This window comes from Halichoerus grypus, chromosome 12, assembly GCF_964656455.1.
Source record: "Halichoerus grypus chromosome 12, mHalGry1.hap1.1, whole genome shotgun sequence".
Taxonomy (NCBI): domain Eukaryota; kingdom Metazoa; phylum Chordata; class Mammalia; order Carnivora; family Phocidae; genus Halichoerus; species Halichoerus grypus.
The window spans coordinates 3,973,364-4,261,721 of NC_135723.1; the positions used below are offsets into that span (position 1 = coordinate 3,973,364).

General features: G+C 40.4%; 2 protein-coding genes and 1 pseudogene across 8 annotated transcripts; 2 read left to right on the forward strand and 1 right to left on the reverse strand.

The window, feature by feature from the left end:
• Positions 1-17,594: 17,594 nt before the first annotated feature.
• On the reverse strand, positions 17,595-124,773 carry ZPBP (zona pellucida binding protein). Of its 7 annotated transcripts, none has more exons than XR_013443048.1 (9): positions 124,558-124,773; positions 122,331-122,411; positions 112,263-112,388; positions 103,355-103,504; positions 90,121-90,339; positions 75,545-75,621; positions 54,783-54,960; positions 34,034-34,148; positions 17,595-18,936 (listed from the first exon to the last, which is right to left on the reverse strand). XR_013443048.1 is itself a non-coding variant. In XM_036101806.2 (8 exons), exons 1-8 carry the CDS (start codon positions 124,685-124,687, stop codon positions 18,842-18,844), a joined length of 1,056 nt encoding a protein of 351 aa, XP_035957699.1. In that variant the 5' UTR covers positions 124,688-124,773; the 3' UTR covers positions 17,595-18,841. The 7 variants fall into 7 exon arrangements, 5 of the variants coding, with proteins under 5 accessions (XP_035957699.1, XP_035957702.1, XP_035957703.1 ...); XR_013443049.1 differs by lacking the exon at positions 17,595-18,936 and adding an exon at positions 31,807-33,197; XM_036101806.2 differs by lacking the exon at positions 34,034-34,148.
• A 2,907-nt stretch (positions 124,774-127,680) lies between these two features.
• Positions 127,681-187,560, forward strand: SPMIP7 (sperm microtubule inner protein 7). Its single transcript, XM_036101812.2, has 9 exons — positions 127,681-128,239; positions 135,508-135,605; positions 157,176-157,252; positions 162,703-162,841; positions 164,763-164,830; positions 170,274-170,315; positions 171,617-171,724; positions 182,143-182,250; positions 187,392-187,560. Exons 1-9 carry the CDS (start codon positions 127,681-127,683, stop codon positions 187,513-187,515), a joined length of 1,323 nt encoding a protein of 440 aa, XP_035957705.2. The 3' UTR covers positions 187,516-187,560.
• Positions 154,706-155,607, forward strand: LOC118541918 (2-hydroxyacyl-CoA lyase 1-like; annotated as a pseudogene).
• Positions 187,561-288,358: the final 100,798 nt, after the last annotated feature.

Sequence of the window (288,358 nt, forward strand, 5' to 3'; positions counted from 1 at the left end):
ATCTAATAAGTAATGTTTTTCTATAAATCTATTAATGTTTTATGTATGTATATATAAAACAAATATATATATAATAAGTATATATAACAAATTTAATAGTCTTAAAAAATCCACTGTTAGGCAATAAAGAAATGTGATTTCTAAGCCAAGAATTATGCTAGGTGCTTTCACTTATTATTTATGTATTTATTTATTTATTTAAGATCTACTTATTTATTTGAGAGAGAGAGTGAACAGGGGGAGGGCAGAGGGAGGGAGAGGAGAGAAGCAGAGCAGACTCCCTGCAGAGCACAGATCCCAACACAGGGCTCCATCTCAGGACCCTGAAATTATGACCTGAGCAAAAATCAAGAGTCAGAGGCTTAACCGACTAAGCCACCCAGGTACTCCATAGGTGCTTTCATTTATTCTCTCATTTAGCCTCAGTATCCCCAAGCAGTAGTTAATATCCTCCCCTTGTTTGCAGAAAAGTCAATGTGGGCTTGGGGAAGTTCAGAAATAGGCTTAAAGTTCAGTCTAGTGAATGATGGGGTTAAGAACCAAACTCTACTTTACACCAGAGCCTGGGATTTGAAGTCTTATCATTCACTTTTAGAGCAGGGGCCTCTAGATATAAGACCAGATTTTCAAAACGCTCTTGTGTTCTACTCCTCACAAATACCAGGTATGAACAGCCTCCTGATCGCCTAATTCAACTATGGTGATCTTGACATTTGTTAAAGTGAAAGGTAGCTCCTCACAAAATATTGTGACCTCCCTTGTCTAAATGTGTGTCATGTATTTTGATTCCTAACTGAATGAATGATACCTAGATTTCTTGTTAAAATAGTACTCAAGCATCAATGATGTTTTATATGTCTTTTTTTAGGTACGGTCCTTCCACTGAGATTTACAAAATATGGCCAAATGGTATGACCCAGTCTTCCCGAAGCCAAGTGAAACTAACTGCCATTTATTACGTGCCAATTATATGACAAGCACTCCAATAGGCATTTCAAATTCTTTCATTTGATTTCTTCCTTTTGTCATCTCTGCTGTATCGATGAGGAAATTAACACATGGTAGGTAACTTGTTCAATGTCAGGGAGAGAAGTGAGGCCATCTCTCCATCTGGTTCCATTTTCCTGCATGGGGCATGGTCAGGGCTGGGATGGATCACACTACCTGCATCGGATATTTTTCCATCAGAGTAGCTGCTGACCTTATTTGACCATTTCTATCATCCTACAGATATTTACTGGGTGTATGCCATGTGTCACATATGGTTTAGGCCTCGGTGACTAGGACATGTATGGCCTTGGGAACCATGCTACAGAGGTGCAAAAATCAGCCAACACAGGGATGGCATCAAAGGCCAATTTGAACTTGGGCATTGAAGTCATTAACTTGCATCAGTAACACCATTTATAATTTAAAACAAAATTTTGCTACCTCCTGCTACACATTAGCTAGTGATGGAATGATGAAGCTCATATTGTGTGGAACCAAGGACTTTATTTTTTTATTTTTTTAATTTTCCAAAGTGTGGCTTTATTGGTATTGAAATATTCGATGACCAACACAGATCATTTTTTTAATTATGTTATGTTAATCACCATACATTACATCATTAGTTTTAGATGTAGTGTTCCATGATTCATTGTTTGCATATAACACCCAGTGCTCCATGCAGAACGTGCCCTCTTTAATACCCATCACCAGGCTAACCCATCCTCCCACCCCACTCCTCTCTAGAACCCTCAGTTTGTTTTTCAGAGGGAACCAATGACTTTTAAAAAAATTAAGTGCCTTCTTAAGTTAGTTATGCTCTCTCTACAATACACTCTGCACACATTTTCTAGTTCAGCCTCGCAAACTCCAGTTTAATTCAGTTACTATAAATTAATTATAAAGGACTCTACTCACGTTACATAATGTTAAATCTGTGATTTCAAAGCACAGGCTATTTCTCAAAACAATCCCGGAGGTGGTGGAAGTGGTTGGAGGAGAAGGTGCCCCCAGCTGCTGGCTGTGGACCGAGGGCCAGGTGGGTCCTCCCGCTCCTGCCCTCCCTTGCTGTTTCCTCTAGAAGAAAATAGTCCCATTTAAAAATAGACATCATTGCAATAAAGGGGCTTGATATAAAAATATGTCCCATCTGTCTTTTTGTATGTTGTAGATGAATTATGGCATTGATACTGTTAAAAAAAAATAGAGATCTTACAAATAGCAACACTGAAATGAGAATCAGAATGTGCCCTTTACAAAATACTAAATGTCTTTAAAAGAAACACGATGGGCTTTTTTTAGTACAATAAACAGCATACCTACACTTGAAAGGACAAATAATTTTATATAATAATTGGGGGAAATGTACAGGGAGTGAATAATTTGGACATGGAACTCAAAACGGAAAAGTTGAAATTTAGAGTCATACAAATTTTAAAAGACGTTTTATAAACCTTTCAAATACTAAGAGGTACTTCTTAAAAACTCAAAATTATATAATGAGCCCCTTTCTTAAGGAAGCAAAGAAAATGATAAGAGAAAAGTGGTCTATGGGTGAGATAATTTTCCTTCAATTTATTCCTCAAAAAAGCTGGAAGCTCTCTTTCTATACATGCATGCATACAAATGGATAAAGTTAACCTTCTGAATTTACCAAGACCTAAAATATAAATATAAGCGGGATATGATGAAAACAAAAGACAAAAGAAGCAATGCATCATTGGCTAGACATTCCTTTTAAATCAGATATCAAAGAAGGCTGGGTTTAAGCAGTAACAGGTGCACTGGAGTAGACCGAGAGAGACTCTCTTCAGCCGATTCTGCCATTTGTCTGTGTAAATACAGCTACATAAAGCCTGTAGCTATTTCTGCAGAGCTATAAATATAAGCATGTGCATATACACATATGTATTCAATAGTGTTATTTACTACTTCTAATTTGAATTGATCTTTTTAAAGAATTTTAAGTTCTTTTTCCATGGACCCAGTATTTGAAAGTGAAAAAAGATTTTAAACAGCATCATTTGCAAATATATGTGATGCTTTACAAGGTACCAGATAATGAGAAGACCATGTCTTTGTCTTTTCATTTCCCACAGACTGTTGTAGGAAAAAATATACTAAAATGTTGCACTTATTACATTTATGAATTACAGACAGTTTTCTATAGACTGAGAACATGATATATTTTTATAGGTTCTTTAGCGAAAGTGAGTCTGCCAGTAAAGTGTTCATGTTCTGTGTACAACAACATCAATTTTATCTACCAAGTGTGACAACGGAAGAATCTCCAAGCACCATTTTTCCTGTTTATCTGACATATGGAGAATATCACGATCAGTGTTGAAGATACCAAGGGGAATTCCAGTCGGGGACAAAGAGGGGAGGAACTTGATCCAAAGGGAATGCCCATGATGCTTTAAGGAACAAAGACTAGCACATGCTGGTTGGAGGGATGTAGGCATGTGGCTTCCACCCCTGGCATGGGCCTTCGTCCACACTTACAGAATTGCAATGGCTAAAATCCAAGGCCAAAGCATCCTTTTAACATTTATAAGTATCCTCAATAAAAAAAAAAAATATTTGCAATCTCTTTGCTTTATGTAACTTAGCAGTAAGGCCTTTGGCCATTGGAGGTCTGGCTCAAAACACTGTCCTACCATTTACTGAATACTGATCAGGTACATGATACCCTACCTCTGCACTTCTGACTGCTCTTCAGTACAGTGGGGACGGGAGTACCAACCCCTATGGTAATTACATGAGTTACTATCTGTAAAACACAGGCTAGAATAGATAATAGTCATCAAGCACAAGGTCCATATAAAGGTGTTTATTACTTAATACATGGGAAATATGAGAACATTGAAATTAAAACATTCTGAAGATTCTAATTCAGTAAAAGTGAATGTCTAATTTGGGACTCATTGTATTCCTATGTTTGAATTAAAAACATACAACTTACATACTATCATAACTTTTATCCCATTTATACATAGTATCTTCCAGAAAAATGTTTTGTAAAACCTTAATATTATGTGGAGCTGAATTTATATGGTTAGGCCCAATCTGTCTGTATGTGTTGTTGCATGGGTATGTGTGTTGAACTGGTTTACAAAATAAACTATTTATTAAACTGGGTTTTGCCCTTCTAGACAGAGTCACATTTAAGAGAATACATCTAAAATATTTCAGCCTTTTGAACTAGATTAAACAAGAATAAAGTGTGTATCATTAAAAATACTCAAAATTCTATAATTTTGAGTTATTTAAATATAATCCTTGAGGCTTATTCAAATATATATTACGATTTTCACTCGTGTCATTTAAATGAAGGATGGACACTGCTTTACACTGAAGTGGTATCTACAATATAACCGTGTCCCACAGCACAGGCGTGATGGTGGTGCTTTTCTGTCATTTCTAAAAGTGAATGTAATGCTCCTTAACAAAACAACTAGAAGTATGGACTAATGGTAAGTAAATATCTTGAATTCAGATACTTTTCATGGACCCTCACTAGAGTTTCCTTTGCTGTGGCATGAAGAAAGGCTTCTTCAAAAATTAATAAAAAACAAAATCTTTTTAAAGCTAAGAACTTCACTCGCATTCCTGAGTTGGCACATTTAGGTTAATTTGGAAAAATCTTCTGGCCAAAGTCAACAAAATGAACTGGACAGAATATATAATCCCTTCTGAAGCATTTGAAGGCCTAAAAACCTAGGAAAAACATCAGACCAAGAGCTGGAAAAACTCATACAGAGTGTAGCCTGGCATTCTGAGCATTCCTGCCCCAGCATGACTCCTATTTGGAACACTGAGACACTGAACAGCACTTTTGAAACCTCATGGGGTGAGTCTGTAGGGCAATATGTGGAGTCTGGGTGCGCCAAAGACGGGGGCCCTGGTAACCTCCCCACACTTCAGTGTGTGACCGGACCCCAGTGGGCTGCATGCAAGGTGCACAGGTGATCTGAGGGTGAACGAGGTGCCATCTTAACCACAGCTCATCTCTGAATCATTGGATTACTCCAGAAAATCACAGCTGCTGAAACTGGGTTAAAGGGATCCTAGGTTATTGTAGTCTCCGGCTCCTCTCTGGGAGTCAGTGATACCATCTGTGGCCCTAAACTATGATTACAAACATTTCCAAACACAAAGCATATGGTCAAAGCTACAGAGGCACACAGGGCTGAGAGAAAACATAAACACAGAGGAGCAGAAACCCAGAACAACACGTGCCGATCCACAGCTTGTCTAATGACGCCGTAATCAGATCCAGAATATAGTCAGTCTGTTGCACTCAAGCAGGCACAGGACAAAATTACAAATTTCAGCAGAGGATTAGAAACATAATTTAGACCAAGCAAAACTGAAGAAAAAAAAGAATTTTGGAACTGAAAAATTCAAAGATACAGTTGAATGGGCTTCACAGTGCATTAGACACAGTTTAAGAGAGAATAATGAATTGGAAGACAGAACAAAAGAAAATAAGCACAGATAGAAAATGCCTGAAGAATACTCTTTGGTATTTCTTTTAGTGAATTTCTACTGGTGATAATTTTTTCAGTTTTCATTTGATTGAAAATATCTTTAAGGCAACTGCATTCTGAAAAGATGAGCATATGGGGGCACCTGGGTGGCTCAGTTGGTTAAGCGTCTACCTTCAGCTCAGGTCATGATCTTGGGGTCCTGGGATCGAGCCCTGCATCTGGCTCCCTGCTCAGCAGGGAGTCTGCTTCTCCCTCTTGCTCTGCCCCTCCCCCCACTTGTGCTTTCCTCCCATCCCACTCATGCTCTCTCTCTCTCAAATAAATAAATAAAATCTTTAAAAAAAGGATGAGCATATAAAATGGTAAGAGAACCAATAAACATTAGATCTTGATAAAGACATACAGCATAATCTACAGGGTAATATTTTTATATGTAACGAATGGAATAAATAGGAGACATAAAAGATACAGAAGACCTGGATACCATAATTAATAAAGCTGACCTACTGGACATGAACATAATTCTTCTTAAAAAGTTTACAGAATATATGTTTTTAAAAATACATGTGGAAAATTTATAAACAATGACTTTAAACTGAGCCATAAAGTCTCAACATATTATAATCTGACATGCAGATTATAAATCCTGACAACAGTTCAATTAAACTATAAATCAATAAGAAATATTAAAACAAAAAGTCTCCAAATGTTGTAAGTCAAGGAACAGAATTCCAAGTATCCCATAGGACAAAGGAGATGTCACAATAGAAATTGTAAATCTGATGTGACTGAGCAAGAACCAAAAGAAGGCATAAATAACCCATGTCAAGAATGGGAAAGGCAAACGCACCACAGATTCTGAAGATATTAAGATAATGAAATTAAATTACGGGTTCTATACTTGGTTCTGCAAAATGAAGTATCCCCACTCCTCCAAGTTTCTCCCTCTTACTACTAAAAATCCTTGACACAACAAACAAGCTTAAGAAACCTCAGGGAGCTGGAAAGGAGGAGAAGGCTGCCTAAGAACCTCAGGAGTTGAGGGACACCACTGCTGGAGTTCCCTGGTTTCCTTATTGCCTCCCATATAATCCAGGCCCACCAACAAACAAAGATAAAAAGTTGGATGGGAAAAAGATGATCTAACAACAGAAGACCTTTCTGGCCATAAACCCGTCCTACCAAGGGAAAACAGTACCTCCACCCCTGGTCTTAGTGGTCCCAGTTGGAGTTGTCCTCTCACCCACCCTCCACCCCACAGAAGCAGAGGGCGTTCCCATGCCCCTGCTGGGTGGTTTCAGGCCCATTCCTGCACCTCCTACCCGGTGAAGTGGTCCAAATCTTGGTGGATGCTCTTCTGTGCAGGATTCCATGCCTGGGGGGGGGGGGGTCAGGCCTTTGTTAGCCTGGGCAGCTGTGCTGTACATATAGTGGGTAGGCATATATCCCTGAAAGGATGAATCACTGGAAAGAGCTGGATGTCCTCAGTTGGCTACCACATGGATGGCTGGTGTCCTTGTGGAATAGTGCCCTATCAAGGACTCACTGTTGGTCTCTGTTCAGGATAGGTTTGACATTCAGAGGTGGCATTGGCTATAAGAGACTGGGGAAGTGGAAGTCCATGCTATTGGGCCCATACGTAGCCCCGTTGCTGTATCCTGGCCATTGCATTTACGTGTCCATATGGAGTGCTACTGCAGCTGACGAGGAAAGCTGGCTGAGACACTTGAGCTACTTGGTCATTCAGTAGCTCTTCTAAGGACACATGCTTTTTGCTGGATGCCAGTATGTGATTAAAAGTCTTCACACTTTTGGGGCGCCTGGGTGGCTCAGGCAGTTGGGCGTCTGACTCTTGATTCGGCTGAGGTCATGATCTCAGGGTCGTGGGATGGAGCCCCGTGTTGGGCTCCATGCTCAGCACGGTGTCTGCTTGTCCCTCTTCCTTTGATCCTCACCACCCACCCTGCTCTCTCTTTCTCAAATAAATAGTCTTCACACTTTGTACCTATGCCATATGTCCCTCCATAGGCCCCCTTTTTTCTTCTAGACTCCTGGCTCCAGCCAGGCTATTGACCACTGACTAGGAACACTCTATAGTTTACTCTCTCCAGTCGTTCAGGGCCACCTCTGAAATAGGATAACCACTCTCAAATTCTGGCTTGCAACCACTGGCAGACCCAATCCCCTCAAAAATCAAGCTTGGGATTTTTTCTTATCATTGATGTGAGTTTAGAGCAGAGCAGTACACTTGGTACAGGCGATATGGAGGTCTGGATCGCCCACTCACGCAGCTTACTGACTGGGCCCTCTGGTCCTGCCTGGACTCAGTTCTCCATGTACCATCTCCATCTAATAATGGATTGCCACTGGGTCAGTTAAGACCCAACATACCCATCAAAATGGACAGTTCTGGGCTCATGGCCACTTGGTGCCCCACAGTTAGGCATTCCATCAGTCCTGTATTACTTGTATGGTTCTGGCTACCTCTCCTCCCATTATGGGAAACCCACCAATACTCAGACCAGCACGTCCTTGATGGCCCCGTGAATGGTGTGTCCTTGAGCTCTCTTGTGGAACATAAAGCTGTGTTGGTTTTTTTTGTTTTGTTTTGTTTTGTTTTTTTAGCATTTTTTTAGCACATGCAATTCCAGCATTTCTTCCTCTACCATCTGCTGGGGCAGCTCTGGCACTTCTATGTTGCTCAGTGTGGCCCGTCACTTTTTCCAGGCATCTAAAACCCCTAAGCAGTAAGTTTCCCCATAACCTAGGGGACTTGTCAGGGGGTTAAATATCATATCCCTTGAAAGTGTACTAGTCAATTCTTACATAATCAGTTTTATATTCCAGTTCCTTTGGTCAAACATCCTCAAACTCCAATCCCCTGGTTCCTGCCAGTACAAGTAATGGGGTCTTTCTGTATGCTACCAGAGAGGCCCTTTGGCTCTGACACATGGTCTTCAACTGCTTGTGAAGACCTCCACTTCACATTCTTCTTTTCAAAGCATCAATCTGACTCAACAGTGACCTTTTGGCATCACTGTCCCCTTACTGACCTGAATCATCACAACCTGAAGGATATGCCATTCAGTACAGCACTCCCTCTGCCCACTGGGCGATCAGTGAGCAAGTCCCATCTTACTGCCTGTATTCTCAGACCAGCTCCGGGCATTACTTGGGTTAGTTTGGATCTTTTGGGAAAGTTACAAAAATAGGATTGGATGTGTGAGAGATTAATCTGGGAATGTATCTGTGAGAGGAAAAGGAAAGGAAGAGAGAACATGTTAACGATGCAGGTCGGACCCCATGAGGAGGAGGAGGAGGAGGGAAGGTCATGGGCAGAGTTGTAGACTGTGTGAGTTGATGAGTGGTTCTCAAACCCCAGCTGCCCATCAGGAAACTCCCAAAGACCTAGATAATGGGCCTGCATCCTGACCCTGGCCATGCTCAGTCACTGGCGGCAGCAGTCTGTGGGAAGCGTGGCATCAGTGCGAGCAGAGGTAGATTCAGAGGGCAGCGGAGGGGCCATCAGTCAGTTACTCCTTCTGGTGAAGACTGTCATGGCTGTCACGCCTATACCGCCAGTCACACCTATACTGGGTGCTGTGGTCTTCAATTTACTTTTACCACAGGACAAGGAAGCACTCAGACCTGCTCTGGAGGACCGCTAGCATTCCTCCCCGGCCCTTTGTGTTATGGCAACCCAATTCTCCCTTGATGATTCGGGTCAATCAGTCCTCACCAGTACAGTCACCAGCTTTTTACCCTTGGTTCAAGAGCATGGGGTAGAAGTTCCAGCTTACAGTTTAATAGAGGCATTCTTCCCTAGGTAAATAATACCTCCAAACTAGCAGAATCCAAAATTGCAGAGGCAGGAAGCAAGTGTTTTTCTAGCAGATAGGCAGGGCAATCGTGAGAAACCAGTCCCATCACCTACACCCAACACACACACAACTCTGAGACCTGAGTCTTAATTCTAGCAGTGACAGCATGATACATTAATGCCACATAGGCAGTTATAGTTCTAGAGTCTGCCACTATGCCCATCTTACAATACTCACTGTGACTCCACAGGCACAAAATCAATGAGGGCAATGTGGCTAGCTGCTAATACTTGGTGATTTGGGGCGTAAATCATCACACCCAGGAAGACATTACTCTAGCCCCCATAAGTGACGTCACTCAGCTGGCAACATACAAGTCTTCAACTTTAGTCCAGATGGCTTTAAGGCCAGTGAATTACATGAGCATGAGCTCGTGGCCACACTTCACTTCCTACAAAATGAGTTCCCTGGTCAGCAGCAATGCTGTGAGGAATATAATGACAGCAATAAAAGCATTTGGTAAATCCACAGATGGTGGTTTGGGCAGAAATACTGTATGCAGGGAAGACAAATCTATAGCCAGTTCCAGTGTGAACAAAGTGCGGAGCCTTTCATGATGACCTTGGTCCAGTGTAACCAACCTGCTATTCGGGTGGCTGGCTGTCTCTCTGGTAAACATTGCCACGTTGGGGGCTCATAGCTGGACTCTGCTGTTGGAAGGTCAGGAGCTCAGAGGTGGCTGTAGCCAGCTTGTTACTTAGTAGCTGGCAGACTCTCCATCTTTGTCACCGTGACCACTTCGTTCATGAGCCTACTACTGGCAAGGAAGAGAGAAGCTGACCATTATCCATGGATGGGTCATCGTGCCCACTGGATTATTAAGGTTCTCTGCTGAATTTCTCTTTAGTGTGCATTCCTTCACACTTTGTGCTCATTTGGAGAGATCATACACATTTTCTAACACTCTGTCACCAAATTTCCAATCTTGTTGCTTCCAAGTGTCTGATCAGTGAGCTAAACTGCTGACTTACTGCTCCTTAAAAATCTACACAGACCTATACGTCTAGTCATCTCCCATTCCTGACAAAGTGGAAAAATAGGTACACTGCTCAAAGTTCTACCTATGGAGAAGATCCCCCTTTACCACTCCCCTTCAGGATCACCCCTGTGAGTGTAACTGTAGCTGTCTACTTTTGGATGCTGCCAAAATATGGTGCACGATAAATTAGGATCAAACCTTTTCTCCCCCAGTAAATTTGTGATGGAGAATACCACATGAGGTCACAGGTGCAGGGTGAAGTGAGAAGGCAGGACTAGGAACCATGAGAGTCTGAGCCACTCCCTCTGCAACTGAGCCCAGCTCACACACACCTGTGCACCACTCCCACTGGCTGACAGAGTGCTGCTGTGCATGCCCAGCTTCCCAAAGTTCACAGTGTGGTTCACCTCACCTCTAGAAACCTGCCCAAGATTGCACACACTACCTCATCTGCTGCGACATTCCCGGTGTGCTTGGACTGGCTAGGTCACGTTGCCCATACGGGGAGCAGCTTCTGCGGTGGCTGCAATGGTTGCAGGGCTGTCTCTTGCTCTGAGCCTCATTCAATACTGGTGGCCTCTCATGTTACTTAGTAAATGAGCAGAAACAACACTCAATTGAAATAAAGGCTGTCTTCAAACCCCAGAAAACTCCCCTCTTAGGCAATGCGCTTCTTTATTTGTGGAAGAAGCCAGATAAAGAAATTCGTCCATTATCATGGAAGGATATCAACATACCCCGATCACAGGACCCCTAGAATTTTTACCAAGGTGGCAGGCTCCTGAATTTTTGTGGGGGCTTATATCCAACCCTCTGCCATGCATACATCTCACAAAGTTGTGTGAAGAATTTGATAATTCCTGTGTACTGGATGCACTTACAATGGTGCCTTTAACGTGGTAGATCAGCATGGTGCACCACAAAATGGACAAATGGTGAAATTACCCACAGACAAGATTATGACAGAGGCTGGAATACAACACAGCCCTGCAGTAGGACAGTGAAAGTGTGCTTCTGGCCAGGCAGCAGAAAACAAACTGCTCCTGGTGGTCTCTACCTTAAACTATAGAGAAGAAACTATTCACCAGATCCGCAGCTGCATTCCATATACTGAGGACTCTTTAAATTTATTCTAGTAAATAAACAGTATCTGTAAAAGAAGTTGTAAGTGGAATCCCACCTGAACAAGTTGGACGGTCATTCTCTGAGATCCATACCTATCTTTTGCAGAGGCCAGAGACGGGATATACAGTGATGTGGTAGGAATCATTATGCTTTCCTCCTTCTAGCCTTTGAAAATGCCATTAGTCTCTGCAATCCCCCCAGAAATGCAATATTGCTTTGGTTTATTGTTTTGGTCAGTAGGCATACTTCTAGGGGCTTTCACTGAGGCTTTCTTACAATAGTGACAACTGCACAGCTCATGGAACCAAAAAGAGGAATATGTCCAGCTGCTATTCCAACTATGCATTCTGGAACTCACAGTGGGCCAGGAGGTCCATCCAAGCCATAGTGAGATGACCCTGACCCTAAGCTCCTTTATTAGTCTCTTTATTAGTCTAAGCATAGAGGCATTTTGGTTCCCAGGAGCATCAGGTGAGAGCCAGAGTCCAGTAATCTCCAAAATATTTGCGTTTTCATAACCCTTTATGCAGTCCCCCTACCCGATGGCTGTGGGTCTCATTAGGGAAGGCCAGAAAGACTTGCAAGGATAAGTATTTGGCAGAGTAGTGGATCCTTCCTCAAGAGTTGCCATGAGCAGCCCTCGCCTCACCCTGTTCAAGGTATAAACATCTTTGGGCCTGTGATTCAATTCTCATAAAATTAGCTAAGAAGTCGTGACTCAACTGTTGTGACTTAAATCGGGCTCCTTTGAAACAGGCCTGGAACTCTAACAAATAAACTTAGATTCTAAAACAATGGTGGTCCGGATTGCCATCCTTTTCTCTCAGTGCTAGGGACACCATGAACAATAGGCCCACGCCGAAGATCCCTGTGGATTGAATTGTTCTGATTACTGCTTCAGCCCTGATGCCCACCTGTCTTTGACCTCCTGTTGACACAACTACTAGATGCCATCATCCCCATTAGACTGGTGCAGTCCATTTCAATGACAGCATCCCAACTCCCATTACGGGATCACAGAGAGCTTCCATTATGAGATTTCGAGAAAGCCAGCATTCCATTCACCAAGAACTCCTCCAAGCTCTGGTGAAAGGAGTTTCTAGGCCTCTAGACCTGTCAGGGGCCAGAAATAGGGGAACGCGCAAGCAGTTATTACACAGAAAATCCATTTCAGCATTCCAGTCTTCTCAGCCTTTGGATACCTTATTCAGCATGCCAAGTAATTACAGCCTCATCAATTCCATTGATGCATAATCCACTGCTGGATTCAGGTTGACTGACGGGTTTCAAAGTCAATCAGATGAGCAAACTCTGTTAGTGCTGTTCTTAGCTGCTTGCTCAAGCTAATACACTGAATCCAGACCACTGATAATGCTATCCATTTCAGTAAATTCAGTCCAATCCAACATTACTTTCCTTCCATTCCGAGTATCCCTGGGATCTACTCCCATATGTATCAGTTATAAGTTTTCTATTGCTGTGTAACAAATTACCAATTTTGTGACCTGAAACAACACCCATTCATTCTCTCAGTTTTCTGCAGGTGAGGAGTCTGAGCGTGGCTTAGCTGGGTCCTCTGTGCAGGACACTGCTTTCGTCAAGGTGTTGGCTGGGCTGGGTTCTGCTCTGAGTATGGACACCTCTTCTAAGCTCACGTGGCTGTTGGCAGAGCTCAGTTCCCTGCACTTGTAAAACTGAGGCCCTGATGTGTGTTAACTGACAGCAGGGGCTGCTCTCCGTGTGCAGAGCTCCCCGCAGCTACTTGCCTCTTGGTCCTCTTACAGCTCCTGTCACAACATGGCAGCTCATTTCTCCAGTGCCAGCCGGAGAACCTCTTGCTCCAGTCTGCTAGTACGAAGTCTTATATAACGTAAGGGAATCATACAAGGGACCATCGCACCTTTGACATCTTCTGTTGTCTAAAGTCAAGTCAGGTGCTTACCTCACTCCAGACAGAATTCTACAAGAGACAACTCACTGGGGACAGGGTCCCCTAGGGTGTGTCTGACACAGCACGTATATCTCAGGTATCTTCTGATATAAACTGGCTATTCACCGGGCACTGCGAGGATTCAAGTTTAAGTATAGGTTGAGAAGCAATGAGAAATCATGATGATGGCTTTGGGAAGGAGGTGAGACAACTATTTTAGGAGAGACAATAGGTTCTTCAGACAAAGGGAAGACTAACCTCCTCAGGGGTGCGAGGGCTGATTCTACTGGCAAAAGCAGCCTGGTCCAACGTTGGGTTTAACGTGCCCGGCTTCACCGGGATCGTCCCTAGGCCCTCATCTCAATTTTGATGGTCTTACTCTCTCTTTCCCAATCCATGTCTTATCTCTAGCATGAGAAACATCATTAGGTTGTGAATTCAAGTTGCTTGGTAAATCAGCCCACCATCTGATTAGAACTTACCAGAAATCTGTGTGGCCACAGGAAAAAAGAGCTACTTTCATGACAGTCATAGAGGCTTTCTGGTTCTCCAAAGCCCTCAACTCACCTTTTTCTTTCACCTGGTCCTTACACTTTATTGTCTTCATTAAAATGTATTATTTCACCTGCTGCTTAGAGGCCAAAGCCTTGTCTTCTACAGGCACTTGACCCTGGGTATAGTAAGTGTTAATTTAAATGATATTCTGCCACTGAAAGCTATGAACTACACCAACAACTGAATCCATCTTGTCTCTACATCTGCAAGAAGACAGATCTGTGGAAAGCGAGACATCTGGGCAAGCGCCTCCTGTGTCCACCGAGCAGTGGGTGGCATGCCTGAGGTCACTGGTGGCTAGCAGAGCCAGCCATCCCAGGGCGAGACGCAGAGCAGAGCATAGTGGGGACAAGCTGAGCCCTTGAGGCACCCCTGCATCTTGTCACCACACTTGACCATGATGACACAAACCTAAAAGAACTCAACACAATGGCCCCTTGGATACTGAAATCTGACATCAGCCTGAGTGTCCTGGGTCCCTGACTTCTAGTAGAGAGTGAACTGAAATCAGAAAGTGGAATAGAATGGATAAGAGGGATAACCACAGGTTAGAACCAAAATCAAATCAAAGAATTTAAACCAGTTTGATGGTGGGAAGATCTCAGTGTATCTTGTCCACCTGAATAGGTGACTGGGATGTTTCTCTTTCCTCTCTTTTCTGAATGGAATTAGTCCCTTCCTTCTCACCCATCTTATATTGCGAAGGTTGGAAGGTTGGCGGCAAACGAACTGTCTAGACCCCAGGGCCCTGGACCTCACGTAAGCTTCTGTCCATCACCCATGAGTGTGAATTTCAACCTGGATGCAGTAACTGGATGAGAGCTCGAGGCTGTGCTGCTACCTGGGGAGGGAATGAGCATATCACATGTAGAACCAATAATGTGAATCGATGCAGCCTAGTTAAAGGGATATCTGTATGAGAAAAAGACACTGACCCCTAACACCCAAGTCCATGTCTTTTATTCCTTTTTTCTATTAATGAGAACAAAACCTGAATACATCAGCCCCCTATTGGGGCCCTTGTGACATCATTCCATTCAGTGTAATTTAGAAGTCTTGTATCGGGCTTTCATTTTCATCTTTTGTTTCTGAACGGAAGGTAAACTCAAGGCCTAGAAGCACATCAGCCACCAGCAACTGTGAGGACAAAAGCTGCACTAAGGGGGGGCGCACAAAGGACGAGCGGCCCGAGGGGACGACGGCACGGTGCCGTCACTGCGGCAGCTCTAAGCTGACCTTGCTGGACTTGAGAGAGAAGAGACACCACCAAGTCGGGACTCTCTGTGACTTGCAGCAGAACCCAATGAAAACTGGCACACATCTTCACACTTACCGGCTGGGTAAGCTGGGAGAGTTACAGAATTACTGTGACTCATTTTTCTCATACATAAAATGAGAATAGTAGTAATAAGCCACAGAGTTGGGAATATTAAATATGAAAATCTACATGAAGGATTTCAGAGAAAACCTCTCACATAGTGTGGAGTCGGTAAATAAGCAATTACCAGCAATAGCAGGACTGCTCTATGAGGAAAGCCCTCACCCATGCTCAACATAATTAATATACGGGAAACTGTTCCATGTATCAAAATAACAATTTAAGAAATGCTGTCAGAGAGGGTGCAGTGAAGTGTGTACTTGGATATATTACTGGTGGGAGTATAAACTGGTACCTTTCTTTAGGAAGGAGACTGGCAAATGGTCCAGAGGATTAGAAATACCCAAATCTGGCATTCTACTTCTGGCTACTTAGCAGAGAGAAGACTTCAAAATACCAGAGTATTAACAAAGAAAATGTTAGCTGTCATGCTGTATGTTAACAATGAGACTTTGGAAAGCAATAGACACATCCACAAAGTAGAAATACTTAGCCATATTAATTTTGCTAAAGTGTACCAAATATTATGGTAATTAAAATGATGTTAATGAAGTGAAAAAAAATAGCATGGAAAAAACACCATAATATTAAGGGAAATACTGGTATCTGTAACATGCATAAAACGCTCACCCCAAAACAGGAAATGTTAGCATTGCTGACATCTGGGTTCTGAAATTGTAAGCGGTACTCCCCGCCACTGTAATGAATACTCTATCAGTTAGGATCCTTGTAGCTGCGGGTTAACAGAAAACCTAGCTTGCTGTGACACAAGGCGTGTTCTCATCTCACACAACTGGGCAAGTCCAGAGCAGGCCGGGGCTCACACACGAGCCGGGCAGTGGTTCAACACCATCATCGAGGCCCTGATTCTTTGGACATCTCCACCCGGTGTCCTCAAGTTGGTCCGCGGTTTCAACATAGCAGTTGCCAGAAGGACTGTCTCCGGAGTAAACAAACTTGGTGCTCTGCTGGGAAGAAGGGCAGAAGCGAACTCATACTGGAGAGGTGAGCAATAATGTCCTCTGCCAATTGTGACTATTTTAATTTTTCCAAGTATGTTTATTGCTTCCAAGATTTTGAAAGTAATTTGTTTCTTTGTAGGAAGTTTGAGAAACAGAGGATACCAAAAAAACCTCCCACATGATCCTGTTACATAAAACAACTGTTCATTTGATTCAAAACTCTAAGGAATAGTACAGAACATTCTATCCTATGGAAATAGCACAATTTATTCAACCACTTCACTCTTGTAGGTCATCGATGTTAATTCCATTTTCATTGTTCTACAGAATGTGGATGTCAATACCATTGGGCATGACATTCCACCTGATTTCTGATTTACTTTCTTAAGATAGTTTCCTGCAAGTGACATTCCTGGATCAACCTTGTTGAGGCCCTTTTTACATATTGCCAAATGAATACACATTTACACACTTACAGTAAGAAAAAATCTGATTAATAAAATATAATATTTATATTATATTATATATAATATATAATTATTATATATTTATATAATATTTATATATAATATTATATATAAATATAATAAAAAATGGGAATCATATTTGCCCTAGCTTTGCAGGTTGATGTAAACATCACATTGTTTTAATGTTAAAAAATGCTTTGTTAAAATTAAGGCATTATATAAATGTAAGATATTATTCTGATGCAAACAAAAATAACAAACACTTGGAACTGCATTATGACAATAATCTCTCCCAGGGATTAGTTTGTGGTTTTTACCCTACACACTGTCATCACGTAAAACATTCCTCTGTTACATGTTAACAGAGGAAGCAGTTACCTTAATTACTGAAGCAGGTATTTACACTCATAGGACACTTCCATGCCTCACTCCCACGACTCCCCTGCTGTCTGTCTGCTCTTATCGCAGACCACCTCCTCTCCTGGACTGGACTCCGGTCTCCAGTATTGCACCACCACTGTAACTCTGCTCTGCTTCCCCAGGCTGACTAGCTATTGAGCTGGTATTGTCCATCCCTACGAAAATGTTTTGTAAGTTAAATTCCTCAGCATTTTTAAATACCAGGAAAAAAGTTAATCCAAACTCAGGCAGTGCTAAAGAAAATGACACAATTAAGAAATCCGGAAAGCTTTACAGGCTGCACTGCTTTTAGAGATGGAGCCTTAGGAGGTCTTTTACTGGTTACAACCCACCCAAACAGTGTAATGGCAAATATGTGACTTACTACAGCAAAGAAAGATTTTTAAAGAAAAAAACCTCTAAAAACCATATGAGAACAACTACGTCATGATTATGAGTTACAAGGAATTTTTTAAAAAGATCAAGGCTAACAAAGAAATGTCATTTCACTTCCCTTTGTACTTACGTGAGAATCCCAGGGTAATATTTGTCCGCAGCACGACCAAACGAGAGACTAACTTATTACTGGTCAATTTTAAAGAGTCAAATAGGTCCTAGATACAAGTCAACTTTTCCCTGTCAATGCACAGTTGTGCCTAGATCCCACCTGTGTATATTTGCCATTTACAAATGTTTATGTCTTAAGAAAGGAAATATGAAGGGAAAAAAACAGGGAATGTCCAAGAGAATATAAAGTGTTACAAATACAAATGAAACAATAAAAAAATTGAGAAACTACTACTTCTGTAAGTTGCTCATGTATTTTTCGGGTACTTAAACCCTGACGTTTTGGGTAATTTTTCATATTCAAACACAGCACCCCAGTGTGAGAGAGGGTGTGGTGCTGGTGGCAGAAGTACCTGTGATGTAACACTTTAATGATAAAGGAAAGCAATAAAAGATATGATGATCGTTTGGTAGTTTTCCCTAGAGGTGTCATCAGGGCAAGAAATTGCCTAATTTCTCTGTCCACACTGTGAAAGTTCAAAGGTTAATTTAGGCACACACAATGGTTACTCCATTCTAATATGTCAGAAAGGTAATTTAAAGGCCTCCAAACCAAAAAGGTGAAGACTGCCACCCTGAACTACATTAAAAACCCATCAAGTTGTTGGGACCTGGCCTTACACTGAAGTGGCTAAAAGTTGCAACCATAAGATGCACAGGCTTTTTAAAAAGTGACCTTCAACTATGAAAGGTCACACTAGAAGAAATAAAATCTCATAAAATTAAAGGAAGGAAACAAGCTGGAATTAAAATGATTATGGAAGAATATGGTGGCCTGAGATTAGTCAACATACTGTAAAAAGAATGGGCTGTTTTAATATAATCCTGAAAAATCTTTTGGGCTAACACCAATAGAGTATATTTGAAACCCTTTTTAAAAAACAGTGATCCAAGAAACATTCTGAAGTCGTATGTAGTTCTGGCATTAATGTATAAAGATCAGTGGGTGCTCCATTCGTAAAGCATTTGGACATGCAATGTTTCAATTAAAATGATGACACCGTATTTTGTAAAATCTAATATATTTAATTTTGGCATAATAGTGACTTATTATGTATTAATATTTCAAAAATATACTTTTGTGTTTAACAAACCACTAGCGATCTCAAACTCATGGCCTATAAGCATGCTTTTGCTCCAAACGCCAGGCTGCTATTGCATTGAAGGCAGTGGTTTCCATCACGGGGGTTGTAAGACCCAGGGCTGCAGACCACTGTGAAGAAAGAATAAGTTAATAGGCAACAGCTTCCTCAATTGCCACATCAGTTAATTTTACATGGAGGATACATTTTCAAAAAGACTCTTTTTCCTTTTTATAATTTGTTTTTAATCGTGGCAAAATACACATAAAATGTACCATCTTAACCATTCTTAAGTGTACAGTTCAACACCGTGAAGTACATTCACGTTGTTGTACAACTAACTTCCGGAACTTTCTCATCTGGGGAAAAACTGCAAGTCTATATTCATTAAACACCTCTCCATTTCCCCCTCCCCTAACGCCTAGCAGCAACCCTTCTACTGTGTTTCTAAGTACCTCATATAAGTGACAAGTTGTAACTTTTCACTCTGACACCGGCTTAGACCAAGACTGTGACCCCACACGGTTTTACTGATCACGTAACGTTGAGTTGAGAAAGCTAGCTGGGTCACCTGGTAGGCTGCCTCAGAAGCCACAGAGCGAAAGAGGGCCCACACTAAGAACCACACCTTCGATGCACAGATAGCCCTAGATATGGGAAGAGCTTCCACTTCATTTCTAATAATCTCCTGACCTCACGTCCTATTTCTGTCACTTGCTGAATGTTTAACTTCGGAAAAATTACTAACTTAACTCAGTTTGATCATCCCTAACATATGGATAACTGTATATAATGAATATGTTACCACAGTGATCTCTGCCTGACAGAAAGTAAAGAAGGGCAGAAAGATTCCAAGGGCAAATACATTCTCAGTCATTGACTGACTTTGGGATTCGGGGTAAGTGGTCAATTCTTAGTTCTAGCTTCCTCATTTGTAAAACAGGTACAGTAACAACCAAGTCTGTACTATTATGCGAGGACTGAACAGATGACTTAGATGAAAACGCCTCCAGAATACCGCAAGCCTTCCATAAATGCTCTGTCGCCCGTGGGACCGCCTCCCCCCACGCATGAAGGCCATGTGACGCCAAGCTCTCTAACTGGGCTGGGGTCTCTCATTATCCTGGTCCTCCTTTTCCTACTGCAAATGTAGTCAGCCAAGGATTCACAGAGATGTTTGCTGCACGTCTAAGGCATGGTTATTATGGGCCATCAGAGAAGATTCTTTTTCTGGCACCATGATCAATAATACGTGCCATTGTTTGGATCTGGGTCATAGTACATTATTCAATTTCATATCACCCTTTCAAAAATATTACTCAGAGAAGGTATTTTTCATTCTGGTTTTAATAGATATTTTGTTTGGGGAATAATGTTTCAGATAAAAAATACTGGTTAAACAAAGTTAAGTAGATTTTTTTGCTGCAGTAACAAGAGTATTTAAAGTGGTGATGTACAGGGTAAGATTGTCATGATGTGACATTTTTCAAAGGTGTGTGATCATGGTACTCTTTCTTTCAAAACACATATTAATATTTCTTAAAGCACAAATATGGAAATGCTGAGAAAAGGTATCAGTGTTAAGTCAATACACAGGGACAAGAGGAACATAAATCTGCGCGGTCCTCACACACATACTTCACACCGAGTATCACCAGCAGAACTGACACTGGCATCTAAACCCAAGTTTAAATAAATATGATCTTCTAATAAATGTCCTTAGAATTACTAAATCTTTATAACACAGTATGTGCGATACCTCAGAGTCCTTATCTATAGCACTCTCTCCTACGACATATCCTAAAATGCCATGTTCTCTTTTATGTGGAATTGAGGAAAGATTCTCAAATGTTATTTAAATTTAAAGTAGAAGATTAGCAAAATTATCTTCTCGGTTTTAGTCTCACTGAGCAGAATATTTCCCAGCTGCAGTTTTGAGAGCAACCTGATTAAATCTTGGTAAGAGGAGCAGGAAGCATTGATGACTGATCAGTATTGACATACAAAGAAATGGGAAGCAGGCAGAGGAAAATATCTTCATGAATTTAGGATAGGGAATACTTCCTTAAAAAGAGAAATAATTAAGCATAATATAAAACGTGATACATGTGGTATTAAAATTAAGAACTTAATTAAAAATGATAAAAGTAGGAATAGTCAGGCAACAAAACTGGGTCACAGTTGCAGCAATAACCAATAGATACCATCCAGAATATACAAATAATTCCTATAAATCAATGAGGACAGAAAACCAATTTAAAAATAGAAATAAAAGAGAAAAAAATAAATGTCTGACTAACGTCGTTTTTATTGAGCCGTGCACACACACACACACACACACACAAACCAAAACTGCTCAAAGAAATTAAGAATTTGGGAAATGCAAATCAATAGCAAACTCTAATATACTGACAGTGACTTCAGCAAAAGGACAGCTCCAGGCCCCCATGGAAATATTAAATAAACAACTAGAGACTGGCTAAAATAACCTTGTAGGAGGTCTGAAAATTAGATGAAGATCAACAGCAACCAAATGAACACAAAATCAAGAAGAAGTCATGTTCCAAATGGTACAAAATTTGTAGCATTTTTTGCTCTACCTTGTCCCGGCTCCTCTCCAGGGCAGACCCACGGTTTCGGGGGAGTGGCAGCCCAGTGCTGGGTTCCATCCCACACACCAGAGAGCAGAGCAGATGGGATCGGCCACCTGTCCGATGGCCACCTGAGGGGTTGTCTCAGTGTTTTCAGAACTCGTTCAAATCTCAGGCTAGGGGAAGTCCTGGGCACATTTCTGAGAACCACAAGGTGATGACAGACCCCCAGATACCTGGGGCCAGAGACTGGTGATTGAAGAATATGACCGAACACCAAAGGACCACAGAAGAATCAGTGGACGGACTCTCAAGAAAATGAAGATATTCAAAAACAAGCAAAAAAAAAAGCAGCCAAGTATACAGAGGAATCAGAGGAGAGCACATAGGACCAAACATATGAGAAGGTGCTCAACGTCATTAATTATTAGGGAAGTACAAATCAAAACTAGAGTATGGTATCACTTCACACCCATTAGGATGGACACTATCAAAAAAAAAAAAAAAAAAAAAAAGAAAGAAAACAAGTGTTGGTGACGATGTGAAGAAACTGGAGCCCTTGTGCATGGTTGGTGGGAATGCACGATGGTGCAACTGCTATAGGAAAAATATGGAGGTTCCTCAAAACATTAAAAATGCATGTACCATATGATCAAGCGGTTCCACTTCCAGATATAGAGATAAGAGAACTGAAAGCAGGATCCTGAAGGGACATCTCTAAACCTTTGTTCACTGCAGTGTTACTTACCACAGCCAAGAGGCGAAAAGAGCCCAGGGGTCCCTCAGTGGGTAAACGGATAAAGAAAATGTGGTATATATACACAGCAGCATATCGTTCAGCCTTAAAAAAAATAAGTCCTGCAACGTACTGTGATTTGGACGGAACTTGAGAACATTATGCTAAGTGAGCTGAGGCCAGTTATAAAAAGATAAATAGTACACGATTCTGCTTACAAGAAGTATCTAAACAAATCCAACTCAGAGAAATAGAAAGAGCTGTGGTTTCTAGGAGCTGGAGGAGGAAGAAATGGAAGTTGTTGTTCAAGAGGTTATGGAAAACATAATAAAAAGAAAAAACAGACACACGAGGTTATGGACAGTTTTAGATACTTGCTGCACAACAGTGTGAAGCTGGGGCTGCTGAGCTGTGTTCTTAGACATGGTCAAGGCACATGATTTTATGTTATGTGCTTCTTAACCACTATTAACATTTTTTTTAAAATACAACAAAACGTAAGAGAACCAAAACCTTCCAACAAATAAGAGGCCAAGTCTACATGTCTTCACAGATGAATTCTACCAAATATTAAAAAAAAAAGAAAAACATTAACCCCAATCCTTCTCAAACTCTTCCAAAAACTGAAGCAGAAGGAGAACTTCTGGACTCATGCTGTAAGGGCAGAATTGCCCTATTACTAAAGTGAAAGACAGTATATGAAAACAAACCTATGGACTAATAATAACCTTCTGAATATTGATGGAAAAATCCTCCAAAAAATACTAAACCAATTTAACAGCATATTAAAAGGATTATATACCATGGTCACCTAGGGTTTATTCCTAAAATGCAAGGACAGTTTGATATATGAAAATCAAGGACAGTTCCTTATATCACATTAACAGAATGATGGGGGGAAGAATACCATACAATCATCTCAACTGCACAAAAAGCATTTGACAAAATTGAACATCATGTTATGCTAAAAACTCTAAGCAAATTTCAATTATATAATGGGGTATTATCAACCATAGTTACTGTGTTAGATCCTTAGACTTTATCCACCTTATAGCTGAAAGTTTGTACCCTAAGAAAGTAGAACTTAAAGGTTCTCACCAAAGATAAATAAAATAAAATAAAATAAAATAAAATAAAATAAAATATAAATATGTGAGGTGATGGGGGTGTTAATGAACCAGATGGGAGAAATCCTCCCACCATGCATACATATATCAAGTCATCACAATGTACACCTTGAATATCTTACAATTTTGTTAATTATACCTCAACAGGTATGAAAGATACCACAGGAACATAAGTAAAGGAGCACAAGGCAAAGTAGTCACATAAAAAGGAGAAGAGTTTTGTAGTGAGTCAAATTTGGTTTCAAATTCTAATTTTTCACTTAGTATCTTTATGAACACATGCAAGTACCATAAGATTGCTGAGATTCAAGTTCCTTGATTACAAAATTTGGATACTTCCTACATCAAAATTTTTGATGTTTAAGAAAACACTGGCCAAACTTTTAGCAAAGCTTCAGTTATTATTATAAAGAAATGAGTGAAATGTGTATTTCTGTGGGGTAAGCAGAGCTTAATGCACTCAGGATACTGTGACAAAACTCAATCTTGTGTTCTCCTTATTCTTGAGCTCCTATAGCAAATCTGTATCGCCCATGTGGCCCTTACTACATTTAGTCATTAACTGCTACTTAAATTTTCATATGTTCAGATTTATATCCCATTAGATTACACATTCCCTAAAATTCCCACAAGCTTAAATTGTGTGTGTTTTTGATAATTCCCTCTCATATCACTTAAAACCATGTTTGGTAATTGGTAATATAATAGATACTTATTTAATGTTAAAGAAAAAACACTTAAAAGAGAGGAATAAAATGGATTTTCCTCAACCTGATAAAGGGCCTTCATGAAAACCCACAGTCAGTATCATAACCATAAGAGACTATGAGCTTTTCCTCTAAGATCAGGAAAAAGATAAGGATGACTATTATCTCTGTTTCTTTTAATATAATATTGGAAGTCTTACCCAGGGCAAGGCAAAAAAAAAAAAAAAAAGAATTCAAATTAGAAAGAAGTAACGTTAGCCTGTCCACAGATAGTATGATCTTCTATGCAAAAAACCCTAAAGAATCCACCAAAAAACCCCCTAATTGACCTAATAAACAAATTTAGCCAAGTTACAAGACACAAAATTGACATGCAAAAATCAGCTGTGTTTCTATACACTAACAATGAACAATCCAAAAAGAAAATTAAGAAAAACAGTTCTATTTACAATAGCATCAAAATATACTATTTAGGAGTAAATAACCAACAAGGCATAATACTTGTATACCAAAAACTACTAAAAAGTACTGAAAGAAATAAAAGAAGACACAAATAAATGGAAAGACATCTCATGTTCATGGGTTGGGACATTTAATATTGTTAAGATGTCAATGCTACTGGAAACCATTCATAGATTCTATGCAAATTCTATCAAAATCCCAGTGACAATGTTTTCAGAAAAAGAAAAATCCATCCTAAAATTCACTGAAACCTGAAGGGACAAAGAAGAGCCAAAACAATTTTGAAAAACAAAACTGTAAATCTCATACTTGCTGATTTTAACACTACAAAGCTACAATGATAAAAATGGTCTGGTCCTGGCCTAAAGATAGAGCTCGAGACAAACAGAATAAAATAGTCAAGAAATAAACTCTAAATGATTTGGAACAAGGGTACCAAGATCATTCAAATGAGGCAAGGGCAGTCTCCTCAACAAATGGTAGTAGGTAAGGGGGATATCCATATGCAAATGTACAAGGCTGGACTCCTACCTTAAGCTGTATGTAAAAGTTAGCTCAAAAAGATCAAAGATACAAACAGAAGAGCTAAAACTGTAAAACTCTTGGAAGAAAATGTAAGATAAAAGATGCATGACGTTACAATTTTCAGTGGTTTAATACAACACCAAAAGCATATTGACAAAAACATAGATAAATTATTTGCAAAGGAGGTTAATATCCAAAATAATAATAATAAAGAACTCTAATTCAACAACAAAAATTAAACAACCCAATTAAAAAGTGGGCAAAAGCTCTGAGCAGCCATTTCTCCAAACAAGACATACAAATAACCAATAAATACATGAAAAGATATTCAACATCACTAACCATCAAGTAAATGCGAATCAACACCACAATGAGACACCACTTCACACACATTAGGATGGCAAGTTATTAAAAAAAAAAAACAAAAAGTAAAATAGCAAGTGTTGCCCAAGATGCAGAGAAACTGTAAGCCTTGTGCTTTGTTGGTGGGGATGTAAAATGGTGCAGCCTCTGTGTATGGTGGCTCCTCCAAAAATTAAAAACTGAACTACCATATGATCCAGTAATTCTACTTCTGAGTATAAGTATATGGACTGAAGGTGTGTGCCTCTCTAAAATGTGTATGTTGGGGGCGCCTGGGTGGCTCAGTCGTTAAGCGTCTGCCTTCAGCTCAGGTCATGATCCCAGGGTCCTGGGATCGAGCCCCACATCGGGCTCCCTGCTCGGCGGGAAGCCTGCTTCTCCTCTCCCGCTCCGCCTGCTTGTGTTCCCTCTCTCGCTGTGTCTCTCTCTGTCATATAAATAAATAAAATCTTTAAAAATAAATAAATAAATAAATAAATAAATAAATAAATAAATAAAATGTGTATGTTGAAGACTTAACTCCCAGTGTGGCTCTCTCTATAGATGGGGCCTCTTAGGAAGTAATTACAGTTAAATGAGGTCCTAGGAGTGGAACTCTGATCTGACAGTATTAGTGTCCTTATAAGAAGGGAGAACAGAGTGCCTGCTCTCCTTCTCCTCTGTACACATTAACCAAGACCATCTGAGGATACAATGAGAAGGTGGCACGCTATGCCATCTGCAAGCCAAGAAGAAAGCACTCATGGGAAACCAAAACCTTGAACCTGGACTTCTAGACTCCAGAATTGTGGGAAAAAAACTGTACTGTTTAAGCCATCCAGTCTGGGATTTTGTTATGGAAGCCCAAACGGACTGATACAATATTTATCCAAAAGATCTCAAAGCAGGATCTCAAAGAGATATTTGCACATCATGTTTGCTGCAGCATTATTCACGACAGCCTAGAGGTGGAAACCACCCCAATTTCCAATGACAGATGAATGGATAAAAAATAAATGTGATACACACATGTGGGACAGAGAAGGCTGAGTACAAGTCACAGGAATAAAAGACACGGCACAGGGAATATAAGCACTGATACTGTAATAGCATCGTATGGGACAGATGGCAGCTACACTTGTGGTGAACACAGCATGATGCATCAGCTTGTCAGATCACTATGTTGTACACCTGAAATTCATGTAACATGGTGTGTCAACTATACTCAAATAAAAAAAAATTATAAAATAAAAAAAGATGTGGTATGTAAGTGTTAGGTGAACTAATGTGAAACAAATGTGAGAATGTGAAACTATGAAAATTAATGTGGAATGGGTTGAAAATGTGTCATGGTAACCTACCACATATTTTAAGAGAATGGGAATGTGGTCCATCCATACAATGGAATATTATTCAGTCTTAAAAAGAAAGGAATTCTGACATATGATACAACACAGATGCTAAGGGAAATAAGCCAAGCACAAAAGAACAAATACTGTCTAATTCCATTTACATGGGGTACCTGTAGTAGTCAGATTTATAGAGACAGAAAGAAGAGTGGTGATTGTCAGGGACTAAAGGAAGAGGGGACTGCAGACTTAATGTTTAATAGGTACAGAATTTCAATGAGGAAGATGGAAAAAGTTCTAGAGATGGATGGTGCTGATGGTTGTACAATGTATATGTACTTAATACCATAAAATTGTACATTTAAATACGCTTAAAACATTATCTTATGTATATTCTACCACAATTTAAAAAATGTGATGCATTACATAGGGTCATCAGATTGCAAATATGTAAAGTGTGATTATGCCAAGAACTGCATACAGGATTTCTCCTACGTTGCTATTGCAGAAGTGTTAATTAATACACCAAATTTGGAAAGCATACGGATATATTTTAATGAATTACATGTCTTATAACCCAGTGTTAGGTAAAGACGTTGAAGAATCTTGGATACTAGGATATATAAACAAAGATAGCCATGGCAAAAAAAAAAACAAAAGTACGAAGCAATTTCAAACAATGAAACAGATATACACAACTCTATATATTCATATGATAGAATATTACGTAGAAATAGAAATTTTTAAAGATAGTTTTATAACCACAAAAATATGAATGAATCTCACAAACACAGTCTACAATAATGTGAATCAGTTAAAATGGCCTACTATAAGATTCTCAGGCTGGATTTTCAAAAATCCAACTTTATGCTGTAAAAGCAAAAATGTAAATATTAACCAAATTAATTTATACCAGCAATACACTCAAATAAAATCCCAACCGTAATTTTCTTTTATGTAACTTGACGAACAATTCAAAACTGGTAGCATTTAAAAAGCATAAAGAAGGTGGTTTATCCTCTCTAGACATCAAGACACTTAATAAGTTTAGTAATTTCCACAGATCAGTAAAACAAAAGAGAGGACACTTTAAAAGACATATATATGGCATGTACCCTTATTTTAGATCTTAGGGTAAAGAAAATTTTGGTATTAGTGGAATAAATTACTAGAAAAACTTTTTTTCATAACTGTGAGGCAGGTAAGCCTTTTCTAAAAAGAAAGAAAGAAGCAATAAGACTCATACCACATTATACAAACAAAAAATATGTACCAAACACAATGTCCACAATGTTCAAAAACAAGTGGTAAGAACTCCAATTCTAACTTGTACCGAATTAATCCATCTGCAGTAAAAGTGATAAAATCTGGAAAAAGCAGCACACACGATTTGACAAGCACTGAAGAGGTAGCAGAAGCAGGCAGATACTGAAGGCATGCTAACTCCTGAAAGAAGGGGAACTTTACTGGGTAAAATTATTGTTATATCACTGCAGTGGGCACTCACCAGTCTATGTGGCCCATGGGTGGGTAAAACAAGCAGAAATTCAGTCTCACTGGTTACAAAAAATAAAAGGACAGACTTTTAGGCCACCAGAAGATATGGAAAGTAATGGGAAAAATTCAGTGAAACAGAATCAGGAGCTCTAAAATCTGCATATAAACTCCACCCAGATAACTGGCTAATGTATAACTTTCACATGTGTCAATGACGCTGCAAGAAGCTCAGCAAAAAGCAAGAGTTGGAAGGCTGACTAAACCGAGATGATACCTATGCTGGGGGAGAGAGTTTAGATTTTGAATCTGGCATACTATTAAAACATAAATCAACAATCTTCAGAAGAAAAATAAACCAGAAGACTCTACATAGTACTATCCATAAAGTTTAGTATATCATAAACATTAGATTTTCAAAGACACAGAAAACTTGTGACTCATAGTCAAGAGGAAAAAGATCAGTAGAAACAGATCCAAAATAACATAGATGTGGTAATTAGCTATAAAGACTTTATAGCAGCTAGCATAAATGTATCCAAGGACATATATTACCATAATAAGTAAGCAGATTGGAAAACTGCATCAGAGAAATGGAAGCTCTAAAGCAAATAAAATTCTAGACCACAAAACTAAAATATTAAAAAAAAAAACCTAGATCTGTTTAATAGCAAAATAATGACAAAAGTAGAATATGTCAGTAAATATGAAGATATAACAACAGGAATTGCCCATTCTGTAGAATAAAGAGAAACAAAAGTTTCAAAAAATGAACAGACAGTGATACTAGCAAAAATACTGGTAGCTCCAAAAGGCTGTCCCAACCAAAAAGATATGAAAAAAATCAAGCAAAACTCTCAGAGTTAACTCTGAAAGAACTCTGGAAAACAATCAACATACCGGAAATAATAATATGGCAGAAATAAGTCTTTTCCTATCTGCAATTACTTCAACATAAATGGATTAAATTCCACTATCAGAAGTTGGAGATTGACAGAATGAATAAATAAAACATGATACAACTATATGCAATCTGAAGGAGACTCACTTTAGATCAAAAGAAACAAACAGGTTGAAAGTGAAAGAATGAAAAAAGATATTCCATGAAAATAGTAATGAAAAAAGAGCTGGGTTGATGTACTAATATACACCTAAAGAGAACAGTCAAAAACTGTTATTAAGAGGAAAAGAAAGAAACTACATACTTACAAAAGGGTGAATTCACCAAGATATAACAATTATAAAAATATATAAAACAAACAATAGGTACACAAAATATATAAAGCAAACTGATAGAATTAAGGGAGAAATTGACAAAGCTTTACGGTAATAGAAATTTCATTACCTCACTTCAAATAATGGATAGAATTTTTATTTATTTTTTTTAAAGATTTTATTTATCTGACAGAGAGCCGGCACAAGTAGGCAGAGTGTCAGGCAGAGGGAGAGGGAGAAGCAGCGTCCCTGCTCCCAGGACCTTGGGATCATGACCCGAGCCGAAGGCGGATGCTTAACCAACTGAGCCACTCAGGCGCCCATGAATAGAGTTTTAGAGAGAAGATCAGTGGAGGACTGACAACACAATAAACCAATTAAACGTAACAACATTGGGCGCCTGGGTGGCTCAGTCGTTAAGCGTCTGCCTTCGGCTCAGGTCATGATCCCAGGGTCCTGGGATCGAGTCCCATATCGGGCTCCCTGCTCGGCAGGAAGCCTGCTTCTCCCTCTCCCACTCCCCCTGCTTGTGTTCCTGCTCTCGCTATTCTGTCTGTCAAATAAATAAAAAAAAAAAAACAAAAAAAACAAAAAAAACGTAACAACATTCATAAAACACTCCACCCACAGTGACGGGATACCCATTTTTCTCAAGTGCACATGGAATATTTCCTGGGATAGAGAATATTTTGGGCCAAAATACAGACCCTAAAAGACTGGCATACAAATTATTTATAACTGCAACACAATGAGGCTGGAAATCCGTAACATAAGAAAAAGTGGAAAGTTCACAAATATGTGGAAATTAATTTTCTCTTGAAAGATCAAAAGGATAAAGAAAATATCAAAAGGGAAATTGGAAGTGCAAAGTCATTTCAACATGAGAAGATCAATCAATGCAAATTTCTATACTAACATAATAAAGGACAAAAACCATATGATTATTTCAAAAGTTGCAGATAAAAGTATAGGACAAAATTCACTAACTATTCATGATTAAGGCTTCAGAAAACCCAAGACTGGTAGGGGACTGCTTCAAACTGGCAACAAGCATCTAAGAAGATCCTACTGTTGATACCATACTTGAAAGTAAAAGTTATTTATCTCTAATATTGGGAACAGGGCAAGAATACCTGTTTTTATTTCTACTCAACACTGCATTGGAGGAACTAGCAAATGCAATAAAACAAGTAAAAGAAATAAAAGGCACAATTATAAGACAAAGAAGTAAAACTGCTATTACTTGCAGATGATATGTTTACTCATGTAAGAAAAATACAGAGTATACAAAATAATTTCGAGATCTAATCAGTGAATTAAACAGAGTCACATGATCCAGGTCAGTATTTCTGCCCGTGAATGCCACTGAACAAGCATCATTAAAGTCTCCCCTCCCACTGCTGTCATGACTAAGTCAAAGTCTCCCAAAGAGCCCAGATAACTGTGGAAGTTCTTCATCGGAGGTTTGGTCTTTGAAACAGCTGAGGAGAGTCTGAGGAGCCACTGTGAGCACTGGGGAACGTTCATGGACTGTGTAGTACTGAGAGATCCAAACACAAAGCACTCGGGAGGTTTTGTTTGTCACGTATGCCACTGAAGAAGAGGTGGATGCAGCCATGAACGCAAGGTCACACAAGGTGAATGGAAGAGTAGTGGAACCAAAGTGAGCTGTCTCAAGAGAACATCTGCAAAGACCTGGTGCCTATGTAACTGTGAAGTAGATTTTTGTTGATGGCATTAAAGAAGACACCGAAGAACATCACCTAAGAGATTCGGAAAAGTATGGGAAAATTGAAGTGATTGAAATCATGACTAAGACAGTGGCCAGAGAGGCCTTGCTTTTGTAATATTTGATAACCATGACTCCGTAGACAAGATTATCATTCAGAAATACCCTACTGTGAAGGCCACAACTGTGAAGTAAGAAAAGCCCTATCTAAGTGAAAGATGACTAGTGCTGCATCCAGCCGAAGAGGTCGATGTGGGTCTGGAAACTTCGGTGGTAGTTACGGAGGAACTTCAGTAAGTGAGATGGCTTTGGTGGCAGTCAAGGTGGTGGTGGATATGGAACCAGGGGGGATGGTTATCATGGACATGGTAATGATGGAAGCTATTCTGGAGGCGAGGAAGGCTACAATGATTCTATCAACTACAACAATCAATCTTCTCATTTTGGACCCAAGAAACAATGGAAATTTTAGAGGCAGAAGCTCTAGCCCCTAAGGCGGTAGAGGCCAGTGTTCTGACAAACCACCACACAACAAAGGTGGCTGTGGTGGTTCCAGCAGAAACAGGAGCTATGACAGTGGCAGAAGATTTTAATTAATGCCAGGAAAGAAAGCTGAGCAGGAGAGGAGAGCCAGAGAAGTGACAGGAGAGCTACAGGTCACAAGAGATTTATGAACTCAGCCAAGCACACTGGTGGCCAGGTCCTAGCTGCCACAGAGACATGTTTTAGACAATACTCACATGCATGGACAAAAACTCGAGGACTGTATTTGTGATGAACTGGATAACAGGTTAGTTTAGTTTCTATTCTATGGAGAGTGTAAAGCATTCCAACGATGGCTTTTAATGTGGATTTTTTTTTTTTTTGCACCCATGCTATTGATTGCTAAATTTAACAGTCTGATCATGATGCTGAATGAATGTGTCTTTGTAAAAATGTAGCTTAAACTCAGTCTACTCTGAAGCCATTCTGGTAAACTACCCCAACAATGTGAAGGTAGAATTCCTTCAAGATGATTCCAGGTTGCATTCGAAATTTATATACAACCTGCCTGGGCACAGAAGCTACGTCTCCAGAAACACTGCTATAGTTGAACTGACACAGTAAGTTAGTTGTGACCTGGAGTTCACCATTAAAAGATCACTCAAGCAAAGTCAAAGAGTTTATTTGGTTATTAATATGACTGCTGGCATATCCTATATAACATATCTAAATTGTATTATCAGATAAAATTATAAATGGGAATAAAGCCTGTGTATCATACAGTATCATGTGCAACAATACATGATTTAATATCATCTTCAAAAAAAATTAGCTGCACTCTTGGGATGCCTGGGTGGCTCAGTCAGTTAAGCGTCTGCCTTCGGCTCAGGTCATGATCCTAGGGTTCTGGGATTGAGTCCCGCATCGGGCTCCCTGCTCAGCAGGAAGCCTGCTTCTCCCTCCGCCTGCTGTTTCCCCTGCTTGTGCTCGCTTGCTCTCTCTCGCTCTCTCTCTGACAGATAAATAAAATCTTTGGAAAAAAATAATAAAACACTTCAAAATTCTCCTTTAAAAAAAATTAACTGCACTCTTATATGCTAACTGGAAAATTAAATCATTAAAAACAATTCCATTTACATTCCAAATTATTAAAAACAAGAGCAAAAAACCCTATACCATCCTTCAGAATAAATCCAAGAAAAATATGCGGACTATGAAACATCCTTGAGACAAATTTAAAATAATTACACAGACGATGGATAACCATGTTCACCGTCAGAAGACTATGTGTTTGGGATGACAATTATTATCAATTTTGTCTCTAGAATCAATGCAATCTATTCAAACCACAGCAGGCTTGTTTGTAGAAACTGGCATGCTAATTCTAAACTGTATATGGTAATTCAAAAAGTAGAATAATCAAGGCAATTTTTTAAATGTAGTGTAATAGTTACTATGAAGTTCCAGCAATCAACACTTTGGTATTGCTGAAATAAAAGATATGGATGGATGGAGCAAAATCAAGCCTACACAAGGATCGTCTGCTGAATTTCGACAAGAGGTACCAGGACATTTTAATGGAGAAAGAGAAGTTTTCAACAAATTGTGCTAGCTATCACCAGGACAGGATATCTGTATGGTAAAAAAAAAAAAAAAAAGATCATCAACCCTTACCTTGTACCAAATAGACAAATTAACTCAAATGAACCACAGACCTAAATGTACAACCCAAAAGTACTAAATGAAAATCACAGGAGAAAATATTTGTGATCTTAGAATATGCAAAGGTTTATTAGAACACAAAAACACATGAACCACAGGATAAAAAATTAGTAAATTGGACTTCAGTGTTTTTGTCTGAAAACAAAAAAGTAGGCCACAGTCTGGGAGAATACACTCAAGCACATACAGGTTCCCCTCACTATCTGAAAGCACAGCATTCCTAGGAAACATATTGGAAGCTGAAATGGTGCAAAGCAAAGAAGCAACTACCACTTCATAGAAGTGGAAATCCTCTCGGATTTTCTTTAATAAAAACTAAGGTAGGTCTTTCATAAAAGTAAAGTGGCATGAAGTGAAACTTCAGATAGTGGGGAAAACCTGTATATTGGAAAGTGACTTTTGTCTATACTATATTAAGAACTCTTACAACTCAGTAAGACAAAGAACCACTTAAAAAATGGGAAAGATATTTAAACACATATTGTGCAAATGAAATACCAATATCCAATAGGAACTTGAAAATATCTTTTTAAAAGGAAATTTAAAATTAAAACCACAATGAGATATCACTACACACACACACACACACTGAAAGTGCTAAAATTAAAAAAGAGTGACCATACTATGCTTTGGAAAGGATTTAGAATAACTAGAACTCCCCAACTTTGCTGGTAGAACATGAAATTGTACAGCCTTAAGAAAATAATTTGGCTTTTTTTTTTTTATAAAGTTAAACATACACTTACCGTATGACCCAGCAATCGCAGTCATAGGTATTTTCCCAGGAGAACTGAAAACATATGTCCACACAAAGACTTGTACAGGAATGTTCATAGCAGCTTTATTTGTAATGGCCTAAAACTGGAAACAACCCAAATGTCCATCATCAGGTGAATGGATAAACAAAATGTGGTATATCCATACAATGGAATACTACTCAGCAATAAAGAACAAACTATTAATACATACAATAACACTGGTGAATCTCAAAATCATTCTGCTGAGTGAAAGTATTCAAACATTATATACTGCACGACTCCACTTATAGAAAGTTATAAAAATGCATGACACAAGGTATATCAGTATTTGTTTGGGAATGAATGTGGAAGTACTATCAATTACAAAAGGGCATAAGCAAAATCCAGCATTGTGGCAAAGATCCTTTTCTTGATTGTAGTAATAGTTTCATGGATATATGCATGTCCAAGTCATTAAACTGTATAATTTTAAAATGAGAAGTTAATCATGAATCAATGTTGAGCCCAAACAAAGCAAATTACAGAAGTTAAGGAAGACAATGTGTATTCATGCAAACCAATACTGTCATTATTGATTACTGCAATAAAAAAGTTAAAAGTCAAACATCCTGACTTGGGATAAAAATACCAAATTCTGATAACAGATATATCTGAGCCAAAAGGAAAGACAATGGACTGTGGAGGCTTAATTTATAGGAGGTTTCAGCTGTTTTGTATTTAAATTGCTTTAAATCTTAGAATATGAAGTGACAATATAAAATGTTTTGAATAGATGACATACTTGTTTATTTGCTGGAATGATATATGTACATACTTCTTTACAATATCATTTTCTGTATTTCTAAATGTTTGAAATATACCATTATATAAAAGAGATTTGTTTCCAAACAGCCATAATAAATCTCTGCCCCACACACACACCTTCCCCCCAAAAGCAAAACCAAACAAAAATAAATGTGTGGGTACAGACAGCGTCAGTGAAGAATTAAACACGAGAAAACTATATAAATTTTACCCAAACTATTCAGAGAAAGCAAGAAGAGGGAATGATTGTGATTCATTTTTTAAACAGCAGTGCCCTAATACTAAAATTTTATAAATATTTACAAAAGTAGACTGAAGTCTCTCATGATTATAGATACAAAAATCCGTAACTGTTAGCATATAAAACCCAGTGATACGTAGAAGTTATAAATGATCACTTGTAGTTTACGTTAGCTTATGAAGGTCAGTTCAACATCTGTGTATCCATCAATGCATCATAAAATATAACAGATAAAAATATATAGGATTATCTCAACAGTGTGTAAAAAACATGACAAAACTCAATCTCATTCATAATCAAAAATAAAAATAAACAGGGACTAGAAGACAATCTCCTTCATCAATCAATGGCACCTCTGAAAAGCCTCCAACTAGTATCACACCTAATTGGGAAAGCCTGTGGGTCGTGACAAGGGGAAGAGGAAAAAGATGCCAACTCCCACCACTTCTGTTGAGCCCTTTTCTGAACGTGCCAGCCAGACCAACGGGGCAATAAAAACAAAGGGGATGGAAACTAATTTAAAAAGTGAGACTGTCTTTATTCTTATGTGACATGATTAAGTATGAAAAAAAATCCTAAAAATAAAAAACTCAGCACAGTAACTGTGTTTATCAAGGCCACATTAGACAAAGTTAGTATTTCTAGAAGAAAACAGGAAAAATGCTTTATGAATTTGGGGTAAGCAGAAATTTCCTATTTAACACAATTTAACACAATATCTTTGGGCCATTAAGAAAAAAATTGAGAAACTTAGTTTTATCAAAATTAGAACTTCTGATATTTGAAAGATACCATTCAGAAAGTTGACAGAGAATATACATGGACTTATTTCCAGAAAATATAAATAAACCTTTATAAGTCAATGTTTAGAAGAAAAATAACCTGATAAAAGGGAAGAGGAAAATATCTGAACAACAATTCACAAAAGAATATGTATGAGTGCTCACAGAGAACATACGAAGATACTTGGTACCATTAGTTGTATCGTAACTGCAAGGTATACTACAAATGAGATCGTACTATACTCTGATTGAGATGGTTAAATGTGAAAAATGGACAATATCAAGACTGCAAGAATGTGAAACAAGTAGAAATCTCATACAGTGCTGATGGGTGTGAAAATCATCCAACCAAAATTCTATAAACTTTGGGAGTTTCTTAACAGGTTACACATACCTTACCATATTACCCTACACCTTAACGCTCATGTAATTTTACCCAAGAGAAAAATATGTAACTCCACACAAAAACTCACACAGAAATGTTCATACAAGCTTTATTTACAATAGCCAAAACTAGAAACAACCCAAATGCCTATGAAGAGTTGAATGTATGAACAGTTACATTTATTAAGTAGTTGTGAGTGATTATGAAGTGGCGTAAGGGAACAATCAGGGAAATAGAAATTTCTTTATTTTCATAGTGGTATTGGTTAAATCATGAATAGACATGTCAGAACTCACTGAACTGTGCTAATGTTTACACTAAAATTAAAATGTGTGCATTTATGACACCTTAATAAAGTTGATTAAAAAATATTTTCCTGAGGCACCCAAGCGGCTCCGTTTGTTAAGTGTCTGACTCTTGATTTGGGCTCAAGTCATGATCTCAGGGTTGTGAGATCGTGTCCTCCATCAGTCCCCACGCTGGGCATGGAGCCTGCTTGAGATTCTCTCTCTCCCTCTACCTCTCCCACCTGCTCGTGCACTCTCTCTCTCTCAAATATATATATATTCCCCACAAATAAAGCTCCCAGCCCAAATAGTTTCATTGGTGAATTCTATGAAATACTTGAGGAAAAAATACTATTATTACATATACATACATGAACATATGTATCATATATACACACATTTATATACATAATACACATATATCATATATATGTATATATATATATATATGATTTTTCAGAATACATAGAAAGAACATTGCCAATTTGTTTTTAATGGCTGGCATATTCATGACTGCTAAAACTGAGAAAGAAATTATAATAAGATACATAATATAAATCACACAATTCCTTAAAATATTAGCACATTAAATCCAACAATATGTAATGATGAAGTGGAGTTTGCCCAAGGAATGTAAAGTTCAATAAATATTTTTAAAGATTAAATATAATTCATTGTTTTATTTTAATGCAGAAAAGCAGTTGACAAAATCCAATTCTCATCCATAATAACTCATAAACTAAGAATAAATAGGAATTTCTTAATCTGATAAAGGACATGCAAAAAACAAACCATACAGCTAGCATTATACTTCAAGGTGAAATGCTGCATATTTTCTTTCTAAGATTAGAAACAAGGTAAGTATATTTACTCTCATAATTTATATTAAATATTTACTCAAGGCCCCTGCAACAGGAAAGAAGAAACGGGGTACAAAGATCGACAGGCATGAGTAATACTTTATTTGCTAACCCATATGATTGTTTACATAGCAAATCAGAGGGGTCTATAAATTATCTGCTATAAGTAAGTTTAGGAGGTCATAGGAAATAAATCCTACATACAAAATAAATTTATATTTGTTTTTTAACAAACAATTGAAAATTAAATTAAAAAATCCTACTTAAAAGAGAGTAAAAAATGTGTAAGGCATTCTCACCAAAAATGACAAAATACTGATGAGAAATTTAAGAAGCCCTAAAGAAACAGATACCTTCACACCGGTTTCCATAATAGCTATAGCAATTCACATTCCTGCCAAGAGTACACAAGAGTCTCTTTTTTCCATATCCTCACCAACACTTGTTATCTCTTGTCTTCTTGTCTTATTGATAATAACGTGATGATATCTCATTGTGGTTTTGATTTTCATTTCCCTGGTGATTAGTGATTTTGAGTACCTTTCCATATACCTGCTGGCCATCAGCATGTCTTCTGGAGAAATGTCTACTCAGGTCATTTGCCTGTTTTTTAATTGGATTACTTGTTTTTATGCTATTGAGTTGTAGGAGTTCCTTATATATTTGGGGGATTAAGCCCTTATCAGATACATGGTTTGCAAATATTTAGTCAAAATATGGAAACAACCTAAATGCCCATCCACGAATAAAAGAATAAAGAAAATGTGATTTATATATACAATGGAATATTATCCAGCCTTAACAAAGAAGGAAATTCTGCCATTCCTGTCAACGTGGATGAACCTGGAGGACATTATGCTAAGTGAAATAAAGCAGACAGAGCAAGACAAATAATGCATGATTTCACTTACATGCAGAATCTAAAATAGTCAAACTCAAAGGAGCAGACGGTAGAATGGTGGTTGCCAGGGGCTGGTAGGAGGGAGAAATGATAACATATTATAGTTTCAGTTATGCAGGATGAATTAATTTCTAGAGATCAAAATACAGCAATGTAACTATAATTAATAATATTGAATTGCATACTTGAAATTTACTGAAGGGACAGATAGTAAGTGATCTCACACACACACAAATGGTACCTATGTGAGATAATGGGAGGTGATGGGTATGTTAATTAGCTTGACTGTGGCAATTATTTCACAGTGTATACATATATTAAAACATCAAGTTGTATGTCTTATATACAATTTTGTCATTTATACCACAATAATGATGAAAAAATAAAATAGCTCATGATACAAAGCCACGTTCTCTCCAAGTCATAATTCTATTAGGCTTACTAAAAATAGAAATTGGCCACGCTGCTTCTAAAATGTATATGGAGGGGCGCCTGGGTGGCTCAGTCGGTTAAGCAGCTGCCTTCGGCTCAGGTCATGATTCCAGGGCCCTGGGATCGAGTTCCGCATCGGGCTCCCTGCTCAGCAGAGAGCCTGCTTCTCCCTCTCCCTCTGCCTGCCACTCTGCCTACTTGTGCTCTCTCTCTGTCAAATAAAGAAATTAAAAAAAATCTTTAAATAAAAATAAAAATAAAATAAAATGTATATGGAAATACAAAGGACTTTTCCAAAGGTGGCAAACACAATATATTCCATCCTAAACATTCTTAAATTGTGACCTCATTGAGCAGTAGAGTCTGTGTCACCTCCCTTTGAACTTGAGTAGACCTTTGTGAGTATGGCAAAAGTGACACAAAATGACTTCTGAGGCTAGTCATAAAACACACAGCTTTCCATTGTCTTCGTAGGACATGAGCTTTTAGATTCCACTGCCATACTATGAAGTAATAGTCCCCAGTGCTAATGTAGAGCTGGTTTTAGTGCATATTACCATGAGTCAGTATGGAAACCCTCATGAATGATAGGCATATGGCCAGAGTCAAGAGAAAATTGTTACTATAGCAGGGAATAATTAGCCTAGACTGAACTCTGGTTCAGCCTAATAAACCTTAAAAGCAAGATCAGAAATGGTCAGTTTCCAAACAACTTATCTGTGTGTGCCAGAACAAAATTCACTAATAAAAAAACCCCACAGAAATACAAAAATATTCAACAAGCAACAAGACATGCACAACGTCTGGCATTCAGTGAAAAATCAACTATATGAGAGGCAAGAAAATATGACTCATAATAAAAACAAAAATAAATTAATTGCCATCTCCTCTGAACAACCATGTGAGAACCAGTAGAAAACAACATTAAAACAATTAATATAACAATATTCCAAGAAGTTCAAAACTTAATGCATGGAAGATTAAAAAGCGTTTAAGTTATCTGGAGGTTAAAACCAAGATGTGTGGATGGGTTAGCCTGGTGATGGGTATTAAAGAGGGCACGTTTCATGGAGCACTGGGCATTATACGCAAACAATGAATCATGGAACACTACATCAAAAACTAATAATGTAATGTACGGTGATTAACATAATAATAAAAAAAAAACAAAGACAAGATGTGTGAGATGAAAAAGTACACGGGGTAAGCTTAATGGTCTATGCAACTCTGCCAAAGAAAATATGAGTAAGTGTGAAGAGATGACAATAGGAACTCCAAAATAAAACACACAGAAAACTTCCTCTATGAAGAGATCAACAAAAAGCTGAGAACTTTAGCCATCAGGAAATGACAGATGTTGGCGAGGATGCAGAGAAAGGGGACCCCTTTTACTCCATTGGTGGGAATGAAACCTGGTGCAGCCACTCTGGAGAACAGTTAGGAGGTTCCTCAAGAAGTTAAAAATACAGCTACCCTATGACCCAGCAATTGCACTACTAGGTATTTACCCCAAAGATACAAATGAAGTGATCCGAAAGGGGTACCTGCACCCCGATGTTCATAGCAGCAATGTCCACAATAGCCCAACTGTGGAAAGAACTCAACTGTCCACTGGCAGATGAACAGATAAAGAAGATGTGGTACACACACACACACACACACACACACACACACACACACACAGGAATATTACTCAGCCATCAAAAAGAATGAAATCTTACCATTTGCAATGACATGGATGGAACTGGAGGGTATTATGCTAAGTGAAATAAGTCAGTCAGAGAAAGACAATTATCATATGGTTTCGTTCCTATGTGGAATTTAAAAAACAAAACAGACGATTATAGGGGAAGGGGGAGAATAAAGTAAGACAAAATCAGAGAGGGAGACAAACCATAAGAGACTCTTAACTCTAGGAAACAAACTGAGGATTGCTGAAGGGGAGGTTGGTGGGGGGATGTGGTAACTGGGTAATGGACATTAAGGAGGGCACGTGCTGTAATGAGCACTGGGTGTTATATACAATTGATGAATAACTGAACTCTATATCTGAAACTAATGGTACGCTATATGTTAATTATTTGAATTCAAATAAAATAAGATAAAAAAAGCTGTGAGAAAATGTCAGTCAAGCTCACAGGCTTTTAACTGGAATCTCTAAAGGAGAAGGGGTTAATAAAAACTATTTGAATAAATAAAGCAGAACAATTTTCTGAATTTGAAGAGCACCGAGTGTCCACAGACCCAATAACCTCAAAGCCAGACTCCAAGCACAAGAATCACCGAGGTCCATGACATGTATGTTCCTTACAAGCAGGGATAAAGAGAAACTCTTTAAAGGATCCTCAGAAAAACAGAGGTGACAGCAGACTTCCCATTGGAAGCAATTCAAGTTAGAACACAAGGGGCAACACTGGAAAATGTATAAAGAACAGAAAAACTGTCAACCTAGATTTCCATATTCAATAAACGAAATAGCTCAAATGAAGAAAAAGAAAGATTTGTTTCGGAAATCAAGAAGATGAAGTGTTTTCAGTAGCAGAGTCACACCAGAATAAATAAATAAAATCCTTCAGGTCACTGTTAAACAACTGCAGATAGACGTGGGTCTACCTGAAGAATGAACACCACTAGAAATGGTAATTACATGGATAAATACATGAGATTTTCTTATTATTTACATCCCCATAAAAGATAATCAGCTAATAAAAATAATAACAATGTGGTGTGAGATTTGTGATATACATAAAACTAAAGTGGATGTTGGGGCCCAGTCAGTTAAGCATCCAACTCTTGATTTTGGCTCAGGTCATGATCTCAGGGTCAGGATATCGAACCTGCATCAGGCCCCATGCTCAGCAGGGCATCTGTTTAGGAATCTCTCTCCCCCCCTCTCCCTCTGCCCTGCCCTGTACACTGGTGCACGCGTGCTTTCTCTCTCTCACACGCGCACACACACACACACACTCTCTAAAATAAATAAATAAATCTATTAAAAAAAAAAAAACACCTAAAATGGATGTCAAGAGTAGCGCAAAGGTCAAGAGAAGAGAGATGGAATTATACTATGTAAGATGGTTACAGTTTATGTGAAATGGTATAGTATTAAAGGTATACTGCAATAAATTAATGATATACATTACAAGCCTAAGCACCTCTAAAATAAAAACACACAGACCTGTACTTAATAAGTAAACAGCAAGATTAATACAATCATAAACGATGTTCAATTGATTTAATCAAACGAAGAAAAAGAGAAGAAAAAAAAGGAAAAATAAGATGGGAAAGAGAAAACAGTGAGATGATACCCTTAAACCTAACAATATCTACTGTCACATTAAATTGGGTTTAAAGATCCCAAATAAAAGGTAGATATTGTCAAATTAGATGTTTTTATATGTTGCCTAAATAAATACATCTTAATTACAGAGACAAATTTAAAGTAAGGAAATAGTAAATGATATAGCACAGCATGTGTACTGGTCAGTTTTATGTGTCAACTTGGCTAAGTACTACTTGCTAGTTATTCAGTCAAATGCTCATCTCGGCATTGCTGTTAAGGTATTGTGTAGATGTGGTTAACATTTACGGTCAGTTGACTTTACTGAAGGTGATACCCTGGTGGGAATGCTCTACTCAGTTAAAAGGCCTAGGAGCAGAACTGAGGCTCCCCTTTCCAGCGGGCCCGCCCTGTGGACTTTGAAATTGTTTAGCTAGCTATCAAAATCACATAAGCCAATTTCTTACAATAAATCTCTAAATATGTAATATATATCTTACTGATTTTATTCTCTGGTGGAAACTTAACTGATAAACCATATTAACACTAATTAAAAGAAATCTTTATTACTTATTTGGCAATGTTAACATTAGGCAAACTACTAGTCAGAGGAAAGACCATTATAAGGAATTATTTTATAATGATAAGGTTGTTAACATAAACAGGAGGATATAATACCCTTAACCATTTATGCACCAAATAGCAGAACTTCAAAAGAAGTGAAAAAAAACACTGAGGGAACTATAAAAAGAAATACATAATTCAATCACTTTAGTAAGAAAGGTAAATACTCCTCTCGAAATAATTAATAAAAAAATAGAAAATCAGTAAGGATATAGGAAATTCAAATAACATCAACAACCAAACTGATGTATTTGCTATTTAAAGAAGAACATTCTACCCAATGAGGGAAAAATACATATTTTTTTTTAAGATTTGATCTATTTATTTGACAGAGACAGGGTGAGTGAGAGAAAAAGAGAGAGAGAGAATGAGCAGGGGCAGAGGAAGAAGCAGACTCTCTGCTGAGCCCGATGCGCGGCTCAATCCCAGGACCCTGAGATCATGACCTCAGCCGAAGGCAGATGCTTAACCAATTGAGCCACCAAGGCATCCCATCTCATCATGTACACGAGATCCTACATACGACTATCAGCTAATTTCTCAGCAGAAATCTTTTAGGCCAGAAGAAAGTGGCATGATATACTTAAAGAGCTGAAAGAAAAAAAAAGTCACCTGAAAATGCTATATCTGGTAATAATGCCCTTCAAAAATGAGGCAGAAATTAAGCTATTCTCAGATAAAGAAAAGCTGCGGGAGTTCATTACCACTACACCTGCCCTAAAGGAAATGTTAAAGGGAGTCCTGCTGGTAGAAATGAAAGAATGCTAGACAGTGACTCAAAGCCAGGTGACCATTCAAGATCTTTGGTAAAGGTAAATACACAAGGAGTATAAATGTGGGTATTATTACTATTTTGATTTGTAATCACTTTTTTATTTTCCAAAGGATTTAGGAGACAAATGCATAAAAATAATTATAATCTCTGTTTTGGGGCACACAATTTGGGACACAAATAATTTAAGGGGGGTGTAGAGCTTTTATAGTTGAATAAATTTAAGTTGGTATCAGTTAAAATTAGACTGTTATAAACGTTAGGTTGTCATATGTCAGGCCTATTGTAACCACAGAGAAAATAGCTTTGCTATACATACAAAGGAAATAAGGGAATCAAAAAGTGTCACTATAATAAATCAACTAAACAGAAAAGAAGGTATGAATGGAAGATATAAGGAACAAAAAAGTTTTAAGAAATACAGACAACAAATCTTAAAAAAACTGAAGTCCTTCCTTATAAGTAATAACTTTAAATGTAAGTGGATTAACCTCTTTAATCAAAAGATAGATACCGACAGAGTAGATAATAAAAAATGATGTGACTTCATGTTATCCATGAGACCCAAACGGACCTAAGATGCGGAGAGGCTCAAAGTGAAAAAAACCGAAAAAGTTACAATGTGCAAATAATAACCAAAAGAGAGTTGGGGTGGATATCCTAGTATCAGACAAGATGGACTTTCAGACAAAAACTGTTACAAAATAAAAGGATGGGACATTACATATTGATGAAAGACAATTCAGTTCATCATGAAGATACAACAATTATAAACATATATGCACTGCACCTAACAAGAGAGTCCCAAAATATATAAAGCAAAATGACAGAACTGAAGGGAAAAAGAGTTATACAAAATAGTGACTTGAAAACTCCACTTTTAATAGTAACTAAACAAAACATCAATACAGGGCTTGAACAAAACTATAAACCAACAGGACTTAAGAGACATACACAGAAGCCTACACCAGAATAGCTAAATACACATTTTTATCAATTGCACATAGGACATTCTCCAGGACAGACCGTATGTTGGGTGACAAAAAAAGTCTTAATACATTTTAAAAGATTGAAATCAATGAAGTATCTTTTCTGATCCCAACAGAATAAAGCTAGAAATGAGTAAATTAAGAACACTGGAAAATTCACAAATACCTGGAAATCAAACAATATATTATTAAAATGTATCGATTAATAAACACAAAGGAAATAAATACCATGAGACAAATAAAAATGAAAACACAATATACCAAAACTTATGGGATGCAGGAAAATACGGGCTAAGAGTGTTACTTATAACCCCTAACACATACAACGAAAAAGAAGCAGGATCTCAAATTAATAAACTAGCTTAAGGAACTAGGAAAAGTGGAACAAAACTGAGCACAAAGCCAGCAGAACGAAGGAAATAATAAAGCTTAAAGGTGAGGTTAATACATATATTATACACATATTACATATTATACAATAGAGAAAAATCAAAAAAAGATCCCCCAAATTGACCACTTCAGGTAGACTAAGATTGAATGAGAGAAGACTCAAAACACTAAAATCACAATATTAGTGAATGTAGGAACATTACTACTGATTTTACACATTATACAAATCATATTATGAATAATATTACAGCAACAAACTGAATAACCTAGATGAAATGGGCAAATTTCTAGAAACACATAATCTACTAAAAATGACACATGAAGAATTAAAAAATCCAAATAGACCTATAACTGGTAAAACAGTGGATCAAAAATCTGCCCCTAAGGAATAGCCTAGGATCAGATGGCTTCACTGGTGAATTCTACCAAAGCCTAAACAAGAAGTAACACAAATTCTTTTTTCAAACTCATCCAAAAGTTTGCAGATGAGGGAAGACCTCCTAACTAATTCTATAAGGCTAGCATTACCCTGATATCAAAGCCAGACAAAGACACTACAAGAAAAATACAGTCCAATATCCCTTATGAGTATAGATGCAAAAGTTCTCAACAAAATACAAGGAACCAAACTCAGCAACATATTAAAGGACTATACACCACGACCAAGTGGGTTTTATTCCCAGAATGCAAGAATGATTCAATATATGAAAACTTGATCAATGTAATACACCAAATTAACAGAATAAAGGGAGGAAAAAACCCAACACATGCTCATCTCAACAGATACAGAAAAGAATATTTTCCCAATGTCAACATTCATTCATGACAAAAATAATCAACTATGAATGGAAGAAAAGTTCCTAAAACATGTTGAAGGCCATACATGGAAAGACTCACGGCTAACATCATATTCAACAATGAAAGACTGAAGCTTCCCCCCTCCAAGATCAAAATCAACATAGACATCCACATTTGCCATTAATACTCAACATACTGGAAGTTCTAGACACAGTAATCTGGTAAGAAAAGAAATAAAAGAAATCCAATTGAAAGTGAAGAATAAAATTATTTCTGTTCACAGATATGATCTTATGACTCTGAAAAAAAACCCCTATGAATCCAATAAACAAATTCAGCAAAGTTGCACCATATTAAGTCAATATACTCAAACAGTCACATTTCTAAAATCAGCAATGAACAATTCAAGAGGAAATTTTAAAAATCATTTACAATAGCATCAAAAAGAATAAAATGTTCAGAAATAAATTTAAGCAAGGAGGGAGAAGACCTGTACAATGACAACTACACAACACTGATGAAAGTAATTAAAGAAGACATAAATAATTGGAAAGACATCTGTATTAATTGGACTAGATGACTTAATATCATTAAGGTAAAAATTCTAATACTATTCAAAGCAATCTATAGATTCAATGCAATCCCTATCAGATAAAATTCCAATTGTGTGGGGTTTTTTTCAGAACAAAACAAAACAAAACAAAAAAACACCATCCTAAAATCCATATAGAAACTCAAGTATCTACAAGTAACTAGAAAATCTTGAAAAAGAAAGAGGAAATTGGAGGAATCACACTTCCTGATTTCAAAACTTATTACAAAGTTGGGGCATCTGGGTGGCTCATTTGGTTAAGTGTCCGACTCTTGATTTAGGTTCGGGTCATGATCTCTGAGTCGTGGGATGCAGCCCCATGTTGGGCTCCACACTGGGATCTGCGCTGGGTGTAGAGCCTGCCTGGGAGTCTCTCCCTTAGCCCCTCCCCTGCTCTCTTTAAAAAAACAAAAACAAACAAATACCTTATTACAAAGCTACAGTTATCAAAACAGTGTGGCATAAACACAGACACACAGACCAATGGAACAGAAGAGAAATCCCAGAAACAAACCTTCCCATACATGGTCAACTGATGTTTAACAAGAAAGCCAAGACCATTCCATGGGTAAAGTACAGTTTTTTTAAACAAATGATTCTGGGAAACTGAATATCCACATGCAAGTGAGTGACACTGGACCCTCACCTTACACCATCTACAAAATCAATTCCCAGAGGCCCCACCACCACACTGGGGATTAGGTTTCAGCCTCTGAATTTTGGGGGGGATACAAACATTCAGTCTACAGCAATAAGTTTGGTGAACAGTATCCCAAAAAGCTCTGTATATTTTTCTAACTTTTCTGAAGTCTACTATTACATCAAAATAAAAAGTTCTAAAACTATCAAGCACCTAGATATAAACAGAAGTAAAATATTTGTAAGACCTCTGAGAACAATTATAATTGGGACACATTTAAATAAAGATGTAAAGGAAGACTTTTTTAAATGAAGATGCACAAACACATATCCATAAGCACACAGGCATGCACACACGCAAATTAATTAACTGGAAGATACAATATTGGTAGTGTGGCCACTCTCCCAAACAGATTTACAGGTTCAGTGAAGTCACAATCGAAATCCAATAGCCATTTTTGTAGAACTTGACAAAGTGACTGAAAAATTTAAGTGGAGAGGCATGGCCTCATAATGCACAAGGACTTGCCTTATCAGAAATCAAAACTCTTGAAGTTACACTAATTGGTGAAGAGATAGATCAGTATTACAATGAAAAAAGAGAGTGCTCAGAAACACATCTACCTACACAAATACAAGTGAGCACTGAGTAAGGCATGAACTTTTCAGTGAATGGGCCTGAGAAACTAGGCATTCTATATGAAACAAAACCAGACTGCAACTTTACATAATACAAAACAATCCAACGGAGAGAAGCCATACCACCTACTCTTGCTTAAATATGAGTCACACTTCATTCCTTCCGTCCTCCTCAAGCTTTTACAACCCATGAATAATTTTTTTTTTCTTGTGCCTCTTAAACATGCTAAATCTACCCACGTTCTCTATGGCCATGGCCAGTAGTGAGTTATTAAGCATGCTATGCTAAGTCTGGCCTTTGTATGAGTTTTCTCTCTGCCAGGAAAACTCAGTTCACAGATCTCTGCATGACCTGCTTCTTACCACACAGGGCTCAACCCAAGAGTCACTTTTTGAGTGAAGTCTTCCTTGAAATCCAATTAATGTAGGCTTTTAGTCCTCCGTCCAAACCCTACTTACTCTCCCTGATGGTCAGTCGCATTTGAACCCACAGCCTGGTGCATTTCCCACCCTTCTCTGCCCTGTTCTAGGTCTCTTAGAACTGACATCAACAGCCTCCATCACACACGGGTCCCTTCCCTTTGTGTCTGGCCAAAGAGAGGCTCCATTAGAGGACCACAGGGCAGGGCATCTGCTGCCCTCTTGCTCGCTGCGGGTTCTCTGGAGTTACTGCCTCGTCATATGCCCGCAGCCCGCACCGGGCAGCCCGTCTCCTGCACCGGCCCTTGCAAGCTCCTGCATCTTCTCATCCTTCCAGCCTGGGGATGGAAGAGGCTTCAGGGTGTTGCAGTCCCGGGCGCCTCAGCGTACCTCACTGGCGCCCTTCACCCAGCCCAAACCTCTGACAATGGCACTTTTATTAAATGCTATTCAAAATACTAGCAAGTAGGCCTCTGTTTTCCGTTTGGACCTGACTGATACACTAGAGCGTATCACATCACCTTGCTGAAAATTTTTACTGTGCCTATCGCCCCGTGCAATGATTTTATTCACTCCTCTGTTTGAGTTGTTTGACCTGATAAAGTTAAACAACAGAGAAGGAACTTTTTAGGTCAATCAACGTATCCCTAGGGCTTTACACTTAGTAATAAGTACCATATATATTTCTGGATTCTAACACATTTCTGGTTGGATAAAACATAAAATGATGCCATTATTGTAATAAAGGTATTTATGAGTTGCTGAAAGATAAGTAGGAATTGGCTCATCGAGGGTAGAGCAAGTTATGCTATGAAGCCAGGGTTTTATCACTGAAGGTTTTGAAGTGAAGAAATGAAGGGATTACATGTGGAGTTTAGAAGTACAACTGAGAGCAATGTGAGGTACGGACTGAAGAAGAGAAGAGGGATGGCAGTTAGGAGGAGAACGTAATTGTTCTAGGCACACACACAACATGGAATTCAAAGTAGATGATTATAACAGGAACAGAGACGAGGAAATAAATTTGGGAAAAAGACCCAAAGGAGTGTGTAGGGGAGCAGTGAGGGAGAAAGAAAGAAAGGAAAAGGGAGGAAAGCCATGTGGAGTGTTGTCTAGTTCACGAGCCTCGAGTGGGAGGGTGTGAGCCCCCGCAGCACGCAGTGACATGAGGGACCCAGGCCACGTATGGCTTTAAAATTCTGCTTTTTACTGTTTGGGAAGTGATGCTCAGAGTCCAATACAAGAAGTTCCAACAAGTCTGTAATTACACCTCTACTGTGAGAGAGGTTAAGATAGGGACTATTTTAATCTGAAATAAAATAACACACCAAAAAATATCCAAGTCAAACTGCTCACTTTTTAAAAAGTAGTAGTCACATTTCTGTAAATTTATATAAGGAAATAACAAAATATAAAAGCTGATTAAGTATAATTGTAAATCACCTTTAATACAGTAGTAAAAATAGGAAATAATCTAAAAGGTCAACATAAACAAAATGCTGAAACATAGTTTTTATTGTTAGCTGTTTTAAATAAATAAAACTAGTACGAAGACAGCAGATTAATACAGAACTATGTTTATAACTTAATGGTTAACAGAAAATAAGTCATAATAATTTCATTATTCCCACTAAACCACTACTAATAGCTCTATTAAAATTATAAATTTATGAAGACAAAGATCAAGTGACACTACACAGAAATGATAAGTTTGAATTATTAAAGAAAAAAAAACCCTTGTAAACTTTTTTTCTTCACAGTGCCTTTAACAATGCTGTTCAAGCTTTAGGGGAAAATTTAATATTTTCACATTTTATTATGAAATATAACCCATGGAGAGAAAAAACAAGACATAAATATACAATATGATGAACATTTGCATAGAAACCTGTCTAGAAACAGTGTAGGCCATAACACAGAAAACTGGCATTCCCCCAAAATTCCTCCTGTGCCCCTCCAATCACACTCCCTTCCGCCCCTCCAGAAGCCAACACTCTTCTGTCATGTGCTACTCATTTCCTTGGATTGCATTACAGTTTTAGCACTCATGAATAAATCTAAGAGGTTAGCTATGCCTCAATTACGTGGATTCTGTGGTGGTTCACTTCTTTCCGAGAAGCTGTGTTTATAAAACGTATCCGTATGATTATGATCCCCACTCATTCATTCACTGTCATTCCTGTAAAGCATTCCATTGTATGAACAGATCACTGTTTCTTCATGTGTTTTACCATTAATGGACATGTGGGTTGTCTCTGGTTTGGGGCTACTAGGAAATATGCAAAGATGAAATCTCCCTAAGAGTCAATGCTAGTCCCACAGTGTGTGCACCGCACATTTACTGCACGGCCAAGCTGTGTTCCAAAGTGGCTGGGTCTCCACTCAGGCAGGCAGGCTGTGGCTGGCTGCCCCCCGGGGGGGGGGGGGGGGGGGGCTCTGCACCCTTTTCAACACCTAGCTGGGTCATGACTGTTTATTTTCTGCCAATTTCACAGTTGTGCAGTAGGATCTCATTCTGTTTTTAATTTCCATTTCTCCAATTACAAAAAGTTTGAACATATTTTCACATATCCACTGATCATCCGGAATTACTCTTTTGTAAAGTACACTTGTTCAAATCTTTTCCCATTTTTAAAAATTGTTTTGGCTTTTTAAAAAAATGTTTTTTATAGGTTCTTTATATGTTCTGGGTACTAGTCTTTTGTTGGTTATATCCACTACAAATAATTTTCTCATTCTGTGGATTATCTTTTCTCTCTCTGCATTATCTTGATAAACAGAAGTACTTAATTTAGTAGAAAAAAATACCAGTCATTTTTTATTAAGGTTAATGATTTTTGTGTTTTGGGAAATGGTTTTTCTGATCCTAAAGACATGATGATATTTTCCCACATTATATTCTAAAATATTTACAGTTTTTCTTTATGTGTTTATGTCTATAACACATCTGGAGGTGATTTTTTTGACTGGGTCCAATTTCATTGTTTTTCTATATGGCTTGGCATTCCAGTATTACCTCTCTGACAATATTTGTTTTACATATTTAAAACCTATGTTATTTATTAAGTATTCACAAATTTAGTAATAATATATAATCTTCTTTCGTAGATTTATCCTTTTATCATCATGTAATGCCCTCTGTGTATATGGTGAGACTTCTTGCCTTCAATTGTGTTTGGTCAATATCAGCTTTTTTTAATCATTATTTTTCTTGGTTTTTGGATTTAAAATTAAAACAAAGGTTGAGGGTTTGCATGTCTGAGCAGAATAAATTTCAGAGTCTAAAAGATCTTATTAAAAACAACTCTACCTACCAAACAATTCACTTTCACTGCATAAAGTATAAAGCTACACAAGGACTTTATTACTAAAATCACCTCATTAATAAAATCATCTCAAGATGTTTAAATACTCTAACCTGTAACCTAATTATTTCTGACCACTCACACAGACACTGTATCACTATCAAAGAGCTCCTTGCTTGAGTCTTCCTGGGATTCCCAAAAGTTTGAATGTACAACAGCAAATCTTAAGTATAAAGAAAGCAACAGAAATTAACAATATTGCATAAACTATTACTGAACTATACATTCGATCCTCAAAATCCATGAAAAATAATGTTGCCCCAGTAGAAGGAAAGTTATCTTATCTAGGCACTGCCTTATCAATGCTACTATTCAAGCACTTCCCTGAGGTGTTACCATACAAACACGAACAGGCAAGCATTTTACCAGCTACTGCCACTCCCACGCTAACACTCAGGAATCTCTAACTTCCACATGCATCAGAATCACCTAGAAAGCTTGTGACAGATGTAGATGTCTGCTTCCCATACCTTGATTTATTTTTGAAAAAAATCTTTGGGTAATTTTGGTACACATCAGAGTTTTAAAACCACTGCCATAATTTTAAGAGGAAGAAAAAGAAGGTGACGTGGGATATTATGTCAAAAAATGTTATTTAACCTACAAGTGGTTTTTTTTTGAGGTGAAAAGAATAAAATGAAGATAAAAACCAAGACATGCAGAGTTTTACAGAAATAACAGAAACTACAGAAATTACCAGGAAATCATATTTCAGAATCTGTGTTTTAAAAAAATTCTATCAGAAAACAATATAATGCTCTAGCTGGTCTTTGGTTTTGTATTATCTTTACGATATAATTTATGAAATTATGAGACATCTATAATTCACAATTTAATTAGAATCTTCTTTTTCAGTGCCAAAATGATTGACAAAATCATGCATATAATAAGCAATACTAAATGTGAAATTAGAGAAGTATTTTACAGTGAAAATTAATTTAAAATGCTAAACAAATTAGAAATGAGGAAGAACACAGGTAGAAGTGTTAAGTCTCCACTAGTTTATCAGCAAGCAATCTTTACCTGTCATCTACAAGTAAAATTGCATGAGTAAAGTAAGACATCAGAAAGAGAAGAAAACACCCACTGCTCACTTCACTGACTGCTGAGAAAGTAAATAACCTTCTCTCATATAATGAACATTCATGTCCCAATCAATCTCCTTTGTTAAACATAAACTCGTAGTGTCTTCGTTCTGGAAATAAGTGGTTTTACGAAGTACCTCATGTGTTTTATTTGCTTCTTTCTAGTATTCCATTTTATACTCAAATGAAGTTCATTTAATATGTTAATTTTGTCTTGTAACTAGTGTTTTATACTGCCTTTCAGTTCAAAGAATGATTTACATGTCTTTTTGAGTAGTATGTGCTCTCTCAAAATTTTGGCGTGAAGGCCTTGTGTAATATAGACAAAAACCACCGTATATGATGGTCACACTAGACTGAGTTCTGTTCAAAAAGCAAGCTCAGTCTCGCTTCGTTTGTCTAACAGACGATAACAGCACAAAGGTAATTCTAAATTATTTACTGTATGATGGCATAAGATGAAATTTAGCAAATTTCTAGTTAATAAGTATATACCGAGCAATGATAATGACCCTATAAAATTCAAAAAATAAATTTATTTCTGTCCTCTACTCAAAGATATGACTCCTGCTGCCACACTGAAGTTGAGCTATTCCACTTTGCTCTCTAAGGCCCGCTAAGCCCACAGCTCTTCTGATACTACTCCTCTAGCCCAGGTTATGCAAAACTCTCCCAGAAACCTGATGCTCCTTCCAGCCCCAGCTTGGAGAGTAACTGCTACCCCTGCATCTTCAAAGTTCTACCTCAAGTCCAACATCACCTCGAAGGCGATATCTCAACCACACCCCCTGAGACCCAAGCCATCTGTAACTCCATTTCCTTAATATCATCTCCTTTTCACTCTCTTTCCTGTGGCTTATCAGACCTCTTGTTCCCTAACTGTTCCATGGATGCATCTCCCCTGTCTCTAAACTCTGTGGGCAGAGGCCATGTTTCTGGGAGAGCAAAATAGGAGGCAGAAAATATTTTTGAGAATTGTAAGTTTCATCACATACTCCCCATGGGGTCTGTTGTCAGGAGTAAAATAACTGCTTAATAACTTCATCAAACAGTACAATGCACAACAAACTGAATGTTACAATTACATGGTAAAATGAGAAAATCTGACAACTGTATTATTATCCAAAATTTTATAAATGCAAAAACATTTTAGTACTAAAATTTTTGTGCTTCTCAGAGATTGAACCCTATTATTTCACTTGAAAGAGGTATGCTTAACTATTTCAAAATTCTTGGAATTAATGAGATACAAACATTTAAACTTTTTTACTTTATCTTAGGTCTTTATTAAGTGAAAATATAAATTCATTTAATAGACAGCTAAACTACCAGGTTCTGGTTTCACTGTTTGGTTTTCCAGGCTTTCTTCATCATTATCTGTGCTCTGAAGTGATCTACATAATCACAGATCATCAAAATAGTTACAAAGCTGACCTGTGTAAGTGTTTTGTTTGTTTCATCTGTGTCATATTTCCTAAGTTTTCAAGTACATTTTGTCAAATTTCATATCCTTTAACAAAAAACTAAGTCAGAAAAAAAACCTAGAAGTAAAATCTAGCCAATTAAATAAAGCAAAGCAAAAGAATATTTAGTGCTCTATTATATGAAAAGGATTTTTTATAATTTAAGATTGTAGAAAGAGAGAAGAAAAAAACAATCAGAAGACTGAATGATAATGGTACTAATTTATTGATGTTGATATTAGAAAGCCCTTTAAAACTGAAGATTCGGGGGGGGGATGGGGTAGCCGGGTGATGGGTATTAAGGAGGGCAGGTGTTGTCACGAGCACTGGGTGTCATATGCAACTAATGAGTCACTGAACACTATACAGTGGCTAACTGAACATAATAAAAAAATAAAATAAAATAAAACTGAAGATTATTTGCCTTATTCAACTTTTGAAAACAGAAATTCAAAGACACTGAATCCATGAATTTACTCATCCTAAACAGCCTCAGAACTCTTCTATTATAAGGAAAAGACAGATGAAAGCCAGAGAGCGCCAGACCCCTTAGAGCTAGAATCAAAAGTCAGAAAAAACAACTGGTAATAAAACAATTCATATACTTAATTTACAAAAGGGTAAAACTATACCTAGTCTATACTATACAAATGTAAACTCATCAATAACTGATTCAAAACAATACATCATTAGGCTCCTGTTAGAGTGAGTAGCTCTAACTGACTCACACCTATCCTCTGCATTTCCTCCCAGAGATCTGCCTAACACTACAACCCCTTTACTGTAATATTAAATACAAAGGCTGAAATTAAGCCAGCTTTTTTTCTTTTAGATCTTCAGATTCACATAGTCTTTTCAAACACTGCTTTAAATAAGCTAGAGATGTATCTAAATGATAGTAAAAATAAATAATAGGCATTCACTTAGGTATCATGAAAAGAAGTGCATTTTCATAAATATAAACCATGAAATTACAGTTCATTACATACCACAGCATTCAGGACATTTTGGATGTTTCAGGATATTCATTCCATACCCTGGAAAGCAGCGATTAATCCAAACCATCTGGAGAGTACCTTCAATATAGTATATTTCAGGCAATGGCTCTGCACGTCTGCCTAGAACTTCTACTTGTTGATTAAAAAATCTCTCTATAAGATTTTTAGCCTAAAATTGAAATACAAGAAAATTATTATCAGAAATAAATGTAATTATAGAACAAATAACGGTGCTTATGTACTCAGAAGCAGTGAAAACAAATTTTTGAGGTCCTTACTTATTCTTATATTCAATGGATATAAAACATGTAAAATTAAAAGATGTCACCTATAAACATCAAATTTCCAAATGTACTTCAAATACAACACAAAGAAACCATTCAGATACATAACCAACATTTTGGTCCCTTTGGATTTTGATAATATATGGATGGGCATATGAGCAAAATCAAAATAGCTCTTTGAAATTAAACATACTCTAAGAAATGTACTCCATGTGCTTAAAAACACATATTTTAAGTAACTTTAAAAGCATATCCCTTAAAAAGGAATACCCTCCACTCTTTCCACAAAGAAAAATTAGGTTTAAAAACAAGAGGAAATGGGGCGCCTGGGTGGCTCAGTCATTAAGCGTCTGCCTTCGGCTCAAGTCATGATCCCAGGATCCTGGGATTGAGCCCCGCATCGGGCTCCCTGCTCAGCGGGAAGCCTGCTTCTCCCTCTCCCACTCCTCCTGCTTGTGTTCCCTCTCTTGCTGTCTCTCTCTGTCAAATAAAAAAAATCTTTAAAAAAAAATTAAAAATTAAAAAGATTTTAAAAAAAACAAGAGGAAATACAGCAAATGTTAAAATTTCCAGCTCTGTGCTCCCAAAATTAAATTTATAAAATAATTAAGGCATCATTCTGATCTAGAACTAATTACCTTTCTACTTGTAATAATTATTCTGGCTTGACTCCTAAAATTAACAAGAGGCTTATGATTTTCAGTGTTAAAGCATGAGGTAAGGCCACGAGTTCAAACCCTCTACAAGCCAGTTAGTTCTCCTCAATTTTACCGTTCTAACTTCTAATGCAGTGAGGAACATTAATGAATGGACTAATGCCGATCTGTAGCCACTAAAGATATACTTCAACTTACTGATTTCTTCAAATGTCTTGCAAATTACATTCCTTGCATGAAAATTGTAAGTAAATTATAAGTGCAAATGTTCTTCAATATATTGCATTTAAAGTAAATATACAACTCTTATTCTATTAGTCAATTACTCACCACCTTTTTATAGTTTAAATGGTTTGCTTTTGCTTTTGATTAATCTTGGTAAACTTGTTGGGATTTATTTGGACAAACACATAAATTTTGGTTAAGAAAGTACTTAAGAATTAATTTGATATAAATCTGCTCTCTAATTAACCATATTTAAATGCCAGGCCATAATTAAAAGTTTCAGGAGACACAATCATAATCACTTAGCTTCCAAATAAATAAATAAATAAATAAATCAAAGATGCTGGATATGGGAAAACCTGATAGGAACAAAAATGATCATATAAATCAGATTCCTGTTTTTTATTTTCCCTCTAAAGAGAATAAGGACAGATCTCTTGACAAAAATAAAAAGAAGGCAAAAAATTGCTAAATCATTCAATTTTTTATATTTAGTATGTTTATGGTTGACATGGGGTTAATTATTTGTACCAAAGGGTGAAACTGACAAATTCTCTGAGTTGGGTAAGAATTATGGATTTTAATGTAAAACATTTTTGACCAATTTGGATGATATAAGAACAAATCATAATTACAGAAACTCTCCATAAATTAATTATCTGGTCTAAGATATAAAGAATTAATCTGACTGAATAAACATCAGAGTTCCTGGCCCATGCTACTCCTCCCTTCACCACCCCCCAGAATACTTCAAAGAATGATTAAGTATCTATGGAAGGAATACATTCTACAACGACTGGTCATTAATCAGAGGACCGGAACAAGAAGCTATTACCATTTCAACAATGAGCAGCCTGTAAAATACATGAATTCTGTAAGTGACAGGTTGAATAGCTTATTTTAAATACCACAATCTGCTCCACTGACCATGCCAAGTTAGGTAATGAAGAAAGGTGACTGGAAGGGCTTTTATATTTGTCGCACATTTGTCCAACAAGCTTAGAAGGTGATAACTACTTAACATCACGGGAGTTCTACAACAGGCAACAGATATCATACGCTATGCAAGACCACAGTCCAATCAGAGCTCCACTATCCACTGGGGGAGAGCTAGTATCTACCAGGTAGGTGTTACAGATATTACACCCATAAGTTAGAGTCCTCTAGAAATCTTTAGTTAGCACCTATATTTGGAAATCTCTGGGGAAAGTAACTATGGTCATCAAATGGGGATGGAATTAAGAAACAAGGAGACAGAAGCTTAAAGGTATCTTGGATGAAATGGAAAGAACTGTGAGTTTGCATAGAAAAGACCAGTGATACTGGTGCTCAGGGAGCAAAAGAAAGAAAGGATATCACATCTCATAAGAGAAGGTCCCAAAGGAGAACTATAAAAAGTGATTGAACAGAAACATAAAGCTGTCATTCGCATGGTGGGAACACTGTAACGTGGATACTATACACACATGCCAGTGAACTGGGCACAGAACTATGAGATAAAGCTCGGTTTCTTTCTTCCTTTCCTTTTTTTCCTTTTTTTTTTTTTTTTTTTTTTGGATAAAGCTCAGTTTCAAAGCAGAACCAAAGGCAAGAGGAGGAAAATAAAAGCTTATGTAACAGTTTAAATTCTATGAAAGTTGGAATCCATTTCGGAGGTACATACTGAATCCTAGCACTTCAGAACAGGAAAATTTAACTTTGCACTGTGGGGATTACTTCAATCCTGAAGCAAAAGACAAAAGAGTCTACTCTTCACTCAGCAATGTCTCTGCAGTGGTAGTTGTTCCACAAGAATTAGAAAAACTAGAAAAACTAGGCTCTTAAGAAGGACTAAAGGCAAACTGTAATTTGTGTTTTGAAATTATTAGAGATTTAAACAGTTATATTAAAAAGTTTTAAAGTAGCATATTTCTAATTGAAAAAAGCAAGCCACAGGCAGTGGGAGTACGAAAAGGACATTTAAAAATACAGGAAAAGATTTCCATTTCCAACCATATGGTATAGTAGGTGTCCTGAAATATGCTCCTGCTACAAATCACCTCACTGAACATAAGAGGATAAAGACTTTGTGTCGCTGTATTTCAACAACGAGAGGGAATGAGAACAGAAAGGAAGACAGGAAGAGAGAGAGAGAGAGAGAGAAAGAGGGGCTAAAAACAAGAACTACAAATATAATCATAGCTAAATTCCTAATTCATTGCACACCAATCCTAGTATTCCAGAATGTTCTAATTTACCCCCCAGATAAGGGGGAAAAGCCTTAAATCTGTTAAAAACAAACAAACAAACAAAAAAACTCTAAGTAAAACAATGACCCAAGCAAAAAACTTCAGTCACAAAGGGGAAATCACAAGAAAGCCTCAATCAAAGCTGGGGAAGGAACGGGGCTGAGAGGGGAAGATGGAGTGGAGGGACGGGGAAAGCACAGACTCCTCTGTGAATTCCTACACAATAATTTGCTTTCAAGAGGGAGGAAGATGGTGCTTATTCCCACTGGCCTGACATCTAAGTGCACTGCTTTAGGGAGAAGAGAAAGGTGACCCTGAGGGTGGCTGTCGTGTCTCTGCAGGTGCACGGAAGGAGCACAACCATGAAATAGCTCTTTAGAGGGAGGCAGAGAAGCGGAGCTGGCACACAAAGCCCTGGCAGTCCAGGGCACTGCCCTAGGGAAAAGGACTGAGTTGCGTTTAACACTTGCTGTGGTTCTCAGCACCCCGCATGGCTCTATGGGATTGAGAGAAGGAATACAACTCTAAGACATTCCCCCACCCAGGAAAGAACTAGCAGAATTAAGCAAGTGCATCCACAGAGAAGGTTTGAGGGACTCCCCACCCTACCCTACAAAATCCCTACTCTAGCCATTCTCTCCTAAAGCAAGAGCATAAACACTGGAAGAAGTGACAATTTCTTTAAATGTGCAGACACCAATCAAGGCTACCAGGATCAAAAAGGAATCAGGGAAATATGACACCAGAAAAAAAACAAACAAAAAAAGCTCCAAAAGCAGACTAAAAGGATATAAATGTCTATGAATTGCCTAACAAAGAAGTCAAAATAATCTTAAAGAAGCTCCATAAGCTACAAGAAAACACAGACAGATAATCAACAAAATCAGGAAAATAATACATGAACAAAATGAAAAGTCCAACGAAGAGATAAAAACCATAAAAAAGGACCAAACAAATGTCTGGTATGAAGAATATAATGAATGAACTGAAAAATTCAGTAGAGAGCTTCAAAGGCAGACTCAATCAAGCAGAAAAAAGAATCTGTGAACTCAAAGACAGATCATTTGAAATTATCCTATCAGAGAAGAGAAAAGAAAAAAAGAGTAAAGAAAGCCTTACAGGTCTTACTGACGTCAACACATGCATTATGGAGGTCCCATAAGCAAGAGAAACACAAAGAAATAGAAAGCTAATTTAAAGAAGTAATACCAAAGAACTTCCTAAACTTGGGAAAAGAAACAGACATCCAGATTCATGAAGCTTAAAGAATCCCAAACGAGTTGCACAAAAGGGACTACCAAGGACACCAAGAAACCTTATAACTAAATTGTTAAAATTCACAAAGACTGAATTATGAAAGCAGCTGGAGAAAAGCAACCAATCAAACAAAGGGTACCCCCCTCCTTATGATACTATCAGTATATTTCTCAGTAGAAACCTTGCTGGCCAGAAAAGTGTGTAATAATTCACTTAAAGTGCAGAAAGAAAAAGAAACTACCAACCAAGAATACTATACCCATCAAAACTGCCCTTTAAAAATGAAGATTAAAAAAAAAAAAAAAAAAAAATGAAGGAGAGCTAAGAACTTTCCCCGGCAAACAAAAACTGAAGGAGTTTGATACCACCAGAAGTCCCAACATCTGTGAGACCACAGCCTTACAAAAAGTGTTAAAGAGAGTTCATCAAGATGAAATAAAAGGATGCTAAATAGCAACATTAAAAAAAATGAAAATACAGGGATGCCTGGGTGGTGCAGACAGTTAAGCATCTGACTCTTGGTTTTGGCTCAGGTTGTGATCTCAGGGTCATGGGATCAAGCCCCGCATAGGGCTCCGTGCTCAGTGCAGAGTGTGCTTAAAAATTCTCTCTCCCGGGCCACCTGGGTGGCTCAGTCATTAAGCGTCTGCCTTCGGCTCAGGTCATGATCCCAGGGTCCTGGGATAAAGCCCTGCATCGGGCTCCCTGCTCAGTGGGAAGCCAGCTTCTCCCTCTCCCACTCCCCCTGCTTGTGTTCCCTCTCTCACTATATCTCTCTGTCAAATAAATAAATAAAATCTTTAAAAAAAATTCTCTCTCCCTCTCCCTCCCCACTTCCCCCCCCATTCTCACCTGCTCACTCTCTCTCTAAAATAAATAAATCTTTAAAAAAAAATGGAAGTATAAATCTCACTTGTAAATGTAAATATATGTGCAAATACAAAATAATGTAACACTATAGGGGTGACACAGAAATCATTAATTAAAGCTAGTATAAAAGTTAAAGACATAAGTATTAACAATAAATGTAACCATAATGGATGCACACTATAAAAGATGTGAATTGTGAAATCAGTAACAAAGTGTGGGGGGGATATAAAAATGTAGATTTTTCATGTGCAGTTAAGTTATCCACTTAAAATAGACTGATAAATATAAGATTTATATATAAGCTTCATGATAACCACAAAGGAAATAGCTAAAGAAAGGAATCAAAACATACCAATACAAAAAAATCAGCAAATAACAAAGGAAGACAGCACCAGAGGAAGAGAGTAATAAACTACACAGCAGACAAAAATCAATTAACAAACTGGAAAGAGTAAGCCCTTACGTAACAATAATTACTTTAACTGTAAACAGATTACAGGCCCCTTGTCAAAAAACACAGAGCGGCTTAATGGATAAAACAAGACCCAACTCTATGCTGTGTACAAGAAAGTGACTTTAGATTTAAGGAAACTCACAGGCTGAAAGTGTAGGATGAAAAAAGATCTGCAGATGAAAACCAGAGCAAGGATGCTATACTTACATCTGGAAAAAATCACCTCGACACAGTAAAAAAAACTGTCATAAAAAACGAAAGTCATTATGTAATGATTAAAGAGTCAATTCAACAGAACAATATAATAATTATAAATATATCTGCATCAAACATAGAGTATATAAACATATAATGCAAACCCTGACAGAACTGAAGAAAAAAATGACATCAATATAATAATACTAGGACACTTTAATACTCCAATTTCAATAATGGATAGAATATTTAGACATAAAATCAGTAAGGAACCACCAGACTTGAACAACACTACACACCAAATGGACTTAACAGAAATACAGAACTTTCCACAAATAGTCATGTTTATAGACACATTATTCATAAGAGCCAAAAGGTGAAAAGTAACCCATTCTGTCTATCAATGGATGAATGGATAACAAAACTTGGCATTTACGTATATGGAATGTTATGCAGCCTTTTAAAAGGAAGAAAATTCTAAGACATGGTACAATATGAATGAACCTTGAGAACATTAAGTGAAATAAGCCAATTACAGAAAGACAATTACTATATGATTCCACTTATATGAGGTATGCAGAAGAATCAAACTCAAAGAAACAAAAAATTGAATGGTGGCTGCCAGACCTGGAGAATGAGGAAATGGAGAGTTAACATGCCCTACCCACAATGGTGGAACGAATTACATATGAAATGAGAAAGACTGTAAAATAATGTGAACAATGTTATCACCTATAATAACCTACATACAAAAAAAGCCACCCAACAAAAATACACTTCTTTTTTTTTCAAGTACTCAAACAATTACCAAGATAGACCATGTTCAGGACCTTCTAACATAGCTCACAAATTTAAAAGAATTGAAATCAATGACATCCTTTGGGTAAATACCCAGTAGTGTGATTGCTGAATCACAGGGTAGTTCTATTTTTAACTTTTTGAAGAACCTCCATATTGTTTTTCCAGAGTGGCTGCACCAGTTTGCATTCCCAACAACAGTTTAAGAGGGTCCCCTTTCTTCACATCCTTGCCAACACCTGTTGGTTCCTGTGTTGTTAATTTTGGCCATTCTGACAGGTGTGAGGTGATGATATCTCATTGTAGTTTTGATTTGCATTTTATTTGCATTTCCCTGTAATCTGTTGATTACAAAGATGTTGAGCATCTTTTCATGTGTCTTTTGCCATCTGTAGGTCTTCTTTTTTTTTTTTTTTTTTTTTTTAAGATTTTATTTATTTATTCGACAGAGAGAGAGACAGCGAGAGCAGGAACACAAGCAGGGGCAGAGGGAGAGGGACAAGCAGGCTCCCCGCTGAACGGAGAGCCCGATGCGGCTCTCTGGGACCCTGGGATCACGACCTGAGCTGAAGGCAGCCGCTTAACTGACTGAGCCACCCAGGCGCCCCCATCTGTAGGTCTTCTTTGGAAAAATGTCTATTCATGTCTTCTGCCCATTTTTTAACTAGCTTATTTGTCTTCTGGGTGTTGAGTTTTGTAAGTTTTTTTATATATTTTGGATACTAACTCTTTTTTTTTTTTTTTTTTAAATATTTTATTTATTTATTTGACAGAGAGAGACACAGTGAGAGAGGGAACACAAGAAGGGGGAGAGGGAGAGGGAGAAGCAGGCTTCCCGCTGAGCGGGGAGCCCGATGCGGGGCTCGATCCCAGGACCCTGGGATCATGACCGGAGCTGAAGGCAGACGCTTAACGACTGAGCCACCCAGGCGCCCCTTGGATACTAACTCTTTATGAGATATGTGATTTGCAAATATCTTCTCCCATTCTGTTTTAGTTTTGTTGGTGTTTTCTTCACTGTGCAGAAGCTTTTTATTTGATGAAGTCCCAATAGATCATTTTTTGCTTTGGTTTATCTTGCCTCAGGAGACATATCTAGTAAGAAGTTGCTATGGCCGATGTCAAAGAGGTTACTCTGCCTGTGTTGTCCTCTAGGATTTTAATGGTTTCCTGTCTCACATTTAGGTCTTTCATCCATTCTGAATTTATTTTTGTGTATTATGTGAGAAATTTCATTCTTTTGCAGGTTGCTGTCCAGTTTTCCCAACACCATTTATTGAAGGGACTGTCTTTTTCCATTGGATATTCTTTCCTGCTTTCTCAAGTATTAACTGACCATATAGTTGTAGGTCCATTTCTGGTTTTTCTATTCTGTTCCATTGATCTATGTGTCTGTTTTTAATGCCAGTACCACAGGTCTTGATCACTACAGCTTTGTAATGTACCTTGAAGTCTGGAATTGTGATGCCTCCAGCTTTGCTTTGCTTTGCTTTGGCTATTTGGAGTCTTTTGCAGTTCCATACAAATTTTAGGATTGTTTGTTCCAGCTCTGTAAAAAGTGCTGGTGGTATTCTGATAGGGATTGCATTAAATGTGTAGATTACTTTGAGTAATATAGATATCTTAACAATATTTGTTCTTCCAATCTATGAACATGGAATGTTTTTCCATTTATGTCATCTTCAATTTCTTTCATCCGTGTTTTCTCATCTTATTTTATTTAAATTCAAATAATTAAATATAGTGTATCATTAGTTTCAGATGTAGAGTTCAGTTATTCATCAATTGCATGTAACACCCAGTACTCATTACATCATATGCCCTCCTTAATGTCCATCACCCAGTTACTCCATCCCCCACCCACCACCCCTCCAGCAACCCTCAGTTTGTTTCCTAAGTTAAGATTCTCTTATGGTTTGTCTCTCTCTCAGATTTCCCTTATTTTTCTGATTTTCCCTATTCTTCCCCTTCCTTCCCCTATGATCCCGTTTTCTTAAATTCCACATATAAGTGAAACCATATAATTGTCTTTCTCTGATTAACTTATTTCGCTTAGCATAATACCCTCCAGTTCCACCCACATCACTGCAAATGGTAAGATTTCAGCCTTTTTGATGGCTGAGTAATATTCCTGTGTGTGTGTGTGTGTGTGTGTGTGTGTGTGTGTGTGTGTACACACATACCACATCTTCTTTATCCATTCATTTGTCGATGGTGGGCTCTTTCCAAGTTTGGCTATTGTGGACACTGCTGCTACAAACATTGGGGTGCAAGTGCCCTTTCGGATCACTACATTTGTATCTTTGGGGTAAATACCTAGTAGTACAATTGCTGGGCCGTAGGGTAGCTCTATCTTCAACTTTTTGAGGAAGCTCCAGATTGTTTTCCAGGGTGGCTATACCAGCTTGCATTCCCACCAACAGTGTTTTATAGTTTTCAGAATAGAGTGCTCGCTTTGGCAGCACATATACTAAAAATAGTTTTCAGAGTAGAGATCTTTTACCTCTTTGGTTAGGGTTATTCCTAAGTATCTTATGGTTTTGGGTGCAATTAGAAATGGGACTGATTCCTTGATTTCTCTTTCTGCTGCTTCATTATTGGTGTATAGAAATGCAACAGATTTCTGTGTGTTGATTTCATACCCAGAGACTTTACTGGATTTATGTATCAGTTTTAGCAATTTTTTGGTGGAGTCTTTTGGGTTTTCTGTATAGATTATATGTCATCTGCAAATAGTGAAAGGATAAAAAAAATATTAGAGGGGATACATGCACCCCAATGTTTACAGCAGCATTATCAACAATAGCCAAATTATGGAAACAGCCCAAATGTTCACTGACTTATGAATGGATAAAGAAGGTGTGATATATATATACAACAGAATATTCAGCCATAAAATGAATGAAATCTTGCCCTATGCAACAACATGGATGGAGCTAGAGAATATTATACTAAGCAAAATAAGTCAGTCAGAGAAGACAAATACCATATTACTCAAATGTGGCATTTAAGAAACAAAACAGAGAGGGAGGCAAACCATAAGAGACTTTAACTACAGGAAACAAACTGATGTATCACTGATTGAATCACTAAATTCTACACCTGAAACTAATATTACACTGTATGTGAACTAACTGGAATTTAAATAAAAATTTAGAAAAATGAAATAAAATCAATGACATATGAAAATACGTGAGATGCAGGTAAAGCAATGCTGAGTGGAAATTTACAGCACAAACCTTCATATGAGGCAAGGGAAAAAAAAAAAAAAAAAGAAAAACAATAACCAAAGTCCCTACCTCAAGAAACTATAAGAAGAACCAGAAGACAAAAAAGGAAGCAAATAGAAAAAAAGGAAGTAAGTTGGAAGTGAAATTTAATGGAACTGAAAATAGGAAAACAATATAGTCAATGTCACACAAAGCTAGTTCTTCATAAAGATCAATAAAATTAATAAAGTTTCAGCAAGAGTGAGAAAAATAACAGAGAAGACCAAACAGGAGGATCAGCAATGAAATGGAGAGTATTACTAACAGGCATTGAAGGTTAGTAACAGAGAACTCCACAGGACTTCATGTTCAAGCATATGACAACTTAGAAATGGACCAATTATTCAAACACCACCAACTATAAAAATTCAACTACAATAAAAATAAGTATCAGAATAGTTCTATAACTATTAAAGGTTATACATATTAATATGTATAGATGTAAGATGTAAGAAAAATATGTAAAAAATATGTAAGAAATATGTAAGAAAAAGCTCCCTAAATAAAAATATCCTGGTTTCCCAAGAAAAGTCTACCAAACATTTCAAAAACTAATAATCTCTTCCAGAAAACAGAAGAGAAGGTAAGACCTCCCACTCTGTGAAGCCAGTATTACCGAGACACCAAACCCAGATAGAGTCTGTATCAGAGAACACCTGTGCACTAGTATGTCTCACGAACTCAATATAGTATGAACAAACTAAACCCAACCATGTCTACGACATTATACAGCATGACCATGTGGGGTTTATTCCAGGTAGACAAGGTTGCTTCATTATTCTTAAAACCAATCAATGTAATCCACATACCCACAAATAAAAGAAAAATCCTATGATCTCAAAAATTAACTCAGAAAAGCCTTGGACAACATCCAGTACTTGTTAATGAAATCTCACCAAAATAAGATTACAGGGGAATTGTTTCAGAATTATTTACAAAAAACATCTACAAAAAACCTACAGCATAGTACTTCATGTTGAAAGAATGAATGCTTTCTCCATAAGCTCAGAAAAAGAAATGATATCTACTCTCACTACTCATATTAAACACAGCACTGGATGCTTTAGTCACTTCAGTAAATCAAAAAATCAGTAAAGAGGCAAACATACAGATTGGAAAGGAAAAAATAAAACTGCCTCAATTAGGAAATGACATGACTGTCAGCAAAGAAAATCCCAAGGAATATAAAACACTCCCCAATACAAAAAACCTCCTAGAGCTAATATCTAAGTTCAGCACGTGCCTCAGAAACAAGATGAATACATGCTGATAAAATGCATTACCATGCACTGACAATGAACATCTAGAAACCAAAATTAAAACACAGTATTTCTTAAGGTTGTTCCATAGAAAAGGAAACACTTAGTACGAACTTATTAAAATGTATAGGTTACGTATGCTAAAAGTTAGAAAAAAGATGATAAAAAAATTGCAGAAGACCTAAAAAGATGTAGAGACATATCATGTGCATAGACTGGAAGAAAGATCACAGTAAAAGTGTAAGTTATTCCCAAATTTATACAGAGGCATACCTCAGAGATATTGTGGGTTTGGCTCCAACGACCACTCCAAAGCCAATATCACAATAAAATGACTCAAATGAATTTTTTGGTTTCCCCAGGCATACAAAAATTGTATTTACACAATCTTCTAGTCTATTAAGTGTGCAATAGCAGCAGTATGTCTAAACAAAATATTGTTCAGATCTTAACTAAAATACACTTTTTTGCTAAACAGTGCTGGCCATCATCTGAGCTATCAGGAAGTCGTGGTCTTTTCGCTGGTGGAGGGTCTACCTCGATGCTGACGGCTGCTGACTGATCAGGGTGGTGGTGGCTGAAGGATGGCATGGCCATTTCTTAATAAGACAACAATGAACTTTGCTACATCGATCGACTCTTGCTTTCACGAATGCTTTCTCTGTAGCATGTGATGCTGTTTGATATTTACCCACAGACCTTCTTTCAAAGTGGGAGTCAATCCTCTCAAACTCCGCCACCGATGCTTTATCAGCTAAGTTTCTGCAATATTCTAAATCCTTTGTTGTCACTTCACCAGTCTTCACAGCATTCTCACAAGAAGGAGATTCCATCTCAAGAAACCACTTTCTTTGCTCATCCATAAGCAGCAACTCCTCATCTGTTCAAGTTTGATCCTGAGATTCCAGCAATTCAGTCCCATCTTCAGGCTCCGCTTCTAGTTCCAGTTCTCCGGCTGTTTCCACCACATCTGCAGTAACTTCCTCCACTGAAGTCTGGAACCTTCAATTTGTAAAGAAATGCAGTAACTGTGAAGCGCAATAAAGCAAGGCACTATGAAACGAGGTATGCCTGTGCAGGACTGATTAACATAATTCCTACCAACTTCCCAAAGGTTTTTGTAGACATACACAAACTTTAGCTAAAATTTAATGATGCGCAGATCCTAAAATAGAACAATCTTGCTAAGACAGAAATACAATGGGATGAATAAAGGCCCATCATTAAGGCCACAGTAGTTAAGACAGTGAGGTATTGAGAGAGGCATAAACACAAAGAAGGGAAAAGGATAAAGAATCCAGAAATAGAGCTATACAAATATCTCAACTACAGTTTAACAAAGGAACCAAAGCTATTCAATGGAGAAAGGACAGCAATTTTAACAAAGGATGCTGGAGAAATGTGACATCCACAGGCAAAAGAGTAACAACAAAAATAGCCTTGTCCTAAATCTCATACATAAAGCAAAACTAACTCAAAATGATTGTAGATATCATTTGTAAAGCAACAAAAAAAATGTAAAATGTAAAAAAAAAATTTTTAAGAGAGGAAAATCTTCAGAATGTAGGACTATACAAAAAGTTCTTAGATTTGATCCAAAAAAAAAGCACCCCTGTAAAAGGAAAAATGGATACACTTGACTTCATAAATATTAAAAACTTCTTTCCTTAAAAACCAATGTGAAGAGGAAGAAAAGACGAGCTAAAATCTAGGAGAAAATATTTACAAACAAAATATGAGAAAAACACTAGATCTAGAATATATGAAGAAGCCTTTTACTTTCAAAAAAGCAGACAATTCCAACAGAAAATGAGCAGCAGAGAGTTCATCAAAAGGATGTGCAGGTGGCAAATAAGCATAACAAAAAATGACCAACATCATTAGCAATTAGGGAAATGCAAATTAAAACCATAATGAGATATTACTCAATAACTTCCATGGGGGATAAAATAAACAATAGTTACAATACCACATGCAGATAAGAACTTGGTACATGTACCACCTTGGACGAATCTGTAGGAAACTACACTGACGGAAAAAAGCCAATCCCGAAAGGTTACATTCTTTATGATTACTGAAACTTTAGAAATGGAGGGCAGAATAGTGAATGTCAAGCGTTACGGGAAAGGAGCGGGGGGTGGGGGGTGGGAGTCAGAAAAGATGTGGGCATGGATATAAAAAAGCAACACAGGATCCTTGTGGGACTGGAACTGTCTACATCTGGACTATGGTGGTGGATACATGACTGCACAAGAACTTAACACACAGAAATGAATACGAGTAAACTGGCCGAAGCTAAATGAGAGCAGTGGATTGTAGCGATGTCAATAACCCTACTTGTGATACTGTTCTCTATCAGTATGTTTGCAAGACATTACCAATGGGAGAAACCGAGCAAAATGTACAAGGGATTTCCCTATAATATTCTTACATCTGTAAGTCTACTTAAAATTCTCCTCAGTATTTTCATGTAAAATAAAAAGATCTTAAAATAACTGATGTATGAGTGTCCCTTTATAATGGTTACAGTAATTTTACAACAAGGCCACAAATTCTATGGCATTCATTTCATAAAGTAATGGTGTCTGAACCCCTTTCTTTAAATCAGGCAGACCTGTGAATGCTTTGACTAAGATACTACAATACATAAGATGCCAAATAACTCCCAAAGCTGGGTCAGAAAAAGCCTATGGTTTATGCTTTCCCTTCTCAGAACACTCATCCTTCTATGGCTTTCTTACAGAAGGTGACCCCCTGTCTCAGAAACAAACCATTTGCTGTGAGAAGTTTAAACCACATGGATGTTTGAAAATATGGAGATGGTAGAGAACAGAGAGTGTAGGAGAGAAAAAAGAAAAATAGAAGAAATCATAGCTGTAATTTTCAAGAAATTGATGGAAGACATGAAATCATAGATTCAATAACCACAAGCCAATCTCACACAGAACACATACAAACAAGACCAAACCAAAGCAACCATAATCAAATTGCTAAGAACTAAAGATACAGAAAAAAAATTATTGAAAGCAGAGGAAAAAAAAACACATTAAATATGGAAAAACAACCACCTCTATGGGCACCTGGGAGGCTCAGTCAATTAAGCGTCCGACTCTTGGTTTCTGCTCAGGTCATGTTCTCAGCGTCCTGAGATCAAGCCCCAGGTCGGCTCTGCACTGGGTGTGGACCCTGCTTAAGATTCTCTCTCTCCCTCTGCTCTTCCCCCCCACCCCCTGCTCTCTCTCTCTCAAATAAATAAATAAGTCTGAAAAAGAAAAAACCTGTAAATAATGGACTTCTTATCAGAAGCAATAGAGGTTAAGAAGAGTGGAAAAAAATACTGAAAATGCTGAAAAAGTAGCATACCAGACCAAAATTCTCTAACCAATGAAATATTCTTCATAAATAAAACAAATAAAATTTATAGGTAAAAGGAAACTGAAAGAATCCTTTGTCAGCAGATCATAACCACAACAAATGCAACAGAAGACTGTTCAGACTAAAGGGAAATAGTATCAGATAAAACCTTGGATCCTCAGAAGAAAGGAAGAACATAGAAAATGGTACTCTACATGTAAAAGACTATTTGTTCTTTAAATATCTTTAAAATATGTATGACTGTTGACAGCAAATGCCTTGAGAAGTATTTTCACAGATTACAACACAGGTGGACAGAACGATTACGCACACAGGACGAGGGCGGCTTAGAAACAAATGAAGCGTAAATGGCACCATCTCTATAGTTAGCAGGAAGGGGCAAGATATAAATTTTAAGTGAACTGTGAAATAATAAAAGATGTAGATCACAATTTTTAGAGCAACCACTCAAACAAATAAGGCAAAGAGTATATAGCTATGAGAATAGGTAACTACAAATAAAATTCTGAGAGGCCCGTTTGCTTATCTTTGGCAGCCTAAGGGGAAGGTTTCCAATCAGGGATTCAACGGGACAGTAGCAAAGAAACCCACAGGCTGCTGCAGAGGGAACAGACAGAAGCTCCCATCTCTCCCTGTTCCCCTGAAGTAGGTACATGTGCATAATTTAAAGGCTGCTTCCTGAGGACCTTCTAATCAGCCTACATATTAGTACTGAGGAGATCTTCCCTTGGGGACCCTGACAGATTTTGGTACACCATCAACTAGTGGAAACCGCAAAAAACAAAGAAGGTGGCTTGGAAAATCACAAAAGTATGAAGATAACCAAGAGTCAAAGCAGGGTTGAATGATAAGGTTCAACTCCTATAAGAGACCATACCTTCAAGACTGGGAGAGGTGGTTGTTTTATCTAATATAGAAATCATCACAAAGTATTCAAGGAACATAAAGAAACAGCAGAATATGTTCAAACAACAGAACAAGATAAAACCCCAGAAAAAGACCTAACTGAAATGGAGATAACTGATTTACCTGATAAAGATTTTAAAGTAATGGTCATAAAGATACTCAATGAGGTCAAAAGAACAATGCATGAACACAGTGAGAATTTCAACAAATATAAAAAGTATTAGTACCAAACAGAAATCACAGAACAACTGAGCAGAAAATTCAAGAGAGGGACTAATTGTAGACAAGATAAAGTAGAAGAAAGGACCAGCAACCCTGATAACAGAGCAATGAAGATCACCCAATCAGAAGAGTAAAAAGAAAAAAGACTGAAATAGAATGAAGACACATAAGGGACTTCAGAACAGCATCAAGTGGCCCAATATTCACATTATGGGAGTCCCAAAGAGAAGAGAGAGAAAAGGGGCAGAAAGCTATCTGAAGAAATAATGGCTGAAAACATCCCTAACCTTAAGAAGGTAACATATATCCAGATCTTGGAAACCCAAATAGTCCTGAACAAGAAGAATCCAAAGAAACCCACAGCATTTATTTATTTATTAAATTATCAAAAACTAAATACAGAAAAAGAATCTTATAAGCAGCAAAAGAGAAACAACTTGCTATATACAAGGAACCCCCACAGGACTATTAATGGGTTTTCAACAGTAACTCTATAGGCCAAAAGGGAATGGCACAATATTTTCCAGAAGCTAAAAGATAAAAACTGCCAAACATGGATACTCTTACAGAGAAAGTTGTATAACAACTGAAAGGAGACAAAGAGTTCTGCATACATTCAGAAGTTGAAGGAGTTCCTCACCACCAGACTGGCCTTATGAAAAAATGTTAAAGGGAGTTCTTTAAGCTAAAAAAAGGAAAGCATGTTAAGTAGTAAAAGAAAAACATGTGAAAGTACAAATTTCAAGGGAAAAGGTAAATCTACAGTGGAATTCTGAATAATCTAGTGTTAATAGTTACAAATATAGTATGAAGTTCAAAAGACAAAAGATAGTAGAAATAACTACAAATATAACAAATATAGTAATTTGTTAATGGATATACAAGATAAGATTTAAACATGGACATAAAAACATAAAACATTAAGGGGAGTAAAAGTATAAAGCTTCAGAATTCATGTGAATAAAATGTTATAACTCTAAAATATTTTATGTAATTCTCATGGTAACCACAAAGCAAAAACCTATAGTAAGTACACGCAAGATAAAGAGAAAAGAATGTAAACATAACACTGCAGAAAGTGACCAAGAGAAAAAGAAAGGAAAAAGGGAATTAAAAAAAAGCCACAAAACAAATGACAAAATGCTGATAAATCCATACCTAATTACTTGAAAAGTGAAGGGACTAAAATTTCCAATCAAAAGGCATAGAGTGGTTGACTGAATACAAAACAAGACCTAACTGTATGCTGTCTACATGAAATTCACTTCAGGTTTAAGGAAACACAAAAAAAGAAAGTGAAGGAACAGAAAATGCTATTCCAGGGGCGCCTGGGTGGCTCAGTTGGTTAAGCGACTGCCTTCGGCTCAGGTCATGACGAGTCCCGCATCGGGCTCCCTGCTTGGCAGGGAGTCTGCTTCGCCCTCTGACCCTCCCCCCTCTCATGTGTTCTCTCTCTCTCATTCTCTCTCTCTCAAATAAATAAAAAAAAAAAAAAAAAAAAGAAAATGCTATTCCATGTAAATGGAAACTAAAAGAAAGCTGGAAAAGCTATACTTATATAAGACAAAATAGATTTTAAGGCAAAATATGTAGTAAGAGTCATTATATGTCCATCAACTGATGAACGGATAAAGAAAATGTGGTGTATATACACAATGGAATATTACGCAGCCATCAGAAAGAATGAGATCCTGCCGTGTGCAACAATGTGGATGTAACTACAGGGTATCATGCTGAGTGAAGTAAGTCAGTCAGAGAAAGACAAACATCACATGATTTCACTCATAATGTGGAATTTAAGAAACAAAACAAATGAATATGGGGAAGAGAAGGAAAAGCAAAATAAGACAACATCAGAGAGGGAGACAAACCATAAGAAACTCCTCTTAACTCTAGCAAACAATCTGAGGGTTGCTGGAGGGGTCGGGGGGGTCGAGGTGGGGTAACTGGGTGATGGACATTAAGGAGGGCATGTGATGTAATGAGCACTGGGTGTTATATGCAACTAATGAATCACGAAACTCTAAGTCTGAAACTAATAATACACTGTTAATTAATTGATTTTAAATTAAAAAAATTCAAATAGCATGTCAGCAATGAAAAAGAAACAAGTAATCAAAGGTAAAAACTTCCAGTTACAGTAGCCCCCCCCCCAACCATGGAGGATATGTCCCAAGACCCCCAATGGATGCCTGAGAACTGTGAATGTTACTCAACCCTATACATACCATGTTTTGTTCTATCCACACATACCTACGGTATAATTTAAATTTTATAAAGTATACCACAGTAAGGGATTAACAATAATAACAGGATAGAACAATTATAATAACGTACGATAATAAAAGTTACGTGAATGCAGTCTTTTTTATCTCTGACTCTTAAAATATCTTATTGTACTGTACTCACCCCCTTGTTTTACTTGTGTGATGATAAAAATGCCTACATGATGACATGAAGTGTGGTGAATAATGCAGGCATTGTGACACAGCATTAGGCTAATACTGACCTACTGACAAACAAAAGAAGGAAGATCCACAAAATACTTAGGAATACTTAGGAATAAATTGAGCAGAAAATGTGCAAGACCTTTAAACTAAAAACTGCCAAAAAAATAAATAAAAAGGTGAATTTTTTAAACCTAAATAAATGGGGAGAACTAACATGTTTAGGTATTGGAAAACTTAATATTATCAAAATATCATTTCTCACCAATTGACCTATAGATACATGGTAACTCCTATCAGAATCCAGGGCATTTTTTGTTTGTTTTTAGAAATCTGACATGGTGATTTTTAAACCTTCTGGAAATAAAAAGGACCTAGAACATCTAGAACAATCTTGAAAAGGAACCAAGATGAAATAGTTATACAACTTGACATTAGATTTGCTGTAAAGGTACAGGCGTGAACAAAGTGTGGTGCTGGCCTAAGGGCTGACAAATACATCACTGGAAGAGAAGAGTGGAAAAACACAGTACATTTAAGAAGAAATAGTACATATTTGGATCAAATCTTCAAAGAAACCATAGTTGGGGGAACATTTCCGCTTACTTAGATCTTGCTAAATTTAAAGTGTATTTAGTAATAAATAAGAGTTAATACAAAATGAAAAGACCCAAAAGTTGAAAACTGAATGAAATGAAAAATAAAGCAGATAATATTAAATAATTTTTCAGATTTGTAAATCAAAGTCCCCAGAATGCTTCTGTGAAAATACTCTGCTCTGGAGATTTTGAATTCTTTTTATTATTATGCTAACTATTATTACACTTCCATCGACCAGAAAAATACTTTAACATAATATTATGGCAAAAAGAGACCATTTTATGCCCAGAAGCCTAGAAAAGAAAGAAAGGGAACAGGAAGGAGAGCAGAAGAGAAAAAGCAGATAAACAGATGTATAGCAAAAAAAAATTTCAAAAAAGGTATCCAAATGACAGGAAAAATCACGCGCAGAATGTTCATTAAGCAACCTAATACAGCCATGTAACATTCTCAAGGAGTTAATAAAATTGCAGACCTTTGTTACTGCAAGTTTCATGGAATGCAGAATTTGATTTTTTTTCTGTTTTCATATAAGAAGTACAAATAAAATTGATTCTCAATATTAAATGATATAAGGGAACTACAAATGGATACCAGCATGAGATCACCTTGAAGGAAAATAATAAAATGTCTCTGTTTCCTTCCTTACTCCTAATTCCTCTGCTTGAACACACATTCCCACATCACTAAGAAATTATATCAGCTGAAGGTCTATGACCATTTAAAAGTGTGAAAATTGGTGGAAGTCTAAAAGATGTGCCATTAATTAAAGATGATTAGCACAATAACCATGGATTAAGAAACAGTAATCAAAAAATAAGACTGACTGCTCTCTGTTCCTGGTGCCCCAGAACATAACTATTTCCAAAGTAAAGTTAAAAAACAAACAAACAAACAAACAAAAACTACCTCAGAGATGAAAGGTAACTCCTAAGGACAATTTTTAAATGGAAATACCTGATAACATATAGATTGATGATGTAGCTAAATTTTGGGAGGCTTACAGGGCACAAATAAAGAAGTCATTCCCCTGTCATTTTCACCTGGCAAAAGTAATGGGTGTGGACCTGAATATGCAATACCTATACCTTCATAAGGAAATTTTGACAATTATCATAATGTAAATAATCTTAAATTCCAAGTATTTAAAAATAACATTTTCTTACAAAGTGCTTATCACTGAGGAGTAACCAGAGACAGGACACAACACTGCAGGAAGTTACTGAGTGTGAACAGCATGTGAAGTATAACATGAAAGAGAAAACTAAATTGGACTGCTGCTGGGAGCTTCAGCCTAATTTCTGCCTTAAACACAGACACAGGATGCTGGTTTTAGAGCAATATGAAAATGGTTAACAAACATGGTAGATCAAATTTATAATTTTAGGATGGGTAACAGTAACACTGAGAGAATTCTACTTGTTTAGTAATTATAAATTAACATGGAACAGCAAATAAGGCCAAAGAAAGAAAAATCATCTCTCTTAACACAGTTACAAGATGCTAAATTTTAAAGCATTTCATAAAAATATTAACTGTATTACGTTCTTGTCATGTGTTATTTGATGAAGTTTTATTTTTACTGCTGAATTTCCTAAATGTGGGGGGGTGGATTTGATGTGTTCAATAAATAGCTAAGATGCTTACTTACACACCGAGCATGTTCATTTTTTTCTTTTTTTAATTTCTCCAGCCTCACATAACATACCTTAGACAGTCTTTTGGAAGATTCACAACTATGGTCCACACATGGCTTAGGTCCTTTTTCAGTGTCTAGAGATGAAACTGAGAAAATACATTATATTTTATCAAGGGCCCAAAGTCTGTATCACAGTATGAAAATTGGTTTTTGAAATATAAAACAGGTCATTTATCTAATATTTCTCTTCCACTAATAATTAAGCAATTTCCTAATATTCAACTATACTATTCAGCTATAAATCTAAGCCAAAGATTTGTTTTATATAAATCAGGAAAACCTCACTATTACAGTGAACCTAAGAATTAATAATGTTAGTAACAATAACAACAGTGCCTGATGATGATAATTATGAGAAGAATAAAGACTACAGCAGAAACACATGAAATAGAGAACAGAAAAATCATAGAAAAGCTTCACCAAACTAAGAGTTGCTTCTTTGAAAAGTAAACAAAAGTTATAACCCCTTAGTGAAACTAACCAAGGAAAAAAGGGCCCAAACCAACAAAATTATAAATAAAAAAGGAGACACAACAACCGATAACATGAAAATTCAAGGGATCATTAAGAGGCTACTAGGAATAACTATACACCACTTAATTGTACAATGTGGAAGACATAAAAACTTGTGGAGACATAAAAATCAAAGAGGAAATCAGAAAAAGATGACTTAAGGATTTCCATTAAATAATCTTTCTAAATTATTTCATCAACTTAATTACCACAGTTCTAAAACCTTCAGCAACTTCCCACTATTGATCAAAATATATAAAAAGAAATCTGATTTCTATCCCTAGGTTTAGCACTAAATAACACAGGCACATTATTTAATATCTCTTTGAGACCCAGTCTCTGCTCTGTAAAACAAGGGCTAAATATTATGATTTTGTCATTCTTTCTAGCTGTGAAACTATGATTTAAAATATAAATATGTCAATCTTAACAATCTAAGCTATCTATAACCACAAGCAATCATGACTATTTTACTTTCCACAAATTCTCTATATGAGAATATAGATCCTTGCTCATATTATCAACATTTGCCTGATACTATATAAAATATGTCAGATGGACAAGCACTGATATGAAGATAATAAAATTGACCATAAAAGTATTAATAATGCAGAATACACTTGTAGAATACTGGGAAATCTTCGTTATTGCAATATTCTTTTTTATTATCTCCCCAAACCAGTACACATCATGAAATTTCCCTGTTGCCATCTGAACTGATATCATAAAGTATTATAAAACATCACAAAAAAGACAATATAGTACATCAGAGTGATTTTATAAAATCAAACAGAACAGATGTTAAGCTGAAGCAGATCTCCAAGCAGGACTATAGATTTGGAAAAAAGTATTTTTTTTTATGGACTATTTTTTAAATCCTTTAAAAATGAGACCATCATAAAAATAGACCCAGGAGGGGCGCCTGGGTGAGTCAGATGATTAAACATCTGCCTTCGGCTCAGGTCATGATCCCAGGGTCCTGGGATTGAGGCCCGCATCGGGCTCCCTGCTTGGTGGGGAGCCTGCTTCTCCCTCTCCCTCTACTGTTCCCCCTGCTTGTGCTCTCTCACTCTGTCAAATAAATAAATAAATAAAATCTTTAAAAAAAAAAATAGACCCAAGAAATTCAAAATCTCTAGACTTATGTATCAAAAATATACAGTGGAGTTAAAGAAAGCATTTTCAAAATGTAGCCAAATATTTAAAATATTATTTACCTAAGGTAAAGCTTTTGAAACTACTGTTCATTATGAATTCAGAAGACGGTAGACCAGAGTCTACCAATTTATCATAGTATGATTATGAGATCAGATTATGAAGATACATAATTTTGTTTTTAATTTGAATCTGTATAAAAGTTTAAGGCAAATTTAAAAATCCATCAAAATATGCTATTTATTGGGGCGCCTGGGTGGCTCAGTTGTTTAAGTGTCTGCCTTCAGCTCAGGTCATGATTGGGCTCCCTCTTCGGCGGGGAGTCTGCTTCTCCCTCTGCCCCCCACCCTGCTCATGTTAGCTCTCTTTCTCAAATGAATAAACAAAATCTTTAAAAAAAATTACTCTATATTAAACTAAAGCAAAATTGCTGGAAACAATAACAGAGAATCCACAGAAATTATCCAGACTCTAGAAGCAGTACAGACAGTGATTAATCAAGTCATTAACATCTAGAATGTTTAAGTTATAATGCAGTCCTAAAGGTAGTAAGAGCCAACAGGCAGCATATCCCCCTGCTGCCCAGTACCACGTTAGGTAAGCCACACAGCACTTACGCTGTCTACATCAGTTCACTCCATTAGCTCTCTGGATCTGACAGAGCACAACTTCTTTCTGAACCCCTGCCTCCTTTGATATACCTGCTTTACTTAGGCTAGACGGCCAAGCTCATCTTATATGAAATTATGCACTCTTTTTTTTATCTTTTTATATGAAACTTTCTACAAAATTTAAAAATGAAAAAGACAAAAATGACAGCTGTAAAGTGGTAAAGTAGGATACTTCAAGCCACATCCTACCACAGAAATGCTGACAAAAATGACCCAAAACAGTCAAAATCAAGTTTGTTGAAACTCTGGAAAATACCTCATTTTTACATCAATGAAGGAAATGCTGAGTCAACAGAAGTTGACTTACGCACAGCACTTAAAGAATCTTTTATCAGAACACTAGCTAACATCAAGCTAAAGGACATGAGAGATCACATACAACAACGAATATAGTCTTTAGAAACATAGTTTAGATAAATCACTAAACAAACAACTACAACCCACATGAGCAACAAAAACACAAAAGAGGTGGAAGAATCTGACTTCATGATTACTACCTGTTAGAATATTAAAAATGTACAGTTTTCAAAAAAAATTATAAGGAATGTGAAGAAAGAAGAGTACGAACCAACAGCCAAAAAAAAAAAAAAAAACCAAACTATCCCTGAGGAAGCACAGAAATTGGAATTACTAGACAGATTCTATATCAACTGTATTAAATATACTCAGAAAACTAAAGGAAATAATGAACATAGAACAACAAAAAGGAAAATGATTTCTCAACAAACAGAACATATTAATAAAGTGAAAGATGACATAAAAAGAAACCAAAAAGAAATTCTGGAACTGATGGTTACAACAATGAAAATGAAAAACTCACTGTAGGCTTTCAATTACAGATTTGATCTTGTGAAAGAATCAGTAAACTTGAGGAGAGGTAAACTGAAATTACCAGTTAGAGGAGCAGAAAGAAAAATCAGGACAAGAAATGAAAGCCTAAGAGACCTGCGACACATCAAGGGTACCCACATACGCATACTGGGGGTCAAAGGTGGAAGAAAAGAAATGAACTAAAAGAACATTTGAAAAATTAATGCCAGTAATGTCCCAATTTGATAAAAGACACTATCTACATATCCAAAAAGATCAATGGAATTCAAGTAGGATAAAGGTAAGGAATTTAACAGTGAAACACATTATAACCAATCTGTCAAAAATCAAAGTCAAAGAAATTATCTTGAAAGCAGAAAAAGAGAAGAAAAAAAGGAAGTTGTCACTTATTATAAGTCTATAAAAAGATTAATAGCAGATTTCTTGTAAAAAAAAAAAAAAAAAAACCCATGGAGGTCAAAGGCAGTGAGATAACATATTTAAAGTGTTAAAAGAAAAAAGCTTCCAACCAAGAATCCTTATCTGGAAAAGTATCCTTCAGAAATGAAGAAGAAAGTAAAATATTCCAACCACAATGTTTGCAACACTAGCTAATAACAGGATGACAGACAGTAATTCAATGCTATGCAAAGAAATAAAGAATAGTGTAAAGTCAACTCCACAGACATATGGCAATATTGTTGTATTTTTATTCTTTTAACTTCACTTTTTTTATGTATATGATTAAAAAGAAATACATAAGATAATAATCATAAATCTACGTTAGTGGTAAACACTGTATAATAATGCAGTTACTGAGAACACCGTAAGGGAGGAAGGAACAAACTATACCGGAGCAGAGTCTTGGTACACTGTTCAAACTAGGCTAGTATTCAAACTATAGTTACATATTCAAGTTATTAACTGTAAAACTCAGGATAGCTGCCAAGAAAATAACTGGAATATATTCAGAAAAGGAAATGAGAATAAAATCAACATGTTATTTTATAGTCAATTAAACACAAGAAAAATCAGTAACAGAACCATTAAGAAATAAAAAAGATAAAAGACAACTTCCGGTTTATAGTCCAACATGAAAGGCACTTGGATGCTGTCACTCCTGTCCTCACAGGAAAAGAGGTAAACAAACTGAGACTCACAAACTCTTCTTTGATTCACCAGACAACTGAGGTCTCAAGGAAAACTGCTGCCCACACAACCTTAGGGAAAAAAAGGTGGATATGGAGAATTATTGCTTACCAGGAGCAGAAGCCCTAGAACAAGAGCCTGCCAGGGGAGCTAGTACCAGTAGGAAAAAACTGCAACTTAGAATCTGTTGAAGCCTCACAGTAAGAAAGCTCAAATATTAAAAAATTCCAGCTCACAGAGACCTCCACACTTTCATGAGTTTTGCCTCCATCGGTCCCCAGAGGCTCTCAGGGAGGGGACTGAAAACAAATTCCCTTGTGCTTCTAACATGAGGAAGAATAAAATAAACATTTTGAAATGCACCAAGAATATTCACTTGTCTTCAATAAAAGTTTGCCCTAAAGAGAAATATTTTACCACAGCTTAAGCGCCTTAAGGTTTACCGGAGTCTAAATGACCTTGCAGACTGGAAACATCCAACTCCAACTACCTATAGGCTTTCAGTGCAAACCAAGAAAGAGGAGGAAAAACACTGCTGAAGGTTTCACACGAAAGGTCTAAGCTGTCTCAAATCTTGAGATCTGGTTGTGGGGCGATAGGATGCTTTTGCTACCTCTACAAATTACCACCACATCAACAGGGTCTCTTATAAACCAGGAGATTACAACAGGAGGATTTTAAATCCCATACCTTATTTAATAAGAAGACTTTAGGGAAACAACAAAGGAGACAAACACAAGGGTATCACAGAAATTTTTAGCCTCTGAAACCCATAGTTCTCATAAAAAGTAAATAGAGCCCAAATCCTAAAGAGATAAATAAACAATATTATAATAAAACATACCTAACTCTGTTCTTACTAAGAGGCACATAATGTCCAGTTTTCAATAAAAACTTGCAAGAAAGGGGCGCCTGGGTGGCTCAGTCGTTAGGCGTCTGCCTTCGGCTCAGGTCATGATCCCAGGGTCCTGGGATCGAGCCCCACATCGGGCTCCCTGCTCCGTGGGAAGCCTGCTTCTCCCTCTCCCACTCCCCCTGCTTGTGTTCCCTCTCTCGCTGTGTCTCTGTCAAATAAATAAATAAAATCTTTCAAAAAAAAAAAAAACTTGCAAGAAATACTCAAAGGCAAAAAAGTTTCAAGAAACACAGCAAGCGGGGTGTCTGGGTGGCACAGTTGGTTGGGCAACCAACTCTTGATTTCAGCTCAGGTCATGATCTCAGGGCCATGAGATCGAGCCCTGTATCAGGCTCTGAGCCCAGTGTGGAGTCTGCTTGAAATTCTCTCTCTCCCTCTTGACCTCTGCCCTTCCCCCTTCCACTCTCACCCTCTCTCTCTAAAACAAAATAAGTAAATAAAATCCTAAAAAAAAAAAAGAAAAAAAGAAAGAAACAGAACAAGCATTATAATCATACTCAGAAATGGAGAGACATTGACATTATCAGACTGGAAATTTAAAATACCTATGACAATATGCAAAGGGCTCTAATGGAAAAGGTAGACAACATGCAAGAACAGATGGGTAATATAAGGAGAGAAATTAAAACTCTAAGAAAGAATCAAAAGGAAATGCCAGAATTAAAAACACCATAAAAGAAATGAATGGCTTCCATAAGCTCATCAGGAGATTCAATGTGGCTGAGGAGAGAATCAGACTGGATTGAAGACTGAAGTATGTCAGTGGTCACTTCCGAATCTGAAAAGCAAAGTGAAAAAATGATGGGAAAAAAACAAACAGAAAAGAATTTCTAAGAACTGAACACTAACAAAAGCTACAATGTACATACAATAGGAATGAAGGAAAAGAATGAATGAAATGAAAGACTCTTTTTAGCAATAGTGGATGAGAATTTTCCAGTTAATGACCGACAAAAGCAGAGCTCCAGGAAACTGACAGACAACATGCAGAATAAATACTGAAAAATCTTCACAGGGGTATACCATATTCAAACTATAGAAAATCAAATGAAAAGAAAATCTTGAAAGAAGCAAGAGGGGGAAAAAACTTCTTACTTATAGAGAAGGAAGGGTAAGAATCACACTGAGGAGGATTCTGGGAAGGTGGCAGAGTAGAAGTCTCCCCTCATACACAACAATTTCAGTGGAATAATCTGTGCCATGTAACTGCTTTGGAATTCAGGAGTCTATGGAATTATGGCAATTTCCAAGAGAAGGCTTGTACAGCAAATTGTTAATTTCAGTCAATTTTGGCTCTTAGCACAGTAGTGGCTCCCCATCCAACATCCCAAGAACCATGCAGGCAGCTGTGCGTGTATTCTTGAAATAGTCTGTACACAGCTTGTGGGAACCAAGATGGGGGAAATTAAAAAAAAAAAAAAACAATCCTGACCTCCAAATATCAGATGTGTGCTTGATTTGCTCAGTGCTTCTTTCACAGAGATGCAGCTAAGAGGCAGGTGGCCATTACTGTTGCACTTCCTTCCGTGTCACAAGCCCCTCTCACACTAGCTGAGATGACTAACAGAAGACCAGAAAGGGCCGGTGCCCCTTTTTCACCTCATTTTTCTCCTTTTCCTTTTTGGGTAGCCAGACATTAAGCAGTAGGGTATCCAAAAGCAACATTTATGGGAAAAATTAGGAAGTGACCATATATGCACAAAAAAGGTAAAAGAAAAGACAAGACCTGAGAGAACTTAAGTTTGTATCTCGCAAAGACCGTTGGCACAATTTAAAAAAATAAACAAAACAACAACAAAATAAACAAACCCTGGAAAAGGAGAAGAATCTGATTTCTACACTTACACTATTAGATTCGAGTGCCCGTGTTCAACAAATCAGAAGACATATAAAGAAACAGTACGGTCCATTCAAAGGAAAAAAGTAAACCAATAGAAACTATCCCTGAAAAATACCTGACGTAAAGTTTACTGGACTAAGACTTTAAAACAACCTCCTGGAAGACGGGGAAAGAATTAGAGAAGATGTAGATAAACTCCAAATTATGTATGAACAAATGGAAATATTAATAAAGAGACAGGAAACCTAAAAAGAATTCTGGAGCTGCCAAGTAGAACTGAAGTGAAAAGTTCACTACAGTGATCTGAAGGCAGATGTGATCAGGCAGAAGAAACAATCAGCCCACTTGAAAACAGAACATTCGAAATTATCAAATCTGAGGAAAAGAAAAAGACTGAGGAAAAGTGAGCAGAACCTAAGAAAATTTTTGAACATCATCAAATGGACCAAAATATATACTATGGGAGTCCCAGAAGGAAAGAGAGAAAGTATCAGAGCAATCATTTTAATAAACAGTGGCTGAAAACTTCTCAAATTTGATGAAATCATGAATATAAACATCTAAGAAGCTCAACAAATACCAAGTAAGGTGAACTCAGAGAGACTTGCAGGAAGACACATTATAATGAAGCTTTTGAAAGACAAAGAATCATGAAAGCAGCAAGAAAGAAGTAATCTGTCTTATACAAAGGATCCTCAGTAAGATTATGAGCTGATTTAGCATCAAAAATTTTAGAGGCCAGATGTCATAGACTGATATATTCAATGTGCTAAAAGTTGTTTTTTTGTTTGTTTGTTTAAGTATCAACCAAGAATCCTATAACATGCAAAACTGTCTTTTTAGAGTAAGGAAGATTCCTAGATAAACAAAAGCTAAGGGAGTTTGTTACCACTAGACCTGCCCTCCAAGAAATGCTCAAGGGAGTCCTGCAGGTGAAAGGGAAGGACACAAGACAGTAACTTGAAGCCCTATGAATAAAGATCTGGATAAAGGTAAGTATGTGAGTAATGCTAAAAGCTACTACTATTGTAAGATTGGATTCTAACAGCAATGTTTACATGATCTAAGAAGCTATTTAAAAACAATTAGTCTAAAAGCTAGTATTACTATAACTTTGGTTCATAACTTCACACTTTACTTTCTGCATAATTTGAGACTAAATTCATTTAAAATAATTATATTGGGAGCAATTTATAAAGTCATAATTTTATGGCACTGACAATGGAAAAGGGTGGGAACAGAACTGTTAAAGCACACAAAAGACAAAGATACTATAAGAAAAGAATATTCTAGATCCATATCACTAATAAACACTGACGTAAAACAACAAAATACTAGCAAACTGAATTCAGGGGCATATTAACAGGATAATATACCATGATTAAGTGGGATTTATTAGCAGGATGCAAGGATAGATCAACATATAAAAATCAATCATTGTAAGACACCACATTAACAGAATAAAGGGACCAAACCCCCACATGACCATCTCATTTGACATAGAAAAGTCATTTTACAAAATTCAACACCCTTTCATGGAAAAAAATACTCAACAATGCAGAAACAGGAGGAAAATCCTACCATATAATGAAAGACACACACATATATATAATCAGTAGCCAATATCACATTCAGTGGTGAAAGATTAAAAGCTTTTCCTCCAAGACCAGGTTCAAAACAAAGATGTACACTTTTGCCATTTCTATTCAACAAAGTACTGGAAATTCTAGCCAATGCAGTAAGGCAAGAAAGAGAAATAAAAAGTATCCAACTGGAAAAGACGTAAAATTATTTCTGTTCACAGATGATGTTACATTTTATGTAGGAATAAAGATTCCATAAATAAAACTGTACAAACAAATAAATTCAGCAAACTTGCCAGATACAAAGTCAGCTGCATTTCTATATACTACAACCAACAGCATGAGAAAAGGAAAATATGAAAATAACTTCATTTATGATAGCATCAAAAAAAAAATAAAACAACACCTAGGAATTAACTTAACCAAGGAGCTGAACTACTTATACCATGAAAATTACAAAGCACTGCTGAGAAAATAAAGAAGACATAAATGAATGGAAATGTGCCCATGTTCACAGATTGGAAGACCTAATATTATTAAGGTGTTAATACTATCCAAAGCTATCTATGGATTCAATACATTCCCTACCAAAATCCCAATGTCCTTATCTGGCAGAAATGGAAAACCAGATGCTAAAAACCATGGAATTGCATCTGACTTCAAATAGGCAAAGCAATGTTGAAAGAACAAAATGAAAGACTTGCATTTCCAAATTTCAAATCTCACTTTACAAAGCTACTATCAAAACCTTCTGAGCAAAGCAGTGTGGTACTATAATAAGGACAGGTTACACAGAAAAATGAAATAGAAGAGTCCAGAAATAAACCCAAATGTCTGTGGCCAGCTGACTTTCAACAAGGGTGCCATTACAATTCAATGGGGGAGACCACAGTCTCCAAAAAATGCAGCTGGGACAACTGAACATCCACACTTCAGTGAAGACTGGACCCATATTTCACAGTATTTAAAAATAAATTACCTTAAAATCAATCTTTGACCTAAATGCAGAGGTAAAACTTGGAAATTCTTAAAAGAAAACGAAGGAGTATACAAAAAGATCAATAAACAAGTTTACACTTCAAGGAAAAAAAAAGAATAAAAACAACAACAACAACAACACTTGTCCCAACATTAGAAGAAAGGAAATAATAAAAAAGCAGAGGTCTTCTTTGGAAAAATGTTTGTTCATGCCTTCTGCCCATTTTTTGGATTGGATTATTTTGGATTATTTGGTTTGGGGGTTCAGTTTTACAAGTTCTTTATATATTGTGGATACTAAACCTTTATCAGATCTATCATTTGCAATTATCTTCTCCCATTCCATAGGCTATCTTTTAGTTTTGTTAACTGTTTCCCTTGCTGTTCAAATCTTTTTTAAGTCCCAATAGTTTATTTTTGCTTCTGTTTCCCTTGCCTCAGGAGACATATCCTGAAAGAAGTTGCTACAACCAATGCCAAAGAAGTTACTTCCTGGGTTCTCTTCTAGGACTTTATACTTTCAGGTCTCACATTTAGGTCTTTAATCCATTTTGATTTTATTTTTGTGTATGGTGTAAGAAAGTGGTCCAGTTTCATTCTTTTGCATGTAGCTGTCCAGTTTTCCCAACACCATTTGTTGAAGAGATGAAGAGACTGTCTTTTTCCCATCAGATATTCTTTCTTGCTTTGTCGAAGATTCATTGATTGTATAGTTACGAGATCATTTCTGGGTTTTCTATCGGTTCCACTGATCTGTCTATTTCTGCACCAGTACCATACTGTTTTGATCACCACAGCTTTGTAATATAACTTGAAGTCCAGAATTGTGATGCCTCCAAGCTTTGCCTTTCCTTTTCAAGATTGTTTTGACTCCTTGGGGTCTTTTGTGGTTCCATACAAATGTTAGGATTGTTTGTTCTAGTTCTGTGAAAAATGTATTTTGGTATTTTGATAGGGATTGCATTAAATGTATAGACTGCTCTGGGCAGTATAGGCATTTTAACAGTATTTGTTCTACCAATCCAGGGGGGAGGTTGGTAGGGGGACTGGTTAAATGGGTGATTGGGATTAAGGAGTGCACTTGTCATGATGAGCACAGGGTGATGTATGGAAGTGCTGAATTACTAGGATGTACACTTGTAACTAATATAACACTATATGTTAACTAGCTGGAATTAAAATCTTACAAAAATTGAAGCAGAAATAAATGAAATAGGGAATAGGAAAAAACAGAAATTATTAACAAAAACGATAGCTGGTTCTTTGAAAAAATAAAAAATTGATAACTTTTAGCTAGATAAGCAAGAAAAAAGAGGCTCAAATAAGTAAAATTATAAGTGAATAAGGAGACATTACAACTGATCCACAGAAATACAAAGGATCATTAGAGACTGCTATGAATAACAATATACCAAAAACTTGACAACCTGGAAGAAATGAGTATATATATTTTTTAAAGAATTTATTTATTTACTTTAGAGAGAAAGAGAGTGAAGTGAGGGGAGAAGCAGGGGCAGAGAGGGAGAGAGAAAGAGAGAGAGACAGAGTCTCAAGCACACTTCACACTGAGTGCAGAGCTCAATATGGGACTCCATCTCACAATGCTAAGATCGTGACCTGAGCCGAAATCAAGCTTAACTGACTGAACCACCCAGGCATCCCAGAAATGTGTACATTCTTAAAACACACAACCCACCAGGACTGAATCATGATAAAATAGAAAATATGAACAGATCAATAGCAAGTAGAGACTGAATTAGTCCCCAAAAGAAAAATCCCAGAACAGGTATCTTCAGTGGTGAATTCTGCCAAATATTTTCAAAAAACTAATGTTAATCCTTCTTAAACTCTTCCAAATTATTGAAGAACAGGTAACATGCCCAAACTCATTGTGCATGGCCTGATACCAAAGTCAGATAAGGACACTAGAAAACTACAGACCAATATCTCTATAGACCTGTATCTCTACATACAGACCAATATATAATGAATATAGAAGGAAAGATTCTCAACAAAATACTAGCAAACCAAATTCAGTAGCACATTAAAAGCTTCACACCCTATGATCAAACAGGATTCATCCCTGGGATGCTAGGATGGTTCAACATATGCAAATCAACAACTGTGATGTATCACATTAACAGAATGAAAAATAAAATCCCATGATCGTCTCAACTGATGCAAAAGTATTTGACAAAATTCAATAGCCATTCACAATAAAAACTCCTAATAAATTTGGTATAAAGGAAAGTACTCCAATATAATAAAAGCCATATATGACAAGCCCACAGCTAACACCATACTCAATGATAAAAAGTTGAAAGATTTTTCTCTAAGATCAAGAACAAGATAAGGGTGCCTACTCTCACCATTCCAATATAATAGTATTAGAAGTCCTAGCCCGAGCAATCAAGCAAGAGAAAGAAATAAAAGGCATTTGAATCAAACACAAATAAGTAAAACTGTCTCTGTCTGTAGATGATGTGATCTTATATATAGAAAACCCCAAAGACTCCACTAAAAAACTTGTCAGATCTTATAAATGAATCTAGTAACCTTGTGGGACATAAAATCAACATACAAATATCAATATCAATTTCTATACAATAACGGCACATCATCTTAAAAGAAATAAAACAATCCCACTTATAACAACATCAAAAATAATAATATGCTTAGGAATAAATTTAAACAGTAAGGTAAAAGATCTGTACACTGAAAACAGTAAGATATTGATAACGAAAACTGAAGACTCACAAATAAATAGAAAGATATCCCATGTTCATGAATTTAAAGAATCAACATTGTTAAAATGTCCATACAACCCAAAGCAATCTATGGATTCAGTACAATCTCTATCAAGATTCCACCAGCATTTTTTACAGAAATTAAAAAAAATACTAAAATTCTTATGGGACCACAAAAGACCCTGAATAGCCAATGTATTTCTGAGAAAGAGGAAAACTAGAAGCAGTACACTTCTAATTTAAATGTATATTACAAAGGTATAGTAATCAAAACAGTATGGTACTGGCATAAAAACAGACATGGATCTATCTAAGAGAAATGAGAGCCCAGGAAATAAACCCATGCACATAAGGTCAAAGGAGCCAAGAATACTCAATGGAGAATAGGTAATCTCTACGATAAACTGTACTGGGAAAACCAAATAGTCAGTCACATGCAAAAGAATGAAACTGGACTCCGATCTCACACCACTCACAAAAATTAATTTGAATTGGATTAAAGATTTAAATGTAAGACAAACCATAAAATTCCTAGAAGAAAACATACAAGAATGCTCCTTGACAGTGAACATGCCAATGACTTTATGAATAGGACACCCAAAGCACAAACAATGAAAACAAAAAAACATGTGGAACTACATCAAACTAGAAAAGTTCTTCACAGTAAAAGAAACAACTGTGTGTGTGTGTGTGTGTGTGTGTATCCATACACAATGAAACAGTACTTAGCCATGAAAATGAAGGAAATTCTGCCATTTGCAACAAAGTAGATGAACCTTGAGGGTATTGTGCTCAGTGAAATAATTCAGACAGAGAAAAATAAATACTTATGGTCTCACTTATACATAGAAGAGACAAAAACCACTCACAGGAAGAGAACTGACTGGTGGTTGCTGGGGTAGGAGGTGGGGCCTGAGGGAAATGGATAAAGTAGACAAAGGGTATAAACTTTATATATATTTGTACATATACACACACACACACACGAAATCCTGACATTGTACTTCTTAAACTTACATACTGTTATATGCCAATTATTTCAATAAAGCTGGAAAGAAAATAAAATTTGGGCAAAGGACTTGAATATACTTTTCTCCATAAAATATACACAAATGGCCAAGAAGTACATGAGATGTTCAACATCATTAGTCATTAGAAAAATGCACATCAAGCCCACAATGCCTCATTTCTATTGCATATCATATCTTTTCTCTTATGGGTTCAACTTTACTTTCAAGGTCTTCTAAGGACTATTAAATGCCTATTAATAGCACCTATTAAACGCACTGGGTACAGAGACCTCATAATTCTTATGAATGCTAACAGTGAGTCCTTGAAGAGCTAAAGAAAGAGTCTAACTGTGATACTTTGTCTCAGGGGCTACGGACTCACTTCCAAAATTTTTCTGAAGAGGGAGAAAAGTAGTAAAGAAGATAAAAGACAGTGCAAATGGGGTTTAACTCTTGTTTTTTCTCCTGTAAAGCTTCACACCTCTCAGTTGTGTCTAAAAATTCAATCACTGATGGCCAAAAAACCAAACCAAAAAAAACCCAAAAAACCAAAACAAAACAAAAAGAACAAAACCCAGAAAATTGGAGAAATGGGTGAGTACAATCAAACATCAGCAGCAGAGGAATCAAGGACAGAGTAAGGAGGAAAGGAAAACAGCAAGCAATATCATTTGAGATGGAAAGAGGATGGAGTCCTATTGCCAGGGGGACCCAATAAAAACATATGGATAGTTATTCCACAGTGTTTATTAATAAACAGGCCCTTTATAAATATACATCTAGGTACAAAATCAATTCTTTGTTTTCCAGAAAACCTTGGGCCTCCACTCTGCGCTGTTATTAGGAAAAGCACAGTAAGCTGTTAAAATGGTCCCTCTGGTCTATAATATTAACTCATGTTATTAGAATTAGGTGCTTTTACAAATTAAATCTTTGTAACAGCTAAATACCAAGATAGGCATTTCTTTATACAAATTCTATTCTCTAGTAAATTACCACAGCAAGGTTTAGTTATTTGAGAGTGCCAACATTTCATTAAGTACGAGAATCAGTAGAATTTTATTTTGCGGCCTATCAGAACTAAGTCAAAGTAGAGAACATGAAACATATTCAGAGCTATAACGTTTATTTTCAAAAAATGCTGCACGTAATTCACATGTCTTCAAAATTTGCTTTTTGTTTTCGTTTTCTTTAAAGAATTATATATACTTACCTGAAAATGTAAAGAACAATTCATTTTGCAAACCAGCTCTTTGCATCTTAACACGATGGCATTCCGACTTCAGTAAAGAAACTTCACATGAAAGGTCAAGAACCAATTTGCTTAAAATCTGAAGAAGTTTCTTCTCAAAAGAAATATTATAGATACTATTGCAGGGAGCTGCATGATATCGAGCTGTGAACTGGTAATAATAATGAGGCTCACGATAAGCTGTAAAAAATTAAGGAATAACACAAAAGTGGTTATTAAAACAATTAAAATATATTGCAACTACTAAAAAGAAATCATTACTTGGAATAAGTTCATAATGTTCTTATATCCATCCTGAGGAAACTGAAGGATATAGGGATTATGTCACATGCCCAATGCCTATGGAATAAAAACTAAGATTCTGGGCGCCTGGGTGGCTCAGTCGCTTAAGCGTCCAACTCTTGATTTCGGCTCAGGTCACAATCTCAGGGTTGTGAGGCTGAGCCCCTATCAGGCTCTGCGGTCAGCAGAGAATCTGCTTGAGAGTCTCTCCCTCTCCCTCTGCCCTTCCCCCCAACTTGCTCACGTTCACTCTCTCTTCCTCTCTCAAAAATAAATAAATAAATCTTTAAAAAAAAAAAATCAAAACTAAGATTCTAACCAAGAAGCCTGCCCCATACATAGTCTGTGTGCTTAACCAATACAATATTCTTCCTCAAACTTAGGAATGAAATTTCTCAAAGTTTAAATATTCATTTTAAAATAAACAACAGGGTGCCTGGGTGGCCCAGTCAGTTAAGCATCTGCCTTCAGCTCAGGTCATGATCCCGGGGTCCTGGGATCGAGTCCTCCATCGGGCTCCCTGCTCAGCGGGGAGTCTGCTTCTCCCTCTGCCTGCTGCTCCCCCTGTTTGTGCTCTCTCTCTCTGTGTCCAATAAATAAATAAAATCTTTAAAAACTAACTAAATAAAATAAACAATAGTCCTGTAATTACCAACTATAGGCAAAAACTAGGATGTTCCTCATAAATCTACCAGTTTTACTGAGTTCCATTACAATATCTGAAACTGAGAACATTTTTTTCTAACCACTTTAAAATCTCACCGATGTGATAGGAAAAATATAAAAATGGTAAGAAATCCATAATAATTATATACATATTATGTAACCACATTCTCTGATACAGTGACATCAAAATAAAAATCAACAATGAAAATCTGTCAAACATTTTAAAATAAAATACTACTATATAACAAATGGCATATACCATAAAGTAATGATGATTGAAAATATTATTAAAACAATTATAGTAACGTGATATGACAGTTGGAGAAACGGTACAAGCCCACTTCCCAATGAAAGTGATGTCAATTGTTTTTAGAAGACAACCATTTATAACCTCTGGAAATGGTCCTAATGTAAGCAGAAAGAGACAGGGGTTCCCGGAAAAAGAAAGACATAGCTTTCTGGGCATAAGAAAAGTGATTTCAGGCCCCGGCCGTCTTAGGAAAGCATATAAGAATGAACAGCCTGTACTAGACCAGGAGACAGCCTAATCATACCAGGAACAATAAATTAGTGATAAAATTTCCAGTGCTAGTTAGTTATGACAACTATCTCAATTAATTATGAGCAGACAGCAGTTCACCGCATTTTATGCTATCACCACTCTTTAGAAGAACCTGTGCTAAAACTTCAAAGCTGCAAAAGAGCTGAGAGATCTAGTCCAAGCCATTCACTTTGTGGACTTGCACACTATTGCTCAGGGAACGCAAAGGGATTTAAACACATTCTTTTGGGTGAGAGTAGGGGAAATGAGGCACCACCCAGGAGGTGAAATGACATTTGCCAGGAACACAATCCTCGACCACCCCACGGGCTGGTGGCTGAGGCCCTGGTTGGGGAGGAAGAAGTGTGTAACCAGAGCCAGCAAATGGTCATCAACTATTATTTACTACTTTTCTGACAACAGAAATAATCTTTGTGGAAAGACAAACAAAAAATTTGTTAAGCAAACAAACAACCATACCAACTCCCAGTGCTGATTCAAAAGTGAAGTCTGGCCTGACACACACCCGTGAGTTGCCTTCGTAGGATCTAAACCCCTCTGAGCACTCAGACTCTGGACCCACCAGAGCCAGAGACCTAATGACGCCCGCCCCTACTGGCCCTCAGGATGTTGACCTGGACTCTGCCACCCTAAGACGACTTTTTGCCCAACTCCAACCTGTATTCCCCCTTGAGCAAGCCCCTTCATAAATATGGATGCACCCTCAGCCAAAGCTTCCCCAATTTTATTGTTCTAGGAGACACTGCTGTGGGAAAGATCCCTGATGTTCTCCTTACTCGTTCCAAGTAGAACCTTTCCTTTTCCTATTCTTTGGCTCGGTTGTGTCTTTGGGCTCCACACCCACCAAGGGGGGAACTGAGTTTGGGGTAACACTAGGGCAAAGAAAAAAGGGAAAAAAGCATTTGTTCCAAAAATCTACTAAAAGTCAGTAAGAACAGTGAGAGTCTGAGGAGTTGAAGCCAGACCTCCCTCCCTCGCTCCCTCCCCTCAGCTAGATGGAAACTCCACTGCAGACTAGTGCAGACAGGAATGCAGGGCGCCCTCTTCCCCCAGCTCCCAGACAGCAGCCTCCCAGGAGGGGCAGGAGGTCAGCATTTCCCCTGCTGACCGGAGCTACCTGTTGCTGAAGTGAACTTGCAGGTGATACGGTGGAGAGGGGATGACTCCCTTCATCCAGTCATCAGCACTTTGCGAGACAGAGGCTCAACACTGGCTGCAGCAATGCTGAGAATCCTGGGGCCCTCACAGCCCTTGCCCAGTTTATGGTATGAGGGGGTCCACACCAGGAGCAGCAAACGGAGGAGTCCCAGGGATGCCGCTGCTACCCCTCCACCAAGCACTAAGCAACTAGAGCAGGGTGGCACTCAGCGGGAGCACACCACTGTCCCCACCCTCAGCCCAGGGGCTGCGGGTCAGAGAATTTGCCAAAGGAGGGGAGCAGGCTGTAGAACACAGAGCTCCGAATCTTTTCTCAAAGGAACAGAAACCACTTGAGATACAGTGCAGGGAAGTTTGAACCTCAGGGTAGTCTCAAAAACAGCAGAGGTCAGGGGCGCCTGGGTGGCTCAGCCTTTAAGCGTCTGCCTTCGGCTCAGGTCGTGATCCCGGGGTCCTGGGATCAAGCCCTGCGTCCGGCTTCCTGCTCTGCAGAGAGTCTGCTTCTCCCTCTCCCTCTGCCTGCCGCTCTGCCTACTCTCCTATCTCTCTGTCAAATAAATAAAATCTTAAAAAAAAAAAACAAAAACAGCAGAGGTCTTGTGAAAGACAATTGGGAAAACTTTTATAGATTCATTGGATATATAGGTGAATAAGAGCCTGCCTAGTTTGTCAGAGAGCAACACTGGAAAAGTCAGCTGGGAGAAGCTATCCCGGGGTCCGAAAAAATCTCAAACACTGACCTGGGGAATATCCCTTCAAAGGAACCCAAATTTAACTGGATCAGTCTTCAGAGGAATTTATGCCCAGGGCATTGTTAAAAACAAAAGATCCATCGTACTGCTGTGGGTACACCCACGCTGCACCTTTCTAAAACAAACAAGGGTGGGTGGGGGGTGGGCGTGAGGTGTCTTCGTGTTATGGTGGGTGAGGAGTGAACTTCACAGAAATGATGTAGGCACTTGCTCAGCAAATAAACATGAAATAATTATCACAAGCCTGGGGAGGGCAGGGGTGTGGGTCACTACCCAGAGTTCCTACGCTATCTAAAAAGTTCAGTTTCTGGAAAAAATTTGAGTCAAGCAAGGAAACAGGAAAGTATGACTCATGTACTGGAAAAGCTAGGGAACAGTAACCACTTGTGAGAATGATCAGATATGGGATTTAAAAGATAAGTATTTCAAAGCATTCATCATAAATATGTTAAAACAGGCACCTAGGTGGCTCAGTTAGTTGAGCATCTGCAGTTTTGGCTCATGTTGTGCTCTCAGTGTCATGAGATCGAGCCTCATGTCAGGCTCCACACTGAGCACGGAGCCGGCTTGGGATTCTTTCTCTCTCTCCCCCTCTGCCCCTTCCCCTGGCTCACGCACATAAAAAGAAAGAAAAGTTAAAATAACTAAAGGAAATTATGATTAAAGACGGAAGGCATAATGACAATCTCACATCAAATAGGGAATATCTATAAAGTAAGAATTATAAAAAATGAACCACGTGGACATACTGCAGTTGAAAAATGAAAACACTGAAAGGAGAAATGGACCAAGGAGCTCAGCAGATGTGATCTGGCCAAAAAATGAATCAGCTAAAAGAAGTTCTTCAGACTGAAAGAACATGACCTCAGTCAATAATGTGAATCCATACCAAAAAATAAAGTGCTCCAGTAAAGGTAATTATGTAATTATGAAGACAATGTAAGTGCATATTTCTTCTACTTTTTTCCTCTTTCCAGATTTAAAAAGCAGTTGTATCAAAGAATCTGTATACAAGGTACCACTGGTCCCCGTGTATGGGGCTACAAAAATGACTACAGATGGTAACTTGATACATGGGAGCAAATGAAAAACATAAAAAATGATCAACAAGAAGACAGATAAAACAAAACCTATAAACATACACCCTCTTGCCTTTCTATTTCTGGCTTCTCAGAAACTATATAAAACTATATAAAATAATAACTATGCATTGTTAGTTGTGTAACATTTACAAATATAACATGTACAATATTAATACCACAAAAAGCAGGAAAAAGGAATATATATACATAAGAGTAACATTTCTATAACTCACTGGAATTAAGTTAGTATAAATGTCAAGGTGACTGTGATAGGTTAAAATATATGTGGTATGTATCAGAACGGTCAATAAAGGAATAACTCAAAAATATATAGTGAAAAATCATTAAAGAAATTAAAATGCCACATTAGAAAATGTGCATTTACTTCAAAAGAATTAATGAAAAAGAGGAACATTCATGAAACAAGAAATAAAACAATAGTGTATATCTAATTACATAAAAATAATGTTAAATGTGAATGAATGATACTATCTAATCAAAAGGCAGAAACTGAAACTGGATTGAAAAAGCAGTATCAACTCTGGTGTCTACATGAGCCACACATTACATTAAAAGATACAAATAAATTGAAAGTAATAAAATGAAAAATGATACACTATGCATACAGCAACCACAAGAAAGCAGAAGTGGCTATACAATTATCAGGCAAGATAGACTTTAAAAGAAAAAAAAAATATTCCTACAAAGAGGAACATTTTATTAAGATAAAAAGGACAATCCCTCAATTATAAACACAGACACACATTAGAACAAAGCACCAAAATGAAACAAAACCTGACAGAAATAAAAAAAAGAAATCGACAACTTAACACTATTAGTTAGAGACGTCAATGCCATGCTTACAATAATAGAACAAATAGGAAGAACAACAAAGAAATAGAAGACTTGAGTAATGTCACGAACCAAACAGAACCAACAGATATCTACAGAACTCTCCACCCAACAGAAGCAGAATATACTTTTTTCTCAAGTGCTCATAGCACATTCTCAAAGATGTTGCATATTCTACGCTACAAATCTCAATAAACTTAAAAGGATTGAAATACAAAGTATTTTCTCTGACTACAACGGAATAAAATTAGAATAACAAAAAGAAATTTGAGAAATTCACAGCAGAAACTAAGAGTTGGACACTTAACCAACTGTGCCACCCAGGTGTGCCAAATTCTAGAAAACATTTAAAGAATTGTTAACAATTCTTAATTAACTCTTCCAAAATCAGAAGATGAAGAAAAATGTCCCAATTCATACTATGAGACCAGTATTACCCTGACAGAAAAACCACACAAAAAATTTATCACAAGAAATCTATGGATCAATCTCTTATGAACATAGATGCGAAAACTTTTAACAAAACACTAGCAAACTGAATCTTGCAGGGTACTGAAAGAATCATACATCATGACCAAGTGGGATTTATCCCAGAAATTCAAGGTTGGTTTAACATTTGAAACCCAATGAATGTAATACACTATGAAATAAAAACCACATAATTATCTCAATGGAGAAAAAAAAAAAAAACTTGACAAAATCCAACAATGTTCCATACGTACACACATAATCAACAAACTTGGAATAGGAAACTTCCTCAACCTAATCAAGAGCACCTACATAAAAACCACATCTAATATCACATTTACAAGCAAGGCAAGAATGTCTGCTTTCACCATTCTTATTCAGCAAAATACTGGAAGTCCATTCACCACAGTAAGAAAAACAAGGCATACAAATTGAAAAAAAAAAAAAAAAGAATAAATAAAACTGTCCCTATGTGTTTATGGCATGACTGTCTCACAAAGAATCTACAAAATAAAAAGATTCTGGAACTGTTAAGTAACCTTAACAAGATGACAAGTTATAAGATTAAGACACAAGTAATAAATCATTAGTTATATATTAACAATAAACATGTGGAATCCAAAATTTAAAACCTAATACCATCCAAAATTGTTCCAAAAAACAAAATAATATACTTAGGTATGTACTTAACATGTACATAAAAGAAGTAAGAATAGATTAAGAAATAACAGATAAAAGAAATTAAGACCTAATTAAATGGAGGTATACCATGTTCATGAATTGAAACACTCACTATAGTAGAGGTGACAGTTTTCCCCCAAACTTATCTATAGAGTAAATGTAATCCCCATAGAAATTCCAGCAGGACATTTTATAGATATATTCAAGATTATTCTAAAATTCATATGGAAAGGGGAAGGCCCGGAAAACATAAAAACAATCTTCATAAAAAAGAATAGTGGGAGGAATCACTCTACTTGGTATTGAATGTTTCCAGATAGCTATATTAACTAACAGGGTGGTACTGGCAGAGATACAGACCTATTGATCAATGGAAGAAATGAGAGAACCCAGAAATAGACCCCCACAAATATTCTCAACTGGTTTTTGACAAAGGTACAAAAACAATTCATCAAAGGAAAAACAGACTTTGCAAGAAATGAAGCTGGCATAACTGTATGTCCATACATAAAAAGTTAAAACCTCATACCTTATAGAAAAATTAATTGAAAATGTGTGACATTAAAAGTAAAACTGTAAGACTTTAGAAAAAATAGGAGGATATCTTTGCCTATGGCTAGGCAAAGAATTCTTAGACTTGATACCAAAAGTATGATTAATAACCAAATTTGATAAACCAGACCTCATGAAATTGAAAAACTTTGGCTCTGCAAAACTACTACAAATTATAAGACATTAAGGAGAGAAATTGAAGAAGACAAATAAATGGAAAGATAGTCCATGTATGTGTATTGTAAGAATTACCATTGCTAAAATGTTCATACTACCCCAATCAATCTGATTCAATAAAATCCTTATCAGAATTCCAGTGGCATTTTTTACAGAAATAAAACAATCCTAAAATTTGTATGGAACCACAAGACTCCAAATAGCCAAAGTAATCTTGAGAAAGAACAAAGCTGGAGGCATCATGCACCCTGATTTCAAACTCTATTATGAAGCTACAGTAATGAAAAAAGTATGGTATAGAGACAGATAAATGGAAGAGACTAAAGAACCCAGAAATAAATCCACATATACACAATTAATTTACAAAAAAGGAGTGAAGAACATGCAATGATGGAAAGGACAGTCTCTTCAATAAATGGTGCTGGGAAAACTGGACCACCCATAGAAGAGAGTGAAACTGGACCACTATCTTACACCATACACAAGAATTAACCAAAATAGATTAAAGAACTGAATGTAAGACCTGAAACCATAAAACTCCTAGAAGAAAATATAGGTGACAAGCTCCTTTGCAATTCTTCTAATCTGACACCAAGAATAAAAGCAACAAAAGTAAAAATAAACAAGTGGGACTACATGAAACTAAAAAGCTTCTGCACAGCAAAGGAAACAATCAACAAAATAAAAAAGGTAACTTACTAATAGAAGAAAACTTTTGCAAATCATATATCTGATAAGCAGTTAATAACCAAAATATATGAAGACCTGAGACAACTCAACAGCAAAAAACACAAACAATCCAATTAAAAATGGGCATAAGATTTATATAAACATTTTTCCAAAGAAACACAGCTGGCCAACAGGTACATGAAAAAAATATTCAACATCATTATCTGGGAAATGCAAATCAAAACCACAATGAGATACCACCTCACACCTGTTAGAATGGCTAGTATCAAAGACAGAAACAACACGTGTTGGTGAGGATGTGGAGAAAGGGAACCTTCGTGTACTGCTGGTGGGCATGCAAACTGGGGCAGCCGCTGTGGAAAACAGTATGGAAGTTCTTCAAGAAATGAAAATTGAACTACCATATGACCCAGCAATTCCACTTCTGGATTTATCCCCCATAAAAGCACTAATGCACAAAGATACCTGCACCCCCGTGTTCAATGCTGCACTACTTACAACAGCCAAGATAAGGAAACCGTGTCCACTGACGGTTGAATGGCTAATGAAATCTTGGGATTTGAGTGTATGTGCACGTGTGTGCATAAATGTGGCAACATGGATGGACTTTGAAGGCATTATACCAAGTGAAATAAATCAGAGAAAGACAAATACTGTATAATTTCTCTTATATGTATAATCTTTAAAAAAAGAAAGGAAAGAAAAGCTCATAGATACAGAGAACAAATTGGTGGTCGCCACAGGCAGGTAGTGAAGGGTAGAAAAAACAGATGAGGGGATCAAGAGGTTAAAAAATTAAAAATTAGGGGCGCCTGGGTGGCTCAGTCGTTAAGCGTCTGCCTTCGGCTCAGGTCATGATCCCAGGGTCCTGGGATCGAGTCCCGCATCAGGCTCCCTGCTCAGCGGGAAGCCTGCCTCTCCCTCTCCCACTCCCCCTGCTTGCGTTCCTGCTCTAGCTATCTCTCTCTCTGTCAAATAAATAAATAAAATCTTTAAAAAAAAAAAAAAAAATTAAAAATTAAAAAAATATATTCTGGATCCCCTCCCTTTGGAAAAAAAACTCTCATTAAGACACTGAAAAGATATAGACTAGAAGAGAATATTTGCAAATAACAAAGCCTACAAAAGTATATAGAAATATGTATTTTTGAAAAAAAATTCAAAACAATAGTAACATATCAAACAAACCAATTAGAAAATGGGCAAAAGATATCAACAGACATTTCACCAAAGAGGGTGTACAGATGGTAAATATGCTCATAAATTATGTTCAACGTCCACAGACATTAGATAAACACCAATGAAAACCACAATGAAATATCACTTCACACCCATTAAAATGGTTACGATAAGATAATGACACCAAATACCGGAGAGGACATAAGAGAAGCTGCTGGTCAGAATGTAAACCGGCACAGCCACGTGGCAAAGAATTTGCCAATTTCTTGTAAAACTAGTATGTCACTACCACACAGATATAAAAACCTGTATCTACACAAAAAACTATACACACAAGGTTCGTAGCAACTTCATACGTTATAGCCCCAAGCCTCAAACAATCCAGATGTTCTTCAGTGTGTGAGGGGTTAACAGATGTGACACATCTGTGCTGTGGAATACAGCTCAGAATAAAGAGAATGAATGATAAATGCACACAACAGTGTAGATGAATTTCCAGAGAATTAAGTCAAATGAAAAAAGCCAATCCCACGAAATTATATACTATATTCCTGTACTTATGTAATACTTTGGAGATGATGAAGTTATAGAATTGGAGAAGAATGTGGTTGTCAGTCATGATGAGGTGGTAAGAGGGAAATGGGTTGAGTATAAAGGGAGAACCCAGGGCGCCTGGGTGGCTCAGTCGGTTAAGCATCTGCCTTTGGCTCAGATCATGATTCCAGGGTGCTGGGATGGAGCCCCGCATCAGGCTCCCCGCTCAGTGGGGAGTCTGCTCCTCCCTCCCCCTCTGCCCCTCCACCCCGGCTTGTGCTCTCTCTCTCTCCTGCTCACTCTGTCTGTCTCTCAAATAAATAAATAAAACCTTTAAAAAAGGAAAAAAAAAAAAAAGACAACCCAAAGTATACTTCTGTTGCTGGTGTTGCTATGTATCTTTTTTTTTATTGTTATGTTAATCCCCATACATCACATCATTGGTTTTTGATGTAGTGTTCCATGATTCGTTGTTTGTGCGTTAGTAACACCCAGTGCTCCCTGCAGCACGTGCCCTCCTCAACACCCATCTTAACTGCAGCAGTGGACACAGGAGAACACACCTGTGACAGAACTTAAGAGAATTAAATACACACACACACACACACACACAAAGGAGTACTATAAAATTGGAGGAACCTGATTAAGATTGGTGTACTATATAAACTTAGTATCTTGGCCTGACTATGTACTATATGTTCACAAGATGTCACTATGGGGGGAAGCTGAGTAAAGTATACATGGGATCTCTGGATTATATTTTCCAACTATACATGAATCTACAATTACCTTGAAATAAAAAGTTTAATTAAAAAAACACAGGCCATGGGTGGCTCAGTCGGTTAAGTGTCTGACTCTTGATTTTGGCTCAGGTCACGATCTCAGGGTCATGAGATCGAGCCCCACGTCAGGCTCCATGCTCAGCTCGGAGTCTGCTTGAGATTCTTTCTCTCTCTCTCTGCCACTCCCCCCACTTGCCATAAATAAATAAATAAATAATAAATAAATAATAAATAAAATCTTTTAATAAAGAAATAAAATAAAAAAATAAAAAAACCCAGGCCAACCAAATAAATATATGCAACTTTTTTTTTCTAGGTATTAAGGAAAGATCTCAGAAAAAAATTAAACTGAAAAAAATCACAACTCAAAAAAAAGGTGGTAAATCTCACTGTAACAACAATACTTAAAACTTCTGGCGTATAAACAACATCATAGTGAGAGAGGCAGAAGCTACTGCAATATGATAAAGAAAGGTTTGGTATGCAGACTGGTAAGACCCTATAAATTACTGAGAAAAAGGCAAACCACCCAAAAGGAAAATGGCATCAAAATTGAAAAGGCAATGTAATCTACTAGGTAACAAAAATACTTTTAAATGCTCAAATTTACTAATTAAGGATGGGCATATTAAAGGAATGAGTCACCACACATCCATGATCTTGCCATATTTAAATCTGATAGTAATTCTGGGTGTTACGTTATTTTTGATACTTTCTAAAATTTTAAACATTTCATATATAAAAATGTAATGTAATTATAAGTGAATTCAGTTCTTCTAATTCAGGGAAGCTTGCTCAGCACAAGCCAAACAGAAACCAACAGAAAAAATATCTTATAAAAGATGTTTTCATATAGTATGGCAGGGATATAAATTGGTCCACTCTTTGTAGGTAAACTGGCAGAATCTATCAAAACTAACACTGAATATTCTGTAGAAGATTCTACCTTATAGAATTCTTCTTACAGAAATACTAACAATTTAATTTCCATAATACAAAAACACGTGTGTATCTTGTGGTGAGCACAGCATAAAGTTTAAAGTTGCTGAATCACTATGTTGTACAGCTGAAACTAATGTAACACTGTGTGTGTCAGCTATACTAAAAAAATAAAAATAAAAATGCCATTTATATACCAAATGTATATACTAAAGAACTTATATTTAAAAAGATAAAAAGGGATCTGATTGGCTTTTGTGCCTATGTAACATAAGTTAACTCTAAAGTAAGAACACCAAGTCCGGAATCAGAATTGCTAGATTCACATCTGAGTCTGCCCGCATTCTCACACCGTGGCCCTGACCGAGTCACTTAACCCCTGTGCCTCAGTGTTTGCACACAGAACACAGCAGTGTGTACTACACAGTCTGTTGTGGGGATTAAATAAAGTGAACACAGATAAAGCACTTCTGACTATGCCTTGCAGAAGCACTAGGTGCATTTTATGGTTATCAGAATTACATGTAAAAACACAGATTAGCTATGCTCATCGTTACTATAGACCAGCGTTCATTCTAGGCACTGCTACAATTGTCAGCTTATGTGAATACACCCCCATCAGAGATTATATTCGCTACAGACAAGACCCATGAAATAACAAGATGGAGAAAACTGTTGAAAAGTGAAGCGTGACCGATTCAGAAGTTTAAACAAATTTTTGCCTAAGAACAGAGTTAATATAATTTCTCATAAAAAAAATTATGTCTTTCTTTGGATATATGGGATAGTGTTTTTTCAGTGACCAAAAATTATCAGAAAACCACTAATAATTCTGCCGTTTGTTCTGTAAGTCAGCTGTGACAAGGATGGTACATTAGTTTCCTATTGCTACTATAACAAATCACCACCAATGTAGTGGCATAAAATGGCACAAATTTATCATCCTGCCATTTTGGAAATCAGAAGTCCAAAGTGAATCTTACAAGGCTAGAATCAGGGAGCGTTTCTTCTGGAAGCTCCAGGGGAAGCTCCATGTCTGCCATCTTCAGCTTCTAGAGGCCTCCGGCACTCCCTGGCTTTATGGCCCTTCCTCCATCCTCAAAGAAAACCCCTGAGACCTCTCCTTCCACCATGACGTGTCCTTTATCTGCCACTGACCCTTGCGCCTCCTCTTATAAGGACCCTGTGATTACCCTGGGCCTACTCCGCTTCCTTAGGATACTCTCCTCTTGTCGAGATCCTCACCTTCTTGATATGGGCAGAGTCCCTTCTGCCGTTGTGAGATAGCACATTCACGGGTGCTGGAGATCAGACAGGTGCACGAGGGAGGGCCGCTACCCTCTCTGCCGCACGTGGGCCGCCCCGGTGAGAGGGAACTTACAAGCCACCTTTGCTCAGGCTGTTCTCCTGGCCACTCCATTATCCACCCAGGTCTCCCAATCTCAAACTTCCAGAGATCAAATTGCTTTTAGAAAAGGATTTTACAGTGGCATTTCATGCTCCTGTCTGGGGGAGGGCAGCGTGCCATCAAGCATGAAACTCAGAATTTAAAAGCAGTACAGGCTATAATATTGTAATAATTTGAAAACACGATTTCCATAACCCCCATTTTCATTCATCAGCTTAAAACTATGTGTTCCTGTCAACTTTCCCTTGAAAAAACAAGACCTGCCCTCACCACTAACACTTTACAGGGTACTTTGTAAAACACAGGCAAGCAGGAATTTTTCTTTAATTAGAAGACTAAAAATGACAAAGTGCCTTTAAGACAAACCCAAAGATATTAAAATATTTGAAAACATCAAGAAATGTTAAAATACAACTAAACGTACTTCTTACCATATATAACATATTTTAGTTGAAGATTTTTAACAATTTCTTCCACAGTCGGTTTATACTCCAGGAAACATGTGTACACTCCACTCATGCCCTCCTCAAAGTTCTGGAATATAAGGCTTCCTGTGGATGTTACTTGTGCAGTGCTGTTCTCTAATAAAGGAATAAGATACAGTATTTAGTTGCTTAAATGACATGACACTGAGATAAAATGACAAAGTATTTTCTAAACAGAGTCAAACCACCAAAATTTACCTACAGAATCACTGAAAGGAGTTGGAGGCATAACTAGTCATTGCGTCAACTGTTGACAGCAGGTACCAGGATGACCTTCTTAATGTCTGATTTTTACTAACCAGAGTTCACCAACTGCCTAAGCAGTAAGAGACTAACAATTACATGTACTTAATGCACTCCTGATCTCCTTGCATTGACGTGGGCACTATCAGATATTCATAGATGTATGAAAACAGTAGATATCTGCATACGCTATGAAGTAATTATGTATATATGTATTTTATGGATAAGCTATGCCTTCCTGCCTTCCGTAAGCTTACAAACTACAAACTACATGAGAAAGGGAGAAACGCACCCAGAACAAAGGCTAACCCAAGATACTAACAGCTAGGTACTTCTAGTCATTACACATGATAGCAGGCAAACGCTGGGTTACAACCTTAAGGACTGCTCAAGAAAGAAAACAGAAGATCAGATCACCGGACCTGTCCACAGTCACACAAGCACAGAGTTGCAGGTTGAGAGTTAGGACCGGATGTAAGAGCCCTTTTGACTTCCACGTGCTTCACTACTTCAGTATCACACTGGGAGAAAGCTATGCTATGTAATGGGAAAGAGTGTGGTGTCCAGGCTTCAGACGTGGGTTTTAGATATGCCTTTCTTTCTCATGAACTGTGTAAACCTCGGGTAATCCCTTAATCCTTCTGAAGTCCAGTTCCTTCATTTGTGAAACAAAGAATCATAATACACGATAGCATTACCTCCCTGGATTGTTTTCCTGTGATAAATACAACAACTGTTAAAGTACTTGAAAACGATACAAATCCTTAAGCAATTCAAGTTGTCATTCTGAAAGTTCATAACCAGTTTTGCATTTGAAAATCATTGTATTAAAACTCACACAATAATTTAACATGGCATTCGTTAGAATGGAAAGTATTATCCTAGCAAATGCTCATCCTTTCTACTTTAAGTAAATAACTTATTATAAATTTCAAGTTGAGATATATTTTGAATAAATTTATTTCCTCAAAATAAGACAAAAGATGAATGTTCTTAGTGAGGAAATTTTCATTATTAATTTGTTCAATAAAAATGTGCTGGGCTTCTAGTACATGCAAAGCTCTACTTCAGATACTGAAGGAGAAATAGATAGATGGATATATTCTCCCTCAAGGATTTTACATAGAGTATTATGCCTTAAGAATTCCCATTTCTGGGGCGCCTGGGTGGCTCAGCCATTAAGCATTTGCCTTCGGCTCAGGTCATGATCCCAGGGTCCTGGGATCGAGCCCCACATCAGGCTCCCTGCTCCGTGGGAAGCCTGCTTCTCCCTCTCCCACTCCCCCTGCTTGTGTTCCCTCTCTCGCTGTGTCTCTCTCTGTCGAATAAATGAAGATCTTTAAAAAAAAAAAAAAAAAAAGAATTCCCATTCCCATATCCTGGATGAAGCTGAAAAAAGGGTTATAAATTGGGACTATGTTTATACTACAATCCCTATTTTTCATGAATATTTTTTGATGAAAGATTACATATTTATCATAACATGTCTCTTTTCTAAAACAGATTAACAAGTTTTCAAGTGTTTGCTATATATTTCAGCAGAGACAAACACTTGATAGTAAATACAGTAAAAGGTGCCCATACAAGTCAGTCAAAGAAGAGATATGCCGGGGCGCCTGGGTGGCTCAGTCGTTAAGCGTCTGCCTTCGACTCAGGTCATGATCCCAGGGTCCTGGGATCAAGCCCCGCATTAGACTCGCTGCTCCACGGGAAGCCTGCTTCTCCCTCTCCCACTCCCCCTGCTTGTGTTCCCTCTCTCACTGTCTCTCTCTCTGTCAAATAAATAAATAAAATCTTTTAAAAAAAATAATAGAAAAGAAGAAGAGATATGCCATACGATTTCACTCATACGTGGAATTTAAGAAACAAAACAAACGAGTATAGGGAAAAGGGGGGAGAGAGAGAGAGAGAGAGGCAAACCAAGAAAGATTCTTAACTCTACAGAACAAACTGACAGTCACCAGAGGGGAGGTAGGTGGGGAGATGGATGAAATGGGTGAGGGATTAGTGCACTTGTGATGAGCACTGGGTGTTGTATGGAAGTGTTGAATCACTAAATTGTACACCTGAAACTAATACTACACTGTATGTTAATTGGAACTTAAATAAAAACTTAAAAAATAATGAAGAGTTCATACCCATTCTTCTCAAACTATAAAGAAAAAAAAAGTGCCCACAGATTTTAAATACCATGTTGTCAATGAGGCTATGCATTCTTGGCAATAATTTGCAATGAAATTTTCCCAATCCAGAAGTATCAATTAATAAGTGCATTAATACATATTTGAATGCCTACTACAATGCTAAATATTAGGACGGCCAGAAAAGCAAGTAGCATATGATACATAATAAAACACCCTCTCAGTTTCTTATTTTTAAAAAATTAAAAGTGGCACACTTGAAAAGATACCCAGAGGATTTCACAGCCAAGAGAAAAAGCCATTCTATAACACCACTTAAAAAATGACTTTTAAGTAACTAAGCTTGAATGGAAATTTCATGATGCCGAGGGATATTACTATAACAACTCATACAACAGCAGATAGTCAATGAATAATTGAATTAGTACTTCCTACTCTACAACTTAGCTTGATCATCTAAAAATTCAGAGTTGGACTGGATTGCCAGAAGTCCATGTCTTAGAGGTCTAAAATTACATGGTAAAATTTAAGTACAATTTCATTACAACTTACTATTTTTAAAAATAGGCTTACACTTTTGGTTTCTGCTCAGATATGAAAGTTGACTATGAGAACATCAATCCCACTATTACAATAAGGAAAAAGACAAACTGTCAATTAACAACTCTTCTTGAGCCTATCAAAAGATCACGGTGGGAAGGCAACCAACAAACCTGAAATCTGGGGACAGTGACCTATAAATAGAACAAGGACCCAAGCATTTAAGAAGACTCAGCTAAAAGTTTGCAGTGAATTGCTAAAAGCCAAGTGTCAACCAGTGTGGACATGTGAAGCTTCTGAGGACCACAGATATTGGGGTGGGAGAAGGTGGGGGTATTATACCCTCTTATAGGCTCTACCTTCAGCAACAACTGAGTGATCAAATGGAAGGTGAGGAGAATCTTAAGCAAGACTCCCATTGGGTTCTGGCTAGAGGAGAGGCCCCAGTAACCCTTTCAAAAGTCTACCCACACCCCTTTTCCCCCACTTTCTGGTAAGGAACAATGCTTTAATCTAGAGGGAGAGAAGGAACAAAAATAGTCACCTGGGGCACTGTGGAAACTTGGTGCCACTAGGGAAGGAAACAGGAAGGGAAAAAAAAGAGCTTCATTCTTGAGGAAGAGTTAGCAAGAAATACTAGGCCAACACTAAAGCTGGAGAAGGGGTTGGAGCATTTGTGATGGCCACCCCCCCACCACAAGACCCAGGGATGCCATACTTGCCAAAAACTAAGCTTAACCAAACATCAGAGACTGGCCCTCTCCCTCAACTACCCATCAGTAATAAGAATCTAGTAAAAATGCAGTGCAATCAAATTAGAAGAACTACAAGAAAGAGATTCTTTCCAGATAATTTTTTTTTTTTTTAAAGGGGACACCAAAGCCAAGGAAAGATTAGACATTGGGGAAAAATAACTTCTCATGAATTAGCCTACACCTAAAACTATCATTTAAGTTATCTGAAGCTTTCAATAATCACTACAACAACCAATATTAAACGTAGACAAATTCTTGACTAGATTAACACAAACTCATAATACTAAAGACAAAATACTATTTTAAAATATATATTTTATTTATTTGAGAGAGAGAGTGTGTGTGCAAAAGAGAGAGAAAACATGAGCAGGGGCAGAAGGAGAAGAGAAGGAGACTCCCCTGCTGAGCAGGGAGCCTGATGCGGGGCTCAACCCCAGAACCCTGGGATGACCTGAGCCGAAGGCAGACGCTTAATTGACTGAGCCACCCAGGCGCCCTGACATAACACTATTTTTAAAAAGGTGTTGATCTCAAAAGATAAAAATACTTACTATCTACTGTCTTATTCAAGATGTCCAACTTTAACAAAAAATTAGAAGGCATGTAGAAAAGAAGTGGCACATTTCCAAAATACCAAACAATATACAGAGACAGACTCGTAAATGACAAAGATATCACAAATATTAGACAGTTAATTTAAAATAACAGTGACAGGGGCGCCTGGGTGGCTCAGTCATTAAGTGTCTGCCTTCGGCTCGGGTCATGATCCCGGGGTCCTGGGATGGAGTCCTGCATCGGGCTCCCTGCTCGGCAGGAAGCCTGCTTCTCCCCCTCCAACTCCCCCTACTTGTGTTCCCTCTCTTGCTGTCTCTCTCTCTGTCAAATAAATAAAATCTTTAAAAAATAAAATAAAATAACAATGACAAATGTACCAAAAAATTTAATGGAAAACATAGATAATATGCAAGACCAGATAGGAGAGATTTCAGCAGAGACTGAAACTATAAGAAAGAATTAAATGAAAATGCTAGAACTAATAGCAAAACAAAATGAACAACAACACACACACACAAAAACCCCACAGTAACACAGATGAAGTATTCCTTCTATGGGCTTGTAAAAAGCTTGAGAGCTAAGGAAAAAATCAATGAACCTGAAGACAGGTCAAAAGAAACAACCCAACCTGAATCACAAAGAGAAAAAAATAAAACACCCGCCACCACCACCAAGAAGAAAGAATCCAAGAGCTGTGGAACAATATCATATAGTGTTAAATCTGTGTCATAGAAATCTCAGGAGAGGAGGGACAGCATGGGACAGAATAAATACTTGAAGACATAATGGCTAAGAATTTTCAAAAATTAATGGCAAATACCAAACTAAATGTCCAAGAAGCTTAGAGAACACTAAGCAGAATAAATATAAAAAACAAAAAAGAGGTATATAATCACTGAAAATGAAAGGCAAAGAAAAAATCTTCAAGTCCGTTAGAAAAAGTGACACAATGTCTACAGAGGGACTGGGATAAGATTACAGCAGACTTCTCATTAGAAAACATGCAAGCAAAAAGAATACAGAAGGGCATCTTTAGAATGCTGAAAGAAAAAACCTGTCAATCCAGAATTCACAACCAGCACAAAATAAGCAAACTTAACCCAAATCACACAGAAGAAAGAAAATAATAAAAACAAAAACAGAGACCAATGAAATTGAAAACAAAAAAATAAGAGAAAAATCAAACCAAGAGCTGGTCCTTTGAAAAGACTGAAAAAACTGTTAAACCTGTATCCAGAGAGACCAAAAGGAAAGGGAAAAGATACAGCCAATATCAAGCAGAATGGAGCACATCATCCAGATTCTGAATATATTAAAGAAAGTATCACAAACTACTTCATGCTCACAAATTCAACAAGTTGAAAGAAGACTCTAAATTGGACAAATTCTTTAAAAGATACAAAATACAGAAACTCACAAAATGGTGAGAAAGGAAAAATCCTATTCCTACCTCATTTAGATTATACCTGTGAACTCTGAAGCCAGACTCAGGGCACATGATTTCAGGTAAGTACCTTCTTCTCTCAATGCCTCTGTTTTTTCACATATAAAATGGAGGAAATGACTGTACTTGCTGAAGAAGGCTGTCCAAAAAATTAAATAACTAGTATGTGTATGTGTGGGTGTATTTAGGTACAGGACAAATACAAAAAGAAAAGCTAGGGAATAATACTATAAAAGGTCAGGGTACTGTTTACCTAACAGGGATTTGGGGACAGAAGAATAGGATTTTTAAGTAACTTACTAAGAGGTACAACAGTCTTGGTAATGGTAGATCTTGACTTGTAGGTTCTAGGATGTTTGTCTTACTGTGTGTCATAACTTGCATATATCTTATATACATTTGTATATATGAACTGCTTCACTCCATAAAAAAATAGTAAGGTAGAATAAAATATAATCTATGGTCTCATTAAAAATAAGAGTGTAGTTACAGGGTAAAATTCAACAGATATACATGTATGTGTTTATATATGTTCAGAAAAGTGGGAAGTCCACACACCAGAACGAGTTAAGTCATCAGAATGGAAGAAGGGCTGGAGTAAGAGGTACAGGTCTTTGTGCAAAAAATGCATTACATTTGTAAATAAAAAATATTGAAGGAGGGGTGCCTGGGTGGCTCAGCCAGCTGAGCATCCAAATCTTGATTTTGGGTCAGGTCATGATCTCAGGGTCATGGGATTGAGCCCTGTGTCAGGCTCCACGCTCAGCATGGAGCCTGCTTAGGATTCTCTCTCTCCTTCTCCTTCTGCCTCTCCCCTGCCCATGTGCTCTCTGTCTCTCTTAAAAAAAAAAAGAGAGAGAGAAATGGGGGGAGAGTGGGGGCTGAGAGAGAGAGAAGGTGGGGAGAGGGAAGGAGAAAGAGACCAAATCTAAGATTGGTCCCCTATATTTTATAACCCATCTAAACAATCTGGGTATTTCTCTCCAGGAGAATGTGCAAGTAATTACATAATCACATGATTTCTTTTGTTCAATTTTAGGGAAACTAACTTTGGAATATTCGTAAAGAGATAACTAAGTACAGTGCAGTTTAATCTAGATTCCAAAGAGATTCTCCACTTTTTAAGCTGTAAGAAAATTAGACAACATTTCCAGTTCTTTCTGAAATCATAATGATAGTACAACAAATGAGCTTTAAAACTGGCAGACAGTGAATTATGGTGCGATCATGTACTGCAAACTAAAATGTGATCATGATGTCAGAATACCAGAATTTCCTGAGAATAGTTTTTATAAATAAACATGGTATTAATATGATTTTATTATAACTACATTTCTGAACATCTATCTTCCATTATGAAAGTGAATAAAATAAATTATTGCTCCTAGTTGAAGGTTTCAAAATTCAATCATATACTATATTTTGCAAGATAAACTACAAGACTGGCATGGCATCTTAGAGAAGAAAATGTTTCAGATTTCAATCTCCAAATCAAAGGAGTAACATTTGTTACAAGAGAACAATTCAATACTTAGATGCTTCTGTTTTTGAACTTACAGCGTTTTAACACCAAATGTAAACATATTTAACATACGTGTTTGCATGACATGTGCTACTATTACAGAGCAGTAAAAATAAAATCCAATTACATTTTCAGTACTGGATGTTTTTATACCTGGCCCATTTCATGGATTTATATTAAGTGCACAATCTCTTAGGATTTCTGTTACTGATCTCTGCTAACTCCCTCCTCCTGCATTACTACAGTCAGGCAGAGATATTAGGCTTGATCTTTGCATTTCCCACAAAGCCTAGTGCAATGGCACCCACCAGGCGGTCACTCACTAATTAAGAGCTGAGTAATTCACTCTGAAGAACCACGTCACCCAAAGAGAGGAGTACCTCTTTAAACCTTAAGCTACTTTAGAATCAGCATAAATATTATAGAAATATACAGCTGAGATCATTCAAGTATATAAAAATGTGAATTAACATATTACAAAATAAGTCTATTTCCAATGAATATTTCCTCAGCAAGTGTTGATATGAATATACTGCTTTCCCACAACCAACATAAAATAAACGTGTAGGTTTTTGTCCACAGGCACTCTCTCAAAATACCAATAGGATTTAAAAAAGGAAGGAAGGAAGGAAGGAAGGAAGGAAATTTGGTGAATAGAGCAATAAAGAAAACTTCCTCAGAAAGGATGCAAAAATAATTAGGTGTTTCATTGAACAGATCTTCAGGATGAAAATTCATTAAGCTGGGTATTTATCAAGGCTGAAAACAAGAACACATAAGCTAATTTATATTTTTTAAACTACGCTGCAAAAACAAATCAGCTTTTAGCAAAAGAAAAATTAGAATAAAACTAAGATTTTAAAACAACAAAAGAAGTTGAATAGAGAAAATGATCACATCAGTCATACCAATAGTAATCTCTATGTGGAAAAAAGTATCTTACTGACAGTAAGATCTTGTTTTCTCAAAAATTTGTTGAAAACTGTAAGGCTACCATTCAGATGGGTTTCAAGTCTACCTTCTCCTCTGGATGAACACCTGAGTACCAAGTTCCCTCTTTTGTAAGCGCAGCACCAATAATATATTAATACACAATCACTGTCAAACCATGCAGCATATCTAAAAGCGTGTTTTTAATACTAAAACACTCAATGTTAAATTTAGTCTTTTTTTCCTTAATGGATAATAATATTTAATTCAAGTATAATCCACATGGGTATGGATTTTAGTCAGAAAGAAATATAAGACCAAAAAATGTAAAACTCTAACTACTAATAAAGTCTCAAGTTGTCCCAAAGTGGGGCCGTAGAAAAACAAACAAAACCATATTTGTATATCTGTAGCTCAAGGGGTTCATTTGTATTTTTAATAAAAACCAGAATTATATCTGCTTCTTCATACACACTTGACTAAGAAAAGTCTGACTGAGGTAACCAAAATGACTTTATGAACTTTAAAAAAAAGTCACATTTTTGGGGAATATAGCTGCCTAGAGAACTCTACACACACACTGTGAAACTCTCACTCCAAAGGGAAATCAAAAGGGAAAAACTTGAGGAAACAGATACACATATAAGAGATACGAATATTCTCTTTGTTCTGCATGTATTTCAGATATATTAATGTAATTATGATAACTGAAACAAAAGCCTACCTGAAATAATTTTTCCTCTTGGCCCATGCCATTGGAATGATGGATCTATCATTTCCGAATTTCGCAGTCGTGGCGTAACACATAACACATGTGGACTCTTTTGATGAAGCATAACATATACTTTCACTGAAAATACAATATTAAAATGTTCCAATAATATTTTATATTCTTTCATGCTCTATAATGCCTCACATTTTTGTAGTTCGGGCTGCATGTTTCATAACTTTTCTTTGGGTTATTGCAATTACTTGATGAAAACTAAATTTCTTAGCAGTCCATGTAATAACTAACACTCAAAAGTATATACATGTATTTTATTTGGGTGTGTGTGTGTGTCTCAATCTGAAAATAATGCACTGGTCTTTTATGAAGAGTTCATTATACTAACTTATTTTATTCTCAGAACATTATTTTAATTACAAAGAATTAAGACAATTATAAATTATTGAGACTTTATCTTAGTTTTTCAAAGATACCAAACCTGAAAGGAATCAATAAAATTGTTTAGATTACAGAAATAATAGATTATTCACAATGATGTATTGAACTTAAAAATTATGTAATTAAAAATCAATAAATACATGCTATGATTTTAATTATTAAGCATTTTTCCCGCTTTGCTTTATTTTTTTGAACATTTATTTATTTATTTGTGAGACACAGCATGAGCCGGGGGAGGGACAGAAGGAGAGGCAGAAGCAGACACCCTGCTGAGCAGGGAGCCCCTGATGGGGCCTGATCCCAGAGTCCTGGGATCATGACCTGAGCCAAAGGCAGACACCTTCTGAGCCACCCAGGTGCCCCTCTCACTTTGCTTCAAAATTTAAAGAATACTGATCATTAAACAAGCAAAAATAGAGATACAAAAGGAATACAGTAAAGATTCAATTATCTTGAATTTACTCATAAGTAAGCCTTCAGAAAAGGTTCCGGTTAACTCCTCAGTAATTGCAGGCTGACCCTTCACTGATTCACCAAATACAGAGATCCAGTATGTGATCCAGTAAAATAAAAATTGTACTTGAAAATCGAAATTTTTCTTAAGTTTAAAGAGACTGTCTCTCAAGTTTCACCATATAGCATGCCGTTTACTGAATGTAGCTTTTAGACAGATATTCTTTCATAGGTTAAGAAAGTCCCCCTGTATTCTTGGTTATTTGTTTTTATCATTAACTGGTGTTGAATTTTAACAAATTTTTTCCTATACTGAATGAGGTGATCATTTTTTTTCTTGAATATTTTAATGGAATGCTTGATAATAGTATTGCTTTTCTAGAATTGCTTTCCTGGAATAATTCTAACTGATCATGCTCTTTGATTTAAATACTGCTAAATTCAGGGGACGCCTGGGTGGCTCAGTCAGTTAAGTAGTCTCAGCTCAGATCATGATCTCATGGGTCATGAGATCAAGCCCCACATGGGGCTTCCACTCAGCGGGGAGTCTGCTTGAGATTGTCTCCCTCTGCCCTTCCCCCCTCAAATGCACTCTCTCCCCCGTCTCTCAAATAAATAAATCTTTTTTTAAAAAATAAACAAATAAATAAATACGGTTGGATGCATTTTGCAAATATTATTCCTGGGATAGCTGTACCTATATTCAGAAATACAATTGTGTATAATTTTTATACCATCTTTGTCCTTTTCCAATTTCAGTATCAAAGTTATTTAGAATTTAGTATTATTAAGGAAGGTATCTAAAGTTGTAATAGCCACATAAAATCAACTGGGCAGATTTTCTTTCATAAATTTTCTCTGAAAGAATATGGAAAGTGTTCTTTGTCCTTGGAAAACTGTTTAGCCTGGTACTTTTTTTTTTTTTTGGCAATGAGGAAAAAGGTGAAAAACAAATTTTTATCAACCAGGAAAACATAATTATTAGTCTAACAAGTAACTTAAGTCTGTTTTAGAAATTTATATTTTATTACAGTTGTTCATTTAAAGTTTATTAGCATAAAATTATTCAAAGTATTAAGTTGTAGTTTATAAAGTTCAGCATACTTTTATTGACTCATAACATTTTTTTGTACTTCCGTTACTCATGAAACATTTGTCAAAAGCTCATCTACCAACCGTTCCAAAGACAGCTTTTGGTTCCATTAAACCTACTGTTCTTCTCTGATCTCTTTTCTTTCTTTCCTACTCGCTTCAGTTAATTTCCACTTCTTTTTTCTGACTTCTTGGATACGTGTTTATTTTATACTGTTGTCACTACTCAGCCTGACTTACTGGCTCTTCTGGCATGATCGGTCTTTTACATATCTCCTTACACCTCTTCGCAAACTATTTGCCCTCGGAATGCCAAACTACTCAGACTGCCCGAAGCAGCACACTGAACCGTTCTTCCATGGTTTTACTCGGGGAGGTATCTAAATGCCTCCTCATCTGTGGCAACTCAGCACAGGTATACCCTTCGTGGTCTGCCCTTCCTCTAGCCTCCACTAGCCTCTGTACATATTTAAATCAAAGAAAATATAACTGAACCCAGAAGTTTCCTAATACAAGATCAACATACAGAAGTAAATAATGCCCCTGTACATCAGTAATAATGCATTAAATCATGTAATAAAAAAGAAGATAACATTTAGAGGACAATAAACAGAAGTTAATTGATAATCAAACAAGGCCACTGTGGGGAATATGCTCAAACTCCAGCAAAAGATATACACAGTTAGACCATAATGCCATAATCATGGGAGTGTACACTGTAATTTTAAAGATGCCAACTTATCCTTATGTTGATGTATACAATTAATATAGTTAAAAGTAAACTCCCAGAACAGTCTTTTTTTTTGTAGTTCATGTTTATTATTTTTTTTTTTATTGAAATCAGTTTCAGGTGCACAACATAGTGTTTTGACCAGTCTCTACGCTACGCGGTGCTCAGCACAAGGGTAGCTACCATCCATCACCATACAAGCTTGTACAATACCACTAACTATATTCCCTGTGCTGTGCCTTTCATCCCCACAAATAATTCATTCCATAACTGGAAGCCCGTATCTACTACTCCCCTTCACCCATGTTGCTCATTCCCCCCACTGTCCTCCCCTCTGGCACCTATCAGTTTGTTCTCTGTATTTATCATGGGTCTATTTTATAGTTTAGGCTTAAAGGTTGTAGTTTGAAAACAAAAGCTGTGATATCAGTGAAAATGGCAGAGTAAGGAACTCTAAAAATTATCTCCCTCATAAAGGTAATGCAAAAACTGGCAGAAATTGTCAGGATCAACATTTTCAGAACTCTGGAAATTAATCAAAGACTTGCAGCAACCCATGAAAAACTTATTCAAGAAAAACAACTGAATTTTAGCATGATGGGCTGAATTATGCCTCTCCCCAAATGCATATGTTTGAGCCCTAATCCCCATACCTCAGAATGTGAACATATTTGGACACAGAGTCTTTACAAAAGTAATCAACTTAAGATGAGTAATTAGGGTGAGCCCAAAGCCAATGACTGGTGTCTTATGAAAGGGGAAAATCTGGACACATACAAATACAGAGGGTACATGATGTGAAGAAACATAGGATGAAGACGGCCACTCATGAGCCAAGGAAGGAGAACTGGAACAGACCCTTCCCTCACAGCCCTCAGGCAGAATCAACCCTGCCTCCATGATTGAACTTCTGGCTTCCAGAATTGGGAGACAATAAATTTTGTTGTTTAACCCACTCAGTCTCTGGTAAATTGTTACAGGGCCTGGTGGGCTCTAGCATTGTTAAGTTTCCCCATTCCCATCTCCCTCTTCTCCCTCCCCCCCCGCCCCGCCCAGTCTGCCTTAGCTTTGGTAACCACCATGCCAATCAATGTAAGAACCAGCAGGCTGGCAGCCACTAGAGGGGCAGACAGGGTTGGAGGGACTTCAGTGCCTCCTTCCCAGAGAACTGTCATTATTTGACTTCTCTGGCCCTTTCCAGGAAGATACCACTCACAAGGCCGTCTTCACTTGATTTAACTCAGAGCACAACCACTGTACAAAACCTTTTCCCAAAGATTATTTTTCAAAAATAATTAGAGGCTTTCATTTAACTTTGTAAATGCTGATGCAGCAGGTAACACTTGGGGTAAACAGGCTAAACAAAACGCTTAAGAGGAAAAGCTGGGAACACAAGTCCATAGGAGATTTGAAAAGTTCTAACACATTCCTGGGAAAACAGAAGGCCACATGTATGCATAGAAGGAACACATGCCCAAGACTGAGCACGCTTAGTCAACACAGAATTTAAGTTCTTACCTCTGGCTGAAATTGATGCTCTGCAGAGCAGACAGTGAAGGACAAAGTAATCAACCGCCTAGCTAAATGTTCAGAGTGTACCACACAAGCACATAAAGACCCTCAGCAAAGACTAGGAGACTAACTAGTTCCAGGTGTCAAAAACTCTCCATCCAGTATCAGCCTAGGCTAACTGAGCAGTGACTTCAGTGGCTACATATGACAAATGACACAGAAATTAAAGAATTAGTTCAGAAAAATCATTAAACATACCAACAATAATAACAGACACTAACAACATTCATACCTGATTTCCAGAGTTGCTACGTTAAATTACTTTAAAAGTCCAGTTTTCAACCAAAAATATGAAACATGCAAAAAATCAAGAAAGTATTGTCATAGGTAAGAAAAAAAGAAAGCAACCAATAGAAATTGCCCCTGAGGAAGCCCAAATTTTGGACTTACTAACAAATACTTTAAATCAGTTATTTTATTTTTTTAATTTGAATTCAATTAGCCAACATGTAGGACATCATTAGTCTCAGATACAGTGTTCAATAATTTATCAGTTGCATATAATACCCAATGCTCATCACATTATGTGCCCTCCTTAATGCCCATCCCACAATTATCCCATTCCCCCACCCACCTCCCCTCCAGCAACTGTTTCTTAGAGTTAAGAGTCTCTCATGGTTTTTCTCCCTCTCTGATGACTTCCCCTTCAGTTTTCCCTCCCTTACCCTATGATCCTCTACACTGTTTCTTATGTTCCACATATGAGTGAAACCATATAATCTAATTGACTTATTTCACTTAGCCTAATCCCCACCAGTCCCATCCATGTTGATATAAAAGTTGGATATTCATCCTTTCTGATGGCTGAGTAATATTTCATTGTATATATGAACCACATCTTCTTTATCCATTCATCTGTTGAAGGGCATCTCGGCTCCTTCCAGTTTGGCTATTGTGGACATTGCAGCTATGAACACTGGGGGGGTGGTGCAGGTGCCCCTTCTTTTCACTACATCTGTATCTCTGGGGTAAATACCCAGTAGTGCAATTGCTGGGTCGTAGGGTAGCTCTATTTTTAACATCTTGAGGAACCTCCATACTGTTTTCCAGAGTGGCTGCACCAGTTTGCATTCCCACCAACAGTGTAAGAGGGTTCTCCTTTCTCTGCGTCCTCGTCAACGTTTGTTGTTTCTTGTCTTGTTAATTTTAGCCATTCTGACTAGTGTAAGGTGGTATATCATTGTGGTTTTGATTTGTATTTCCCTGATGCCAAGTGATGTGGAGCATTTTTTCATGTGTCTGGTGGCCATCTGTATGTCTTTGGAGAAATATCTGTTCATATCTTCTGCCCATTTCTTAACTGGATTATTTGTTTTTTGGGTGTTGAGTTTAATAAGTTCTTTATAGATACCATCGACATTTTTCACAGAGCTGGAACAAATAATCCTAAAATTTGTATGGAACCAGAAAAGACCCCAAATAGCCAGAAGAATGTTGAAAAAGAAAACTAAATCAGTTATTTTAAATACGATCAAGAACATTATGTCTAAAGCACTAAAAAAAAAAAAAGTATGAAAATGATTTCTCTCCAAAGAGTATCAATAAAGAGACAGAAGTTAAAAAAAGAACCCAAAAGAAATTCTGCATTAAAAAGTACAATAACTGAACTGAAAAACTCACTATAAGAATCAAAAGCAGACCTGAGCAGGCAGAAAAAAGAATCAGCAAACCTCAAGATAGATCAATTCGGGATTATCCAGTCTAAGAAAGAGGAAAAAAGAAAAATAAATGAACAGTACCCAGAGACCTGTGGGAAACCATCAAGCACGCCACTGTATACATAATACAAGTTCCATAGAAGGGTGGAAAGTATAAGAGCACAAAGAATATTTGAAAAAATAATGATAAAACTTCCCCAAACTGATGAAAAGCATCAATTTACACATCAAATAAGCTCAATGAACTCAAACTAGGATAGATTCAAAAGAGAACCACACCTAGACACATCATAATCATCTGTTCAAGTCCAAAAAGACAGACTCTTGAAAGCAGCAAGAGAAGCAACTTGTTACATACACATGATCCTCAAATTAGTAGCTTATTTCTCATCAGAAACCATAATGAAAAACAAAGTCTGAATAGACCTAAAGCAAGTAAAGTGACTGAATTAATAATTAAAAATCTTCCTACAAAGAAAAGCCCAGCACCAGGTGAATTCACTGGTAAATTTCACTAAACAAGTAAAATTCCAATTAACAAGTCCAACAAGTCCAATTAACAACACTTCACAAACTCCTAAAAAAAAAAAACAGAAGAGGAGGGAACATGTCCCAACTTGTTCTATGAAGCCACTATTACCCTAAAACCAAAATCAGACAAAGACAACACAAGAAAACTACAGAACAATTTCCCTTATGAATACAGACCTAAAAATCCTCAGAATAGTAACAGCCAATCCTGCAGCATGAAAAAGAATTATGCATCATAATCAACCAGGATTGCGTTACTTGTTCAAAATACAAAAATCAATCAATATAATACCAAATTATATCAATAGAACAAAGGACAGAAAACACACAATCATCTCAATGTATGCAGAAAAAGGATTTGACAAAATCCAACACTTTTTCACAATAAAAGCACTCAACAAACTAGGAACAGAAGGGACTTTCTCAATCTGATAAAATTCATCTACAAAAACTCAAAAACTAATGATGTAATGTATGGTGATTAACATAATATAATAATACAGAAAAATAATTATCTCCATTGTGCTATGGAAATAAAAAATAAAAATAAAACAATCCTGAAAAGAAAAAAAAAACCTCACAGGTAAGGTCATATTTAATAGCGAAAGACGGAAACCTTTCCTCCCCTCTAAGATCAGAAATAAGACTTACCACGTGTGATGATACTGTTATCATCAGTACTGAACTGAAGGTTCTAGCTAGAGCAACTGGCAAGAAAAAAAAAAAAGGCATCCAGATTGGAAAGGGAGAAATAAAACTATCTCTATTTGCAGATGACATGATCTTATACCTAGAAAATCCTAAGAAATAACTCCCCTACCAACTAAAAAAAAATAGAGCTAATAAATGATTTAGGAAGGTGACAGAATACAACAACAATTTGAAAAATTCAATTGTATTTTTATATAATAGCAATGAACAATCCAAAACCCAAATAAAACCGTTCCATTTACAACAGCATCAAAAAGAACAAAATATTTAGGAATAAATTTAACAAAAGTGGTGCAAGACTTGTACAATGAAAGCTATAAAACATCACTGAGGGGAGTTAAAGAAGATCTAAGTAGATGGAAAGATACTCCAAGGTCATGAATTGGAAAAGTTAATATGGTTAAGTTGGTAGTACTCCCAAAATTGATCTACACTTCAAGGCAATCCCTACTAAAATCCCAATGGGCTTTTCTGCAGAAATGGACAACCTGATTCTAGCATTAATATGGAGTTGCAAGTGACCCAGCGTAGAGCCAAAACAATCTTGAGAAAGACTGAATATGAAGGACTCATACTTAATGATTTCTAAACTTACTTTAAAGCAACAGAAATCAAGACAGAGTGGTACTAGCCTAAGGACAGAGACAGAGATCAATGAAATAGAATTTAGAGTCTGAAAAAAAGCCCAAACATCTACCGCAAACTGCTTCTCGACAGGGTACCAAGAAAATTCAATAGGGAAAGAAAATATCTTGAACAAATGATGCTGGAACAACTGAACATTCACATGCAAAAGAATGAGGTTTGACTTTGATCTTGTAAATTAATCCAAAATGGATCAAAGACCTAAACATAAGAGCTAAAACTATGAAATTCTTATAAAAAATACAGGAATAAAACTTTATGACTGCTGAATAAGCAGTTGTTTCTGAGATACAACACCTAACACACCAGTACCAAAGAACAAAATAGAAATTAGACTTTATCAGTTTAAAATGTGTGCTTTAAAGGACACTATCAAAAAAGTGAAAACACATTTATTCATTTGTTTGGTTTCTTAAATTTCGCAAAGTGAAATCATATGGTGTTTGTCTTTCTCTGACCTATTTCACTCAGCATAATACATTCTAGCTCCATCCGTGTCGTTGCAAATGGCAAGACTTCAGTCTTTTTTTTATGGCTGAGTAATACTCCATTGTATATATATACTACAACTTCTTAATCCTTTCATCAAAGATGGACATTTGGGCTGTTTACAAATGAACAAAGGAAAAAAAATAAGGGAGACAAAACAAGAAACAGACTCTTGACTACAGAGAACAAACAGATGGTTACCAGAGGGGAGGTGGGTGGAGGGATGGGAGAAATAGATGAAGGGGATCAGAGCACACTTACCGTGTGTGATGAGCACTAGGTAATGTACAGAATTGCTGAATCACTATATCGTACACCTGAGACTAATATAACACTTCATGTTAACTATGCTAGAACTAAAATTTAAAAATTTTAAAAAAATTTTTTTCAAGTGAAAACACAATCCACAGAATTGGAGAAAATATTTGTAAATCAAATATCTAATAAGGGTTTGGTATCCAGAATGTATTAAAAATAACTTCCAATAATAATAAAACCCTCAATTAAAAAATGGGTAAAGGACTTGAACAGACATTTCTGCACAGAAGATACCCAAACGTCCATTAAACACAGAAAAAGATCTTAAAAACATCATTAGACATTAGGGAAATGCAAATCAAAACCACCTGAAAATCCACTTCACACACACTAGGATGGCTATAATCAAAAAAGATAAACAGTAACAAATGTTGGCAAGGATGCTGTAAAATTTTAATCCTCATACGTTGCTGGTATAAAAGTAAAATAATGAAGGCTCTTGAAGAAATAGTTTGGCAGTTCCTCAAAATGTTAAACACAGAGTTACCCTATGTTCTAAGGTATATATTCAGGAGAACTGAAAACAGGTTCACACACAAACTTCTTCAGGAATGCTGGTAACAGCGTTGTTCATATAGCCAAAAAGTGTAAACTGCCCCCAAATCCATCAATTGATGGATACACAAAAAGTGGTATATCCATACAATGGATTATTATTCAGCCATAAAATGGAATTATGTGCCGATACACTCTATGACATGAATAAACCCAAAAACACTATACGAAGTGAAAGAAGCCAAATGCAAAGCACCACATCATGTATGATTCCACTTACATAAAATATCCAGAACAGGGAAATTAATAGGGAGAGAAAGCATATTAGTGGTTTCCAGGGGCTGGAGAGTGACTGCTTACTGGGTACGATGTTTCTTTTTGGAGCTATCAAAATGCTGTGGTATTACATAGTGATCGTTGCAAAACCTTGTCAGTGTACTAAAAACTACTGGAATGTTCACTTCAAAGGAGGAATTTTAAGCATGCAAATTTACCCCAGGAAACAAAACAAAACACCACACCACCAAAAAAGTTTTAGTTGCTATGCCTCTCATATGAGTACTGCAAAAGCTTATGAATCCAAAACCCTTTTAATATAGATCTCATCTGAAAAAAATTTTAGCATATTTGAACTGCATATGTTTAGTATTATGACTAATAATTATATAATAACAAGCAGAAACACTATAGACAACTTTAATTAGATAGCTTCTAGAAATAATTATTTTCACACACTTAGGCAGTTATAGCAAACAGAATCAGAGCTGGATGAATCGAACCATATGGAAATAACTCTAATCCATTTCCACAGAAGGAAAAGGGCCTTAGGAGACTAGGATGTCTGGGGAACATTAGCCTTTTGGACAAGATTCATAAAATTTAAACAAATGCTAAATACTTTCTTAAAAGTACTGAACATCTATTTATTAATACCTGGAAAATTTGATGATCCCACTATTTTCACCTTATCTTGGGTCAAGCGAAAACCTCTTGGTAATCGAATCAAAGATCCAACTATCAAAAACAAAAAGAAATGATGAGCAATCTGCCTCATTAGAAATTCCAAGATATTCAAATAGCAGAGTATCACAGTATATTTGATCTCGGTTGAAGGAGGAACGGTAGTCAATCTCTTCCAACATCTGGCATCTCCCCTCTGACTCCTCTCTCCCCCTTACACGCCAGTGAAATTAACCTACTCACTGCTTCCCCTACTGCACCTCATCTCAGGATTTTTTCTACAACCACTTAGAACACTCTTTTTCAAAATCCAAATCCCCCACGCTTCAAGACCCAAATCACAAGTCCCTCTTCCTGCAAACCTTGTTTGTCCTTATCACTTCTCATATTCCCTTACCTCCATCATCAGCACCTCTTTCCTGGCAGTCTACATTGTATTATATTATAGCTCTTTATGCACGTATATAATTTTTCGTTAGATTATAAGCTCTATTGATAGCAGGATCCATTGATAGTAGGATCAGTGTTTATGTCAACTTATCAAGAATCAGTACCAAGCGGGGGCGCCTGGGTGGCTCAGTTGGTTAAGCGACTGCCTTCGGCTCAGGTCATGATCCTGGAGTCCCTGGATCGAGTCCCACATCGGGCTCCCTGCTCGGCGGGGAGCCTGCTTCTCCCTCTGACCCTCTCCCCTCTCATGTGCTCTCTCTCTCATTCTCTCTGTCTCAAATAAATAAATGAAATCTTTAAAAAAAAAAAAAAAAAAAAAAGAATCAGTACCAAGCATCCTGCACATAAGACAAACTAAATAATAGTTAAATACGATATATTCTGAGATTCTTCAGTCATTGTTGAATGAGCAAATGGACCTAAGAGTGTACACAGACCAAGTGGTAGGAGCAGTATTAAAAAAACGGAATACAGCATCCACCCAAAGAACATTTAACAGAGTGGGAGGAGGGTATATTCAAAGTCAGAAGACCACTTACTGGCCTTAGAAAGTCACCTTAAACTCTAGCATCTCCGCTTTTCTCATCTGCAAAATGAGACTGCCATTTCGGATTCACAGCGTTATTGTAGGGGCTGAATGGAAGGTGGTACAAATGCCATGTGAATATCTTTACCACTCAGCGCTTAACAATTAAGGCATTGCCTGTTTAGGTCTTCTATCCTCAGGTCTGATCTTGAGATTGGATCTAAAGCTAGCACAGCCCCCCCCCCCCCCCCCATCTAGTGTAATACCATGGCCAAGGCCAAGAAGCATCCTCTCCTGCGGGCCAATTAGAGGTTATCAGCTCTCGCCTACTTAGAACGACTACGCATTCACTCCCACCTCTTTCCTTTCTCCTCCTTATCCCATGCCTTCCTCCACAATCCTTCTACATTTACTTTCTTGGAGAAGCGCTCTCATTTCTCCTCCTTTGTACAGTTTTTAGCATTTTGACCAAATCTCTTTCGAGTTTTTTTTTAATCCAATACTTTATTTTTACAGTCTAACATTTGAGCACAAAATACTGCAGCCAAAACCTTCTCGGTTGCCCGACGGCGGCTGAAGCCCTCCCTTCCGTGTGCTCGCGCGTATCCGAAACACGTGTGAAAACACTATGGAACTCTTTGGGACACAAAGGAGGAAACACGGCGGCAGAAAAACGTCCCCACTGGGCCATCCCAGTGTTCCCTGCATTTTGTAACTACCACCGACAGGGGGAGCTGCGGGACCCAGGACAGGGACGTGCGGGGCGGTGCAGGCCGTGCGTGCCGCACAGAGGGGAGGCGGGCCAGCCGGGGGGGGGGGGGCTGCCGGGAGGGGGGGCTGGCAGGGCACCCGGGGGGGGGAGCTGCCGGGAGGGGGGGCTGGCAGGGCACCCGGGGGGGGGAGCTGCCGGGAGGGGGGGCTGGCAGGGCACCCGGGGGGGGGCTGCGGGGGGGGGGGCGGGCCAGGGAGGCGATTCGCAGCCAGGCTAACTGGACACCGTGCACGGAGGGTGTCCCGGAGCGCTTCTGCCCGTGCGGCAACAGTGTCTCCGGTCACCGGCACCCCGCGCGAGCGCAAGGTCCTCTGCAGGGTTTACGCGAACACACCCCCTCCGGCCGGTACCGGCGCTTCTTCGGCTCGGCGGGCGCACGTGACCCGGGGAGGCCAGCCCCGGGCGGGAGGGGCGGCCCCGCAGAGCCCGTGGCGGCGGCGCCCACGCCTCACCTGACGGGGACGCCCGCGCCACGAAGGCGGAGAGCAGGAGGACGACCGCGGCCCAGGTGAGCGGGGAGCCCGCGGCCGGGACCCGCCGCCAGTCCCGCCGCCGCCGCCGGCCGGGGGCCGAGGCCTCCATCCACTCGCCGCCGCCGCCGCCTGCCGACCGTCGGCGCAGAAGATCGTTATGCGGCGCGCGCCCACCTGCCGGCCGGAAGTCGGCGGGCGGCGGGCCGGAAGGAAGGCCGGAAGGACGGGCCGCCACTTCCGTCGGGGCGGGGGCGGGGCGCGGCGGGCTGTCGCCTGGGCCGTGTCCTTCGACGCCAACTAGAGGGCCGCAGCGCCGCCGTCCGTGCCGTCCGTGAGGGGCCCTTCGGAACCTGGGCGCCAATCAGGGGCCCTGCCGAAGGTTCTGGTGCTGGAGAAGAACCGCGGACCCCACAGCCCGCGCCCTTCCCTTTGAGTGCGCGTCGGTGGGCCGAGGCCGTTTCCGGAGCTGGCGGACCGAGCTTCCGCACGGGGGCTGTGGGAACCGAGCGCGCGAGCGCGCGTCCCGCCCTCGCGGGTTGCCTGGCCTCGATGTCACCTGCCGGAGCTTCGTGGCTGGATGGCCCCCGGGTGGGGGGTCGGTGCACGCGCAGCGGTGCGGCCGGAAGTCAGACCCGTAAGCCCGGCAGAGAGGCTAGTGGGCAGGACGGAGCGGGTCGACTTCCGTGCGTCGCTCGGCCTGTACGTGAAGTACGTGAAGACACCTGTCTGCATTTCCGGCCGGGACGCGCTGCAGAGGGTCGTGCCTCGGGCTCGCGGAGGAAGGACGGGCTCGGCGGGGACGGAGCTACGGCGCGAACGCCCCTCGTGCGGCTGAAGCCGGCGCCCGGGAGGGGAGTGTGAGCCGCTGAATGACGGGCGTCGTTGCCTTCGCTAGGAGAGGAGCGCTCGGTCGCCGTGGGCCGGGGGCTGGACGGGATTCAGACGACAGCCCAGCCTCCGGAATGAACGCCTTCGCGCGGGGCTGTTCACAGCCGTCACCGCCCGGCTGTCGGCCGCGGGCCGCACCCCCGAGTTCCTGTCTGACCCTTGGAGGCGAGGGTCTTGGCCATTTCGTCACCATTTTAACCTCAACCAAAACATAGTTCCTGCACGCAGTCCGCGTTCAGATCGCTATAAATTTAAAAAAGGAAAGAATAAGAAAGAAATAGGGCTGGTTCTGGACCAGGATCGGGATGCTATTTTTATGCATGTGTTAATTGTTCGGTAAACTGTACGCAGTACGGTTTATTCCACTGAGTAGATTTACATCTTGAGAGATTCTTACCTGTAGAAGGTTCTGAATTAAATTCACTGTGCTGGAGGGGCGCCTGGGTGGCTCGGGTGGTTACGCCTCCCGCGCTTGGTTTCGGCTCAGGTCGTGACCTCGGAGTCTTGGGATCAGTCCCGCTGGGGTGGGGGGATGGATGGGGTCTGCTTGAGAGTCTCCCTCTCCCTCTGCCCCTCTGTCTCTCTTGTCTGTCTCTAAAATAAATAAATAAAATCTTAAAAAAAATAAACTTACTGTGCTCGAGCATGTTTTAGTAGGATTTAGATCCAGCCAGCGTTCTGGTCGAGACCTTGCAGGTTTTTTGAGCACATCCAATAAGTACATACATATTACTGGATAGTGCCCAGTCACTACGTCTAGGTATGTGCCCTGCTAAAGCTCCTGTTGACTTTTATAAACAGGTAAACCCGCACAACCAGGTGGACTTCTGAGTGTCATTGACTCTTGTTTTCTGCCATCAAGAATTTGCTTCAGTTCGGGCGCCCGGGTGGCTCAGTTGGTTGGGCGACTGCCTTCGGCTCAGCTCATGATCCTGGAGTCCCGGGATCGAGCCCCGCGTCGGGCTCCCTGCTGGGCGGGGAGTCTGCTGCTCCCTCTGACCCTCCTCCCTCTCGTGCTCTCTGTCTCTCATTCTCTCTCTCTCGCAAATAAATAAAATCTTAAAAAAAAAAATTAAAAAAAAAAAAAAGAATTTGCTTCAGTTCATCAGTCCCTCCTACCTTCATCTACTGTGTAAATTCCTAGTATTCGACCTGAGAATAGGATGTTACATTGGAGATTGTAGTTCACGTATGCTGTGAATCTGAAGATGGAAAGCCAGTTGCTGGAGATACGAAAGTAGGGTTCTCATTCATGTTTGCGTGGGCTTTTTTGTTTTTGTTTTGTTTTGTTTTGGTGGTTTGGTTTTGTTTTACCCCAGAAGGGATGGTGTGATCCCTGTGCCCAAATTCCAATATTTGGAATTCCTGTGGTAGCAGTTTTCATGCAAGTCCAAATTATCTCATTGAAATGAACTTCTAAATGACCAATATAGTAATGGTATTCTTTTTTTTTTTTTTTTACATGTGACCTAATAGCTCCTACCTTATTGTAGTTTTCTGAAATGAGTTCAAAAATCCCATTGGTCTTATTCTGTACACTGGTAGCCAAAAGGTAAGGTAATTTAGAGCATTTTAAAGATGAACTTGTACTTTGAATATTAATTACTTATTTTTCTTAAAAATTAGGTGCACTGAATTAACTATGGTATAATACCTGTTCATTCTTTGCACTGCATTTAAATTTACATTTATTTAGGTAATGAGTTTTGTAATTTATTATATCTATAAGGTAAATACTTAATTTTAGATAAATATATTCTTACTTGATTAACTGCTTTATACTCTTTAGTGAATATCATTTACTTATAAAAGTTCAACTTAGGGAAACGTTTAAAAATAAGTAACAAATGAACAGTGGGAAAGAAACTATCATGAAAATATTACAAACGGCTATTTTTGTTTTTCCTAAGAATTAAATTATGATGTATATAGTAAATGGTCCAATGTGTTAGAGTTCTAGCTGTTGCCAAGCAACGAGGATTCTTGTTTTGCTTTTTCTGTCCTGGTCCCTTACTGCCCTATACTTCTTTTGGTAGAGAAAAAATATTTACCTTAAAAAAAAAAAACTATCAACATTTATAAAACCAATTGAGTAACTTTATGTTAGATTAACCAATCCTCAATTATTGGACATAATAAGTTTTATAGTTAAATAGAAAGGAGTCTTCAGAAGCACTTAATTTACAGTCATCCAAAATTCTAAGGAGAAAGGCCATGGATATGGATTCACAGTCCAAACCTGGAAAGATAAGTATCTCTGAAAGGTCCATCCTTTCAGGAAAAAAGGCTGTTGAGAATATAGATTACCCACACTACTATAATCTCTTAAGGAAAATGAACATGCCTTTTGTGAAAGGAGTTGAAGACAGACATAACTATGGCAGAATTGAAAAGAAATGCAACCCTACTTTTCTTAAATTTCACCCTTATCCCCCTTCAGTCCTGCCAGACTACCATTTACACTATCCTTATCCCCCACCGTATGGGCGAGATTATCCATTATTTCCACTTCGGGATGATGTGCCCTTGAGTGATGCCTGTTCCGGATTTTTGAGTCCTGGTGGCGATGCTGATTTAAAGCCCGGCATTGGCAGAACCATACCAAGCCTGGTGGATTCCAGTGATGTGAAACCACAACATCGAGTTCCCAGGCCAGACACAGGATTTCAAACAACACTGAAAAGGCAAAACATTTTATTAGAAGAACTAAAACAGGACAGGAGATGGAATTCCAGGGCAATACCAGACATTTCCATCAGAGCAAGACTTGGGGGTAAGTAAAGTGACATGGGCTTCATAATTTTTAAACCTTCAAACAAGGGAGAAGAGCGTGGATATAAGTCTGAGTATTTAGCAGTAAATTTCACATAAAATTATAAAGAAGTGAATAAGGAACTCTTACTTTTAAATTATAGATTGTAAGGAAAAACTAGTAAGAATGATTAGCCTTTTATAAACCTATTCATAAAAAAAAAAGTTTTTTAAAAAGTGCGTTAATTAGGATAAGTGACCAACACAAAGTGTATATCAGATAATTTATTCTAGACCTATGGATAACCTAATTTTTCCAGAAGGGCATATATGTTTCATTTTGATAATCGTGTAGCATGCTTCCATATCTATCTGTCTCCCTTGAAAAACCAAATGTGCTGGTGGTTATAAAGAGGTCACAGGAGCTGAAATGAAATGGGAAGGTACTTGAAAGTAGATTTGGGCGTCTGTTAGGAAGCAACCCTTCCACAGCCCTGGACACAGAATTGATGACCCCTTACTGATAGCTTATACCTTACGGTTTCTCTGTGAGAACTCCCAGAGAGTGTCACCGGCCTGGTCCAGAAAGGGTGAGGAACACTTCCAAAGGAAAGCCGCATGGTGTATTTTTGTATGGAGGTGTGTCTGGCAAGGAGGAAGTACAGGGAGGCTAACATCTCTGAGCACGTGGAAAGGAAAAGACCAAATGCTGTAGCAAGAGCTAAGCTTTGTCTATGCCAGAGGCCGCACCCCCTCCATTGGTGCATCTGGCCATAGACTAGAGGCCTAAGGGGACAGAATGTGAAGGAACAGTGACCCCACCACTTGTTGGAGCAGTGGGGATTCATGGTCCCTGCCACTTCTCCATGGAGAGAGGCCATAGTCACTTGGGACCTGGAAGGGGATAAGAATAAAGGAAAAGGTAATAGAAATGAAGAACGCTTCTTCCCAGCCCCACCCTGCAGATACCCACTTTTGAACAGACAGAGCTATTTGGAGAGATACAAGCATATGATAGGAGTTACTCTTTTAATGTGCCCTTCAGCTGTGGACTTAGCACATAGGCTTCAAGAAATCCCTCAGTTTGGAATTTCCATATAAAGGATATGAATGAGGTTCAACAACCTATTTTAAGAAATAAGTATTTTCTAATCTCTTGGAAATGCCATCTAGTGAAATACAGTATTACTGAAAGCTAATGTAATTCACATTGAACAATGGATGAGTTCAGGTCGGTCTTGCAGACACAGAACATCTTACTGATTCCAGCTCTGAAGAAAAGAGCTTGAGCTCACTCTTTTGCTAATGTTTCAACGTAAAATAGTAGTCATTGGGGCGCCTGGGTGGCTCAGTTGGTTAAGCGACTGCCTTCGGCTCAGGTCATGATCCTGGAGTCCCTGGATCAAGTCCCACATCGGGCTCCCTGCTCGGCAGGGAGTCTGCTTCTCCCTCTGACCCTCCCCCCTCTCATGTACTCGCTCTCTCTCATTCTCTCTCTCTCAAATAAACAAATAAAATCTTTAAAAAAAAAAAAAATAGTAGTCATTGTCAGGAATATGTCTTTAAAGGAATTGAAGTTGTTTTTTCTAGTAGTCCTATTTTAGACAAGTATACCACTTTGCTTGTAAGCAGTAAACCCTAGCCTATGTAATTTTTAAGAACAATATTTTTGGTTTGTAAGTTTTTCTAAGATTGGACTCTCAAAACATTATTACAACAAATTAGAGGCTGAAGAAATAATTTATTAAAGCTAATGTAAAATGAAAATAGGGTTAACAGACTGCACCAACAATTCAGAACCAAGTATAGAACTCACTACCTGGATCAGTACAACAGAATTCAGTAGACTTTCTGGGCTTGAGTCCTGGTAGAAGGCTTACTTGCACTATGACCCAGGGCTCTTCATGCCTGTGTATCCATATTTGTAAATTTACGTACTAGTAATACTTCATAAGGTAATAGTGAAGACTAATATAATTCACGTACAGATATCTGGCATGGAGGAATGCACCAATAAATGTTAGCTATTAGAAAGTCCAGAATTTTCAATTCCTTGGCAATAAGAGTACTTCTCTTATTAAATTGTAAGGATTAAATGAATTAAGACATGTAAAGCACTTAACAAAATTCCTGGAACCTGGTTAAAGCATTCAATTAATAGTAGCTGTTAATATTAGCTATTACAGTTTCAAAGAGTAATACTGGCGGTCCATGATTTGGTTCAATATAATTTGTCCTAGGTTTTCAGTGATTTTGTAGATCTTGGAAATAATCATTAATTATAAATAATAAGTACTTTCGGTTTTTAGCAAATCTAAATACACATAATTTCGAATACATTCTGAGAAGAATGTCTTTGTAAAATTAACTATATCACACACGAATATGCTTTTCAGTGGGCTTTCATAAATACCAAAACGATATCACAAAAGATTATATTGCCAATTTCTTGCTTTATTCCAACTTTGTCTAGACAACTGGATTCGGTACTTTTTTGTTCCTAGTTGGCTTTCTTTCTCATACACTAATCAAGTACTCTAAACTTATCCTAATTATATTCAAACCTTTCTTTGGTCTTTTTGCCTCTCCTTACAGGAGATGACACATCTTCCTTATCACAGGAAAAATAGAGGTTGCCTATTATCACAGCCTTGATTTTCCTGTATTCAGCTTCCTAAGATCAACACTTATAACTCTTTGTGTATCTTCCTGCTTTTTTCTTTTTTAGCTACTGTCTCAGCTCAAGCTGCTAAAACAAAATACCACAGACTGGGTGGCTTAAGCAGCAGGCATTTATTTAGGTTGGGAAGTCCAGGATCAAGATACAGGGTAACTTGGTTCCTGGTGAGAGCCCTCTTTCTAGCTTGCAGAGGGCCTGCTTCTTGCTGTTCCCTCCCCAGGCAGAGAGAGAGAGAGACCGCTCTGGTCTCTCCTCCTCTTTTTATAAGGAAAGTAATCCTATCATATAAGCCACACCCTCCAGACCTTATCTAAACCTAATTCCCTCCTGAAGGCCCAACCTTCAAATACCATCACATTGTGGGTAAAAGTTTCAATATACAAATTGGGGGGGTGGGGTATACAAACTTTTACTCCATAACAATCAACCATTTTTTGTTCATCTCCTTAACACTTTTCATCTAAAAAACAGAAACTGTACCGATTAAATACTAACTTCCTATCTCCTCCCCTTCTCCCTGGGCCCCTGGCAATCACCATTTTACTTTCTGTCTCAGAATTTGGCTACTCTGGAAACCTCATATAAGTGAAGTCATAAAGTATTGGTCTTTTTGTGACTGGCTTATTTCATTTAGCATAATGTCCTCGTGAATAAAAATGTTCACGTTGTAGCATGTATCAGAATTTCTTTTTAAGGCTAAATAATATTCCTTTTTATGTATATACCACATTTTGTTTATTTATCCATCGGTGGACACTTGGGTTGCTTCACCTTTTGGCTATTGTGAATAATACTGCTATGAACTTAGGGGTGTAAATCTCTTCAAGACCCTGCTTTCAGTTCTTTGGGGTATATACCCAAAAGTGGAATTGCTCAATTACATGGTAATTCCATGTTTAATGTTTTGAGAAACCACCATACTATTTTCCATAGTGGCTACTCCATTTTAAATTGCCACCAACAATGCACAAATACAATTCCTTGCATTCAAGGAATAAACCTCACTTGGTCATGGTGTATAATACTTTCAATGTGCTGTTAAATTCTATTTTTTAGTATTTTGAGGATTTTTGCATCAGTATTTATCAGGAATATTGATCTGTAGTTTTCTTGTAGTGTCTTTGTCTGACTTTGGTATCAAGGTAATGTTGGCCTCATAGAATGAGTTTGGGAGCATCCCCTTCTCTTCAGTATTTTTGGAAGAGTTTGAGAAGGATTGGTATTAATTTCTCTTTAAATGTTTTGTAGAATTCACCAGTGAAGCCATCTGGTCATGAGCTTTTCTTTGTTGGGAAGTTTTTGATTATTGATTCTCCCTATTAGTTACAGATCTGTTCATATTTTCTGTTTCTAAATGATTCAGTCTTGGTAGGTTGTCTGTTTCTAGGAATTTGTCTATTTCATCTAGGTTATATAATTTGTTGGTGCACAGTTGTTCATAGTACATTCTTATCCTTTTTATTTCTGTAAATTTGTTAGTTTGCAACCTCAGGAGTTCTTTGGGTGAAATCTAAAACTGGCCCTCATACATGGAGGGCAGAGAGAGAACAAAGAAAGAGGCAGGTCACCCCAGATGGGTAAGTGGCAGGTTTAATAAGAAAGAGAACTTACATACAAGGCTTGTCTTGGGGGCTGCAAGACAAGTAGATCTCCACACCTGGCCTTTGGAATCCTAAAAGTCTGTATAAAGACCTTAACAGGGTTCAGTCATATTACCATCCAGATGGTCTCAACAACACCTTACTCTGGGCTACATTCTTGAAACAGCTCCTGCTGGGGGAACGGTGGGCAGAAAGTACATTTCTAGGACAGGGGAGTGGGTGAGAAGCCTCCCATGCCGGAGTCCAGCTCACAGGTAGTCACATCCTCTTGATGACTCCTCCAACAAATATTAGTTGTTCTGTCCCCTTTCTCATTTATGATTTTAGTTTATTTGAGTCTTCTCTCTTTTTTTTCTGAGTCCATCTAGCTAAATGTTTGTCAATTTCTTTTTTATATTTTCAAAAAAAACACTCTTGCTTTCATTGATTCTATTGTTTTTTTCTTCTCTATTTTGTGTATCTCTACTCTGATCTTTATTTCCTTCTTTCTGCTAGCTTTGGGTTTAGTTTCTTTCTTTTTTTTTTTTTTTTGTACTTCCTTAAGTTATAAATTTAGGTTGTTCATTTGAGATCTCTTTTCATTAAGATAAGTGTTTATACCAATAAACTTCCCTCTTAGTTCTACTTTTGTTGAATCCCATAACTTTTGTTGTATTGTGCTTTTGTTTTCATTTTTCTCGAGATAATTTCTAATTTTCCATGTGATTTCTGCTTTGGTTATTCAGGGGTGTGGTGTTTAATTTTCATATATTGATTTGTAGTTTCATTCCATTTTGTTGATTTCTACTTTGATTCCATTGTGATCAGAAATATACTTTGCATGATTTCAGTCTTCTAAAAATTATAAAGACATGTTTCATGGCCTACGATATAATTTGTTCTATAGAATGTTCCATGTGCACCTGAGAAAAATATGTGTTCTGCTTGGGTATTCTGTTGGATAAAGCATTCTGTATATGTCTTTTGTGACAGATTTTTGTTTGAGTTCTTTATTTCCTTATTGATCTTTGTCTAGTTGTTCTATCCATTACTGAAAGTAAAATATTGAGGTCTCCAATTACTAGTGTAGAGTTACTTCTCCCTTAAATTCTGTCAATATTTGCATCATATATTTTGAAGGTCTATGTTTGGTGCATATAGATAAAGTAGAGAACAGAAAAGTAGAAAAAATCAACTAAACCTGAACCTGGTTCTTTGAAAATAACAAAATTGACCTATCTTTGGCTATATTGAGAAAGAAAACTCAGAGAAGACCACTAACGATGGTATTTTAGATGTTGAAAAATGTATTTCTAACCATTAGAGGAGAGAAAACACATGAATAAGAAAATATACATAGAATAGTCCTTAAATCTTTCTGTTAAAGTTTTGTTTCTTTAAAACATTATAGAAATGTTTTATAATAAAAATAATAGGGCCTATGGAAAAATAGTGTTCATGGCAGATCCCTCCAAACTCACTCAATTTCATGGGTTACACACAAAACCAACTCACGATGAAAATATCACAGTTTCAAACATGTTAAATCTCTAATAAGTGAAGAAATAGTACAGTGCTTCCCTTTACAAAGGACTTGATATTTGTTTGGTGGCATGAAAGTGGTGAAGTGAGATTGTGCATTATGAGGAGGAGGTGTGTAATCGCTGGTCCCAAAGGTGACCCTTGGCAGCTCACTCCTTCCTGTGAGTGCCTGCCACCCTCCTACCATGAGGTGAGGTCTGTTTCCTGCCCACGTTGATTCTGGGCTCTCGCCTATATTAGCAACCATGCTGCAAGTGGAGACTTTTTTTTTGTACTTGCAAATTGGGATTGGACCTCTTGGGATCTTCCTCTGGATTCTCAGTCACTATTTTGTGAAAAATTCTAGAAAGGCCCATAGGGGGAAAGAAAAGTAACAAAAAACAAGGCACTGGTCAGCAGACCCAGCTCAGCTCCCTGGTAACAGTCAACACCCACTTGCCAGCCAGTGAGTGAGATAATTTTGGGCCTCTTGAGCAATCCCAAGTGGTAGCACATGACCTACAACACCCAGACCAGCTTCAGAGTCCTGGGAGACAACGAATGGTTGCTTAAGATGCTCGGCTTTGGCATGCTTTGTTTGGCAGCAGGAGACACTGAAATGAGGTAAGGGAAATGACGTCATCATACTTACCTGAGGCTCATTCAGGTTGTACAGAACCCGGTTCCTTGCATTGGAGGTGTCAGATTCCCCGTACTGCACAGCCAGGGACACCCTCGTCCTGGACAGCCGGGGACACCCTCGTCCTGGAGGCTACCTGTGCCCCTTGGCACACGGCCTCCTCTGTCTTCCAAGTCAACAGTGGTGTATCGAGGCTTTCTCAGACTCTAATCTTCCTGACTTCCCCTTTGTCAAGGTTAGATCAAATATTATCTTCAGGAAGATGTTCCTAACTCCCCACAATCCGGCTGGGCCAGTACTGTTCCTCTGCACTCCCACAGCACGCAGAGAACAAGTATTATTACAGTTGCCACACGACCCTGAAGCTATCTACTAACATGACTGTATTTTCCACTTACTCACGAGCACCTCAAAACCAGGAACCCCCTCTTCTGTCTTTGTGTACGCATCTACTTCCATTTACAACACAGTAAATATTTGTTGCAGTCTGTGTGCGTATTCGCTAGTCTCTTAGGACTTCTATCATTAGATAACTTATCTGCATAGTAACCAGACTCCTCTGTGTTGCCACCATCCCTAATACATCTACATGCTCATCTGCAGATTCATAGTACTCAACAGACTTCTTCAAATAATGAGTAGTAACAAATAATTCTGCACGACTACCATTATCCTAACATGTAAATTCCAGAGTTACTCAGTTCTCACTGCTAAGAAAAGTTGTTATATAATCCATTGAAATGTCAGTTAACATCCCACAGTGTGGCTTTCTCATAGGAAATATTTCTGGTGGAAGAAAAAGAAACAAACAACAACAAAAAAACTTCTATCACATTTTTAACCCAAAGCACATACATCTTTGTTTTCAGGTTGGACAAGCCCACTCAAAGTTACTCCTTTACCACCTCGTCATGAAGCATGCTCAATAAATCACACGTTCGCATTTGATGAAGAAGCAACATGTACAGTAAGATTTCCTGACTGGGTGGTGTTATACAATATTTGTAATTAATTTCTTTGTCCGTGTGTCTGATATTTTATGTCCTGCAAAAAAATGGCTGCCATTTATAAAGTACTTCTTACGTGCCAGGAGCTGTGCGGACCTTCACAGAGATGGTGTACTGTGTCTCGTCTTGTGCCTTCCTACAACGAGACTGTGGGGAGGAGTGAGTAGTAAATGCTGGTAGTGCCCAACCCAGACGCCCTTTACTGGCAAGGGCATCCTCTTCTAGGGGCACCGAGTGGTGGCCACGCAACAGCAGACAGCCACCAGCCTGGAGGACTGCCCCTGCCACACTGTCCCCTCAGACTTTGGCCCACGGCTGACGGACTTCCTTGAGGAAACAGATCTAAATCTAAGCTGGATGCTGCTGAGACCACATTGTCACTAGCCTCTTGCCCTGGTTCTACCCTGCTCTTCACCTAGAGTGTTCCTATAGTGTACGACTTGAGCAAAAATCCTGTTTCCGTCCCTGCTTCTGGACAAAGCAGTGTTGTTATCCCCACTTTATCTGAGAAAGCTAATGCCCAGTGACATTAACTAATTGACTTTTAACCCTACAGTAAGTATGAAACCAAAATTTAAACCTAGGCATCTTTCTAAATTTAAGGATTGTGTTACTAACCATTTTTCTATGTGGATTGTATAGTCTCTAAAGCCTGATATTTAAATGACTTGAAGACCCCAAGGGGCATACAGATATCTCAAGGTTTTTTCTTTCCTAAAAAAAAAAATGGCTTTATTGTGATATATTTCATACACACACAAGTCATCCATTTAGAGTGTTCAGTGTTTTTTTTCTTATGATACAGAATTGAGCAATGTCACCACGATCTAATTCTAGAACATTTGCATCACCCCAAAAAGAAACCCCATACCCATTAGCAATAAAGATATGAACACTTTTAAGGAATCAGTTTCCATTTCTGTAAGTCCCTTCCGAAAATTGATCTGCCTGCGAACTTATCTGCAGTTGTAGCATTAGATTTATTTCTACTTTCCCCGTCTCTTCCTTCATGATTACCCATTCTAATTTTACCACAGAGGTAAATATTAGAGATATTAGAGATAGAATAGAGGAATATTAGTAGAGAGGTTCCCATTGAATCAGATTCCAAGAACACTAAAGATGAAGTCAAATAGCAAATTTAGTCCCTTCTTTATGAAATATTACTAAACATGTAGAGAACAGAAATAGAAAAAAGATACACCAGCAAGAGAATAGCTACTATAAAGATTTACTTTGAGAAAATGGTGTAATTGAGAAAATGGTGTAAATGATAAATTTGAGGCTCTGAAAACAAACGTTTCATAAAGAAATTGAAGATACATAACATATAGAAGTGGCAGCCTATAAAGACTAATCAGGAAGTGGAAAAGATGGTGTATTGAAGAAAAATCCAGACACCAATGAAAGATTATACTATGGTATCTATGATAAACCAAAATGATGATGAACAGTAATATGAACCACCAGAAAATGAGGAGGCATAAATTTCAGATACTGCTAGAGAAGATGTGGACACAGGTTCAGAAGAATTAATTGTCTCCCTGATGATGAACAGTAAGAACACACAGATTTCAGAATCTTTGTCTCTACAAGAGGAGGACCAATCTTATCCACACATTATCCAGCAACCGTATCAGTACAATACCCACAGGACACAGGTGAATGCGACAGATCTTGTGAATTGCTGAGAAGTTCACAATAAAAGATATTTTTAAAGAATTGTTGTCAATTCTAATTTAGTATACTTTTTAGAAGTGAAAAACTGATGTGATTTTGTATTCCTATATCCCTTCTTTTTGACAGTAGATCCATTGGGATTTTTTTGTTTTTCTTTATTATTATTATTAACATATAATGTATTATTTGTTCCAGGGGTACAGGTCTGTGATTCATCAGTTTTACACAATACGCAGCGCTCACCACAACACATACCCTCCCCAATGTCCATCACCCAGCCACCCCATCCCTCCCACGCCCCTCCACTCCAGCAACCCTCAGTTTGTTTCCTGAGATTAAGGGTCTCTTATGGTTTGTCTCCCTCTCTTGTTTCTTCTTGTTTCATTTTTTCCTCTCTTCCCCTATGATCCTTTGCCTTCTTTCTCAAATTCCACATATCAGTGAGATCATATGATAATTGTCTTTCTCTGATTGATTTATTTCATTTAGCATAATACCCTCTGGTTCCATCCACTGCAAATGGTAAGATTTTTTTTTTTTTTTTATGGTCACATAATATTCCATTGTATATATATACCACATCTTCCTTATCCATTCATCTGTTGATGGGCTCTTTCCATAGTTTGGCTATTGTGGACATTGCTGTTATAAACATTGGGGTACAGGTGCCCTTTCAGATTACTACATTTGTATCTTTGGGGTAAATACCCAGTAGTGCAATTGCTGGGTCATAGGGTAGCTCTATTTTCAACTTTTTGAGGAACCTCCATACCGTTTTCCAGAGTGGCTGCACCAGCTTGCATTCCCACCAACAGTGTAGGAGGGTTCCCCTTTCTCCGCATCCCTGCCAACATCTGTCATTTCCTGACTTGTTAGTTTTAGCCATTCTGACTGGTGTGAGGTGGTATCTCATTGTGGTTTTGATTTATATTTCCCTGATGCCGAGTGACGCTGAGCACTTTTTCATGTGTCTGTTGGCCATTTGGATGTCTTCTTTGGATAAATGTCTGTTCATGTCTTCTGCCCATTTCTTGATTGGATTATTTGTTCCTTGGTGTTGAGTTTGATAAGTTCTTTATAGATTTTGGATACTAGCCCTTTATCTGATAAGACATTTGCAAGTATCTTCTCCCATTCTGTCGGTTGTCTTTTGGTTTTGTTGACTGTTTCCTTTAGCTGTGCAAAAGCTTTTTAACAGTAGATCCATTGGTTTTACTTGCTTGTTCGTTCTGTCTCTAACATAGCTCTTATTCTTACTTATGTTTATATGTGATTTCCAGAAAAGATACAGAAATTACACCGATCATGTAGCAGCAGTTGATTTGGCAAGGATTCAATACTTATTAGGATATAACATTAATAATGTTAGATGGATTTGGGTGACCTCTATGCTAAACATAGATTTTTTTTTTTAATCTGTAAAGGCACTGAAATATCTGTTCATGACTCTTGCTGATAGGAGTCATTGTAAACTGTGTGGCAATTAACAGGAGAACAGGATATTGGGGGATTTAGTATAGACAAAACTACATATAGTAGAATAAGATAGCACAATTAACAAATTGACCTAATAGACATATATAAATACACGTTTTTGCAAGGACCATTAATAAAAATGACCACATACTGTACCATAAAACAATGAGAAATTTTTCAAATATTTATTTATTTATTTATTTATTTATTTTTTAAAAGATTTTATTTATTTATTTGACAGAGAGAGAGACAGCGAAAGAGGGAACACAAGCAGGGGGAGTGCGAGAGGGAGAAGCAGGCTTCCCGCTGAGCAGGGAGCCCGACGTGGGGCTCGATCCCAGGACCCTGGGATCATGACCTGAGCCGAAGGCAGATGCTTAACTGACTGAGCCACCCAGGTGCCCCTCAAATATTTATTTTTAAAATTTTTTTGGCTTAGATATTTATTTTTTTTATTTTAATTTCAGTGTGATTAACATACAGTGTTATATTAGTTTCAGATGTACAATATAGTGATTCATCAATTGTATACATCACTCAAATATTTTAAATCATACAGAGTATGTTTTTTGACCAGAAGACAATTATGACACATCAAAACACCCTAGAAAATCACGTATTTGGAAATGTAAAAATATATTTATGAATGAGTCATGGGCCAAAGAAAAATCATAAAGGAAACTAGAAAATATCTTGAACTGAATGATAACAGTAATATAGTAGCAAAATGTGTGGGAATGAGGTACAATAATGCCTAGAGGAAAATATGTAATCTTAAATGAATATGTTGTAACAGAATGAAATCTCTGCAGAGAAGGAATTAAAAAGCACCATGATTTGAGATGGCAGTCTTTGAACAGCACTGACTGTGTAAGAGAAGTTTAAAGGAAAGAGTCACCGTTTGGAGGTTGGGTGATGAAAAGAAAAAAAAAAAATGAGGGCAAGAGGAACAATTAACATTCTGAAAGACAGAAGGAATGAATTGAGTAGAAGTTACACAACCCCTCTGGTAACAATCACCTGCTATAAGAAAACACCTTCATTAGAGAAAGTGCTGTACTTTGCTACACTGACAGAAGGGGGCAGCATTGAACTAAAAATATTGCAACCCACACCAAATCCATCAAATGAATGGACGAAAACCAGATAAATGTTTAAAGAAACTAACAAAACAGAAAATAAGAATCAAAATACTTTAATGAAAATAAGAGTCAAAAGAAAAATCAAAATACTTTAATAGGAATACAAAATACCAAATCAACTACAGAACAGAAGAAAATCATTTGAGGATATGAAAAGCTGTCTTCATACAGAAATCTAAAAAATAAATACAAATAAAATTGACAGTGAAAAAATAAAAGAAATGGAAATTTCATTCAGAAAATAAGAATTACACTGTGCAAAAGGGAAAAGAGATTCAAATAAAATTTTAAGAAGAAACAGGGGTACCTGGGTGGCTCAGTCAGTTAAGCATCTGACTCTTGGTTTTGGCTCAGGTCACGGTCTTGGGGTTGTGAGATCAAGCCCCCCGCGTCTGGCTCCGCACTCTATGGGGAGTCTGCTGGAGAGTCTCTTTCTCCCTCTCCCTCTGCTCCCCTCCCTCCGCTCACACACTTGCTCACCTTCTTTCTCTCTCTCTAAAATAAATCTTTTAAAAATTTTTAATAAGGGACTTTGAGGAAAGGCAAGAAAGCATCCAACAGAAAAAAAGAGATGAAGAGTCAGTTAAAAATATTTGAGTGAAACTGGTTAAGATGGAAGAAGAAACAATATACATGTGCATGGAATTCCTGAAGAAGAAAAGCCAATCAACGGGATGGAATTAGTAGGTTCAACCAGGGTTTGTCAGCCTTGCAGCATTGACATTTTGGGTTGGATCAGTTCTTTGCCATGGGAGACTGTTGTATGCAACGTAGGATAACTGGCAGCATTCTGGCTTCTGCCCACTACATGCTGGTAGCACCCTTCCTGGTGGATGAAAGTTCCTTCTCCAAAGCTAGAAAATGAACAGCAAAGTAAACCAAAAGAAAGTACAAAAAGAAATTTAAAATAAAAAATAAGAAAAGACATTAATGAAGTAGAGGAGATGGAGTATCAGGTGCTCCATTTCCTTTTCTGCCTTGAACATATAATAAATTGGACAAAATATGAGAAATAATGGTTTCCAGACACTGGACAAAAGGTAGTGAAGGACTGGAATGTCTAACGGAGTGAAAATAACCATGTGAACTTTACAATTTCACCAGCTTACTGCCTGGAGGCAGTTTCTGAGTTACAGTCCAGGGAAGTGAAGTCCATGCCTTCTTGAGTTGAGAAGACAGAGATTGGAGTTCTGGGTGTCCAAGGCATCCGGAGTTTGCAGACTACAGTACCAGAGAGGAGGGAGTTGCAGAGAGCTGGGCAAGAGAATGTGCATGTCTGTGAGCACTGATCTGGGCACTGACAAAATGAACCTACCGAAGTTGAGAAAAGATGTTCTCTAGAGCACTGCAGGATCATGATTGTCCTCTGAAGCTCAAACAGGGCACGGGATGGTCCAGGTCCCCACTTGTAGAACACAGAATATCAGGTAGAATCTTCAGAAGGATATCACTTTTCTGCATGTGGCTGTCCAATTTTCCCAACACCATTTGTTGAAGAGACTGTTTTTTCCATTGGACATTCTTTCCTGCTTTGTCAAAGATGAGTTGACCATAGAGTTGAGGGTCCATTTCTGGGCTCTCTATTCTGTTCCATTGATCTGTGTGTCTGTTTTTGTCCCAGTACCATACTGTTTTGATGATGACAGCTTTGTAATAGAGCTGGAAGTCCGGAATTGTGATGCCGCCAGCTTTGCTTTTCTTTTTCAACATTCCTCTGGCTATGCGGGGTCTTTTCTGGTTCCATACAAATTTTAGGATTATTTGTTCCATTTCTTTGAAGAAAGTGGATGGTATTTTGATGGGGATTGCATTGAATGTGTAGATTGCTCTAGGTAGGATTGACATCTTCACAATATTTGTTCTTCCAATCCATGAGCATGGAACGTTTTTCCATTTCTTTGTGTCTTCCTCAATTTCTTTCATGAGTATTTTATAGTTTTCTGAGTACAGATCCTTTGCCTCTTTGGTTAGATTTATTCCTAGGTATCTTATGGTTTTGGGTGCAATTGTAAATGGGATCGACTCCTTAATTTCTCTTTCTTCTGACTTGTTGTTGGTGGATAAAGAAGATGTGGTATATATATACAATGGAATATTATGCAGCCATCAAAAGGAATGAGATCTTGCCATTTGCAACGACGTGGATGGAACTGGAGGGTATTATGCTGAGCGAAATAAGTCAAACAGAGAAAGACATGTATCATATGACATCACTGATATGAGGAATTCTTAATCTCAGGAAACAAACTGAGGGTTGCTGGAGTGGGGGGTGGGGTGGGAGGGATGGGGTGACTGGGTGATGGACACTGGGGAGGGTATGTGTTCTGGTAAGCGCTGTGAATTGTGCAAGACTGTTGAATCTCAGATCTGTACCTCTGAAACAAATAATGCAATATATGTTAAGAAAGAAAAAAAGAAGAAGAAGAATGTAGCAGGAGGGGAAGAATGAAGGGGGGGAAATCAGAGGGGGAGAAGAACCATGAGAGACAATGGACTCTGAAAAACAAACTGAGGGTTCTAGAGGGGAGGGGGTTGGGAGGATGGGTTAGCCTGGTGATGGGTATTGAGGAGGGCACGTTCTGCATGGAGCACTGGGTGTTATGCACAAACAATGAATCATGGAACACTATATCTAAAACTAATGATGTAATGTATGGGGATTAACATAACAATAAAAAATTTAAATAAAAAAAAAAAGAAGGATATCACTTTTGTAGTCAGTCTTAATTAGCCCTACTCTAATGGTTCCTGTGGACTTGCTTGAATAGGTTAAAAGCAGCCCCCAAAACACCCCACTGATTTTTAATTACTTAACTTTGTGCTGGAGCAAAATCTAACACTATTTAAGAACAAAACAAGTTTTAGCAACCAATAACCTAAGATCCAAAATAGGGACTCAAAGGAAAGTAATTTTCATGCCAAGAAGTAGGAAAATATCACCCATAGTCAGGAGGAACAATAAATCATTATTACTGGACCTGGAAGTGGTAGACACGAAGAAACAAGCAGACGAGGATGTGTGCAAACAGCTATTACAAATATGTTCCATATATTCAGATGGCAGAGGAAACCACAACCATGGAAGTGGGGAAAACTTGTGATGTAAACAAGACTCAAGAGGACATTGAGACATGAAAGACACAGAATCTAAAATGACACATAAATGGATATAGTTTTAAGAGCAGGTCAGATACTGTAGGATAAAAGATCAGCGAAATTGAAAACATAGCAACAGTTATCCAAAATGAAAGAGGAAATGAATAAATAAAGTATCAGTTAGCTGTGGGATGATATTGAGCTGTTTAATACACATGTAACTGGAGTCCCAGAAAAAAGGGTAAGTGGGAAAAATGGGCAAACGATGGCCCGTGTCGTTCCTAACTAATTATAAATATACAGACCTAGGAAACTCAACAAATGCCAAGCTGTATAAAGATAAAGGAAACTATGCACATAAATTATGGAAAACAGTGATAAAAAGAACATCTTAAAACAGCTAGAGGAAAAAATACATTAAATACAGAGGAACACATATAAGAATGATAGTAGGCTCTTGTCAGAATCTGTGCATGCTAGAAGAATATGGAGACACATATTTTAAATATCAAAAAAAGTTAATTAAGAATACATTAACTAGTGGGGCACGTGGGTGGCTCAGTCGGTTAAGCGTCCCACTCTTGGTTTTGGCTCAGGTCATGATCTCCGGGTCTTGAGATCGAGCCCCGCATTAGGCTCCATGCTTAGCAGGGAATCTGCTTGAGATTCTCTCTCTCCTTCTCCCTCTGCCCCTCTCTTGCTTGTGCTCTCTCTCTCTCAATAAATAAATAAATCTTCTTTTAAAAAAGCAGCATTAATAAATTTCAAAAAGAAAGGCAGAGTAGACATTTTCAGGAAAATAAAGTTGAGGGACATATTGCCAACAGACCTGAAGGAGGTTCTTTAGTCAAAAGAATATGGTGTATGTGGAAATTTGAGTTTACACAATGGAATGAAAATGAGGTCAAGAGAAATGCTAAATATGTGCGTAAATAGAAAACACTATTTTTCATTTTGAAAGTCTTTAAAATATCATTGACTCTTTAAACCAAAATAGTAGCAATGTATTTTGGGGGTATAACACATGGAGAACTAAATTGTGTAACAATAGTACACGGGAAGTCAGGATGAAAATAGGCATATGCTATTGTAATTTTTTACACTATTCATAAAGTGGTGTAATATTATACTTTAAACCCTAGAATTAAAGATGTATAAGTCTTAGAGTGACAGTAATAATAGAAGCCAATCAATCAATCATAGGCAATAAGTTAATAGGGGGAGACAAAATGAAATTTAAAAAAGAAAAAAAAAACATCTCAAATAATACAAAAGAAAGTCACATAAAAGGCAAAAGAACAGATGAAACAAACAGTAAATAAAGCTGTATTTAAACCAAATTATGTCAGGTATTATATTAAATACAATTTAACACAATGAAATTGAAAGTCAGCAATTTTGATGCTGGATAAAAAATCAATACCCAACTATATGCTGACTACAAGAAAACCCTGTTAAATAGAAATAGAAGTGTAAGATGGGAAAATCATCCCTATTTTCTTACTAAGTTGTTTTGTAGTTTCAGTGCAATCCAAATCAATATCTTAGCTGTATTTTTATGGAATTTGACAACTTCTTTATAAAATACATACAGAGAAGCAAAGTATCAGAAATGACCAAGAGTATTATTAACAAAAGGGAGAAAATCAATGGCCATTTATGCACAAAACTCTCAGCAAATTAGACTCGGAAGGGAACATCCTCAGTCTGATACAGAGCATCTGTGAAAAACCTGAGGCTAAAGTAAATAATGAAAAAAGACCAAATGTCTTTTCCTTAATATCAGGAAAAAAGACAAAAGTGCCTGCTATTACCACTATCATTTTCCACTTAGTGGAGGGGAAAGTTATTGCAGAAAGGCAAGAAAAAGAAATAGAAATCATAAATTTTGGAAAGGAAGATGAAATCCCTCTCGTGTAGAGATGACATGCTGATATTTAGTTGTTGTTGTTGTTGTTGTTTTTAAGATTTATTTATTTATTTGAAAGAGAGAAAGAGAGCGAGAAAGCATGAGCAGGAGGGGCAAAGGGTGAGGGAGAAAGAGTCTCAAGCAGACTCCACACTCAGCATGGAGCCTGATGGCGGAGCTTGATCTCATGACCCTGAGTTAGGACTCGAGCCTAAATCAAGAGTCAGCTACTTAATCACTGTGCCACGTAGGTGCTCCTGACATGATGATATTTGCAAAAAACCCTCAGAAATCTTCAAAGCAACTGTTAGACGTAATCGTTGAATTTATCAGAGGCAAAGACATTGTAAATGTACAAAAATCAATTGTAATGTTACATATCAGAAGCAAACACACTGGAAAATGAAAGTTTAAAACATTCCATTGACAATAGTACCAAAAACTACATAGGATTTAATTTTTTTAAAAAATGCTTTTTTTTTCACTGAGAACTTTGGTACATTACTGAGTGAAATAAATTAACAAAGACATAAATAAATGGAAAACCAACAGGTTCATGGGCAGGAAGACTTGTTGATATTTTAATACTTCTCCAATTGATCTGTAGATTCAGTGCAAACCCTATCAAAATCCTAAGAAGCTGTTTCGTGGAAATTTACAAGCTGATTATAAAATCTCTATGAAATGAAAAACATAAAATGGCTAAAACAATTTTGAATAAAAAGAATAAAGTTAGAGGATTTGTGCTACCTGATTTTAAGTCTCACTATAAAGTTACAATAATCAGTACCAATTGGCAAAGTGATTAACAAATGGAGCAATGGAAAGTAGAGTCCAGAAACAGAGCCATCTACCTACATTGCCACTGATTTTCTTTTTTAAATGTGCCAAGACATTTCAATGGAGAAGAAAATAAATTACTGAGACAACTGGGTATCCTTCTGGGAAAAAAGGTCAAGTTTTATTACATTACCATATACAAAAAAATTAACTTGAAATGGATAATAGACCTCAACATAAAATTAAGATTAGAAAACGTTTTGAAATAGTTGGATTTTTAAAAGACATCATTAAGAAAATGAAACAGAATGGGAAAAATACCCACAATCATACATCTAGAACATATAAAGTCATCTTAAAATTAAAGAGAACAGGATGAACAACCAGATGAAAGATGGTCAAAAGATCTGAACAGACACTTTACACTCACGTATGTACACACATACACACACACAAAATAGAAGAAGGGCAAATAAACAGTGAAAAGATACTTAACATGCTGAGTTATCAGTAAATATAATTTAAAAGACAACATATCCTTACAATGGCTAAAATTAAAACAACTGAAGCTTCCAAGTGTGACAAAGATACAGAACAGTGGGACTCTCGCACACCGCTGCTGGGATTGCGAAATGGTACAACTGGTTTGGAAACTCTTGAAGACCGTTTGGATGGTCGTCATATACCAACGCCAGCCATATCCAGCCATTCCACTCCTAGCTATTTACCCAAGACAAGTTTAAATATATGCCCACGCAAAAACTTGGACATACATATTGAAAACAGCTTTATTCATAACAGTCTAAAAATGGAAACCAACTAAATGTTTATGTGCATGTGAAAGAGTGAACAGATTGTGGCCTATCCATACAATGGAATAGTGGTTAGCAATCAAACAGACCAGACGGATGATACCCGCAACCAGATGAATGAAACTCAGAATCATTATACTGAATGAAAGTAGTCAGAAGCAAATTATTACATGCCATTGATTCTACTTAAATGAAATTCTAAAAATGCAAACCAATACAGATTGACAAAAAATGGATCACCTGGTGCCCTAGCCTTGGAGGAGAGGGAGATGTGGATGGCAAACGGGTATGAGAAATCTTTTAGCAAAATGTAAATGCTCTGAATCTTGTCTGTTATGGTGGTTTCATGGTTGTATATAACTGCAAAATCTCATCATATTGTATGAGTTAATAGATTACATTCATTGCAAGTACACTATACCTCAGTACAATGTATTTTTTGTTAAAAAGTGGTATTATAAACAACTTTATGCCAATGAAGTTGACAACTTAGATATAAGGAACAAATGGCTTAAAAACACAGCTTACCAAAACTGACACAAGGAGAAATCCTCAATAGACCTATATCTATGAAAATAGTTTTGTTGATTATCAGAACACTTTTAATTGTGAAAAATAGAGAAAAACTCTAGACCGAGGTAGTTTTACTAAGGAATAAGATCAAATATTTAAGGGACAAATAATATCGTCGTATCCAAATAATACACTGAGGACAATAGAGCTCTGTCACCGAAATGTAAACTGTATTACAATAAAAAAGTACAGTCTAATATGCCAACAAACAAAGCAATCCTTAGGAAATTCTACTAAGTTAAATTTGACAATATATAAAATGTATAATACATCATGATGAAATAGAGATTATCCCAGGATTGCAAGGTTGGCTTAGCATTCAGAAATCAATGAGTGTGATTTACTTTAGTAACAGAATTTTTATATATATATAAATTATTATCTCAGTCAATGATTGGCCAAAATACAAAAAAAATAACTTTTTTCTAGTGTCTAGAAATTGGAAAGTAAGATTATGAAAATACCACTACAATAACATTTCTAACACTATAATACTAGGGAAAAATTTAGTAAAAGACATTCAAAACTCTGCACTAAAAACTACCTCAAAATGCTGAGACAAATAAAAGAAGATCTAAATAAATTCAGGTATACATTATTTTCATGGAGTGGAAAAATCAGTATTTTTTAAGATACCAATATTCAAATTAAGCTCCAAACAGTTGCAGTGCTTTCCCTAACAGAATTCTTCTGTGCTTTTTTTGTGCAAAGTTGCTTTTGTCTCTGAAATTTACATTAATTTACATCTTGAAAAAAATAGTGCAGTAGGAAACTTATTCTACCTGATTTGAAGACCCGCAGTAATGCTGCATGAAGACAGTATTGTTTTGGTGTAATAACAGAGAAATCAACTGAATAGAATTGAGAGTCCAGAAATAAACTGTTTTTACACAAAAGTAACAAGACGGTTCAATGGTTTACACACAGTATTTTCAACAAATAGTCTCTGAACAGCTGGACATCCATGTGGAAGAGGAGTCTTTGTCCCTTTCTCATCCCATCACAAAAATTACTTTGTGCTGGTCATCGACCTAAACTGAAAAGCTAGCAAGAAGAAGCTTCTAAAACAAAATACAAGATAAAATATCTGCAACGTTGGTTGGCAGAGATTTCTTACAGAGGACGTCAAAACCACTATGTCTAGAAAAAAATTCCTTCTGTTAACATTAAAGTCTTTTGCTCTTTGGACCACTGTTAAGAAAATAAAAATGTGAGCCACAAACTGGAAGAAAATGCTTGCAATATCTGTGAAAGGTCTGTGAGCTAAGATATATAAAGAATTCCCACAACGTGATAACAAAAAGATTTTTAAGATCCTCAAGACTGAGATAAATGTTTCACAAAAGAAGATATATAAATGTCCAATAGGCACATGAAAAGGTGTTCAACATTTTTAGTTGTGAGGGAAGTGCAAATAAAAACCAAAATGGAATACTATTGAATACCTACCAGAATGTCTAAAATTAAGATGCTTGAAAACCGTCAAGGAGATAGTATGATGTAAAAAGGAGCAAATAAGCAATTCTTTGCCTCAGTCTTTTTTTAATGTGTGTATAATTTGAAATAATTCTTTTTTTCAAAGAAAAGAAGAAGATGCTTGACAACATCATATGTTGGTGAGGACAGAGAGCAACTGGACTTCTCTTACCTTTGGCGTATCTTATAAAGTGACACATCTATACCATGACCCAGTAATATTATTTTTAAGTATTTACCCAATAAAATCAAAGTATGTGTCCACAAAAAGACTTGTACAGGAATGCTTGTAGCAGCTTAATTAATATGTACACAAAAAATCAATAGAAAGGAAAATGGATTAACAGATCATAGAACAGAATAGTATTCAATAAAAAAGAGTAAACCAGAACACGGGAGATATAGACCAGAATATGAGAGAATCTCAATAATATTAAAAGCCAGCATTAAGGGGCATGTGGGTGGCTCAGTCAGTTAAGCATCCGATTCCTGGTTTCAGCTCAGGTCATGATCTCAGGGTCATGAGATAGACCCTGGCGACAGGCTCTGCACTGAGCAGGGAGTTTGCTTGAGATTTTCTCTGTCCCTCTCCCTCTACTCCTCCCCTCCCAATAAATAAATAAATCTTTTTTTAAAAGGCAATATTAGTAAGCAAAAAAGCCAGGCTCAAAAAAATACATACCTCCTGATTGCAATTACATGAAGATCAGGAGCAGGCAAAACTAAGTTTTAGTAATAGAAAATAGAATAGTGGCTGCCTATGGGGAGTAAAGATTGACTGAAAGTAGAAATGAAGTATTTGGGGAGATGACAAAAATATTCTGTATTTTGACTGAGATATTGGTTATATGAGTTTCTAATTTAAGTCAAACTGATTGATTAAATTGTACAGTAAATAGCTATACCTTTTCCTATATGTAAATGTCCTAATTCTAGAATTCAGGATTAAGAAGATTTCTTTCAGAATTGTCAAAGAATGAGCTTTTTCCACGAATCCTCTCTATCACGTCAGATACACTGAGATGCGACAGATATACTGAAATGCTACATGTATTTTAAAATCAATACTTAGCTGAGCTCAAAAGCAAGAGAAGAGAGAGGAAGATCCAGTTTCCAGAAAGGAAGAGAAAATCAGTTCTAAAAATAGATGTGCGACTTAAATTACATTTTTCATGGGTATAGCTTTGGGTAACAGAGACCCAAATATGCTGTGGTTGGGACACTATGGAAGTTTCTCTTTTACCTAACAATCCAAAGGTCCTGGACTAGCCTGCAGTTCTCGTGTATGATATTTTCCTAGACTCATTCTGTTGGGCATCAGGATAGAAGGATAGAAGCAAAATCAAAGACAGATATCCTCCCCCTTTCAAGGACTTGTTCCAGAAAATGCACACAGCACTTTAAGTGATGTTGGCAGAACTCAGTATTACACTAGCTGCAGAGGAATTGTGAAATAGTTATCTTTAATCTAAGGTCGTGGGTCCAAATAAAAATGGGCTTCTTTTACTGTAGAAATGGGGAATGAAACTGGATTTGGCTGAAGCCAAAGAGTACATGGGCCAGGATTTTAATACCTACATAGGAACGGGAGTCTGAAATCTCATGGTGGTTATTTGGAATTGAGTTTTCTGTGTAAATTCAGGTACCACAAAGGGCTATCTCAGCAATGAGTAGAAATTTGAATAAATCTGTACACACGGGAGGGAAGTTGGCCACTTGACCAAGACAATAAATTGGACAATACAATATATTATCCACGAGGAAACAGAAACTCTGGTCTGTACCACGTGGATACATGGATCACGATTTCTTAGTACACGTGTAGTGTGGGAATACCACATCCTAAAATTAAAAAAAAAGAAGAAAATCTTTTGTACCCAGAAACAATAAGCAATACTCCGAGGGAACACTTCCACAAAGTGGCACTGACAGGCAGCATCCCAAAGAAAATAGCGCTCCCTAGATGAAACCACCATCAAAATCATACTCTGCATGTGAAAAGGGTTGCTTGTGAGAGGGTATCAGCGGGCACAACAGAAGGGGGGCATCTCTCCCAAGGAGCCTCAGATAATAGAGCCATCTGAATATACATTAATTTTCAAGAAATTAAATTTCTAAGGAAAGAACAGGACTTATGGAGAAGAATAGGCAGATGTGAAAAGGAAACAAATCAGATTCTTTAAAATCAATTATTTATCTTAAAGAAATCATTAAACATTTTTGTTTCCTCTGTGGCAGAGTAAGCTCCTAATAGCCTAACCCTCCCACCAGTAACAACCCCAGACTCTGACGAAATACAAATCCATCGGGTCAAGACCTCTGGTGATTGAACAAAATCAGGCAAATTTCAGAGTTGAAACTTAAAGGATGAACTCAGGGTGATTTTCCCCTTGTGGCCTGAAGGTTGCCTACATTCAGGAAACTGGAGTGGTTAAAATTTCAATAGAAATCTCTGTCTTTCTGACCTAAAGAGGTGAAAGAATGGAGCATGACTCAAGAATTAAAGGAAAGAAACCAAAACGGGAGGCAGCTGGGGAGGGAGCCATAGTGCCACGTATGAACTCAGCCCCAGTCTTTGCCTGATCCCTGGACTGTCTTTGCTCAAAACAGACTCTAAGCAGTTCTATCAAAGGCAAACAAGGTACTGATCTAAGATCTGACTATTATCCAAAATACACTCAGGAATAATGCAGAATCCAGAGTCTCCTCGACATAAAATGTACCACGTCCAACATACAATGCAAAATTACTCAACACACAAAGACCATGGAAAATGGGATAAGCTCACATGGGATCATGCTAGATGCTAGAATTATTAGACAGGGATTTTAATACAGCTGTTGTAACTGTGCTCAGTGACATAATGGAGAATATATTCATAATCACAAGACAGGAAATTTCATCAAAGAAAGAAATAGGCGTAAAAAAGAGCCAAAGGGAAATTTTAGAACTAAAATTTCAAAATCTTTTTTTTTAAAGATTTATTTATTTATTTGACAGAGAGAGACACAGCGAGAGAGGGACCACAAGTAGGGGGAATGGGAGAGGGAGAAGCAGGCTTCCCGCTGAGCAGGGAGCCCAATGCGGGGCTCGATCCCAGGACCCTGGGATCATGGCCTGAGCCGAAGGCAGATGCTTAATGACTGAGCCACCCAGGTGTCCCTAAAATTTCAAAATCTTAAAATAGAAATGATATGGGCTAATAGCAGAAAGGATATGACAAGGAAAGTATGAAGGATTTAAAAGTAGAACTTGGAGAGGGTGAAAAAAAATTAAAAATAAATGAACAGAGTCTCAGGGACCCATGGAACAATATGAAAAATTTAAATACACTAATTATAGTCCAAGAATAAAAAGGGAAGTAAAATGTAGCAGAAAATAATATTTGAAGAACTAATTACTGAAACGTCCCCAGATTTGATGAAAGACATACATTTTTCAAATTTTCAAGAGGCTTACTGAATTCCAAACAGAATAAAAATTTTTCAAAAAGCCCAGGCATCAGGTATTCAGATACAAAAGATACAAAGAGAATTTTGAGAGCAGCAAGAGAAAAGTAAGTTGAAATATCACAGGCTTCTCATCAGAAAAGAAGACAGTGGAGCAGGGGAGTGACATATTTACGGTCTGATAGAAAAAACGCGTCACACAGAATACTACGTCTAGAAACTTGAACCTTCAAAGATGAAGGCTGTGTTGGCCTTCTACGGCTGTTATAAGAAATCAACATAAATTTAGTGACTTAGACAATACAAACTTATCATCTTATACTTCTTGAGGTCAGAGTCAAAAATGGGTCTCACTGAGCTCTAAAATCAAGGTGTTGGCAAGGTTGCATTTCTTCTAGAGGCTCTCGAGTAAAATTCATTTTCTTGCCACGGGCATCCTTTGGCTCATGGGCCTTGTCTTCATCTTCAAAGCCACCAATGGTAGGTTGAGTTCTTCCTTCATCAGATAGAATCACTCTGACCTACTCTTCTGCCTTGACCTTCTAATTTTAGGGACCCTAGGATTACATTGTGCCCATCTGAATGTCTAGGACAGTTTTCCTATTTTAAATTCACCTGATTAGCAACTTTAAATCCATCTGCACCCTGAATTACCCTTTTCCATGTAAGCTAACATATGCAGTTTCCAGGATTAAGACAAGGATATATCTGGGGGCCTGATTATATTGAATATATTGAAAGGCTACGTAAAGAAACTTGCAAGAAAAGAAAAACAGAGGAAGTAAATTGCCAATGGACATGTACTACAAGAATTATTAGGCATTTAAGATTATTTTTTCCTTTTAACTTCTTTAAAGTACATATAGCTGTTTAAAACAGATGTCTAACATTGCTATCTGAAGCGTATTATGAATGTAGATATAGTCCCATGTGACGATAGAATAAGGAATGACAGGGTGTGGTAAACGGACTTCTGGTTGTAATGTTTGTACATTTTATGTGAAGTGGTACAATGTTAACTCCAAGTGAACTGTGGAAAGGTAAAGACATCTAATGTAATCTCTAAAGCAACACTGAAATGTACTATAACGAGGTATCGTTAAAGAGCCAATTAATGACATAATTGGTATTCTAAAAAATCCCACTCATTTAAATAATCTAATGAAGGCAGAAAAGGGAAACAGAGGAGCAGAAACATAGGGGCAAACAGACAACTATAATAAAATGGTACATATAATCTTAATATATCAATCATTACATTAAATAGTAATATACTAAACATTTCAACAGAAAGGCGGAGATTATCAGAACAGATAAAAAAGCCAGACACAACTATATGTGATTTACAAGAGGTACACTTTCAATATGAAGATGCAAATAGGCTGAAAGTAAATGAACAGAAAGCATATCAAATGCACATGACATATTCACCATAATCATATGCTGGAGCATAAAACAAGTCTTCATATATTTAAATGTATTGAAATAATTCTACTTGTGTTCTTAAACCACCACAGAGTTAAGTTAAAAATAAATAACTATTAGATGTTTAGAAAAACATCAAATACTTTTAAATTAAAAATCATACTTCTAAATAATCCATGGATCAAAGACGAAATCATAAGAAAAATTAGAAAATGTTTTAAACTGAACAACGATGAAAATATAACCTATCAAATCTTATATGATGCAGCTAAAAGACTGCTGAAAAGAAAAAAAATTAGCCTTTTATGCTGATATTAGGAAACAGGGAAGTTCTGAAAATTAAAGATTAATGATTAAGAAACTAGAAGAATGGTTAAATAAAAAAAAGAAAGCGGATTAAAAAGATAAGAATAGAAACCAATGAAAAAGAGAAAAGATACACAAGAGAGAAAACTTAAAGCCAAAAGCTGTTTCTTTAAAAAGATCAATGAAAGTGTAAATATTTTATTAGTATGATCAAGAAAGAGAAAGAACACATATTACCAACATAGAAAATTAAAGAGTTTATTCCTGCTGATCCTAAAAACAAAAAAGAAAATATTATAAACTACTGTATGCCAGTTCATTTAGCATCTTAAATTAAATGAACAAACTCCTTTTAAAATGCAACTTACTAAAATTGATACTAATGAAATAGAACACATGAATGCCCCCTGTTTATTAAAGAAATTTAATTTTTCTGATCAAAAATCTTTCCACACTGAAAACTCTAGGATCAGATGATTTCACTGCTGAATTTCGTCAAACATTCTCGGAAGAAATCACATCAATCTAATATAAGTTATTTCAGAAAATAGAAGAAGGAACACTTTCTGACCAGTTTTAGAAGTCCGACTTAACCTAATATTCCTGAACCAGACACAGACATTCCAAAAAAAAAAAAGAGTAAATTACAGAAATTACATTCTTCATGTACAGAGACACAACAATTATTGCAAAGAGTTAGTAAATCAAAACCAGTAATTTATAAGAAGGACAATATATCATGTTGAGGTTTATCCCGGGAGTGAAAATATATCCTTACCTTTCAAAAATCAATCAGCACAATTCATCCTACTGGTAACCGTCAGTGTGTTCACTATAGTTAATGGTCTGTTTCTTGGTTTGTGTCTCTCTCTCTTTTTTTTTTTCCCCTTTTCTTGTTTGTTTTGTTTCTTAAATTCCACATATGAGTGAAATCACATGACTGATATCTGTGCAGAATTGGGGAATAATGTAAGGCCTGCTGTGACTTTGGTAGGAGACGTAAGTGCCGTCCCTAAGCTCTTTTAGGACAATTTGATAAGACACCATGGCAGTGTCCTCCAGAGAGCAGGTGGTCGAAGACTCTCGAGGAATCATGGTAGTTTAAGATGGAAGGAACTTGCCTCTCTTCTCTGGTGTACGAGTATCAGAGGGTGCCTACTCCGTCTTGCGGGTCACCTCCAGTGGACCAAAAGAGCACAGGAATCAGCTTCCCCCAAATCCCTGCCTGTGAATTATTACACAGCATTTGACCATGTTCGAGAACAACTACCCGGAGGCGGTTTTGTGGTAAGTGAAGGAGCGAATCCTATGGATACTGGATGCACGGTGCTTCAGAATGAACTTCCTCATCACAGGCTTGACGCTGATACTTTTGGAACAATGGGAGTGGGGTTGGGATTCGCCAGCGCAGCCGCCGTAGTGGCTGAAGACAGAAACCCAGGGCAGCGGCCGTCTGTGTGGAAGGAGACAGTGCATTTGGATTTTCTGGCGTGGAAACGGGAACTATCTGCCGGTACAACATGCCAATCGTACCTTTGGTGATGATGAATGATGGAATTTACCAAGGTTTCGATGTAGACACTTGGAACGAGATGTTGAAATTTGGAGGTGCTAATAAAGTGGCCTCTAGTCTGTCTTCTGCCAAACTCCCAGCAGGAGCAGGTACGACTGCATTTGGAGGCAAAGAGTAGCTTGTACAAAACCAGAAGAATTCCAAAATCACCGAGGCAGAAGGTGGCAGACACACAACTAAACCCTCTCTTATCAATATCATGACTGAACCACGAGCCACATGGAAGGCCCGGGATTTTCACTGGCTGACCCGCTCTGATATGTAAATAAAGATGCCAGGGAGTGTTCTTGAGGAGTTTTCTCTTTCTTGTAAGTCAGAATTTCATTTTCCGCAGCAAAATTACTAAAACGTCAAAATTATTATACCAATAAAAAATTAAAAACACTTTTTTTTTAAAGATTTTATTTATTCATTTGACAGAGAGAGAGATAGCTAGAGCAGGAACACAAGCAGGGGGAGCAGGAGAGGGAGAAGCAGGCTTCCCGCTGAGCAGGGAGCCCGATGTGGGGCTCGATCCCAGGATCCTGGGATCATGATCTGAGCCGAAGGCAGACGCTTAACGACTGAGCCACCCAGGCGCCCCTAAAAACACTTCTAAATAAAAAATATATATATATAATTCATCCTACTAACAGAACCATTACAATGATTTCACTAGATGTAGCCTTGGTGAAATTTAAAAATATGTAACAACCAGGTTTAAACAGAGACTAGAACCAGGGGAAGAAGGAAGTGTGAACTGGAAAGTGCATAGCGGTACAATGGAAGTTAAAGATGAAGAGATGCAAAAGTTAGGACACTAAGCGGACAGAACAAGAAAGTCTAGTATTTGTCTATGGGAACTTCATAAGAGAATAAAGTGAATCCACTGACAGTAAAGAGGACAATGGAGAATTGTCCAAATTGGTGAAAGTTAGGCATTCTCAGATTAGAGAAACATAACACATCTTAAGCCAGATGAAAAAAATAGATCTTCTCCTAAACAAATTTTCTTCGTGGGAAAACCAAGACAAATATCCTAAATATTACCAGAGGATGAGGATGGGGGGACACAGAATACCTGCAGACCATCATCATCCGTGTACTTTCAAAGTAACGATAACAGGCCATAGGTCAATGAAAAGTATTTAGTTTACTAAATAAACATAACCATTAAATTAGAATTCTAAATTCATCTGGAACAGTATTGAAAGGTGAGGATGAGTTAGTTAAAAAACTGAGCTAGAAGAAGCTCATATCCTTGAAAGAATGATTGAAAATAGAACTTCAGCCAAAGAGAATGGAACCAGGAATACAGGGTTAAAACAAAACAAAACAAAAACCAAATAGAATACAAGAAGTAAAAGCAAGCAAAGAACCACTGATAAAATATTGTGGAAAATTTAAATAAATAGTCCTTGACAACAGTTATAATAATAAGTCATTTTAATGAAATAAGATGAAAGATAGGAAGGGGGAAATATTGCAGAGCTAATGTCCTTCTATCATTAGAAGACAAGAGAGACAAGACGTTTTAAGATGTTTGAATTGCATGGTGCTGAAAACATCATTTGCCAACATTTAAAATTCAAGAGCTTTCTCCTAAAGAATTGATTTTCTGTTAACTTGAATATACATTTTGTCAATTTTAACTTAATCACTGGGAGATTATACAGAGAATGTAAATTTTCAAGACAACTGAGGGAAGTAGGGGAGCGTTAAACCTGGTCCACCCACGGGGTGCTATGACAGGAGAAAAGTAGGGACAGAGAAAACAAGAAACCACATGCGTAGAAAGCATGAGCACTTCCCATGTTATCTGATCTCCTTTAATTTATTATTCACACCTTTTAGGAGGATGGAGAACCGCTTTTACAACCAAACGGGAAATACAGTGCAAAGGACTCATTTTACAAGTCCTCGACTCAAAAGTAAGCATTTTTCCCAATAGAACTTTGACTTAAAAATGTACTTCTAGGGGCGCCTGGGTGGCTCAGTCGGTTAAGCAGCCGACTCTTGATTTCAGCTCAAGTCATGATCTCAGGGTCCTGAGATCGAGCCCCATGTGTAGCTCTGCACTCAGCGGGGAGTCTGCTTGAGATTCTCCCTCTCCTTCTCCCTTTTCTTCCTCTGCCCCTCCCCCCTCCACATAAATAAATAAATAAGTCTTTTAAAAAATAAAAAAAAAACTAAAAAAATAAAGTATTTCTGTGTCATCTTTCATGACACATCCCCTTTGTATCCACAGTGTCCTGGCTTCAGTGAGTCATTCAGAGAGCATCAGATGCAGATACTCACTCATGTTGATGGCTAAAATAAAGAGGTCAAGGGAGAGTCTTAAAGAAAATCTATGTTTAATAGAAGAATAAAACCAAAGCAGAAAGGAAATGGTCAGAGAGAGGAGAAGATAAGAGTATAACATCACAGAAAACCAAAGCAGAGAAAGCCTGAAGGAGTTCATTTACTCAGTCAAAAACCATCTTCAACTCTTGCTGTGTGTCTGAGCCCCAGGCTATGAGGTTCATCAGGGAATAAGGCAGACAAAGATCTCTGTTCTCAAAGAGCTCTCATTCTAAAGGGAGATGGACGATAAGCACAAACGTAACACGTAAATAGCTCATATCTTAGAAGGTAATGAGTCTATGGAAACATAAAAAAGATGGAACAGGATAAGAGCATCAGGGGTGTCCTGTGTAAGGGTAGGAGGTTTCAGTAGTGAAGGAGGTCTGTGGGCGGGGTCGTCCTCAGTGATGGGATTTGAGAGAAGCTCAGAAGCCATAGGGAAGTGACTGCAGATCTCTGGGGTGACCATTTTCCAGGCAGAGGGAATGCAGAACCATGCGGAGACCTGTGTCAGAAGTGTGCATGGGGTCAGGGATGCACCCGGGCCAGGGTATCTAGAGCAGAGTACAAGAGGGGAATTAGGAAGAGAAGATGGGAAAAAGCAGGGAGTGTCTGGAACCAGACGTCCAGGGGCACTTTAAGCAACTGTAAACACCAGGGCTTTTTCTCTGAGGGAAGTGAAGGTTTAGCAGAGAAGTGGCAAGATCAGACTCGCAGAAAGCAACGTGGTGGCCTCTGTGTTCCCAGCCAACCGGATGAGGCAGAAGGGGGAGGCCAGGGCACCGCTGGCATCTACAGAGGTCAGGTAAGGACGGTTTGGGGGAGGCTGGTAGGAAGGTGTCAGCCTCGGTTGGCTTCTGGATATATTTTGAAAGTAGAGCCAACACAATTTCCAGTTTGCAGGTAATGAATCTCAAGGAAATAGGAGTCAAGAACAATCCGAGGGTTTGGGCTAAGCAGCCAGATGACCTGAGGTTGCCATTACTTTGACACAGGGGAGTGGGTTTGGAGGGAAAGGTCAGAAGTCCATTTTAGACCTGCTGAATATAAAGATGTTCATTAGATATCCACGTGGCTATGTCAAGTAGGTGACGGGGTGTGTGGGTCTGGGGTTTGGAAGAGCGGTCTGAGCTAGAGAAATTAAGTGCAGGGGTCATGGCTTAGCAACAAGCGTGAATTAGCAGACACACATTAAGGGTGTTTGGGGAGGAGGGAGTGAAACTGTGCAAACGGTCAAGGACAATCAGCCCCGAGAAGAGATGATTGCAGTTGCCCAGTGGGCTTTGAAGTCAGCAGAAACACAGAGAGTGGAGAAGCGGGGGTCCGGGGGTGGCTGCCGTGAGCGCAGGGACCTGACAATGTGTGTCGTGCCGCAAAGCACTTCATTCCCTCTGAAGTCCTTCCCTCCCCAGGGGCTGAACCCAGCAGATGTGCCTCACGTTTCAGCCTCACCCACCACCAGTTTCATGAAATATACTTAGGAGTAGATATTTTCCCAGAAGGTTTATAAAAATATAAAGAATATATGTGAAATGTGTGATTAAAATCAGAAGTCATGCTTTCTCTCTCTCTCTTTTCTCTTTCTCTCCCTTTTTCTCTGCAAGTCTCCTTAGCAGAAGAAATCAGCATTGGGATACTTGTTGACCTAAATGATGCCAATTTGTTAATGAAAATGTCACTTAGTAGCCCTTTATGTGTTTTATGTATAAGAAATATTCTGTGAAATATCCTGCCATTCTGTAAGCTTTGGTTTCAATCATCTGTACTTAGTTTTCAGGAAGTTGAAAATTGAGGCATTTTTAAAAAGATGTTATTTATTTATTTGAGAGAGAGAGCACAAGCAGGGAGGAGGGGCAGAGGGAGAGGGAGAAACAGACTCCCCACTGAGCAGGGAGCCCAACACAGGGGCTCAGTCCCAGGACCCTGGGATCATGACCTGAGCAGAAGGCAGACCCTTAACGACTGAGCCACGCAGGTGCCCCAAATTAAGGCATTTTAAAGAATTGTACTTCTTGCCCGTTTTGTGGCTGAGATGGGGGAGGAGGCAAATTCTATTTCAACATATACTTGGAGATTCTGATGCAAAATCATACAGCCTTTTTTCTGTAAACAATGTCAATTTTTAATGAGGAATTATTTTCGTTCTAACCCATATTTCAGAAGAAAAGATAACCAGTCAACCAAATGCATTATTAGGGTTCCAGTGCCCCGTTGTCCGAAGTTCACGTCCCTTAGAACCCTCTGCATAGACCACAAGTATTACAAGTCTGGATGGCAAGTTTGTAGCAAGATCGTGTGCCTTATCTCCTCATTGTAAAACAACTGGAGAAGTATAGCGACAATCATTTTTACACAGTTCTTTTCGTTGGTGTGTTGGCAACAGCTTCTTGTTTTCCTTAGGAAGAGTGTTGTTCATGTGTGAGCCTTCATTAACTCCAAGTGAAGTGGTGAAAATATTTATCCCTTTAGAATAGGCTGCATCTTTTTAGCAACTCATGAAAAAACAAGTACTAATTTACACTATTTACCAAGCTGCAATGCTTTAAGAGCACTACTTAAAAAGCAAAATAAACTTCATTTACATTAAAAAAAGAAAGAAAGAAAGAAATACATGGTATGGAGCTGTGTTTCAGAGTCTTAGAGCAAGTTGAGAAAAGAGCTCTATGGAAATCATCTGCAGTCTGGGGGCCGGTAGTGAGACACCCAATTCTCACCTTTCTCATCTTAAAAATGAAGGATTTTAACGAAATGGCCTATAATTTCCTCTCTGGTTTTTATCTCATTCCCTATCGTATTCTTATCTTGGTATCTCTCAGAAAAAATTCCAGTGGTCATCTTGGAAAAAGTTATTGATTTGGCTAAATTCATGATGCTTTGCTCAGAATATAAGGATTTTTGACAAAACAAAGTATGAAATCATACTATTCGATAGTCTTATTTAAAACACAGCATATAAAAGTTTTCATAGGGGAAAAAAAATCTTGTGAAACCTGTATGGAAAATTCCATAAAATATTCGTGAAATGCATCAGAGGCTCAAACAGAGATGCATCTTGCAAAATTTAATTCAACTCAGGTGAATTTCTTACGACAATACCATTCAGATATTCTGTCTGAAAAATGCACCATTTTAGGGACCCCCTGGGTGACTCAGTCTGTTAAGCATCTGCCTGTGGCTCAGGTCATAATCCCAAGGTCCTAGGATCTAGTCCTTGCTCAGCGGGAGCCTGCTTCTCCCTCTTCCTCTGCTGCTCCCTCTGCTTGTGCTCAGTCTCTCTCTGTGACGAATAAATAAATAAAATCATTTAAAATAAGAGAAAGAAAAATGAACCGTTTAAGCTTTCGCTACAATTAAAAGTATTTCATAAGAGTTAGCTTTTCTTTAGGCCACAGTAATTTCAGAGTGAGTGAGTTGAAAACATATACACAGCAGTGAACATCACCATGGTATTTAATTTCACAAATATTAATTTAATGAATCATCACATCAGTCCTATATGGTAAATAAAATGTTTATGTTGTTTCTTATCCAGGCTTTTATCCCAAGCCCCTAGCACAGTGCTTGAAATATAGTAATCGCTGAATAGATATTTGTTGAGGGAATGAGGATCACTGGTAATTGTTTGCCAACTGAGAGGAGTGGAATTATTTGGAAGGAGAAGGCTGGCTGACAGGGTGGGATGGAGCGTTCAGCTTTTGCACCAAGGCTGGGCGGGGTAGGGGCAGGATGCTGGACACCGGGGATGGCCATCTATCCATCTACCCTGTCAGGATGCCACCACGGGAATGAGGGCTCTTTGGTTTTCCTTCAGGATCAAACTGGAGTCTGTTTAGCTGCATCTGTCATGTGTGTCTGTCTAAAACAATAAAACTTTCAAAACTTGAAATCCAAGACGGTACCTTTAGATCCGAATCTTGTGTGTATAACGCTTGCTTTTGCTAAGATGGCTGGACCCCTGGTACCACGGTCCAGACTTTGATAATCAGGATCATCGGTGTGGGGCAGTGGGAATGTGGCTCACTCTTCAGGGGCCGAGAATCCGCATCAGCATCCTGACTTCGACCACCAGTAGCTGAGCAACCTTAAGCAAACAAATTTCATTCTCTAAGCCAGAGTTTGTTTATTTGTAAGTTAAAGAATGGTCTTTCTGCCCTGCTGCGAAGGTCAAATGCATTTTTTTGTGTGTGAACTGTAAGATGCATATAATTAAATGCATTGGTTTTCTACTGCCATGCAACAGATGACCGCAAATTATCAGCTTTAAACCACATGACTGCAGTCAGAAGTCCAGGTGTGCCCCATCTGGGTTCAATACTCAGAGTTTCTCAGGCTGGAATCAGAGTGTCAGCTGGGGCTGGGTCCTTGTCCTCCAGGAGCAATCGGATTCGCGGCAGAATTCAGTTCATTAAAGCTGGGGGGCTCATGCGGTGTTTCTTTTTCTTTCCTTTTCTTTCTTTCTTTCTTTTTTAAGATTTTACTTATTTATTTGAGAGAAAGAGAGCATGAACAAGGGGAGGGGCAGAGGGAGAGGGAGAAGCAAACTCCCTGCTGAGTGTGGAGCCCAACGTGGGGCTCGATTCCAGGACCCTGGGATCATGAGGTGAGCCGAAATCAAGAACTGGACGTTTAACCGACTGAGCCACCCAGGCACCACTCATGAGGTGTTTCTTTAAGGACAGCTGCAAAGTGTCTACTGTATGTTTATCTCTTAGGGCTCACCTGTTTGGGTCAGACCTACTTAGGAGAATCCACCTTTTGATTAACTCAAATTCAACTGATTAGGGACCTTGAATATATAAGCACAATCCCTTGGCCATATAAAGTTGACATACAAAGTATCACAGGAGTGGTATCTTGTCATACTCATTCGCTCTGCCCACACCAGAGGGGAGGTGGTTATATATGACATGTACACCAGGGGGCAGGAGTCATGGGGGACACCTTCAAATTCTGCCTGCCACAGTGTATGATACTGCTAGGACTCATACCATTTGAATATGTATTTTTCATACTATGTCCTTATTTAATAATTTCACAGAGCTTATGAAGTTGTTCCTTGGGACAAGATGCTACCACCGAAACCCGATCCAGAAGAAACAACAGTGGAAAAAGCTGCTGACCTGATTTCACAGTGTTTTACACTGAAAAGATATGAAGGGGCCCCATCAATAACCCAGGTCAGTGATTAGGGACCTCAATTACATGTGCATAATGCCTTTTCTCATATATAACGTTGCATTTTTGCAACAGTGCATTTATTTCTAAACTGAAGCCCAAAACTTGAATATTCATTTTATTGTAAGAAACATGGAAAGAACATGTAAATATATACATTTATGGACTTGAAAGTGCCATAATCAAAAAAGTCATCAATAACCTCAAATACTGCAATGCTACCTGTATTGCACTTTTTTAAATTTTATTTAAAGACTCTGTCTCAAAAGTCCTTTTCAATGACTGTGTTTATTTTAAAACTGCACAAGGAGGACTGAGGGATGGAGAAATAATTATGATTCCATCAGAGAACCTGTGTTGAGAACAGTTCTTGAAATTGAACCTAACCTCTGCACTCTGAGACAGAATGGGAAAACCCATGAATCATAGAGCTCTTATTTCTAGCAAAACAAAGCATAGTTGGTTGTCTCCAGAGATGTATGTTTTCATATTTATTTTATTTTATTTTATTTTATTTTATTTTATTAAGAGAGAGAGGGCGGGGAGGGGCAGAGGGAGAGAGAGAATCTTAAGCAGGTCTGCGCTCAGCACAGAGCCTGACATGGGGCTCGATCTCAGGACCCTGAGATCATGACCAGAGCCAAACTCAAGAGTTGGACACTTAACCGACTGAGCCTCCCAGGCGCCCCTCTGTGTTCATTTCCAAACATCAAGAGTTTAGCACGTGAATTATTGTATCCACATCACAGCCAGGGTACTTTTCCTAAAGTGTGAATCGCTTCATATCACTCCTCTGATTAAAACCCTTCATTTTTGAGAAAGTGAAATCCATGCTCTTTGACAGGACATGTCCCCCGTCCTGTTATTTGCCCATGACCCCTCCTCAGCCTGATCCTTACCTTCCTGTTCCTCTTGCTCCTCAAACCCCATCCTCCGAACAAACAGTATTCCACTCCCTTCGGCATTCCATTTTTTCCCAGCTAAGTCCCATGAATCCTTTGGGTCTTAATGTCGGACCTCACTATTGCCCTCCCAACCCTGGCTCTGTGCTTGCAAAGCGCCTCCTACTTGCATTGAATCTCTCATCCTTTCGCTCTGTTCCTCATCCCTTGGAAGTCTGACAAGCCCAGGGACCACCTCTCATAACAAAGCTCTTTCCTATGTAAAACACATAGCACTAAAGAGGAAAATGATTATATACAAATATGGTGCTAAACACGGACTCCTAAGAGGTTCAGAACCACAGGGTAAGAAGCCCACATTATTTTGAAAATCTGTCAGCTTTTACAGAGCAAAATGGCAGCAAGAGAGAAACAATGTGGCTCTAATATAAAGTCTCGGCACAGGATTTGCCCATAGAAACTAAACTAAGTCGGAGGACAGAAAATGTGCCTGGATTCTTACAGCTGTTTTTAAGGATCTCTCAACTACTTAAAAATATTTTTATATCTTTTGAAAATTGGTCATTTTTAAACATATGCTTTGGCATCTAATTATGCCAGAACCCAAAGTCCTTCCCGGCAAGATGAGGTTCAAAGCTCAGGGTCTGGATGGGGCTGGAAAGGGGAGACCAGCCTGGGGCTGCAGAGGGTGGACAAAAACAGAGCCAAGTGACCACAGGTTCTGAGATGAAAACCAAAATCAGACCTTTCACAGGGCTTCAGTCTATAGGAGGTAGATGATGAGGCAGATTCCAGCTGTGTGAAAACTAATGGAAACTAAGGGTCTGAGGGCAGAGCAGAGACCAGGAGGGGCTCTGGGGCAAAGCCCTCTGCTGCTAAGCAGGTTTGGAGAGTGCTTTCCATTGGAAGCCTGGGGCTTGCCTATGATGTGGTGGGGACGGTTAAGAGCACAGGAGCTTATAGACAAGACATGATGTGATTTGTTCATTAAATATGTCATTCATTTTGTTGCTGATTTTAGATGGTTGGTGGACTCTGGGACAGATTTCAAACAAGATCTTTCTTGACACCAGTCAAGCCAGTTACTTTGTAAGTTTTATCCCCCTGTGTTCTCATCAGTAAATTTTTCACTATCACAGATCTCTCGCTGATATGTCTGGTGCTCCCGTCCATGGCTTATAGAGGGGGTGAGGGGCATATCCTCTGGAGAACATTCCAGAGACCTCAGACTTCCATCCTTGTGACGGGAAAGAGAACCCAAGTCCCATTCACTTGCTCAGTGTTGCCTGCTTTCTCTTGTTTTCTCTTAACCCTCCTTACAATTTAGACTATGAATGGGCCGTCTGGGTGGCTCAGTCAGTTAAGCGTCCGACTGTTGATTTTGGCTCAGGTCTTGATCTCTGGGTCCTGATATTGAACCCTGCGTCAGGCTCCTGCTGAGCGTGGAGCCTGCTTGAGATTCTCTCTCTCCCTCTGCCCCCCGCCCCACATTCTCTCTTTAAAAAAAAACCCACAAAAATTTAAAACCATTTAAAAATAAGGAGTGCTTTATGAATAAGTTGATCTGAAGAATTATAATGTTGTGAAATCCATGGACTTCAAGGGATTGTAACATTTCTATCAACTTTTGCATCAAGCAGTTATTTTGTGTTTTATTTTATGCTAGAAACTATGGTTTTATTATTAATCCTTCCACGTAAGTAATTTTGTGCATGCAGTCTAAAAAAGCCTGATGTTTCTGTCTTCGAAAATGTCACTACTTCTTCCTATTTTTTGTTCTCACTACAACCCACATCCAGGTTATCATCTATTTTTATTTTTTAAATTTATTTTTGAATAAATAATTGAAATTTAATATATACAAAACATACAAATAAGAATATGATGCAATTTATGTAGCATCTCCCAGTTTTAGAAATAGAGCATTACCAACACGATGGAGAGCTTCTCTGTTCTTCCTTAGGGATCACTATTATTCTGGATTTGATGTTTCATATTTCATACCTTCCTATAATCCTTTAAAACACATGTATTCTTTTTAACCAAGATATGGCATTGTGTTCCATGGTTCTAAACTCAATATAAGTGGCATTATATATATATACAACTTGAACATTTTTGTTCATTGTTGTGTTTGTGAGATTTATCCAAGTTGGCATTTAGATCTCTAGGTGCTCACTTTCCTTGCTGGATAGTCTTGCATTGTATGGATATACCACAATTTATTTATCTATTCTTGTAATTTAATTATTTTTTGATTTTATTGCAGTTGGAAACGATGTCCCCATTTCTTCATGTACTCAAGCACAAAAATATTTCTAGATTTTATATACATATTTATCTCTACCATTGCTGCATCAAGAGGGTGACTTCCTTATAATCTAGATATCGGCACATTCTGCTCCAGATGCGTTCTACCTATGGGCTAAACCATTGGCAATGCTTGAGTTCCCACCACTGCACATCATGGCCAGCATTTGGAATTTCAAATTTAAAAAAATTCTAATCTTATGAGTATGAAATTGTATTTCATTATCATTTTCACTTACATTTACCTGGTAGCCAATAATCATTTTTTTGTAGGTTACGACTCACTTGGGTGTTCGCATCTGTAACTTACCTGTTCATATATTTTTCCCCATTTGCAGTTGGGTTCCTTGTCTTTTATGTATTAATTGTATAAATTTTTATGTTTACTATTCTGGAAAAAAATTCTTTATTGGTAATATGCATCAAAGTATCTCCTTTTCATCTGTGACTTTTCTGTTTTATACTGCTCTTTGCTGAACTGAAGTTTTGAATTTTAATATAACTGAATTCATCAATATTTTCTTCCATGTCTTATTATTTTTATGGACTTTTTAATAGATCTTTCCCTACCCAGAAGTAATATATTATTCTTCTTAACTTTTTTCTAAAAAACACTTTGCTTTTCACATTTATTTCTTTAAACCACTTGAAATCAACTTAGGTTTAGGGTGTGAATGAGGGATCCATTTCTCCACATGACTGAACAATTACCCTAGTGCAGGTTAATGAGTAGACTCTACTAAGTAGTTTAATGACTGAAGTGTAGCCTATTGGTTGCAACCCATTGGTGGTGAGTCACAACCACCATTTTGTAAAATTAAATAGAATAGAAAATATAAGAATGAATCATATGGAACTCTAGACAGATCTATGTATTTTGCAAAAAATACTGCAGATGTTTATAAAGAATCATGTAAGACAGAGATAATGCATAAGAAAAGCACATGTCCACAGTGAGATTATTCTATCTTTTCTTTCCTAGAGATTCGATCATCACCTCAATGGGAAGGTTAATCTTGTACATTTAATTTTATATTTACCTAATCCACAACTAATTGCTAAGTCCAGGAGATTTTTAACTGTAGTCGGCAAAATTAATGAGAGTTCTTGATAAATTTCAGTTACGGAAAAATAATGTCAAACACAACATTTTTCAAATGTTTGTACTACGTCAATAAAACCAGCTTATATTGCCCTTTAGAAATGAATTTTTATATCAGTAAGAGAAAAAAGAATAATGAAGTGAAAATAAGCAAAATCATAATCACGTTTAACTGTTGCATCTAGTATTGCAAATGGTGAAAATATTAAGAAGAATGTTGTCTTGTCAGCAAATGTAGATTTTCTCAAGCCATATTCTAAAAATAATGTGTAAACTTTTTGATAAAGATTATTTAAAATGTTTTGCCAAATGTGGAATACATCCCAATATAAAAAATAGATTCCAAGGTAGAAGTTGAAAGGTAATAATTTTTTAAAGGTTAAGACACTCACAAAATATAAAACTCATAAACACAGCAAGCTGAAACTGTTGGTGGTCACAATCAAATATCTTTTAAAAGAACAAAGATGCATTGGGTGTTATATGCAAACAATGAATCATGGAACACTACATCAAAAACTAAATAAATAAGTAAATAAATTTTTTTTAAAAAGTACATTTATCTAACTAAAAAAATAAGTAAATAAAAGAACCAAGATGCAAATCATTGGTGCCAACTCTTACATTATGCGAGTACTAATAAGAACACTTTATTAGCATCTTTTTATTTATATATCATGTGGTGAAATAGCAAATAGTTCACCCAGATGATAAAATTTGTATTCCCGTTTATATGAATCCATTGCCTTTTTAATTTTTTTAATTTTTAATTTTAATTTGTTTTTTAGAGAGAGAAGGGGGGAAGGGCAAGGGAAAAGGAGAGAGAGAATCTCAAGCAGGCTCCATGCCCAGCACAGAGCGTGATGTGGGGCTCGATCTCACGAGCCTGAGGTCATGACTTGAGCTGAAATCAAGAGTCAGATGCTTAACTGATTGAGATACCCAGGTACCCCCATTGCACTTTTTAAATAGGAAATCATTTGATCAGTGAAAAGCTATATGTCTTAGTCAGTATTGCCATGTCTCCAAGCTTTTGAGAGTGCCGCTCACCCTGACCCTTCCTCTATGCAAATGTTGCTCCTAGGAGCCCACACTAAAACCTATAATCGAATGTCTATGTGGCTCAACTCATAATGCCCAAACCTAGAAACCACCAAGATATCTTTCAACAGGCCAGTGGGGAAGTACGTACTGGATAAACATACTAGAGCATACCCTTGCAATGACATACTACTCAGCAATGAAAAAACCAAAGGCAACACACAACAGAGTGTGTGACTCTTAACTGCATTTTACTCAGTGAAAGCAGCCAGACCCAAAGGGTCACATATTGTATGACTCCATTTATATGACATTTAGAAAAGGCAAAACTACCGGGATGGGAATAGAACAATGGCAGCCATGAGTTGGGAAGGGGGAAAGGGATGAATACAGAGAGCCTATAAAGGGAACATTTAGGGTAGTGAACTGCTCTATATGGTTACTTGACTCTGTATTTGTGAAACCAATAGAACTATTCACTAAAAAGAACAAACTTTACCGGGCACCTGGGTGGCTCCGTCGGTTAAGCGTCTGCCTTCAGCTCAGGTCATGATCTCGGGGTCCTGGGATCGAGTCCCACATCAGGCTCCCTGCTCAGTGGAGAGTCTGCTTCTCCCTCTCCCCTTGTTCCTCCCCCCTGCTCATGCTCTCTCTCTTTCTCTCTGTCAAATAAATAAATAAAACCTTGAAATAAAAAAAAGAACAAATTTTCCTGAATGCAAAGTGAAATAAATACATGCATATATGTACCCGTACATGCCAGATGTTGGGGGAATCCAGGATGGAATGCAGATGGTGGCAAAAGAATCTATGTTTCAAATCAGTGACGTAACTACACTTTAGTGGATGGTCCTAAATTAGTTTGGAAACAGTATTTTGACGGAATAACGTAAGGCTAGAGATGAAACGAATTGTATATAAGCCCTGTGCTCTAGATGGTGCGTGCGTCTCCCCAGGGAAATGGGTTGGTGATTCTAACACTACTTACATGTATGGGTTTGAACAAAACGAAATGTTTGCTAGATAACAGGAAGCAGGTTTCACACTGTCAGGAGGAAATACGAATAAGTAAGGAAGAAAGGCTATGCATGAACCCTGTGGCACTGGATTTGATCGGGGGGATCCTAAGAACTCAGGCTTACTGTACTTTATATACAGATAGCAGATGCAGAAACACACACACATGTGGGTCTATACAAGTGCCCACACTCGTGTCCGTCCCCAGCTCTGTCCACTCGGAGGACCCAGGAGCAGGGACACCTACCCCAGCAGCCACAAGCATAACCAACACCCAGGTGTTGGCTTTTATTTTTTATTTTTTTAAAGATTTTATTTATTTATGGGAGACAGAGAGAGAGGAGATGGGCAGAGGGAGAAGCAGACTCCCCCCTGAGCGAGGAGCCAGACTCGGGGCTCCATCCCAGGACCCCGGGATCATGACCTGAGCCCAAGGCAGACACTTCACCGACTGAGCCACCCAGGTGCCCCCAGATGTTGGCTTTTAATCACCACTCTCCAAGAAAAGAAATTTTGAGACCCCTAAAGAAATGGCCGATTCTGGGGCTGGAGCAGGGAAAATACAAAATAAACCCAGAGCTCCTTGTGATGCTATAAATAACTGTGATTTCGTGTGAGTCACAGAACTTCGTGCCCTGGGCTGCTTCCTGTATACCATGGAGAGTTAGACTGGATGGTCACTAGGAGCCATTCAACATAAAAATTCCGTGTGTCTAAGAAAATCGGGGGTCCGGCTTTGCCAGATAGTGCCCGTCCAGTCCCGAAGGAAGCGTACAGCAAAAGGGAAAGCCAAGAAGAAAGGCTCTAAATTAGGGCTACAGAGAGCAAACCAAGAGCAAACCCGACTCCTTGAGAGCTGGAGTCAATTTGTTCTGTTTTTGATTTTCACTTAAAACTACATCTTTAAATCACCTCAGTTTAAAATTACAAACTCTTAGAGGTTAATTCCCATGAGGTATCTTAACACTTTGCTCTTCTTAATAAGAGAAACACTGTAATAATTTGATGCTTATTAAGTTAATGTCAATAACTCCATTGTCCTTATTTTCTCTTTTTCCTAAGCGTGAGTCCAAGTTCCAGAAGCAAATACATTCCTCTTTATACGTAAGTGAGAGTGTTTCTTAATGTCTTAAAAATTACTAGATTTACATCTAAATTGTAGCTGCCTTCAGCTCACTCATGTTTGTAATTCACTGTTTAAGACAACTTACACTTTCGAACAGATTTCTAATGTTTTGCCAGCACACAGCCTACTCAATGTCAGGACTTCCATCACAGATCTGTTAACGATTTTGATAAAAGAAAGAAAGGGGGAGTGGTATTTTTCTGTTTCCCCAAATTGGTTATTTTACGAAGTAAAATACGCTGGGTGCTACTAATATTGGATGTTGTCAACCAGAAAGGCTTTGATACTCGATGCGGAAGATGCAATGTGCTCGCTAACACTGAAGTACAGGAAATGTCTCTTCTTACTTTTCTAAATTTAAATTTGGCTTTCCATAGTTGGCAAAGACTTGCAACGTCCACCGTGTGGGGGTCCTCTCCGCTTTGGGTTGAGGAATAACCTTGTGTTTGAGTCTGTTGGGCTGCTATCCTGAAACGTCACTGACTGGGTGGCTTATAAACAACAGACATGTCTTTCTAACAGTTCTTGAGCCTGGAAGCCCAAGATCTGGGTGCCAGCCTGGCGGGGAGAGGACTCTCTCCTGAGTCCCAGACTTCTCCACCTGTCCTTCCAGGGTGGAAGGGGCACGAGAGCTCTGTGTTCTTAGAAGAACACTAATCCCGCTCAGGAGGGCTCCACCCTCATGATCCGAGCTCCTCCCACCTCCTGCTCCCTCCACCTCCTCCTACCATCACCTTTGGGCATTAGAATTTCAACATAGGAATATGGGAGGAACATAAATATTCAGATCATAGGGCCATGGAACAAAGTGAATCCAAGAAGATGGGTCTTTCACCTTTGCCCTCCCCCTCCCTCATTACTGCTCCATGATGAAGGTGACCAGTCTTTCCAACTAAGTTTCTGTCCCCAGCTGGAGCCCTAGTGGCTCTGGCAGATGCCGGTCTCTGCCCTACCCCAGGCTTGATCCCCTTCTCCAGTGAGGGAGCCAACCCAGGGCTGCAGAGACAGCCTGATTCTTGGCACCAAAAAACACAACCCACCTGTTAACTCCCACTCTGGCCCAAACTTAAGATCATGAGGGCCTGGCAACTGTTACTCTGAACACGGGAAAATCTCTTGCCTTTATTTTTTTAAGGCAAATTTTTCCATCATCATGATTATTATTATTATTAATTTATTTTGCTTTTTCAGTTTTTGATCTATTTTAGCAAATAAGATTTCCTTTGGATGTTAGGACCCTGTTGAAAACCCACGTTTTCTTTCCCTGTCATGTAAACAGTGGTTACGTGCAGTCCACAAATGCTGATGACGTGGACGACCCCTTCGGAGACATCACATCTGTCGCCAAGCCTCGGACCTCTAAAACGCTCTATACAAACACAAGTCGGTGAGTTGCACTCATAATTACTCCCCTTATGTTACCGTTAAGGATGGAACATGGTGATGGGCTTTATCATAAGTGAGAAAGAAAAGACGGCCACCAGGGACATAGCTTAAGAAGAAAGACAGCAGCTGTCTGAAAGCACTTGTCACAAATGAGATCACAATTTTGTGCACTGACTAACCTGGGTGTCTGGATATACATGCATGTGATATATTTTATATTCCACATTTTATAGATATATAAAATATATTCACATAATCTATATAAAATATATTTTATATATTATAAAATTGTATAATAATATACTTATATATATTTACACACTTCTATAATCTTATATATATATATACTTATGTATACTTATACACTTCTATAATCTTATATAATATATAATATAAATATATCACATATATTTTTATAATATACAAATAATATATACAGTAATATATAATACATTATTATATATAATATGCTTATAATATAACATATAACTTATATATAAAACATATATAATATAAAACATAATATAAAAAAGTTATATAACTTATAAGCTATAATATAAGATATTGTATGTAAAATATGTACTATATGATATATAATATTATATAATACACACTACATATCATATATAAATATAAAAATATATTTAACATATAATATATTAAGCTATATAAATATATGTAGCATGTTTATATATAATATGTATATATATTTGCTTTTACCAATGGGAACAGTAGGGCTCAGAAGTTACTTCCTTAGGATCCACCAGACGCTGCTGGATCTTGAAATCCTGCGCTCCTTTCATGATGTCACTGAGTCGCTGAATGTCATGGATATTCTCCCATCAGTTTCTGTGATGACTGACAAACTTGCACATTTCATGCAAGGCCAAACTGTGAATCACGACAGTATTTTTCGATGTTAGTTGATTCCTGTTTTTTTCTAAATGTCAATTGTGCCCATGAGACAAACAATTTGCATTTCTCTGTTGCAGGTTAGATGCAGTACTCTATCCTACAATAATCTCACATTTCCCTATGTTATCTATTCTGTCTATGTAATTTTTTTGACTGCTTGGCCGAACTATAAAATGTGTTTCAAATCTAACTTCAGTTTTAAAATATAGTTATGTAAATTATCTCACTTAAATCTCTAGATAAGGCACCCAAAGGAAAAGACAAAAGAGCCTATAAAATTCTCCAGGTACCGTGTTAAGAACTGGTAACATAAAGATAAAAAAGACAGAGACTTTGCCCTGGCGTACCTTAAGAATCTGATGGGTGGATAAGAGCTGTACACAAATAATTATGATATAAAGCAGGATGAAATAAGTCCCCGAAAATGTTAGCTTCGTGTTTTCAAAGCTCAGGTGCACAGAGAGATACTTTCACCCGTGGGACCCGAAGGCTGCCTGTGACGTCTGAGCTAAGTCTTGAAGGATTCATTAGTGTGATTCTTCCTCAAAATTTGTAAGGAAATTAGTGCTATTAAACGTAGTAATTCTAAAGGTTTTAAAAAAAGGACATGGGGATGAAACCAATTTAAAAATATCCTACAGGTATAAAAATTTAATACTGTTTTTCTTTTGAAATGTATCTTTAATTTTTGAAATATTTTATGAAACATTCTTGCCAAAGAGTCGAAACACTCTCTTGGGTCGTTCTTCAAAGACAGTGAAGATCAGCCTGGCAGCATTTTAAGAATTTGATGTAAAACATACTGTCTAAGCTGAATAACTCTGGGACCGTGCCACTCTCCCTGGTCTTGCTGTTGATTTCTGTTTTTAAGGAAATGAAAGTATGAGTGGATCTCGGAAGAGAATTGAAGACATTAATTGTATTTGTGCGATTTGGGCACTAGAGGGCCACCAACCTTGCAAAGTTTCTTCTTTCCATCAGCTTTCAGTTTTTCATGTCATCTTAACCTTTTAACACAAAGAAATGCTTTGCACTTTTATTATGAAATATTGATAGATACTAAAATATATAGTGTCCTATGTAACATAGAAAGTAAAATAACACATAAATGCATGTGTTTTCCTGCCTAGATAAAGAGATAATATTTTACTAATTATCTTTTAAGCCACTTGTTTGTACCTCCTAACTTCATCACCTGGGTCCCCTTCCCAACCCAGAAGTCATCACCATCAGACTGCATGCTTATCCTTCACTTACTTTGCTTGGTAGTTTTACTACATACATACAGATCTCTAAACAAAATCCTTTGTTGTTTTTACAAAACCGCATTGAGCTAAAAGACAACATCGTATGATTCCATTTGCATAAAATCCCAAACCCAGGAACACATGAACTTAACTACCTTTGTGCCAAGTTCAGAATATAGAGTGCCGTTTTATTCCAAAGCAAATATGACTCTTCCCTTATTTCCTCATCTTAAACTTTCTTAAAGGAAATTGTCTTCATGATATTATCTTCAGGATTCTCCCCATAATTCGTGAGACTTAATCATGGTGGGCGAGCCCTGTGGCTCCCCACTCCTTCAACAGAAGCCAGATTTCAGATGCTCAAGGCCTCTGCCTCTTCGTTCAGGTGGTTCCATTGTTGGGATCACCAGTCTTCCAAAAGAGTGACTGTCTTTCAAATTGCCTTCCTTAATTTCAGATTTTGTCTTCTGGTTACCAAGTCATCTGACGTGGCCAGGGTTTTTAAAATTGCTGGTGATTGTACTAATTGTTTAAAAAAGAGCTTAAAAAATTATGGTAGAACCGAATCTGATCGTTATGGAAAAAAAGTATAGAGAAATTGGTCATAAATATAACCACACTCTCACACAAACCATTATTAAGATTTTGACATAGTCCCATCAGTCATATGAGCTTTTAGTCTTGCTTTCATATGTTTATTAGCTAGGGTCATATTACATTTAAAATTTTTACCACCTTAGCATTACAACAGCATCATAGTTACATTTATTATGCACTCATTATAATTCTTATTTGTGTAGATGTGTTTGTCATTGACTAGTTCACTTGATTGGTGACATATGCAAATTCTTTGCATTTTTTTGTTATGATAAATACTGCTACCAAGCACTTTGTTATGTGACTCATTTTATGAGTTGGGATCTTTACTTAAGGGAGACTCCTCGAAGTGAATTCTGCAGTCAAAACACAGGAACATTCTTAAGCATGTTGCAAACTCATTTTTTTGGAAATTTTATATAGATTTACAGAACAAGTATTTGTTCTTAGTATTTGTGCCCTCCTTTGATGCTGGTGTTAAAGCTTACCAGACATCTTTTTTTTTAATCTCTCAAATCTTTTCACTGTAAAAATAAATCAAATATTTTTAAAGTGCAGAAAGTAAAATGTCTTTTCCATTTTCAACCCCAAAATTAAAAGCTTGATATATTTTTTACTCTCCCACACACACATGAGTGTCTGAAAAGTATAGGTCCCTGTGGATTGTTGTGTGCATACATGTGTGTGTAAAGTTGAAATACGCAGTGCACATTCTCCCTGACACTATGCAGGACTATTAAAATCTTTTTAATGGCTGCCTGATATTCAAACAAGGCTATATTATAGTTTACAGAGGCCAAGGACTTAGTACACATTTTTCCTATTGTAAACAATGTAACAATAAAATACCTCCACATACACCTTTGCACATGTAGAATAAATCCCTAAAAACAGTGTTTTCTTACTAAAATTGAAATATCTTCTAATTTGTGGGAGTGCCCGATTATTACAAAACATTTACAGTTAAGGGACTCAAAATATTAATGCAGTTTTCGTTGTAGTTCCTCACTTGTAACTTGAGAATAGTTTAGGAACTAAGTGAATCCACAATATCCATTGGGTTCAACAGGATATCTTAAAGCTCGGGAAAAACGGCTTTTTCATCCCTTCAACAAACATGTACTGTTTACTGGATCAGGTTACTCTTCAGGAATTAAAAAAAAAAAAGTCACTCCTCACTTAGAATCTGTGTCAAGCAAAAAAAATACAGCAAAGACTAACATAAGGAAACCCCCTTCCCCGCCAAATACGATTTTTTTATCCTTCTCTTGAATGTAAGAGCTATATTCTTTGCAAGAGCTTAATGAACAAGGTTGATGAGAAGTTTGTTTCCTTTTAGTAATTATCTGTGATTCCATGTCGTTCCAAAATGCTTTGCGTTCAAGAGTCATCGGTGCAAAGCACCTAACTGTGGGAATGATATGGAACAACGTACCTGTGCAAAGTCAGGATCCAAGGGCATAAAATTCTGCTCTTTCCTAAGGAAATGCTGGAAGTGGGTTTTCCTTTGCCAATGACCAGCTGTTGGAGCTACGGACCTGGGGTCTTAGGTAATGCCTCTCACCTGGCCCAGCCCCTGGTTTTACCAGCAGGGAAATAGGCTCAGAAAAGGAGAGGTGCCCGCCCAGGTGACACAGCCCAGTGAAGTGGAAGCGGCCATGAACCCGTGCCTCCCGCCCCCACACCTGGTGCTTTCCAGCCACCACTGGCCTGTTTTCCCAAACCCGCCAGGCCCCCCTCTCCCCCCACCGGGCTGTCTTCCACGAGGCTGTAATCCTTCATTTCAAGACTGTACACGGTTTCATATTCACTGTGTCTTCACCTCAGTCATCTCTGCGATGAAGCATTTGCAGATAACCACTGATTGTCCAGAATGGATCCTCAGGCAGGTGAGGGCCAAGGTCTGAGATGGAAGAAGGCGGGGCCTTCCTGTCAGTCACCGTGGTGTGCTGCATCTTTAAAAACAGACACACACACACACACACACACACACGCACACACACAACCTTACCACAACCCAGGTTCAAGAATGAGGCTATGAATAGTAGTTCCTTACCTTAGCCGACACTTCTGCCTTTTCAGACGACTTTCACATCTACTCCTTCATTTGTTTTTCAAAATTGTGTGATGAGGCCAGAGGCGCGGGAACAGGTACGGTCCCCATTTTACAGATGAGGAGGCTGAGGCTGGAGGGCATGATGTAAAGAGCCCCAGAGCACTCATTTCAGGAGAGGCTGAGAGACGGGCCACCTAACCCCCAGGGCAAGCTCATGCCCTGCTCACAAGGACGTGCCTTTGCGTCTGGGGAAGCCTCCATCCAGCCCTGTTGGCATTCGAAGCCTCTGGGTTATTTCTGTGTCCCCTTCCCTTCGGGGAGATTCTAAGAACAGAGGAAAAGCAAGTGTAGGCACTCAATGAGGGTAATAAAATGTAATTCCTGAACAGATCTTGGGGCCCAAATATCTTCCATTCTGAGAAACACAACCCAATGTCCAAAATGATGGTGGTCTTACTTAGATTTCTCACCAAACAGTCAAAACAAGTAAATGCAAGCTCAAGGCCCCTCCTTCTTTTTCTCCTCTAGCTGTGGGCACCCCAAGAATGTTCTGCAGCCCCCTTCTCTCGGCCCTCCCCGAAAGCCCAGCCTTGCCCTTGTCCCACCCCCCTGCCCTGGGCCAGTCTTGACCCCTCCCCCTGCCCTGCCCCCTCCAGGGGAGGCACAGGTCCCCTGACCAGAACACAGTGTGGCTCCCAGAGCTTCAGTTCTGTTGTCTAAGGTCCCATGGCTGGTAGGGGCCACCCCAGGGTTCAATACCAGCCTCTCTGCCCCCTGCCCTCTGACCCCATGCCTCTCTCTTTCTGTATCCTTCTCATACGCCCCCTCCCACCCTCCCCGCTACTTTGCATTGGCGGTCTTCACCCCACTTGGGTTCTTCAAACCTCTACATGTGCATTTAAAAATGTTCTCATTAAGTGAAAGGTGTCAGGAGCAGGCCTGGCTGATTTCTGCCTGGATGTGTACCTGACACCGAACAGCTCTCAATGAAAGACCGTCGAATTGACTTGAACTCGCACGTGCACCCGTGCCCTGAGTAAATGCGACCACTCGGAGGTAGCAGGGCTCTCCTGCCTCTGCTGCGGGCCCTGGTTGTCCAAAATGGATCCCAGCAAGGATGCACCCCTTACATCCAGGCCTTCTGGGTGGGGGTGGTTCTGCGCCCCCGCCAGCTCGAATGGCTTAGGACACATTCCTTAGACTATCTCTAAAACCTCAGGTCCTGCATCTGCACGACAGGCATGATTCTAGGACCTACAACACGGGGTCTTGTGAGGATTAAGTGAATCCATGCCAGTGTTTAATAAAAGAGTGCCTGGGATACAGCCGCTGGTCCAGTGAGCACGAGCCACGTCCAGGGCACAGCGAAGAAGCTGCCTGCGGGCTGAAATCCCAGCCCACGTGCACACGACCTGTGTTCTACACACAACCTGCTCTTCCCACAGTTTCTTCTTCTTTATTTCCTGTTTAGCTTTTAACTACACACCCTCTGTGCTCCCTTTTCTAAGAAGCTCGCTAAGTTCCTTATATTCTAAAATTCTTTATTTTCTATTTTATTTTGCTGGGTTTAACAAAGCCAGTTAGTTGCATATTTAGGCGATAACGTCTTCCCACATACCCGTAGCAAAGAGAATCCTGGTTTACTCTGGGAATCGGAGTACGCCAGAAGGTGTTCAAAGGCCTAGAAGCTATGGAGCAAAGACAAACAATGAAGACTTATCTTATTTTTAAATGAGTTCCAGCTTCTCTCTGCTCTCCTTAAGAGGAGGAGGGGGGTCTTTGAACATGGAACCAATCTGGAAATACATTTAAAAGCCCTTGTCACCCCTCAGCAGCAGGGCTGCAGAGTGTCCCCCAGAGACTATTCTCTTCTTTTTTTTTTTTAAAGATTTTATTTATTTACTTGACAAAGAGACAGCGAGAGAGGGGACACAAGTGGGGGAGTGGGAGAGGGAGAAGCAGGCTTCCTGCTGAGCCAGGAGCCCGATGCGGGGCTCGATCCCAGAACCCCGGGATCTTGACCTGAGCCGAAGGCAGAAGCTTAACGACTGAGCCACCCAGGCGCCCCATGAGACTATTCTCTTCTTGACAGGAGGTCAACGTGTTGCACTGAAGATGGAAAAAATTCCCCCCGTGATGTCCCTGCAAAGGGGGGGGGGGGTAAATGGAATAGATTTAGAAGCGGCGTGGGTGAGGACTTTCGCTTTCAAATATTTGGCCAAATTTCAAAATTGGTTTGTTATGCAACTGAATTCATTTCTTAAGCCTAAGTGGCTTCTCTTTAATGTCTCCTGGCTCGTGGTTTGTTGTTATTGGATGTGAGGTAACACAACATCGTATCATCATGATAGCGTGGTGTGTAATACCACCTCGCAGCAGTAACCTGTGTGCCGTGCGGCACACGGAGCTGTCTGATGTTCTCCGCCAGGCTCTCCTCCCGGTTGGCAGACCGCTCACCTCCATCTTGGCTTCTTAACTGTTCTCATGGAAGGCCGTGACTTTAGAGGCATTTCAATTCTGCAGGTGTTTCAGAAGCAGTGGAAAAAACATCTCATGCAGAGGAAGGGGATTTCCTCTGTAACATGCATGGAAGCTTTATAGAATGTTCGGGGAAAAGACAGACACATGAATAATTTTGCCCCGTTTTTGGTTACCTCTCTGACATACAGCCACACTTCTTCAAGAAAATTCCAGGAAATCCTAAAGGGCACTGCCTAGAATTTGGCAACGCTGATTTGATCACCCAGGTCCCTCCAACAAACCTGAAAATGTAGCTCTGACATGGGGATTTCCAAACTTCGATGCACTGCTTATCTAGAATTATCTCGAGAGCTTTTGAAGACCCCAATTCCCAGGTCACACCCCCCTTACCAGTTAAATCAGAATGTCTGGGGGCTGGGAGTCAGGCATGGATACCTTTGAAAAATCCCCATGAGTTATTCAGTGTGACATTTGGAAGCCACTGTCTGAATATCTTTTCGGCTGCTTGTGCTGGATAAACTTCACATCCTCTACCTATTAGGCTCCTATTTTGTAAATTTCTCATTAAAATCTTAAATTCTTAAAATCTTGTGTTTCAACTACAATTAGTTGAGCCCCTACTAAGTGCTGAAGATTTGCTGGCCGCCTTCACATTCACTGAACCCCCTTCTACCCTGGATGAGCCTTGAAGAGGTGGATGGGCTTCTCTCCCTGCTGCAGGGGGACTGGGCTGGGGTCCGGAGGGCTTCCGTCCCTGGAGGAAGAACTCACAGTTGGTTAAGGGGCAAGTCAGGCGTGGAAGAGAGGCCTGGCTCCCCATGCAGTGGGCTTCCCTGCTCTCTCCCTACCTCATTTTCCTAGTCTCCCAAGATCCAATAAGGTGTACAATTTCTTCTGCGATTACCATTGATGCACGGTGCCTTCACTCTGTTAGCATCAGGTATCCCTGTTTTGCTGCTTGGAAGCCAGGACATCATCACCTATAGTCACAGCAAGGCTATGACTTGTCACTTGCAAGACACAGATGGGGTTTATTAGTACAACTCCTGCCTGGTACATAATTTTTTCTCTAACATTCCAATACTAACAGATAACCATGCATGGAGGGACACCGAGGGACTGTGCCACGATCCACATGTGGGGGGGCATGGAGGGGCTGTGTCAGGAGCCCTTTCCATGCATAAAAGGATCCATGCGTAAAGGTCTGTGCCACGATCCATGGTCCACGAGTGGGGAGCAGGGCACCAAGGGGCTGTGCCTTGATCCACGCCCGGGCATACACCGAAGGTCTGCGCCACGATCCATGTGCGGAGGGAACACCAAGGTCTGCGCTATAATCCACGATCCAGCACGGAGGGACACCAAGGAGCTGCCCCAGGAACAGGTACCTTTTCCCCACCAAAGACGATCAGGCCTGGAGTTTGCTGTCTTTACCCCCTTGCGTGGCTGAGGCAGTAAGGCTCTGAGAGATTACACGTCTGTGGTGCAGTCCTGTGAGCTAATGAGCGGAGTCGTGGGGTTCGAATCGGAGCCCTGACCCTTGAGCCCACACCCACATCCCCACCCCACTCTCCTCCATCCGCCTCCTCACCTGCTGCTCTAAGAACCAACTCCCCCGAAGCCTCCTATTTCAAAACGTTCTCCTAAGGCAAATGGATCCTGGATGTTTTCTTTGGCTTATTGTGTGTGGGGGGTGGGGAAGGCCGTGGGTGCAAGCAGGAGACCCACAGAGGAACCGGTCGTTCGCCCTGGACAGAGGTCTGCTTGCCGCAGCTGTCATTGTATTGCATTTTGTCTGCGCATCCGTCTCGAACGAGGACCAGCGCCCGAGAAATGTCACGCTCCCGAAGAAAAGGCCCAGGGATGGGAAGCGCCAACCACTGACTGAGCAGAAGTGGCAGCCCGTTGTCTTGGCCCTTTCCTCGCTCCTGGTTTATGAACGATGGTGGCGGTCATCCTTGTCCCTCCCAAACACGTACGATGAGCTGAGGTTCTAGCACCCACAGGATGCTAGCAGTTCAAGTCCACAAAGATCATGTACTAGCTGAGTGAGCGTCGGGATTTGCACATAGTGGGTTCTTGCTCCTTGAAATACAGTTTAAATTCCCTACCATCCCTGGCTCCGGGGAGGCCACGGCCACAGGTTGTAAGCAGCCCTGGGGACTGAGCCCACACAGCCCTGCCCCAGAGCTCAGCCCCACCTCTCCCTCAGCAAAGAATTCACTTCAAACATTTGTGTGCTATGAAGATGGCAAAAAGTATTAGTCAGGATACATATGCCTCTGAACTGCCTATTAAAATACTTCTTTGGAATATTTGCTTCCCTTTCTAGAGAGGGAGTTTATATCTACAGTGAAGAACCTTCCCCTATGTTCCCATGCTGTCTTCCCTCCCCTCTCACTGGTGGGAGAAGGACAGGAAAGGCAGAAGAGTAAGTGGGGTTGCACCGAACAAGCCCATGCTTGTGTAAGTCTGTGAAATTTCAAGAAATTACGCGAAATCAGGAATGCAGTACATCAATGGTGATAAGAAAATATTATGTTAAAAACACTGTTATGTGGGGCGCCTGGGTGGCTCAGTCGGGTAAGCGTCTGCTTTCGGCTCAGGTCATGATCTCAGGGTCCTGGGATCGAGCCCCATGTCAGGCTCCCTGCTCAGAGGGGAGTCTGCTTCTCCCTCTCCGTCTGCCTGCCACTCCCCGTTTGTGCTCACTCTCTTGCTCCCTCTCTCAATATCTTAAAAAAAGCCCACACAGTTATGTGTCGACTAGGACTGGAGTCAGCATGACAGGGTCATGTGTGGAGGACAGGTCTGCGGTTCCGTAAAGAACCCGTGTCCTCCTTCATTAGGAAACAGCTTGGCGGTGAATCATGTATGTAAAATACCTGCAAATTCAAATAATAGGAAAAACATGGGCTGGAAATGAGTTTTTTCAGTCCTAGAGTAGAGCGGCTGTGTGCATTTCTGAGTCACCATGCCCCTGCCTGTACTCTTTCCTGTTTGCCAACCCGATTTCCAGAGTCGCCCTTTGTACTTTCATGTGTGGGTGCTGGTGACCCGAACTATTTCACAAATGCCTCTTTTCATTTCCTCTCTGCCCTCTCTTTTAACTCTTTCCTTCAGCTCTGCCAATATCCCAGGATACACCGGGAAGGTTCATTTCGCAGCCAGCCACCCGGCAAATTCTGATATTCCATCAACAACCCCATCACCAGACTCAGAAGTGCACCGGTAAGTCTGAGTCCTATTACTCAACGTGCTCAGATACACTGGAGGCAGGCGGGGGTCGGGGGAGGGATCGTCATTATGGTTATTCCATTAAAGAACAATTACATATGAAGAGTAAATTTACATCATTTTTAAAAATGGGGTGTCAAGTCCAAAAGACAGAAGCGTTCATTTTCCTGCTGTTGCTAAAGGAGCCTACGAAGATTCTTAAAGTGTGTTAGGTGAGCGACATCTTTACCTCTTGGACTTACAGCTTTGCACCCATAGCACCCTTCTGCGTGACCAGCAGAACACGGGTGGATGCTGGGAACCCATCGCATGAGCCACATATTTACTCCCTGTGAATCACCGCCTTAGTTTTCACGAGACAACATTCTGTTGAAAGTCACATGTATTTTTAAACACCATTTTACGAATCGAAAGCAGGAGATCTCAGATGGAAGGCTCTTGTGGACTCCTTTATTTGGAGCTGCCAGAGAGAAGCAACGCATTATTGTTCATTATAACTCAAATCTGAAAATGTTTGATGGAGGTCCTGGGCTTGCAAATAACATGACACAGTCTTGAAAATGCAAATGTGGTCTTAACGGGGTCCAGTTGCTGGTTCCTGCAAATAAATAAACTATCCCGGGAGGTCCCTGTGCGTCTTGGAGGAAGAGGGAGGTGGTTCTCCCCTAAAGGGTGCCCTGCTCCTTTTGGTAGAGAATCCATTCATTTATCCAACATTTATTGAGCATCCACTCTGGGCCAGGCACCATTCGAGGCCCTGAGCACACGTGATCCCGGCTCTCAGGAGCTTACGTTCTGGTGTGACAGACAGCACAAAAGCACACAAGTAACTGAAGAAATAAAATGATTTGAGAGAGTGCTATGTGCTGCCAAGGAGAAAAGGTGGGGAGGTGTAGAAGGTAGGGCCTGGACAGGGTGCTGAGTTAGCTTGGCAGTCCGGGAGGGCTTTCTGAGGAGGTGACCCTCAGGCAGAGTCCAAGCCATCCCACTGGATTTCTTACATGTCTGAAAGGGGGCAACAGGGGAGAGCCTCGTGGGCCCTAGTGGTCAGTTCATATGGGCTATTTATTCTCTCGTTCACTCACGTCTTTACTGGTTCATTTGTATGTGCTTTCACTGGGTCAACCAAGTTCGTGGTTCTCCAGGAATTCACAAGAACTAGGCCCAGTTTGCAAGGAGCTCAGAGTCTAGCCGTGAGCAAGAAACACACAACCATAGTAGAGGATGACGCATGTCACCCTAATACTGTCACTCACATGGGTGAGCACTTCGTCTACACCAGGCTATCCAAGTGCTTTGTACTTACCAAGTCATCTCACCAACCCAGAAACCCTGTGAGGGCTGTGCTCTTGTTTCCCCATTTTACAGACCAGGACAGTGAGGCAAACAGAAGATTTCAGGGGATCCACATGGATCCACGTGGGGGGCACTAAGGAAGGCTTCGCAGAGGAAGGGGTTCATGCCGTGACCCTTGGTCTCATAGATATCTGCGGGCCAGGCTGTGTGTGGAAGGGCTGGCTTATTCCAGGGATCCCACATGCGAAGCCCCTCACCACACAACCATGGAACCATAAGAGGGCCGTGTGGGGCGCCCAGATCATTGCACACCCTGTATGCAGGACCTGGTTCCTCAGGCAGTGACTGGGCACAGGGAAGTGCCTGCTGACAGAGGGCTTCATCAACTGATCTAAATTCTGGGTTTGCTGATTGCTTAGAACCTCTGGGTCACCTGATAAGAAACATTTTAAAGGAGGACATTGGCTTTCAAGGCTACTATTTTGCATTCAATCAGTTTTCTCTCAGGACACATTTTCCAAAGTCACAGATCCATTTGCAAAGGCAGGACTGATGGAAATTTAGACAATTAATGGATTTTATTTCACTGATGGGCCTAAAGAAACAATGGCAAAATTAAATGCATTCTGATGTCTGTTGTTTAGAAGTAGTGTCCACAAAGATGGAATCATACACTGTGTCTGGGTGGATAATGACAGGGGACAGACCCAGTGATGTCTTCCCAGGGCAGATGTGAACATTCCTGATCCCTTGCCTTCTTCCTTCATGATCCGTCTTCTCTCCCCATACGTCTCAGACCACAGCTCTGATACCTGGTGGGTCTAGCACGTTTCCCTGGCCACGTGATCTAGCGATTCCATGTTCTACTATATTTCAAAGAAATCTGTATTTCCAAGTGGAAAACCATCCTTCACTGTTACTGAACTGTTACTACTGCTATAATGTTCCTACTGCTGTTCCTGCTGTTCCTACTGCTGTTCCTGCTGTTCCTAATGTTGCTACTGCTGTTCCTGCGTTCCTAATGTTCCTGGTGCTCTTCCTGCTGTTCCTAATGTTCCTGGTGCTCTTCCTGCTGTTCTGCTGTTCCTACTGCTGTTCCTGCTGTTCCTAATGTTGCTGGTGCTGTTCCTGCTGTTCCTAATGTTGCTGGTGCTGTTCCTGCTGTTCCTGCTGTTCCTAATGTTGCTAGTGCTGTTCCTGCTGTTCCTAATGTTGCTACTGCTGTTCCTGCTGTTCCTACTGCTGTTCCTGCTGTTCCTAATGTTCCTGGTGCTGTTCCTGCTGTTCCTGCTGTTCCTACTGCTGTTCCTGCTGTTCCTAATGTTGCTGGTGCTGTTCCTGCTGTTCCTGCTGTTCCTACTGCTGTTCCTGCTGTTCCTACTGCTGTTCCTGCTGTTCCTAATGTTCCTGGTGCTGTTCCTGCTGTTCCTAATGTTCCTACTGCTGTTCCTGCTGTTCCTAATGTTGCTGGTGCTGTTCCTGCTGTTCCTGCTGTTCCTAATGTTGCTACTGCTGTTCCTGCTGTTCTTACTGCTGTTCCTGCTGTTCCTGCTGTTCCTACTGCTGTTCCTGCTGTTCCTGCTGTTCCTAATGTTGCTGGTGCTGTTCCTGCTGTTCCTGCTGTTCCTACTGCTGTTCCTGCTGTTCCTGCTGTTCCTACTGCTGTTCCCGCTGTTCCTAATGTTCCTGGTGCTGTTCCTGCTGTTCCTAATGTTCCTACTGCTGTTACTTCCTGGGAAAAGGACTCGAGTCTTTTGGCCACACCCTCAAGCCCAGGTTTAGGCCCATTGCTGACCCCTGGTGAGCCCCACACTCGCCATCCCCCACACGGCACACAGCTCTGTCATTTTGTCTCAGAGTGGGGACCGAGGACCCTCTGCAGTGGCTTCTCTGGGGTTCTTATTCTTGGGGTACACATAGGCTCTGGAGACCCAGATGGTGGCAGCAACCCAAGGGTCACCCACCAGGAAGCGACCAAGCTCTGTTGGGCTGGGTGTCCCGACCCCTACCCCTGTGCCCGCTCCTAATGGCGGCCCCCAACAGGCCCTGGCGCTTGGCAGCGAGCAAACACAGTGGGGCGGTCAGACTTTAAAAAGCTCTCTCTGACATGAGGAGGCCCCCTGGCCCTTGAGATCAGAGAACATCAGGCCTTTGAGATTCTCCTTCATGAAGTATCAGCTCTCAATTTTTGTGACACTATATTTAATGTATTTTTGCTGAAAATTCCCTGTGAAAGTGGGAGTCGAGGTCTCTCTCTGATGAGTATCATGAGAACTTCGTGAGCTGACTTCCTCCTGATGGTGTCTGACTGATCTGCTGCGTTTTTCCTGTTGTTTCTGAGAGGCGCTCCCGAGCCCAGGCTCTGGTATTCTGGTAAGCCCCGGTGCGAGGGGCTCGCACTGCCCCGGGGGGCCATGCGGGCTGCTCGTGCCTGCAGCCCATCTCCAAGTGTTCTGGTGGGTTCTCCCCTCCCTGCCCCCAACATCAGAATCTCTCTTCCCACCACTGCTTCTGTCTCCTTTCCCCCCAAAGAGGAGGTCTTGCTCTTCCAAAAGTTCATCCTTCCATCTGAGCACTGGCCCTCTTCAACCCTGCTCCCTCCCTCTTGCATGGGAAGAAACCTGGCCACCTCCCACCCCAGCCACCTCCCTGCTGTAGAAATTAAAGGTGTCCCCTTTGAGCAGCCATCCCTTTGTCTGCCCTCCTCCCTCTCACTCCTAAGCTTCTTTCAGAGGCAAACACCCAGTCTCCCTTCCCCTGTCTGCCTCCACGCCCTCCCAGCCCACTCTCTGTCAACCTCTCGCAGTCTGCGTTCTGACGTTGCCAGTCAACAGTGCTCCTGCTCACCAGATGTAGGCTGGTAAGACCACCAGGAGAGGCTGAACACTGAAGACCATTGATGCCCCTTCGTGCAGAGGGTGGGCTGGTGCATTTGCCGTGGATCTTTGTGCCTGGGAGGTTGCAGTAGTCTGGGATTAAGGAGTTAAGGCCTTGAATGTCAATGCCAAGGGGTAGTGGTCCATGTGGTCCTGGTAACACATTTTGAGCAAAGTGTACAAAACACCACCTGTGCCCAAGATTGATATTGAGATGAGACACAGAATAGCAAGGAAAGAGATTAGTGGATGAGATTGAAGTGAGGGGCAGGGCTGCAGGAGGTGGGGGAGACCAATGTTGTCAATCTCCCATTTTGAGAGCGAGAGAATGCACATGGGGGTTTCTCCTCATTCCTGTTTCCAGGACAGTCCGGAGTTCCCTGTGCATTGCTTCACACCAGAACGCCACCTGAACAGAAGCTTGAGTTTGTACTTCAACAGATGTTTTCCACCACACAATAAAATATTCTGACATCATGATAATCATAGCATTAAAAAGGTGCACCTGGGTGGCCCAGTCAGTTAAGTGTCTGCCTTCGGCTCAGGTTGTGATCCTGGGGTCCTGGGATCGAGTCCTCTACCTCTCTGGGCCCCTTGCCCCAGGCTTGCCAGTATAGGGACTTTGTGTTGTAACGTTTGAGTACCTCCTTTTAACTACATTTTCTATTCTATCTATTCTTAGCACCTACCGTAACTCTAGGCACAGAGTAGATTTTCAGTCAATGAAACCGATTACAATATAATGCATGTAATGCAATAAATGAGACTCAATGCAAATAAAAGAAATAAATGAAACAATGCACACAAGGATTAATCATTCCCAGTCTCTCTGTTATGTGCTCTCCTGACCCTCATTCACTCTCCTGAACATGTGTATTGTTAGTTGGAAAACAGATGAGGTTATATATTTTTATGTATATTTTATGGGTCATTTTTTTCTTTTTTTCTCCACCCCCTTTATAGCATCTTACGGAAAGAAATGGAAGTTGATGTCTTCCGTCACCAGGCACCGCTGTCTCGAATGGTCACAACTGTAAAACCCTACAATCCTTTCAATAAGAAGCAACAGGAAACTGTAGGATACTGACAAAGGCCTGCCCTCCGAGTGGGACTCATAAACCTCAGCCCTGGGGAGGCACCGCATATGGTGCAATGGGGAAATAAAAGACCCAGGCATGTTCTGGGTGTGTCCGTAGAGGTCAGATGAGGTCTGCTGCTCTTTTCTGCCTTAGGCAGAGTATCCTGGACCCCAACCTCAGTCACTCGCCTGACCTGGCCCTGGAGAGCCACTATTACCTGATGGCAGCCGAGATTTTCTGGAAGTCATCAGTAGCAGCCGTTGTATTTCCAGAAGATTCATCTTTAGAGTTGGAATGCCAGGTCTACCTAGAGGTTTCATGTCTTGGCCATGTTAATGCAGTGATTATAACTGCAGAGGGTAGATCGTAGGTTTTGTGACCACAGACTATCCAATCCAAACCCCATATGTTCTTAATGGGAAGACTGAGTGGCTGAGAGAGAAAGTGGTGGTGTTCTCTTCAGATATGGCGTCACACAGGGAAACATCTATGATAATGAGGGACAAAATCATCCCTTGCCTGGCTGTAATATTTCTCTTTCAGAAAAAGAAGCATCCCCAGGCTCCATGAGGCTCAAGGGGCAGTTGTGACCAGTCACGTCCGCTTTAGCATCCGTGTGTGGCCCGCCTGGGCCTTGGCCAAACACAGCACCAGCTCCAGAATCACTCAAGAGTGAACGTAGGCTGTGCGGGATCCCTCTGGCCCTGCAAATGTAGTTTTACTTGTATACACATGAAGTTTATTTCTATTTGTGTACACATATCTATAGATCCCGTCAGAGTTTACAAGTGCTTTCGCAAACCTTAGCTCATTTGATCCTGCAAACCCATAGCAAGCATTTCACAGGTACCTTGCTACTTTATGAACAGTGAAAGGCAAGGAGAAGTGAAGTATTTATCTCAGGTCATGCTACTAATAATTAGTAGGGTTAGAACTAAAACCCAGGCTTTCCAAATTTAGATACCGTGCCACCATTTCTCTACAGATTGGATAACAGAAACGGACAAAAGACAAAAAAAATTCTTCCTATGTTCCTAGACTTTTTAGAAGTATTTCTCAGGGTCTTTCTCCTGCTTTCTTCTCCCAAGAGGTTCTGAATGAGATAGTGATCCTACAGAACTTCAAGCAAATGTGTAAGCCCTGCTTATCCCTTCGAAAGGCAAAATCAGCTATGTTTGTTTGGGGATTGGGTACTGCCTCAGTTGACAGCCGTAGATCTGGATGTTGGCTCTTCGGACCCTCTCTATGAGCTGCCTCTCTGCCAGAAAGAACAGGAAGACACGTGCCCATTCATCCTGGGAAGCTTGACTTGCCTTCACGGAAAAGGAATGGCTTCACCTGAACCCAATCTTGTAGCTTAATTATTTTCAGAACAAGCAATTCTGTTAAAAAAATAAAACTCAGACCATAACAAAAATCTTCATCTCTGGAAGATTCTCACCCAAACACAAACGGGAAGGATTAGCCCTGTCCAAGAAGTAGATTAATGCAGGTTCCAGAGATTACATTTTGTGGTAAACATCCCTGGCAGGCCACTTTGTCAGGAGGTGTTACTGCTCAAAATCAGAGGCACCTGTTTATTGTTCTGGGCCTTTCTACGGCAGAGCTCTAGTAGCACCTGATTTTGACATTCTGCAGCCTAAGATAATTATTTCCATCCTCGATAGTGCAGGTAACTGGACACCTCTCAAAGCTGAGAGGCGAGCACCTTCAAAGCTGCTTCTAGAAGAATGTTGGCCTTGCCTACAGCACCCCCAGGCCACGTCCAGCAGAAGAAAGATGGCAGCTCTCCATTTGCACCATACCTAGTTCTGACTTGTTTCCTGTGAAGAGAAAAGCAAATCCTGCTCACCACGATCTCGAATCCAAGGCCAACATAGAAGTACCAACCCAGTTGTATTATTCAGGTTTCCTTGGTTAGCAGTTCAGATGAAAATTGTAAAAATCAAGGAAGACCGCCTGAGGGATATGCAACTGCTCTTCAAGATGTGAAGTCTGCTCTTGGGTCATTCTGATGCACTGGAGCCGACATATCTGTGCCTCCTTGGATTAGCCACTTGCCTGTTGCTTTCTCTCCCCAGAGCATGGGCTGCCCTACAGCTTTACTCTCTGGGCTTTTATTTATCCCTAGGGATGACCCAAACGCAGAGAACCTCTGCAGTTTCCATAAAACTTAGGTGGAAGATAGTGTTCGAAAGTCTTAGAGAGTTCGCCCGTAAGAGAAAATGCAAGCCAATAAGCTTATTCTAGAAGATAAGGATATTACAATGTAATATTGTAAATATGTTACTCAAACTCAATAATATGAAAGTATGATACTCCTGACAGAGAAGAGGAAATCTAGAAATAAACAGATAAAGAAATTATGTCAAACCCCAGAGTACAAGTTAGATTTGTTTCAATAGATGATACAGAAACAACTGTTTGGAAACAAAACAAAAAAATACATCCAGGTCTCTCCCATAAATCAAAAGGAATAGAGCTTTAAATGGATAACTGACAGCCTAAGTCAGGTTACCTGGAAATTCAGGAGAATTGGTTTATTAGGTGGGGGGAAATTTTTCCTGATGCACCCAAAGCCAGAAGTTATGAAGAAAAAAATTAACTACTTTAACTTAAAAAATACCACCGAAATTTTTTAAAGAAAAACCTGTTGGCAAAATATGTCAGACAAAAATTCATATCCTCACTCTAAGACAGTCCATGATGAGAAAAAAAAAAAAGATTACACCAATAGAAACAAGGCAAAGGATATTAATAAATACACTCAAAAATAAGAAATATAAGTGGCCAAAGACCAGATGATATATTGACACCTGAGGAGTATTAGAGACATGACTGTCGTATTTCATGTTCCACCTGCTGATCGGTGCTGGTAAGAAAAGATCCACAGCTTTGTTTTCCAGGAGTAGGACCTGACACTGTTAACACCTTTCCAGAGGGCAGTCGGCACTGTTTCCAGAACTTTCCCAGGTGGCAAAGGTTCAAACTTAGTAATTTTACTTTTAGGATTTTGTCAAGCAAAGAATTACACCAGTGAGCAAATGCGTTTATATAAAGAAACTGAAGGTACGACAATTTATGACAGAAAAATTAGAAACAACTTAATGCCCATTGAGAGAAAATTTAATAAATTGCAGTAGATGAATATACTAAATACAATATATGTGTTAAAAAGACAACGGAGGTCTCTATTATCACGGAAAGATGTACATGCAATTATTGGTAAGTGTAAAAAGCAGATTTTTACAACAGTATGTATTTAATTATCCTATTTTAATTTTAAATGGGTATACACAGAATAATGTGGGGAGATATAAAACACGTTAATGGTAATTGCATATTTTACTCTTACAGCGACATGTATTTCTTTAAAATTGGAAAACTTGAAAAGTTATAGAAAGCCAATATCCCTAAACTATCAGATTTTGTTTTTCAGATTTTTTTTCTCCTTTAATGAATTCAATGCCAAGGAAACATTTGCCCCTCCTGAAGAACTGGTGTGTGAGTGTGAGAATTATGTAAGCCACCCACCTCAATCTTTTCTAAAATTCGATGGTTTGTAATATAGATAGCTGTGAAATTACATAGGTGCCCCAAGTGGAAAATGTTAAAATGGAAAGTGCTTCCATTTTCACATGCCTGCCAGGAAGCTCAAGGCTGAATTAGATCAGTACATGAACTTAGAGATGCTAACAAACTTGATTCAGGGCTCCACATTCAAAACCGATACCCAATGAAGCCTCTTGAGTCATTCTGGGAAGTGGCATGTCTGAGAACCACTGGTTCTTTACCTGCTTTTTCTCCTTTCCACATAGTTTCAGATTTTTCTGTTTCGATTTTAAGATCCTCGTGATAGGAGATGCCCAACTGATGGGGGAAACCAGTAGGTCACAGATCACATTAGAAATGTTTAACGTGTTTCTTGTTAGTGTTTCACGCACCAGATGGAGCGCTGACCCGCGGTAGGGAAACCCAAACCTGGACAGCATAGTGCACATGGGGTGGGTCTTCGTGGTCAGTCACCCTCCCGCCCTGAAGGTGTCGCCAGAAGCAGGTGGTTGGGGGTAGAGGCGCCAATGATCTGGTAGCAGGAACAACCTGACCACCCGGGACCATGTTCTAATAAATGAGAATTTTCTAAATTACACCCACTCGTTCCACGAAACCCAGGCAGACTGGATTATTTTCATCTCTAGGAATCATGGCGTTCTGCATTACAATCTATAAACTGCTAAAGAAGAAACATGCCAAATAGCTACAATTAACTGAGGAAAATATATAGCTTCAGGATCAATTTTTTTAAATATCTGCTTTGAGGGTGGTGTTTTCTTTCTCATGACCAATCTCGTGTAACCCCCAGGAGGCAAGGAGGCATTCTGGCTAGGAGCAGGGGTTTCAGAGTCGCTCTGAATGGGCTCCAAGTCTCCAGGTTCACTGCTTCACTGCTCTGAGCCGCAGCTTCTGGGAGAAAAATAACACTGGCCTGATAGAATGATGGAAATGATGGTGTGATTACAATTATAAACACAGGCATAACAGTAGCCCCGAGAGTACGCAGAATCTCATTACCTGACATAACATGTGAAGGTGATCCACACTCTTCCCGGGCGCGCTCAGTCCTTCAACAAGTACCCCAAGACACAGCAGTGTGCGCCAGGCCTGCAGTCAGGAGCCCGTGGGGTCCTCGCCAATATTGTGGGGTCTGGGCCAACAAGCCAACGGGAGCAGTCGATAAAGTCATTAAACACTGATTGCACTGAGGAGGCTACTGAGAGTACCGGCATGGATAACCTTTCATTCAAATGCACAAATTAAATCCCTCGTGTGGTCAATGGAATGATTTTGTTTCAAAACATTATGCTGCATTAAAAAAATATGTGGCATTTTTCAAAATAAAGAATATGACTTCCTATTGTAAGAGGGGTGTACTTCTGCACACACACACACACACATACTTTTAAGGAATGATTCGGTAGAATTAATTCTATATCTTTACCATAAAAGACCTTGGTTTACCCAAATTCATAATCCTTCTGAAAAGGGGAATTATTTCATTACATTGGGGTGCAGAAACAGCAACTGCTAATCTGTAAGGCGCTGGGCATCTAGTAGGCACACCTGAAGACCCCAAATCGGCATGTTGGATAAATACCCCCCCCCCCCAGAATTTACTGGTTTAGGGCCACTCGTCTATGCTCAATTAGGTAAGATGACAAAGGCAACAAAAGTCTTCTTTATAAACCTGCATAAGAAGCCAAGTGTTCTGATCCGGGCCCCACAGTCTCAGGGCTTTCTCTCCAAATGGTATTCAGACGCTCTACTGCAGTTCTCTCAAAGCACTTGTGTGTGCTGATGATGGTTGGTTCTGAACGCACTCACAAGGGCTGTCATCAGAGCACTTCCCATCCCTTAAACCTAGTTCCTCATACATGGGCGAACACCGACATCGAAAGGTCGCACTGCCCTGCTCATCACACCTGCTGATCATGATGCACAGGAAGATCTCCTGAGTGCCACCCACACACACAGTCATCCAGAGTAGGTTTCCAGGGCAAACCCCACTGATTCTACCTTGTGAACGGTAAACAAAAGCAGCTTTACTTCCTTGCTTTCACAGTTTGGACATAAAGCGATAAAGTGTCAGTAGAAATCTATTTTTCCAGTGTTGGCAGACCGTTTTTATGTGCCTGTTGTGGGCAGAGCCATGAGATACAACATAGAGGAAACTTGGCAATGTAGTGGGGAGAACAGAGGGGCAGGTGCAGGGTCCCCGGGTAGTAGGGTCCTTGGCAGGGAGAGTCCAGGGGATCTGTATGAAGGATTGAGGTGGGGTGGGATGGTCTGGTTCCAAGGCCAGCCCTGGGCCCCCAGGTGGGATTGTGAGCTTCAGGGCAGGTCAAAGCAGAGTCAAGGGAAACCCCAGTCAGAGAGACTGGGAAGAGGAGGTCCTGGAACCGTGTGGTCTAATTTTTGCAGGTCAGAGGGTCCAAACCCAAATTGGCATGTTGGGTAAATACCCACCCCCTCCCCCCAGCATTTACTGGTTTAGGGCCACTCGTCTATGCTCAATTAGGTAAGATGACAAAGGAAACAAAAGTCTTCCCTGATAGGGTCCCTACATGGTCGCATTTTCAGCCAGGTGTCTTGTGTGTCCTTCGTGAGATGGCGCTGAGACCACTGTGAGCAAGTGCAGATGCCGCATTCAAACACTGAAGCAAGACAAAAATGGCAAGATCACAGCCGCTTTAGATGCCGGGGAGGATGCAGGCTGGTTTCTAAGGGAACATTGGCCCTTCTGTCCTCTCTGTTCACCATGACTCTGGGTGGTGTGGCCTCTACTCGGGCTCAGCTCTTGGGGCTTCTGTCCACCTTACACTGAACTCTGCACACAACGTGGACGTGGTGGGAGAAAACACTGGCACTCAGCCACTTGGACCCACCAAAGAGGAGGCTCATGGCTTCAAAATAAATCCAGGTCTTGAGGGCAGGTTTGGCCTACAAGGTACTGACCACCATGACCAACACTGATGCCATTGGAGGGGCATTCAGCCTCATAGCTGGTGACATGCTCCATGGCAATGCAGCTGCCCAACACTCTCACAGATGGCTTTCTGCTCTCACATTTATTGTCATCATCATCAGATACCGACTAAATGTGTAATCAAGTAAATTACCTAAGATATAGTATGGAACTTAAAAGTATATAAAATGCTACCACATATCCAGGAGATGAATCTGAATCCATGTCTGATAATATTAGTATCTGTCTGTCTATCTATCTATCCATCCATCTGTTTATCTATTTATCTATCTATCTCTCTATCCATCTGTCCATCCATCAATCATCCGTCCATCCATCCATCATCATCCATTCATTCATCCTTCTTTTTGTTCACCTGTCTGTCCATCCATCTATCTATCCATCCATCTGTCCGTCTCTCTGTTCATCTATCTATCTATCTATCTATCTATCTATCTATCTATCTATCCGTCCATCCATCCATCTACCCATCCATCTGTGCATCGATCTGTTCATCTATCTATCTACCTACCTACCTACCTACCTATCCATCCATCCATTCATGTATCTACAATCATTCTACTTCAACCTTACAAGTCTTCTTGACTTTCTCTTTCCTTTAGGAAAAGACTTATCTCTCCTAATTTGCTCATCAAACTAGGGTCAGTAATAGGTATTTTAAGTTATTGGTTTTCTTGGTTTTGTTATTTAAAAGACTATGTCTCAACTGCCATCCAGTAAAGGTCACAGAAATATTAATATACTTCTAAAACAGAGGACCAAAAGGCTCAGCTTTCAGCACAAGTTAAAGTGTGGTGTTGCAAATTGCAGAAAATCAGTGGCCTGTATCTCTCCAAGAATTATTTCATAATGAATTTACCAGTTGAGAAATAAAAGGACCTCTCTGGAGTCAGCCTTATACATAAAGCAGTGAAATATACACAGAGACTGTGGATTTTCAAGGAGGCCTCCTGAGAACAAGGGGACAGGTGAGTGATGTCCACATGCCCTGGGGGGGGGATGGGAAGGACCTGAATGATCTGGACCTCAGTCACGGCTCAGGGAAACAGTACAAACTCATTTCTTAAAGGAGTGTGTGAGGAGGAAAAACCTGCAGGGCACATGGTGGGATAGCAGGTGTGGGGTGTGCCCTGCTCCCTATGTTCCTGAGGGATAGTCCGGTGGAAACATCCCCCACATGTGATTCCTGTTGGCAGACACAGATAGAGCTCCATATCACCCAGGGAGTTCTGGCTGCTGCCTGTTTGGGTAGCTCTGATCTGTTGTGCAGTGAAGTCAGCTCTTGGCTCCACAGACCAGTGGAGGAGCCCTCCAGTCCTCTAACTGGAGCCTGGCTTCTGTAAAGGCCAGTGTGTGGGGCTGTGCCATGCCCCAAAATGGTGGCTGGACAACCACATCCTGTGTAGGGTGGGTGCTGGGCTGCCCCCGGAGAAGGCTCCCAAAAGCTCAGACATGGAGATCATCATACCAGGGAGATGAGAGCTCCTGGTAATTCTCCAAAGCACAGGGACAGTTGCAAAACCCTTGACCTCTTCTGCTTAAAAGGTGAGGTTAGCTAAGGTGGGGAGTGATGTTGTTCATGTTGGCTGTGGTTTGACCGTAGTTCTTTTGAATTCTTTATGGTTTGTCCTTGAGGGTGCCTGGAGTCTCAGGCTCCTGAAAGAAGGTTCTATTCTTCAGAAAAAGCTTCAGCCTCCTTCCTTTCTCACAGACCCTACAGAGAGGTGCCCTTTCCATTAGAAGCACCTCTTGTGAGGGAGTTGCTCACTTTCACTTCCTGCCTGAGAAGAAAGCGGTGTGTACTGAAGTGGGGGGTGACAGGGAGGGGCAGGACAGGGCCTTCACAGGGGTCAAGAGGGGAGAAATCATTCTGTGTACGGAGGGACCCCGAATTCTCACTGCTGCCCTTCCTGGGGTCTGGCCACTGAATGTGGGATTTGATATTTGATTACTCTTGGTCGAAGCTTTCTCCTGATTCAGAATTTTTATCTTCCTAATTCTCTGACTTTCTAAATATTCACATGGATATCCCATGAAGACTATGATCTCTTCCCTTAGAAAGGGGCCGTGCGCTTACGCCCTACCCTTGCGGCCGACTCACAGACCCATGTCAAAGTCAGTGTCCCCTCAGTGCAGGCTGGGGAGATGCACAGGCTCTGGTACTTTCCTTGATTTATGGCAAGAAATTTATGTCCTTGATGCTCACATTTTGTAATAGAAAAATGCTGGGTTGTTGAGGACGTTCAAGGAGAGAACATACATAAGTACCAGGCACATTAGAGACATTCAACACATAATAACATTGTTATTATGAAAAATAACTCTCCTCTGAAACAGATCATGGCTCCCCTTCTTGTGCTGTATGTGCTGTCCATGTAACAAGCAGCCCTTCTCCCACCCCGCATAGCACCAGTGGTCCATGTTCTATGGCCTCTGACCCTGCTCAATCTCAGCAATCCTGATGAGCCAGGGACACCATGACTCACCCATGTGCCAAAGCCAGAAGCTGAGAGTCACCCTACCTCTAATTTGGATTCTACTTTGTCTCTCTTTTAACATAGCTGTCAAATAAGTGTCCTTATTTCTGTGACTCGTCATATTGCCTTACTTTGGTTTTGTATGTAAAATACAGCAATTATCTCCTTGTAATGAAAAGATCCATTTATGTATTTTTCTTTCCCATTCTTTGAAGCCTGGGACCATGTTTTATTTATCTTGGTATCAACCAGGGCCCTGTACCTAGCCAGGCATGTATTAGGTAGTACTTGAAAATATCTGTGTGATAAAGGAATGGAAGGCTGGATGGATGGATAGACATATGGATGGATAGATGGATGGATGGATGAATGAATGAACATATGGATGGGTGGGTGGATGGATGGACACATGGATGGATGGATGGATGGATGGATGGATGGATGAACATATGGATGGATGAACATATGGATGGATGGATGGATGGATGGAAGGATGGACGGATACATGGATGGGTGGATGGATGACGGTTCACCAGGACTCTGAGCAGTATCCATATGCACACGCATTTTACTGAGACACAGGACACGTCAAGTTCTTCTACTAGGGGCTAAATTATATACTGTAGATTGTACATATTTTAGAGCCTCAGAGAAAAGAAAGAAACTTGTAGGTCAGGGCCGCTGGGAAAGACTGTGTAAGATGAAGACATGGAGTTAAAACTTGAATGAAAATAGAAAAGTATCTCAAAAGTCAATTTTTAAAGATTTTCTTTTTGTATCCAGAACAACCTCACTGATTTGGACCCAATGCTCAGGATTCTTGAATAATTTTAGTATACTTCCTCTGAATTTGCCAAGTGAGGATGCAAACCACATCACAAGCAGATGCTGAATCCACAGATTGGAGTTTGCAATTTCAATGAGGGGCTGGGCAGCAGAAGGGAAGGGAAGTGAGGATGCCAAAACCTTTTTAATGCCCCTGTGTGCCAGGTCAAAGTAATATTTCATTTAACTGCTCTAACTACCCTGCAGGGTGTGTATTCTTTCATACAGTCCACAGATGAGGACCTGGAGTTCAGACAGGTGTCCAGGGTAGCACATTAATTCACGGTGGAATAAGGACTCTCCCCGAGGGGGGCTTCCTCAGAACCCTTGGCCTCTGTGGTTGGCTGCCTCTAGCCAGGCTCAGACAACTGATATTCTGATTGCAAATTATTATGAACTTTATTTAATCAAGCACCACTCATTTTAAATCTGACTGAAAGAGAAGAAACCACTTCTTTGAAAATACCCGACAATTCTGGTTTCACCTAAGTCAGGTGGAACTGCCAAATTCCTTCACAACAGTGACCTCTGACTCTGTGTGTGTTCCATTTCAGGAAAAGTGACTGTCCTCAGCCTGCTTCTCTGGGTGGAAGCTCCACTGGCCTGCATTTACGAACGTCCTCCATCTTTGTCTTTAATAGAACCCTTGTATACACCTCAGGCTTTAGCACAGATCTGAGGGCACGGTTGGGTACTCCGTCAACACACCTTTGGGGGGCTCACTCCAACGCAGCTAGGTTCCCAGGGGGGTGTGCTGTGATGTGTTCCAGCTGCAGAGATAAACAGCGTAAGGTGAGATGGGGTTCTGGGTGCCGCAGGTATAACTAAGGACCTCTACCAGAGGACAGAATAGACAATGCTTCCTGGGGCTCATGACCTTGAGCTGAGCCCTGAACAATGCCACGAAGTTCACTAAGGGGAGGGGAGGGGAGGGGAGAACCTTCCAGGCAACATGGGCTCCGGAGCAAAGGAAGAACATATGTGGCTGGACTGGAGACCCAAATGGATGACTTCCTCCATCGTGTGGGGTGGCAGTTCTCCAGAAGGAGAGTCTCAGGACTCCTTGACACTCCTGAAAATGACTAAAGTTCTGAATTTGTTCATGTGGCTCATACCATTGATATTTACTATATTAGAAGTTAGAACTGACAAATTTAAAAATCTTTATTAATTCATTTTAAAACCATAGAAATAAAGTCATTATGCGTTAACACAACCCATTCTTTATGAAAAATACCTACATTTTGCAAAACACCAAGAAAATCTAGTGAGTTTTGTTTTAATTTTAACAAATCTCGTTATGTCTGGCTTACTAAAAGGCAGCTGGATTCTTGCATCTGCTTCTGCATTGCAAAACTGTGGCAATAGTTGTCTTTGGTTGATGTAGGGGGAAAATGTGAAGATAGATCATTGGTAAGGAGAGGTGTGTTTTAACAGCCAAAAAAGGCTGTGATATTTTTCTTTGATTCTATATTGAAAATCAACAAGTGGTAGTTTCTTCAAGATTAGGTGCAGTGTAGAAGTAGAACCACGTTCCCCTGAAAATCAACTGGTCCATCTCCCATTTTGTGAACACCACTCCCAGAATCTCCATTCTAGGATGAGTCCCCTCGGGATGAGCTTTAAGGGAAATTTTCTCCCCAGAGTTAGAGGCAGAAGGGAGGTGATGACCACTTTGCCATCATTCTGTAGCTCTGCCTTCCAGTTATTCAAATACTAGTCAACCAAATACTACCCATGGAGGCCCTCCTGCCCAGGTCTTCCTCTGTCTCTCTGACTCCTGGGCTACGTGTTTGTAGTTACCTGAGGAAGGGGCTTCCCCAGGACACCCAGACCACCAAGATCAGAGACGGCATGAACAGACACAGGTTTCAGTGTGTCTTTCCTAGTAAGGCTTCAGCTCTAGCCTGTGGGTTCCGGCCTCCTCCTCATCTTCCTTCCCGATGGCCTGCTGGTGGGCTGGGGGCTCCAGCAGCCTCAGATGGGGGACAGCCTTGTGCAGGCTGCTTGGCCAGCCCCTTCTGTAGTAAGTTCACCAAAAAATGGTGTGTGTGAGTGGAGCACCCAGGTGGCTCAGTCAGTTAAGTGTCTGACTCTTGATTTTGGCTCAGGTCATGATCTCAGGGTCTGTGAGATCGAGCCCAGAGTCGGGCTCCCTGCTGAGCATGGAACCTGCTTAAGATTCTCTCTCTCTGGGGCGCCTGGGTGGCTCAGTCGTTAAGCGTCTGCCTTCGGCTCAGGTCATGATCTCAGGGTCCTGGGATCGAGCCCCACATCGGGCTCCCTGCTCCGCAGGAAGCCTGCTTCTCCCTCTCCCACTACTCCTGCTTGTGTTCCCTCTCTCACTGTGTCTCTTTGTCAAATAAATAAATAAAATCTTTAAAAAAAAAGATTCTCTCTCTCCCTCTCCCTCTGCCCCTCCCCCTCACTCACACACACACACACACACACTCTCTCTCTCGCAAAATAAAATAAAATAAAAAATAAAAAAGGTGTGTGTGTGTGTACATACACATTAACATCTGGATATATACATATATGTGTACATATGTCCCTGGTTTTGCTTTTCTCGTTGAATCCTTCAACCAGATCCACACTCCAAATGGATCTTCTGTCTATCCATGCTTTTACCTCATGCGTACCAAAAGGATATCGGGTACCCCAAGGTCACCCAGACAACTCTTAGAGAACTGCCGATGGAGGGTCTCTGTAAGAAATAATAGGAGTCAGCCTAGTGCAAGATTTTAAAGGATGACTGCATGCCAGCATAAGGACTTTGGACCTTTCCCTGTATCAGGGATTAAATGAAGATTGTGAACAACTGTGTTATAACATTACCTTGAATTGGGGTACAGGACGTTTTGAATAGAGAGACTGACCACAGGACAGTGACAGCAGGTGCGACCCACCCTCCTGGCATGCCTTCAACTGCTGTCTGTTTGCCTGTGACCCACAAACAGGTGAGATGCATCCCAGGGATCCAATCCGCTGGTCGGGACCCAGAGTCTCTCTCCTGACCTTAGCTGGACAACTCCGCTTGGCTTGTCATGCATGCGACTCAACTCTGCATATTCACATCCGATGTCTTCCCACTGCCCCCTGTTCTCAAGCCAGCTCTGTCCCTAACTTTACAGGTGTATTTGCTGTTCCAATGTGCATGGTTGTTGTTGATTTAGAGGATTTTCTAAGTCCTTTCCCACTTCTATCTTGAGGATACTGTGAGTAACTAGAACCTTCCTGACCATACCAGCCAACTATGAAGCACCTGTAAGAATGATGTCATACTTCAGGTGCCTGATGGGCTTATGGATACGTGTGGCCAATGATTACTTCGACGTCTGTGTGTTTTTTCTGATTATCCATCTACTTCCCCAAACAGAATCTTGCAGGAGGAGTTCATATGCCATGTGCTGGCTACAAAGCTGGGCCACGGAGTTTCACTGAACGTGGACGTCAGTTCATACATTCTCAGGGTGTAGGCCATGCTCTTAAGGGTGCCCAAGCCCCACCCAATGGGGCTATGAAAAGCACAGGCAAAAAAATTAAAAAATGGATACATGGGACCATATCAATTTAAAAACTTCTGTGCATTAAAAGATACAATTAACAGAGTGAAAAAGGCAACCTACAAAATGGGAGAAGATGTTTGCAAATCATGTATCTAATAAGTAGTTAATATCCAGGTTTTATAACTAACTCTTACAACTCAACACCACAAAATAAATGACTCAATTAAAAAAATGGGCAAAGGACTTGAATAGATATTTCTCTAAATAAGAAACACAAATGGTCAACAAGCACATAAAAACATGCTCAATATCACTAACCCTTTGGGAAATACAAATCAAAACAGCAGTAAGATGTTACCACACACCCGTTAGGATGACTACTATCAAAAAAAAAAAAAAAAGAAAGAAAGAAAGAAAGCATTGGTGAGGATGTGGAGAAATCAGAACTCCTGTGCTTTATTGTGGAACGTAAAATGGAATGGCGGCTATGGAAAACAGTATGGTGGTTCCTCAAGAAATTAAAAATTTGATTCAGCAATTCCAGTTCTGGGTATACATCCAAAAGAATTGAAAGAAGTTCCCGAAGAGATATCAGTACACCATGTTTGTGTCGGCATTGTTCATAATAACCAAAAAGGGGAAGCAGCCCAAGTGTCTACCCAAGGATGAATGGATAACAAGATGTATTTACATAGACTGGAATATTATTCAACCTCAAAAAGCAATCACGTTCTGACACCTGCTACAACATGGAGGAACCTTGAGGACGTGACGCTAAGTGAAATAAGCCAGTCACACAAGGAAAAACGCTGTGTGACTCCATCATACGAGGTACTTGGAGAAGCCAGATTCATAGAGACAGAATTACAGAATGGTGGCTTCCAGGAGCTGGGGAGTATGGGAGAAGGGGAGCTGGTGTTTAATGGAGACAGAACCTCAGTGTTACAAGATGGAAAAGTTCTGGAGGTTGCACAACAATGTCAATGTACTTAACATTACTGAACTGTACTCTTAAAAATGGTTAAGATGGCGAATTCTATGTCATGTGTATTTTACCACAATAAAAAAAGCTTATGCTATGAAAAGTGATTGGCAGTAGGAAGACAGAAGGGAGAAGGCTAGTGAGGAACAAGCAGATGCCCTGGGTGCCAGGGTTAAGACGGACGGAGGCTTGCTCAATCGGACAGGTACACACCTCGTGGACAGGTGCACCATCACTTCATGCCTGGTATATTCATGGTCACCTAAGAGTACACTGATTTTCTCTTGGGTGCCGGTTTATACCAGGACAGGCTTCCAGAACATTTGGGCATAAATGGAGAATAGAAAATATGCCCTGTGCCGTTCATTTCCCTAGCTAGCTACCTGGGGAGACAGGCACATACCCGATTAGCCGGCACTATAATTTCGTCAGTCAGTGCCCTCATGGAAATATTACCCAAGTTCAGTGAAAGCAGTTCCTTTTCCCCGAGCACATCAGAGAAGGCATTGTGGAGAAAGTTAGCTTCGGAATGAGCAGGAAATCTTTCAGATACAGAAAGGCGCTAACTGATACAGGGCACGGAACAATCCACGGAAACATTGAACTGGATGCTCTCTTTAGAGGTGGCTAGAGCAGGCTCGGAGAGATGAAGCCCCGCCAGGGGCCCCCCAAAGAAGGCCACCTTGGCTCCCGGGGCTCCACATCAGGAATTGCCATGTGTGTCCCTGACAAACAAAATGAGCTGAGTTCCCAACACGATCCAGGGGAAATCACCTCCCACAACGCTACGCTTGCTAGTCAGGAGAGCCAATTTCGAGGGCCAGACACTCGAGAAAGGCATAAACCGGATCCTCGAGGGCATTCAACATGCAGGTAAACTGAGGCTTCAAAATGAGAATACATCGCCCCTGATTTTCACTCAAGACGAGAAAGATGTCAAATCCTTCACATTGTCAGTGGACAATCATTTAAAGCACCGACTACCTGTCAGTGTTTGTATCTGGTGCTGGGGATACAATGAAAAACAAAACCCATTCTTCGCTCACGGCGCTTGTGGGAGGACAGGCAGGATGACAGGCCACAGAGCCAGGCAAGGCCATGGTTTGTCACAAACCCCACCTGGGGTCCGTACAGCCCACCGCACACCAAGCCTGGGGCTCCCTTAATGTGCACGGTCAACCCAAGAGGCTGTGTTGTCCTAACAATCCCATTTTACAGATCAGAAAACTGAGGTCCCGGGAAGTTGGGTAACTTGCAGAAAATCATGCAGCAGACAGCAGCAGAGCAGGGACAGAAGCAACAATCCCCATCATACAGAGGGAAGAGGGCGTCCTTTGAAATGGACGGGCAGAAGGAGAAGCCCAGACAAAGGCCTGAGCAGGGCTGGCAGAGGAAGGAATCTGGAGGGTGGGGAGGGGAGGCTGGAGGTGACCGGGCAGTAGCCGCTCCAGGGCCTTGAACGCCAAGTCATGCATTTTTTTTTATTTTTTATTATGCCTGGAGATCGGGCAGCTCTCCTTGGGATTCCATGGGGATTTTGCTTTTTCCTTAGCCTTTGAGTTAATTAAACTAATGTGCTGGTCGTGATAGCCAAGCAATTATATTCCCTGAGTGCTTTCACAGATGGCTGGCTTTACCACCAGCGGATTAACGACGCGGCACAGCCAGTGTGAGTCCGGCCCCAAACTGAGGCTCTCTGTGTCCGAATCAGCGGCTCCCGAGGCATCTAGGCCAGAGAGCCCGGAGGCGGGGGTCCCTGGGAGGCCAGCATGCTCCGCAGCCCCAGGTCAGTTCCAGCCTCTGAACCGGCAAAACCCCCCAGGGGGGACCTGGCAGAGCCCGCCGGACCCCAGGTGCCGCCCCCTGTTGTCCAACTTTCCCCAGGACGGGAATCCTGCCAACTCCAGCAAGTTCCTCCTCTCTCCAGACACTTCCGTTAGAAATGCGTTTTTGTGTATAATAAATTGCTTCTACTTGGCGGAAAATCATTTCTGGTTGTTATCTTTGTGATCGGTTACTTCTCCTGTCCTTTAATGGACTTCCCTGATTATACGGCTAGTCATTAAAAGCTTAGTCCCCAGCACAATGGTATCTTACGTAGAGTGATCCACGAGAGCCTTATAGAGGCTTACCAGCCGCGGCCTTAATTTTACTCATTCGTCTTAATTTTTTGTAATCATTTTTTGTAAAGAGGGTATAATGTCAGGCTTGCTTCCCTGCCTCTGACAGATCCAATCTAGCAGATAATTACCATAAGGAAATTGATGCTTTAGTGTGCGGGAGAGAATTTAATTTACTCAGACATCCTACAGTACAATGCATTCCAGAAGATATGAGGATTTAAGTTTTTAAGAAATTAAATTTTACTATTTAACATGATTACTTATGTTGAACATCATTAACTAGCTTTTTTAACTGTTTGAAATAATTACAAGCACACTTGCTGTGTCTAAAATCCAGAGTCTGCATTAAATATGGGTTAAGGATCCATGAAATGAAAAGAAAATCCCGTACTCTTTCTTTCTCTCCAGTCTTCCCAAATCTGCTCTTTAAAACCCAGGGAGGAGGGCCGAGAAGGTGCCGGCTTTGAAAGCTGTATATTCTTCTCTGAGCGCCGTTGTAACGCTTACTTTTTGTAGGAGTATTTTCTTAACCGGCCGGGTCTGGTTTTTTTATTTCCACCGGCCTGGCTCTGGGTGGGTGGAGGGGTGGGGGGGTGGGGAGGACAGTGGTGGGGAGGACTTCGGTGGAAAGCGCTGGAAGAATCAAGAAAGCGTTTGGGGCATTTGGGGATGGTGCATTCTGCAGAGCCCAGGGCGTGCAGGCAGAGGGGGCCACTTCCCGTATTTCCTGTCTCTTTCTTTTTTAGAAGCCCTGGGTGGGGGTGGGGGGTGGGGGGAGACTGCCAAGGGCATGCCGGGACCACCGCAAAGCGGAGGCACAAAGACAAGATGTGAAGCCACAGGCCCTTCTGGAAGCCGGGCCCGCCTCCTCTGTGCTGGCCGGTGGGAGGCCACGAGGCCCGGAGCCCCGGAGGGAGGCTTGGGTGTAGAATTTCTTTTCAGCCAGTCTAACCTTGTTAACTAGATTCCCAAGAGTTCCTCAATCCTTTCCTAAACGTGAAGTGAAACACTCGACAGGAAATTTCTGGACAAAGCCAGCCCAGAAGTTCCCTTTATCCAGCACCTCTGCCCCTTCACATTTCCTCTGAGGACAAGCTTTCAGAGAAGGCCTCGCGTCCTGTGTCCGCGGCAGGCCCTGTGACTGTTTGGGTAACAGCCGGGGGATTGCCCAAGGGTCCCGCCGGAAATCCCCCCTCTCCCTCTGCGGAGGAAGCTGGGGGCCCCACGGGGCCTCTGCGGTGGTCCCGCCTGAGAAAGTTCTGGAATTCCACGCTGGCTTCATCCTTCCCAGCGGCTCAGGGTGGACACCGAATGCCCCGATTCCCGGCAACGTTAGGTTGTTTCGCTGGGACTGCGGAAGCCCCTGGGATGGAGGGCCACTCCATAAACGGGGAAGACAAATGCCAAACATGTAAAAATGACAATTATTAGATGGGAGGATGGTGCGTTTGGTCCTTGCTAAACGGTCACCTCTCTCTGGGAATCGCTCAATTATTTGAACTCTTACATATAATTTTATTTGAGAACCTCCTTGCACTGGTGTGTATTTATTTTCAAGCTGTGAGGGACAAAAAAGGAAGCAGAAATGCAGGCGATATGAAATTGTAAATGGTGGTCTCTGTCGGAAACAGGCAAGCGATGAGCACAAAGGGAGATTCTGTGCCAGATCGCGGTAGCCACAGTATGTCAGTTATTTATCCCAGCCCTTTTGTGGAGTGGATATGCTCTCCACTCATTATAGAAATTTGGGACTTAGGTTATATAAGTGTCCAGACACAGCTCCCATGACAGCTAACAACGACGGCAGCTAATAACTTCAGAGACCTTACCCTGTGCTTACGCGGTTCTAAGCAACTCACGTACGTTGATTCCTTTCACGTATGTGCTCACACACGCGTGCACACACGCACACACCATGCCGTTAGTACCCCATTTTACAGTTGGGGAAACCCAAGTATGGAGAATAAAGTCACACGCTCCAAGAGCTCACAGTTAGCAAGTGGCTGAGCTGGGATTTGAACCCGGGACAGCCGGTACCAGGGTCCCTGTTCTCAGCTGCCAGGCTATGCTGACGGGAGGCCTAGATCCATCTACACTGGCCCAAAGCCAGCTGGAACAACTGGTGTTGCTTCATTAATTCCTATCGCAGTCCGGGTTCTGGGATTTACTGGATCATCCCATCAGCCAGGCAGACACCGACTCACACACGGTTACTGACCCCTGCTGTGGGTCAGACGCCGTGCGAGGCACCAAGGATCCTAGAGCCCTTCGGGACGCCAGATAAAAATCACCTCGCCTAACACTCTCCACGCGTTATCTGCAGGAGACGCACGCATCACGCGGAGCCGCGTTAACACCTCTAGTCTCTCAAATCACTTCGTTTTTCATTGACGATATTACTGACTCCCACGAGTCCTGGCCACTGCTTTCCCCGCTGTCCAGGCCCTGCCCTCCCCGCTGACCACACAGGCACAAGGCCGAGCTTCCTCTTTCCACCATGCAGGTCTTCTAGAGCGTGGCTCCTGACTTCTGCCCCACAGAAATGCATATGGCTCGGCAGTCCAGGTTAACCATGTCCCTGCTGGATTTAGTCGGGAGTCCAGTTTGTTACCATTGGGTTTCCTGATAGTAAGAAGCCTTAGTTCTTTCTTTTTCTTTTCTTTTCTTTTTTAAAGATTTTATTTATTTATTTATTTGAGAGAGAGAGAGAGAGAAAGAGAGAGAGCGCACGAGCAGGGGGGAGGGGCAAAAGGAAAGGGAGAAGCAGACTCTCTGCTGAGCAGGGAGCCTGATGCAAGACTCGATCCCAGGACCCTGAGATCATGACCTGAGCCAAAGGCAGACGCTTAACCAACTGAGCCACCCAGGCACCCCCTTTCTCTTCTTTATTTTAATTAAGTCATCTCTATGCCCAATGTGGGGCTCGAACTTATGACCCTGAGATCAAGAGTTGCATGCTCTACTGACTAAGCCAACCAGGCACCTCCAGAAGACTCAGTTCTTTTTTTTTTTATAATTTATTTTTTTTAAGATTTTATTTATTTATTTGAGAGAGAGAATGAGACAGAGAGAGAGAGCATGAGATGGGGGAGGGTCAGAGGGAGAAGCAGACTCCCCGCCAAGCAGGTAGCCCAATGCAGGACTCGATCCAGAGAATCCAGGATCATGACCTGAGCCGAAGGCAGTCGCTTAACCAACTGAGCCACCCAGGCGCCCCTCAGTTCTTTTCTTTTTTTAAGACTGTATTTATTTATTTGAGAAAGAGCACAAACAGTGGGGAGGGGCAGAAGGAGAAGCAGACTCCCAGCTGAGCAGGGAGCCCGATGCGGGGCTCAATCCCAGGACCCTGGGATCATGACCTGAGCTGAAGGCAGATGCTTAACCGACTGAGCCACCCAGGCGCCCCAGAAGACTCAGTTCTATGTTCTCATCAGCACGGTGCTCGGAGCAGGTGGATCACCATTTCTCACTACGGTTTCATAATTGCAGTCGAAGAAACAGTGGGCTGAAGAAAGAGCTCCAGTTAAGACCCAAGTTTTCCCAGCCCCACTCGTGCCTTCTGAAATGCCCAATAATGAAGTGTGAGAGCTAAGGGTCATTGAGAATTCCTTTGCACCTGAAGTGCCCCAGGGTATAGCACATGGAAACTATCCCTAAGTCCAGAATTGCCAATGAAAAATGTTTAGGAATTTAGGACCTAAGGAGATTCCAGGAAGCTTGCAAGGAGGTGATAGCATCCTGGATCCCATGTGATTGCATTTTCCTTCTGTGGTTAGGCTCATTTATTGACAGGTACTTCTGAAGCATTAAGTTCCATGAGGGGATGGGTCCTTGTCTAATCTGTCACCATGGGTGTAGTATCCAGAACAGACCCTGGCCCATAGTGGGTGCTTGGAAGATGGGAGCTGAATGAATGAGCAAATGTTGAAAGAAGATCGCTTTTAGGTTTTCCTGCCAATCAGTTCTCAACCCTTGTTGCTCAGCCTATGACCTGGGGAACTTTTTAAGAACTTGACTTATGGAATCAGAGGCTAAGGAGGTGGGACTTGGAACAGAAGTATTTGCTGAAATTTCTGAGGACATCGACGCTCAGATTTGAGTGGTTTGGCCCAAAAGCACACAGCTAGGAACTGTCGGGGCTGGTCTAAGACCCCAGGCTCCTGGACTGCGGGTTTGCTGTATGCGTATCCTCTATGCCTCGGCCCCGCGCATCACACACCCTGACTCCGGTCATTCCCCCAGTGCTACGACTGCAATTCCCGGATGCAGGATACTCCACAGTCCCCATCCAGAGAGCTGATGCCCCCGGTCCCCGGAAGAGCCGTGACACACTTATCAACACAGAACTTCTGCCATAGATGAACTTCCTTTTAAATTGTGTGTGTGTATGGAGGTGGAGGGGGGAGGTAATTCTGGAGATTGGTCTGTATTTTACAGGCAGAGATAATATTCATGTGCTCTAAATCTTAAATACTTTTTCTTGTTGGAAAGTAGGCTGTTTGTCTTGCTTTAAGCTCATCTTGCTCTTTCCTAGAGGGAAGGACTGGATCCCAGTGCTGGAGGACCCTCGGCTGGACTCGGTCAAATGTCCTACTGCATCTGATAAGATGCTGGGCTCTCCATGACCTCCCTCTTTCCTGGAGACCTGTATCTGTCCATGCTAACATGCACATAGCACTGCAAGAGCTCGCTCACATTTGGAGCCAGAGAGAGTCCAGGTGGAACGGAGCTTCAAGTGCAGTCCGGAGCAAGACTGGAGAGCCATCCTCCATCCTTACCCTCCTGCTCTCTCTGCCTGAGGTGGGGATTTCAACTCTTCCTATCTCTGAACTGTGCTAACCAACAGCCTTCAGATGTACTCCCTTTTTGGCTCGAGTTAGTTGGTTCCTGCATGGCACCTTAGTCAGACCCCCCACCCACACGCCCATGCACTCATTTGCCAGGTACTGAGCATTCTGCCCGAGAAATAGCCCTTACAAGTCAATCTTCTTCTCTCTTGCCACTGCTTCAAAGTCCTCATCCTGCCCCACCTGGGCCAGTGCAGGAGCCATGTCATTGGTCCCCACACCCACACATCTTGTCTCTACAGCCCACCCCACTCCCGCTGCGTGCTCACACGGCACAGCGACCCTCCTCACATGCAGATTTGATCACCCTGCTTCTGAGGTCCCACCTTCTTCAGGGCTGCCATGGTCAGCAGGACCAAACCTCCAGGCTCTGCAGAACCCACAAGGGCCTCTGTAACCTGACCCCCCCCCATCAGCTTTGCCACTTCCTCTTTGCTCCCTGTCTTACTGCCCCACCCTCACCAGGAAGTTCACTTGAGTAACACCACATGAGGTTCCCAAAACATGAGATGACCTTGACATTCAGGTTTTGGTGCATACTATTTCTTCAACTGGGAATTTTCATCTGTTCTTATTTATTTGGCAAATTCTTACTCAAGCTTTAAGGTTCCAGTCAAATGCTGCCTCCCCATGCAGCCCTCTCCAGCTTTCCCTTTGTCCTTACCTTCTGTCCTTTATCCACCGTGGAGCCGTGTGAAGCGATGATTAAAGACTCATGCTCTGCAGTCAGACTAAGGAGACACATCCAGACCCTGTCACCTGATGGCCAGATGATATTAAGAAAGTCAGTTTACCTGTGTAGACCTCAATTTCCCCACATTTAAGGTGGTACAGTAATATTACCTATTTCATAGGGTTCCCTGTGAGGATGGATTGAGATCATGCATTCGATACCTACCACATAGTGCTCGATAAAAATGAAATATTATGATCACAGTAATTCTCTTATAGCTTTGTATTGTTTATACCTGCATTTCTGTTCTACAGTGTAGGCATATCAGATGCTGAGTTTTCCATGAACACATGCCCAGAGCTGGGAGCCGTGGAAAAAACACGCTCTTGAAAGACGTCAGTCCCGTGGTCGGTTGAAGCCAGGCTTGACCAGCACACACTGGGGAGGCCCTGAATACATTGCCACCTCAGTCCGCCAGGAGAAGACACCAGTGGGTGAGTTTTAGAAATCCAGTCCTTGTGGCCTTTGCCATAAGAAGAGACTTTCAAAAACACTATCTAGGACAGATAATCCCTGACATTGGAGTCCTCAGGAATCCTTCAGAATTTTGCCCATTAGGCTGATGGCAGAATTGGGACCTACCATGACCTTGACGACAGTGAGGAAGCCGTGGGGAGTCAATTCAGGGAAATGGTCACAGTGGGGGCTTTGGGTCCCTCAGGCAAAGGAGGCCTGAGGCAAAGGGAAGTGGGAAGGGCAGTGGTTGTCCCACAGAGCACTTTTCTCTTCTGAAACCCATGGAGCATCGTGTACACTAATCAGAGGCAGAAACTGGCCCACCGTCCCCAGGAATCCTTCCTGTGCTGGGCAGTGTCACTGGTAAGAACATGGGCTACAGGGTCAGAGGAAATTTCAGCTTGGCCACTTAATAGGCACCTCATGTGAATTTGGGGACTTTTTAGCATCTTCAAACCTCAGTGTCAAAGTGCAGCACAGAGATTATACTCAATGATACTGTAATAACTTTGTACCATGACACCTACTATGATGAGCATTTAGTAACAGACAGAAGTATCCAAGCACCACGCAGTACACCTGTAACTAATATAACATTGTGTGTCAACTATACTTCAATTTAAAAACACAGGAGGCCTGGGTGGCTCAGTCAGTTAAGCATCTGACTCTTGATTTCAGCTCAGGTCCTGATCTCAGGGTGATGAGATTGAGCCCCGTGTCGGGCTTTGTGCTCAGCTCAGTCTGCTTGTCCCCCTCCCTCTGCTCCTCCTCTTGCTCTCTAAAATAACTAAATAAAATCTTTAAAAAAAAATCCCGATAAACAATCTCAGTGTCCTCATATGTAAAAAGGCATAATGATACCTGATCTGTGGGGTTGCAGGGAGGACGGATGCTCTGCTGGGTAAGATGGGTGAGCACCTGTCATGTACAGAACATTCCATAGCTTGCGCACTTAATACGTATCCTAAGACATTTTGTGTCATATATATTCTAGATCCAGTGGGAAAAGAAAAATAAATATAATGTTTGGAAAAGAGCTGTAAAAGTTACAATCTACTTAAGAAACAGAAGCTGTTTATTGAGTGCTTTTTGCCTTCCAGACTCCATGTCTGGCACTTTGTGTGTTTTCTTGTTTATTTCTTTAGCATCCAAGGGTTAGACACCAAAGTATTTAGATGGTTCCTTCTCCTTCCAGAAATTTTCAGGACTGGAGATACTAGACTGTGCATCCAATCACACTGGACAAGCATCTGTGTTTGAACATCTCAGTACATTGATCAGCAATAACGGGGTTAACGATGCTCTTATTCAAAGAGTCTCAAATTATGTTTCAACATTAACACCCATTAAGATGAATGACAATGCATTATAAGTAGTGTTTCAATTTGAAATTGAAATTGTATCAATTAGCCTTTAAACTAGCCTAAATAAATTCTTTTTGGTAGCTCAAAAATTATTCAAATGCCACAATTTTGAATAAGAGGTTTTAGAAGTTTTCATTCTATTCTAAAGATTCATACTAATACTAATCGAATCTGCGTCTCTAATCTCTTATCTTAAGAGGGAAGAAGGCCAGGGACCATCAGCTGGTAAAGCCTCACAGCCTGATTGGGAATGTGTAGCCATAATAAGAATGATGATTTCCCTTCCGATGGCTGTGGAGAGAGAGAATTCTTAAAATCTGGGAGGAGTGGGGTCTAAACGTACAATGGGTCTATAATGCCCAGAGACATTCAAAGACTAAGATCTTCAGGGGGTCCTCCACTCCCAGCCGTCAGCTGGTGGGGCCGTGGCCTAGAAGCTAGAACAGTATTCCTATTCTCGGTTCCTCCCTGGCCCATGCTGCTCACACACTTACCCTCTTGTCTACATACACACCTACCTCCTATTTGAGAGTAGGCGCCGCCAAAGTCACCAAGCTGACCTTGCTCATCTTGAGACCCTCCATCTCCCATTATCCAGTCAGCTGCTTGTCCTAATGATATGTACCTATTAAAATACTCTATCCTTTTAGGGGCACCTGGGTGGCTCAGTGGGTTAAGTGTCCGACTCTTGATTTCAGTTTGGGTCTCGATCTCAAGGTCATGAGTTCAAGCCCATCGTTGGGCTCCATGTTGGGCATGGACCTTTTTTTTTTTTAAAAGCAAAAACACAAAACAAAACTTCTATCCTTTTAGACAATGTGCCTTCTCACTGATGTGCCAGACCCACCTGGACACATGCTCTGTTTGCCTCTTAGGGAACCTCCAGGTGAGGAATGTTTCCCTCTGCAGGGCTCGGACCAGACCTTCCACGTCTGCACTCAACCTGTGGGGTGGACGTTGGCAAAACGCAGCTAACATCCAGGGCTCCTGCAAGACAACCGTGAGACCGGGCATCGTGAGGGTCCGGCACAGTGTCTAATGTAAAGAGCCACAATGAGAAAATGCTCAGAAAACACGAGCCACCACCCCTACCCCCGAGCGCTCCCAGGGTGTGGCATTCATGGGCGGCTGTGGTTGGTGGGAACTCAGGTCTACTCCCGGCCCTGTAGCCACTGGGGGCAGCCAGGCAATCACCTTCCTTGTCAGTCACCTTCCTTGTCTTCTTCGAGGCTGCTCTCAGCTCAGTACTGCTCCTCCTGACACACCCAACAACAACCAACCTATGTTGTTAACACAACAGGGGTGGACGGGCCGTGCCCTAAGACCAGAGCGATCCTTCAGAACAAAACTTAGATCACGTCACCCACCCTTTGAGACTGTTTCGGTGACCAGCCCCTCCACCACATTCCTCAGCACACAGCCCTCAGTGACCGACCATCCCTGGCCGCACTCACCGCCCTTCACCGGCCGTCCGCTCGATGCCTGAGGATGGAACCGTAGATGACCCTTTCTGCGCCCTTGGCCCTGCGTCCCTCTCCCCTGGGCCATCTTGGTTCAGTCTTTAATTCAGTTCGCCCTCTGCACACTCACACAACTTTCACACCCACATTTTTGCCTCTGCATTTGCAGATTCCCAAGACCCCTGAAGCCACGTTTGGTAGGACACCTGCTCTAAAGCACTCACATTCTCTTCCCTGGAAGGCAGTGCTGGTGGGCCAATAGGCCAACCATTTATCTCCACCCTGTGCAACTTCTTACAGCTTTATAAAACTGCTTCCCATCCCAACCCTCATAAGCCGGGTGCTGCTCGAATGTTCCGGGAGGCAAGAAATCCTATTGACCTTGCTATCTTTAAGACAAATGCCACCTCTTTTTTTCTGGATTTCTCATCTGTCTGGTGCACGGGCTGCCCGGGTCGGATCTCGGCTCTACCTCTTCCTGTCCTTTTGCCCTTGAGCATGATTTTTAACCCTTCAAAGTCTTGGTTTCCTGCTCCATGAAACGGGAGCATTAATAACATGCATCTTGGGAAGTAAAGAACACGATCCAGGAAAATAGTACATTCTCAATAAACATAAGATAATACTTCATGGCCATGATCTGAGTCTCCGTCCCACTGCCACATGGCCGTAGCTCAGAGACAGCCCAGTGGGTTAGAGACAGAGAACCCTGTTCCCAACACAGAGATACCCTTTATACCTCTTGAACAAATAATTTCCTCCCAAAGAGTGAGAGGTGACTTCTCCCAAATGTCTTCCATCCCCCACTCTCCGACGGTAAGGTGGGACCGTCACTCGCTGCAGACTCTGGGCAAGCCGGCTGTTTGCTGTACGTACCCGGGGAGGACTCAACCTCTCTGCGTTCATGCTTATTTGTAAACCCGGGACACAGGTCCCCACTCTGTAAGGGCTGCCGTGGAGCTGAATACACTATCTGGCTCTCGGGTCTGGCGTGTAGCGGGTGCTCAGGAAAGAGATGTGATACATGAATCGGGATCGTACATAAAATCAGCCCTGAAATCTGTGAAGCGCCTTCACGGTGCTGTTTGTTTTGTGATGGTATTAATATGGCATCCTTTGGTCAAGACGCAAAATGAGAACAAAGAACTATGAGCGCCTCCTCCTGGGGAAGACCTAAACCATTGCTCTCCCCCCTCCCCAAGCCGCCACCCACCGCAATGCAGAGCACACCGCTCACTTCACAGACCCCATGTTGGGGAATTGGGATGGATTTTATTTGCAAAGAAGTCTCACTAATGTCTGGGAAAACACACATGAAATGGTGAGCAGTACAAGAGGTTAGAAAAGTCAAGAAGCGCTCTGGAATTGTACTCCCTCGCTTAACAGTGGGGTAGGCTTTGGGGGCCTCAGTTTTCTCCCTGGTAAAATGGGGCTCTCAGCAATGACTCCTAGAGTTCCAGGAGGACTAGATAGGTGAGCTGGTGTGCATGAAAGCACTTTGTAAACTGGAAAGCCCTATGCAAAGGTGATCAAGTGTTATTGGCCCAACCTGGAAAAGATTCAACAACGCTGGTTGTCCTTGATCTTCCTATAGCCTGGAGGGAGTTACCATTTTGGAGAAGAGAATTGCCCAATTGTGTGTGAGCCCCCCTGATGGGTAATGAGTAGCTCTGACAGCCCCTCGCCTGGTAACAGGGGTGTCCGACACCTGCTGTGTCCTAGTTCCCACCTGGAGACCACCTGCCCGTTCTGGCCCCACTAGCGGCCGGCCAGCTTCCCATTGAGGTTGTTGACAGCATCTGCCTCCGCCTGCCTCCCTCTGGAGCTGCTGGGAATCCAGGCTGGTTCTCTGGAACAGCGGGCTCTCTCGGAAGATGACTTGGCCACCCCCACCCACGCCAGGGCTCAGTGGAGTTCCACGTGACTTGCCGAGAAGATAGACCCAGGGAGGACCAGCCTGTGCCAAAGCATTTCCATCCTTGTCCCCACTTTGGAGGCAGTGGTCCAGTGGAAACAGCAGAGCTTAGGTGTTAGAAGCCATGGGCTCAAATACCAGCTCATCAGTGGCTTCTGGGTGAATCTGGGCAGAGCAGTTAAGCTCCCTAGCCCCACTGTGGCCACCTGTGAAATTGGGTTACTAACACCAACTCCATTGCACATGCAGCCAGAGTTATGCCAAACGGCTGGGCAGAAATGTCCCCTGACAAATAGTGGCCAAGTCGATGGCACTGAGTATTACTAACCTGGTACTTCACTGCATTTCTGAGTTTGCTTTGTCCACATGCTGATGGAGACTCTTTCTGTCTATGCACTCCTTTCCCTTGATATTTTAAATCGGTAATAAAAAAAAATCCGATTCCTTTTAACATTCTTTCTGATTTTATTTTTTCTCCTCTATTCCCCGGAGCCTTAATTGACCCTGTATTATTCTCCTGCTCCCTCCTCTTCCATTTCCAATATAGTTCCAGACGGGTAACTCTAAAGCCACTGCGTGAACCTGTCTAACCATAAATACAATTTGACAAACTATTTCCAAGCAGTCCGTAATGTGAGAAGGGAGGCGATCCTGGCTTCTCGTCTCATTGAGCCTCACGCATCCCTTCCACATAAACAGCGGAGCCCAGTGAAACAATATCATTTCGCTGAGATTTCAGACAATAAAAACTGTGATCATCGACCTGGGGACCGCTGTTCAGGCTTGCCTCCTCTCTTTGTTGATAGAAAAGTTGTGGCCATTACAAGGAGGATGGTGCAGGCACAGGACAAAGGACCCCAGAACGCATGCCTAATTTATCCAGTGGAGGACAGGGTTGTCGGCACCACACTCAGGGGACCCGAAGGTCGGGACTGGATTTCAAGCCACCAAGTGAGCGGAGGAGGGGTGTCCTCAGGGGAAAGAAAGACAGCACACAGTAGTAGCTCAATTCAGTCCTTGCTTAACATTTTTACAAGACCCATGGGTAATTCCCTCACATAACATAGAAAATTTAAGAATACACCCCTCTACCCATAGGTTGTCAGTGACAATGGTCCATTAGCTGTGTCTGAAGAAGCAAAGCTATCTGTACATATTGGAGTAGAAAATAATTTTTTTTTTTGATATCTGAATACGACCAGTTTTATCAGCTTGGGGTACAAATTAAGTCACTTTCCTATGAATTGCGTGAGCCCCCCACTTGCTCTTATCAGCAAGAAGATCCATGTTTCCCCGCTGCGGCTGACCTGGTCCAAGGGGCCAGTCTCACATCCACTTTCCAAGCAGAGGGGTGGAAAACGGGATACCTGGCCAGTCCTCCATGTACCATCACTTAGACAGCAGTTCTGCCCGGGCTGAGGGCTGCCATCACTCTGTCCTGGCTCCTGGGCTGCTCTGGGCACTGGCATGGGCCTGGGGGGTGTCCACCAGGGCCCCCGATCATGCCTCCCTTGGCTATGTGCTTGAAGGCAAATAAAAAGTGACCCTATATGCTCCTGCATTCTAACAGATTTTGCTCAGATGCCTCCTGATTTCACCAAGATCTTTCCCAAGGTGGATTCCTGCTTCTGCCACATGAAATTGGGGGGAAGTAATGAAATAAATAAAATTTAAACATCGGTGAGATATTATTTAGACACTAGTGCCCCATTATATGCAAGAGCAGAATCTCACATTATCTCACATACCTAAATCTCACAGTATATGCGTGGGAACGATGGTTGAGAATCTTCTTGGCTTCCCCACCGTCCCCAGGTCCAGCCCATCTAGAGTCATGTCCTATCTTCCCTGTGAAATGGCCCTGTGATGCCCTAGTTACATTCCTGTGAACTCCACCTGCGTTGGGATGGCAGCTCTGTACCTGGCCGCTTACCTGGCTTCTTTGATCATCCTTCACTGCTACCACGCCAGTCTTCCCGGGCAGAAAGCATAGCGCCTTCCCCCAACCCAGAACGTTCCATGAGGGCAACTTCCCCGTCAGCTCAGCAATCCCTTCCAAGCCCTCCATTGCTGGACCTGAAGTAAGACCTTTTGATAGGGACTTTTTGTGGTGGCCGGTGGGTGGAATCTATTTTATGTGGTCTTCCAGGAAAAACTCCAAATATGACTCTTTTCATTTGTGTGATGGAGGTCACACATGAAGTTGGGGTGTGAGATGGGGGACAGGGCTGGACGAAGATGGGGCACGATGTTGCAGGGGAAGCCAGATGATGAGGTAAGATGCGAGATGGGGAAGGCGTCAGGGAGAGAACCACAAATGAACGTCCACGTGTCCCCACTGTTGAGGTTGTCAACATGGCGGTCATGGTGGCCACACCTCTCGGGGAGCAGCCTCCAAAGTTAGGAGCGGGATAGCACTGGTGTCCTGGGCTTTATCCAAACTGTCGGAGCTGAACCCTGTGGAAGGGTGAACAATTTCTCCTGCCCCTTCTGTCCACAGCCACTGAATTCCACTCCAGCCTTTCAGCACCTGCTCAAATGCCAAGTCCCAGAAGAAGCTGCCACTGGATTTTAGATGACCTGACCCTAAGTACCAGTCAGTATGAATGCATTTAGTTTACAAGCCTGGAAGTTACTTTAGAGCAAATATCGTGCCTTAGTCATTTCCTTTATTCGGAGTACCAACAAAATGACTTGCCCAGAGGAGGTATTCAAGAGACATCGCTGGCTGGTTAACCATGTCCTGTGCATGAATATTTCCACAACTTGGGCGGTGGGGATTGGAACAGGAAGGCATTGCCCACTGTCTTAGCTCAGTCAAGAGAATGCCAGAGAGCGGGGTCTTAAACAACAGACATTTATTTCTCACAGTTCTGGAGGCTGGACGTCCAAGATCAAAGTGCCAGAAGGTTTGCTGTTTGCTGAGGGTCTGCTTTCTGGTGCATGGACGGCCACCTTCTTGCTATGTCCTTACATGGCAGAAAGACAGCCAGGACCCTCTCTGGGGTCTCTTTTATAAGGGTACTGATCCCATTCAGGAGGGCTCCCCACTCATGACTTAATCACCTCCCCAAAGCCTCACCTCCTAACACCATGGCATTGAGGGTTAGGATTTTAACGTAGGAATTCTGGCTGGGGTGGGCACACATTCAGTTCATAACACACACCAAAGCAGTCACGCATGCAGCACAGCTAGAATCAGAAGACAGACAATTGCAAGTATCGGCAAGGGTGTGGGGAAGTTGGAACCACCATACACTGCTGGTGGGAACGTAAAGTAGGGCAAACATTTTGCCAAACTGTCTGGCTGTTCCTCAAATGGGTAAGCATGGGATTGGGACAGGAACCAGGGACACCACTCCTTGGTATGTAGCCCGAGAAATGAAAACACGTGTGCCACAAAGTTTGTAACACCAATACTCAGCAAAATTCACAGGAGCCAAAAAGTACAAAAATCCCACATGTCCATCAACCACTGTATAGATGAACAAAACATGGAAGCCACAGGATGGGATATTATTTGGCAACAAAAGGAATAAAGCGCCATTACACACAGAACACCAATGAACCTCCGAAACATGCTGCTAAGTGAAAGAAGCCAGACAAGAAAGGCCACATATTACACGAGTCCACTTTTATAAAATGTGCAGAACAGGTAAAGCTGTAGAAACATAAAGTGGATGACTGGTTGCTGGGGGGCTGGGGGAGGAGAGCAGGGGTGGGAGGTATGGTGAGTGCTCACCAGGAGGTACAAAGTTTCTTTTTGGGGTGATGAAAATATTTTATTTTATTTTAAAGATTTTATTTATTTATTTGACAGAGAGAGACACAGCGAGAGAGGGGACATAAGCAGGGGGAGTGGGAGAGGGAGAAGCAGGCTTCCCGCTGAGCAGAGAGCCCAACTCGGGGCTCAATCCCAGGACCCCGGGATCATGACCCGAGCTGAAGGCAGATACTTAATGACTGAGCCACCCAGGTGCCCCGGGGTGATGAAAATATTTTATTTTATTTTATTTTATTTTTTTTAAAGATTTTATTTATTTATTTGAGAGAGAGAGAATGAGAGACAGAGAGCATGAGAGGGAGGAGGGTCAGAGGGAGAAGCAGACTCCCTGCCGAGCAGGGAGCCCGATGCGGGACTCGATCCCAAGACTCCAGGATCATGACCTGAGCCGAAGGCAGTCGCTTAACCAACTGAGCCACCCAGGCGCCCGAAAATATTTTAAACTTAGATTGTGTTGATGGTTGCTCTGTGGGTATACTAAAAAAAAAAAACAAACAAACACTGAATTGCGCAATTTAAATAAGTGAGTTTTAGGGTCTGGAATCATATCTCGATAAAGCTGTTGCAAATTCAAGGAGAGAAAGGAAGAAAAAGAAAAGAATTATACTTATTTATGGCCCTGGCCACTTGGTGAATCTGTTTCTCGAGACAGGAAGGTCCATTTCCTGCAGTTGAGAGCTGAGAGCTTCATCCTTACCACGATAAGTGGCAAAGCCCAGGACGCATCCCTACAGATATGCCAGTTTGTGGGGGGCAGGGGGCAATGCGGGAGGAGTCGGAATTTCCCCCCGGAGAGCTCGGATCTGGACAATCAGAATGGGAGCGTGAGCACCAACATGGTATTTGGATCCATGGAGCTGGATGAGGTTTGGTTGAGAGCAAGTCAGGAAGAGAGAGACCCGGATCAGCGGTGCGGGGCCCAGCGACATTTCCACACCAAGCAGAGAGACTGGAAAGGGATCTGAGATAGGAGGGAAAGCGTGGGCGTCAGGGCCCACAGAGGCCTGCAGAAGAAGCACTTTCAAAATGGAAATGGTGCCGAGGTCTGTCGACACAATATTGTGTCAAGAGGTTTTATTAGGTAAGCGCAGAACATGCCCTTTAGGTTGTGGCTGGATATCCTTGAACCCTGGGGAGAGCCCTCATGGGGAAGCGGGTGGGTGGGCAGTCAACTGGAGGGACTAGGACAGAGTCCACTCTGGTCTTTGTTCAGGTGTCCCTAAGGCGAAAATCAGGGTGTCAGTTGAGCTGGGCCCTCTAGGGGTTCTGGGGGGCAGGGGAGAATTGGCGCTCAGCTCATTCAGGTTGCTGGCAGAGTTCGGTTTCTGTGGTTGTAGGATGGAGGTTCCCAGTTCCTTGGTGGCTGTCGGTGGGGCCAGGCTTTGTTCTAGATGCTGCCTGATTCCTGCTCACGATTTCCAGGAGCCTCCCTGCACAAGGGGCGAGGTCCCCGCGTACGTCAACTCACTCGACTTCCCCTTCTGTGGCGTCTCCGGCCTCTGCCCAGAGAACATTCTCTGCTCTTAAGGGTTGACATGATTAAATGTGGGATACTCTCCCTATTTAAGATCACTGATTAACAGACACTGTTATGCCCTAAAAGTTCCTTTGCCTTGTAATGGATCGTGGTCAAGGTTCCAGGGATGAGTATTCAGCCGTCTTTGGGGGCGATTCTATTATGACAGGAGGAGGGCATGTGTGTGTGCTGTTGTGCATCCCTCAAGAATTATATAATTACCATCACAGCTTTTAAAATATTGCCTCTTAACATTCCTTGTTGCCATCAGTTTAAATTCTCATTCATTCAATGTATTCAAGACCAAAATTTCAAAATAGCATGAGTTAACTCTGCACATGCACACACACACACACATTACTGAAAGTTTCATTCTCCTGGAACATAATGAATAGCACTGGATCCTCTCATGGTAGGAAATGGCTGTTTCTATTTCTTCAGATTAATTATTCTAATGATTCCAATGTGATGAGAACACCGGGCATTCTCCCCAGGAAAGTTTGGAAACAACACAAAATTTCCTACCCAGTTTCTAACATTCCAACCTACGCTGGTTGACCACCTCTGATTTGGTCCAAGCATCTCATTTTATAGATAAAATGAGTCTTGGAGTGTTGGTATGCCCAAGGCCATGTGCTAATTCACAGCAGGTTCAAGCTTAGAGCCCCGCTCCCCCATAACTTTGCCTATGCTGGGTGGATCACGCTCTGTGAAAGGGTGTCCGAACAAGGTGGATGCATAGGGAAGGGGACAGGGAGGGTCTTCAGGATAAGTAAAGGAGGACAAGGAGAGACCAAGATTGAGAAAAGTACAATCAAAGGCACAAGGGACAGACCAAGGAAAGTAACAGATACCGGATCTATTAGCCAGTGTTCTCTGCAGAAAAAAAACTGGTAGAATGTGTATATTCAGAGAGAGAGATTTATTCTAAGTAATTGGCTCATGTGAATTTAGGGGCTGGCAAGTTTGAAACCAATAGGGCCGGTAAGTAAGCTCGTGACCCAGAGAGGAGCTGATGTTGCACTTGAAGCCCAAATACAGTCTGGAGGGAGAATTCCTTCTTCCTTGAGGGATCTCAGTGTTTACTCTTCAGACCTTCAACTGATTGGATGAGGCCCACCCACATACAGATGGAGGGTAATCTTTACTAAAAGTCTCCCGGTTTAAATGCTAATCTCATCTAAAAACAAAACAGAACAAAACACCTTCACAGAAGTGCCCGGAGTGGTGTGTAACCCCAAAACCGGCTACAGCAGCCTAGTGCAGTTGACACATGTAGTTAACAGTCATATCGAGTAAAGATATGGACACTCTATTTCTACGGTAGGTCTGGGTGGTTAACTTAGATGGAAAGGTAAGTTTGCTGAGGTCATATAGTTATATTTAAATGTCAGTTAATTCCAGCCCCAGACAGTCTGCAGGGTTGTGGACTGGCCCTTCTTTCCCCAGTGGTCCTCGGCCACACGCCCCTGCCCTTCTGCTCTCAGGGCTCCCCTCAGCCCTCTGGGCATGTCTGCTTTTCTGGTTGAATTGACCTTCAAGGGATGTGGTCTTAAGCTTGCTTCTTCACCAGCCTTGCATATGAGCAGACCTTAAACTTAGGACATCTTGACCCCTGATCTATGATGAACTTCCGCTAGAACTGCACCAAGATGATGAGGATTAGTGTAACTTGACCACCCCCAGGAATCCCCACCTTTTCCACCAGCCCCTGAGCCAGCACCAGGTCGGCCCCAGCCTCCAAGCCTTCGCTTCCCTGGGACTCACCCTGACAGTGGCTGTTGGCTCTTGTCACCCCTCCACATTTCCAGAAGTCTCTTGTCTGCTTTCCATGCAATCACCGTCAAAGTTTATCCCTTTTAGCTTCGAGGAACAGCTAAACTTGAGACTGTCATTTCTAACGACTATCCTCAGGTCTGCGGTTAACATAAGAGGATTACAATGTAGAGAGGAAAACTCAAAGCTGGTGTCAGCCATTCCCACTCTTGGTCGGGCTCAGCCTCACCCCCGTGGCTCTCTCTCAATCCCAACACGGCCGCCATGTTGCTGGGCCCACTCCTTCAGCCTCAGGACTCCCAAACCCTCTCCCCACCTTGGCTCTGCATCCATAGTCACAGAATAAGGGGGGAACAGGTCACTTTTCATCATCACCATCGCCTGGGCAGAAATGCCCTCTGCCTCCAGGAAAATAAATGTCTCCCTCTATTACCAAATGCTGACTTTCTCGTTGCAAGTACCGACACCGCCGGAAAGCTTATCAAATCATTTTGCCCCCAGAACAGAGAAAGAGCCTGCCCTCAAGACTGATTTAGACCTCCAGAAACTGATCGCCATTGAAAACCAGCTCATTTGTCCCTGACCCAGAGAGATGAGAAGGTCTGTGGGTTGTGCTCCGTGAAGGCGGGAGAAGCCCAGGGTCTGGGAATGGAGCGACAGGAAGGTCCCGCTCCATCGAGGAGGGCCCACGGAGGTTTCCAGGGGCTGGCCCCGGGGTGAGTCACACTGGCCAGCCAGACCCAGGTGGGTGACAGGATCAGAGCCTCTCTGACTCACCGCCCCCCCTCTGCGGGCACCCAGCACCTATGCCCTGCTGGGTGGGCGTATGAAATTGGGCCATGAGTAATGGAGAGATTGCCACCAGCCTTGGTACCTTGTTTTCCAGAGATAAGTGATGTTTTGATTCTACTTTCTTTTTTTAGCTCAAAATGCTTCTGGATATGTAAATTGAGTTTGAAAACCTTACATACAATTTCCAGAAAGCCGAGAACATATCTGAATCACAAAATAAGAAGAGATGCCAAGTGTCGCTTCTACCTTTGCAATAAAGAGCATCCCGTGAGCAATTAAAAGAGTTTTCCGAGTTAATTTTTCAAAGGACTAGGATTGGATTAATCTGTCGTGGGAGACAGGTCTTAGTGATTAAAATTGATTTCAAGGAGGAAAAACTGAGCTGGAATTTTATCCATCAGTCTTCTGCTCTTACCAAGTGCCCATCAGCAAATGTGGTGACTGCTTTGCCCCCACTCAGATTAAGTCGGTGGGACATCATTGTCCGGGATCGAATGATTAATCCATTTGTTCAGATCTGCTCATTGCTAGGCATCTGTTCACAATGGATGTCAAGGAAAAAGACAGTGGTCTTGATTTTGATCCTTCTGGTTCAACTGTTTGTTCTATGAAAGCAGAACCCTGTCTGTCTGTTATTCACCAAACATGGTAAACACTCAAAAAGATTTATTGCATAAATGAATAAGCAATCGCTGATTTTAAGCTGGTAAGCGGGATGACATGAAGGAATGCCAAATGACTCCTTAAAGACAGTGAGGGTTTGCAATCTGTCCACTGCGTGTGTCTGGTCCTGCAGGAACTACTGCCTTCCCCGGGGGCGGGGGCAGGGGTTCAGGAAGAGGGGAAGGGTGGCCTCCTTCTCACTTCCAGGACGCCCACCTCTTCCCAACTCCATCACTCTTGCCTCCCATGGTTCCCCAGCCTCGAATCTCAACCATCCAAATCTTAATTTCTAAAGCTGACTCATTTTCCGCTTGAAGCTCACATTTTCTTTCCCCCTAAATTTGCATAGATCTTTTCCATTCATTGTTTCACTCATAATTCATGGAATCCTCTCCTAAATGCCCGGACGAGTCATCACTGTGCTGGGTGTTCTGTGTGCATGCCCTCTCTTAGCTCAGATGAGATACGGGGGCAGCTCCCAGGGAGACGAGCAGAAGGTCTGACTCACGAGCTGTGGGTATTGGAAAGAAGAAAGGAGAATGGCTTCTTTGATGATCTGTTGCGCAGGGTCTCGAAAGGTCAGGAGGATGTGGGCATGTGAAGGAACAGCTTGAGGAAAGGTGGGGGAAGCAGGGACGTGCAGGTTTGTCTGAGAGCAGAGAGGACCAGGTGTGGCTGCAGGTGATGTGATCTCCCGGCAGCCCCTGGGCCAGGCATGGTGGCCTGAGTTTGGACTTAATGTCGCATGTACATTTTCTGTTTGATGGTGGAATTTGAACTTCCACCTCTTATAGTACGAACTCACACCTCCTTCAAGAGAGGAATGATTTGCAACACTTCTGACACAGAGGGGTAAGGAAAAAGGTGCCATCTTGCCAACTTCATGTGTTGACCATTTTCTTGGCAAGGGTGACATTGGATAAACTAACTCACCTTCTTTGAGTCTCAAGATCTTCCGGGGTGATATACAAATACTAACATGCACTCCATTGGGCAATGTATGGCTGAGAGGGGGGTATTTGCAAGAGCCAGCCGAATGCCCGACTCTCTCCCTGCCCAGCCCCTGCAGGGCACAGATCCCCAGGCTACACCACCCGACACTGAATTGCACCGGGAAAGAACACAAGGCTTAGCCCAGATAAGCCAGTAGGGAGGGCCAGATGTCATTTCTGAGGTTTTTTAACTGAGTGGAACTTTTTTTGCAGGAAAACAAGGTAAAAATTTCCCAAGGGGTTTCTGCGAGATTTCCAGCACTTCCTAAATTAGCCCTGACCAGTAAAACCACGAGAGCAGACTTCCTGGCAGGGCCTGGCGCTTCCATTTCCAGTCCCAACTGAAAGCAGGAAGCATTGAGACAAGTAATAATTCAACTCTTCAGTTGGCTTCCAAAATTATCCACATTCAGGTCCCTTGGCATTTGCACCAAAGGTCAGGAGTTATTCTGATTTTATCTGTTCCAGGTTATCGACTCCTTTTTGACCAAACCCATTGCAGACTCACAGGCAGCTGATGGAGGTATTTTTATGTGTTCCTCATCACCCCGATGTATGCTAAGCGGAGCTCCCTGCGATGAGCGGGAGCCCCTGTAAGCCTGAGCTTAGGTGCTGTTAACCTGGCAAGAAAACAAAAGAAAATCCCACACTTGGGATTCAGACGACCTTAATACACTTCCCGGCTCTGCCACTGGTTAGCTGCGCCACCTGAAGCAAACTGCTTAAATTTGCTAAGTCTTGGTTTTCTATTCCATAAAACAAAGAAGCTCCACACTCATTAGGGTGGCTACCATAAAAAAAAAGTAAAAATACATAAAAATAAAATAAATATTGGCAAGGACTGGGAGAAATCAGAATCTTTTCATTGCTGGTGGGAACGTAAAATATTGCAGCCGTTGCGGAAAACAGTGGGGTAGTTCCTCTAAAAAATGAAACATAGAATTCTTATAGGATCAAGGAATTCCACTTCTGGATGTATACTCCAAAGAATTGCAAGGAGAGTCTGAAAGGTATATTTGCACACCTATGTTCACAGCACCGTGATCCACAATCACCAAAGGGTGGAAACAACCCAGATGTTCATCAATGGATGAACATATAAACAAATGTGATCTATAACCACAATGGAAATATGATTCAGCCTTAGAAAGGAAGGACAGGGCACCTGGGTGGCTCAGTCGGTTAAGCGTCTGACTCTTGATTTCATCTCAGGTCATGATCTCGGGGTCCTGAGATGGAGCTCTGCATTGGGCTCCACGCTGAGCTCAGAGTCTGCTTGTCCCTCTCCCTCTGCTCCTTATGCTCATGAGCACTCTCTCTCAAATAAATAAATAAAAGCTAAAAAAAAAAAAAAAAGAGGAAGGACATCCTGACACCTGCCACAACATGGACGAACCTGGGGGACTTTTTTAGTGAAATAATCCAATTGCAGAAACACAAATACTGCATGGTTCCATCATATGAGGTACTTAGAGTGGTCACATTCCTAGAGACAGAGGAGTATGGTGGGTGCCAGGGACAGCAGGAAGGGGGAAAGGGGAGGTAGAATTTAATGGGGACAGGGTTTCATTTTGGGAGAAAAGTCCTGGAGGTAGTTGGTGGTGATGATTGCCCAACAATGCAAATGTGCTTAATGCCACAGAAACGTACACTTAAAAATGGTTAAAATAGTAATTTCATGTTATGTGTATTTTAACACAATTAATTTTCTTTAACAAGGAAGCTCTTTATTTTCACATGCAGTGTTTAGCCATGACTGTTCTCCTGTAACCGGAATTCTGTTATAATTCAATCTTAGATTCTAGGCAAAGCACATCCATCCATACCAGGTGGTCACAGGACATGTCAACTTGCTGGAAACTCGGGCTCTGTCGTTAAGGACACGAAGCTTGCCTGGCAGCTGTTCAGTGGTAGTGACCCAGTGCCCTATCGTCATTCTCTCCTCGGGACACTTGGCTGCTCTGTGAATGATCCTCAGGCCTGGTGACCGAGATCCTCCTCTGTGCTGAGCCCTCCTGGGAGACCCTAGAGCACACAGCCTTGTCTAGAACACACAGGCCGACAGATCTCGATGCCAGCAGTAGGTTGGTCTCAGCGGCTTTCTTCAGCTCGTCCCTCATATTGTGCTATCCTTTCTCCCCTTCTTTTTCTGCTCTGCTTGGCTTTATCTGAATAATTCTGCCTCCTGCAATGCTTTGATCACAGATCCACGGGTGGAGTGGGGAATGTTTCCCCTTTAACAAAAAGATTTACTTAGGGTGGCAGAGGGTACAGGACAAGGCTATGAGCATGATCGGGACCCCCGGAGGATGGGTGGCTGTGGTCCTGGTGAAGGAAGGGGCAGTCCCGGAGAGGAAACACCTTTGTGAAGAAAGGCTCGAGATTATAGAATTGCCAGATCATTGATGTTCAATCTTGACTTCACTTCCCTTTGGAAAAAGTTAAATCCTTTGAGGTTGACAGAGTCATAGACATTTAGAAACGTGTGGAAATTGTCCATTGTGTCATTTAACAAAGTCAAATGGCCTTTTTCTTTTGCTTTGAATTATCAGATAAACCTCCACTTGTGTTTGTTCTCCACAGATAGAGGTACCTCTTTAGAAAGCCAGTGAGTCCTCACTGTGCATCGGTTACAGTAGCGATGCCATCCAAGCCCTCTGATGGGGATAGAGACCATCAGACTTCCTGAAAGCCTTTGGAATACCTTTGCTGACATCCTCCTCCCATGAAGGAATGGGCACGTTGGTGTGGCTGATGCACAGGGGGCTGTTAGGAGCCATTCCAGGAACCCCAATGCATCCCCTCCTGCGTGCCCACCTATGCCCCAGCCCCACATCACAGTGGGCAGGACTGGTCTGTGATCAGCAGCATAATGCGAGGTACAGTGCTTCCAAGAATAAGTCTAAAAGATGCTGACTCTCCTTCCTCCTCCAGCCTCCCTCATCCCCTCCCTTCTTCCCCAACCCCAGAAAAGCAAGCTGCCATATTGTGAGCCACCCGGGGATGGATGGAAGCCTCCTGCCACCAGCCACATGCAGGGGAAGTGCATGCTCCCACCCCGGCTGTCAACTTCACTGCCGTTTCAAGCTTCCCTTGGATGGCTGCCCAGTTTGGGGATAGCTGTTACATGGCAGATACATAACTAATACAACCCCCACCAGTGCTTTTCTGAATGGCGCTGGCACCCCCAGGTTATACCAGCTTTGTGGGTCTCAGTCACAATAGCCTTTGACTCCCGTGTGCCTGCTCAATAAAGCCAACACAAGTCCAAGTCCATTCCTTCTTCTGCAGTGTCCTGAGGACCCCTGTGTCTTTCCTTGACTCCTCAGTTCTGACCTTTATTCTGTGATCAGAAGAATTAAGGGTACCTACAGATTGGGACTTGAGCCTCTGCTTCTGGCACGATGACATGCTGTCCTGACCTCATCTCCGTGGCTCATGACAAGTGAGTGAAGTGTGGAGACAATAGCCTGCAGGGCCACACAGACATGAGTGCAAACACTAACTCTAGCCACTTAACGGCTTGGCAGCGTCTCTGTGACGCTCTGTTTTCTTATCTGTAAAGGGGGGAAAGAATAACCTGCAGGGTCATCGTGGGGATTGAAAAAGATGACAAGGGAGAGTCCTGGAGGTGATGTCTTAGTGGTTTACTGATGCATAACAAACCACTCTAGAATTAGTGGCTGTGAGGAGTGGCTGGGGCACTGGCTGGGCTGTGTTTTCTGTGCTGCTTGGCCTCAGCTCATCTGTGCAGCTTCTTTGAGCTGCAAGGTCAGCGGAGCTGGGAGTCACATGTCCAGCAGTTGGTGTCAGCCTCGGTTTTTCTCCATGTGACCGTACATCCTCCAGAGGATGAGCCAGGCATTCTTACTCGGTGGTCTCAGAGCAGAGTTTCAAGAGGTCAAAGCAAAAATCACAAGATCTCCCAGGGCTTAGTTTCTGGGGTTTGCAAAATCCCACTTCCAATCGTCTCACTATGGGTTACGATCACGGTCCCTCACAGGATGCCCCGGCTTCCAGAGGTGGGAAGTAGACACCGCAGAGTCACATTGCAAGGGGACACACACACGCACACTCTGCATTAGAAGGAATCCGTGTCCGTGTTTTGCAATCCCCCATGAGCAGGCAGCAATCTGTGTCTGTAGCATTTTTTCCCCTTGAGGTTACCAGACTAGCCATCAGAACACAGCTCTGGAGGCTGCATGACCTCAGCTTACATCCCCACTTTGAAGAGCTATCTGTATGATCTCAAGACGGTTACTGAGGCCCTCTGAGGTTTACTGTATCTGAAACTTCTTTCACGCCCCCACACGTGGAGCTGCTTCCTTCAGCTCTTGGACTCTCCCCTCTGGCGCCCTCTGTTCTCACACACAGTCTTCATAATGAAAATAGAGCAGGTGGAGATTGGCCACATCCATGAATGACTCCTGAATCTCTGACCCAGACCCTTGCAAGCTTCCCACAGAAGTAACCCTCCGTGAGGAGCCCTGTATGCCACGTTGGCCTCGAGGCTGTGAGGAATGGCTCCAAGAGCACCATGTGCCTACACCGAAGGGAGCACGGGGAGTAAGCCACTTTCTGAGTTTGGGTTCTCCAGCCTAGACCTAAAACATCATTCTCACCTCTGTGAAGAGAAGGGGGATAACATTCAGCAAGGAGAAACAAGTACAGAACACAAAACCAGAGGGAAAGAACAGAAGGGCTGGAGGGCGGGGGAGGGCAACATGTGTTTACATTGTATCTTGCTTCCTAATGCTTACCCGAAAAAAAAATAGCTCATCAGATATCCCTGGACTTGAGCTATCCAAAAGCATCCCCGCCCAAGCCAGGGATAAAGGGAGGTGAAGGAAAACTCAGGAGTACCTGGGAGCATCCCTCCACTGGGGGATCTGCCCAAGTTTCGGGCAGAGGACCTTCTCATTCACTCACTCAACAAACTCTTAGTGAGTGCCCATTGCATCCCAGACCCCATTCTAGGTGGATAGCGCTCTCGGTGAGGGGTCACTGTGTTGCCTGTATGATTCTCCATGCGATCAGATGGCCTGCCTTGCAGTGTATGCAGCTGTCTGCCATGCTCCCCTGAGGAAGAAAGTACCCAGTGCTTACTGTGCCATCCCCCCCAACCCAGGTCCTTGGGGATCAGGTGGGGGACACCCAGTCTAGCACCACCTGCCCCAGCTCACCCGGCCTTCTTTCAGATCCTCAAAGAAGCCTCCCTCCTTCTGCCTCAGGAGCTTAGAGCCTCTGTTCCTTCTATCGGGTGCATTCTCCCCTCTTTCCACCGAGTTAACTCTTACCCATCCTTCCATTCTCAGTGCAAAGGTCCCTTCCTTGGGAGGCCTGGCAGATGCCTGGCCACATAAAGTTCCTTTGTTTTGTGCTCTCGTGTAAGAAGTCATTTTCCTTGGTAGCATTCTCAATATAATTATGCAATCATTTATGTGATGTTTAGATCAATCTTCTTCTGTCTCATGAGGCTCTATGCTCTTTGAGAACAGGAACTGGGTGGTCTTGTCTCAACCTCCTATGGTCAGCACCTGGCATTGTCCTTGGCACTCAGTAATTACCTGATAAATAAGTGAATGAATGAATGAATGAATGAATCTCCCTTAGTGGTCTGCAGAGATATCCCCTGAGCCTGCCCTGCAGGTGGCAAAGTGGGGTCCCAGGACAAGACTTCACCTCGGAGTAATGCCCCTTCCTGGGAGGCTTGGGCCCATCTTTGACTCCCTTTTTCCTTCGTGGCTTCAACCTGGAGCCCAGTGACTTTGCAAACTCTGTTCCAGGAGTCCCTCCTTCCTCCAGGAAGACCAGGGAATGCTCATCTAAACCACTGTGCTGACTGCCTCAGATGTCCCTAAATGCCAGGTTTAGGGCCATCCAAGCCTTGCTACAATTTGGAGACAGAGAGCACATACAAGGCTTTGCATCGGGCAGCAATTCCACGTTGCGGTTGCTGACTATTTCAAAGGCATCTGGTGGCAGTGTGTATGCACCGAGAAGGACACGAGGGAAAAGCAAGAGCACAAAGCTGAGTCAGAGGCAGGAGGGTTTCCTGGTAAAGATGCACCCTCTTCTGGGGGACGCACAGACCAGATACGACTTCCTGTCGGCTGCTCATCCAGACAGTCTGCCCAGGCTGCCTGCAGGGCGCTGGTTTTTGAGGGGAACTTGATTCCCTCATTTGAAGGCCTAGATCAAGCGTGTTACCGGCTGGGCTTGCTTTTATCAGATGCATTTGGACAATGTCTTCATTTTGGCCCAAACGAAACCAAATGCAGCTGAAGGTTTGGAGCTAGTGCAGGACGGATGGCACTGCCCCTACCTCACCCCAGCTGTTCTGGACTGTGGGTCCCAGACTCTGCAGCTTTGGGGGCACCAGTGAGTGTCCCTGCTCCCCCGGGGCATTTTTAAGTACGGACAAGGGGCCGGTGCTGCTGGCACCCCAAAAAACAGGCCCTGGTCCTGCCAGGAGCTGTTGCTCCGGAAAGTGAATGATTTGGGGTGGCAGCGTGGGAGAGGAAATCACGGGGAGGAAATTTTCTCCCCACATCCTCGTTAATTCTTCTTACCCTAAGATGGGGGCAAGAGTGGGGATTGCACCAACCTAAAAATAGGAAAGACGGTGCAGGAGCTCAGCCTGCCAGAGGGGTAGACGGCCAGCAGGTGGCAGCGGTGACCGGGTTCTTGCCCCCACCTGTCCCAGTCCTGTGGACAAACTGCACAGGCCTGGTGGGGAAACCGAGGCCCGGCACTGGATGAGTGAGTGCCAGGGTCAGCCGGTGAGCAGGGCTGCAGTCCTGTGCTCCCCCCCGTCTCTGGGGCGGGGCTGTCGCGGGGGACTTAGCTCCCGGTTGCCGTGGTGAGCGTGTCCCACTCATGCAGTGGGTGGGGAGACCTGGGGCCCCCCTGCGGGACCTTGGGCATTCCTGCTCAAGGCGGGGGCGGGCGGGCCAGGAAGAGGGGGCACTGTTCAAGGAAGGGTGACATTTGGGCCGTGTTTGAAGTCGGTGTGACTAACACCTGCTTGCCGGGGAGGAAGGTGAGGTTCTTCCAGGCAGAGAAGCGGCCTGTGGCGGAAGCCTCTGCGGTGACAGGTGTGTGGGGAGGGAGGGCAGGTGAGAAAAGACATGGGGCTGCCTGTGCAGGGCCACCTCGGCAACAGGTGGGCGGCTGTGCCCATCTGCACGTGTGCCCGCCGGACAGGGCGGCAGCTCCAAGCCATCTGTCTACACACGGGTCGTCAGGGCTGGCTGTGGGTGGAGGCCAGGGCCCCCTCCTGTGCATGGGGAGCAGGATGGAGCCTGCAGCCTTGGACACTTCTGTCCAAGGGAGTGGACGGACCGAGGGACCTGGGACAGCCCGCCCACCCTCCGACCCCCAGGTCTGAGCCAGGGCCCCTCCGCTCTCCCTCCGTGGTATCTCTCTCCTCACATTAGTGCCACGGTTAGCCGTCTGTCCCCCGATCGCACCACGAACCCTGGAACCTACCAGAAATGTGTTGCAGTTTGTGTTTCTGGGTTCAGGACCGTGTCATCCATGTGGGAACCCGGCCCCCAGCGTGCACCCCGAAGAGTGGGGCATAGGTGGATGGGGGGCACAGGGAAGCAGAGCCAAGGTGCTCGGAGTGCCCAGGGTGGCCCATGGGCAGTGAGGGTGCCTGGATCCACGAGGACAAGGAGGAAGGCCGGCGGGAGGGGTCGTGACAGACCTTTGCACCCTAAAGGAAGGAGTCCCCGCAGCAGAGTTGTGCCTCCCAGAAGAGCTCAGGAGCCTGGCCGGAGCCCAGGAGAGACCTGGCCACAAGCCCCGGGGTGCACGGTGGAAGCCGAGGTCGGGAACGGGGGGGTTCAGCTGATCACACGCCACCCTCAGCCCTAATGGAGCAGCACCCGAGGCCGACACTGCTCTGAGCACTGGGGTACACCTGGGGGACCCTGGACCCAATCTGCACGGGAGCTCGGGTTCTATTCAGAGCAGGTGGACAGGGACAGAAGAGCGGGCACTGAGGAAGGGAACACAGCTCTTTTCTCTGCCCCAGACTCGGAAGGGCTGGAGGGACAGAGGGCTGGCACCCTTCAGGTGGTCGCCTCTTTGAGGGACCGCCTCTAAGGAAGTGATGGTTGAGTAACACCTGAGTGACAGAGCCCCCATTCCAGGCACTGGGAACAGCAGGGCGGAGCCTTGGGCCAGGGGCCGAAGGCAAGGATGTGGGAGCCAGCAGGGACCTCAGCTGGGGCTCCTGGGCCGGCTGGGGCTGCGGGGTACACTCTGAGAATGGGGTGGCCGAGGGTTGTAGGTGGGCCTGACATGACCGCACGACTGAGAGGTGTGCCTGGCCCCCACTTTGCTCGCTGTGTGGAGATGTGATTGCAGGGCCAAAATGCTAGTGGGGGAACCAGGTAAAAGGCTGCAGTCGTGGTCCAGGGAGAGAGGACGGGGGTTTGCAGCAGCGGGGGGATGTGGAGGCTCGGGTCGTTGTTGGAAGCGAGGGTCAGGCTGTGAGAACCCACTGGTGGATTGGATGGGTTGGGGCGGGGGCGGGGCGGTAAAAGGGGAACTGTCCTGAAATGCCCCGGGGAAGATCAATTGCATGAAGTGGGGGCCACGCAGCTGGAGATGGCCCCACGACGTCATCCAAGACCTTTGGCAGCTCACACTGAGGTTTCTGGCAAAAGCCATGTTTCAGTTCATGGAAGGTCAAATGGGAAGTATGGGCGCAGAGCAAGGACTCCTCTGTCGCTGGTACATAGGCAACCCCGCCCGGTCCCCACCCGGTCCCCACCCGGTCCCCACCCAGTCCCCGGCGCAGATCGCTCCTCCCCCCCCCCAGGGACGCGCTGACGGGAGAAACCCCTCTGCTTTCCACGGGCTGGCGGCCTCTCTCCACTGTGGCCACGGGTTCTTTCTTGATGTCCCTGGCACTAATGAAAGCCAGACCTCCCATCTCTTTACTGACCGGGATGCCACCGACATGTCCCTGGTCCTTTCTGACAATGGCAGGTGGAATGAGGCCCCAAGTGACCCTACAATCCTGTCTTGCTGGGTCAGAAGCTACGCTCTTTTCCATCTTCAGGACGAGAGACGTGGCAGGACAGATAGCAGTTCCTCCTGCCGCTGATGGCTGATCGTGTGGCCCTAATCAGAGCCGAGGTGTGCCTCCTCGATAGGCAACTGTCTGAATTTGACTGTCTATTTTTCAGAAGACACTGGCCTCTTAAAGGGCTAGTGTCTATTTCTCAGGAACCAGATCTGTTTGAATACAGTCACAGAATCTTAGAAAGGACTTAAAACAGAAATTAGAGGTGGTTTCCTAAGAAAGGGGGGGAGCAAAGACACAAAAGCAAGGTGGCATTATTGTTTCCATCTCAATAACATATGGTTGAAACAACAGAATACTTTATACATTGTTGCATTTTTAGCTATCATCCCTAACTTGGTTGTCATAAAGTAACAGGCAGGCATTTCACCAAGGAAGAAACTGAAGTGTTCGTCCCAGAGTACAGGCTTTTTTTTTTTTTTTTAATATTTTACTTATTTATTTGACACAGAGAGACTGCGAGAGAGGGAACACAAGCAGGGGGGGTGGGAGAGGGAGAAGCAGGCTTCCCACCGAGCAGGGAGCCTGATGCGGGGCTCGATCCCAGGACCCCAAGATCATGACCCGAGCGGAAGGCAGACGCTTAACGACTGAGCCACCCAGGCGCCCCAGAGTACAGGCTTACAAACGGTGACCATGCAGCGTCTCCTATTATTCCCTCAGTCTCCCTGCTCTGTCCCTGCTGCGTAGACATTCTGTGGTTCCTCTGAGGTCAGCTCAGACCCTACCACACATTGTTCTCCCGCACGCTGACTGTGGACCAGACCCTGCAGGAGGGATGGCAGTGGTGGGGGGACTTTGTACAAAGGACACCCGCGAGGTAAGGTGAGCTCCTGCCCAATGCGGTCATGCCTTCCTCTTACTAACAAGAGATGTTGCCAGAAATAATTATGTCAGTCACACTTCACCTTGAAGAAGCAAATAAACGATTGATTTGATTCTCAACAGAGTGCAAGGGGTTGGTCTTGGTCTTGGTCTCAAGGCCTTGTCTGATGGCCGTGAATCCCGACACCACCCAGCATTCCCATGGCCGTGGTGCGGAGTATCAACGGTTTGCCCTTGCAGGGCTCTTGCATTTGGCATTTGTCACCTTATTTCACTTCCACGGCACCCACTGAAATACATACCTTTGGGATAACATGGGTCCATATGTGGAACCGATGCTCAGAGACGTGAAGTCACTTGCCCAAAGTCACACAGAACATGGCGGAGCTGGGGTTGGGGTCTTTGTGCCTCTGGAACATGTCATCCTAACCGTTGTCCATTCTGCTGATCAACAGGGAAACTTACCTGACTGTCTAGGAGTTGCACCTTACCATTCGGCCACCCGGCCACTGAGCTCGCAGGAGGTGGAGGGACCATTGCTTTTGGCTGAATTCTGCTGTCGGTGAGTGATTTCGTGACCTGAGACCCGGGTCAAGTTGGAATGTGTGCAAACTAATGGAGGAACTACGCAAATCTCCCCTATCTGTGCGGCGTCTGCTCTGCAATAACTATGTGCCCAGCACAAGCCAGCAAAGACCTTGCACAATGGCCTGCTGCATCCAGAACTCTCTTACCCAAGGCCACTTTCAGCACTGCTGTTCTCAAACGCTGGAAGGCAGGCAGCATGGCCGGCGAGGGGCGGCACTGGGGAGAGGCCCGTCCAGCCAGAGAGGCGTTCTGGTCCTCCTTCGGACACTCACCAGGTGTGGGCGGGGTAAGGCGTCGCACCCCTGGGCCTCAGTTTACCCTCTTTAGAATGTCCTAATAAATACCTGGCTGTCTTCTTTCATAAGCTGGGGTCGGATGAGGAGAAGTCACTAAGTTACTCTGACAGATGCAGGGCGATTATTCCTAATCATGCCACATCACAGGGTGTATCAGAGATCAAGAGAGCCTGTGGATTATAAACACTTACATTGTAAAGGGGGAGCCGAGTACTATGAATTGTGTTCAATCGCCAACAGTAATTTAAAAAAAAAAAAAAAACTTATCTAATTGATTTTTTTAGTATCATTAATGAGTTTGGGCATAGTATTTGAGCTTAGTATTTTTTTAATGCTAGAATTGCTATTCCGCAATGTTAAAAAAAAAGACTGGTATTAATATTTATAAAAGAAAATTGCAAACCTAAGTAATGGTATCCGATTAAGGAGGACTATAATGAATAAAGTGAATACTTATTATCAGGCAGTGTCTGTGTGTGGAATCTAGAAGGCCGGTCTTGTGTGTAGGGTGGAGAAGAAACGAGCGGTCTGCGGTAAAGATGAACGTTAATGTGCTCATTGCCCCCCGCACCCCGTGTGTCCCCCTTCCACCATCGAGCCGTGTGCACCCCTAGCTAATATAGTCAATAGAAGCACAGCAGTTGGCCTCTCTTTCCTTCACGTGATAAACACGATAGAGTATGTACCATGTGGCAAATACTCTGCTTGGTATGATGACTTCTTTTTTTTTAAGATTTTATTTATTTACTTGAGAGAGAGAGACAGAGAGCGAGCACGAACAGGGGGAGGGACAGAGGCAGAGGGAGAAGCAGGTTCTCCACTGAGCAGGGAGCTCAACGCAGGGCTCGATCCCAGGACTCAGGGCTCATGACCTGAGCTGAAGGCAGATGCTTCACCGACTAAGCCACCCAGGAGCCCTCGATGACTTTTTTTTTTTTTTAATGACTAAGCCCAAGGTCCTGTATTAACAGCATGCACGATGTGGACACGTGGGGTCCATCCGCTATCACATCACTTTAATGCCCATGACAGCCACTGGGATGGAGGGTGGCAAATGCCGTGGGCATCTGAGCTGGGTCATTTATACTCCACTCCTCCTTCCAGTGGCCTGGTTGGTGGGGCGCCTTCACCTCAGGACAGACTGAGCTGGATGTGTTCACACTCAAGGAGAGATGTGAAGTCGGCAAGGTTTTCTCCAGACCCCGTTCCACCGAGGGAACAAGGTGGGACCCAGGGGCCCCCCACAGCTTAGCACAAAGCATGGCTGGTGTCGGCAGGACTCACTGCAACACACACACGTTCTGTGCTCTCAGCAACAGTGAGCTGCCACCACCCACCTCCAGGGGCTGGGGTCACTTCAAAGGCCAGGGCTGGGGAGGAGGGGCGCAGTTTGCTGTCCACAAGGGAGATGTGCCGGCCCCCACCTTCTTGCATCTCCCTCCCTTCTGCCTTCCCTTCCCCTCTAGGCCCACACATGCTCTCCTGCTGGCTCATCCTTGCTCCTGTGTTGGGGACCATACTCTCCAGGCTGCATTTCTCAGTATTTTGGACGTTTTCACAGTTTCGTGTCCTGGGGAGGATACATCTGGGATATGGTAGAAAATCCAGCTACCACCCAGAGGTGCGTGTCTGATCTGGCTTCCTGTGTGCCAGGACCCAGTGGGAGGAAAGACAGTCCGTGTGCCTCCTGCTGGCTCTCAGAGGTGGGCATGGAGGGTTCTAGTATTTCGAGTTCACAGCAAAAGCTCTTGTGAGCTGGGCTGGCGATGCCACGACTAAGAGAGATGGTACTGTCTTTGAGGGGACACTGTACTGGGAGAGAAGCACAGGTGCATAAAGAGAAGGTGCCAGTCAGAGGAGGGAGCGTGAGGATAGAGGGCCCAGAGTGGGCCCATGAGGCCAGGCCAGAGCGGAGACCCGTGGAGCCCAGCTCAGAGGGAGGCCAAGGTGAGCCCCGCCCCGACCTGTGGCTCAGGAATGACAAGCGCAAGCGACCAAGGGTGCCAGCAAATAGGACTCAAGGAGGGTGTGGAAGAAATGAGGCTGGGGAAAGGCAGAGGCCAAGCTCCAATGCACCTGTGCCCCTCAGGCTGAGCTCCTCCATTGCTAATCCAGGGACTCTCCCAATGCTCGGAGAGCCAGCACCCTCATGCTGGCAGTGACAGCAAGAGGTCTCTATCTGGGGTCCCTGCACAGGCTCTGGCCGGCCGGGCTCGGCGGGGCAGGTGCTCGGAGCCAGACTGGAGGCCGCAGCTTGACGCAGGACGGAGGGGGAGGGCAGAGAAGGGAGGGCACCAGGGAATCTGCCTGGGCCACTGGGAGGAGCAAGGATCTGCCCCCCGGGCACCCCTCCCGCCTTCCCTCCGGTTCCAGCCCAGTGCTTATCTCTAAATCAAGCACACATGAGGCCAGGATACACATCTTCTGGGGCCTCCAGAGAGTTGGAAACCACATCCGTACCTTGGCTTCTACATGAGGGGAACTGCCCAGCGCTGGGGGATGCCTGGGCTCCACCACCTGCCTCCGTTTCCTCCCAGCAGCCTCTGCTTAACACGGCGGGATCTGGGCTCTCCTCCCTGGCTGAGAGCACAGCCCCTCTGCTATTCTTGGCTTGCCCACATGTGCCTGCTTTGTCCCACCTCATTCCTTGTCCTTGTTCCTCGATGTTTCAGTGTCCACATGAATTCAGCACCACCCCACACCCCAGGGCCACGTACACAGCCAGCCCTTTGGTCTACACAGAGTGCAGAGCACGGCCCTGGCACCTTCTCTTACCTGAGCCTGGTCTCAGCTGGGCTCTTTCCTCCTTCCAGCGCATCCCCTCTGTCTGTCCCGCACGCAAGCTGCCCTCGTCTGTCAGCACCAAGCCCAGAAAGGGCTGTAGAGAGTGAATCTGCTCAGGAGTGGGACATCGGATCCCAGGGGCTGGGGGAGAGTCCCCAGAGACCATGCTCTAGGATGTGGCCTCAGTTTCCCCATCTGTAAACAGGGAGCTCTACTAGGTTTGGCAAATGAAATTATGAAATTTTCTCACTTTTCCTGGCTCACAGCGGCCACGAAGTCAACGTGAGCTACTTTTACTGACTCAGGACATGGCCTCACTGGGCTTGGTCAGGGGAGGGAGTTGCTCACCTCCTGTCATCTGCTGGAGGCCAAGGTCAGGCAGAGCCTTCATCTTCAAGTCCAAGGAGGCCTAGTAGACACCCCGGGGAAGGCGATCAGGGGTTGTGCCAGTGAGGAGGACCACAGAGCACAGACTGACAGGTGCTCAGCTACCGGAATTGGGTTGAAGAGGGAAGGGACATGCTATCAAGTGGTCAAGGTGCTTGTCAGGATGATGTGTCTCCTGGAAGGACGCTCTGGCCCACTGCCGCCCAAGTGTCTGGACAGCAGCCCACCCCTGTGCTCTCTGGGGTCTCCCAAGCTCCTCTTAGCGCAAAGGGGAGCTGCGGAGATGGGCCAGTCTCTGAGAAGTGCCCCGTGGCACCTAGCTCAGACATATCAACTTTACCACAAAGACAACAGAAGAGGACCTTGCCCATCACCAGATGCGTGATGGATGTGCTTCTCCCCCTATCTTTTTCCCTTGAGGCTTGTCTTTTCCCAGATATTAGGAGTCACAAAATTCCCCCTATCTTTCCCTGTGGTTCCCCATTTTTCCCCTGGGTCCCTCTGAGATCATCTGTCACAGGCTCTGCGTAAAAGCTGGCTCAGAACAGCAAGGACATCAACCCCACTTATACGAACATCTCAGCCCCTCCACGACCTTCTAATGACCTTAAACACTGCTTCCTGCCATTTCAGGCTCTGGCACAGACCTGCTGGGGCCTTAGTAACAGCAGTTAGAATGAAGAGATGTGGCCATGTGTCATGTAATCGCTAAAACTGCAACCAAGTTCTGGGTGAGCAAACACTCACAATTCCCCCATCTGAATGTGACCTGCAGGGCAGGATGGATAGATCGATGTCCCCTCACGACTCAGGGTCATCTCGCTCACTGATGGACCCAGTTGCTGAAACAGGATTGAGCAGCCATGGGTGCTGGGACTTCAGGAGCGAGCACCTCTTCTGCAGGGTAGGGGACGTGCAGTCTGGGGTGGACGCCGCCGCCGGGTGCTGGCTCCAGCTCTCGGGGGGCTGGGCAGGACCGGGGAGCGGGCAGGAGGGAAGACACAGCCAGCTCTTGTGGGGCTCGATGGCTCCATGTCAGATTTGAGCCTCCACCCTGGGGGGGGGGGGAAGCCGTGGGGGTCCATGGTAGGGTTCAAACAAGGGAGAACAAAGTTTGATCTGCACTTTATTTTTTTTTTTAAGATTTTATTTATTCATTTGAGACACAGAGATACAAAGAGAGAGAGAGAGAGAGCATGAGCAGGGAGAGAGGCAGAGGGAGAGGGAGAAGCAGGCTCCCCACTGAACCAGGAGCCCGATGCGGGGCCCGACCCCAGGACCCTGGGATCATGACCTGAGCCGAAGGCAGACGCTTAACCATCTGAGCCACCCAGGCGCCCCTGATCTGCACTTTAGAAAGACAGATGGACCCAGGGACACCTGGGTGGCTCAGCTGGTTAGGCGTCTGCCTCTTGATTTCAGCTCAGGTCATGATCTCAGGGTCATGAGATCGAGCCCCACTCTGGGCTCCATGCTCAGTGCAGAGTCTGCTTGAGATTCTCACTCTCGCTCTGCCCCTCTCTCTGCTCTCTCTCTCTCACCCCAAATGCAGAGCAAGGACTAGGGAAGAGGTTGCTGGAAGCAACAGGGCAGGTCACTTCAAAGCTTCAGGCTAGGAGGCCTGACGGCACCATGCAGCTTGCTTTCTGACCACGCAGGGGAAGCAGGCTGACTCCTGGGTCCTCAGTTCACATGCCTCGTTCCGCTCCCCCCCGCAGGGCTTCAGGGACTAGGAACTTCAAAGCCTGTGTTCTAGGTGGAGTCCGAGGTTATTTTGAGACAAAGGCACACAGTGTGTAAGAAAAGAGGTCCCTTCCCCCTTTCCTGGACACCACACCCCCCACTGGCTTGCCCCAGGCTCCCCGCGGCAAAGAGGGAACCCCACAGCTGTTAGTGCAGGACCTGCTGTGGGGAGGGCAGGGCGGCCCGGAGGCTCCTGTCAGGGCCCGGAGCACAGCGGGCAGGGCTGAGCAGGGACGTGGCCACAACCCCGCTTTCCTCCTCCAGGCCCCCGAGCTCCTATCAGGTGAGTGGGGAAGACAGAGACATGGGGCCAGGGAGGACACGGACTTGGTGAGGCTGCCTTGAGTGTGGGGGAAGGACACAGACCCCCACATACAGCAACACCTACTGACGTGTCTGCAGGGTTCATTTATAATTCTCTCCTCTTGGCTTCCAGGATCCTCAACTACAACTTCGCTTGTCCCATTTTCTGGATGATGTCCCTTCCAGACCTCCCACAACCACAGGTGAGAATCAGGGACTGACACCTCTGAACTGGGCCTCTGTTTGGAGTTAGCATCAGGAGAGTTTGCAGGTGGTTGGGTTTAAGAAATATTCAGCCATGGGGCTCCTGGGTGGCTCAGCCGGGGAAGCATTGGCCTTGGGCTCGGGTCATGATCCCAGGGTCCTGGGATTGAGTTGCAAGTTGGGCTCCCTGCTCAGAGGGGAGCCTGCTTCTCTCTCTGCCTGCCACTCCCCCGACTCATGCTCTCTTGCTCTCAAAAGTAAATAAAAATCTTAAAAAAAAAAATGTTTATCACAAATTTTTAAAAAATAAAATAAAAAAAATAAAAAAAGAAGGAAAAGAAATATTCAGCCACGGCAGTGGTCTATGGGGGACGAAGGGTCAGAGATGAACAGAAATGTGCACGCACAGGTGTATGTTTTGTGTAAGAGAATGACAGAACTGAAGTAGCTTCCTCTAAGTTCGGAGAGAGATGCCCGTGTACCCCGTAACAGCTGTCCTGTTGTGCTCCAGCTAGCTAGAGGTGATCTCTGGTACTGGCCATCAGTCTCTTCCAGCTAACATCCCCAGAGCACTGTTCTCACTACCATTTAAGGCATCATGGGGAGTGTGTGTGGGCCCAGCATCCAGAAACCCTGGGTCCTCACCCTGGCTCGCCCAGTGATGCTCTGAGTGACACTGGGGAAACCACTTCCCACTTTGACCCAAACTTCCCCTTCTCTGACTTGAAGGCTGGGCATGGATCGTACCCCAGGCCCAGTTCAGCCCTCACGCCTCTATAGCTCTGTTGTCAAGAGCCCAGGTCTGAGCTTTTGAGTTTCATTGCCAAGCCTTTTGAGTTTCATTGCCAAGCAGGGGCTCACTCCATCCATTTGTATCATGCTTGGGACTCCATCCATTTGTATCATGCTTGGGACCCCTGTGACTGTGATGTGGGTGACTTGGGCCAGATCACAGCTGTTTCCAAGCACAGGCAATGTGCCCACCCTACGGGTCGTGCACTGTACAATTCCAGAAGATGCTGGTCCCATAGACCACTCTGAATGGCAGCTTCAGAACTGGGCACCTGGGAGGCCTCACTCCCATCTCCCCACTGGGTACCCCACTCTATAACAGCTGTGAGAGCAAAGGAGGGGCCAGTTGGAGGTGTGATGTCAGGGTTCCTGCTGCACAACCCACTGGACTGTGGGTCAGGAGCCTTCGTTCCAAGTTGGTTTTCAACTTGTACAGTCAAAGACCTTCCCTCTCTGAGACCCGTGTTCTAAAGCTGCAAAATGAGGAGGTGACCTTCATGGCACTTGCCAGCATGGATTCTATAGTAATGATTGCTCAGAATGGACCTCATGTGAGTATAGTCGTATATTCTCAGGAGCCTTATGGTACAATTGCTTCTCCAATGTCTTGGGGACATTGTGCATTGTGCCTAATTTCTCGCCAGAAATCCTACCAGCAGTCCTCAGGCTGGGATATCCAGGGAACAAACCAGGCATGATGGGTAAAGTGCTCCCAAACTCTTTAGGGAGCTGAGCTGTAACCCATACACAGGGAAGACATTTTTACAATGGCCTCTCCATACCCACTGGCTGTGAAAGCCAACTGTTTGAAACCCGAGTCCATTAAGACTAATATGCAGCGACTTCCCTGTGACTCGCACCAGCCCCCAGAGCTCACGGCGCTTCAGACACGGACACTCACAGGTCAGCTTGGATCCCTTGAGGTGCTTTCTATCTTAAAGGACGCTGTGGGGATATTTTACTAGCACTTTGTGGTATTAGCTTCCAATAACAATAGCGACAACCGGGCAAATCTCTTTGCTCATTTCACCGATGGATATTAGAGACTGAGTTTCAACGCCCCAGAGAAGAGCCATCTGTGAGGATGGATTGAGCAGCTGTGATGCAAACTTGCTTATCGAGGTTGCACTGTGTGCTTGGCATCTGTTTCATTACCTTCCATTTCCTACTTATAATGTAATGGCCAGCCTTTTCCTGTTACCCAAGGGTAGCAATTTCCACCTTAGACAACATATTTCTTACATATCCTTTGGTAATCATGGACAACTTGATGATTTCCCCTTGTTCTCTATACAAGAGCGTCCTGCACTCTCTCAAAGAGAAATGCCAGACTCTAGTGTCTTCCCCGTACACAGGAAACCTGTGGCCAAAGCTCTGCTCAGCAATCTGGGATTGCACATCTCACGTGGCAATGAAATTGGGTTAGTCTTTAAATGCTAGAAAGGAACCACCTCCCCGGGTGTCCCTGGGTCACTCCGTTTTTGGAAAAAAAGGCAGGCCACTAACCAAATTCTCAGAGGGTTAGCTCACCCGAGGAAGGAAATGTACTCCCAAAATAAACATAAACCCTATTTAGTTTGGAAGCCAGACTTTCTCACTATCTCCAGATAACAGCCTTGCAGTGGTGGGAGAAAGGTATTGTCTGCCTTCTTCCAATGATGTCACAAAGATAAGGCACCTTTCAACAGTATTTGTACATGCTGAGGGTCCAAGCCAGGTGCGCTCAGAATTCCCAGGCTCAGGAAGAGCCCAGGTATTGGGAACTGTGATCCAGGGGTTAGAGGAAGGATGATTCCCACTGAGAACAGGAGCTGGCGACAAGCCAATGGATTAGCTGGTGACTGAGCAGACTGAAGGCTTTTGAGAAAACCCTAGGGACACCTGTACCATGTCCTTCTGTGGGCTCATCTAGATATGGAAGCCAGAGATTGGCTGGAAGGAAGGATTGTAAGTGACAGACACTATCAAAGGCATTAAACATTCATGACCTCCATCCTCACAAGAGCCTGAGAAGTAGGGAGCATTCCTGCTCTGTAGACACAAAACTGAGACTCAAAGAGATGAAAGGATTTGCCCAAGGGCACAAAGCTGACAATGGAGGAAACTGAAGTAATCACTCAGGAGAAAGAGTCTCCAAACCACTAGACCCTTGTCACTCAAGGTCTGCTGACAAGTGGCACCTCTGTCACTTGGGAGCTGGTTAGAAATGCAGATCTTCAAGCCCCGCCTCAGACATCAGACCGATTCAGAATCTGCATTCTGTTAAGATTCCCAGGTGATGTGTCTGCCTTCTTGTCAATGGTCCTTGTGCACTTTTAGGTCAAGTCTCTGCAGCTTGCTTGGGCGGCCGCATATTCCCAGGTCAGGAAGGGTCTGTAGAATCTCTGGAGCGGAAACCAGATGAGGCATAATAAGCTATCATGCCTTGAGGAATTCCTGTTCTAATGTGATAATAAAGCACACAAATACAGTGAAGACAAAATGAAAGTTCATGAAAGTCAAAACCACTAGTAGGTGTTGCATCACCCCACGATTTTAACTTCATGAGCTTTTTGTCCATCTCTCCATCTGGCCATTGCCATTCATCAAAATTATTGAGGATAGAAAGTCTCCAAAGGATACAGGTTATGTCAGACTGTTGTCTCATTTTGCCTACCTGGTCAATGCAGAGGAGTTAAAATAGCACACCCTCAGACTGAAGCTGAGCTCCAACTTTACATTATCGGAATTCTGACCTAATGGAGATGACTGCTCTGTGGGAGTCTTCAGGAGACGCAGCATCCATAAAGCACAGCAAGACAGAGCAAGACCATGCAGGAATCAAATGAAGGGTCAGTAGTCCAACCAATGGTAGTGACATACCAGAGAAGATGGTTTATAAAAGGGAGGAGGGGGCCAGATGTGAGTGGGTGCTTGTCAGCAGTGCCCAGATAGAAGGGATTGGGCAGACGTTCACATTCAAGAGACTTACATGGTACCAGGAACTGACCTGGGAGTTTTCCCAGGGTCCTCAAATACCATCCCGTGCCCTAATCATATCCCAATGGCTACTAATTTGGGTAGCATGCATGAATATCACTAGAAAGAAATACTTTTTATTGTAAATTAACAAAAAAAAAAAACCCCTATTCTTGGATTATGATTTGGTATGAGTTTGAATATCATGAATTTGTTTCTGAGAATGTAGTCACTTTGAGATGCATTGACAACATTGATCCTCTCCAACCTGAAAAATCGGAGGCCTTCACCCTTGACCTGGAAATGATGTCAAAGGACAGGGTGGCCAAACCTGGTGATCAGTGAGCCTCCTTTCCTGACACAATGCTGTATCTTTTCCAATACTTTCTTAAGATTCACTTAAATAATCACCTGTACTCAAATGCGCACTCCCTAGCTCATCCTTATTTCCTAAATTAGTACTGAGCTACCCAGTACTCAAAGTTCTGTGACCATTTCCTTCTCCCCACCCATGCAGGCAGAGCTTAGTATCATCCCTCTCTTCACTGGGCTGAATGGAGAGCTCCTGTTCAGGTCACCAGTGGCTTCCTCTCCCTGCCCTGTGCTCACCCGTCTGTGGACAGTGACACTGGGTCCCATTGGGTCCCATCCTGTCCTCCAAACCCCTTGTTTATATCAGAGCTCATGCTTCTGGAGTTTGAAGCCTGGCCTCTGAACACCTCACAAGGTGGCTAAACCTAGTCTCTGGAAATCAATTTTCTGGATGTTTCCATTCCACCTGGTTCATGGCCTACACCCTATCTACCACTGGATCCTAACACCTCCTGCTTATCCCACTCTGAAGGGTGACAGTGTTTTTAAAACCCTGACTGAGACGTGACGTTGGACATTCCTGTCCAGCCACCTCCTGCCCCAGACCACATCCTCAGCACTGTAGTTTCCTCCAATTTGCTTATCCTAGTGGGCAGACTAAGCACCATGTACGCCCAACTCTCTACCTCCCTACATGAGGAAAGTGGATTAGTGACAGCTTCATGTAGAAAAGTTTGACACACGTCATGAAGACGAATTAGGAAAGGGTAGAAGAGTACCTCCAAATAGAGGAAGTGGGGTAACACTGGCAGGGACTAGGCAATCATGAAGCTCAGCAGGAAATGGAAAGGAGATTAGTTTGTGGGGAGGCACCCGGATGGAAAGTGGGGAGGGGTGTGGCCGCCTGAACAGCGAGACTCTCACTGGGAGCTCAGGGCCCCTTCTTCAGCAGGAGGAGTGGTGGAGGGACCCTTCCTCCAGCTCTGCACCAAAGTACCAACAACTAACATTCATCTGTAGCCTGTATAAAGATAATCAAACAGCCAATGTTAAGATGTCTGGTTTCAAATCTATGTCAGAAATGCTATGAAACTGGCAAAAAAGCAACCTGAGCAATTGATTTCCATGTAGTATTTCCCTTTTTCACCCAGTGCAACAATGTCGACTATAGACCTGAGCCAACCAGATGATCTCTGTGAACCATTTCATAATTCAAAAGTAGAGTTTAGTTTAATCACAAACACACACAGATACATTTACATGTGTATATGTAGTGTGCATGTGTGTACACAATTTGCAATGGAGAAATTAAGTGAATAATAGCATGTGGTTACAACCCCAGAAATGTTGACAGTGCGAGCATTTTGCTTCTCAGTCACTAATTCCAGTTAAAGTGGTGATTAGAAAAGGAATCCTATCATTTACTGGAATCTGACTTCAGCAAACAAAATGAGGCAGGCTCATTTTGTTTGTAAAAGGCTTTTCATAGGTCCTTTCTTAAATACAAAGGAACAAAGTGGATGTGAGTTCTAAAATCCCTATTGTCACCAAAAAAGAAAACAGACTAATATCTCTTATAAATATAGATGCAAAAATCTTTAACAAAATATCAGCAAACCCAATCTAGCACCATATTAAATACATTATGAATCATGTGTATATACTCCAAGTGGGATTTATCCCAGGAATGTAAGGTTGGTTTAACATCTGAAAATCAATTCATGTAATAACAACATATCAATAAAATAAAAGACAAAAAATATATGAGCATCTACACTGGTACAGAAAAAGCATTTGACAAAAATTCAACCCCCCTTCATGATTAAAAGGAACCCTAAAAAAGAAACAACCCTGACAATAAGTGGTACCTTGGTCTGCTAGAGCTGCTATAACAAAATACCAAGGACTAGGTTGCTTAAACAATAGACATTTATTTTCTTACAGTTCCTGGATCTGGAAGTTCAAGATCAAGTTGTCATCACGGTTGGTTCTGGTGAGGCTTTTCCTTCTGGCTTGCAGATGACCACCTTCTTGTGTTCTCATGTGACCTTTCCTCTGTGTGTGCATGGAGTGAAAGAGAGAGAGAGAGAGAGAACTGAGGTGTCTCTTCTTCTTCTTAGAAGATCACCAGTCCTACTGGATTAACCTACTCTTATGACTTCATTTAACTTTAATTATCTCCTAAAAGGCCCTATCTCCAAATGTAGTCACATTCAATGTATGAATTTGGGATAGACGCAATTCAGTCCATAACAAATGGGAACTTCCTGAGCTTAATAAAAGGCACCTGTGGAAAACCCACAGGTAACAACTTACTTAATAGAAAGAAGACTATGTCTTTCTCCCTAAGATCAGGAACAGGATAAGGGTATCCGCTCTTACCACTTCTATTCAATCGTGAGTTCTCAGGTAGAGCAATTAAGTAAGAAGAGGAAATAAAAGGTATTCAGTTTGGAAAGGAAGAAGTAAATATTTGCAGATGACATGATCTTATATATAGAATATCCTAAAGAATCCATTAAAAAAATCAGAATTAATAAATGAGTCCAGCTAATTTGCAAGAAACAACATCAATACACAAAAATCAGTTGTAAATCTATATGCTATAATCCAAGAATGAAATTAGGAAAGCAATTCCATTTACAATAGCACAATAGTATCCAAAAGAATACAATACTTAAGAATAAATTTAATGAAAGAGGGGCAACACTTGTACACTGAAAACTATAAAACGTTGCTGAAAGGTATTAAGTAGACATAAACAAATGGAAAGATATATCATGTTCATGGATTGGATGATTTAATATTATGAAGATAGCAGTGCTTGCTCCCCAAGGGGATCTGCAGATTCAAGGCAATCCCTACCAAAATCCTAAGAGTCTTTTCTGCAGAAATGGAAGTGTGGATCCCAAATTTCATATAACATGGCAAGAGACCTTGAATGCCAAAACAATCTTGAAAAGGAAGAATGAATTTGGAACATTGACACTTGCCAATTTCAAGGCTTACTACAAATTTTCAGTGTGATATTGGCATAAGGATAGACTTATAGAAAATGCAACAGGATTGAGAATCCAGAAATAAACCCATATATCTATGGTTAATTGATATTTAATGAGGGTGCCAAACCCATTTATGGATAAAGAACTGTCTTTCACAAATGGTATTGGGACTACTGGAAATGCACATGCAAAAGAATGACGTTGAACACTTACCTCACAAAATATACATATATTAACTCAAAATATATCAACAACCTTAGCATAACAGCTAAAATAATGAAGCATTTAGAAGAATAAATAGGAGTAAATATTCATGACGATGGACTTGGCAGATTTCTTAGACATGACAAATAACAAAGAACAAATGGACATACTGGATTTCATCAAAATTAAAAACTTGCACGCATCAAAGAATATTATCAAGATGGGGAAAAAAACTCACAGGATGACAGAAAATATTTGTGACTCACATTTCTGATAAGGATCTATTGTATCTGGATTATATAAAGAACTCTTACAACTTAACAGCAAAAAGACAAACCCAATTTAAAAATGGGCAAATAATTTGAAAAGCTATTTCTCCGAAAATGATGTACTCATGACCAGCAGGCACATAAAAAGGTGCTCAACATCCTTAGTCATTAGGGAAACTCAAATCAAAACCACAATGAGATAGCACTTCATACTCACTAGGATGGTCATAATGACAACAGTGGGAGACAGCAAGTGTTGGCGAGGATATTAGAGAAAGTGGAACCATCATATCCTGCTAGTGAGAACAGCACATGGTGTGATCACTGTGGGACACAGTTTGATAGTTACTCAATAATTTAAACATGGAATTACCATATGACCCAGCACTTACACTCCTACTTCTATACCCCCAAAGAATTCAGAACAGGTAGGCAAACAAAAACTTATACACAAATGTTCACAGTGGCACTGTTCATGAGCGCCAAAAGGAGGAAAGAAGGGCGCCTGGGTGGCTCAGTCGTTAAGCGTCTGCCTTCGGCTCAGGTCATGATCCCGGGGTCCCGGGATCGAGTCCCACATCGGGCTCCCTGCTCGGCGGGAAGCCTGCTTCTCCCTCTCCCACTCCCCCTGCTTGTGTTCCTGCTCTCGCTATCTCTCTCTCTGTCAAATAAATAAAATCTTTAAAAAAAAAAAAAAAAAAAAAAGGAGGAAAGAACCCAAATGTCCATCAACAGATGGATGGATAAACAAAACAGGGTCTATCCACACAGTGAGGAATAGGGAGTGACGACTTCATGGGTCTGGGTTTCCATGTGGGGTGAGAAAAAAACTCTGAACTAAAGAGTAGTGATGATTCCAAACATTTTTCCTATGCCACAATTTAAAAAAATATAATAACCAACATTTGTGTCGTGCTTAAACTTTGCAAGGTGTTTGCACATGCCTGAAAGTTCTACTTCATAACAAATATTTGGAACTCAAGAAAGTAATATCCTTACCTTTTTAGAGAGGAAAAAAAGGACACAAGTGCAGTGTTTACTTAGGACCTGAACCTGTGCCTGGAACTTAAAAGATGAGTGAGTGAGTGGGTGGGTGTGAATGAATGAACAAACAAGCAAAGGAATCAATCAATCAATCACACTGAGATTCAGAAAGCTGAATTGAGTCTCCCAAGTTTACAGAACTGGTGGGCGAGAGCTGACGTGTATCGCGAGCTAACTGCAGTGAATGGGTTTGTTCACTTGGAGGGAGTCAAGCTAGAGCTGGAGCCAGCCCCTTCAGTCTCTGCCTGTCACATCCATCCCACTATATCATGCTGTCTGCCAGAAATATATTCCCTGCCTTGTTTTTTTCTGTACTTCAAGGAATTGTTAATAATTTAGGAAAACAAGTGATGCACATCCATCACTCTACCAACTCTTCCAGAAAAAAGCCCGGGTTTTCACAAGGCTAAAAGGCAAGGTTCTCCCAAATGAACTTGTGATAAACTAACAAGAGGAGGATTTCCTCCAAAGCCAACCATGTACACAACCCTACACCCAGCCTGTTATTGTCAGGGTTCTGGGGTGTCCTGGAGCTCAACCATAAGGCTCCCACCTTGTCATAATCCCACGTGATAGAGCAGAAATAGTTACAACAGGGGGGTCGTTGCCTGTCCCTCAGGCTTAGCCCTCAGGAAGTTTAACGTTCGTCAGCGAGGATTTCCACAGGGCGCCAAACCTCTGCTTCACAATAAAAAGTTGTATTCAATTGTCAAAAGATTAGTTTACTTGACACAAAATACGAATATATGTATGACTTGTTGGGTTAAAAAACTTGTTTAATGTGGATATTGGATCATAGGTATACATATTTATATACAATGACTTGGCATTAAATATTTAGATAAGTAAATGACATCATTCAGGATCCAACCCTAAGACCAAGAGCTCAGCATCTGGATGCGAATGCCAGCCCCATCCGCCCAGCTGCATCACCTTGACCAAGGCTCCCTGTGTTTCCTTTTCTTTTATCTGTTAAGAAGGTTAATGACAATACCGAACTCAGAGTCTCAGTATGAGAATTAAAATACAGAACCCATGGAAAGCACTCAGAATAGTGCCAGGCAAAGAGTGATCTCTCAAAAATACAAGCTGTTATGGGGGCGCCTGGGTGGCTCAGTTGGTTAAGTGTCCAACTTGATTTTGGCTCAGGTCATGATCTCAGGGTCGTGAGATCGAGCCCCACTTCGGGCTCCATGCTGGGTGTGGAGCCTGCTCAGGATTCTCTCTCTCCCTGTCCCTCTGCCCCTCCCCGCCAAAATACAAGCTGTTATAAAAACCCATGATGTGTTGGTTATGTTAGTTGTTAAGTCACATTAAGAAAATTGTTGAAAACAACAGTAAAAATAATGGCTTGGTCCTCTAATGCAGCAAACTTACAAATTTCTCTCTAAAACAGTTTCCTAGGTACTGTCATGTCAATATGAAGAAAAGACAAAGAGTTGCATCCCCTGGGCCAAGGCTCTCAAAAGGAGGTATGTTCAAGGACTCGGGTAATGCTCAGAAATGCTCAGGCATCTAGCTCAGGTTGAAATTTTTGAAGCGCACGCACAAGTTGGAAAGGTCAGATAATCCAGGACAAGACCAGGAGCTGATGCCTGGCCTCTGGAATGAGATGAGGCTTGTGGAAAACAGCACAGCCGCCACGCCTCTTCAAGCAGCGTTCAGAGACGAGTGGCCCAGTGGTGGCGGCAGAAAGTGGGGAGAGTTCCTGACAGAAGGAAAACGAAGCCCAAGATAAATGGGGACAAGAGAGCGCCAGGCTGTGCCGAATCAATTCAAATCCTGCAAAAGCACATCCAGGTGACGGTGCGGATTTACAAGCTCCTCACTCAGTGGCTGTCGATGGCACTGTGGCTGGACACGCAGACCGAGGGATCGAAGTCCTGCTCTGCTTGCTCAACTTTGGGCCAATCTTCTTCTCTCTCTAAGCCTCATCTGTTCATCTATATGAGGACAATGGTAGCATTAGATGGAAACATATATAATAGGCAATACTGGACCATTTTTACCTTCAGAATTAACAATTTAATATGGTTCAACCTAACACTGAGTTTGCATAGGCGTTGATGGTGACAGTAAATGACACATAAGTTAACTGGACCAGGTCCAAGGCACAGGTTAGCCCTTCTCCACCTATATTGGAAGGTTTGACAGAGAGTTGGAAAGTACCAGAAAATGTCCTGATTTTACACAAGTAGAATACTAGTACTTCAAAAATTAGAGCACTCCAAATAAATCACTTAAATTTCCTGATAATAATGTCATACATATCATAATGTCTAGGACACTTTTTGTACCATTGTGTTATTTTGATTCTTAAAACAATCTTTTAAGCTGTATGACTAACATTGGTCCCCTAGCCACACTCCCAGAAAGTAAGTGATTGGTCCAAGGACGTAGATGGTAGAGAGCAGATGTCTTCCCAGCAAAGGCTTTAATTCCAAATTAGGAGTTATTTCCACTGCTCCATTCTTTCATCTTCCTTTTTTTTTTTTTTTTTTTTTTGGTGAATTTTTAAAATTTTGAATTCTAGTATAGTTAGCATACAGCGTAATATTAGTTTCACAAGAGAGTGATTCAACACTTACCTACATCACAGGTGCCCTCCTTCATCCCCATCACCTCTTTCCCCCATCCTCCACCCACCTCCCCTCTGGTGACCAGCAGTGTGTTCTCTAGAGTTAGCAGTCTGTCTCTTGGTTTGTCTCTCTCTCTTTTGTCTTTCCCTTTGCTCTTTATTTTGTTTTCTTAAATTCCACCTATGAGTGAAATCATATGGGATTTATCTTTCTCTGACTGACTTATTTCATTTAGCATTATATTCTTCATAATCCTTTTTATATTTACAAGAGAAGACACCTAGAAATGGATCTTCAGACCTAAAGCAAAGCAAGCCCTTGGCTGTGAGGTCCCATGTCCCCAGTGTCCTTGGAAGAGGGAGATCCGGGTTACTTGATAACTGGGATGGGGGAAGCAGAGCAGGGCTTCTCTCTCTTTGCTTAAGTGGGTGGTAAGTACCAAATATTTTTCTGTATGGAACTAAGGTTTCCAATTTTGGGGGATTCTCTCAAAACAGCCAACATATCTGAGCTGCTATTAATACAGAGGAACTCCCTGCGTCATTATCTAGTGGAGGGAATCAGGATTGGGGTTTCAAACTGGCAGTTCTTAGAATTAATTTCCTATTTTCAACTAAAGGTCACCTTCCCCATTTTGTTCTTTCCATCATAGATCATAACACATCTTGACTTGCTTGTTTTAAAAGTGGGAAGGGAGGAGGAAAAATCCACATATTGATGTAAGCACTGAGCACTGTTGTACGAGGTACGTGTGGTTTCACTGCAACGGTTAGCATCAAAGCCAACCTATCTTTCCCATCTTGCTGCGTGTCTGAAACAATCTCATTACAAGTCAGATCTGTAAGAATATCCGTTGGAGTACAGCACGGTGGGTCCCTGTTGCCCTAACGTGCATGGCTGCTGGTGTGAAGGACTAACTTCACAAGCACCTTCAACCCAAGAGCTTCGAGTCCTCCATCACATGACCACTTCAGTGAGTAGGACGTGGACAGCATGCACTACAGCCAAAATGGAAATTCTCTTCAGCAAAGGCTAATAGTTGACAATCCTGAAATTCATTTATTTCAAAGAAGAAAATAGCCGTATGCCGTGGGCAAATGCCCCTCCTGTAATGACTCATTCCCCTCTTACCCCAATCTCATCTCCAGATGGGACCCAGGATGTGTTTGGGTGTTTATTTATAGTTAAACAGAAATTGATTTTATCTTTTTAAATAGTTCATTTTAAATTTCCACTAAAATTACTCTTATTAAATGAGAAAAACAACACAAACCCTTTCCACTTACAACTGTTCCTCTTTTCTCTAGATCTTCAGCAGTATTTTAGGGTTTAAAGGAAGCAAGTCTCGTCCTAAATATAAATATAGATCTCCCATTGGCTCCAGACGTGGCTCTGCCTTGTGGCTGAATTTTGCAAACAGTCACAAACAGAGTGGTCCTTCTGCATTACTCAAGGTCTCAAATCACTCTGTTAGACAGTCAGTCATTCAAACATTAATTTATATGTATCATCAAGACAGGGCTTACCATGAGGCAAATGCACTCTCTTTTCTTCCTTCCAGGATGCCATGAATATAAACCTACCATAGCTTTCATCGAATTTGTAAGCATTCAAGGTGAGGAACAAGTACAGATTACCTACATGTTAAAGTTTCTGATTTAGAATGCATCATATGGGGGCACATGGGTGGCTCAGTCGGTTAAGTGCTGGACTCTCAATTTCAGCTCAGGTCATGATCTCAGGGTCATGAGATCGAGCCCCGCATTGGGCTCTGCGCTGGGCATGGAGCCTGCTGAAGAGTCTCTCTTTCTCTCCCTCTCCCTCTGCTGCCCCTTCTCCCTCCCCTGCCCTCTCTAAAATAACAAAAACAAGCAAGCAAACAAAAATGCACCATATGATCAAAATATACATATCAACCTCATATAGTTTATAAAATGCATGCCAATACCAGGAATGGGAACATAAGAGAGTACAGGGGTCTTAAGCTCAGTGTTTGCTTTCACATTTTTTTGCTTGTTTATTCAATGTTGCCCCCTTACCCCATCCCAGTCTGTGTTACTGATTAAATTGTAAAACTCATATCCTTTCCCACTGGTGCAAATTTCGATATAGATTTCTGAAAGTTGGACTGGGCACCCCAGGACTTGGTAAATGGGAGAGCATGGAAATGGGTGAGGGTGGTAAAAAAAAAAAAAAGTAAGCCTGTTTAGGGGGACTATTTGGGAAGAATGCGGATTCCATCGAGGGTAGAAAATCACAAAGTGCAGTGTAGAGCATTCGGAGAAGTTTTTGCTTGATTGGCAGTTTTTAGGGTTAAGAGTCAGAAGTCATCTGTGGGGAAAACTTTTCTACATAAAAGATTAATAAAGTGACTCTGGGAAAAACCCAATCATCCTGGGATCACCTGGTTGCAAAAAAAGATAATTTGTACTGAAAACAGAGGTCATTATTTAGACCCCACAATAAAGAATCCAGGATAGAGAGAAACAAATTACCTTGCTTTAGAGAGATACCACAGGCATGTGAATGAAAGATCATTGGGTCAATTTGAGCAAGGCTCTATTTGATGAATTATCTGAGTGTGCATAAATAATCCACCAGGACCACGTTGCACTCGAAACTGTTGGCTGAATATTTTTATCCAACATCGTTTCTCACTTACCTCTGTCAATTTCCTTAACCTGCACAACCAGAAGCCTGAGCATCACTGCCCCTCCCTCCCCTCTCTCTCTCACAGAGGCCCATCTGCAGTCAGTCAATGACCCGGCTGCTAAGCACCCACCTATCTCCCATCCCTGCCTCTTCCTTCCACTCTCCCAATGGAGGAGTCTTGGTTCAGGCCCTGAAGACTTCCTGCCAGGGCTGTTCTGATCATCTTGTGATATGCTTCCTTGTCTCCAAGCTCTATTTAATGCATCCTTTTAGGGAAACCCCACTGCAAGTGGATGATTGGATATTTCAGAAGTGAGGCTGCTCATCAATCTCAAACACAACACTCCTCCACTGAAGAAATAAGATACACATCAGAGGGACACGAGCCCCTCACCATGACATGTCACCCAAGGGAAGAATTCAGGACCCAAATTTACCTTGAAGCCAGCATCTCATCGTGAAAGAGCTAAGCCTGCCATTAGAGCCACCCAGTACCAGCTGCACTGGTGGCTGAGTCACAGGTGGGCGGTGGCTCATCACAGAGGACATCTGCATCACAGTCAGTGAGGAGCACGTGCTGGGGCATCGTCGTAGAGACTGCCGTTCCGTAATTCAAATCTCTCTAAATTCTTAAAGACTTATTTATTTATTCTAGAGATCGAGAGAGAGAGAGAGAGAGAGAGGTGGAGGAGCAGAGGGAGAGAGAGAACCTCAAGCAGACTCCCCACTAAGTGCGGAGCCCGACATGGGGTTCCATCCCACTACCCTGAGGTCACGACCTGAGCCAAAACCACCCAACCAACTGAGCCACCCAGGCGCCCCTCAAATCTCTACATTTTTGAAAAGTTCCTCAGGATATTTTTCCTAGGTGAAAAATAATAACCCATGCTTTTTACAAGTATTTGAAAAAAAAAAACAGAAAATATCTTAAAATCACCTTTAATATCATCTCTCAGAAATCATCGCATTACCTATACCTTGTAGTCCTTTTCCTTTGTATATGTATTTTCATAATTATCATATATGTATGCATGCAGCATACATATGCATGGCCATGTACACACATTTACATATACATATTCATATATATTTCTACATATGCATGTATGAATATGCATGTATTCATTCACCATTTTACCCCCATGCCTAACGTAGTACCCGGTGCATGGCACATTAATATAAACATCAGGTAAAAGAATTAATAATTGAATACACTGGTAGGTAAGAAAACACAGAGGCTTACAAAGAAAGAAAGAAAAATCTGCTCAAGGGTAAAAAATCAATAACAGATTCTTTTGGCCTCCTTGTGACATCAGACCCCGGCTACTTTTCTGTAGATCTTTATCTTCATTGGGCCTCTGAAGCAGGATGGACTCAAGGCAAAATGTGCACTTATTGGTTTGAGAGGGTGGTCTTTGGTTTTTGAATCTATAGCCTGATGGCACATCTTCCCGAGATGGAACACAAATGCTCACCTTATTAAATAGGAAGGCAACACTACCACACACAGGTAATAACCACTAGGTTAGAGCCTGGATCCTCAGCTGGGCTCCTGATTCCCTCCCCCAGGTCAGGAAGACAGGGAGGTGGAGAGAGCCTCTCCACGGTGGGAGGTCGAACCTTCCAAAGGCCAGACTGTACTGCCCTGTGCACGAGGATGTACACGGTCAAGGATGAGATGTGAAATGCTGCATCGGGACGAATCTGAGTCCAGGAGAGATGTGCCCCATTTGTCTTTCCTGTTGTATCCTGATCAGCTGTGTCCATTCACTGAAGCACTTCCCTTATGTCCAGTAGGAAATTTCTGCAGTGTTCTTGTAGTGTTCTCATATGTTTATTACAACATAGCTTATGTTTCTGGTTGTCTTGATGTTGCCCCTGTTCATGGGATCATCTAAGAATATTTTCCAGCTATCTATTGCTAACATTAAAGAAAGTCCTTTGTGTCTACCCAATCTACCAAATTCTCTTATTGGTGCTAACATTTGTACTCAATATTCTCATGTTCTCTAGGCGTAAGTAGTATCATCGACAAATAATGAGAATTTTGTCTATTCTCCAATATTTGGGTCCCATATTATTGCTTTATTCCTTGGCTTATTGGCTAAGAATAATGTAAAATGATGGGTAGAGTCACCTTTTTTTTCGTTAATGGGGTAACCACCAGTGGATTACTCTCAAATATGAAATGGCTGTTGCCATTATGTGTGTGTGTGTGTGTGTGTGTGTGTGTGTGTGTGTATGGATATATATTTCCATTACATATACAAATACATTATAAATATATTTGTATATATATATATATATATTTCATGTTAAAATATCCTATACTTAATGTATCAAGATTTTTAAAAGTTAGGTATTAAAGCTATATTGTATATCACTTCTTAAGTTCTTATTTGACTGAGTGATGCACTTACTACATGGTATCAGAGGATCCCCTGACACCAAGCCATTCCTAGGTTTCTGTGAGAGAAACACTGCATGTGGTGTTTCTTCTATTTAAAGTAGCTGATTGAAGTTTTGCACTTGTATTTAAAAGTGATATCAGTTTACACATAATTGTTTGTGCTTTATGTATATATTATTATCTTATAATCCTGGTTTTCAGCTTTTTCTTTGTCCTAAAACATAATAGGTGATATTGGAATGAAAAGTTCCTTTAAAATTTGAAAAAAAATTGGGGCGCCTGGGTGGCTCAGTTGGTTAAGCGTCTGCTTTCAGCTCAGGTCATGATATCAGGGTCCTGGGATCGAGCCCCACATCGGTCTCCCTGCTCAGCAGGGAGTCTGCTTCTCAACCTCTTCCTCTGCCCGTCCCCCACTCATGTTTACTCTCCCTCTCCTCTCTCTCAAATAAATAAATAACATCTTTAAAAATAAATAAATAATAAAATTTGAAAAAATTTACTTACAATGTCAAGGATATCTATGACCAGGTTTTTGGTGGAAATTCTTTGACAGAATTCCCCATTTCTTCCTTGACTATTGATTTATTTGACATTTCTACTACTTGTTCAGTTAAAGTTAATAACGAAGTTTCTTAGCATGTTATCCTCACGACTACATTTCTTATTCGTAAATGTATGTGTATAACATTCTTATAATTTTAAATTTCTCTGTACTTCCTTTATATCTGGTTTTCATTTACAATTTTCTTTTGTGTGTTTTTCTATTTTTCCCTTAATTTATTTTTTCTGAAATATTCAATTTTTTTTCTATTTTCAGAGAATCAGTTATGGAATTTATTAATATACTGCTTTCCACTGGGTTTATTTACAAAAAAAATGGTTTTCTGTTTTTATTTGAATCCTCTCATTTTAACAAACTATAATGTAACAAATGACCCTTAAGAAATGATAGATTAAGCAGTAAAAAAATAAGTAGAGATATAAAAGTCCTAAACAATACAATAGATATTCTCCAACTATTAGATTTATATAGGATTTTACACTGAAGGAACATAGAATAAGCATTTTTCTCAAGCACATGTAAGATATTCTAAAAATAGAGCATGCATTATGCCATAAAAGTAGCCCCAATAAATTTCAAAGCTTATGAGGTTGGCATGTGGCCAACTAGTATTCTCTGCCGTGCCCGTGACTGTGGCTACCCAGAACTCTAGGCACATGCTTCTTCACCCCCACGGAACACGTGTGCCCCCTCCCTAAGTGAGGCAACCGGAAGACCTATCCATTACTACATTCAGCTCCAAGTCAGAACGCCTCCTTGTGTCATGGGCTGTTTCCTCCATCATGCTCCTCTTGTCTGCAAAACATAGATATGAGGGCTGTCCTTGTTAGTGACTGTCGTCCCTGCCTCTCATTCAGTAAAATCAGTTTAGATTTTTCATTCGCTTATTGAAGAACTACCCTTATTGATAGTTGCATTAAAATAAGCGACGAGGGGATTTGTAGACATCTACTTTGCCATGGTCCCGTCTGGGTGTGTAACACAAGCAGTGAGCAGACCAAGTTGAACTTTAAGTGTGAAAGTGAACCAGTGATGATCTATCCATTTCCATGAGTGTCATGCACGTGTATGTACGTATAGCTCTATACAAGCCTATCATGTGTGTGGCTTTATGTGACTACCGCCATAATTAATATACAGAACTGTGTCATCACCACTAGGATTTCTTCTGCTTGTAAAGCCACACCCACCCTCCCTCATCCCTAGACCGCTAGTTTGTCTTAACACCTTTAGTTACGTTGTTCCACAAATGCTGTACATTTGTGAAATGCTTTTTGAATTTCATAATAAAGCATTTAGACAAGAATGACTTTTTAAAAGTAAACATTTAATGAAAAATTAAATAATTAGCTTGCATTTCTCAGTAAACTTAAAGATGACTATATATTGCACAAAATATTTGTTAACATTTGCCAACCACCACATGAGCTGTAATGTCATGAGACACCATGAGAAAACCAGAAGATAAAAATCTGATGAAGCACCAACATCTACTTCAAGATTTAAGAATTATTCCAAGAAGATGAAAAATCAAGATGTGTAAGTGCATTTCATATCACTCAGTGAAACATGACTTCCCATTTGGATCAAATGACCCTTTTGGAATTTATTCCAATTATCTTCAATTTAATTACAGATAAGACAAACTTGTCTGTAATTAAAAGCAAAGTATTAGCTTTTCAATGTGTTGGTCCCTAGTAGAAGTACTGTGCCTACACATAACTGATGTGAGCTTTACCTCAAGGGCATCATATGAATCAAATAGAAAAATATTTAAATTCAAATAATGGTTCAGTTTTTTTAAACTAGTTTGTAGAATCAAAGTAAAGTTTTTGAAATTCAATTTGTCAAAAATGAAATATCTGTCATTATGGTAAATTTTACATAAATCCTGTTCAAGTATTCAAGAGTGAAGACAAAACTAACAGGTCTGCAGCAGTATTTTGGGTTTTTTTTTTTTAATTTAATTTTATTTTATTATGTTATGTTAGTCACCCTACAGTACATCATTAATTTTTGATGCTGTGTTCCATGATTCATTGTTTTCGTATAACACATCTACAGCAATATTTTGAATGCGAATTCTGATAAAGTAAATTGCTAAGCAGAGCAAGGCTCATAAAGTTTATGAAACAGAGCTGTCCTTGGAATTGGTTGTGGAATGTAACTAGTCAATAAATACAACTCTAACAAGTTAAGAAATTGGTTTATACACATTTAAAATATTCACTGTCATTGTAAGTCAACTACAAAATCATGACGTTGATTTGCATACAAAAGGAAAAACTCCTGGGCAGGACAGTGCTTTTTATCTTTGGTGCCACCATTACTCACATTATGGAAATGATTTAAGGTTAAGGAATGGCTATGAATCAAACTAAGGGGCCTACAATAGTGCCATTCAGTTTGTCAACAAGTAAATTTGGGCGATATTTCATTCAAGATAAACTGGAAATCTGTAACCAAAAATATTCAACAGTGGAGTGTTAAAAATCTGTAGCATTTTATATTTTAACACATGGAATTACTGGAAATGAAGCTGATACAACGTAATCACCGATCCAGCAATTGTATCTTACTTAACATGGAAAGCAAAGAAAAGACCTGGACAATTACATTAGGAGAGTCCAAACGATTCAAGGGCTAGATTTTGATGCCCAACACTGGTTATGGGAGCAATAAAAATGCAAAGCACATGCTTCCCAGTGGTTTCTGGAAGTTCCCAGTCCACAACGTCAAGGAGCTTGAAATGTTGCTGCTATGTAACAAATCTCACTGTGCAGAGATTGCTCCCACCCTCTCTTCCAAGAACCACAAAGCCATTGTGAAAAGAGCAGCCTAGCTGGCCATCAGAGTTACCAATCCCAATGCCAGGCTGCACAGCAAAGAAAATGACTAGACAGACAGCTTGTGTGCACATCATTATTTGTGTTAATAAAACCATAAAACTACCAAAAAAGAAGACTCATAAAAAGAGATGATTTATTTAGAGTTCTGTTTTACAAATATTTGCTAAAGGAAAGTACTAGTGACAAAAGGCAAGAGGATAATGCCTAAAAAAATATTTAGGCTTAAATACATACCATTTTTGACACAAAAATATTAGAATATTCTCCATTTAGCAGAATGTACTCTGACCTACCAAAGATTTTTCTCAACTAAAATATGTTCTATAGAGAAAAATCAATCAAAGGTGTTACCTCGCACCTATCAGAATGGCTAAAATCAACAACACAAGAGGCAGGCATTGCTGAGGATGTGGAGACAGGGGAACCCTCATGCACTGTTGGTGGGAATGCAAGCTGGTGCAGCTGCTCTGGAAAACAGTATGGAGGTTCATCAGAAAGTTACAAATAGATCGACCCTACAATCCAGCAATTGCACTAGGAGGTAATTACTCAAAGAATACAAAAACACTAATTCAAAGGGATACATACACCCTTATGTTTATAGCAGCATTATCTACATTAGCCAAATTATGGAAACAGCCAAAATGTCCACTGACTGATGAATGGATAAAAGAAATACAATGGACTATTACTCAGCCATCAAAAAGAATGAAATCTTGGGGCACCTGGATGGCTCAGTTGTTAAGCAGCTGATTCTTGATTTCAGCTCAGGTCATGATCTCAGAGTTGTGATATCCAGCCCCACATTGGGCTCCGTGATGAGCCTGCTTTAGATTCTCTCTCTTTCTCTCACTCTGCCCCTCCCCCAGTTTGCATGCTCTTTCTCTAAAAAAATAAATTAAAGAAAAAAGAATGAAATCTTGCCATCTGCAAGGACATGGATGGAGCTAAAGTGTATTACGCTAAGCCAAATAAGTCAGAGAAAGATATATACCATATGATTTCACTCCTACATAGGAATTTAAGAAACAAAGCAAACAAACACAGGGAGAGAAAAGAGAGAGGGACAAACCAAGAAACAGACTCTTAACTCTAGAGAACACACTGCTGGTCACCAGAGGGGAGGAGGTGGAGGGATGAGGAGAGTTGGTGATGCGGATGAAGGAGGGCACTTGTCGTGATGAGCAACAGGTGATGTATTGAAGTGTTGAATCACTATATGGCACACCTGAAATAATATTACACTGTATGTGAACTAACTGGAACTTAAATAAAAACTTGAAAAAACACTATTTGTAGGAAAGCAAGTTGCTAAGAGGAACATTTTAGAGTGTTCAGGAACAACCAGAACTAATATCAACAACCTTGACATCGATAGATGCTACCAACTGCTTTTGCCCTACACCATCTCTTATTACATTTGACATGGTTGGCTTATGAATTTGGATTTGGGTCACATCTACCATTCTCTGAACAGATAATTGTTCCAGATTTAAAAAAAAAAAAAAGGCCCCCATCCATTTTATGAAGTTAGTGTATTCTTGGTTCCCAAACCAAACAAGATTCGTGCAAATAAGGAAACATTCATAGGTCATTTCACTTGTGAATATAGTGCAAACATTGTAAATAAAATGTAGGTCACTAAATTCAACAGCGTGTTTAAAATATTATCATGAAAATGACAGGAACACAAGTGTAGCTAATATCAGAAAATCTATAATGCAATCTGCAATGTTAATATATTAAGGAAAAATACATTATGGTTATTTAAATAAAACAAAAATTAACCTGGAGACAGACAGAACTTCATCAATTTGATGAAGAATATACCAAAAGCTTGTAGCAAACACTCACGTGATGAAGGAAATGTGGATGCATTCTATTTAAGTTGGCAATGAAGAATAATAGTCATGATCACCACTTCATTTAAGCTAGTGTTGATGAAGGATCTGGAGGTAAGACAGAGAACCATGCTTGTTTGCATATGACAGGATCAGCGATGCAGGAAAAGCATCAGACTCACCAGATAAGCTATGAAAACCAAGAGTGTTCAGCCACTTTGGTGTACATAGGCTTAGTCTATGAAATTCCATAGCATTTCAACACAATAGCAAAAATCAATTACCTATACAGTCAATTGCCATTATTCACAATTGTGTTCTATAAAGTCACCACAAGTACTAGATTAGCAAATACTGAACCATTGCTTGTAGGGAAAATACAGGGTTAGGCTTCAACAAGCCTCTGGTTCCAACATTTCATTAGTCAATTAATTAATAACCTTGTTTTATGGTGCTTCTGTTTAAAGGCATCTTGTTTAATATATATCATTGATTCGCTGACATTGAACTCATAGCCAACAGTTCTGTTAACTCAGAAACTGATGCCTGAACAGAGCTCTTCCAACGGACACCCAGGTTTTCCCCACAGGGTAAATCACAGCCTTCCTGCAAGAATTCTAGACAGCACTTCAGCACTATCCTTGTGGGTCATTTTAAATAGCAAAATCATCAACAAAAATGTGAAAAAATGTGTCACGAATAGACTGCAAAGAGAACACTTGTTTATAGTACGAGAGCTGAGATTGAGATAAGAAGGTAGAAGGTGCCCCGTATGAACTCAGCCAGGAAGATGTGCAGGGCCATTCAAATTCTTTACCACTCTGCGTATGTCTGTGAGTACCAGAGAGCACTAGGAGTGTTGGTCTGGAGTTACAAATAAACTTTAGCAAAGTGCTGAATTTGCATATGTGGAATCTGTGAATAATAAGATCAACTGTGTGTGCACACATAAATAAAACAAGAAACCCTACTACAATAGGAGCAAAAACACTGACGTGTCTAGAAAACAACTAAGACATCTACAGAGAAAATACGAGAACTCTACATAGAAAATGATCTGAATAAATAAAGAAATGTTCCACATAAACTCTACAAGGGCATGTGTGTAAAATAGTGCAGAACACAAGAAAACTAGGTCAATGGAGCAGAAGAGATTCAGAGGAACATTGATGTGTATATCATCAATAAAAGTGGCATAGAAAAGGGGAACTTTTCGGAAAATAGTTTTGGGTAAACTGACTCATGACATGGAGAAAAATTAAGTAGCCCCCTACAATGAGGGCTTTAGATTAGTTCTACCCAATAGCCACAAGCCCCATAACGTGACACATAGATCAATTTAAAATTTTCTAGTTGCCACATTAAAAAACAAACATATTACCTTTGATAATATACTTTATTTAACTCAATGTGTCCAAAATATTATCATTTCAACATGTAATCAGTCTTTAGAAAATTACTGATATATTTTACCACCTTTTTTCTTTCTAAGTCTTCAAAATAGAGTGTATTTTGCACTTAGATAAGTTTTAATTTTCCCTATAAACTTCACTACAAATAGTTTATCTATAGTCTGATTTTAGAAAATTTATGGTTAAAGAAGTTGATTCATATGACCAGGTTATTCTCAACATACAATACTTTTTTGACAACTGAATTTTGCATGAAAAAAATCATTTTAGTTTAATACTTGTATCTACTTTGACAAACCAGCTTCGCTTATCTTATAAGGATTGATTTTACTTTGAAGCAAGCACATTAGTACCACTACTGTCTTTCCAAAGTAGGTGAATTCACTAACTCATGTATCAATTCAGCGCATTTACATAGAATTGAAAGAAGTACTGTGTAGGGGAGCCTGGGTGGCTCAGTGGGTTAAGGATCCAACTCTTGATTTCGGCTCAGGTCATGATCTCGGGGGCTTGAGATCAAGCCCTGCGTTGGGCTTCATGCTCAGCAGGGAGTCTGCTTGAGGATTTCTCTCCCTTTCCCTCTGCCCCTCCACCCCCTCATGCACGCATGCGGTTTCTCTCTCAAATAAATAAATAAGTCTTTTTTTAAAAAAAGAATTGAAATGGGCACCTGGGTGGCTCAGTCGTTAAGCGTCTGCCTTCGGCTCAGGTCATGATCCCAGGGTCCTGAGATTGAGCCCCTCATTGGGCTCCCTGCTCCGCGGGAAGCCTGCTTCTCCCTCCCCCACTGCCCCTGCTTGTGTTCCCTCTCTCACTATGTCTCTCTCTGTCAAATAAATAAAATCTTTTAAAAAAAAAAAAAAGAATTGAAAGGAGTATTGTATAATTTGAAAAGCAACAATATATTCATCAATATCCACAAAGCTTATTTCAAATTTCTCACGTAGTTTTTGCAGCCAATTTAAATTATGTAGTAGATAGTAACTAAAAACTTGTTTATATTGATTCATGTTGGAAAGTACATAAGATTGCTATTATCAATTCAAATGATGGAAAGCATCTATTTTAACTTAAATTCTCGTTCCTTTCTAGCTAAGTCACACAAACGCCTTTCTTTTCATTGGAGCTTTAGATTTAGATTGCTCAGATGTAGCGAAATGTCAGTAAGAAAATGTGTACTAGTTGGCCAGTTTTTGTCTTTGATTATTGAATATTTGGCAAGCATTGCTTTTGTTTCAAGAAATCTTGAATTGTAGTTAACAATAAAGAAAATTTTTCCAAAATACTTCTACCACTCAACCAACAGGCACTGATGAATAACAAAGATTATTAATTGATTCATTTGCATTTATATACTGAGGGATATTAACAAATACATTCGTGATACTTTGAATAAAAGTATAAAAGCTTCAGAAAACTGAACAAAAACTTGTTTCAGTATTTATCATGCTGTGGAAATGAAGGAAATAAGGGAAATATCAATCTTTTACTTTAAAATCTAGTGAATCTGGATTTTTCACCTAGTATAACTGGAGCATTGTCTGTCATAAGAGGAGCTAAATTTTTTCATGTGTGTCTAAAATTATTCTTTGAAAAATGTAAAAGATTCAATAGTATCTATGCCACAAGTTCAAAGTTTGATTGCCAATTGACAAACTGTCTAAGTTAATGTGGAAATCCTTGGGGAAAAAAATCACCAAAGGTGTTAGTTGAGTAGCATCTCCCATCAGGTGACTCATCTAAAGCTAAAAAATGTGCTTACCATTATTCAAATGTTGAATCAACTCATCCTTGATATTCTCAGAAAACCATTGTATTGGGGCGCCTGGGTGGCTCAGTCCTTAAGCGCCTGCCTTCGGCTCAGGTCATGATCCCAGGGTCCTGGAATCGAGCCCCACATCCGGCTCCCTACTCAGCGGGGAGTCTACTTCTCCCTCTCCCTCTGCCCTCCTCTGTGCTTGTGTTTGCTCTCTCTCTCAAATAAATAAATAAAATCTTAAAAAAAAAAAGAAAACCATTGTATTTTATGGGCAATTGTTTGGTGGCTTAACTGCAGATTTTCCACTGTTTGGTCTTCCTCTTATATCTTTCTAACAAAATTTCTGTAACTTAATAATTTCTTTTACCATATTTCTGTCTAAAACTTTTTTTTTTCTGTGCAGGAATTTAAGCTATTCTATGTCCAGTCTATTAAATGTCATGGGAAATTTTTGTGTTGCTCATTTAATTCTGATTTCAGGTGATTAATTCTCGTCAACTCTTTTTTGAGTGATGCCTTATCAAATTTACTGTGTCTTTGCTGACAATATATTTTAATATTATCCACGTTATGCTTAAATTTTTTTGTTATGTTTAAAAGTTACTTGCCCCCACTAGAACAATTTGCAATCGCCATTTATCATAAACTTTGTGATGTAAGTTTTTCTGATCTCTGTGCCTTTTTTTTTTTTATGGTTCTACACGTAGTACATGCATCTTTACCTTCACCTGTTTCTGCATCAGTAGTTTGGCTTCATTGTAAGTGCAAAAATCTGGTAATACTTACTTGTAGACTAGAAAAATAATCCAAAAATATTAATTGGTAATAATTTAAATATATGAATTAATAATTGTAGTTTATACAAGTATCACTCTACCTCCTGCTATTTTATAACGTGTTCAAATAAACATGCTAGTGTTACATCAGTGCAAAGAAAAACCATCTGAACTAAATCAGTTGGTTGACATCAAACAGATCAGTAATATGTTTATGTGTCATAATAGAAGTAATGCCTGTGTCCAACCTACACACCACATACTCCAGTATGTGTATACATACATTTTATTTTATTTTATTTTGCTTGAGACTGGCTGGGCCACCGAAATCTAATGAGAGGTGCCTTACAATCAGTTCTAGAAGATTCTCAGCCCTTGCCATGTAAGATATTGCCTATATTAAGTCTTTACATCTAGACTCTGAACAAATGTGTGTTAAACCATTACAGTCTAATATTTCATGTCTCTTAACACATCTTTATATTTAGCATCTAGTTTTCTTTCTGTGTGCCAACCTTACATGATACAATAGTTAAATATATATCTATCAAAATAATACGTTAAATATGATGGAAAATATCTTACTCTGCTTCAGTTTTAAATCTAAATTAATCAAAACCAAATAAAATTAAAATTCAATTCCTCAGATGTCACCGTTCAAGTGTTGAATAGCAACATCCAGCAGGACCCTTAGATGAATTAAAAATTTAAATGTGAAAGAGAAAACTATAAGGTTAATTGAGAAAAATGTGGGGCCCTGCCTTTGTGATTTGGAAGAGTAGCAAAAGATAAATCTTAAGTAAAAAAAAAAAAAAAAAAAACAAACCCAAACCTGTTATTAGATCATATCCAAATTGAGCATTTCTGTGCAATGACAGAAACCATGGACAAAGTTAATAGATAAAATTAGAAAGCAAGATAAAGTCAAGCATCAGTAGAAATGGAAGATATGTATCTTCTCCTGCGATGCTGAGAGCAGTATAGACAGATTTTGATGGTTAATGAAGGCAATCCAGCACTCTTGGTCAAGATTAATCACTCCCCAGTTATAACACAGCAGTTCTGAAGGGCACACAAGAGAGGACGCTCCACACGGTATTCCCTATGGAGGCAAGCAGCTGAAAGCCACGGGAGAATTTATCCTAGAATAGCAGAGAGGTAAAATGTGTAAGATATCTGTCGTGTACATAAACTGTTATTTAATAGTTACAAGAAACAAGTTCAATGTACTGAGTGAAACACAGAGAAATCTTTTCAAGTGGTGCTTAATGGGGAAAAAGGGGAGAATTAAACAGATTATATTATACCATGTGGATAGATTAAAATATATGCACACAAGATACTAATACACAGTTTGAAAGAAAACTCCCAAAATCTATATTCGATGCATCAGAATGATTGTTTGCAGGGTGAGAGCAGTGACAGGGAGGTGGACTAATGATTATAATATGTCATAAAGTAGGGAGTGTGATTAATTAAATCTTCTATTTTTGAAGTCCAAGAAAATTGTTTTCAAATAAACTGGATTTCATTTCTGGCAGTATGACAGGATGTCCTGAGATTTGTTTCTACAAAAAAAAAAAAAAAATTAGTGTAAAACATCTTTAAAAATATATTTTAATGTATTGCTCAGAAGCAAAAGTGGAGTAGAAAAAGAATCCAAGAATGTAAGCAAGCACTCAAGCTTTCCCCCCCCCCCCCAGAAGCATCAATGCAACCCTATTGAAATGGAGGTTTTGATTTGATATCCACACACGGAGCACAAGGAAGAAGTGACGTCTAATTCTTTCCCAAGTGGAGGCACCAACAAGACACTTTCTTAAAATCAAAAACCAAAAAGATAGGGTGATTTAGAAACAAAGGGGAAGCTTGCCTACCTCGGCTTTAGCACGATGTAAAAGGGGAAAATTTCATCATCCTTACTTGGCGTGCACGTGCATTTTCAACTTATAGTCCAGATACCTTTACAGTATGAAAAGTGTCAAGGCAGGAATCCAAATAGCCCCAGGTTGGTAATATCCACACTTTCCCAGAAGGAAAGACAAATCATATCCCGGAAACTCAATTCTCACCCAATTCTCAAAGAATTCCCACTGATAAATTTCAAAGGAGAATCATAAACCAGAAAGGGAAATAAGATATCATAGGTAAAAACTAGTTGACAATAAATTATGACCAGGCATATTATAAAAAAGAAAGAGAAACTCATTGAACTTCTGAAAGATATTTTAATTTTAAAGTACTAAGATTTAAAATGCAATTAAAAATAAAATAGGGATGCCTGGGTGGCTCAGTCAGTTAAGCACCTGCCTTTGGCTCATGTCATGATCCCAGGGTCCTGGGATCGAGTCCCACATCAGCCTCCTTGCTCAGTGGGGAGTCTGCTTCTCCCTCTGCCTGTTCTTCCTGCTGCTCCCCCTGTTTGTGTTCTCTCTCTCTCAAATAAATAAAATATTTTTTAAAGATTTTTTATTTATTTATTTGACAGAGAGAGACAGCGAGAGAAGGAATACAAGCAGGGGGAGTGGGAGAGGGAGAAGCAGGCTTCCTTCTGAGCAGGGAGCCCGACACGGGGCTCGATCCCAGAACCCCGAGATCATGACCTGAGCTGAAGGCAGACGCTTAACGACTGAGCCACCCAGGCACCCCAATAAATAAAATCTTAAAATAAATAAATAAAATAAAATAATAGCCAGCAGATTAGATACAGCTGAAGACAGAATTATTTATCTGATAATCAAATTTGAAGAAATCATTGAGGTTGGCACACAGAAAACTAGATGCTAAATATAAAGATGTGTTAAGAGACATGAAATATTAGACTGTAATGGTTTAACACACATTTGTTCAGAGTCTAGATGTAAAGACTTAATATAGGCAATATCTTACATGGCAAGGGCTGAGAATCTTCTAGAACTGATTGTAAGGCACCTCTCATTAGATTTCGGTGGCCCAGACAATCTCAAGCAAAATAAAATAAAATGTATACTGAGACACAAAATGCTGTTTCAGAACACCAAAGATAAGGATCTGAAAACTAGAGAAGAGACTAACACCTAAAAATAAATGACAATCCCACTGATAGCTGACGTGTCAATGTGGCAACAATTGAGAAAAAAGTGGAACACTGGAGAATGATATAATTGAGATACTGGCTAAAACATGTCAACATGAAATTGTAGGTCCAGGGAAACTCCCTTTAAAGAACAAGAGAAAAATAGAGGTTTTTCTCTAGGAAATAAAAACAACACAAAAAAAACACTGATCTATTGACACCCACTAAAGAAAACTCTCAAGAACTGTCTTTTAAAAGAAGGAATGTGAACTCAGATGGATAATATGACCTGCAGGAAGAAATAATGGGCAAATGTATTGGTAAATCTGACAGATAAGTCTAAATAACAACGGACTATTTGACAAAATAATAATATAACAACCACAACATTTAATTTTAGGGGCTTGATAAAAGCACAGTTAATCTAAAATACCGAACCCAAAATCAAAAGTATATTAACCTTAGATCTTTGCATTGTTTAGGAGGAAGGCAGCTATATTAGTGAACTATATACTATGTTCATTATTCCTTTTAAAATATCTAAGATCATCACTACAAATAAACATAAAATATGTAAGTTCTGAAAGAATCAGGGGAGAAAGAAAAAGAATGAGAAATTTGAAAATTCAATCAATCTGAAGGAAGACAAAATAGAGGACAAGAGGAGGAAGATATTAAAAGCATAAAATAAGATAGTAGAAATACATCCAACTACAGTAAAAAAAAAATAATAAAAGTAAACGGACTAACGTCACAGGTCAGGTTCCAAGAAGTAGATCTGAGATAGAGATTTGCATGCAGGAAACTCACTAGCAAGTGCTCTAAGAACTAGCTCTTGGTGGGATGAAAGAAACAGAATGGGGCAGAAGATATTTAGCTGTGAAATACAACAAAAACCATAGCCAAAACCACAGCAATCTCTGGGACTGGGACAGCCCTTCAAAGATGTCACAATAGAGGCATGGAGAAATTAGACTTTCATGGCCCTGTAGTGATCAGGCATTGGATGTGGGTTACCTTTGGAAAATGTGACCCTGGTTGAGGTGCTTTATGTAGCTGAGAGTAAATCTTGAACAAGAACAGAATGAGTGCTAGAGCCACCACCCTGCCCAACAGCTTTGGGAATCTTGACTACGCACCAAGCAGTCAATACAACTAAGTATTCCATTAAAATATGAAAGATTATCAGGATATATAATGAAAAAAATCCAGCTCTATGATGTTTAGAAGAGACCTACCTAAAATATAAAGACATCAAAAATAAAAGAATGGGAGAAGAAATACAGAACAACACAAAAATGGTCCTAGCTATATTAAGAGCATAAAAAAGAAAAGAAAATTGGTCTAGCTATATTAATAGCAGACAAAATATAGGTTAAATAGAAAAAAAATGATTATTAAGCACAAAGAGAGTCAATAAAACTCAATTCACCAGGAAGATATAACAGCTAAACCCATACGTATCTAATAGCATGGATTCAACTCTACAAAGTTCAACCTGACATAAATGCAAGGAGAAAATGTGAAATCAATCTTCATAATGGTGGTATATTTGTAACACAACTTAAATATTAACAGATCAGGCCAAAATATTCATGAAAATTTAGGAGATTTCAGTAACATAAGTAACAACATGACCTAATCATGTGCAACATTGTGTCTAACAGCTAGAGAATACGTATTCTTTTCCTCCACAAAGGAAACTTTGCAAAAAGTACCTAAATACTAAGGGCAGAAAGCAATTCTTAATAAATGCTGACATCAATGCAATTTATAACAAAAAGATAACTTTGAGTTGTATATGGCTTATGGCATTTAAATCACAATTTCAAGTAACTCCTCTGGAGTTATCTGGAGTTTTGGAACATTATTAAAATGTTTTGAACCGAACGTTATTAAAAATGCTATCTATCAAAACATATAAGCATCTCATATCCATTAGGATGGCTACTATTTAAAAAAGAGAATTTAACAGGTGTTATGGTGATTGGAGAAATCAGAACCCGTGTGTACTGTTAGCAGAGATGTAAAATGGTACAGCCTTTATAGAAAACAGTATGGCAGTTCTTCAGAAAGTTCAAAATAGAATTACCACATGATTCAGCAACTCTACGTCTGGGTCTATACTCAAAAGAATTGAAACAGAGTCTCAAAGAGATATTTGTACACCTATATTCATAGTAGCACCATTCACCATGGCCGAAACGTGGAAGAAAACCATGTGTCCACCAGAGGATGCATGGGTAATCAAAATGTGGTATATACATACAATGGAATATTATTCAGCCTTAAAAAATAAGGACATTCTGACACTTGCTACAGCACCTTGAGGACATGATGCTGAGGGAAATAAGCCAGTGACAAAAACACAAAGACTGTATGATTGCAGTTAAAGAAGTTATTTAGGGTAGTCAAAACCATAGAGACCAAAAGTAGCATGGTGGTTCCCAGGGACTGGGGAGGGGCAGGAAGAATGGAAAGTTAGTGTTTAATGGAGACAAAATTTTAGTTTTGCAAGAGGAAGAGTCCTGGAGATGGATGGTGGTGATGGCTGCCCAACAATATGAATGTACTTAATGCCACTGAACTGTGCGCTCAGAAATAATTAAGACAGGGGTGCCCAGGTGGCTCACTTGGTTAAGCAGCCGACTATTGATTTTGGCTCAGATCATGATCTCAGGGTGGTGAGATCAAGCCCTGCATCAGGCTCCACTCTGGGTATGGAGCCTGCTTAAGATTCTCTCTCTCCCTCTCCCTCTGCCCCTACCCCCATGCACGTGTGCTGTCTCTCTCTCTCTCTCAAAAAAAGACACTTTTCTATTTAAAAAAAAAAAGTTAAGACCGTAAACTTTATATTATGTGTATTTTACCACAATAAAAAAAATTGGAAAATAAACCATATAGCATGCACCTAAAATGATACATAATAGGAAATTTATAGACTTAAAAGCTGAAAAAAAAAGAAATAATATTCTTCTTTCAGTTGGGGAAATAACAGAATAAACCCAAAGAAAGTAGGCAGAAAAGAAATTATAATAAAAAGAAATTATGAAGTCATGAAAGAGAAAACTAACATATGACACATGAGAACAACACAGAGGTAAGTTGATTCCTTCAAGTCTCACGAATTTAAGAAATATTTAGTGAAATTTTTCACATTTGAAATAGAGAAAGCACAGAAGCAACTTTTGAAGGAGAAAAGGAGCCCAACTATGGATGCTGCAAACAATAAAAAGCAGAAGATGTTAAGTACAACTTGATTCCAATATAATATGTAAACCAAAATATAGTTGACACGCTTCTAGAAAAATGTAACTTCACAAAATTACTCAAGAGGAGCTTAAAAAAATGAACTAGTCCCATAACCATTAAATAAATTGAATCAGTGGCCTAAAATATTTTTTTAAAAGAACACATCATACCTGATAATTGTGCCAGTGAATTTCAGCTGAAATGGAAAGAACAAAGAATTCTAATCTCACACCAATTCTTTTAGAATGGAAAAAAGAGTACTACGCAACACATTAATGAAGCCAACTTCCCCTAAATACCAAAACCAGACAACACAGAAAAGAGAAAAGAAAAGTACAGGCCCATCTCACTCATCTATATAGATTCAATAATTCTAAAAATAGAGAGAGACAGAGACAGAGAGTCAGAGAGAAAACCAAATCTAACAGTGCATAAAATGTTAATGTTATAGCTAAGTAGAATGTAATCTTAGGAATATAAGGCTTGGCATCAGAAGACTCATTGGTGGAAAAAAAATATTAATAGATAAGTGGGTAAAAATAAGAACAATAAAATTTAACATTCATGAAAATATGGCTTGGAACAGTAGAAATTTAAAAAGTCTTAAACTGAAAAAGTGTGGCTGCTAAAAACCTAGAGAAAACATTGTATTTAATCATGGGCTGTTAAAATGAATAAGAATCCCTAATATCACACTGCCCTTCAAAGTATACTTGGGGCTGTAGCCAGCTGGAAAAGACAAGAAAAAGAAACAAAAAGCAGAGAACGTTAATGGGCAGAACAAAACTATCATTATTTGTAGATAATATAATGGATCAATAGTAAACCCAATGGAATCTGTGGATGAATTGTAAGAGTTAATAACAGTACTGTGAAAGAACGTTGGATACAAAATAAGCAAAAGACAGTCAGTTGCATTTGCATATCCCAATCGAATGTATAGACCTATGTACCTTTGCCTGGAAATGTAATGTCAAATAGGCCAACGTAACATCAAATAATATATAAATAGGTGTGTATATACAATAGAGACAAAAATTGTAGCATACCCAGGAATATATACAATAGAAGATGCATAAATGTAGAAGGCCCACACAAAGAAAATGAGATACGTGAATGGAAGACAAAATAAGAAAGATGTTAGGGGCACAGTCAGTTAAGTGTCTGCTTTCGGCTCAGGTCATGATCTCATGGTCCTGGGATCGATCCCCATGTCGGGCTCCCTGCTCGGCGGAGAGTCACTTATCCCTCTCCCTCTGCCTCTCCCCTCCTCCTGCTCGTGCTCCCTCTGTCTCTCTCTCAAATAAAAAAATCTTAAAAAAAAAAAAAGATGTTAGTTCACCTTAGATTGATCTGTGTGTTCCATGCAAATGCAAATAAACTTCCTATCTGTCTTAGCATCGATCAAGACACCTTGTAAACACTATGACTAAGACAGGTTTCCTTGGTGCAGAGATAACAAAGGGACTGATGGAACAGAAAACAGGACTCAGAGACAGACTTAGACAAAGCTCGAACCTGATTCCAATGGACACTGGAGATTGATGGAAAATGGTGCAGAAAAGTACTTTTATAAATAGGGAAGAAAATGAACTAGCACCCGTATCTCACATGATACACTAAAATCTTTTCAAGGACAATTTTAAAAGCTAAACTATAAAACTTTGGGATAATGTGGAATACTATGACCTAGACAGGGGAGAGCTCCTTAAAGAAGCTGAAAGCACATTCCATTGAGGAAGTGGCTGGCCAGTTGGCCTTAAAATTAGGTACGATGATGATGCGAAAGGATAATACACATTGGGATCAGATATTTGCAACACATCACTGAGCAAATATTTTTCCTAAAACGGGTAAATACACTCCCAATATATAAATAACAAAAATGACAAATGATCCAACAGAAAAGTGGGAAAATTCTTACAATGGCACTTTGAGAGAAAAATATATGAAAGTGTTTAAAGTCTCACTATTAATAAAAGAAATTCCAATTGAAATTACAATAATGTTAGTTTTACTACTGGATTGGCATTAACTCCGAGGCCTGACAATACCAAGAGTCAGCAACATTGTGGAATGGGGGTCCAGGGGGCACTTTCTTTTTTTTTTAAAGATTTTATTTATTTATTTGACAGAGAGAGACACAGCGAGAGAGGGAACACAAGCATGGGGAGTGGGAGAGGGAGAAGCAGGCTTCCCGCGGAGCAGAGAGCCTGATGTGGGGCTCGATCCCAGGACCCTGGGATCATGACCTGAGCCGAAGGCAGACGCTTAACGACTGAGCCAGCCAGGCGCCCCAGGGGGTACTTTCTATGCCTGAAAAGCAGGAGGACTCCTGTGTACTAACACCATGATAAAGGGGGTGTGTCTCTGGTGTGTAGGGGCAAGGTCAGCTGTGGGGGGAAGAAGCCCCAAGTGGTTCTAAACTCTTGAGTCACCCCAGCCGAGGGAAAATCAGCCACACTTACTGTATTTTTCATGTATTCATTCGGTGGACCTGAAATTCACGACCAAAATTCAGTATCTGAAACCATATTAATGCAAATCACAGAATCACAGAAATGTGCAAACCAACTACCACTTCTTTTTGCCATCGTGGGAAGAGCTACATATTTTATAAAACTACAAAATATTGTCTCTAATGTCATTGTTAAAACACTAAGCTAATGACTATAAAGTAACCAGTACTTATGAAATGCTTTATTATGATCTGCAAGTCACAAACAAGTTTATGAAACGTTATAGGTAGTATTTAAAAACATACGCCAGGGGATTTTTTTTTTTTTTTTGTCTTTTTGTTTTGGGGGAGTTTTTTGGGTATCTTTTTTACATTCTGTGACATGATGGGTTCATGAAAGAGACAGAACACCATTGAGACAGGTAACCAAGGCTTTGTTGTTTTGTTCAACAAAATTCAATAGCCCCTTCTGAGCTTTAATATACATTTCCTGGCAAATTTGCCCCACTTTTTTGGGTTTCAATTTCTCAACTGGTTAAAGAAAAAAAAAAAAGGAATAAACTGGCAACTAAATCCAGCTAGTCTTGAAGTTCTCAAATTCTGGAAGACACCATTGATCGTGGCAAGACGACAAGGTTTCTCAGTTACCTACTGAACTTTACAAATCTAACTATGTTATAGAAGGAATATGTTCCCTCATGCTTCTTCTGCCATCCCTCTACATATTTTTCTGCTTTTCAGTAAATCTGAGCCAAGTGTTAGTGGTGTAAATTCTAGGGCTTCAGAGTCAGGCAGTTCTAAATTTCCCATGTAAACAAGTTACTGTAATTCTCTCAGCCTTGGGTTTATTATCTATAAACTTGGTCTAGATAATATCCTTCCAGTAGACTTGTTGCAGGGATTAAGCACACAATGTCTCTAAAGTGCCTGGCCAGTTCTTGGAACAGAGAAGCCCTCAGTGTGTTCCTGACCAGCCTGTCTCCATTCCTGCCCTGATAAACTCACAAAGCCACAGAAAATAAGAGAGGCATCCACAGAACAGGCTCAAGGAGTGTCCCATTGGAGCAGGTCACACATCATCCCACCACTGGTGGCTCTGCAATTGGCCCACACTCCCTCTCCCTTCCTTGTCCCGTGTGGGCCCTCCAGAGGCTTGACTCTTGTCATCCAGCCTCACCTCTGCCCCCCAGAATTGGATGCACATCTCTGCCCTCGGGCACCTACCTCCATGGAATGCCATTAGACACCTGCTACCCTGGCCCTTGCTGGCGTGCTCCCAAGACCTCCCGCAAATATCACGGGCACAGCTAGACACCAAACATACCCTTTCTCCAACTCTCCCCCATTCAGATTGTCCCAATCACAGGCTCTCGTCTTCATTTCTGCCTGATTGGTGACGTACTTGCCTGAGGCAGTAGAACAGCTCTATACATTTGTGCAATAGATAATAATAATTCTCTGAATTACTTAGGAATGAACATATTTCAGGCATGTGAAGGTAGGAACAACTCAAGATTGTTGTCATTATATCTATCAAAGATTCCACTTGTTTATCTCCCTGTGTTCCTCATTCCACCACAGGTTCACTTCCACTCAACCATTCCCCTCCACCTTCTCTGGCTGGGTTCTAATGGCACTGGCCACTGAACACATGGCCTTGAGCATGGTCCCCTGAGTTCTGATCTGACAGCCTGTCACTTGCCTTATGGATGGTCACTCTCTCTCTTGAATGGGTCTCAGCCTTCTTCATTAAATCCTCTGCTAAGCTATGGGAATGGTGATACTCTTTCCCCTAAAATCCTAAAACGTCCAAGAGATGGATCATTTGGTCCTTTGTGATTTGGCTCTTGCTTCACCCCCACTATTTCTGCAAACGTAGCTGATTTTCCAAATGCATTGGCATATTTGCAATTTTCTAAATTGGCCATCTTCTTTCTTTTTAAAAATATGGGTATTTTTAAAAAACATTTCAAATTAGAGAACATTTTCAAGATAATTTTAGGAAACTCCCCCCGTAATCCTATGATACATTTTTTTTTGAAAAAAAATCAAATTAGAGAACATTTTCAAGAAAATTTTAGGAAACTCCCTCCATAATCATATGATACTAGGTTGCTGACATGGTGCTCCATCAACTGTGAAATGTTTCAGAGCATATTTTCTATGAACAAAGAAATTACCCTATAATCTTCTCTATAAGACCATCAAAATGGGAAATAAGCATTGATATATTACTATCATTCAATCCACAAACCCGATTCAATTATTACCAACTGATCCCAAAATGTCCTTACAGCCAATGGATCAAGTGTAGAATCATGGTTCACATTTAGTTATAATTTCCTTTCATCTCTTTTAACCTGGAAAACATACTCAGTAATTCCCTGTCAGGTTCTTGACATGTTTGAAGAGTAAGGCCTTGTTATTCTAGGAATTTCTCCCAGTAGGTGTTTGCCTAGCATGTCCTAATAATTCATGTGCTGTGGATGGTCCACCCTGTGAAACATAACCTTGATTTGTCCCATTACTGGTGATGTTCACTCTGATTGTTTCATTGAGGTGGCATCTGCCAGTTTCTCCATTGTAAAATTATTTATTCTTTTCCCCTTTTTAAATTAGCAATCATTTTCTATGTAACAGTCATTTTCATACTTTGAAACTATGTAAATATCCCATGCTTTAGGGACGCCTGGGTGGCTCAATCAGTTAAGCATCTGCCTTCGGCTCAGGTCATGATCCTGGAGTCCTGGGATCCAGTCCCGCATCAGACGCCCAGCTCAGCAGGGAGTCTGCTTCTCCCTCGGCCTGCCACTCCCCCTGCTTGTTCTCACTCTCTCTCTTTCTGGCAAATAAATAATATCTTAAAAATATATATCCCATGTTCTATCAAAGTTATAATTTATTCATCTATTTATCATTTATATCAGTATGGGCTCATGGCTTCCTCTTCAATTCAATGAATTGCAATCTGTTACAATCCTTATTTACTTTCATACTCAAATTTTTCTATACTTGAATAATGGGATCCCCTTCAAGTTGGCCTCTGTGTCCCTTCAAACTTTACTTCCTTACTTTCTGATTATTGCAGGTTCATGTCATATTTTCTCAGCCCCAGCCCTGGAATCAACCATTATCTCAAGGAGCCCTGGTTCCATCTTGTAGAAAGAGGTATATAGAAACCAAGAATTGTGGCTAGGTGTGCTCACTGCTATGGAGTGCCATTGTTTTTTTCTTTTTTTTTTTTTTAAGATTTTATTTATTTGTCAGAGAGAGAGAGAGAGAAAGAGCACAAGCAGGGGGAGTGGCAGGCAGAGGGAGAAGCAGGATCCACGCTGAGCAAGGAGCCCAATGCAAGACTCGATCCCAGGACCCTGGGATCATGACCTCAGCCGAAGGCAGATGCCCAACTGACTGAGCCACCCAGGCGTCCCTGCAGTGCTGCTGTTTGTAATTCTTCTTGGTGGATGGACCTAGGGAATAGCCCTGTGTATCTACACACACAAAGGTGGCATATGTGTACACCTATGCCTACCTATAAGACTTTGAATTCACACAGATAATTCCAGTTCCAATCCAGAACCATGGTTTTCAGTTAGTTCCTTTTCCATAGGTGTAGAACCCTTCTCCAACAATAAGAACCTGATTTTCAGTATCCCTAAAATATTTATTCAATTAATCTCCTGGGAAGTAACCCATCTCTCATCATTGTCACCTCTTCCCCTGCATTGACACCTCTCTAACCCCAGGCTCAGATACCACTCATCAGACTACATGGCAAAAATTGAGGTCTTACTACCAGCTAAAACTCCCCTCCCTCCAAAAGGGAAACTTTCCCCATATTGTTTTCTTCTTCCAAATACCAACTCTGCAATAATCCCGCTTACTTTCCTTCAGTCTCCAGTGTCTGCAACTTATATTTTTCTGTTTTTCCCAGAGTTTTTGCATGGTGTCTGGGAGGTTCAGTCCAGTTGGAGCTTACTCAACAATAGTGAGAGCTGCCATAGGTTTTTATTTGTCTAGTTTTGTTCTGTTTTTTATTTGTGTATACTCTTTATAAGATTAAGAGAGGATCTTTCGATTCCCAGTTTCCTAAGAATTTTTATCATGAACAGATATTCACTCTTATTACATGATTCTTCTTTAACTATTGAGATAATCATGTTTCTCCTTAATCTGTAAAGTTGTGAATTCCATCAGTTACTGTTCAAATGTTAAACAAAATTTGACTTCCTAAAATAAACCCGTTTATTTAGTTGTGATGTTTTGTTCTTTATTATATTGCTGGATTTAGTTAATATTTTGATCAGAAATTTTGCAACTGTGTTTATGAGAAAGATTTGGCTGCTAATTTTCCTTTATTGTGATGTTCTTTTCAAGTTTTGTATCAAGGTTTTTGCAAAAAAGTTGAAAATTTCTTATTTTTCTATTGTCTGGGAGTGTTTGGGAAAGTGTAAATACCAATGAAGCCATTTGGATGAAGAGTTTTTATTTGTTGAAAGGATTTCGCAACAGATTCAATTTCTTCGTTAGATATAGGATTATTCAAATATTCTATTTTATTGTTTCAGTTTTAGAAAGCTGTATTTTTCTAGGGATTTCACCATTCATCAGAACTGTTGAATTTAGTGGCATGAAACTTTTAATAAAATTCTAGTATTAGCTTTTTAACATCCATAGTTTATGTAGCAGTGTCCTTTTTTTGATCACTAGTATTGACGATGTATGCTCTTTCTTATTCATTTATCTGTCTGGCCAAGGGATTTATCAATTTGACTGGCTTTTTCAAAGACCTAACTTTCAAGTTTCTGTTTATTTATATTAAAGATGTAAATCTCAAGTTTTCTTTCTTTTATCATTTTAAAATGCAGTCTGACAACCATAGTCTTTATTTACGGTATTGTCAGCTTTCATTATTATAACTCCTTTATATTTAAGTTTAAATCTGCTATCTTACAATTTATTTTCTATCAGTTGCACTTGTTCTGTGCTTCGTTTTTCTCTTTTCTTTCCTCATTTTGGCCTAATTAAGTCATTTTTAAAAAATCACTTCTCTTCTCCCTCTCCTTACTTGGTAGTTTTAATCTTTCACTGTTCTTTGAGCAGTGAACAACCTGCTTCCTGGGCTTATTTATAAATATTTTACCATTTCCTAAGCAATGTTAGAGTGTCCTTCTTATTGTTATCATGTTGGGTAGAGGATGGGTAATTGCACTTTTCAATTCCGAGGTAATTGGAGATTCACATGCAGGTGTGAGAAGTAATACAGAGAGATCCTGTGTACCCTGGCTGTCATTTCCCCTTATGGTAATATCTTGCAAAACTATAGTACAGTATCACAACCAAGTTATTGACATAGATGCACTCCATTGATCTTATTCAGATTCCCTCGTATTACTTGTGTGTGTGTGTGTGTGTGTAGTTCTATAAATTTTATCACATGCGTAGGTCCGTGTATCCACCACAATGATCAAGATATGGAAGAGTTCCATCACCACACGTTCCCTCATGTGTACTTTTATAACACCTCCATCCTGCACTGTTCCCCACCTCACCCTCATTCTTAACCTCTGGCAACACTAATCTGTTCTTTCGTATAACCTTCATTCTGATTTAGTTACACTGTTTTTGAGTATATTTCTTTGTATGGTGTTTCTTAGTGGTGGCTCTAGGTATTACAATACTCACACATTACTTATCACAGTCCATTGGTATCAACATTTCACCACGTTGAGGAAAATGCGGAAACCCCACTTCCACTTAAGTCCCTTACCTTACCCACTTGTCTTGAATATCTGGTGTTATAGTTGTTGTTTCAATCACCAGATATCATTTATAAAACTCATGAGAAACATGGTCTCTTGTATATACTGATATTTCTGTTCTTTCTCTTGTTCCTACTTCATTCCTCTAAGACTTCTCTTTCACAATTTCTTTTCTGTTTGAAGAACTTCCTTAAGCCATGTTTTAAGGGTAGGTCTTCCTGTGAAATTCACTTGAGAATATCTTTTTTTCCTCCCCATTCCTGAAAGATCATTTTCTTAGACATAAAATTCAGAGGTACCAATTCTTTCTTTCAGCATTTGACAAAATGGTCTCTATCGGACCTCCATGGTTCCAGATGAGAAATCCACTATCATTCAAACTGATGTCCCCTATAGAGAATGAGTTGTTTCTCTCTGGCTGCGTTCAAGATTTTTTTCTTTGTCTTTAGTTTTCAGAAGTTTAATTATGACCTGCCTTTGCATGGGTTTCTTTGGGTTTATTCTATTTGAGATTCATATGGATTCTTGAATCTGTAGGTTTATGTCTTTCTCAAAATTTGGGAGTTTTCAGCTGCCAATTATTTGAATCTCAGGTTTCCAGCAAGATTTCCTTAATTACATATTCAGAGTTTTCTTTTTCCTCACATTATTGGACTTCAATCATATGAATAATGAATCTTCTGTTATTGTCCCTCAAGCCATTGAAGCTCTGTTCATTTTTTCAGTCTATTTTCTCTCTATTGTTCAGATTGTATCAACTATATTGCCTTGTTCCCAAGTTCACTGATTCTATCTTCTGTCATTTCCATTTACCATTGAGCCCATCCAGTGAGTTTTTTATTTCTGTTATTGAAATGTTCAGTTCTATGATTTTTACTTGGGTTTTCTTGATAGCTTTTATTTCTCTGCTGAGATTTTCTACTTTTAATTTGTTTAAAGAGAATTTGTAATATGTTTGTTAAAGCATTATTATGATGGCTGATTTAAAATCTTTGCCAAATAATTTCAACTTCTGATTCATCTCAGTGTTGGCATCAGCTGATCGTTTTTCATCCAAGCTGTGAATTTCCTGGTTCTTGGTATAATGAGTGATTTTCAGTTATATCCTGGACATTTGGATTCTTAGGTTAGGAGACTCTGGGTCCTATTTAAATTTTTTAAAGCAGGAGTCACCTTATTTAGATTTAACATGCAGGTCCTGGTTTACTTTTGTAAACTATGGTCCCAGTCACTATTCAATTGTTGGAGCCTTGGCAGTATTATTTTCATCTATTTGGCATCTGATTCTGCTGGAACTCCCTCTGATTGCTGACAATGCTTCCCAAGGGCAAAAAGAGTTTCCCCGGCTGAGATACCTGTTACCTCTAGGTGGGGGAAGGGACTCTCCAAACCCCAGGGAAAGAGATTGCTTCCAGGGCCAGGTAGCCTGTGGTAGTGGGATCCCCCATCTATGTTGCCTGGATGCCTGGTATCTCTGGATGGGAAGGGACTCTCCATCCCATGGGGATTCACTTTGTTATCCCTTTACACCCCAACTCAGCCACAAGTGACCCAGCCCAGGAGGTTCCTTTATTCCCAAGATCTGAGACTGCCTTCTCCACCTAGACATTCCAGACAGTTTTGAAATCAGGTTGCTTTATTTTGCCGCTAACTGTTCCTAGGATTTTCTCTTGGTGTTTAAGTCTCAGCAGCCTGACTGAGATGTGCTTAGATTAGATTTTCTTTGTATTTATTCTATTTTGGCTTCTCTTAGCTCCTTGCATCTGTGGGCTGATGCTTTTTGTCAAATTTTAAAACTCTTGGCCATTATCTCTTTAAATAATGCTTTTGCTCCATTATCTCTCCTTTCTGGAAATCTAATTACATAACTGTGCGACCTTTCCATCACATATCAAATGTGCCCTGTGTTGTTGTCTATGTCTTCTACCCACTTCTCACTCTGAGTGAGAATCTGGCTATTTTCTTCCAGCTCATTATCACTTTACATCTGCCTATTTGCTATTAAATGCATCTCTATAGTTTCAATTACTGTAGTTTACATTTAAAAATTTTTTATTTCATTCCTTATTTTCTATTCTCCGTGTTGTTTTCCTTCTTGTTATTTATTTCCTTGAATGTACTAGGTAGTACAATTAAATTAAAGCCAGTGTTTGATAACTCTAATTCTAGGATTTCCCTGTGATTTTGATTCCACTATATGTTATTCCTACTATTTTTGGTCATTTGATATTGACTCCAATTACTGTATATTCCTGGTAATTTGATATTTCATGCTGGACATTATATACAAAAACTAATAGAGGCAGTTTGCATTTGAGTATTTTAATACCTGATAATAATAGTATTACTTTTACACAAAGTCTGTTCTCTCATTCTCTCTCTCTTCTTTTTTTTTCTTTTTTTAGAGAGAGAGAAAGAGCACACATGAGTGGTGGGGAGGGGCAGAGGGAGAAAGAGAAAGAAAATCTTAAGCAGGCTCCTCAGCCAGTGTGACGCCTGATGCAGGGCTCAATGTCACAATCCTGATATCATGACCTGAACTGAAATCAAGAGTCAGATGCTTAACTGACTGACCCACCCAGGCGCCCAACAAACTTGATAAATTTTGTAGCTAGCTTCACCTCTTAATGCCTTCTCATAAACCTTGGTAATATTATTTGTTTACTAGAATAATTTTATAGTGTTTTAGGCTGAGATTTATCAAGAACTGACATCTTTATGATTTTCAGTTTTTCCGTTCAGAAATACAGCATAACTCACTATTAAATTTTTCTGTTATACCTCTTTTTAATTATTATGTTAAGTTAGCCACCATACAGTACATCATTAGTTTTTCATAGAGTGTTCAGTAACTCATTAGTTGTGTATAACACCCAGTGCTCATAAGGAGGGCACATGCTGTGATGAGCACTGGGTGTTACACCTCTTAGTAAAGTTTCTCTTGCACGTTCTGCACATTTTCTCAGGATTATTAGTGGATATTTTATTTGTCTTGTATTCTTAGAATAAAATTTTATTGTTAATTATTTTGACTATTGCTGCTGGTATCCAAGCCTATTATCTATTTTATATTTGGTAAGTTTGGTTAAGGGTTATAGTTACTTGTAATGGCTTGTTTGAAGTGCAGAATTTCTTTGAGACACTAATATTCCAATATGTACTGTCAATATCCATGGTGTTGATTTAATGTATAACATTTCCAGTTATGTGTTCTGGAAAACTTTTATTTTTAACATATCAATTAAGATTAATATCTCATGGAACATGTATTCTGTGGACACTATTCAGAAAATGTTTCAACAGACCTTTTCACTGGAGTGATTTATGATCCTGGTTTTAACCATTAACAAATGAAATCCCCACCTTGCAAATCTGTGATATATTACAGTTTCTATCTGAGATTATACACATATCTTTAGCATGTTCATTCTGTTGCTTTATATTTTAGCTCTTCACAAATGTTTGATACTAAGATTTGTCTAGATTATGAATTATGTTGACCTTAACTCTTTCCAGGCTATAGAAATGCAATGATGCCATGAATGTGACACATGATACTTCATACTCAGTTTTTATACATCAATCACAGGAAATACCACTAATCAATCACAGAGCCCTTTCCTTTTGATTCAAGATGTAGCCTCAGAATCCTTTACAATTATGTTTTATAGGAAACCATAGAAAGTGGTCAGAAGTGATGCACAAGATAAAAATTGTGCTATCCTTGCAATAATGTTTGTCCCTTAGATGACTTTATTAAATTGTTTTATTTTCTATTTAATAAATACCATTAATGTTTGGATTCAAATTTAAACAATTTCATTTATTTATTTATTTATTTATTTATTTATTTATTGAGAGAGAGAGTGTTGTGGGGGCGGTGGAGCGTGGCAGAGGGAGAGGGAGAGATAAAATCTCAAGCAGACTCCATGCTGAGCACAGGGCCCATTGTAGTGCTTGATCTCACAACCCTGAGATCATGACCTGAGCCAAAATCAAGAATCAGACACTTGGGGCGCCTGGGTGGCTCAGTCATTAAGCGTCTGCCTTCGGCTCAGGTCATGATCCCAGGGTCCTGGGATCAAGCCCCGCATCAGCCTCCCTGCTCTGTGGGAAGCCTGCTTCTCCCTCTTCTACTCCCCCTGCTTGTGTTCCCTCTCTCTGTGTGTCTCTCTCTGTCAAATAAATAAATAAAATCTTTAAAAAAAAAAAAGAATCAGACGCTTAACTGACTCTTGATTAAGCATCACCCAGGCCACCTCAGCACCCCAAATTTAATCAATTTTATAAAAATTAAATTTACTTTTCACCTCTAGTCCTCTGCTATTTTCTGTTTTGTTTTGTCTTATTGTTTTGTTTTGATATCTTAACTTTCCTCTTCTTGATCAATTAATTTTGATTCATTTCTTGGTTCACTTACATGAATTTTTAGGTCATTATTAAAAGGTTATGAAAGTGGTACATTTTCCTTGAATACTTGGAAATGTCTTTTTATAGGCTTCATATATGAATAAAAAACTTAGTGGCACATCACATTCTTAAGTCATATCTTTTGCATTAGAAATTCTGTAGATGTTGCTTCTGCTTTTTTCCCCTCATAATACTGTTACAGAGGAAAGCTGTGAAATAGTGACATGTATTAAACATTTGTGGGTAATCAATTTCTTCATTTTTTTCTTTTTTTTTTTGATACTTACAAGAGTTTTTGTTGCTACCATCATCTCTGTAACTCAAACATCTTGCCAAGGTAGGTCTGGTAGATTTCTGTTCATTAAGGTTGCATGAATATCATATGATATCTTATATTAGTTCAGAAAAATTTTCATCAGTTTTGATTTAACATATTACTTCTGTTCTATTGCTTTGTTTTCTTCCCCTAGAACACCTATAATGCATGGCCAGCCTTTTGTCTCTATCCTCCAGAATTACCATTTTCTCTCCACTTTTTCATCTCTTTGCCCCTCTCTTTAGAAAGCTAGTAAAGTTTCTCCTGGTTTCCACTTCACATCATTGATCCAATTTTAAACAATGTGAGACTTGTTCTTTACTGATATATAACCAATTTTTAGAATGCATGGGTCTAATTGGGTACAAGGGTCAATAAGCCCTAAACCCTGTCTTCAAAATACTGGTAGAAATAAAAAAAGAAATATACATGCAACCCAACAAATAGACTCAACAAAGAAAGAATCTCAATAAACAGACATAAAATATTTCATTAAAAAAAACCTAATGGAAATTTTGGAGCTGAAAATATAGTAATAACTATCTTTTCCCTAAAGGGAAATTTTCCCTAAAGGGTTAAACAGCAAATTGAGATGGCAGAAAAAAAGATTCATTAATCTTCAAAACAGAGCAATAGAAATTATTCAATATAACAAAGATAAAAGATTAAAGAATGAACAAACTCTCAGGGACCTGTGATACAACATCAAGTATATCAATATATGGGTAATGAGAGTCCTAGACAAATAAGAGAGAGGAAAAAAGAACATTAAAATTATTTGAAGAAATAGTGGCTAAAAACTCCCCAAATTTATTAAAAGTATTGATCTACAGACCCAAGAAATTCAACAAATTCCAAGTTGAACAAACATTAAGAGATGTACTCTTAGACACATTTAAATTTTTAAAAGACAAATATGAAGAGAATTTTTAAAACATCAAGAGAAAAAGGACTCATAATGTACAAGAGAAAAATAAACAAAGATATCTTCTCATCAGAAACAATGGAGGTCAGAAAGCAATGAAAGGAAATATTCAAAGTGCTAAAAGAAAAACTGTCAAACCAAGAATTACACACCCAGTAAAATTATCCCTAAAAAATAAAAGAAAAAAAAATAAAAAGCATTCCCAGCTAAAGGAAGACTGTAAAAATGTACTGGTAGAAGATCTGCCTTACAAGAAGGGCTTAAAAATCTTTCCAGCCAAAAGGAAGTAGCACCAGAAAGTAACTCAAATAGAGATGAAATAAGGAACACTAGAAATGATAAATACATGGATAAATACAATACACTCTATAAACATACTTTTCTCATTACTTTTCTTAACTTCTCTAACAGACATAAGATAGTGTAAAAGGAGGAGTGAGTAAAAGGAGATGTGTATATTGTAATCCCTAGTATAATCACTAAGAAAATAAAATTTTAAATTTTAAAAAGTGTAGTAAAAAACAGAGAAGTTAAAATAGTGCATTAAGAATATTTATCTAGGGGCTCCTGTCTCACTCAGCCAGTAGAGCGTTTGACTCTTGATATCAGGGTCATGCGTTCGAGCCCCACATTGTGTACAGAGATTATAAATAAATAAACTTTAAAAAAAGAATATTTATCTAATGGAGGAAAGTTTGAGTGGAAGCAAAGTGAAGGATACAATAGGAACACAAGAATCAGTCAGGACAGAAAAGCCCAAGTGACATACAGAAATGACAGAAGCAGGGGCGCCTGGGTGGCTCAGTCATTAAGCGTCTGCCTTCAGCTCAGGTCATGATACCAGGGTCCTGGGATCGAGCCCCACGTTGGGCTCCCTGCTTGGTGGGAAGCCTGCTTCTCCCTCTCCCAATCCTGCTTATGTTCCTGCTCTCACTATCTTTCTCTCTGTCAAATAAATAAATAAAATCTTTAAAAAAAAAAAAAAAAAAAAAGAAATGACAGAAGCAGAGAGATCCCAGGGGCCAAGGTGCCAGAATGATCTTCATTCTGGAGATGAGGTCATCTCTGGTAGGACAACAAGTCCAGAGTTGGCTTCCAGCACCACTGAGTTTCTTCAGGCCAGACGACTTCAGCTTCTTGAGACAGCCCCACTGCCTAGCACTGCAGCCTTCTCTTCAGAGCCTCTGGAGCCTCTGTCAACCAGGCTTCCTCCCAGGGCCCAAACCCCTGGCCTCAGGCCCCATCAAGATCCCCACAAGACTGGACTGAGGCACTATGTGAAACTCTTTAGCTTTTGCACCAAGATGCCCATGGAGAATAAGGCTCTTGAGATGGTGGAAGAGTGCTGGACAAGTATTTCCAACATCTTTGTGATGACCTGGAGGTGTTTGTTATGCATGCTGGCTGCAAGAGTATGAGGCCAGAGGACCTGGAACTTCTGATGCAACAGCAGGGCCTGGTCAATGACCAAGTCTCCCTATAAAGTGCTTGTGGAGCAGCACCTGCCCCTGGAGTACTGGCAGCTGTTCATCCCTTGTGCATTCACTGGCAACTGTCTTTCCTGCCCAGCAGTGGCCAGGCTTCAACACCCACCCAGTGCCCACCTGTGGTCACTTGGCCCCACATATTCTTCCAGGCTTCCTCCCCACCTCCCCAGCATCAATAAAGTGAATTTTTTTAAAAAAGAATATTTATCTAACACAAAAGAAGGCAGTAGAAGAAGAACAGAAGAACAAAGACATGAGACAAGTAGAGAACAGATCTTCAAAACTGGCAGTCATAAATCCACCCTTTGAATGAATACATTAAATGTGAATGGATGAAACACCCCAGTCAAAAGGTATGAATTGTCAGGCTGGATTTAAAAAAATGAGACCCAAATATGTGCTGTCTACAGAAAATGCACATTAGATTCAAAGAGACATATAGGAAATCAAAAAGATAAGAAAAGATATAACATGCCAACAATAACCATGAAAACAATGAGATGACTTTACTAAGAACAGATAAAATAGACTGCAAGAAAAAAAAGTTAAAGAGTTAAAGACAAGGAGTTAAAGACAAGGAGAGATATTTCATAATGACAAAAGGGTCAATACATAAGGAAGGTATAACAATTATAAATGTATATGCACTTAATAACAGAGCTAAAAACATATAAAGCAAAAACATACAGCAATGAAAGGAGAAATATTCAATTTGTCAATAATAGTTGGAAACTACAATGACCCTATTTCAATAATTGATAGAACAATTAATCAAGA

Coding starts and splice junctions, on each gene's coding strand:
- ZPBP (XM_036101806.2), bottom strand. CDS start 124,687: ATGGAGGCCTCGGCCCCCGGCCGGCGGCGGCGGCGGGACTGGCGGCGG. Junction 54,961..75,544: donor CTTCCAAAAGACTGTCTAAG/GTATGTTATGTG, acceptor TTTCAATTTTAG/GCTAAAAATCTTATAGAGAG. Junction 18,937..54,782: donor AAAATGTCCTGAATGCTGTG/GTATGTAATGAA, acceptor CTTTCTTCACAG/TGGTCTGCAGCCCTGGGTCT.
- SPMIP7 (XM_036101812.2), top strand. CDS start 127,681: ATGGATATGGATTCACAGTCCAAACCTGGAAAGATAAGTATCTCTGAA. Junction 128,240..135,507: donor CATCAGAGCAAGACTTGGGG/GTAAGTAAAGTG, acceptor CTTTGTTTTCAG/GTTGGACAAGCCCACTCAAA. Junction 182,251..187,391: donor CCAGACTCAGAAGTGCACCG/GTAAGTCTGAGT, acceptor CCCCCTTTATAG/CATCTTACGGAAAGAAATGG.